The sequence below is a fragment of the Balaenoptera ricei genome, chromosome 1, assembly GCF_028023285.1.
Source record: "Balaenoptera ricei isolate mBalRic1 chromosome 1, mBalRic1.hap2, whole genome shotgun sequence".
NCBI classification, from domain to species: Eukaryota; Metazoa; Chordata; class Mammalia; order Artiodactyla; family Balaenopteridae; genus Balaenoptera; species Balaenoptera ricei.
This window is the reverse complement of record NC_082639.1, coordinates 13090654-13377075: the sequence shown is the minus strand read 5'-3', so window position 1 is coordinate 13377075 and position 286422 is coordinate 13090654. Positions and strand designations below refer to the sequence as shown.

The following is a 286422-nucleotide window of genomic DNA, read 5'->3' as shown; positions in this document are numbered from 1 at the left end:
GCCCTTTTCTTCACCCACAGGGGTCAAGGAGACTAGCTTTCTAACATTCCTATGAGGCATGCAAGAGAGGGGCTGTATTCCCGTAACAGAGACCGAACAACTGAGGCCTGAAATGGTTGAGCCACTTGCTCAGACGGACCCCTGTTTAGACCTAGAGGGTGACACGGGCCCACCCCAGAAACCCTCACATTCTAAGTTATTAACAGTTCAAAGGCTTTCAGCCAGCTGGCCAAGACCTCCCCTTTGTACCAGCCCAGGCCGAGAGCTATTTCTCATTCCAGAATCCCAGGTTAGTGGGATCCAAGAGACATATCCCCCAGAAAACAGAGCTTCTCCTCAGAATGGAAATGAACATTTACCTGCAGAAGAGGCCTAGAGGCGATACCTCTAGGGCCACAACCATGCAGTTCTAGACCCCTTAAACCTCACGAGAGATGAAGAAATCATCTCTAGGACACACCAGGGGGCCAGAGTGGCAGAAGACACAGAGCACCAAAGGTCAGTGGGAATGGAACTCCTTTTCCTCTGTTTCAAGCCAATTCAGTCCAGGACACAGGCATAAAGTAATGAACGTTTTAAATAACAAACAGCACACAAAACAGAACCAGACTGACTCACAGATACAGAGAACCAATTAGTGGTTGCCCGCGGGGGGCGGGGGGGGGGCGGCGAGATAGGGGAAGGGGATTAAGAGGTACAAACTACTAGGTATATAATAAACAAGTTACAGGGATGTAATGGACAGCACAGGGAATATAGCCAATCTTTTATAATAACTTCAAGTGGAGTATAATCTATAAAAATATTGAATCATTATGTTTTACACCTGACCCTAACATAACATGGTAAATCAACTATACTTCGATAAAAAAATTAAAAAATAACGAACACCACCTCCAAAGAGAGCCCCCCAGGCATAATCTGACACAGACACCCAGCTAGGATTTCAGGAAGCATGAAAGCCAGTGCATCACCCTCAGCTCTGGGCTCCCCCATTCCCCATACACAGATCCACTGTCAAATAAAGGCTTTTGAAATGGATCCCTGGGTAAAGTGCTTTACAGTTTAAGGTTTACAACACACGTCCCTGTACAGAAGCAGATATACAAAGAAGCTGCAAGGATGTTCACAACAGAATTGCTTATAAAGAGGGATAGAAGAAAAAAAAAACAATAAATAAAGAAACAAATATATGGCAATCCTAAAAAAAAAAAGGGACAGGAAGCAGGACAAAGTGTCCAAAAACAGAAGATTGGTTAAGTTACATACATCTGGACATCAGAATTCTATGCAGTCAGGAAAGATGCTTCATGACCACTTTTTCCCATGAAAAGGTATTCCATATTTTAGGTTAAAATGTGAGTTTCGGGACTTCCCTGGTGGTGCAGTGGTTCAGAATCCGCCTGCCAATGCAGGGGACACGGGTTCGATCCCTGGTCTGGGAAGATCCCACATGCTGCAGAGCAACTAAGCCCACGCGCCACAACTACTGAGCCCACGCGCCACAACTACTGAAGCCCGCTTGCCTAGAGCCCGTGCTCCGCAACAAGAGAAGCCACCACAATGAGAAGCCCATGCACTGCAACGAAGAATAGCCCCCGCTCGCCACAACTAGAGAAAGCCCATGCTCAGGAACGAAGAAGACCCAACACAGACAAAAATAAAATGAAATTTAAAAATAAATAAATAAAAATATCCTTAAAAAAAAAAATGTGAGTTTCACTGTATGTTATCACCCACTTCCTGTCAAACAAAATACAGAGGAAAAGGTTCCAAAGGTCATAGACAGAGGCCTTACCGGGGTGATATGTGGGGAATGAGATTAAAGGGATTTTCTTTCTTTTGCTTAACTGCATTTCTTCATTTTTTCTTACTGTGAACGAACATTGCTTTGTACAGTTTAACAAAAAAAAAAGATGAAATAAGTAATTTAGCTTTTAAAACCAGGGAGCACTTCCACCCATGGTTATCTCTTGCAATCCTCAAAACCAGAAACAGACACAACGGCCCTTCACCGCTGGACCCCTAACCACCAAATCCGACCTGAGCCATCTGAGCCGTCTGCAGTGTTTCATGCTGTTTCCTCTCCTCTCTCCTTCCAAAACTCTTCTCCTCTGGCAGGGGATCCTAACTGAGGTCTCTGGGAGTCCAGGGATGGGCTCTGGGATGGAACAGGCACGTGCTCACTGAGTCATACACCAAAGATGTGTGTATTGATAAAGTACATTTTCCTGGGGAAGACACTGAAAAAGTCATATTCTTTTTTTTTCTTTTTTTTGGCCGTACCACGTGGCTTGCAGGATCTTAGTTCCCCAACTGGGGATCGAACCTGTGCCTCCTGCAGTGAAAGCGTGGAGTCCTAACCACTGGATCACCAGGGAAGTCCCAATATTCTTAAAGACGCCCGTGGCCCTGGGCCACAGTATGGCCCACTGTGCCAGGCCCTCCAGAACACCCTTCCACCCAGCTCCTCTTGTTCCATCAGGCTCCTTCTGGTGGTGGCCCATTTCCCAGAGCCCCCTTCTTTCTGTGTTTCCCATGACCTGTCCTCTGTCCTACCCTCCCACCTGCCAGACATGCGTCCTACAAGATTGCTGGTCTCTCATCTTGGGGTCTCTGACAAATCAAAGAAAGCTGTGTGTCTTCCCGGGGGGAAACGTACACATTGAATTTTATGATGGATCTAGGAGGTTTGCACCCTCCTGAAGCCCACCCAGGAGTGGCCCCTGCAGTATACTGAATAGTGTCCCCCCCAAAATTTATGTCCACCCAGAACTTCAGAATATGACCTTATTTGGAAATACAGTAAGTCTCCTACATACAAACCTTCAAGTTGCGAACTTTCAAAGATGCAAACGTGTGTCACATGTCCAATCACATAAAGTTAGTTCACGTGTCTGGCGTACATTGTCACAGGCGTGCATCCTCTACAAGTGGCTGTGCTTCTGTGTACTTTACTGTACAGTACTGTATAGAGTACAATAATACAGTATCTTTATTTCAAGCCCAGAATATCCAGAAGCAAGTGTAAAAGCAGCTGTGACGTAGCTGGTACTCTCCTGTACTTTTCAAGGTACTGTACTCTAAGATTAAAAATGTTGTCTTTATTTTTTGTGTTTGTTTGGTTTTTATGTATCATTTGTGTGAAAAGCATTATCAACCTATTACAGACAGTACTATACAGCTGATTGTGTCAGTTGGGTACCTAGGCTACCTTTGTTGGACTTACTCACTCTTGGAACGGAACTCGTTCGTATGTAGGGGACTTACTGTAGGGTCTCTGTAGATAGAATTAGCTAAGGATCTCGAGATGGAACCATCCCGGATTTCGGCTGGGCCCTAACTCCAATGGCTTGTAAGTTCCTGGTGTCCTTACAAGAAGAGGAGACACAGAGACACATGGGAAGGAGGCCGGGTGAGGATGCAGGCAGAGATTGGAGTGATGCAGCCACAGCTAAGGAATACCAGGGGCCACCGGGAGCTGGAAGAGGACGGCAGCATCCTCCCATAGAGCCTATGCAGGGGGCAAGGCCCTACCCACACCTTCATTTCAGTACAGCGATACTTATTTCAGATTTCTAGCCTCCAGGACTGTGAGAGAACACACTGTGGTTATTTTAAGCCGCCAAGCTTGTGGCAACTTGCTAGGGCAGCCCAGAGAAACGGATACAGTCCCTCATCCCAGAGAGGCTACAGGCCCCAGTGTGACCCTCCTTGGCATAAGCCCGTAGTTCCCGAATCTGCACATTCAGGTCAGAGCCCCCTGGACACTCGCCACGTCTGCCTCTTTGTCCTGTAGCCTCAGGGTGCTCCCCACCCCCCCACCCCCGCCTCCGCCCTTCTCCAGTGTTCTGCTTCAGTACTGGTTCCATCCACCCAGACTCTGAAGCCAGCACCCTCAGCCACAACTCACACCCTCCCCTCCTCTCCCACATCCTATTAATAAAACAAAGTAAAATTAAATTACTTCTAACACACCCCCAGTCTGCTTTCAAGAGGGCCGGATGGTTTGAAATTCTAATTTGCTTTCCAAGGTCTTAAAATAATTTCACAAGAGCCCCAGCGACTCCACCCCCATCCCTGCCTGCATCACACAGCAGGATTAGACAGCAGGACTCCAGGCTACAGCGTCAGAAGAGTAAGGAGGAAAGGACAGTGTCTGGACAATGGGAGGACTGAACGTCACCCCTCACCCCTTTGCAGGCTCCACGTGCTGCCTCGGGTGAGACCCCGCCCGCTCTGGACCTCAGTTCTCCCATCTATAATGTGACATGGGAGGCATTCCAAGTCTGTCCAGGCTAATGTCACTTCTTGGCTACTGCCAGTCATGAAACCAGAGGCTCTAACCCGTTCTGGATTCATGGCCTGTGAAAAGAGCCCTCAGTGCTCGTCCAGATCCAGGCCCCCCTCCCCAGGCACGTGGAAGAAATTTCCCAGCCCTGCTTGGGGCCGAGAGACCAGTTCTGGCCTGTGAAATGTGAGCAGGAGTGATCACTTCTGGGCGAAGGTATTTAAAAGGCACTGGGCCATCTCCATATGCTGCCCCTTTAGCAGTGACCACGGAGGCCACATGTTGAAATGGTGGAGCCAAGGTCTACCCTGGATCTCTGAGTTACATTGTGGCAGGGAGCCATCCTGGAGAGCCACCCAACTCATCTCAGACTTTGCATTGGCAAGAGCCAGACTTGGCTGCTTAAGTCACAGATATTTCAGGCCATATTTATTAATGCAGCATAGCCTGGCCTAGCCTGACTAACACAGGTACTATTTCCTTTTAAGGATCTGATGATGAGGAATCTGGGCAGAAAGTAAAAGGGGCTTTCCCAAATTCACACACTGATGGCAGTCATATCCAGACAGTGAGGCAAAAAATTGAACGGGCAAGGGGGTGGGTGGTGGGAGTCTTGGATTGCCTCTAACTCAAGCTAGGCACAAGGTGCAGGGCAGAGGTCAGAGACAGCTGTCCACAGAGGTCCACTCAAGCTGAGTGTTAAAGGAGGCGAGAAGAGGCAGAGGAAGGAAAGATCCAAAAGAGGAATCAGGAGGTGCAAATACCCAGAGGAGAAACCAAACACGGAGCTGAAAATTATCGAGTGTGGCTAGAATCTCAGGGGTGTACAGGGAAGTGAGGGCTGGAGAGGCAAAGGCAAGAGCACCGGCGGGGGAGGAGGTGACCAGAGGCTTTTCCATGAGCCTGGCCCACCTCCAAGCACAACCAGCCCTGGGGAGAGGTGGGCCTGCAGACGGGGCTGTCCTGACCCAGAAGAGGTCTATCATCAGTCTCTCTATTATCTCCCCACCGGCCACTCAACACTGGCACTTCTTCAGCAGCCCCCCTGCCACCTCATCCACACACAGGAATGTGCAGTCAATGAGCGGGAGAGCGGGCTCCCGGGACGCACCACCACTGCTGGGTTCAGTCTGCAGACACACCCCGCCTGAGAGTAATTAGACCTGGGGTGTGCCCAGGACAGCCCACTTCTGCAGTTAGAGCAGAAAAGGCCCTTAGATCTCTAGTCATCCCCCCTCCTTGTACAGAGAAGAAAGATGGGCACAGAGTGGGGAAGCAGACAGCTAAAGCCAGACAGCAAATCCATGGCACAGCTTGGGGACTAGCATGCAGACTGGGCCCCCAGCATGCTGTTCTTTCTTTTACTACTCCACTTCTTAAGATCCCAGGGTCTTTGGGATTTATGTTTCACCAGAAACTGGCCCGTCTCTGGATTCAGCAGCCACGCCCAACAATACATCTTCAGGGTATCAGTTCTAGTTTGTATGCAGGGAGGAGGGGAAAGATGATCCAGGGTCTCCGTGGGAAGAATTGAGCTTGGGCACCTTCATGGGTTCTGGTAGAAACCCAGCCCTGTGCTCCTCCCCACCCCCACCCCCAGGAGGCTGAAAGGCATTCTGGGGTACGGCCCAAGAGATGCTTCAGCCTTGCAGCCGCTCTGCCCCGTGAGACTCCACTGAGGAAAAAGCAAGCCCTTTGCACCAAGACTAGAAGAATCTCAAGGCTTGCATAATCACTTCCTGTTCACCCCAAAATGTGTGCTGGCTGTTGGCAGAACACATGCTATTGGATAATCACACATCTCAGGATAGAGCAATTCCCAACTGTTTCCCAAAACCAGAACTTGTTTCCCATTCAGCCCTCAAAGCAGCCAATGGGCACCTCCACCCACGATTCCAGCTTTCAGAGCACACGGCATGACAAGTGAGGAAAAGGCAAGAGGAAAGGTCCCTGGCCCCAGATGGCAGGTTCTAGCTCATGATCCACCACTCTGCTCCCTCGCAGTCGTGGCAGACATCACTAATCAATCATGGGATTCCTTCCCACTAAGCACAGCCTGGAACCTCTCCACAGCCCATTCCAGTTAGCAACGGTCATCTATCGGAGTTGGCGCACTAGACAAAAGCCACTTTCCACACATGCTATCGCCGACCAAGGATCTCAGATACGAGGGCTGCCTTCCACCTCTGGGCACGCATCTGTCTGATGTCGTGAGTGAAAGAATCAGGACACACTGAGAAGTGGGAATGATGCATGCTTGGGGCCCCGGGATAAGGAATTTCAAGTGGCACTCTGCCGAGCAAGAGATGCTGAGCACACAGAAGTCACGGTGGGGGGGGGGGGGGGGAGATGGTGTTTCCACGACGTAAACCACCAGTTAGTGCTCTGCAGAGGCCACGAGGTTCCTTGAGAGCCAGGACATAGAATCTCAGACTTCCTGAAGGCTCTGACCTGACACAACACATACATTACTTGCATTTTTCAAGAGATGGGCTTGCTCTGCTGTGGTTAGGTTACTGGCTTAGAAACAGGAAATAAGAATAGGGACAAATAGGCCCCTTTGGAAGGGAAAATGTGAAAAGTGAGGTCGCCCTAGGGATTGGTGCTAGAAACAGTCTTACTTAAAATGCTTAGAAGTGCGCCAGGCAAAAGAACGCGCACAAGGTTGCCAAGATTGCCAAGACTGCAGATGGTGTCGCCTGCCTGCGAGGGAAGATGAGGCCATCGGACCACATGGCAAAGAGAAGGAAGAAGTGGGGAGTGGAAAGGAAGCCAAGACGGGGACTGCAAGAAAGCTGCCATCCACACTCCCAGGAGGCTGCAGGGAGCCTCCCTCCCAACTCCTAGAACCGCCCCTGCACCAGGGGGAGGATGAAGGGCCCAGAACAGGAGCAAGGCAAGCTCAGGACCAACAAAGAAGTTCTCATAGCCCGCTCCAGGCACTGAGCCACTCAGACTCATCGGCCCCAGCGGGCTGACACAGGATCTGGCTCAAATACATGGCCTTTGCCATCTGCTAGGTCCTCCGCAGCGCCTCCCAATGAGGACAGTTCTTGCCAGAGCCAGTGGAAAGGGCAAGGCGAAGGCTGCTTGGGCAGGTCCCGTCCTGCCCAGGACCGTCCTGCTGCTCCCATCACAAGCCTCTGTCCATAGCTCTAAAGCCTTCTATGGCTCCCTCTGGCCCTCAGGGGCAGGTCACGAGACATGGATGGGGAGAAGAGTCTAAAGGGTGCAAATCCTGCCCTTGTCACTTCCCGCCTGTGTGACCTTGGCCAGTGACCCCACCATCCTGCCCCTCTGGCACCTCCACAGTGCAGATAATGACAGCTCCTCCAAGAGTGGAAGACAAGAGACAATGCACGCCTGTGCCCCACAGATACTCAAGGGGTCGCTGTCGTTGTTATCAGTCTGTACAAGACCTCCTACGATTTTTCTTCTCCAGCCTCCCATCCAACATGCCCCTCAACCCTCAGAGATGAACAGCAGGCATGTGGAACTTTCTGCAGTCTCTCAAACATGCCGTACTCATATCACTGCGCCCTTCTGCCTGCAGTGACCTTACCCCCACCCCACCTTAGACTCCCAGGTAATGGCTCTGCTTCCAGTCCTTTCACTGAGTGACTCCTCCTCCAGGAAGCTCTCCCTGACTCTTCCAGGTAGACCAAGCACTTCCCCATACTGTCCCAGGAGCCCCTGTCCTAGCTCTAAGACCACCTCCCCATCCCATGCTGGCTTCACTAGCCCTGGTCTGTCCACCCCACCAGACGGAGACATCTGAGGGAGGTGAGGGTTATGAGGGAAGGAGGAGGGAGGACAAGAGAAGCCCCAAGGAGCTCCAAGAGAGACGTGCTCCCACATAAACAGGGAGTGAGGTTAAGTCAAGCCAAGAGACAAAGAGTGTATCTTTGAGTTGAATCAGGTTGAGGACTGAAGTGGTTGTTCGTGTTAGCTGTCGTCAGTCACAGGTGACCTTGGAAGGGGGCCACAGCCTTTTGATGGTCCACCCTGGTCCAGGCCCACAATGGTTTCCTTTCGGTGTCACCTTTGGGTACACCTGAGCTTTCAATGTTGATGGCATAGCCCTAGCCAGCTGGCCCACCTGGCCTCTGGCACCTTCCATCCGCTTCTCTCTACAACCTCCTGCCTCCCCAGCCCGGTGCTGGTTAATGAACTTCTTGGCCACTCCCATCCCCAAAGGTACCTCTCTTTCCTCCATTTCCAGGCAGAGCTAACTCAGCTTCCAGAAACCCATCAGCGGGGTGGGCAGGGAGCAGCCTCTGCAGGCCCCTCCCAGGACCCTCATTCCTGCCCCCACCCAGCTGGACACCTTGGGCTCCAGACTTCCAGCCTGATGTCAGCCCTGGGTCTCTAACTGCTGGGTGAACTTGGGCCAACCCCTCCCCTACCTCCCTCAGTTTCTCTCCCTGCATTTTGAGAGAGTCAGAGTTCATTATGCTCTGATCTCCTAAGTCCTTCCCATGGAGCCAGCAGGCCCACCCTCCCTGAACTTTGGGGAGGAAGCATTTCCCAGGAACCTCTAGGCCTCTCCCCTCACCCCGTCTCCGGGGCCATGCCTCCCGCATATGAATCAGGTAAAAGAAGATGGCTAGAGGCCATGTCAAAGAGGAGGCAGAGCCTGACAACCAGCTAGGTGGGAGGGGACACCTGTCACCAGAGACCGGACAATGACACTGGTACAAGTCTTCCAGGAGGTGTTCCTCAGCCTCCTTCTAGCTGCCCTGGAGATTAACTGCCTCTGTCACCACCCAGAGTCTGGTGCCCCAGCTGTTGCCAAAGCAGGGAGAGCTCTGACCTCATCCCCCTTACTCCCTGCACTCCGGGATCCCTGGCCCCCTTCTGTTCTTTAAACACTCCAGGTGTGTGCCCACCTCAGGACCTCTGCACTTGCTGTTCCTTCTGCTGGAACCCCCTTCCCCCAGACAGCTACACGGCTTGCTCTTTCACCGCTTTGGGGTCTCTACTCAGATGGTACCTTTTCAGTGGGTCTTCTCTGGCCCTTGGGGAGTTAAAATTACAAGTTTCCCAAAATACTCTCCAGAATCCCTGTCCCCATTCCCTGCTTTATCTTCCCATTACACTTACCATCATCTGACATGCTGTAAGCTCCAAACAAGCAGGAGTATTTGTCTGATATTTACTGAGAACCTACTATGTACCAGGAGCTGTGTCTGGCCCTGAAGACAGAGCAGTGGATGAGACAGCCCACACCCCCACCTTGGTGCTGACATTTGAGCCGGTAATAAACCAAGATGCCCAACAGAGCCGAAAGTAAGGGCACCATAGCTCCTCAGCTGGCAGAAGAGTGTCCCCCATTTGCAAAAAGGGGGAAATGCAGGACCAGGACCAAACGTATGAAGCAATGATTTGTAAGGCTGCTGAGCCCTTGGGCATAAAAGCCCCCTGGAGCCAAATGAACCCAGATTTGGGGCTCAGAAAACACCCAGCTTTAGTTCTGATCTGCCGTCTGCAGCATGCACTTCAGACTGTGCTTGTCTGTGAACAGGAATGAAGAGACACCTCTAGGATCATGGCGAGAACCGACCCCCATCTCTGACTGCTCCCAATGTGCCAGGCATCACATAGACACAACCCCACCACATCCTCGTGATCACCCTGCAAAGCTGGCATCACCATCTAGCAAACGGAAGCTTAGAAACCCTGTCAATCTCCCAATAACCAGCATCTAGTCAGCATGGGCCAAGCACTGTTCAAACACTTTGCATTGTTAGCTCATTTAATCCTCTCATAACCCCGTGAAAGAGATCCTCTAAGTATCTCCATTTTACAGACAGGGAAAGTCGGGCACAGAGAGGTCAAGAATGGCGCCCAAAGTCACACAGCTGATGGGAGAGCAGAAATTTGAGTGCTTGCAGTCCTATCTCTTCTCTACCAGGCAAGACCACCCTCTACATGACATAAACTAGGACACAACCTCGCACTCTAGAGAAGCTCATTCCAGATACAAAACTGCTAGACTTTCAAGCACAATAAATACATATGTGTGAGTGGCGTTTAGCTACCTCCTTTATTTGGCCATTTCTGAAACAGCCAGCATTTATTCACACTTGCTCTGTGCTAAGAAAGTGCTTCCCGTGCATTCTCACTTCACTGTCATTGCTGAGTCCTCTCATTTCACACAAGAGGGACCAGAGAGGTTAGACCACCTGCCTGAGCTCACACAGCAAGGCGTGGTGAGCAGCAAACCCAAGCTCCAGACTCCCAGCCCAGTGCTCTCCTAACTTTGGGTTGAGGGGCAGGTGCTGGCAGGCACTCAGCTGGTGGCTGCTTGAACTGAGAAGAGGTCTGCTTCTCCTAAACACAGAAAACAAGTCCCTAATCCTTGTTATTAATGTAAATAAAATTCCGGCAAAGAAAGCAAGCTCCCTGCCTCCCCAAGGGGCTTCGGGGGATGACATGTACAGAGTCTGCCGCGGCAAGGGCAATAACCAGTTGACTCTTATTAAAACTCCAATAACGCGGGTGTGATCGCGGCTTTGATAAGCGCACTCCTGTGGGTGGGAGGGTCAACGACATTAGGAAAATGTAATTAGACTGATAAATTCTGGGCAATCCTTTTTCTGTTTGCCCTCTTTGCTCCAAGGAGGAGCCACTTAGCAGACCTCATTACCCATGTGGAGGCCCCACTGAGGGCTCTGCTGCAAAGGAAGGTGCATTCTTAGACCGCCTGGGTCTGACCAGAGAAAAATCCCTTGGCCCCCAGAGCTCCAGCCAAACGGCAGAGGCTCCAGGGAGCTGGGAATGCATGAGTGAGATCAGATTTAGTAGAGGACCCGGTGTGGGGCCTTGAGATCGGAGAGACCAGCTGCTGGGGGGTCAGAAAGGGGACAGACGTTAGGGGAGGGGCAACCTCACTCAAGTCCCAGAGGCCTGAATTGCGGAGCACAAGCCCACCTTCTGGGGTGAGGCACAACTTACAAGGAAGTCCCTATTTAAGAGACCCTCCCACGCCTCCTAACTCCTGACTTTTCAAAGTATGCTCGTATCTGCTAGAGCACTTGTTCTGAAAATGCAAATCTGTTCCAACACAATCCCTGTATTAGGGGACAGTCTGAGCATCATGCAAATTTCACGTTTGCTTCAGATAAGACTTCATCCACAAGAAACAGTAGGTAAACAGAATGCCCTGCCCGGCTGAACTGAGCCAGGTAGGAAGACACTGACAGGACACACCTCTCTAGACAACGGGCGCATCCACACCTGGGGCTACAACTTCCATCCAATTTCCCATAACCTTCCTCCTACCACTCCCCAGGGCAACCTCATGCCCTCCCCACTATTTCCCTTCAGCTAATTTTGTATTTTTTTCTCTCCTTCCTCTTGCCTTTTTCTCTCTTTACCTCTTTTTCTTCTTCCTCTTGCACACTGGGTGGCAAGTGTGGGAACTGGGCTGGCAGCCAGCAGGTAGAATGGCACACACTCCCACAAGCAAACTTCAGGTCTCCCTCAAGATGAAGTGCCACACTTACTTTAGTATTTACGTATTTCTTAACCTTCAACATGGATAAAACTCGGCTATCATTTTATGTGGTTTCTATTTTCTTAATGTGCTTGAGTGTTGCGCTCTTAACCCCATTTTCCCATAAACCCTGTGGTTTTTATTGTGCGATTTTGCATAGCACGATGATTCTGAGGCACAAGTAAAGGGCTATTACAGCAGAAGCGGTAGTTCTTCTCATGCACAAACCATCCTGTGAGGCAAGAGCAGTGATGGGGATCACGTCCCCCTCACACAGGAGGGAACATAAAGTCCAGGGTGAGTCAAGACACACCAATCTTCTAATAACTTCATGCTGGCCCCAGTCTTGGGTTTTTATGTTTATTGCTCACCTATTCTGTGTCCGATGAAGGCAGGCGAGCCAAGTGAGAACAGGCTTCAGAGTTAGAATTCCTGGGTTCAAATCCCAGGCTCTACTGCTCAGCTTTGTGAGCTCAAGCAAAGTATTTACATGACCTGTCTGTGCCTCAGTTTTCTCATCTATAAAATGGGAATAGCTCAGAGAGGTTGTGAGGATTACAAAATTAATCAATGTAGGAGAACACTGACTCTTTTATCCTTCACACTGTTACTTAGATCAATGTCTGGAGCATCGTAACCACCCCCCAGCAAGCTGGCTACTCTCATTATCAGGGCTTACTCTATACCCTGTGGACTCCAGTGCCAGCCAAAAGGTGGAAGGAGGTAGGGATACTGGGTTGGCAGATGCAGGCTTTTGCTGTCAGACCCAGGTTCAAAACCCGACTCTCCCACTTTCTCCTCCGTGGCCCCAGACAGGTGATCGGGCTCTCAGCCTTGGTTCGTTCATTCATATAACAGGGTAAAAACTGCAGGCTCCTCATAGGGCAGTTGTAAGGATTCATGGAATCCCCCATGTGAGTCGTTCCTGCGGGGGGCACAGACCCTGAAGCCGGTGACCCTCCCAGCCCAACATCCCCACCTGCTGTCACCGTTGGATCACATGGGTGGTTACTATGCCCCAGACTTGGCCTCACCTCCCTGCAGGCCCAGAGACGTTTGGGCTGGGCTGGAGTCACTCCATCCCTAACACCCATCCCTGCCCTGAAGATGTCGGTACCACAAGGTCAGGAGAGGATTCTGATACAGCCAACTGCCGGTGGACAGGCCATGTCCCAAAGGACAGCTCCTTCCTGACCCTCCCAGGACACCCCAGCAGCCTGGGACCAATGGCTGGGACTAGGGTGGCCACGAGAGCACAGCCTGAATCCCTACTGTCTGTCAGCAGGGATGCTGACGTTTTACATGCAATAACGCATTTCAGCCTTGCAACTGCTTTGTCAAGGAGATGATATACTTCCACTTTACAGATGGGGAAACTGAGGCTCAGAGAAGGTCACAAAGGTAGGAAGCAGCTGAGCTGGGGTCTAAACCAGGTCCAGGACCACAGTCTGTGTGTTTCCACCACACCACGCCTCCCCGCCTAGCTGGCGGGTCCGGCCAAGTGGCCAGCTTGTCCTCTATCCCCGACTCCCCCACCTGTTAAAGAGGGGTAATGCCGGACCCATACACATCGCTGAATTATTCAAGAAGCAAGAGGGCAAGGTGCTTTGTGAATTAGGAAAGGGGACCGTAGAAGAGCAGGAATCTCCTCACCTCCTCCCCGCACCGGCCAGAGCTGCAGGAACCCAGCTCGGACCCCGGCACCTCAGCATCCATTCACCCAGTGAGCCAGCCTCCTCCGCAGCAGCATGTCAGGGGAACCTGGCCTCTGCTTGAGCACTTCCGGTGGCAGGAGCTTACTACGGCCAAGGCAGTCTGTTCCAACTTTAGGTACCTCAAGCTGCTGCTAGAGGTCTCGGAGCCAAAAATCCGGCAGTCCCGGAGGATACCCCTACTGGACTATCGGGACAAACTCCACCTTCCTTTCCTGAGTGCAGTCACTATGTACCCTCTCTTCCTCACCCAAGTCATCCCTTTCTGGGCCAGATATTTTACTGCCTTCAACCCACCCTCCTAGGATGAAAAGAATAATGAAGGATATAAAGGTAATTTCAGTGACTAACACTTAACGAACATAAAATAGGCATTATTTTGCATCAGGAGCCAGCAAACTATGGCCCATGGGTCAAATCCAGCTGCCTGCCTGTTTTTATACATATGGCCTGTGAGCCAAGAATGGTTTTTGCATGTTTAAATGGTTGGGGAAAAAATCAGAAAAAGAGGACTCATTTGTGACGCATGAAAAGTATATGAAATTCAAATTCCAGTGCCTATAAGAATAAAGTTTTATTGGAACACAGCCCAATCCATCATTTACATATTGGCTACGGATGCTTTCAAGTTACTACAGCAGAGTTGAGTTTGGCAGAGATTCTAAGGCCCAAAAAGCCTCAAATGTTTACTATCTAGAACCTTTACAGGAACAGTTTGCCGACTCCTATTCTAGACGCTTTACGTGTATCATCTCAATCCTCAGCATAACCTACGAGGAGGTTACTATTATAACCTTCACTTTACAGACAAGGAAGCAGAAGCTCAGAGATGTTAAGGAAATTGCCCAAGTCCCATGGTGGTGGAATCAGAAATCGAACCCAGACAATTTGATTCCAATATCTGTGTCTTATCCACTCCCCTATTCTTCCTGTCAGAGCCCAGGGCTGACAACTATCACACACCACAGCTCCAGCGGAGCCGTTTGCTTCCCCTGCCTACAGGCCCTCTTGGCTTCACTGTGCATGGTGGGAATGACCAGAATACCTGGTCAGCTCATTGGCCACTATGACCCACAGATCCTCTTCTACTCGTAGTGGCTCTTTTAAATGGGCCTATAAACCCACTGCTCTCTGGATACTAAAAAAAAAAAAAAAATTGATCCACAAGTACCCTCCAGACTAGCAACAGCAGCAGATGTGATAAAGTCGGTAGCTCCAGCCAGAGGTCTCTAAAACTTTATGAGAGCCAACAAATCTTGCTCTTGGGCTGCCCAATGGCTTCAAATAAACCTGTCCTGCCCACAATCTCACAGGGGTAGAAAGTAAAAGTCCCTGGGACTGTTGTCCAGGTTATGGAAATCTCAAGGCCTCCCTCCCCGCTTTTTTCTTTCTGTGAATATACGATGAGGGGAGAAGGCAGCATACTCTGTTGCCATAGAAACTAGGCTAGGCTACGTCTGCATCAGGAAGGATTAAAGATAGATGTTAGAGGCGGAAGTAATCCAGAGGGAGAGGTCCAGGCACACAAACTCCTAATCTGTGATTAAAGTTTCTCAAAGAGGTTTCTGCCCCATTATTAACTCTGAGCTTACATGCACATTATAAACCACACAGGTCATCAATAAATACAAATCAATATATCTGGAAGGCAAATATTTGATTTTTATTTATATGCATATTAAATGGAGCCATATCTCAGCCAGCTAGAAGAAACCGAAACAATCCAGTCCAGGCACTGCAAGCTAGCAACCCACAGGCCAGCGTCAAACCATGCAGCTGCTCTTACTGGCTTCCACAACCTTTCCCCAAATTTCTAACTAAGTTACTAACATTTAAAATTTGAAATATTTTCAAGCACAATTCAGAGTTCTGGCTTTTTCTGAAAAGAATCTGAAGATCGGGCGATAGCCACCCTACATAGCAGCAACCGGTTGGCCCTGACCGGGGGCTGTCCCTGCAGGCAGGCACGTGCCCGCCAGGCCCCTAAGTCCCCAGCACCCTCTTCTCTCCCACACCTGGCCCATTTCACACCTTGTCTCTCCTGGAGGATCCCTGTAGGTTTTTGAATTTGTGATACCCCACCCCAGTACCAGCAACCCCATTTTACCAGTAGAAACGCTTAGGCCTAGGGAGGAAGAACATTGTGCCTAAAATGCGACAGTAGATTCATGACAGAGCTGGTCTCCCAACAACCAGGGCAGGACTCAGCTCAGACCTGTCTGGAAGGAAAGTTCAGAGGCTGGGTTAATATCTGTCAGCTACAAACGTGTCTAAAGTAAAAATTAGATTTTTCTGCTGACTCCACTTTTGCCAGCTTCGTTCCAGCTCTTTTCAGGGAGAAGGGAGGGAGGAAGGAAAGCTCTGCAGAGACAAGGAGAAAGTCTCCTCGGACCCTCCCCAACCGCCCTGCCTTCGGCCATCCTTGCCTGCCCATGGCCACACTCAATGCTGTCTAGGAATACTGAGGAAGAAAAGGCTGGAGGAAAAAGAATGGGGGTCCATAGCCCAGGACAGCTGGCCAGGCTGTCCCCGACTTCACAGCTGATGATTCTGTAGCACAGATGAGTAGGGAACATCAGCCAGGCCTGGGCTCAAATCCCCTGTTCTTCGCTCGCTGTGTGATCTTGGCCAAGTCACTTAACCTCTCTGAGCCCATGTCTCTTCCCCTGCATAGTGGGGGTGATAGCAGCACTATCGGGTAGGCTTGCTACGCAGGTTAGATAAGGCCTAACAAAGCACTTGGTAGAGTGTCAGGCACACAGTAGGTCCTCCATAAAGCAGTGTATTCCATTACTACTCAAAATGTGCTTCCACCCCAGCCAGACACCGTCACCCTCCCCCGCCTGGTGTTCCGTTCCATCCTCAGCCAGCAGCTCCAGCTGCACGCCCCACTCCCTACCAGTGAGTGAATCACCAGCTGGTCTCCGCCTCCACTAAAACCAGCAGGCACATCCCAGCCTCCAGCCTCTGTGACTTTGCTCAAGCGGTAAGCCTCACTCAGAGCACCGTTCCCCACCGTTCCCCCTCCTACTCAAGAACACCCAGACCCAGAGTTTCCACAACCTCCCCCAGACCCAGAAACCTCCGTGCACTCTGATCTCTGCTCCTCCGTTCGCTTGGAGGAATTTGGTCCTGTTCTCTAATGTTCCATATGGTGACACCCTCTGCCTTTAGCATCTTGAAGCTCCAGGATGCAGCTCACACATCTCTGAGATCCTTTGAGGGGACATTAGGTATCTGTAGCAGCCAAGCACTCGTCCCCTCTTCTTTTGATACCAGCACCCCCAAATTCCTGTCCAGGACTGATCCTCCCTTCCAAAATGCAGTCTGGGCGGGACCACTGATCACAAAGTCCTAAATACCCGCAAGCCAAGACTGGTCATACGACCAAAGCCCTTTCAGTTAGATCCTTCTCTCCCGGGACGTGGAAGTACATCCTGTGCAGTGCTTAAAAGCTGGGGCCGCCCATGCTGGTGGGGTCCCAGAGGCCTTTGAAAGATCTTGCTAAGAGACCACCTAGAGCTACCTTGGCTCTTGGTCTTTTTGAGCCAGTCCTTCAGCTCAACCTCAGAGCGCACGAGCTTCCTTCTGATCGATTCCTTTTCTGCTGCTGTTTGCAAAAAAGAGAACTGACATTCTCTAGACTCCACATCACATACGTGCTCACATACGCCTCCCAGAACCAAACCCCCAGACACCCAGTCCCATCAGAGAGGCTCATAGGTACCACTTCCGCGTGGCCAAAGAGGCCAAAACCCTCACGCTTTCAGGGAAACAGCCAAGCGGCTTAACTCCTCCCCTGTGTCAGCAAACAGAATCCAAGTGCACTGAGAAGCCAAGTGGGGGTGATACCTCTTGCTTGAAAAAAGTAAAGGTAACAATAAGATGTACTTGAGAAGATTACATATAAAGCAGGTATTTCTGCAGATGCCAAAAATAAGAATTGAGGACCTAAGTAGGACAAACACAGCATGCACGGATCTTCAGTCAACGTCCAAAGAGCAAAGGGCTTACGATGCGCTGAGAGACCAAAAGACAAGACAGCCCAGCGGGCACAAAAGAGCAGCACCCAGGGGCCCTGGGCACAGATGCAGCCAAACTTACCCTTCCAGGAGTGCAGGGAACGTCTTAGCCATGAGGGAAGGATGCTTAGAAGTCAGCCAGTTGAGGAAAGGGGAGAGGAGAGATTTCTAAGAAGAAGATCCTTAGAACCACCGTGATCTAAGCAGCCAGGACCACCTCTCCCCTGTATCATGGCAACGGCCTCCACACTGTCCCCTCTGCCGATGCCTCACCCTACAGCTTGTCCTCAACAGCGGAAGTCAGATCGTATTCCTCTGCTCAAACCCCACCACCACCACCACCCAGCATCTCTCCACTCTTATCTTTCTGACCTCACCTCCTCCCACCCTCCCTGCAGGTCCCTGAGCATGCTTCACACAGCCTGACCACAGGGCCTTTGCACATGCTGCTCCCTCTGCCTGAGACCTCCTCCCCATCATATTCTCATGGCCCACCTCTTGCTTCCCTCGGGTCTCTAACCCGCCCCTACCTCTCTAGCTAAGGTCTCCCCTCTCCCATTACTCTGTCCTCCTTCCTAATTCATCTTTCTCCACAGCTCTCCCACCCTGAAACTGCATTATCTGTCTGCTTGTGGTTTGTCTCCCCCAACTGGAATGGAAGCTCCATGGGGGTAGGAACCTTGTTTTGTTCAGGACTGAATCCCTAATACCTAGAACAACGCTTGGCCCACAATAGGCACCCATAAACAATGGTTGAATGTGAATGAATGAATGAATGAATGAAGTCCCTGAAGAAAAACTAGAGTACATCCAGGAAGGCTGACTTTCTGCACAGCTCACAAGGCAGGATGGTTAGAAGCTTGGCCCTGGGGACTGCCTGGGTTCCAACCCTGGCTCTATCACCTCCTGGCTGCCTGCCCTCGGGTCAGCACGCCCTCTCTGGGTTTCAGCTCCCTCATCTGTAAACTGGGTATTGTAACAGCCCCTACCCTGGCGGGCTGGGAAGATGAAACGTGTTACATATACAAGGCAAAGCGGAGGGTGCTTGGGGTGAGCCATGAGTGCCCAAGGTTATGATTTTTGCTTTTATATTATTGCTCTTCAAGTGTCCGCTGGGTGGTAGAATCATCAGGAAATCCTCTCTAAGAGGGCCTCTGAGCAGGAGGGATGGGAGACAGCAGGAGAGCACGTGACCTGGGGGCAGGAGACCCAGGCTCGAGCCAGGCCATGCCAGTCATACGCCGTGCAATTTAGGGGGACAGACAGCTTCTCTGCCCGACACGTCAGGGCCAAGCACCCCTCCTAGCTCACTGGCCTGCCACGAGCTTCCAAACTGGACCAGCCATGTGAACACAACATGGGGGGGGACAGTGAATCAATGCGTCCCACCCTTCAGTCATGATTCTATTCACACAGCAACCACGAAGTCAAAAAGCCAGAGTTCAAAGGTGACGATGCTTCCAACACACACCACGAAACCCTAGCTCCCTTTGGAGATGTCGGCAGTGTTTTCAAAGCCTCAATTACAAGGGCAGGGAGTGTCACCGCTCCTTACGTTTCAGTCACAATATCAGCCAAGAGCTGAGGGTGATGCAGGGGAAATTATAGTAATTACTTCGCAGGAGGGCTGGCTGCGTGAACTTCGGCTGATCTAAAACTTGGGGTGAAATTTAACCCCCTGGAAGCTGGGGTGGGGGTACACTGGGGGAACCTCTGCCTCGCATCAGGGTACCCGGGAAATGATACCAATGTCATTTAATGAACTCACAGCTCTCGTCAAACCAAGCGGCAGCAAAGTGTAGTCGTTAGGAACCCAGATGTCAAGTCAGATCAGCTGGCTCTGCCCTCCCTGTGCCCACCATGAGGCAGATGCTGTTCTCAGAGACCTTATCTCCCAGGGCAGTACTGACAGGACATTCCTACATGCTATGGAGGAAGCAAGGAGGCTGATGTCTGTGCAATTGGCCCAGGGGTCAGGGCAGACCCCTCTGAAGAGGCAAAACCAAAGCTGAGCCCTAAAGGATTGTGAGGAGCCAGCCACAGAGAGGGGCCTGGGCATGCTCCCTCCCTTCCCTAGGCCTCAGTTTCTTCATCTGTCAAATGGGTATAAATATCATGCCCACTTCATGGGGTTATGATGAGGGTCTGATGAGTTAATAGACACAAAGCACTGAGCACAGGGTCTGGTCCGTAGGGTTCAAGAAGAGGTTGTGGTTTGGAGGCAAGGAGGGGGCTGTCCTGTCTGGTGAAGTGTGAGACCCCCCTCTGTGCCGGACCCAGTCCAGCCACCGGGACACAGTGGTGAACTAAGGCAGATAAAAATCCCAGCCCCCAGAGACCAGGATGGGAGGAAGGCTACCCCACCACGGGGTACCCCACCAGTGGAGCCCTGGGTTCACTGTCCCTTTTCACGGGAGCTTCCAGCTCATCCCATCTCTCCACCAACTCTGGATCCCAATGGCACCCCTCCCCCATCCCCTCTGGGTGAACCCCCAAATGCTGCACAGTTGCCCACTGAGAGCTGCGTGTCCCTGGTCCCTGAATCAAGGTCTCAGTCATGATCCCCTAGGGAGCTTGTGACAAAATACAGATCCCAGGGCCCCTCCCCAGGCGAGGCATTCTTTGGATCTGAGGAAGACCAAGACTTCATTCTGAGGCCTGGTGACCACACACAAAACCACGTGCCCATCATCTCTCCTCAGCCCTGAGTCCCCAGGGCCTGACACACAGGAGGTGCTCAGCAGAGAAGATGGAGGGTGTTTAACCAGATCAAAGGCCCATCACACAAGACAAGAGGGGTGACCTGCTCTGTACCTGGCTAAGTGGAAGGTAGGGGAGGGACAGGCAACCTGGGCACAGAAATGCTGCCTTCTGAGCCTCCGTTCCTCATCCTAAGAAGGGGATTCCATCTCCTCCAAGTTTGGAGAATTCGAGGCTCAGAGGATTTTGATCTCAGACATCTTCCAATCCAGCCCCTCACACACCTGAGAAGGATCCCCTCTGTCCCACCTGGACAATGGCCATCGGCCCCTGCTTGAATACCCCCAGTGATGGGATGCTCACCAGCTCACTAGAAAACCCATCACACAGGTAGGCTGCTCTACTGCTAGAAAGTTCTCGCTTTAGAAGCCAGTCCTGCCCTTTGACTCCACAAATTAAGGCTGCTCCTTGTTTCATCCAAATGAAGGGAAGTCACGGGAAACCTGCTAAGGACTGGAAAGATGGCCACGGGTGGCAGGCTCCGCAGGCATTGACCTGGGTCTAAGGCCCAGGGTCACCACTCACCAGAGGTGAGACCTTGGGCAAGTGACCCCTCCAAGTTTCAGCTTCCTGGTCTGTAAAACGGCAGAAATAACAGCATACCCATTATTACGTAAGGTTGTTGTGAAGACTGAATAAAATAAGGCTTGCTGGGTGCCTAGCTCAGAAGCGTTCCAGGAATTTTGCAGTGACAAGGGAGGCGTAGGGAGTAGGCAGATCACAGGGCCTTGAAAGCTGGGCAAAAGGGAGTGGATTTATCCCCAGCACAGCCTTGAGGGCCTCCCTCTGTTTCCCTCATGGAGAGTGGGTGGCTGGACAAGGCAGATAAATGACCACGCCCTAGAAGGGACCAGAGTTTGGCAGTCCCAGTGCCCGCGGCTCAGGCCACCAGGTGGATTCTGACATTTGTTGCCCGCCTGCGCCCCCCACCGCCTGAACACAAGGCCCAAAGTCAAGCACCAGCTTGGGCTGCAGGCAGGGGCGCAGGGAGCAGCACAGAGGCTGCCGCCCTCTCCGCAGGAAGCTAAGTGGGAGCCAGACTGAGAGATGCTGCTGGTCTATTAACACATTGGTTTCTGCATGAACTCCCACGGGGAGCCAGGCGGGCAGAGTTGGAGGAATGAGGGCCTCGAGACAAGTAGAGTTTTTCTAAAGAAATATTCAGCTGTTAAAACCCAGGCTCTCGGGCCAGGCTGCGGCTGCAAACCAAGTGGGCCTGGTGGCTTGTCAGCAGCGCGTGCGTGAGGCGAGGAGGAGGAGGCGGCTGGAAGGGACCTAGGCATCAGGAGGAGGTGGTCCACGGAGGGGGCCCAGGAGGCTGGGCCACTGTGGTCACAAGGGTACCCAGGCTCGATCAAGCCTACCTATCAGAATCTTGTGATGTTCCCGTCCACACCCATCACAGCAGTGGAAAGAAACAATGTGAGACAAGGAAGGAAACTCCCAATTTTCAGGCTGACTTCATACCAGTCCCCCGGCCTTGCCCCAGATTCTCATTCAGCCAGACGTTACTGAGAGCCGACTATGGGCCCAGCAATACTGACATTTGGGGCCGGAGAAGTCTCTGTCGTGGGGGGAGGGGCACCCTGTGCAGTGTAGGATTATTTATTAGCATCCCTGCCGTCTACCCACTAGATGTCAGTAGCACCCACTGCCCCCAAGTTATGACAACCAAAAGTCCCCTAGGGGACAAGAAAATGCCCCCATGTCAAAGACTACTGGGCTAGAGAGAGAAAAGCAATTTAAAAGCAAGCTTGATCTCACTGCTCCCCTGTTTCAAACCTTCCCCGGCACCCATGACCCGTGGCATGGAATCCAAGCTCCGTGGCCTGACATTCAAGGCCTACGTGACCTGGCTCTTCTATGTCAATGCTCACCTTTCCCTGCCCCACACTTGACCCTCCAGCAACTACAAAGCACAGGTCATCCCTGCCCAGAAGCCCTCTTGCCTCCTGGCCTGTCCTTCCAACCCTCTTGTCTGCCTGCCTCCTGTCTGTTCGTGTTTAAAGATTCCACTCAGGTGTAACCTCCTCCAGGAAGCCTTCCCTGCTACTCCCCACACCCCGGGGGAAGTAGCACACTCTCTGTGCTCCCACACCCCATATCTAACTCCATCGTAGCACTCACCTAAGCATTTTGTGGGCAGGACCATGCTGTGGTCAGCTGCTTGCCCACGACAGCCTTCACCCTCAGGGAACTTGCAACAGAAAGAGCATTCTCTACTGAAAGGGGTCCCACTCTTTCCTTTGGTCATAAAGGGAAATCCAGAGCTGGAGGGGACGCTCATAAACTTCAGGGGGACCCAGACTCTCAGGGAAAGACAGAGGGACCTTAGGGGAGGAGGACCAAGGACCACACACAAGGCCAGCCCCCCAGGCAGAGGAACTAGCCAGAGGCTTGTGCACACATCAAGGGGCACAGAACCACGGCTAGCTCTGCCGCTGGCTTCCTAAACCTCACTCAGCTCCATTCCTCATGGCTCCGTTTCCATCCTTTGCTATTAGATCTGGGACACATCACCCAAAAATCATGATGATTGTGATAGAAAGCATGAGAGGAGCCATTTTCTCATTAACCGTGGTGTCAGCCCTGTGGGGTTACCGTTCCCACTTAGCAAATGGGAAACTATGGCTCAGACTCACGGGGTCATCAGCTGATAAAACAAAGAGTTCCAACTCAAATCCAGGGTTCCTGAGGACAGACGCCCATCACCCACTACACCTGTCAGCTGGAAGCTCCCAACCTCCCGTTCTTTTGGGCAGGGCGCGGGGGCAGTGGGAAAATACAAGAAAAGATGAAGGAGCATTTTGCTCTAAGCATTCCCGTGCCAGAGGCCTGGACACAAACCCAGAAATCATGGAGAAGGCCTCCGGCTAACAAGGAATTGGAAGAAACGATGTAATCAGCCCCTTAGAAAAGCCTCTCCAAGCCTGAGAGGGAATCTACAGTGCCCTCCAAACCATCCTTTCCAGGGGGAAATCACCAGACTCCCCTCCCAGGCTAGAGGCAAGGGGCTCTGGGAGTGGCAGAGAGGGGGCGGGGGTCCTACATCATCATGGTTCAACAATGGGGAAGGGGGGGGAGTGGAACCGGGGGAGCTCAGAGCTGCCGGGCTCCAGGCCTAGGGGCTCCCAATGCCCATCTCCGCCCGCAGCCCCAGTTTGAGATGGGAGACCGGGGGGGGGGGGGGGGGGGCGGGAACATGCAAATGTGACTGAGGAAAGCAGGAAGCACCCCTCCCCACCAGCACACTTCATCCATTATGTCCACTGCATAGTAGTCCCAGCGCTGCACGTTATCTGAAACCTTTTTATGCCTGGGTTGGTTTGGTCACTGTCCATCTCCCCACCGCCCCCAGGCGCACCACGTGGGCTGGCTTCTGGCCGTCCTTGCTTCTCCTGCCCCTAGTACAGCAGCGGGCACCAGGGGGCACGTTCAATACATAAATGCTGCATTCGCCACAGTGACAGGAAGTCCGAGCTCCGAGGCCTGAAACCAAGTCCCTCCACCCCAGCCCCAACCCCTAAGCGTGTTTTATCATTTGTAAAGCAGGAATGACCCAGGCTGTGTTGCTATCCTGACATCAAAAGAAGGGGAAGGGGGGGGTGGGGACATGGGGGGGAGGGGAGGCAAGAATGAGTGCGTGTGCCATGGGCCAAGCCAGGACCACCACAGGAGCTGAACCAACAAAGCCCCCCGCCACTGCTTTATACACCGTGAAACCCTGCCAGGAATGAAGCTATCTGCACAACGGAAGCTCATCCAAAGACCAAACTGCTGCTGTTGTTCAGAGCCTACAGACACCCAGGTCCTTCCCTGGTGCCCACCCCATCACAGGCTCTTTCATCCCCCAGTGGGGTGCCGGGGAGAGTTCTAGATACTCAACCCACTCCAGCCCCAAAGCCTCCCCTCCCCAGAGGTCTCCTAGCCTGACCCGAAACAGCAAACACGGAATCAGAGACCCACTCCTGGCCAGGGGTTTCTCTCCCACGCTCTCCTCTCACTGCTGCCCCGACCCTACGAGGCAGCCTTGTCATCCCCACTCACAGGGATGGAAACCAAGTCCCCGGGAGGGCAGGGGACCTGCCCAGATCATGCAGCCGCAGCAGAGCTGGGGCCCCTGCGCAGCCGGATTCCCCCCTCCACAGCCCCCATCAGCCCAGAGGACCAAGCTGTAGGAGAGCCCCGTCTGTGGGCTGGGGGGCACCCACGGAGAAGATGCAACCAAAGGGCTCAGCTCCTCGTGCACCAGTGCCTGCCACGCCCCGCACTCAGCCCCAGCGCCCATGGCTCCAGTCAGGCCCCAGGGGACTTGAGACACACCTGCTAAACAGTCACCCTCAAACCACCGGGCAGAGAAAGGGGCCCAGCCCAGAGTTACCTGCACAGAGGTGGGCCCGGGCCTGGGAAGGACATCCTGATGGCTCCTGGCCCCAGGTGTGGGCTATTCAACAGCTGACTCTAAGGAATGAAAGTGCAGCCAGCTGTGAGGCCTGGGCTTGTGCCCCTGATTTTAAAGGGTCCAAGAGGTAGGGGGCAGGCTAGTTTGTGCTTGATGGGGAGGTGGGCAGGAGAGGCCAGAGAGGGACAGAGAGTGACCACGGAGAGACCCCTGGCCTAGCAGACTGGGGACTGTGTGTCTTCAGACTCTCCGGCCCAAGCCCTGCCTTTGAGGGTTTGGACCCTATGAACTGCTCTCTCTAGAGTCGGGTAATTCACCTCCACCCTCAGTCCTGTTTGAATCCTTTCCAGCAAGACCACTGACCTCACCGGTTCACCCCAGGAGCCCAAGTTTGCCCCCAAAATATGGTCTTGCTCTCAGCATCTCAAGTAGGGTGAAGGAAAGGGGCTGGACTTCTAAAGCTTTTTGTCCCTCCAAAAAAAGCAGGAGCACCCGGCATCTAGGTGGCCTCAGATGAGCCCCAAAACCTTCCCATCCAAGACGGAGGATGTCACCTCCATCCCCAGATGCTGAGGGGTTAAAATGGGCCAGGCACTGGAGCAAAGCCATATATTAATAACAGAACAAGGTTGGGCCCACATTCTCAAGATCTTCTCTCCCCGGGTTCCTCTGGGATGGACGCTTGGTAATTGTCCCATTTTAAAAATGAAGCTTTAGAGACTCAATGGGGTTACATGGCTGATCACATAGAGTCTGTGACAGCAAGACCCTGGCCTAGAAAGACTGCTGCCTCTGACCAGGAGCTGGGCTCAGGCCCCAGGGGAAGAGGGAGGGAAGCAGGGAAAGCAGAAACATGCGTTCATTAAATGCCTGCATCCAGGATCGTTGTAAATGCCACAACCCCCAAGGTTCAAACGCAAAGGTCCCTCTTCTTCCTCCCTCTGCAGTGATGGACCTGCCCCCACCAGCCCAGCTCCCTCGGGTGATCTGGCTCACTCTGATGAGGACATCTGCAACCTTATTTAAAAGTCAATACTGCACATAATTAGAGACACTTACCCCCTTAGATCCATCCTTCTCCTCCGATCAGTTTTATAGCCAGTAATAACTCTCGTAAATTCCTCAGCAGATGGAAATTTTATTTGACTAATCATGGCCGTTTGACTTGCTGGGGTGCAGTGGCTCAGGGTTCGGGCTGGCAGGTGAGGTGAGGTGACTGTCAGGGGGCCGGGCAAAGAGCCCAGAACCCAAGGCCATTTTGCAGGTCCACTCCCCAGAGGGAAGCCACAAGAAGGCATCAGAAAGTGCCAGGCACTGGACAGCAGTGGGCAGCTGTGCTCCGCCTTTTCTCGGTCCAGAGGTGCCTCTGGGCAAGGTGCTGAGACCCTTTTCCACCCTTCCAGGCTCTGATCTCTGAACACGTGGTTGCTAGTGCCAGGGAGAAACTGCAACATCCTAGCTTAAACACCTAACAATATCAGTGTGTTGGCTGCCACGTCCCAAGCACACCTATCCCATGCCAGCCCCATGCCAAGTGCCCCATGGGCATCATCCCATTCAGTCCTGCCAACAATCCTATGGATGCACGTGAACATTCCCATTTCACAGATTGGTCGCAAATAGATGCTAGAGCAAAGCCACATGCCAGACTCACTAGGCTGAGCTGCCACCTTCATCTTGGGGAATTTAAGTTTGGTGCTCCACCCCCACCCCCCCACTCACACAAGGCCAAGCAATCCTTCTAAGACCCACAATGAATCCCATCGTCGCTACAAAAAAACAGACCCACAAAACTCCTGGTAACTCCTCAGCACCCTCCAGACAAAGTTAAAACCCATTAGCCGGGGACTTCCCTCGTGGCGCAGTGGTTAAGAATCCACCTGCCAATGCAGGGCACACGGGTTCGAGCCCTGGTCCGGGAAGATCTCACATGCCACGGAGCAACTAAGCCCCTGCACCACAACTACTGAGCCTGCGCTCTAGAGCCCACGTGCCACAACTACTGCAGCCTGTGTGCCTAGAGCCTGTGCTCTGCAACGAGAAGCCACCGCAATGAGAAGTCTGCGCACCACAACGAAGAGTAGCCCCCGCTCGCCGCAACTAGAGAAAGCCCACGCAAAACAACGAAGACCCAAGGCAGCCGAATTCATTAATTAATTCATTTAATTTAAAAAAAAACCCCATTAGCCTGGCCTTCACAAAGGAACCCCTTCGAGGTATCTATCCAAGCAACATGAAAACATACTACACAGAAAGGCTTGTCCATCTGAGAATATGCGTAGCAGATTACTCATAACACCCCCAAATTCGAAATATCAACATGAAAATGGATAAGTAAACTATATCTATACATACAATGTGTATCACTTCGCAACAGATCAGGAGGGAAAATCACACAGTAATTTGAAGAGGGAAAGTGCCACATAAAGAATTATTAACTATAGCAGGAGACTGCATTAACACGGACTGGCTAGAAAGACGGAAAGAGAACTCGAGCGAACAGTATCCAGGAAGAATCCCCCAAGGGCTGACACAGAGCCCCTGAGGAACAGCCCCCCTGCAACCTGGACTGAACAGAGCCCACAGGAAAGCACCCCTCTACCCCAGGATGAAAGAGTGCCCAAGGAAGAGCCCCCCAAGGCTGAGGCAGAACCCCCAAAGGAGTATACACACACACACACACACCAGAGCTGACCTCCAGACCTTGTTGAGCGGGGTGTGCCTGTGGCTCAGGCACGGCAAAAAGTGGTCTGTGCCACACACCCACGGAACTTGCTAGAAATCCAACCTGTGGAACTTACCAGAGATCTGCCCTGGAGGATGCCACACAAGCCGCTCACAGGAGGTGCCTCACCAGAGGCACCCCACTACAAAACTGCCTTTAGAAGCGCGCTGAGGGAGCAGCTGGGCGCTACTGACCACCGTGCCCCGCGAGAGCCACGCCCTGTAAGGCCGCACGTGGCGTCGGCGCCGCACGTGGCGTCGGTGCCGCACGTGGCGTCGGCGCCTGCCCGTGGGCGCCTGGAACGCGGAAGCGGAAGCGGGGCCCTTTGCTGCTGCATGGGCTCTCCAGCGCCCTCTACTGACGAAGCTCAGCTTGCCGGCTGGCCAGGGAAAAAAAATTTAAAGGGCCCAGATCCATTTTCAGCCAGCAGGCAAGAAGGATGAATTTGGAGCCGCACGGCAATCATGTATAACCAGCACACTCCATCCCTCTGATGACTCAGCTTCCACATGAGCCCTTCTCACACGACTGAACTCCTGTACAGCAACTCAACTCTGTATTTCTACCTAAGAAGACACAGCTATCGTTCTTACAAGCAAAGTTCTCACCCTTTCCATAAAATGAAACCAACAGTCCCACAGTCATAATACTGTCTTTATTACCCCTCAAATTCAGTCACGGTTCTACAGAATATTGTCACCTAAAGACTAAATGGTAAAGCTAACCTACAAAAATTCGCATATAAAATAAAACTGGAAAGGAGAGAGAAGAAAACGGTTAGTTGCTAAGTGCAACTAGTTAGTTAGCAACTTAGTTAGTTGCTAAATCCTTATTCTAATTTTTCATTCAAGAACTGGGGAAATAACCTCAAGGTGGGTCCGTGGACCAGCCCGGCCCACTGTGAATCAGACTGGAGCCAAGACTCTTTCTATCACCTACCATAAGCCCCACTTTGACTTACGGGCCACAGTGGCACTGTAGGTCCCTAGGAATTAGGGTGTACTCAGAGCCAGTGCCTGGTAATCTCAGAACCATCTGGGCATTTCCTTTTCCCCAGTGCACAGTCACTCTGGTAAATGGCTGCAGGTCCCTGTGGGGGAGGTTTAGAGTTATATTTACAGAAAGTACTTGCAGCAATGATGCAGGCTCCTTCCTCAAGGGGACCTGGCCTCCTGAGGGCTTCTGGGTCGGTGAATTGACTTAGGTCTGAGAAATGCAGATTTCATGTAATACATCCAGCCCAACACTCCTTTTTCCCCAAGGCTTTGAATTCCCTCTTCCACACCATGACCTTGCAACCTCATTAATTACAGGCCACTGTTGAGTCCAGATTTCAGTCAATCAACCAAGTAAGCTTTTAGAGCCACCCCCAGCTGCACATGCTAATAATCAAACCCAGAATCTCTAGTAAGGGCATCCATAGCAATAAATTCAGCCCAATCTAGTGTTATATGCTGCCCTCTTTGGTCAGAAAACCTTAGAATACATTCCCACACATGTTCCTCAGGTTTCTGCTGATATATATTAGCAAAGTCCGGCAATTCTTTTGGTTTTTCCTCGTAGGTCCTATGGTGTCCCTGTCACCAAGGAATGGGCTAAGATTTGATCCTCAACATCTAGTGACAACAGGGGGTGGTTATGTAGAATCTTAAAGAAAATGGGCATCTGCCCCCACTGAGGTTATTACAGGATTTTTAAGTAGAGGAAGAATAGCCTCCTCAGACAATGGAGGGCAAACTCCCACCACCCATATGGGAGGCTCAGAGCCACTTGCGGTTTGAGATCATCAGTTTCATCTGGGTCTCACAGATGTCCCCATTCCATGTTTCAGGACCCCCTTCTTTCCCAATGAATACCCTAATTTTCACATGAGCAATCTGTCAAGATGTGAATTCAATCTCATTGTAATCCAGCAACCAGCACAATTAAATTTTGTATTTGACTTTCAGCAATATCAGCCCTGGGGCTGCAAGAAATAAGAGCTTCTGTAAGGGCTGTCATGGAAGCTCTCTGGTTCTCACACCAGATGAGAGTGAGAGTTAATGGACCTGAGCTTGTCGTTTTTTCTCTTTAAGTGCTCAAGAGCCCTCAGAAGAATCCGCCCCAGCCCACAGTTCTTATAGTCATCAATACTGCCCTGGCAGTAAGGGCAGCATCACTCAGGCTGCCAAGGGATGTGTCTCTGTGGCACTTTATCTCAATCAACCATGGGTGATACCTTGGTTAACTGTAAGGCCACTACGTGCCTTGGGTTACCAGCACCCCATTTCCTATTGGCAGGTACTCATGCTCGGGCCCAAAGACATGAGAAAACCAATCTGTAAATCTCATATTTACAGGTCAATCTCCCGGTATCTCTCCTGACACCAATTCTATATCGGTTTGGGTCCAACCAAAAAAAAGAAACGACACAGTAATTTCAACAGGGAAAGTTCCAAATGACGAATTATTAACTTATAATAGGGGACTGAATCAAGAGGCATTGGCTAATTAATGTAAGAACAGCAGCTATGAAGAGTAGCGCAACCCACAGAGCTGAGATTGAGCCCCTAAGTATCCACCACCCACCCCCAGGGCTAAGATACAGTCCCCAAGGAAGATCCTCTAAGGGCTTTGGTAGAATTCCCGACGACGAGTCCCCCCCTCCACCCTGAGGTGAAGAAAAGTCCCAAAGAAACAGTCCCCTGGGGCTGAGGTAGAACCCTGAAGGAAGAGTTCCCCCAAACCATGGCTGATACACAGCCCCAGAGAAGAACCCTCACCCTAGGGCTCATATAGAGCACAGAGCCCCAAAAAAGAAACCTCTCACCAGGATGAGACAGAACCCCAAAGAAGAGCCCCCCCCAATGGCGAGCTCCCACCCGGAGCTGAGCTAGGGCCCCCAAGCAAGAGTCCCCTCCCAAATCTGGAATAAAGCCCCCCAGGAAAAACCCCTTAGCTGAAAGAGAGCCCCCCGAAGCAGTGCCCACACACACAACTCTCCGGAGCTGACCTCCAGACCTTGTTGAGCGGGGCGTGCCTGTGGCTCAGGCATGGCAAAAAGTGGTCTGTGCCACACACCCACGGAACTTGCTAGAAATCCACCCTGTGGAACTTACCAGAGATCTGCCCTGGAGGATGCCACACAAGCCGCTCACAGGAGGTGTCTCACCAGAGACACCCCACTACAAAACTGCCTTTAGAAGTGCGCTGGGGGAGCAGCTGGGCGCTACGGACCACCGTGCCCCGCAGGAGCCACGCGCTGGAAGGCCGCACGTGGCGTCGGCGCCGCACGTGGCGTCGGCGCCGCACGTGGCGTCGGCGCCGCACGTGGCGTCGGCGCCTGCCCGTGGGCGCCTGGAACGCGGAAGCGGAAGCGGGGCCCTTTGCTGCTGCATGGGCTCTCCAGCGCCCTCTACTGACGAAGCTCAGCTTGCCGGCTGGCCAGGAAAAAAAAATTTAAAGGGCCCAGATCCATTTTCAGCCAGCAGGCAAGAAGGATGAATTTGGAGCCGCACGGCAATCATGTATAACCAGCACACAGTGAAATATTGCCCATCAATGAAAAAGAAGGAACTACCGATGCCTGGATTAATCGTCTAGATAGTATGTTGAGTGAAAGAAATCAGACACAAAACAGCACATTCTGTAATTCACATTTTTAAGAAGTTCAAAAACAGGCAAACTAATCTACGGTGACAGAAATTTAAAAAACAAGATGGAGAGAGATGTCTTACTGTAAAGGGGCACAATGGAATTTTCTGGGGTAATGGAAATATTCCCTATTGTGATTGGGGCAGTGGTAACACAGGCATTTACATTTGTGAAAAACCTTCAGACTGAACATTTACTCTCTGTGCATTTCATTGCAGATAAGTTATAACTCAAATGTTTTAAATTAGTCCCTAAATTTCTGGTTTCAAATTTAGCCACTATGTAGTGCTTGCACACAGTAGGCAAACACATATGTTTAAGTAAATAAATGCATGCATGAATCACACACTTTTTACTTTTCTCACATCTAACTTGACAATCCCCCCAAATCATTAAGCTACTGGTCTGCTTTTCTGGGCTCCCATAGCCCTCAGCTCTTAGTTCAGTCATAGCTTTTATTATACTGATGTTCACTGCAGAGGGGTAAAAAGTACTATCAGAGTGACCAGCATATCGTGAGTGCTCTGTGCCTGACCCTGTTTTGAATAGTCTAATATGTCTAACAACCCACGCAGTAGTTACTTCTATCATCCCCATTTTACAGATGAGGAAATTGAGATACAGTTTGTCTACACTCTTAACCACTTTGCCTCTGGAGTCAGACTGTCCTAGGTTCATATCCCAGCTCTTCCACTTGCTAACTGTGGGTCTTGGGCAAGACAACTGATTACTCTGAGCCTGAGTCTACTCATCTCTGAAATGCAGATGATATTTCGCCCTTGGGTTGTCAAGAGGTACAAGTTAGTTTATTCACATAGACTATGTCCAGTGTCCATCCAGAGCAATGGCTCACCATAAGTAAACAATGCATTTCATCGATGCTAAGACCCATATGTTTTCACGTTTTCGCATCTTTGAAAGCAGAATGTGTCTTGCAATCAATGGCATCTCACAATCTCCTTGGACAGTGGCTGTCGTGATATAGTTGTCACAGTCTATGCATGAGGAAAACTGATCTAGACTGTTCATATCACTGCCACTTCTATGTCTAAGTAAGTATCAATAGCTCTTTCCATAAGAATAAAATAAAAATACAGTGAGCTGAGAAAGCATCATATCATACTTCAGTTGGCAGTCACTTTTCTTTCTTAGTGGTACATAAGTTAATGGTGTGTCTTAAGGTTGATGGTTTCCTAAATTTGATGAAATGCACTATGGTATTATCACAGGTCTGTCTTCCCCCCTGCAGATGATTAGACTATTTTTCCCTATTCTTCCTGCCTCCCTATTAGAGAGTTAGACCTCTGTGCCTTTGTTGTATGACTTTGCAGTTCCTCCCACCAAGTAGAAAAAGAAAATTTCCCCACCCCATCAATGTAGGGCTTGGCCACTTAACTTGCCTTGGAATATGAGCAGCAGGACAGTGCACCCATTTCAACATGAAGCCTTAGGGGATATTGTATATTTCTGCCCAGCCATGAAAGCAGGAGCTGGGTAGCCACTGTTACAAGGAGATGGAGACAAGGGAAGCTGATCTGGAGCCAACTGGCAGCCTGAAGCAGAGCCCTCCCAGCCGACCCAAACACGTGAGCAAGAGGAATAATTACTTAGAGTTATAAGCCACTGAGATTTGGGGGACTATTTGTTACACAGCATTCATGCAGTAGCAATAGCTAATACACTCTCTAAACTATGAGTGCTTTGAGGGCAAAGCCCATAGCCCATTTACCTCTGTGTCTCCAGTATCCAGACTGGTACTTGGACACAGTGGATGTAGAGGGCACTCAGAGAGATATCAGAGATGGGAAAAGGCAGCCTTTGGAGTCAAACAGATCTAGATTCAAATCTCAGCTCTGCCACTTAGAAGATGGGTGACCTTGGGAGAGTCATCTGGAGTTCCTAAGTCTCAGTTTCCTCATCTGTAAAATGGAGACTCCTATATCCCAGGTGTGATGAGAAGTGAAGCAAAGGATGTGCAAGGGCTTCACTCAGTGCCTTGCACCAGCAGGCACTCTGGATGCACACCAGTCCCATTTCCTTGTGATTGAATACATGACTGACACCCCTGTAACCTATCTACACCCCAGGTCCTGCCAGAACACTCTCTCCCAGATGTTCCTGGCGCATGGCAGGCAGGATCTGGTGGGGAGGAGACATCCCTAAGATGGATGGTCTGGCAGGAGCCGGGAGAGGCAGTTGCCAAATTGCTCCCAGCAGTTCAGCCCCTCAGGGACCCTCTTTACTAATTCTATTTCCAACTTGCTTGGTACCCAGGTGCCCAGGCTGATGCCAGACTCAAATGTGGCAGACTGTGCACTCCCCCAGAATTTTCTGCCCCAGTTATTCCGGTAAAAATGCAAAGGTGGAGAAGATGGGAGAGGAAAGGGCAACCCATCTGGTCCAGGCAGGAGGCAGGGGTGGGTCAGCTCTCCTGGCAGTAGATCTACCAGCCAGAGGGGCCCATGCACACAGGAGGCCTCTGGACCAGGGCATCCCAAGACACCCACCTTAGGCCCCACCCTGGGACAGAGTGTTCAGCAAGGAGGCCTGGATTCCAGCCCTGAGTCTGTCACAGCCTGCTGTGTGACCTGAGGCAGTTGCCTTAACCTCTCTGTTCCTCCATTGCTCTTGTCTCTACAATGAGCAATATCTAGGAATTCTCCGTGGTTCAGGTCACAGTCCCATCTGAGAAGCTGGAGGAAGCCATAGACAGCCTCCTGAGAACAATGCTTCTAACTTCAGATCACCAGGACCTTGGAGCAAATGACCCCAAGGGAGCCATCTGATGGGTGCTGAGAACCCTGTGCTTCTGGAATGTTGGGACTAGAGGTCCAGGGGCTTACCTCCCACTCAGACCCTCTTTGATATCTCTCTACCCAGGAAGTCCCATGGAACCAGGGAAACAAACCCCAATGGACCTTCCTCTTGGGCTTCTTTCTCTGCCGTCTCAGAGATATACCGGTTCCTGGCCTCCCCCATCCCTGCTCATTAATTATCTCTTTGTTGCCATGGTTTTTCTGAGCCTTCCACAGAGAGAAGGCCAGAAACAAGCAGTGAATCAGATCTTCAGCTGCCCTTGGGCTGAAGGGTCTTCAGAGGTGACCTAAACACACCCACATATACACACATATACAAGCACATACACACATGCACAAGTGTTCACATGCACATGCATACACATGCACATATGTGCACGCACATGCATACACACGTGTTAACACACATACACCCGCGCATGCACACATATTTGTACACACACACCTACATAAACATATACGATACATGTATGCACATGCGTGTACACGTGCACATACATGTACATGTGTGCGTGCACACAGACACTGTTCCTGTGCCTCATCCCTACACCCCCTGCACATACCATGGCTGCTCGCCCTCCCAGAGGCCCAGAGACTGTCACCACCACCATCACATCTTCTGCCTCTCCACCCCCGATCCTGCCATTTAATTTCTGGCAAAGCGTCCAGTGCCCACCAAGGTCAGTAAGGCTTAGGGGACACAGATGGTTAAAACAGGGCATCTGGGAACCACAGGATCATCAACCCTGTTACCCCCTTGCTATGTGACCCTGGGGGTGGTCAACGATATGCTTTATGCTGTCATTGTTATATTTCACACAGCCTTCAACATGCATCATGTACCGTGCAAAGTGCTTCCCTGAATTTCATCCTCACAACAAACCTACAAGACAGATATTATTATCCCCATATGTTATTTACCCACTACTGTGTACCAAGCTACCCAAAACTTCACAGCTTAAAATGACAAACACTGATTATCTCATGCAGCTTCAGAGGGTCAGGAATCTGAGAGTAGCTTAGCTGGATGGCTCTGGGTCTCCCAGGAGGTTGCACGCAGGCTGTCAGCCAGGACAGCCATCTCATCTCAAGGCCTGCCTGGGCCTGGAGAATCCACTTCTAGGCTCATCCACGTGGCTGTTGGGAGGCCTCATTTCCTCACCACGTGGGCCTCTCCATATCCTGCCTGAGTGGTCTCAGGACAAGGCAGTTGGCTTCCCCCAGAGCTAGTGATAAGAGAAAGAGAGAGAGAGGAAGAAAGGGAGAAAGAGACAGAGACAGAGAAAGAGAAACCCAAGACAGAGTCTCAGCATCTTTAATAACCTAATATCCTAGCCTTGGAATTGAATACCATCCCTTTTGCCATGTTTTGTTGGTCACACAGACCAAGCCTGGTACAATGTGGAAAGAGATTGATAAAGGGTGTAAATACCAGGAGGTAGGGGTCATTGAAGGCCATCTTGGAGACTGGCTATCACACCCCATTTTGCAGATGGAAAAACTGAGACTTGGAGAGATGAAGTGACTTGCCCGAGGTCACACAACCAGCAAGTGATAGAGTAGAGATTTGAACGCAGGACTGTCCAGCTCCAACGTGTCTCCCCTTAACTGCGTATCTTCTCCTCTATCTGGCCTTGGTTTCCCCAAATAGTAGAGATGTTAGAGGAAGGAGTTAAACTGGCTAATCTTTAAGGGCGTGGCCCATCTCTTTAAAAGTTCAAAGGCTTAATTAACAAGGTACAGAGCGAGACCAGTCTCCGGACTTCCAACCACCAGGCTCTTGTCTACTTCAACAGAGCAGCCCTCAACCCTGCGAGCTTCTCTTCTGTATAAAATTGGCTGGTACAAGTCTCAAACCATCTCTGGGTCTCGACTACCTCCTCTGGAGAATGGGAGCAAGAGAGGGCATAGACAAGCTCTAATGATGAAAATGAAGATAATAATGATGATAAAGAAGATGATGCTGATGCCAGGGATAAAGCTGGTGAAGATGGAATGACGATGGTGATGGTTGCGGTGATGATGATAGTGATAAGTAATATGTACTCTGAGCACTTCCTATGATGCTAAGAACTTACATTTCATTTCATCTTCACAAGCTTTGCCATTCAAAACCTGGTCCATGGGCCAGCAGCATGGGTACCACCTGAACACTTGTTAGAAATTCAGAGTCCTGTCTCACTTGCCCACTCCAGGAGATCGGTGTGCACAGTTGAGCTTCAGAAGTGCTCAGACTTCTCAGAATCAAAAGCTAACACAACCATCCAGAAGGAGATGTACCATTCTTGACCCTACTTTGCAGGTAAGAAAACTGAGACGTGGAAAATTTCCCAGCCAACAAGGGGTAGAGCCAGAATAAAGTTCTTGATCCTCACCCCAGACCTCTCCCACTCCTGCCCCTTTGGATTGAAGACTCTGTCTGTCCCTGGGCGAGGTGAGGTTACAGCCAGGGAGGACCCAGCCCTGAAAGCATCAGGACTGGTCCCAGCACCTCCTCCATCAGTCTGCCTCCTGCTGGCTCACAGCCCCTCCTTCTGGCAGGGACTTCAGCAGGTAGATCAGAGGCGAGGAGGCCCTCCTGGTAAACAGTGACCTTGTTCCAAATTACTCCAGGGGGAAGGACATTCAGAATCAAGAAATGGCACTCAGCACAACATTTCTGAAAGAGGGGGAAAAAATTAAGTCTTTGAAATAACATTAATCATGATAATGCTTTTGCTGGTTCCTTCCCTTGGTGTTTGCTGGATGTTCTTTCCTGATGTAGGTTTAACCCTCGGCAGCCCGGGCTTCCACAGAGTCCCTGGTGCTACATTCTCTCCCTGCCTTGGCCAAGAAACTCACCTGGTGCCTTGCAGCCCAAGGAGCTCATCTTTTCCAATCTCCCACCAGCCTTCCTAGGGCCAGGTGTCACTCCAAAGCAAGGTCAAAATTCAGGGGCCGGGCAGGTAAGATAAATGAAGGAAGTGGGCTGCGATTAAGATTTGAGTGCCCAGCTCATCCTGGGTTGCCTCGTTTTAAAAATGAAAGACTGGCGTCCCAGGAACCCCCTCTGTCCCAGGCAAACCACGAAGGGTAGTCACCCTAATTGGGACTGTTATGAACAGAAAAAAAAAAAAAGCCCTGTCCTGAGGGAGCAGCTGCTGTTCACTTTGGGCTGATGCTACACCATGATAGTTTGGACTGAATTATGTCCCCTGAGTTGAAGCACTAACCCCCAGTGTGACTACATTTGGAAAAAGGCCTTTAAAGAGGTAATTAAGATTAAATGAAGTCTAAGCGTGGGCCCTAATCCTATTGGACTGGTGTGCTTTAAGAAGAAGGAGAGACAGCAGGGATGCATTTGTACAGAGGAAAGGCCATGTGAGGACACAGCAAGAAGGCGGCCGTCTGTGCACCAGGAAAAGAGGCCTCAGGAGAAACCAACCCTGCCAGCACCCTAATCGTGGACTTCCAGCCTCCAGAACTGTGAGAAAATAGGTTGTTTAAACCACCCAGTCTGTGGTATTTGGTTGTGGCAGTCCTAAGCAGGTTAATATCCATGGGGAAAAAAATAACAGTAAGAAAAGGCAAGAGGGAAGAGATATGGGAACATATGTATATGTATAACTGATTCACTTGGTTATAAAGCAGAAACCAACACACCATTGTAAAGCAATTATACTCCAATAAAGATGTTAAATAAATAAATAAATAAATAAAAATATAAATAAAGAAAAGGCAATGCTTACACATGCCTCACTGAGTTCCAGGCACTATTCTAAACCTCTACATGCATTAATATTGAATCCTCACAATGACCCTATAAGGAAGGTACTATCACCGTCCCCATTTTACAAATAAGGAAACTGAGGCACAGAGTTTAAGTAACTTCCTCCAAAGACTCACAGCTAGAAAAGGTCAGCACTGGGACTTGAACTCCTGGCTGGGTACAAAGCTTGGCTCTTTACTACTACACTAGGAGTAGGAGCCCATGTTGCCCAAGCTTTCAGTTTTCCAAGGGAAATTGAAAAATTGCCTGATTGTTAAATGCTGGCTGTTAATTAAGAAAAAAAAAACAGTATTTATGGACATGAACAAAAGATACCTGTGTCTCAGCTGCCAGCTTATAACTGCTGCTTTTCAAGAACTTCACCAAGTCAGAATTTAAATTTCATCCACCTCCACCACCCACACAACTACCTCTGCTTTCCAGTATGAGTGTGGATCTTACAGCTCTGGGGTTGAGAGAAAATTAGATCATCAAAGAACATTAGGAGCCCAGTGGGAATTTGGAGACTGTGGCAACCAAGCCCTCATTTCACAAATGGTACCACTCTCCTCAGAGAGGTTAAATGGATCACTGAGATCACACAGCAGGCTAACGTCAGGGCCAGTGAGACCTGCTCACTGGTCACCCATCCAATCAAGGACAAAGGGAGCTGCTGTGCAGCCTGTCTTCATTGCCTGCTTTTCTCTATGTCTCCAAGTTTGGCTTTCTGTCCATCCATCTGTCTATCCATCTATCCATCCATTCATCCACCCATCAATGAGTGGATGCACTCATTCATTTGTCCATTTATCTACACATCCACCCATCCAACCATCCATCCATCCATCCATCCAGCCACTCAGCCAGCTGGTCAGCCTAGTTCAAGGCTTGCCCTAATTGTGAATGCCTTGAAATCAGGGGCTTTGCCTGGCCTGTTTTTGTATTCTCAACTGTTACACAGCACAGTGTTTAGCACAGTCTTATCCAACTTTACCCCTTCCTGGCTGTTATCCTTGGACAAGGCACTTCACCTCTCCAAGCCTCAGTTTCTCCATCTATAAAAATGGGGCCATAACGGTACATACTTGGCAGTGTCATGAGGAGAAGAAGGAGATGTGGGCACCTAGTAGGTGTGCAGTAACCGCCAGCTGTGATCATCAGCTCTCCTGTGGGGCTGAAGCCCATGTTATTCAAGGCCCTTCCAGCTCCACACTGCTGAGTCTGTGTGCGCAGAGGATGCGACAGGGCAGGTGAGGAGCCTTGCTGCAGGAGAGGGGATCGGGGGTGGAGGACTGCAGTGGGCCATAGAGCAGCACAGGACAAGGCTGCAGAAAGCTGACTGGAGATCTGGCATTGCAGAAGAAGACAAAGAGGGACAAAGGTCAGTGTGGTCGCAAGGGACACAAGATCTGCATGGGGGAGGATGGGGGGAGCCGCCCAGCCTCAGGGTCTCTCTTGGAACCACAAAAACTTTGGGAGGCAGGGCCCACCCAGCCTGCTCCCCTCCTGGTGCAGCTTCCAGAACGATGCAGGGCTTCACTAGTTTCCCATCATCAACTTCTGAGAAAAATCAACTGTGATAGCTGAATTCCTGTTCCATTGTTGTTATTGTTTTTTAATTATACCTCCTTTTTTTTTTTAGCTCAGGAGCCAAATTGGATCCAGACAACTTGAAATTAATTTGTGGTGTAACGTGGTGGTTAGAAAACTGGGCCATCCGCTCTCTCAAGAAAACTGGTCATTCTCTTCTCCCCCTTTCTTCCCCATCCTGTCCCTGTTGGGAAAAGACGTTTTCTCCTCCATGGAATCGAGGCTGAAGAAAAGCTGATGCCTGGGCATTTTAGCTCCTGTTTCAGGGCACAGATGGCATTAGGACCCACGAGGGGAGTCAGGTTCCTCATCCCCCACGCCACTCCCAGGGAGCATGGGAGTCCTGGGGGGACCGTGGGAGTCCTTTTCCAAGACTGAATTTCTCTCTCCCTCTTTGTACCCTCTTTTTTCCATTATTTTAATGTATTTTTGCTCAAGGCAGGGGGGTGGGGAGGGTAAGGAGTACCTTTCCCTTGTATTCCTGGGCTTTTTTGGAAAGGGCTTTCCTCCTTCTCCAGAAGTAGGCAGGTCAGCCCATGTCCCAGTGCCCCAAGCTGGGAGACCCCCTTAGGCCAGCCAGAATCCTGTGTGGCTCAGGACTCCTCTTCCCACTGCCAGGAACGCCCCCATCAGGGGTCCCTGCCCCACTGCTGGGTTCAGCAAGTTCTCCCTAGGGACTTCTGACTCCCACTGGCCAGGAGGAGGTGCTCCGGCTCCCTCCCTGCATCTCCTCACCCACCCGCCCTTCCTCCATGTCAGCTTGGTACACAGCAGACATCCCAAAGGCACCACGCAGTTCCCTGGGAGGGAACATGCCCAGGAAAGAGAAGCCCACCTGGTTCATCTCCCCTCACCCTGGGCTCCATTTCCCTGCCGCCATTCCCCATTTTCTTTTCAACCCGAGTCAACTTGGGACTCTAAATATAACAGCCTCAGTAAATATGGTCTGTATAAGATGACCTTTAAAAAGAATATGGTGTTAGGACAAAAAATATATACCGACATTAAACTGTGAACAGCGGATGTCTTTGAGAAGGGGGAGGGTTGCTAATGACTCTCACTTTCTATAGTATTTTAATTTTTCACTATAAGCAAACATTACTTTTCTAATCAGGAAAATGAAATAGAGCAGTTTCAAAAACACAAAAGCCAGAAACCCCTGGTTCACTCTCAGTTTGACAATCAAAGGTCTAGAACAGGGGTCAGTAAACTATGGTAGGGAGCCAAATCCAGCTCGCCACCTGTTTTTATAAATAAAGTTTTATTGGAACACAGCCACACCTATTCACTTGTATATTGTCTACAGCATCTTTAGCCCTACAACTACAGAGTTGAGTAGTTGTTACAGAAATTGTGCAGCCTACCAAAACAAAAATATTTACCATTTGGCCCTCAGAGAAAAAGTTGGCCAAGCCCTGATCTAGAAGAACATAGTTTTGTGAAGAAAAAATTAGTCCTTGCCCAGTGCCAAGGCAAGATTACCAACATTTATAGGCTGGTAATCTGGGCATTACAGAATCCTGGGTCATTCGGGATTCAGAGGTCTCTCAGTCCATCCCCTGCCTCCATCCCCCATAGATAAGGGTCTTCTCTGCTCTGACCAATCACCTAGGGAGAGCAATACCACAACCACCTTCTGACAGGGGAAGTCCTTCCTTAAGTCTAACTTAAATCTGGCACCCCCTAATCCTCCTACCTCATGGCTCAGACCCCTGGCCCAACCCCAGGCACTTTGTTGGGTGACCCCATTGTTACTGACTGAGACTTGGATCTTGCTCAATATCCCATCAAGACAAGCGAGATCTCAACCATCAGGAGGGAAGATGGTGCTACCCCACCCCTCCCCTTCCTGGCCTCCGGGCCCTGGAGATGTACACAGGCAGGGGCTGACCGATGGGGTCCACCACACCGGCAGTAGGTAGAAGTTGATGGCTTTGGAAGCAGTTGTTACCACTTCTGGGAGAATGATTACTTTAGCATTGCATAAACACCCATCCAGACCCGTTCCTCAGGGGTAAATGAAAGTATGAGAGCATCTGGGCTGATTTATCTCAGCCAAAGGAAGCCAGAGAAATTCATTTCCCCCTCTAAACGATCTCCTCTGGGTCCTAAATATTCAATAATTTCCTAGCTGGGAAATGCATTTCCTCCCCTTCCCCGTGGCAGACAGTTTGCATTCTTATGCCTGACGCCATCAGGGTATTAAAAGGCACACTTTACAGCCCCTAACCCAGCTCAGGGAGACTTAGTAGCATGTCAGGACCACAGACCCCCTCTGAGCTGGGGCAGCTCTCACCTGTTCCTGAGCCAGGTCTGTAGTGACTGTCCCAGCCCAGCCCACCCAGCCCACCACCAGACAGGCTGAAGAGGAGGTCTGGCCGCCCAGACCTGGAATCTGATGAGAGCTCAGAGCCTTGTCTGTCTTCCCCGCTAGGGGGTGACTCTGAGGGCAGGGACTGTCTCAGGTTTATTCCTATATCCCCATGTGTCTGTGACATAGAAGGTGGTCACTATTTATTGAAGGAGTGAATGGATAAATGGATGAATAAATGAACGACGAGAGAATAGAAGGGTCGATGGATGGCACTTGCAACATCATTCACTTGACTCCTTAGGGTGAGAACTGTGATTTATTTCTCTCTCTGCCTCAGTGCCTGCAACACCATAGGCAGCCCACAAATGTTCATTAAATTCATGTATCAGAGAATGAACCAGAGTCACTGCCCTAAATAGTCTTGAGGACTGGGCTTCCTAACCCAACCAAGATTGGAACCTCCTCAATGGAGACTCTGGCTCCTAAGTAGCCCCTACCCACTCCAGGCCTGTGGGGAGGGGGAAAGGCAGGACGCTACAGTCGGCTCTGCATGCCCTGGCCAGGGAGGGAAATTTGCATCCATTGGCAGAGGAAGGGAAGCAAGTCAAGCTGCCCAAGGGGGCTCGGAGCATCAGGCTTGGAATATGTTCATCAAGAGGGAAAGGATGTAGCCAGAGAAGAGAGATCCAATCACGAGAGACGCTTCCAGATGTCCCAAGGTGGTCAGGGGTCTGAGTGTGCCTGGAGGGTTGGAGACAAGCAAACAAATGAAAAATGGAGAGAGAGAAGCAGAAAGAAGGGGGCAAAAACAGAAGATTGAGACAGAGAGTGAATTAAAAAAGGGGGACAAAACCAAAGAAGGAAGAGAATGGGGTGGAGACATGAGACAAAAGCAGCCCCCAGACCCACCACCACGAGACAGGCCCCAGAGGAAGACCTGCTGTCATCTTTTCTGGAGGCAGAGGGGTGGACTGGTTGATGCTGAGATGCCCGTCACCTAGAAGCTGAATCAAGGTCTGCCAAACAGGAGATGGAACCCAGGAAAAAGTTTGACTCCCTTCCTGGCCAGGTTTTAGAGGCTCTACTCTACCTAGAGGGTGCGCTGGGAGCCTCCCCTACTGCCCCTGTACCCAACCCTGACCCCACTGCCTGCCCCAGGCTCCAGGCTCCATCACTTTGCCGGCTGTGAATATGAACAAAGAGATGTTCAGATGCCGGAACACCTCTGGACCACACTTGGCATCATCAGCACTATAAACTCGAACTTGAGCTTCAGGAAAGCAGGGATGTCTCTCTGTTTCACTCACAGAATGTATACCGCAGGGTCTAGAACAGTGCTCATAGTAGGTGCCAAATACGTGTCTACTGAATACGGGTGAATGAATGAACAGACCCCCTCAGAGTACCAGATCCAGGAGAAGCCATCTCAGCAGCTCCAAGAGGAGGGTCCTGGGCTGCCTGGGCCCTGAGTCTGGGGGTGCCCCTGCTGGGAGCTAAACCCAAGGTTCTGCCCCAAAGCCCCAAGGTGTGTCTTTCCCCCTCGCATCTCAGAAACTCTAACAGGACACAGCTTCTTCTTACTCACCGCATCCCAAGCTTGGCTGAGCTCAGTGGTTCTTAGCTCTTGACCACACACTGGAATCACCTAGAGAACTTTTTAAATTACCAGCTCCATCCCAGATCAATTAAATCAATTTCTCAGGGTGGGTAGCAGTTTAAAGTCTCCACAGATGAGGGACTTCCTTGGTGATCCAGTGGTAAAGAGTCCACCTTCCAATGCAGGGGATGCAGGTTCGATCCCTGGTCGGGGAACTAGGATCCTGCAAGTCACGGGGCAACTAAGCCCACACGCCACAACTACTGAGCTTGCACGCCTCAACTGGAGAGACTGTGTGCCGCAAACTACAGAGCCCACACGCTCTGGAACCCATGCGCCACAACTGCAGAGCCCATGCACCCTGGAGCCTACACACCACAGCTAGAGAAGAGAAAACCCTCACACCACAACTAGAGAGAAGCCCACGCGCTGCAACGAAGAGCCCGTGCGTCACAGCGAAAGATCCTGCGTGCCTCAATGAAGATCCTGCATGCCACAACTAGACCCAACGCAGCCAAAAATAAATAAAATACATAAATAAATCTTCGAAAAAAAACTCCACAGTTGATTGATTCTAAAATGCAGCCTGACATACATCCAGACAAAACAAGAATTCAAAAAGATACATATGCACCCCTATGTTCACAGCAGTGCTATTCACAATAGCTAAGACATGGAAACTACCTAAATGTACATCAGCAGATGAATGGATAAAGAAGACGTGGTATATATATATATATATACACACACATATATACAATGGAATACTACTCAGCGTGAAAATGAATGAAATAATGCCATTTGCAGCAACATGGATGCAACTAGAGATTATTGTACTAAATGACATAAGTCAGAAATAGAAAGACAAATACCATATGCTATCACTTATATGTGGAATCTAAAATATGACACAAATGAACCTATCTATGAAACAGAAACAGACTAATAGACATAGAGAACAGACTTGTGGTTGCCAAGGGGGAGGGGGTTGGGGGACAGATGAAGTGGGAGGTTGGGATTAGCAGATACAAACTATTATATAGAGGACGGATAAACAAGGTCCTACTGTATAGCACAGGCAAATATATTCAATACCTTATGATAAACCATAATGGAAAAGAATATAAAAAAGAATATATATATATATATGTATAACTGAATCACTTTTCTGTACAGCAGAAATTAACACAACATTGTAAATCAACTATACTTCAATTAAAAAAATTAAAGTACTTTGAAGGCTAAAAAAACTATACTTCAATAAAAAAATAAAGAAAAAAATTTTAAATAAATAAAATAAAATGCAGCCAGAGCTAAGAACTTAGCATCTAAGTTCCAGAACAGAAGTTTTCACAGTGTGGTCCCAGGACGAGCAACATGAGTTTCACCTGGGAACTTGTTAGAAATGGAAATTCTTGTGCCCCAGACCTGCTGAATCTGCAGCTCTGGAGGTGGGCCCAGGCAGTGTGTGTTTTGAGGAGCCCTCCAGGTGATCATGATGCAGTTCAAGTGAGAGAGCCAGGCTCTAATATTTCTCCAAAATCTCTCCAGGGAGAAAATCCCTCACAGGGTCTCCATCAGGCCTGGAATGAGCTCCCGGGAAAGCCAGGTTGCCGAGGGCCTGGGGATGAGAAAGGATTGTTTCTGGGGTACCAACAGCACAGGGAATAAATATTCTGGGAGGATCAATTTCCTGGGATGGGAGTCCAGGACTTCTTGAAAAACAGCATTCTTGGTTGATTAACACTCCTGCAATCACAATTCCCAGAGACTGTGGTTCCAATGATCCTTAAATATCAGTGTTTCTGGGGCATCAACTTTCTGGGGTATCAACAATCCAATATCAACAGTTGGAGACTAGCAAGATGGGAACATTAATCTCCCGAGATGGGATTCCAATCCTCCTTCAATAGGAGGTCTGGCAGTGCATCATTTATTTCCAGGCTACTTTTCTCTGTGTCCTGTGGGAAGTCTTTCCCACACCATTTGCCAAGTGGGGCCTGTTTCACGGGTCTTTCCTCCAGCCCCAGAGCCTTGGGGGAGAGGGCAACGGGGGTTCTGCAGGTTCCAAACAATGCTTCCTTCTTTGCTCCCCAAGTTGTTGACGGGCTCCTAATGGGGCAGAGGAGGGTTGAATGGTTGCCTGGTGAAACTGCAAGACTCCTCCTGGTCAGTCCCATCTTAACAACGGTCCAATCAGAAGGTTAGTTTCTCCAGGACGTGTCCATCCCAGCTCTGGGTGGGAACAGGGGAGGTGAAGGCTCAGACACTGGAACAGCAGCCCCAAAGGGCATGGTTTCTACCTGGCTGGACCCATCAGAAGAGGCAGATGAGGGAGAGGCAAGAAGCAGGAAGCCTGCAGCCAGGAGATGGGTTACACACTTGCTCACTGGGGAGAACCCAGATGTCCCAGCAGGAGGGAGGGCCCCCCCGAGGCCACATCTTGGGTGCTGGCCGTAGAGGCTGGAAAATTCTGGCCCTGGCTCCATCCCAAATGCTGTGTGATCCTGGAAACTCTCTCTTCTTCTCTGGGCTTCAGTGACCGCATCTTTAAAAGGGTAGAATGAGCCTGGATTGTTTCTGAGGCCCCTTCCAAACTTCCAGTCTAATCCAATCCATCTAATCCAGCTGTTGGCCTTCATTCAACAAAAGTAATATGACCATCTTAAAGACGGAACAACTGAGGCTCAAAAACGTGACATGAGTTGCCCAAGGTCACATGATGAATCAGGGACAAAGGGGAGAGCCAGAGCCCCGGCCCCTGCCCTCTAAAAAAGGACAGTACCCTATGGGGTGGTAGGATTTTGAGTTTTAAATTCCAGCTCTCTCTTTACAGCTGTGTGACCCTGGACAAATGACTCCCCTTCTCTGATCCTCAGTTTCCTGATGACCTCTCAGAGGATTCCCGCATGAAGATAAAGTAAAATAGTAACCACGAACAATTTTACAGCCCTAACTTTGGGCCAGGCCCTGTTGTAGGCACTTACACAGATGGATTCATTTGTATCCTCCCCATGGCCTCATGAGGTACGTACTGCTGCTGTAGTTCACAGTTCACAGAGAGGAAGTGGGCTCAGCAAAGTCAAATTCCTTCGTCTGAAGACACTGGCTTTCTAGTGGCAGAGCCAGGGTTCCACAAGGTCCATGTGTTGAGCCGCCTAAAAGACCATTTGAGATTTGGGCCCATGTTACACAGTTTAGCTGTTTCTCTCCCTGCTGCATCACCTGATTCCCTTCACGATGACAAGGGTCTCCGCCTGCGGCAAATAAACCAGCCAAAGTCAGCTGAGCAGGCAGAAACTTCTTCTCAGGCAGCATCAGCCTCACTTCTCTGCAACCTGCAAGACAAGAGCCCTCGGGGTTCCCATTGGCTAATGAGACCCTCCTTCTCCACCATCACGGTTGGGAGGACAATTAACCAGCAGCCAAAGAGGATCCTGGGCAGCTCCTTTCTGTCCTGCGCTAATTATGTCCAGGGTCAGGCCCAACGCAGGTCCCCATCTTTGCAGGCGGGAGCGCACAGTCTGGCAGTGACCTTTGCAAAGACTCACAACCTCCACCCCGACAAAGCTGGACCGAGAGCCAGCCCTTCCAGGGGAAGGCGGCCACCCCCTGCATGGTGACAGAGGAACGCGCCCAATAGTCCCTGGAGCCAATCCAGCCCTGAGATTTCAAACCAGCCACTCGGGGGACATTTCTTCAGAGAAGCACCAGGCTTGGGGGAAATCCCAGGCAGTGGTCGGGCACCAGCAGCCACAGCTGGGGGCAGGGACGAGAAGCAGCCAGCAGGCGAGATAATTGTGCCCTCTTGTCTAAGAAGGAAAATCTGAGCACTGCCTGCAACCAGATAAAGAAGGCCTCCCCCGCCCCGGGCCAGAGGTGTGTGGCGGCCACAGAGTTGGCTGGGGAATAAGGTTATTAATTCACCAGTCGAACCCTGTTCAGTGGTTCCATCCTTACTTGCAGTCAAGTGGGTTGGAGGCTGTGGGAGGGATAGGAGGGAGGGAGCCACCCCCAGGACTGGGGCCTGGGGCTGAGGCAGCCCAGGTGCAGCAAGCAGTGGGGTATCTCAGGGTATCGCAGGCCCTGGGCTTGGCGGGGGGCTGCCAGGTGGGGTTTCACCCCACCTGCGTTAAGTCCCCGTTATGTGTATGAACCCAGCATCAGATAAACGGGGTTCCAGTCCCAGCTCTGCCCCCCCAGGCAAGCTACCCCACCAGCCTGAGCCTCTATGTCTTCATCCGCACAGGGATCAAAATAACCCGTCTCAAATGGTTATCGAGAGATTAAATGAGATAATCTGTACCGAGCAGGAGACGCAGCCCTGCCCTGTGCCCAGGGTCAATGAACATAAGCCCGCAGTATTTCTGAGTCAAGAACAGAATGAAAAGGCTGTTTTTAAATAACCACCTCCACAAAATGTTCATTTGATGGCTCTGAAGGGAGGCCGGTGCATTTAAGACAGGAATCGATCCGGCCCTCGGCCAGGCTGAGGAAGAATATCAATCCTTGAGTACGTTAAGAGCGGGATTGATGGGGAGCTTGGAAGTGTGATGAATGGAGTCTGTGGGGACCAAGCCCTGACCCCAGCCAGGCCCCTCAGGCTGCTCCCTGCAGTGGGGCTCAGGGGAGGAACCCATAGGACCCTCAGACCCGAACCATGACTCCCGGGCCTTTTCCCAAAGAGCAGCTGGGATCCAAAGCCCTTACACACACACACACACACACATGCACACACACACACACACACGCACACACATGCACACACGCTCTGAGTTGTGCCCACATCCTAGGGACAGCTGCAGTTTGAGGGGATGGATGGCAGCTCACAAACTCAGTGCAGTTACACTGGTGCTTGTAAAGCACCAACTGTGCTGGGCCCCGGAGCCGGGGAGGTGAATGACGTAGCACTGCCCGCAAGGGGCTCACGGTCCAGTCTGGGATACAGACCTGCAACAGGGAATCACTGCTGAGCTGATGAAGACTCTGAGAGCCCAAGGGCTGCAGGAGCCCAGAGGAGGGGCACACGCCCAGGCTAATAGCCAGGGAGGAAGCAACACCTCCGCTGAGCCCTAGAGGTGGTCGTTAGGCAGGGAGAGAGGGAAACGTGTTCTAGTCAGATGAACAGCATGGAAAAGGGCCAGAGGCAGGAAAGAGCCAGGCGTGTGTGCAGGGACCAGCAACCATCCTGCAGCAGGCAAGGGAAAGGGGTCCAGGTGTTATCCCGTGAGTAATAAGGAAGGATGAAAACATTTAAAGGGTCAGCTCTAGACCTTCTCTCGGGAGTGGGGCATAGGCCGGGGAGCAGGTGAGGTGGAGAAGGCTGTCGTCCTGGGCTCCAGGAAGCCTCTGAGCAACCCAGGATTCTCTGTGGAGCCAGCCTTCTGGAAGCTACATGAGCTCTGCTGGAACCCACAGAGCAGAATGCCACCCTTGACCCCCAGGGCTGCCCCCCTGTAGCTGACTCTCCGTCCACAGGCCTGAGGTTGGAGTTGAAGGGAATCGTGTGTATAAAAGGGAGACTCAGCACAGCCCGCTTCCTAGCCAGCTTGGCTTGGCTGTGTGACCCAGGGGCACTCACTCCACCTTGCTGAGTTTTCAGTTCTCATCACTGTTAACTCCCCCACCCCTGCCTTTCCCTTGGCCTTGGTGGAAAAAAAGGAGAAAGAAGGAAACTGACTTCAATCTAGTAAGTGCCAACTGTGGGCCAGGAGCTACACTTCCTTTCATCACTAGAAAATTCCTCTCTACTAAATTGGCTCTGTGACCTTGGGTCAGCCACGACCCCCCTCTGGGCCTCCGTTTCCATGCTGTAAAATGCCGTGGTTGGTACTGCTGGCCTTTAAGGGTTCATCCAGGGCTAAATAGTGCAAAAAGAACCATTTCGGAGTCAAAGTCCTGGCTTCTGGCTCCTGGGCTGTGTGACCTTCGGCAAGTGCCCCAAACTCTCTGGGCTTCACATTCTTCTGCAAGATGGAGATAATAACTCCCACCTGGCCAAGAACGGTGGGCACACCAAGAGACAGCTTATGCAAAGCACGCAGCACGTCCTGAGCACACAGAAGCCCCTTCCTACATCTGTGGGGTTGGATGTCCGCAGGGCTTCCCAGCGAGGAGCTGGCCCCCCTCCAGCACAGAATGACTCTGGCCGGGCCGGGGAGCTGGGGCTGCAACAAAGGACAGGGCAGCAGAAATGCACTCAGGCACCGGCTGTTTGTTCAGGCATTCTGTTTGGAATGAATCTCCTTTTATCCCTGCGAGTGAAGTCTCCCGCAGTGGGCAACTCGTCCTAGGTGAGCGTCTGCCGTGACTCGAGCCCCCATTTATCACGCGGGCGTTTGACGGAATATTCCTCCTGAAGGAATTGCACTCTCAGACACTCCTCACACTCCGCCAGGGTCTTTGAAACTTAACAGCAGGTTTTTTAAAGGGACAGGAGAGACGAGCTGCATCCCAATTTGTAGCTTTCAAACATGTCAACATTAATAGAGGTCACTGTTCCGGGGGACATGGGGCCCTTCCCAGGAATAAATCAACAGCTGGCGCTGTCGGCCGACCGATCCGTTTTGCTCATGTTTCCTTTCTGATCGTCTGCTGGTGCCTCGGGTTAGAGGGGTGGGGGAGATGGACGTATCTGCACCTCCTTCACTGGGACTGGCGGGGAGAATCCTGTCTGAAAGATGCCTAGAGAGGTCATCTGTCATCCTGTCCCTTCTGCCATCTCCAGGTAGGATGATGGGATTTCAGTGCAGGATACAACTGAGCATTACGGAGGGTTTATGGGAGCCGGGCACCGGTCTCAGGGCTCAGGGTGCATCCTCTCGTTTCATCCTTATAGCTCCCTGGGGAAACTGAGGCCCAGAGATGGTAGGGACCTTGCCTGAAGTCCCATAGCTGTTAAGGGACTCGGCTGAACCTCCAACTCCAACTCACCTCAATCCAAAGTCTGACCTTGACCACCCACCAGGCTGCCTGTCAGAAGGGTTTGGGGGTCAATAACTGGAGAAAATGAGATTTCCTGACCTGCAGACCCACTGGGTATGATCCCTAGTGACCTTATTTCATTTCAGTCTGGCCTTCCCTTTCATCCAGAGAGGAGGCAGGAGGTTGCTGCCCATCTGACCACCAACTGTCTATCCTGACCCAGCTTCCTGGAGAAAAGCTCCTACAGTAGGAAATCTGGAGGCAGCTTGGCTCGAAAATTACACCCCATGCTTTGCAAGCAGAGAGTGCTGGTTCCAATCCCTGCTCTGCTCTGTCCTATCTGTGTGGCCTTGGGCAAGTGACTTGACCTCTCTGAGCCTCAGTTTGAAACATACACTCAGCCTTGGTTTGAAAACACAGCCCCTCTAGCAGGACGTCTGCACAGTCATGGGATGGGGGCTATAGGGTCTACTTGACCATCACCCCCACTGCCCCAGACCCCGCTGACTCTTTTTTCCCAGCACTTCACCGTCTGCAATAATGCAGGCACAGAGCAGCCTGACCCTGTGATGGTCCTGCCACACTTAAAATTCTTACCAATGCTCAGATGTATAATGTTTTATGTTTCTGTCGTTTCTCAGTTACTGATTGTTTTATCAATAGTGCCACTTGTGTGAGGCATATGATTTATCTGGTTCTGCCCCCACCTCCCTGGGTGGCCCTGGGCAAGTCATTCATCCTCCCGGATCACAGAGCACAGGAGCTGGGAGGGAGGGACCTCGGAGATCATCAATCAGGTCTTTCATTATATCAATAAGAATCACGGCAGCAACCCAACCACCTAAGAAGCCAGTGGTAGACCAGTACACTGGGGCCCCACCCCTCACCGTGCCCCTGCGTCCCGGCCCGCAGCCAGCACCAAATGCCAGCCAACCACGAGAGTGATGCCATCCTCAACATCCCAGCCGAGTCAAGCCCATCACCGGCTGCAGCTGCACAAGTGACCCAGACAACAACAGTGACCATCTCAGTTTTCCCTGCGACTCTCCAGTTTTAACGCTGAAAAGTCTCACCTCCCAGGAACATGCCTCCCCTACCCCAGTCACCCTACCGAAAACGGATGGAGCAGAAAAACCAACCCATCAACTCATAGAGTCAAGAGAAACAGTAAACAACTGCTGTTTTAAGACTCTTAAGTTTGGGGATGTTTTATTATACAGCGAATGGATAACTGAAACATGTCCCTAATATGTGCCAACCTTTCAACATAAAAAGTTCCAATCTTCACAACAGTTCTTTTGAGATGGTTTTGTTACCCAGCAAGTGGAGAACATGAGGCTCAGACAGCTCAAGTGATACTTCAAGGTCAGACATTCAGAGAGCTAGTGTCCAACCCCAGTCTAACTCCAGCAGCTAAGCCACAATTGTCATCACAAAAGCCCTGAGTGTTACTACTGCCATTTAGCAAATAGGAATGACAGTTGAGACAGATGTGACTTCCCCAAGGCCACACAGCAAATTAGTGCACAGGGCTGCATCCTCTGACATCCTAAGTTCAATAATACAAATATCTGCATCAGTCATTTAGGCTATAGCAATGCTGTTTAACAACCGTAAAAACTCAGTAGCTTAGGGCTTCCCTGGTGGTGCAGTGGCTGAGAATCTGCCTGCCAATGCAGGGGACACGGGTTCGAGCCCTGGTCTGGGAAGATCCCACATGCCACGGAGCAACTGGGCCCGTGAGCCACAATTACTGAGCCTGCGCGTCTGGAGCCTGTGCTCCGCAACAAGAGAGGCCGCGATAGTCAGAGGCCCGTGCACCGCGATGAAGAGTGGCCCCCGCTTGCCACAACTAGAGAAAGCCCTCGCACAGAAACGAAGACCCAACACAGCCATAAATAAATAAACAAATTTTTAAAAAAACAAACAAAAAAAAACTCAGTAGCTTAAAACAAGCATTCATTTAGCTTATGAGTCTGTGGGTCAGCTGAGCGGCTCTGGTTTAGGCTGGGCTCCTGTGTCTGGGGTTTGGCTGGCTGTTGGTTAATCAACTGGGGCAACTCAGCCCCTCTCCATATGTCTCCCATCCTCCGGCAGGCTAGCCCGGGCATGTTCTCACGACAAAGCAAAAGTGCAAGGGGAAACAAGTGGAAATGTACAAGACCCGGCCTTGGAACTGGTGCAGCGTCACTCCAGCCGCATTCCCACCTGACCACAGTGATCACAAGGCTAGACCAGGCACAAGGGATGGGGAATTAGACTCTGCCTGTTAGGTGAGAACACTGCAGGGTCTTTTTTTTTTTTAATTTATGCAAATAAGACATTTACTTATCCTTCCTTATCATAAACACTTTTCTATGACAATACATAGTGGTATAAATCATCCTAATGACTGCAAAATAGCTTATTGTAAGAATTGCCATAATGAATTAGATAATGCATTTGACTAATTTAACTGATTTGTTGCTAAATATACAAGTTCATTCAAGAACAAATATTCAGTTCTTTTTTTTATTGTTCTTTTTAAATTTTATTTTCTTTATTTTTTTTATACAGCAGGTTCTTATTAGTTATCTATTTTATACATGTTAGTGTATACATGTCAATCCCAATCTCCCAGTTCATCCCACCACCACCACCCCCAGCTTTCCCCCTTTGGTGTCCATACATTTGTACTCTACATCTGTGTCTCTATGTCTGCCTTGCAAACCGATTCATCTGTACCATTTTTCTAGATTCCACATATATGCAATAATATACGATATTATTTTTTCTCTTTCTGACTTACTTCACTCTGTATGACAGTCTCTAGGTCCATCCACGTCTCTACAAATGACCCAATTTCATTCCTTTTTATGGCTGAGTAATATTCCATTGCATATATGTACCACATCTTCTTTATCCATTCGTCTGTCGATGGGCATTTAGGTTGCTTCCATGGCCTGGCTATTGTAAATAGTGCTGCAACGAACATTGGGGTGAATGTGTCATTTTGAGTTATGGTTTTATCTGGGTATATGCCCAGTAGTGGGATCAACTGCAGGGTCTTATCGCAAAGGATAGAGGTACAAGAAAGACTGAAAAATCGAGGTTGTTAATACAATCAGTTTATCACAATAGAGTCTTTACCATGTGCCAAGCAGTGTGCTAGATCTTTTACACTAGCTGTTTATTTCTTGAACCATTTAATTAGGTACTATTATTAGCCCCCATAATCCACTTAGGGAAACTGAGTCATGTGACCATTAAGCAACTAGCCCCAGAACATAGTCAGAATTCAAGGTCAGGTCTGTTTTGCCCTTAACCACTGAGCCACACCAGCTCACCCAGCTTCCTGCAGCCGCTCCAGCCCAGACATTAAAGGACAAGAGGCTGGGCTCTCTGAAGTCTCCCTCTGGAGTCAGGAACCTGTTTCTTCCCCAGCCAGAAGTTTCTGCTGATGGGGAGGGAAGTCCTGCTCACGGAGATGAAAGCCCTTTGCTGGGTGGGAGAGGCGGCTCTGCTGACAAAGGACGGGCTTCCTTTAGAGTCGGTCCTCCAGGAGGGGAGCAGGTGGGAGCCTCGGGGGTGGAGGGAAGGCTCTAGTGTGCAGCTGGTCCCTGGGCATGCAGAAGAGGGGTCAGGAGCCCACAAGCTTCACCTGCATCGGGGGGTCCAAGGCAGAATGGGGTTTAGAGGACAGAGGCTGCCCGAGCTACTGAGGCACTAGGGATGGTCCAGGCCCACAGCTCCTGGTACATATGGGGAAACTGAGGCCCAGAGAGGAGCAGAGACTTAGGGACACACAGCCAGAGGGAGGCCAGCTGGACACTGGGCACTCCTCCTGCCTGCTGGTGACCCAGCTCACCCCTGCGTCATATCAGGGCATCCCTATGGGCTCCCACTGAGAAGGGGGCCCAGTAAAGGCAGGAGTCTCCGGGTCCTCACATGGCCTGGTCCTCGCGTCTCCAGGGAAGTCAGGCCTTGGGGCTTTCAGGGCCCGCTGAGCTATTTCTATGTCTTTTCTTCAAGGAGATTCAGTGAACATGGTCTGATCGGCAAACATCATTTATTACGTCCACTGCTCCAGGAGCTCCGCTCTCTGAGACAGATAATGTCCCTTATCTCAGCCTGGAGAGAGGGGCGGGGGAAGGCCCGGAGTGATGAGGCCCGCTCTAACGATAAGGATTTGGAAGCACTAGCCTCCGCAGGCGTGAGCCAACACAACGCCAGGGGCACGCGTGGCGTTTGCAAGGGAAATTTTACAACGTGGAGCCCTTGGCCGCGTAGAGGACGCAGCGGACGCACACCCTGGATGCCACGCAGCCTGGGCCTTGCCTCTGCCCCTGACTCCCTGGGTGACCGTGAGCAGGTCAGGGGACCTCTCTGGGCCTCCTTGTCCCCATCTGCATGGATGAGAGTAGGGGTTTTCAAAGTGGATTCCTTGGGACCCCAGGGTTCCCTGGAATAGCCTCAGGGGCATTTTGAAGTGGGAGTGGGGGGCGGGGGAGGTAGGGGGCAGTGGAGAAAGTGGAGCTCTGGCCCTGACCCCCAGCTGCCCCCCAGACCAGACTCGCTTTTATCTGTTTGGTGTGCTGGGAGTGCACGTAAGACGTCATTTCAACAAAGGATTCCCCTCCTTTCAAGGAATCTTGAAAGCCTGGACTAGACGAGTCGTGAAGGCCCTTCTGGGAGTCTAAGGGAGGAGGATGGGGCGGGGGAGATGGGGAGACGGGACTGGGGGGCTGCATGATGGGGGAGGGGTGTCAGGACTGAGAGAGGATACAGCCCCACCGGGCAGACTTCCCACATCCCCCCATTTCTCCACCCGCTTTCAACCCAGTGCCTCTCCCATGCCTCCCTCCCTTGAAAAATCTATTACCTGCCTCCCACCGGGTGGTCTGGCCCCAGTGACAGGGAGGATGGAGATGGGGAAGGAAAGCAGGAGGGCGAACCGGCTGATGGAGGGGCGCAGCAGGAAAGAGGTCTGGCTGCAAAACCCAACCCCACTCTTCCGAGCTGTGTGACCTGGAGCATGTGCCTTCACCTCTCTGAGCCTCCATTTCCTCCCCCTATAAAATGGGGAGGGTATAGTGCCTCCCCCATAGAATTGTGAGGCTCAAATTATATGTCACAGTGCTTAGCACAGGACCTGGGACAGAACAGGTGTACGTTCAGAAGGACACCACACAACCTATATAACGGAAGCCCAGCGGTGGTTGTTAACTCCAGACCATTGGCAAAGCAGGGTACTCCTGAGTACCCATGGGTTCGGGGAAGGGAGAGGGAATGACCAGGCGGGGCAGAAATGCTGGTACTGGACACCTCCTGAGTAGCTCTGCAAGTCCTCTCACCCCCACCCAACACCCGCCCCTTCTCCAGCCACTGCTGCGGACCTCACGCAGCTTCACGCAGGGGCCACTTCACAGCACTGAGGATGCTGACCCCTCGCTTCTGGCCCCTCTTCCGAAGCTGCAGCAGGACTCACACACGCGTAGCCAGAAGTGTGGGGAGCCAACACCCCTAGGGCCACCTCGACCAGCAGGGGGCAGGAGCCAGCAGGTAAATGTTTCTCCCTCTGCCCCCTAGGTGGACAGTTCAGAGATGTGTTTCTTAAGTCTTCTCAGAAGGTTCCAGCAAGGTGGAACACCGATCCCTCGTGCCAAGGGCTAACTTGATAACGCTTGCTTCCATCTCTAGTCTATTCCCCTGGTCCTTGGGATCTGGTCCCAGATAAACCACCTGCAGCCAGCCTTGTCTCAGAGTCTGCTTTCCGGGTGGGGGACCCAAGCTGAGACAGATGTGCTGCAGGAGACGGGTCTCTGCAGTGATGAACCTGCTGGCGCTGCCTGCTTAGAAGGCTTTCGAAGAGTCTCCTGGGGTGACCCCAGGGCTCCCCCGCCAGCCACCAGCCACCAGCCGCCACGAGGCTGCCACCATGAGGCTGCAGGAGGCGGGGAGCCGAGCCGGGAGCACCAGCTGACTACAGCAAACTACAGGCAAGCATCACTATCCCTGTAGGGAAGGTTCCACGGGCCTGGGGGAGGGTGGGAGGGAAGAAAGGTTTGAGGCAAGTGGTGGTTATGTCTCAGGGAGAGTCAAGAGGACCCAGGCCCTCAGCCCTCGTGGCCCACACTCACCAGGAGCACGTGGAAGCTGATGGAGAATTCCTGCAAAACCCTGAGTCAGCTTCCTCTGCAGGCACCACAGGATCAGAAGCACCAGGGCCCCAGCCCAAGCACGAAAGGGACAGAGAAAGAGAAGGGCAGGGGGAGCTGTGGGCACTTGAGGCAGACAGGCCAGCCGGGTCCTGCTCTGCCACCTCCATACTGTGTGACCTCAGGCAGGTGATTCACCCCACTGAGCATCCCCCCCCATCAGATCATAGGAAGATCAAATGAAGTTAAGGGTGTGAAGGGTTAGGATGGTGCCCAGTACATAGAAAAGACTCAATGAATTTGGCAAAAGTTATGTATGGACTTTGTACATTGTGATCCCTATAGGGTCAGGGGAGGCACCATTATACCCATTTTCTAGAGATGAAGCCCAAGACTCAGAGATAACAAAGGATTTGTCCCAAACCACATAGCCGGTAGCAGGCAGAGCTGGGATTTCAGCCCAAGTCTATGTGATCCCAGAGCCCGTCACCTGAAAAGCAAAGCAGATTTATCCATGTCAATGTCCCTCCTCTCTCACGTGGTTCCTTTAAGAGAATCCCCGTAGGAAGTTCAGACGACAGCTGAACTGTCCAGATACATCAGACGACAGCACACAGGTTCCTCAGGTTGGTGCTCACAGAGCCTTTGCCTCCTCCCCACCTCCAATCCCATAACCCAAACCCTGGCCCCTAGAGGGCCTGGTCAGGGCTAGAATTCTAGGGCAGGGATCACATCGCCTGTTCACATCCCTGATGGAGTGGGATGAGCATAGACCAGATGGGGTTCAACCCCAAGTTGCCCCCTTACTGGCTGTGTGACCCGGGGTAAGTGACTTCACCTCTCTGAGCCTCAGTTTCCTCAACTGTAAAAGGTGAATTGTAACACATGGCTGATGTGAAATCCACTGAGACAGCATAGAAAGAAAGAGTACACAGTAGGTGCTTAGGACTCCCCCACCAGCTCAGACAGGAGTGGGGCTGGATGTGGGGTGGGAGGAGGCTGGGTTTCCCAGGCCCATCATAGAAGAATCTAGCCTCCAAGGCTCTTGTGCAAAATTCATCCACTACTGGATGCCTCAAGAGGTGGTCATACATCGACTCCCCAGGCAGAGCTGAGGTCAAGGCCAGGGGGCCCAAGACTTAGTCACCAGAGCAGGGCACTGGCCCATGCACCTGCCAATGGGGAGCTAGGCCGACTCCCCAGGCAGAGCTGAGGTCAAGGCCGGGGGCCCAAGACTTAGTCAACCACAGCAGGACGCTGGCCCATGCATCTGCCAAAGGGGAGCTCGGCCCTCCCCAGGTGAAGGGCAGCAGGGAACAGGGAAGGGGGCCTGATACTGAACTCCTTCCCCCTCCTTAACCAGCCCTGAGGGCTCAAACCACTTCGGCCCCTCGCTCACCACCAACAACCCTCCTAGCCCCTGCTGGCCATGGGAGGAATGGCTGGGAGCAGGAATTTTGGAATTGGACTGCCTCGTTCAAAGCCCTGTCCTAACCATTTCCAGCTATGTGACCTTGGGTAAAAAAACATCCCTAGTCTGAACCCCAGTTTCTTCAACAATCAAAGTCAGTTTTAACACAGATTAATGAGCTAATACCTGTAAATCGGTTAGAATAGGGTCTGGCACATAGTAAGTGCTCAATAAATATTAGCTGTTCCTATTTGCGGCTCTAACCAAAGTTCCCCCCAGAATCCTCCTTCATGCACCAGCATCTCCACCCCACCTCACACCCAGTCCAGACAACTGCACTGTCTTGGCTTCTGACATAAGGCAAAAGAAGGAAGAAGGCAAGAAGGTATAAAAGCAAGGATTCTCACCCCAGACCAGCTAAGGAAGAATCCCTGAGCTGAGCACAAGAGTATCCGAGAGGGCAGGAAAACACTAGATTCTAGCAGAAACTCTATAAAGGTACGGAAATCTAAGGCAAAGAGGACCCATCTGCCACTCCCCAATCCCTGCATCAACACAGAATGAGAGCAGAAGACATGTCTGCCTGCGGAGTCCAGGCAGAGGGCCTGAGCTTGCTGTCTGCAAGGTCCCCTACCTCCCAGAGGGAGAATGTTCCCCCACACACAGAAGGCCACAAGGTGGGAGAGGAATGCGGGGGACAGGCAGTGATTAAATGAATCAAGAATTAACAACCACACAAGACCAAGAGCACCCAAGGAGGGAAAGAGGCAGCGGGCATGGGGAGCCTGAGCCACAGAGATTAGGTTTCTGCTCCTGGTCAGAATGGAAAGTTGAAATAGAAATTAAGCTCAGGCTTAGAGCAATAAAGAGGGCTGCATTTTTTGCACACTGCCATTGGTAGATGAGCAACTGAGAACACAGTGTTACCAGGGTTCCCCTGCTACAAGTAACACAGCACTGGACAACTTCATATTTCTTTATTGGGTGGTCCCCATCATTTAAGGATGGATTCCTAGAAGTAAAATTGCTGGGAGTCAAAGGCTACTAACTGCTAGGGCTCTTAACACAATATAGAAGCACTCTCTTCCAGAAAGCTCAGACCAATTTCTACGCCATCAGCCAGAGATAAACAGCCTGCCTCACTCCACACGCCCCAGCATCAAGGATCATTATTTTGTCCACTTTTGCCAATTTGTTGAGCCAAAAATGAGACTCTGGCTGTTTCCATTTGCATTCTTCAGTTACTAGAGTGAGGTGCAACAGTGGGTTTTGGGAAAGTGGGAATGTTAGGATAACAAAATCCTTGTTAAGCATAGGTGTGTGCACAGGATTTTTTATGTAAGATGCCCACAATGGCTAGCTGGCTCTCCTCTCCTGGGAAAGCTCCCTCCCCCATCAGAGAGCACCATCCTGGTGCATGGCTGCTCTGATCCTCAGTTTCCTCATCCATAAAATGGGTAGAACACCTTTTTTGTAGGAAGAAAGCAGTGGATGTTTATTTATAGTTTGGCATCCTTTTCCCTCTCCCTCTCATTGCCCTAAATTTTCTGGCGACGTGGTTTGGCCACAGGAGGGTTTGACTGGCCACAGTGATTCGTACAGGAATGGGCACATGACCCAAATCTGGCTAACCACAGGCCAAATTCTGGGACTTGGATTTAGCTGTTGAGTGACTCGGACTCTTGTTTATCACAGATGCGAAGGAGGAATCAGCTGGTAACCATCCTAGAGGCAGGAGGGATAGGCTTGCTGAAAATGATGCAACAATGAGGAAGCAGAGCCAAGAAATGAAGAAAGGGAAAATGCATTGGTGGTCCTATCCATACCAAACAGTGTCTAGAGGCTGGATCAATCCTTGCCTGAAGCAGTCCTACCTCTTTTCTCGTTATGTGAACCAGTGAATTCCCTTTATTATTTAAGCTCCTTTGAGTTAGGTTTTCCGTCCCTGGCAACCCAAATTGCAGTACATACTGAAGATGGGTATCACTTACTGCAGGGACAGTGCCTGGTTTGGCGCATAGAAGACACTCAGGAGACTGCAGCCTTGTGCACAGAGACCTGTGCACAGAGGCATAGAACAGAGTCATCTGGGTTTAAATCACAGCTCTCCTGTGTGACCCTGAGAGCAAGCAGCTACACCTCTCTGAGGATGCCTTCTCAGGTTTTTGTGAGAATTAAAATAAAATCCATGTAAAGCACTTTACAATTCTCAGCCCAATTCAACAAATGATCCTTATTATTTATTAACAGTATTGTTATTACAGAAATGGTTATTATTACCTATCTCCCAGGCTTGAGAGTGAGCTCCTTGGTGGGGGGGGGGGGTGGGTGGAGGGAAGGACAGAGTTTTTTGGCCTTGTGCATCTATTGCAACAACCTGAATTATCACTGAATTGTTGATTGAGTGTTGCATTTTGCCTACTTGTGCCTGGTGGCAAGTTCCCTGCAGCCAGGGCTCAGGACTCACCTCTGTGCTCTGGAGAGGGTGGAGAGGTACGCCATGTGCCCCAAATCCTTCTTCAGTGCATAAGTGGATCCTAGGACCTGCTGTGTCTAAGCATCACAGCTACCAGGAGGCCATCGCCATTCTCCACTTTGGGCGGATGAGGAAACTGAGGGCTGCCATGGTGATGGGGAGGGCAAAGGCCCCAGGGCCCCAGGGGCAGCAGCTGAAGCAGCATTTGAACCCGGATCCATCGAACTCCAGGGCCATGCTCCCCGCACAGGTCTCAGAGGTGGCGTTCGTGGTGATGAGAGGCTTCAATGAGCTCGTGACACACCCCGATGGGGAAAGAGATGAAGGCAGCCCCAGAGCAGACTGGACTGCGGGTTTAGAGGCAAAGGTTAACATTCATTAATATTGTTGTTGCTATTATTACATATTTATATATATATATATATATAAAATACTAGATGGTTGCTGCTGCTTGAGGAAAAATGGTCGAGCTAGGGAAGGGTGAAGGGCCCAGAGAATTAGCGGGGAAGGGGCTCAGGCAGATGGGAGACGAGAGATTGAGGAGCCGAGGCCTCTTGGTCGGGGACGCTGGGTCTCTGGCTCCTGGAAGCTGGACAGGGCAGTGAGGATCTTGTCCCTGGGACCTCACTGCCTCCCCGCAAGGCAGCTCATTCAGAACCAGTAAAATGTCCCCTACTCCTGTGCAGACTGTGAATGTGCCAAGGGGAGAGTGGCTGAGGGCCTGAGAAGGCCTAAGAGGACCTGGAAAGTTCCAGAATCAGATCAGAACTAGGAGATCAGGGCTTCCCTGGTGGCGCAGTGGTTAAGAATCTGCCTGCCAATGCAGGGGACACGGGTTCCAGCCCTGGTCCGGGAAGATCCCACATGCAGCGGAGCAACTAAGCCCGTGCGCCACAACTACTGAGCCCACGTGCCACAACTACTGAAGCCCGCGCGCCTATAGCCTGTGCTCTGCAACAAGAGAAGCCACCGCAATGAGAAGACCACGTACCGCAACAAAGAGTAGCCCCCGCTCGCTGCAACTAGAGAAAGCCCGCACGCAGCAACGAAGACCCAATGCAGCCAAAAATTAATTAATTAATTAATTAATTATTTTTAAAAAAAAGAAAGAAATAGGAGATCAGGGAGGTTCCCTCCCCTTGGACACCAAGAAACAAACATCATGACAGCTGTGGTGACTGAGCCTGAACTCTGGAGAAACCGCGGCTCAGGCAGGCTGAGCAGCTCGCCCGCAGCTGGGCTGGGGAGCCCGTTAGACTTGCAGCCCGGCCTCTTTCCCAGCACCAGGAACCTCCCTCTCGGGTCCCTTGTCAGAACCAAAAGGCATGGGCAGGCAGGGCCCCTCCTCCTTCGCTCTCCCTCACAGGCCCTGCCCAGGAAGGCCTGCACTAAATCAACCAGCGTTTGGTTCCCACATGTGTCTCCCAGGCCTGCAATGGGAAATCCTGCCCCCCTGCAAGGCCTGGGCAGGGTTGAGAGGCTTAGGCTACCTGTTGTACAGACGAGGACACGGAGGCTCAGAGAGGACCACAGCAGGCCCGGGTCACTGGCTGGCCGGAGGCAGCGGAGATATTAGAACCCAGGTGTGGCCCCATCCCCCGTCCCTCCTGACTCTGACCTTCCACAGCTAAGAGGAGGCGGCAGGCACCTTCCTGCAGGGCCTGAGTGCCTGACAAGGTGGGGGGATCTGGAGCTTCTGAGCAGCTGAGGTTCTCAGGATGTGGAAACAGAGAGGCACGAGGCCAGACGCTCTCCTCCAAGTCTGATGCAGGCAGAAGAGACAATTTACAAGCACCTTGGGACAACGGGGGAACCATCTCTGCAGACTCCCAGCGCCTCTAAAAGCCGTCTAACTTTCTGTTCCTTCCTCTGTCCCCAACAGCCATCGATCCACGGCGGTCCCCTCTGCTCCTCCCATCTCCACACCCAGCAGCTGCTCAGCTCCCCGCCAGCTGTCCCGCCCCGGGGCAGCCCCTCTGAACCTGTCTCCTCCTCTGAAACTGCAGATGATAAAGCCACACCCCCAGGACTGTTTTGAGGGTGGCTCCTGGCACTTTGTAAGGGCTCAGTAATGTGGGGCTTTTTCCTGTGGAAAAGCAGCCCAAGTCTTGGGCCCCCCCCCAATACACCAGACCTGTGAATCCCTCCCCCTCCTCAGGGTGAGGCTCCAGGGACACCCTTGCTGCCCCTTTGCCCCTTGTCTTCCCAGAACCCAGAGTCAGGAATGTTCATTTCCTCGGGATCATTTCTCCCAGCCCCCTTCTCTGTGGTCCTCCAGGCCTAGAGCAGGACCCCCATGAGCTCAGTGAATAATTGTTGAATGATCAACCAACAGGAAAAACAGGGTTCAGGAAGTTGCCACCAGGAACCCCCTCCTCCAGGAAGACTTCCTTGACCTTCTACCCAGGCTGGGTTAAGGGCTCCTCATATGAGCTCCCCTGAAACCCTGAACTATTTTAAGTGTAGGCTCTGGGGTCCAAGCCTTGGCTCTGAACTGGCTAGCTTTGTGCCTTTGGGCAAGTGACATAACCTCTCTGTGCCTCCATGTCCTCACCTGTAACAGGAGGATAATAATAACAGTGTCTGCCAAGGAGAATGGTGAGGGGTCAGGGGACAAGCACCGCACACAGGGTGGCACCAGGCACATTCTGAGCGCTCACAGATGTGAGTGGTTTGTATTAGCGGTCACGAGTGTCACGAGCGTCACTCCATGTTGTCTGTTTACCAGACTGTCTTTTGCCACCTGCTCATGAACTCACTGGCACTTGTCACGAAGACGGTTGGGCGCTTCCCAGACCCCCACAGAGCCCCTTCGCAGCTTCTGTGAGCCTCCCCGCTGACTCTGGCCTCCCCCTGTGAAGTCTGCACCCACAGATCTCCTCCAGAGGCTGGGCTGCTTTGCCCACGTCTACAGAGAGCTGAGCTGCCTGGGCCTGTGCAAGCCCAAGGCTGGCCCTTGGCCAGAGACTGACAGGTCACCAGCTGAGACCACCTGTGAGGTGTAACTTATACTCCAGAGTCCCCCGAGGGATCAGGCTGAGGCTGCTCCCTGTGGGGCTTTGCCTGAAATCACACTCTGGCTTGGCAATCCCCCAGCCATCCCCCACCCTGGCCTGCCTTCCTCACTTTCTTACACCCAAATCCTCATCTCTTGAAGCTACCTATGGCAGTGGCAGATGTCCTGCCCACCTCTAACCCCACTCTTTTTTTTTTTTTTTTTTTTGGCATGCGGGATCTTAGTTCCCCAACCAGGGACTGAACCCATGCCCCCTGCAGTGGAAGCACCGAGTCCTAACCACTGGACCTCCAGGGAAGTCCCTACCCCACTCTTAACACAGCGCCCAGACACAAGCTGCATGGTCGCTGTGGGGGAATGGTTGACCTGAGTGATGCCCAAGAAAAAGATGTAGCGAGTCAGCCAAGGGAAGAATTCTGAGAGGGAGAAGCCAAGGCTGAGAGCCGGTGGGTCTCCCCTGGACCCACCCCACCCCATCCACACACAGCCCCCTCCCCTGTCCACGCTGGCAGCCATTTGCAGCCATAAGTGTTCAGTGGAGTATGTGGTCTTTAATGCACGGGCCTTGGGCTGCACAAACAAGGTTGTAAAATTTAAAGGCAAATCAGGCCGGGATCCCAGGGGCAGCCACACTGACATCACAGCTGGGGGCTGGGCTTGTGTGGAGAGGGGAGGAGCGAGCTTTCGACAGCATCCATCCTGGGATAGAAAGAAGAGGTGATGTGGGCCCGACTGGTGGTTGCTTCTGTTTATTTGCTTCTGTTTAATCATTGGATCTGAAATGACTAGATGGGTGCAGGCCCACATTTAGACCATACCACAGTCAAGGGGCTTGGATATTTTGTCTCTTCCAAAGAAAATTCATCGTCCTCTCTGCAGACGAATGAGGGACCCAGCACAGGATCATAGGTGTCAGGGTTTCAGCCAAGGGAATAACGTGAGGCCCTGCCCTCCTGGAGCTTTCATTCTAGAGGGAAAGAAAAAACAAGAAAACCAGTCAGTCATGACAATTTTAGGTACTGATCAGTGCGATAAAAATAAGACTGGGAGGGAAGCCTACTTGAGATTGGGGGATCACAGTGGGATGACACGCCAGTAATACCCGTATGAGGAGGGAGGCGAGGGCACAGTCTGCTGCGGACCACAAGGCTGGCTGCCCCATCAGCAGGCCACTCCAGGCTTCTCCCCCCACCTCCCTGCGCTGCAAACCGGGCAGCTGCTTGCAGATCAGACTCATCTTCTGCAGCCTCGCCCAGCGGGATTTCTCACCCAGCTTCCCAACTCCACACAATCCTGATTAAGCATGTAGGCTTTGGAGCCACAGTCCTGGGTTCAAATCCCAGCTTTGCCACTTACTAGCTGCCTGCCCCTGGGCCTCGTTTCCTGGTCTGCAGAATGGAAGTAGTGACAGCATCTACCTGTCGGGATTAACAACACTGGGAAGATTAAATGAGGCAGGGTGTGGCACAGAGCAAGCCCACAATAGGGCCAGTGATTACTGTTGTTTTCATCATTATCACTCCTTCCTTGTTACGACCCAAGATAGCTCTGCAGTCAACATAAGCAGACCCAGCAGATTGAAGGCAAAGGGTGTGGGCTACAGAGATGCCTGCTCCAAGAATCTGGCTGAGACCGGAAGAGAAGGAGCCAGTGAGCTAGAGACAGAAGAAGCTGGGGTGGGTAGGGAGGGGCTGGGCAGAGGAGGAGGGGCCTGAGGGCCTGGGGTCAGGACAAGAATGAGCATGGAGCCAAAGGGGGCTGCCTCATTCAAGACATGCCACAGAGGGCATCTGAAGGGCCCAGAGGATGCTCTGGGTTGCTCAAACACGCCTGTTGGAAGGTACCCAATTTGTAAGATGAGGGAGGCAGCAGAGGAGGGGAGAGGTGTCAGGTAGGCCTGATCAATCCTGGCTTCAGCCATTTAGGGGCCATGTTATGAAACTCCCTAAGCCTCAGTGGTACCATCTGTAAAATGGGGCAAACCCTAGAACCCACCTCAGGGTCATTGCAAGGATTGAATGAGACGTTGCATGAGTCAGCATTCACTTAATGGAAGTTAATAGAATTAGAGTGAAGAGTCTCTGATTTTAAGATCCAGTGAACCCAAGGCTCCAGATTTTATGATTCTACATGGCTCACGAGTTTAAGACTAAATCTTACTAGAATGTCGGCTCTGTGAGACAGGGATTTGGTCTGTTCTGTTCATGGTGTTAGTCCCAGTACCTGGCACCCAGGAGTTGGGAAATACGTGAGGGACTTCCCTGGTGGTGCAGTGGTTAAGAATCCGCCTGCCAGTGCAGGGGACACAGGTTCAATCCCTGGTCCGGGAAGATCCCACATGCTGTGGAGCAGCTAAGCCCATGCGCTACAACTACTGAGCCCACACGCCTAGAGCCCGTGCTTGGCAACAGGAGAATGAGAAGCCCACGCACCGCAACGAAGAGTAGCCCCTGCTCACCCCAACTAGAGGAAGCCTGCGCACAGCAACGAAGACCCAACGCAGCCTAAATAAATAAATAAAATTTTTTTTAACAATAGGTGATCAATGTGTGTTTGTGTGTGTGTGTGTGTGTGTGTGTGTGTTGAATGAATGAGTGAATAAATGAATGAATGAATTGGCAGGGCTGACCATTCTCTGGCCAGTTGCCCAAACCAGAAAAAAGGATGCCATTCCTGACTTTTTCTCACCCCCGTCCATCCATCCATCGCGCCTCCTAAGGAACAGCTCTCCCATCAACCACCAAACCTCCTCCCTCGGAGCCGGACCCTCACTCACCTGGAATGCTGCCGCAGCCTCCCTTCCCTATCCTCCTTTCCCATCTTAAAAATCTCATTTACCAACAGAAGAGTTCATTAGTCAAATTGGGGGCATGCTGCCGCAGGGCTGAGCCATTATCGGGCACAAAAGAAAGTCTTATCCCTGTCACTTACAAAATTAACTCCAAGGAACTCAGGCACTGCAGGCCACGGCACACCCTCCTTCCCAAGAAGTCCTGGAGTGTGGCCAGGGGGTGGCATCAATGACCAGGGGTGGTCACTCACAGCCCCAGACCATGACGGAGCAGGAACCCCACCGCGGTCGGGTCACGCACTGACACCCCTCCCCGGCTCACCCCAGGACACTCTGAACATGAGGCCAGCCGCTCCCGTATCATTAAGCAGCTGGCACAGGGCCCTGGGAAACGTCTTAATTAGATGACCACTGGCTCTGATGACCACACTCATCAGCAGAGCTGACCACGTTTCTGAGAGCAGCTGCCCTGAGCTCTACGAATCAGGATCTAGGGAGAGGTGAAAGGGCTTGCGGCCGGCGACTCCAAGGCACGCTGTCCCTCCTCTGTGGTCTCCGCCACCACCAACCTCCACCATGCATTTCATCCTCCTTAGACTGAAGGACCCAGGGGACCTAAAGGTCTCTGGAAACAAGCTGGCTTTCAATCCCGGCTTTAGCCATGTGCCACAGAAGTCAAGTCACCTGACCTCTGAGAGCCTCACTCTTCTCTGCTGTAAAATGGGCATGACAATCCCACTTCCTGGCACTGGTTAAATGAGATACACATAAAGCATTTGACACAAGCCTGGACATAGTGGGTCCTCAGTAAACAGTAACAGTTACTATTATTACTGAAATAAAATAATGAAGCCCCTTCACTAACTTTGTGTATCCATTTGGAAAATGGTTCTATGGGATAAACGATTGACTCCTGATTTTCATGAGACTTCTCTCATTCTGGGCTTTCTGTTCCCTTTGGGATTCAAAGGGTTGAAGAATTTGATCAAGGTCACATAGCTGGTAGATGCAGGATCTGAACCCAGTATTTCTGACCCCAAAGCTAAGTTCTTCTCTCCATACCATGTGCTAAGGAGGGGCAGCTGTGCAGACATGTGAGCCTGCAGATGGATGGCTATACCTGAACACATTCGTTGACCATGTTTTCCTTCTTACCAATCGTCAGTTGCATGGGCGACTTCAACAACCTTGAGTTCACACTGACCATATGAGGTGGGTGGAAAATCTGTCATATTGGGGATCAGGAGCCCCCGGGTCCAGGCACAGCTCTGCCACAGCTCTCTGTGGCCCCTTAGCTGGGTCACACCCTCTCTCTGAGCCCCTTCACCATCTGTAAAGAGGAAGGAAGGTTTCTGACTCTAAACAATGTTCCAGCCCAATTCCTTCCAAGGGTCCTCCTCCAAGACACCTGCTCCTAGGTTTGGAGGTGCCTGAAACTTCTCACCATGCATCCTGCACCCCGACACAGTGTCACCCCATGGAGGCTGAGAACACCTGAACCACCTGTGCTCCGTCTCCTCAGAGAGCAGCACAAAGGACTAAAGGTAGACTTCAGGACTTCCCTGATTCCACGTGAGGCAGTTTCGTGGGGATGAAAGATTCTGGAAACGGAAGATCTCCTTGGGATGTAAAATCCCCAAGCTGGGGTACGTGATAACCACTGAGCAGCAAAGAAGAATAACAATGATAGCGCGAAGCCTTTTTTTCCCCTCGCTGTAAATGAAAGAGATGCATTGGCTGTCTAATTAGCAAAGTATTAGATAATTGGTGTAATCTGGTACTATTCCCTTTTTGACAGCCTCTGCTGTGCTGTCCCATTTCAAGCTTGAGCTGCCGGTAATATCAGCTGATAATTGTAATAGTGAAAAAGAAAAATCAAATCAGTCATTGGAGGCTCCCATTAAATTGATTTAAGGCTGGAAAAATTAATGGGATTCCCTTGCCTCCCCCACTCTTCCCCCGCCTGGTCTCTGCCTTGCTCTGCCCCAGAGCAGAGCTGCCACACGAAGAGAGAGGTTGGGTGGGGGTCTGCCCTCGGCCTGTGACCCGCTCCCACCCTGCAAAATGGTCAGGATCCACCTCCCCTGAAGGTAGTGGTGGGAGTTCAGTAATAGAATAGGGTAGAGGGCCCAACGCCGGGGCCTGGACAGAGCAGGTATGTCTTTCCTTTCCCATGAGGACCGAGCCTCTGAGACAGAACAACACAGCACAGGCTATTTCTAAGTTTGATAAGGCCAAGAAGTGGAGTCAGTATGATGTGTGTCCCATCTGTTCAAGTGACAGAAATCACCTCAAACCAGCTTAGAGATAAAAGAACATTTATCGGCTCATGAAACTGGGAAGTCCAGAGGAAGAGCTGGTCCAACGATGTCACCACACCATCTCTTCTGTCCTCTCCCACCGCAGCTGGAATTGTTCCACAACAAGCTGGCGTGGGGATGGGGGTGGGGAACATGACCACAGACAGCTTCTGGATTCACGTCGGTCCCGGTTTAGCAACCTCAGAAGAAACACCTTCTCTCACACAGCATCAATATATAAAGCCCAGGGAAGGGCCCTGATTGGTTCATCTAGAGTCACATGCCCATCTCTGAGCCAATCACTATTGCCAGGTGGCTTAATAGTATATTGACTAGGCCTGGGTCCCAACCCATTCCTGGGACTGAAGGAACAAGGTGTTAATAGGATTGGCACCCCCACCAGGAAAGCAGGTGAAGGGGCATCCCAAAAGGATGCTTTTACTACCAGAAGAGGAGGAAGCATATGGTTGCAGAAAATGAACCATCCCAAAGTCTAGCATCTTAGAACAACACCCTTTATGATGATGTCATGATTCTGTGGGTTGACTGGGTTCAGTCTGGTGGTTCTTTTGCTCGATGTGACATCATCTGGATCTGTAGTCATCTGGGGACTTGACCAGGCAACAGTGTCCAAGACAGCTCACCTGAGTGCGTGGCGCCCAAGGCTAGGACTCTCTCTCAGGTCTTCTCTGTCTCTCTGGGTCTGCCCCAGTTGCCTCTCCAGCAGGGTAGCTGGACTCCCCACACAGCAGCTCAGGGCTTCCCAAAAGCATGAAAGAAGAAGCTACCAGGCCCAGAAATGGCATAGTGTCACGTCCATCATATTCCATTGTCAAGCAGAAAGACAGACTCAGATTCAAGAGGAAGGTAAGAAACTCCTCAATGGGGACAGTGACAAAGAATCTTCAGCATTTTTAACCCATCCTGGGAGGATTGAGCAAACAATGGCAGCAGGTATGCCCCCTAATGTCCACTCAGCTGCGAATTAACTCCAGAAGCACTCATGGAGGCCCTGCTCAGTGCCAGGCCTTGTGCCAGGGGCTGGACCTGAAGTCGGACCTCCCCATGACCCCCTCCCTTGTCGGGGGGAGGGTCCTGTGACTGGGCTGTTGTCTATTTGTTGTCATGGGAGCCAAGCCATTCTGGAGGCACAGGTGCTCCTACAGGTCTTTCCCCATGAGGCAGTCCAGTGAAACATGGGAAAAGAAGAGGAGAAGGCCTTTCCCTGGGAAAGAGATGCCCAGGGGCTCTGAGGGGGACTCTCTGAGCTGTCAGAGGTGGGGCTTCTCACTCTCCCTCATCAGAGCAGAAAGGTTCTGGAAGCTAATTGGCCTGTGTTTGAGTCCAGGGCCTCCAAAGACCAGCCTTGAAGCCTTGAATGGGTCCCTTTGGCTCTCTGCACCTCAGTTTCCTCATCTCTAAAATGGGGTTGATAATTACCTACCTCATATAGCTCTAAGGAGAAAATGGACTTACATGTAGAGAGGCTAGTACAGTGCCTGGCACACAGTAGGTGCTCAATAATGAGGCCCTATTAGACGGGTTACCACCACTCCCCAATGTCTCAACCTGTTCCAAGGTCTGTGCTGTGTTCCAAGGACACCCTGCCCTGTGGTTTCGTCTCAGCCGATTCAGCTTCTTCATACCCAGGCGCCCTAAGCTCTCCTTCCCCCCAGTCCTGAGCACCCCTGGAGGAGCTGGCCCCAGTGTCCTTCCCTGGTCTAACCATCCCCAGAAGAGCACCGGCGCCTCTGAGCTCCTCCATCCCTGCCTGTGGGGTTCAGGCCAGCTCAGAGGGGTTGGACTCAACATACTTATTTCATTTCACACACATTGAGTTTGGGCCTCTTGAACCTCATATCCAGAGAAACATGCAAATTGATGCAAATGATCCCTGATTTATGCAAAATAGCATGCAAATGTATGTCCCTGGATTTGCCAAAGAAAAAGGCCCGGTCACCTAATTTAGCAGAAATAACAGGGGGATAAAATTGTGTCTGTCAGTCAGAGTTAGGTTCAGGCTCAAAGAACTCTGGAGGCCTTCTGGAATGGAGCTGAGGGATCCCTAATCACCCTGGGCCACAGACCCTGCCCCCAACCCTTGGAACCAGGAGCCCCCAGCCCTGGGTTTGCCAACAGAGCCCAGCTTCACAGTGGTGCCCTGTTCCCCTGCAGCTGAGCTCTCAGGATCTCCCTTCCCTCCAGATGGGGCCCTGGAAGAGAATGCTCCCCAACCCCACCTCCCTGCCCACATATACCCACATGCTCACTACCTATCAGGCCCATTGTTAATATCATTCAATTGAAAAGAGCTACCACTGAGTGGGCAGGCCCTGTGCTGAGTACTTTCCACACACAGCTCCTTCACTCCTGGCAGCAGCCCAGGATAAGGAACTGTTATCACCATCTCACAACAGGTGAAACTGAGACCAGCAAGTGGGAGACCTGACATCTGTGAGACCCCCCAAACCAGCGTTCTCTCCCCTACACGGTGGGTCTCCAAGGACCTTCTCTTTTCACACCTGTGTTGGCCTCGAGGCTGGGGGCTTAGCTCCAGGAGGGCAAGGACTGTATCTGCTCCGGATCCCCAACCAGAGCCTGGGGCACAGCAATGAATGAAGCCCGCTCTGGGGTATCACTTGCTCAAACACAGCTATGTCTTCTGTAAACTTAAACTGCCTATTTTATGGACCCCTTAAACAGCTCACAATGAGATGTCTATCAGGACAGTTTTCACTGCACTTTGCCCTTATTTTCCAAAAACATTTGGTGAGGGGAACCAGTTTCTCTGTGTCCTAAAACAGCAGAACCAGTAAGACTTTCTGCACACACTGCTGAGTTCACCGAGCTATGCCTCTCTAAAGGAGGTGCTAAGGGCTCACAACGTGCCTGGCGCGTTTAAAGCTCTAAAGAGGGGCATCTCAGATACAGATGCCTGGCAGGGCTCCTGTGTGAGATGATAATAAGCCAGTTAATGAGGGCTCACCATGGGCCAGGGGTTGCTCAGAGTATTTTACATGAATTAACTCATTTCATCCTCAAAACAGCTCATGCGATCAGTGCTGTTACTATCCCTACATTCTAGAAGAGGAAACCGAAGCTAAAGGTCCACAAATATTCTGTGGCTTGTACTGGCACTTGGGCCCCTGTTCTCACACCTCTGTCCTCAGGCAGCAGAGGGAAGGGGCGGGGCCGGGACAGGGGCTGAGGATAGGGCGGCAGGGAGTGCAGGGTTAAGGGTATGGGCATTAAGGCCACAGCCCTGGGGTCGTCTTCTGTGCTGTGTGACCCTGGGCAAGTGACTTCACCTCTCTGAGCCTCAGTTTCCTCATCTGTAAAGTGGGGATAATAACAGAACCTCCTTGGGGGGTGGTTGTGCCGATTCCTTGCCATCAAGGTTATAACGCACTTAATACGGTGCCTGGACCCGGACGAGAGCTCAGCACCTCTGGATTACTATTGGGCAGGACTTGGGCTCACAGAGGTGGGGACCCGTGGGTCACACGCAAAGTGGTGACAGAACCAAAACTCAAACCCACATCTCCTGACTAAAGGCCCAGCACCCTCTCCACCACACAGCCTGCCCATCCGTCGGGGGCTGGCTTCTAGGATGGGGCACCTGTTCCCTGCAGAGAATGAGCCAGCTGTCTGCCTGGGGGAGAGAGCCTATAATGGCCAGGCTTCTCAACAGGAAAGGTTTGTGGTTTCTGTTGATATGAAAAGATAACAAGGAATAGCTCAGGTAATTATATTAATCTTCCTCAATTTACACATTCTTGCTATCTGCTATTTCCCCAGGAAAGTGTAAATGAGGAGTTCAGAGTGGTTCAGCAGCGCTGTAATTAGGTCTGTGTTGTGAACAAGTTTCTGTTGTATGTCTTGTTATCAGATCTCTTCACAGTTGAGGGTCCTGCCTCCCCTGTCAGACTGGAAGCTCACCAAGGGCAAGGGATTATCTCCCACTTCAGGCTGGGGGTCTCCACCATCTGATTGGAGAATCCTCCAAGGGAAGGGATAGATCTCCCCCATCAGACTAGGGTCTCCTCCTGGGGAGAAACTGTATCTTCCCCATCAAACTGGCAGATCCCTGAGAGTTGGGCTGGGTCTCCCCCATCAAGTTTGGGGTTCCCTAGAACAGGCCCACGTCTCCCTATTGGACTAGCAACTTCCCCATCAAACTAGGTGAGAAAGGCTGTGAGTCCTCCATCAGACTGGGAGCTCCCTGAGAACAAGGACCTCTCCCCCATCAGACTGGGAACATTCTTGTCTGGCTCTGTCTTGCCCGTCAGACTGGTGGGGTCAGTGCTGTTAACATCCTCATATTCTGTGGCTGAAGCTGACTCCGTCCTTGTGTGGACCCCACCCACATGAACACACGTGCATGTGCGTGGCAGTCTAAAGAAAGCAGGATCAGACCCACAAGAAAGCAGGTTTCAGAGGTTCTGTGACCTCCATGGAATAATGGGGCAAGTTTATATGTGTGTGTACTGGACTTTCATAGGGTCACACAAAACATATTGGTGTCAGGAGGGCTGGTTCCCCTCAGACAGGACAAAAAGGAGCCCCACATGGTTCTGGCCTCAGGGAAGGACAGCTGAGGTCCCCTGAGCTGAGCCTAGGATTTGGAAACAGGCCAGGAGAGCCTGAGCCAAAACACAGCCCCGACCCCTAGCTCAGCTCCAGTCCCTCCTGGAACCAGACCTCCCAGAATGGCAGACCTCTGCCCCACCATCCTCGTCCCCCTCCCCGGGCTGTGTGCACTGCAGGTTACTGCACCCTCTGAGCCTCCGTTTCTTCATCTCCCTCCCTTTCCAGTTAATTTTGGTTTTTGGTTTTTCTGTTGTTGTTTGTTTGTTTTGTTTTAATATTTAGTTAGTTAGTTGCACTGTGTCTTACCTGCAGCATGCAGGGTCTTCATTGCTGCCTGCGGGATCTTTTTGTTGTGGCATGCGGGATCTAGTTCCCTGACCAGGGATCGAACCCAGGCCCCATGCATTAGGAGTGCAGAGTCTTAACCACTGGACCACCAGGGAAGTCCCCTTTTCCAGTTAATTTTGAAGATTCACTGAAATAATGCTTGTAGCAGTAGCAGCAGGATTAGAAGAGGTAGTAATGATAGTAATAGCTAATACCTAACATCTACTAAGCGCTCACAGCCACCCTGCAAGGAAGGCATTATTAACCCATTTATTCAGCTGAGGACATGGAAGTACAGAAGCCTGTCCCTTGTCTAAGGCCGCATAGTAAATACATGATAGAGCCAAGATTCAAACGCAAATCTGCATCACTCCAAGGCCTGAATCTGCTGCACCACACCTCACTGCCTCCAGGAAGCCTCCCTCGATTGAATCTCCTTGGCACCGGTACCCTGCTTGCTGGACTGCATGTTCCATGAGAACAAGGACAATCTCATATTCCCAGTGATTCTAGTGCAAAGTACCCAGTTGTGTAGCAAGGTGATGTGTTCGAGGTTTATTTTCATCCCCTATAAATCTTGATGAATCAACATCTCCCTGACCCCCACCCCACTAAAACAATGCCAGATAGCATGTGTGTGTGTGCGTGTGTGTGTGTGTTGCAAGGGAGGAGAGAGAAGTTGTTATGGGCTGAATGTGGGTCCTAACCACCAATGTGATGATATTTGGAAGTGGGGCCTGTGGGAGATGATTAGGTCATGAGGGCGGAGCCCTCATGAATGGGGTTAGTGCCCTTATAATAAGTGGAAGAGACACCAGAGCGTCTTCTCTCCATCACGTGATGATACAGCAAGAAAGCAGCCTGCAAGCCAGGAAGAGAGCTCTTACCAGACACTGAATCATCCAGCACCTTGATCTGGGACTTCCCAGCCTCCAGGACTGAGAAAGAAATTGTTAAAGTCACCCAGTGGTGGTCTTTTGTTACAGCAGCCCAAGCTGACTAAGACATGGGGGATGAAACCTAAAAGAAACAACCAGCTTTGAGTTCCAAATTAGATATTTTTGTGTCCATAGCAAGACTATCTTCTTGAAAGCCTGGCTTTGTTGGGGAAGAAAACATTTAAAAATTATAAAAGCCACAGCCAGCTCTCCTGGGCACTCACTACGGCAGTCCATGCTCTACTGGGGGCACGGGGGATCCTCGGCCCGAGGCCATCTCTCTGGCTGAGCAGTGAAGCAGGCTGGAGGGCTGGATGAATGGCTCTGGGAGCAGCCTCGGCCAGGGACCCTACTGACGAGAGGTGGGGATATATGCCCGGCGTCCTCACCCCGAAGCTGGGGAATTCTGAGGCTCTGCACGTCTCCCGAGCTCCCCAGCCCGGGTCACCTGCTCAGTTAACACACCCTGCTCTGGCTTCCGTCCCATCCCTGTCTCACGTCCCATCCCAGTGTCCCCAGTTCGAATCAAAATCCTTGTCTCAGGATCTGCTTTCTGGGGAAACCCAGGCCAAGTCACTTCCTTTGACGAAGCAAGAGCAAAGCTCCACGTCTGAGCCCAGAGACCCCCACAGGCCACAGAGTAGCTCTTCCCAGGCCAGAAATCCCATTTTAATCAGCAAGTTGGAAATGGGGGAGACTGGAGGAGACAAGCCTGAGGATAGACACTACCTGGGCTCCCGGGGAGGGAAATGCACTCCCAGCCCACACCCTGGGCCTCACAAGTCCAGGAGAAAGTCAGGAAGATGAAGGGAGACAGAGCCATGGGCAGGGATCTGTGTCCCTGTCATGCCCACCAGGGTGGGAGAGGGATGGGGACAGCAGGGCAGAGGACCGTCTGGGACCGTGGGTCTGCGATGGCCCAGGTGGTGAGTGTCCTTGTGTGCAGGGAAGGACAGCAGGAGGGAGAGAGGAGGCTGGGGAACCCACGGGTGGGCGGTGAGCAGCCTGCCATCAGCCTGAGCTCCCCAATCAGCAGCTGCACAGAACCCCAGCCGGGAGACGGGTCCAGGTCACAGCTGCCTCCTGATGAGGGTCTCATCTGGAGGCTGTATCTGCTCATCGGGGGTAAAGAAAAGAGTGGTTTCCCCTCGGGCAAGGGCAAGGGACTAAGGCACACTGACTGATATGCTCTGGGCCCTCAGAGCTATGGCATCCACGCCTGTCACTCCCTCCATCCCAACCACAGGGGCCCCAAGGACCAGCCAGGCCGCCTCAGCCTCAGAGCCTCACCCCGGACCCTGCTCCCTGGGCTCTTCGCCCAGACCAATCAATCAGTTCTTCGCCTCCTGTTCGACCTTGAACCCCCTTCCATCAGGCCTTTCCCCACCACTCTGCCCGAATTCCTCTTGTCAAGGTCACCAATGGCCTCCACGTGGCTAAACTGAAGGTCAGTTCTCAGGCCTCGTCTTACCCTCTCCACAGCATTGGACGTGGAAGATCGTTCCCTCTTCCTTCCAACACGCTCACGTGGCTTCCAGGACCTCTCGCCCTCTTGGTTTCCCCCTTCGTCTGGGCCGGGCCTTCTCAGGCTCCCTGGGTGTCGCGTTCATCTCCCAGACCTCCCAACACCCGCCTTCCCTGTGCTGTTCTCACGTCTCCTCCATCTCCTCTGCTCCCCTGAGATACAGCCAGGCTCACAACTGCCTCTAGCCTGGACCTCTCCCCGGACAGCTCCAAACGCACAGAACCACCACGCCCCCTGCTTCTCCACTCCGATGCCCAATGGCAACTCAAATGTAACAAGCCCCAAACCCAATTCCTGGTCTCCCCCTAGAAAACCAGCCATTCCGCAGCTATCTCCAACCCCCCACCCCTCAGTAAATGGCAGCTCCGTCCTTCCAGTTGCTCGGGCCAGACACCTTGGGGTCATCCCTCACTCCCCTTTCCCTCCCAGCCTACCCATCAGCTAACCCTGTGGGCTCCAGCATCGGAACCCATCCACACTGACTGGCGGCCCTCACCTCCGCCACGCCCACGGTGGTCCTGGCCTCCAGCATCTTGCGCCTGGATTACAACAGGTGGCCTCCGGATCCCCACACTTCTACACCTGCCCCCAAGCATTCTCCTCAACTTAGCAGCCAAGAGTGATTGTTAGAAAGCCAGAGACAGATGGCGTCATTCCTCTGCTCGAAACCCTCCGATGACCCCCCATGTCACCAAGGAAAAGGCAAGGTCCCTCCAAGAACTGACCTAGTAACGCAGGACCATCTCCTACGGCCTCCCTCCCTCCGCTCCAGCTGCCCTCCTGCCTCGGCACTCTGCACTTGCTGTTCCCTCCCCCCGAAATGTTCTATGGCCACATGTCTGCTCCTCCTTCAGCTCTTTGCTCAAATGTCACATCGTCAGTGAGGCTTCCCCAGCCACCCACTTTAACATCAGAGCCCCCACTCCAGTACTTTCTAAGCCCCTTCTCTGTGTCATTCCTCTCCAGAGTACAGACGCCATCTGACACATTTTACTTATTTATCTTCTGTTCCCTCTGCAACCCCCGTAGAATGGGGGGCAGGTGTGTACCGGGTGTCTGGTTCCCCAGTCTACCCAGTGCCCACCTGGATCCGGGTCCTGGCACATAGTAGGCTTTCAATAAACCCTGAATGAATGGTACTCAGCTCCCATGGCAGGAACTGTTTACTATCCCCTCCCTGAGACACAGAGAGGTTAAGGTGCTTGCCTGATGTCACACAGCTAGTAAGTGGGTAAAGCACAGTTGGAACTCTGCTCTATCTCCCAAGTTTTGCTCTTGGGGGCAGAGTCGCCTGGTGGCTGAGAGTCTGGTTCTGGCGGCAGACAGACCTACCTCAGCCTTGGCCTTGACACTTTTCAGGAAGCTGCTTAACTTCCCTGAGCCTCGGACCCCTTACCTGCAAAATGAGGCAAACAGAGCAGCTACTCAGGGCGCGGCTATGAGGATAAAATGAGCTGGGGCACCCAGAGCACTTGTGGTTATTATTACTCCGATGAATATCTAAAGAAAGGGCCTCTCCTCTCCTATGCGAGGCATATCCTCCACTCGACTCGGGAGCCGTTTCCGACGCCCCCCGATCCTCCCTTGCTCTGTTGTCAGAGACTCGGGAGAGGAGCTGCTGACTGATATGATAATTTCACTACAGTAGCAGAGTCAGTCAATTGCTCAGTGACAGATTTCACAGGCCCCATCACATCTCCCAGGTCCTCTTCAGCTGAGCGATCTGCAGGGCTAGGATCTAACAGACCCGCAAAGCTCTCAGACACTAACTCCTGCACAAAAGGGGGGGGGGACTTCTTAATATGAACAGCCTGCCTCAAATCGTTTGGAACGAGGCAGGCTACGACGACATAAGCAATCATCACAGAGCTGCCGCTGGAGGACCGTTCTGGTGCTTTCCATGGACCTGTTAACACTTGTTCTCAGTAATTCTTCAAGGCCTCATCGTCCCCATGTTAGAGGCGAGGAAACCGAGGCCTGGAGGTGAAGGGACGCCCTGGAAGACACACGGCGGGGCTGTGGCAGAGCTGGACATGAATGCAGGCCTGCCGGATCCTAGACTCCAGGCTTGTCCGTTGTCCCAAGCGGCCTCTACCTACCACTCGCTGTCCCAGGAAAAGTCCCGTCCAGCTCCCCCGGGGAGCCCCACCCAGACAGTGCACTCAGTAATTAACTTGAGCAATGAAAATGAAGACATGTTCTTTATCCCATTTGTACTCAGAAAGGACCCTCCCCTCCCATTGGAGGTAACGAGCCTCCCTTTGATACAAAATGGGAAACTGAGGCCCAGAGAAGATGGGTTCATCTGGAGTGGATGTAGTCGGTCAGTGTCCAGGGCCAGGGTTCCTCCAGACACAGCTTCCCCTCCTCCTCCTGGGCAATCATGCTGGACCACTCACCCGCGCCCCCCACCCCAGGAATAAGCCAACCTCTGCACAGGCTTTTCCCTCCACAAGGCCTTTCCCCTTCCCTGCAGCACCCTTGACCTCCCCCAGCCCTCGCCCACTGGCTCATGCCTGCCCTACCCGCTAAGCATGCACTTCCTGAGGACAAGGGACAGGGATGGCCGTGGCCTTGCTCACCTCCGTGGCCCCAGCAACCAGCATGGTGCCTGAGTACAGCGGGGATCAAGGGGCATGTGAAAGGAGTGAACAAGGAAGTGACTCCGCCAGTGCACAAGATCCCACCAGGTAGTCGGGACACGGCTGAAATGTCCCCTCCTTGGCGGCTCTTTCCCTGGGTTCCCAGAGCTTCCCATGGAATCGCATCGAGCCATGTGGCCGGGTCTCATTTCGAGGTTTGCCTCCCACCTCAGCTTCCCTCCTCCCTGTATCCCAGTGTGGCCGCCGTTACATGTGGAAGGGAGGACAGGTGGGTGTGTGGGTGGTGGGCGAACAGACACGCCGACAGATGACAGAGAGGTGGATGGATGGGTGGGAAGATGGAGGGAACACTTCCCTTCTGGGTGGTGGGTTTGGGTTTTGGTGTTTTTTCTACAGGCAGCTCTAGAAACTTAAGGATGGAGATTGAGCCAGGTCCCCACCTGCCAACCCCACCCCACAGCCTAGGCTTTGCTCCCAGCCCCTGGAACTCACCCCATCCTCCCTCAGACCCAGGGACCTCAGCCCCCTCCCTCGTGGCTCTGTTGCCCATAGCAACAGCCCCAGGCCCTCACCCTCCACACAGTGAAGCCCTTCAGTTTCTTTTCCTCCCAGGTTTGCCAGATGGATGCCAAGGCCTGTGCCTCCACACCATTCCAGAGCTGGGGCCCAGCCTTCTCTTCCAAAAACTTTCAGAAAAGAAACTCCCAAGAGGCCCTCCCTGAGCAGAAGAGAACATTCTGGGGTGACGGAAACAGTCGTACCTGTGCTGTCCAATGTGGTTGGCACTCACCACCTGGGCACCTTGAGCCACGCTAGAAATGTGGCTAATGGGACTAAACAATTGAATCTGTGATTTTATTTCATTTTAATTAATTAAAAAATTAAACAGCTACATGTGACCAACGGCGACTGCACCGGACAGCACAGTTCTAGGGCCTGTTCTCGCGGTGCCTGGCCTGGATCCTTCCTGCTGGTTCCAGAACAACCCCTATCCAGTGACAGCTGCTCTGTCTCTTCCCTCATCACATCTCGAAACAACAAAACAAAACAAAAAAACAACCCTCAATCCAAGTACTGACGTTATTCTTGCCTTTTATTCCAGCATCTCCCAGAGCTCCAATATGTACAGACTTTATACACATATAATATACACCATATATACGTATTTATATATATTCACACACCAGCCCACACACTCTCATACACTCACACACACGCACCCTTCCAGGAGGGGCGCGTGGCCGCTCCTGAGCCCCGCTCGGGCCTGGACAAGAGGCACTGGGCTTGCCAGGCAGTTGTGAGGTTTTGTGTTTTTTGCTTTTAAAAAGAAGGCCATCATCTCCAGAGGTGTCCTCCCTCTCCCCAAACCCAAACCACTCCCCTAAACACTCTGAAATTTTTTTTTTTTCTTAAAAAGGAAGAGGTTTTCCTCTGCCCCGCTCAGGTAGTTACTGGAGTTCCAGGCCCGTCCGCATGGCGCCATGCAGGTCCCTGGAAGGCGTTGCCCCCCCGGTGCTCCCTGGGGACCCTGGACCGCTGGGAGGGTCCACAGCAGGCCGAGAGCCCGGCTTGGCTGCAGCCAGGCCTGCAGCTGCGCGGCCTGGGTGGGGGCTATAGCGTCAAGGGCACCTGCCAGATGAGGAGGGCGCTGTCCGTCTCCCCACATGGGGCTGGTTTCCCGCTGCCGCCCAGGGCGCCGCCGAAGTTGCGGTAGCCCTGCCCTCCGGAGATGATGGCCACCGAGCAGATCTCCTTGCGGTGGGCGTCACGGGCACAGGGCCGGCTGCGCACCCAGACGTCGGGGTCATCAGCCATCTCGTAGATGGAGCCGTCCTCCTCACTGTGCTCCAGGGCTGAGCCGTCCATGGGCTCCGGCTCCCGCACAGAGAGCAGCGGGCCCGGGAGGTGGGCGGTGGAGCGCAGGCGGTACTGCAAAAGGATGCCCTTCTTGCGGGTCAGCTCTCGGCCCACGTGGCTCGCGGGCACGGGTGCTGGCTCATGAGCCTGACTGTCCGGCTTGTCCTCCTCGGCTTGCGGCCCCTCGGCCTCCTCCTGGTCACTCCGCAGGATATCGGGGGCCAAGACGCTGGTGGCCACAGCCAAAAAGGCCACAGGCCCACAGTGACCGTTGAGCGAGACCATGCCTTTCCCTGCAGAAAGAGGGCAGAGAGAAGGGGCCCAAAGGCCCAGAGTTTTAAAGACCCAACAGGTCTCTTGGAGAATTTCTGGGTTTTGTTTTTGGTTATTTTTTTTTTTGGTTACTGCAATCTACGTTGGTATCTTCCCAGAAGGCCATGGGTCTGGGGTAGGGCTCTCCATGCTCCAGGGCTACTTTCTTTGGAGAATTGGAGCAGGGGAACACGAATGACTTTATAAACCACATGGGGAACCTCGGTGTGAAAGCACCTGCAGCTCCCTGCCTGAGCCATCCTCACATCTCTGTGCTTTGCCCAAGCCATTGCCTCTGCCTAGAGAGCCTTTCCCATCCACCTAACTCTACAGCTCAGCCTTGAAGCCCAGCTCAGCTCCTCCACAGGGCACCCTTCTTGCCTTCAGCCATGAAGAAATGATCACTCCTGTCTCTATGCCCTGCAGATTCCAGGACACCTGCCATCATAGCACCTGCTACCCTGTCTACAAGCTGCCCCTACCAGACTCTCAGCATTTGGGGGCAGGGTCTCTGCCCAATGTATCCCTGCAACCCCAGGACCAAACCTGGGATGAACAAATTGATCTATGTGATAAAATCATGAAAATGGGAAATCTTACAATTTAGGAAGAGAGTCTTCTTTGGCAGAGAGGTTTGAGATCCACCTGGGGCTGGTCTCCCTCAGGACTTCTCCCTCCCACTGCACTCAGCCCTGCCCTCCGGCAGCAGCTGAAAGAGGCCACTTCGTCATCCCCCTCAGGGCAGAGGCAGAGAGGGGCCCAGAGCTCTGGGGTCTTCCCTGATCCTGGAACCCAGTGCCACAGTCAGGGCAGCTCTCCCTCTAATCCATGCAAACACAGCTGCACATGGACCCCCAGCCCCAGGAGCCCTCAGTTATTTCTACCACTGGAGCCTGGACACTTTGAAGCTGCTGTGGGGAGGGGGCAGAAGGGGCCCAGCAGATCCTCTGCCATTAGTCAGGTGTCTCAGCCAATCCCCAAACCATCTGGCCAATATGCCTACTGTGCTCGTTGCTAGATTAAGTAATTGAGACTCAGGAAGAAGACTCAGAAGGAGACTGCAAGGCCAAGGTGATTTAATTCCACTGAGCCACAGTGCCACCTGCGATGACAGAGGACGTTGGAGAATGGACCCCCACCCCCATATCAGAAGAGAGTGCAAACATCTGGGCACAAGATCCACCCTTCCCTGGCCATAAGCAGCTGACTCCCTGGGCCCTGCAGGACTGGCTCCCAGAGCCTCACCTGTGATCTTAGGGATGCCTTCCAGCCGAGGCACAGGCAGCAGGACGATGACACCCTGGTCAGTGCCCACCCAGAGCAGACCCTGGCAGATGAGGAGGCTGGTGACACACAGGTGCTTCTGGCCTGCAGAGGGAGAAGCCAGCATGAGCAGTACATCCTCTTGGGGTGGGGGTGGGGGGGGCAGTGGATGGGGGCCACTGCAGGTGAGAAAATGGCACAGTCTGGGCTCCTCTCCTGAGATAAGCAAGAAGCTGGACAGGGTTGTGATTAAGATATGGGGCTTGGGAGGTTAACCTGGCTGGGGTCTGGCCCCCGGGTCCCCCAGCTGAGCGCTCCCCCGACGCAGCCTCAGTTTCCTCCTCTGTAAAGCGGGGCTGCCTTGAGGATGTTATGAGGGAAGCCCACAGTACTGGCCCATGTGAGCATGGCTGGCTTATCTGGCACAAGGTGTACGCTAAGGGCCACCCATGCCAGGGACACAACTGGCCAGCTGGGGAGTGAAGGGAGGCCTGGGAAAGTGGGGGTTTGAGGGTGAGGCAGATGGTGCAGACGGGACGCATGGGGAGGGGTCCAGGTGAGTTGGCAGTCTGTTGCAGCCCCTTGGTTTCCAGCCCGGGCTTGACATCTTGCCCACATGGGCCCTTCCTCCGGCGAGGGCAGTGTACCCTGCAGTCCCCGGGCCCAACAGTGAAACGGGCACTCAGAGCCAGGAACTAGCATGTTTCTGATGCCAGTCCAGATTAGTTCTTATCCGGCTACCCCCGGGGCTGTCTCTTCCTTCTAGTGAGAACAGCAACAGCAGGGAAGGCGGGTCCCTCGGCTCGTCACAGGGAGGAAGCACAGTGTGGGCTGCACAGCATGGTGGCTGCGAGCACGGCTGCGGGGCCAGGCGCTGGGTTCAAACCCCGGCTCTGCTACTTCCTGGCTCCATGTCCCGGGGCCAGAAACAAAACCTGTCTGTGGCATGGTTCCCTCACTTGCAAAAGGCGACAATGATGATATTTCAAAGCCTTGTCCTGAGGAGTAAATGAGCCAATGATTGTAAATCACATAATCCAATGGCTGGTACATGGCACTCACAGGGAGGGGCCGTCTGCCATCCTCGCTGCTGTTCCGTTGTTAACAATTCCGGTCAACGGGAATGGGCAGGAGGGAGGGGCTGGGAGCCCACTCCTGTCCCTCCAAAGGGCCGTCTCACTTCTGGCCTGAATTCTTCTGCCCACGGACAGGATTATTCTCTCCTCAAATTCAAAGTCATGCCATGACGTGCAGTGATGCTTAGAACAGGGGGTTCTCAAGCTGGGCATGCATCAGCACCACCAGGAGGGCTGATAACTGAGGGGCCAACCCCAGAGGTGAGCCCCAAAACTGCATTTCCAGCAAGTTCCCAGGTGACACCGATGCTGCTGGGCCCGGGACCACACTTTGAGAAATACTGCTTTGCAGTTTCCAAAGCACTTCGTATACCTGCCCTAGCCTGACATAAGCCTTGCAACAGCTGAGAGGTATGTAAGACCCGGATGCTGTGCCCATTTTCCAGACAAGGATATTAAGGTCCAAAGAGGTCACCCAGCTGGTGAGTGCGGGGTGGGGAGTGGGGAGGAGCAGAACTCAGGTCTGCCACTTTTTACAGCCTGGTGCTTTCACTGCCTCTCTACTCTTGAGCAAATTACCTGAGTTCCATACCTATAGGTGTATGGGCTTCCTCTGCAGAGCAGAGTCTCAGAGCAGAATGGTGTGGCTCCATGGTCACCCCAGAAGGAAGGTTACTATCTTGGGGTTCACACAGCATTTCCTAACACACTGGTCTATACCATCACCCATCCATTCACTCGGCACCCCAGCACATCCCCAGGACCTACTGTGTGCAGGACGCTGCACTCGGTGCTGGAGGCACAGGGGGAACCACACACACAAAGTTCTGCTCCTAAGGAGCAAACATTCTAGAACTTTCTACAATAATGAAAAGGTTCTCTACCACACTGTCCAATTCGGTACCCATTAGCCACATGTGGCTACTGACACTTGAAATGTGGCTAGTGGGACTGAGGGGCTGAGTTTGTAATTTCTTTTAATTTTAATTTTAATGGTAGCTACCGTATTAATGCAGCCCTGGGAGGGGAAAGAGGAAAAGAAAACAGAAACAAGGAATATAGCTACTAGGCAGAGGAGTGAAACGGGGCAGTGAGGCAGAGAGTGGGTGGGAGGATGCCGGGGTTTTGTGCCTTACTCTGCTTCCTGGGGGGATGCGGAGGCTGCATCCAATGACAAGGAGGCAGCAGCCACGCCAAGACCCAAGCAAAAGCCCTGGAGGCGGCACGTGCAAAGGCCCTGTGACGAGATGAGCTCGCAGTCTGTGGAGGACTGAGCCAGTGCAGCTCGGGGATGAGGGCTCTGCGAGACGACGGGGGGAGGGTCAGAAGAGTAGATGGGCCAGGGCTAGGGCTTTGACCGTTCATTCCGAGCGTGATGAGGAGCCGCTGGCAGGTCTAAGCAGGGGAGTGATGCACCCGGATTTTAGAGGAGCATTTTAGCTGCAATGAGACGGAAGACTGGGGTGATGGAGGCAGGGAGCAAGGAGATCAGCAAGGCAGGGATGGTGGCATCCGAGACACAGTGGTGGCAGGGAGATGGTGAGAAACCAACAGGTTAGAGACAGACCTGCTGACAGACTGAAGGGGAGGGGGGAGGGGAGAGGAATCAAGGACAGCTCAGAGCTTTTTGTCTCAAGCAGCTGGGTGCACGGCAGTGCTGTGGACCGAGACCAAGGAGGAGCAGGCTTGGGGTAGAAGTCCAAGTTCAATACTGGATGTTGTTTGAGATGCACATTGGACACCCAAGTGGAGCTGTCAGCAGGCAGTGGGATATATGAGTCTGGTGACGTGATGCAAACTCAGCGAGTCATATTCATAGTGTTGATTCAATGTGGAAATGGAAACCACAGTGGGAAAAAAGCCAGTTTGTCAGGGGCTATTTCACAAACAGTATCTGGCTTTGGGGGAGCTGGGACTGTTCCCCACATCCTCATCAATTCAGAGAGTGTAGGCTCCCAACCACTAGGACAGCCTCAGAGGACAGTCCAACCGTGGGTGCTCCCAGCCCTCATGAAATCAGAAAGTGCAGGAGGCTCGGGCTGTGAGCCCTCTCACGTCACCACCTGTCTTCTCTTCTTGGTTCTGCTCAACGTCTGTAATTCCTCTATTTCTCTCTTTGCTCATTTACTGTTTGCCTTCCCAAATGTAAGCTTCCTGAGGGCAGCAGCTTATCTGTGTCTCAAAGTTGATTCCCCAGCTCATGGCCGAATACCCTGGTTCATGGTAGACACTCGAAAAGGACCTGTGAGTTCAGATCTAGAGAACAAACTAGTGGTTTCCAGTAGGGAGAGGGACCGGGGGAGGGGCAGGACAGAGGTAGGGGATTAGAAGGTACTAACTACCAGATATAAAATAAATATGCTACAAGGATATATTGTACAACACACGGAATATAGCCAATATGTCATAGCAACTATAAATGGGGTATAACCTTTAAAAATTGTGAATCACTATGTTGTACACCGGAAACTTATATTGTAAATCAAATGTACCTCAATAAATATTCTTAAAAAGGACCTGTGAGTAAATGAGTGAATGAGAGAATGAATGAATGAAAGCAGAGAAGTGAGTAAGGACACAGGTGTTGCTGTCACTTACCAGCTGCGTGAATTGACAAGCCACTGTCTCTCATTGTTCAATGAGTATTACAAATGTCCCTTGCTCAGTTTTATGATTATTAGCAATATTATATATGTATATATACATAGGGTGTATGTATATAAATATATATATATATCTGTACACACAGTATAATATATACACACAGTTGAGCACACCTCTTGGCCCATAATATATAATCAAAAAATGGAGGCTATTAGGACAATATTTGTGATTATTAAAAGGACCTAGTCTCTTGAGATCAGCTCCATCAGAGCCAGAAACCCACAAAAATAATAAAAGCCAAGAGAGGGAGCAGTGGCAAATGTTTCATCTCACATGCCTCCCCTCCTTTTCCAGGGCCCCTGAGGCCTTAGGACCAGCAGGAGACCATTTCCTGATACCCCTGCCTCCCCTCGGCCCCCACTGGACAGCAGAAACCTGGCAAATGAAAGGAAGGCAGCGAGAAACCAAAAGAGATGCCGGAATGGAGAAATGACTTCATCTGCAGACCTCATTCCGAGGCCCTTCCTCCTCCCACTCTGCCTCGAGGAAAAGAGCAAGGCACTTCACAAACAGTACGAAAGGAAAAAAGAAGGTCTAATGGTGGATAAATATTTTATCACAGAGACTTAATGCAGCAGTGTTCAACTCACCCAAGCCATCTATCTGGAGATATACAACTTTAAAAAGCTCAGGCTCTCAGAGGACATTTTATTAATGACCTGTCTAGTTAAGAGGAGGAGGGAGTTTAGGTTCAAAAATGCATTAATACCAGTTGGGGACGCGAGTGGAGGAAAGGGGTCGGGGGAAGGAAGCGTGATGAATTTTTAACATGCCCTTACAAAATATCCGCACTTAGAGGAGGAACAAATTTATTAGTAATTACACAATTATTTCATTTGGTGGTATGGGGGAAGAAAAAATACCTAAAAGCCTTTTAAAAATACCTCTAATAAAGAATTTAAGAATCCTGCTCTGTTCTTCTGCCAGGGCACAGTGTAGGGTGGATTTGATGCCCCCCTCCACCCAGGGCTGGCTCCTCTTGGGCTCGCGGTGTCCCGGCCAGCAGGGGCCCGGGCTCCCCAGTGTTAGGAAAGGTCAGGCCTGGGGGAAGGAGGCCCAGGACAGTAACTCCTGGGGACCTTTGGGAAGCCCTGAACCCAGGAAGCTCAGCCTCCACTCTGACGTGTCCAGGGCCCAGCTCCGGGAGGTCGGGCAAGCGGACAGGTGGCTTCTGTCTGTGCCGATGTGGTGGGAGGGGCCCTGACTGGAGGGTTGGGGGGTGATGCACGGCCGAAGGGGACCAGTGCAATGAGGGGCAGGGACTGCCATGAAGATAACGATGGTGGACGACACCATCACGCACTGGAGCCGGGGACCATGGGACGCAGTCCTCACCACCTCAGGTAAGGCCCACACCTGCCTTGAGAGGCGGGGACGGAAGGTGGGAGAGGCTCTCCACTTGCTCGCAGTCACAGAGCTGGAAGGCGGCAGAGCCAGGATTCCAGCAGGGCCTGTCTAACTCCGGCCTAGCTCGCTGTAGAGTGGCAGCTACTAGGTACTATCACTATTGTTGTTGATTTCGTTGTTAGTAACCATCTCCCGCCCCCCCTTGGCCACTTCCAGCCTCTGCCATGGCCCATCTGCCGAGCCCCTCTCACAATCAGCTCCAGGTTCAGCCTGCCACACCCCTCTGTTTCCCTGGCCCTGGGGCCCTTCTGCGCCTCCAGCTGCTGCACCCAGCCCAGTTGGCTGAGCTTGAAGAGGACAGTCCCCACACCCTCCCAGACCAGCCCCGGGCCAGGGCAACGCAGGCCAAGGCCTGCTAGCCCCGAGGGCTGCTCTAAAGCCCGCTGAGGGCAGGGATGGACCCTGAGCACATGTCTGCCCTGGCTCCCAGCACAGCCCACAGGGATCTGGGCAGCGACTGGGGCAGCAGACAGTAGGGGAGATGCCTGGAGCCGATTCTACGGAGGCCTCGGCAGATGCTGGGTGGCAGCGGGGGTGCTAGGTGAGCTCAGATCTTAATCCTCTCCATGGGTCTCACAAACAGCTCTGCAGGAGGAAGCACGGGTCCCAAGGGGATGATGTCCAAGGTCTTCACCCTCCCCTTGCCCCAAACCTGATGGCAAACTAAGAGGGACAATTGCCTTTCTTTAAAAACCTCTAAGGAGGGCTTCCCTGGTGGTGCGGTGGTTGAGAATCTGCCTGCAAGTACAGGGGACGCGGGTTTGAGCCCTGGTCTGGGAAGATGCCACATGCCGCGGAGCAACTCGGCCCGTGAGCCACAATTACTGAGCCTGCGCGTCTGGAGCCTGTGCCCCGCAACAGGAGGGGCTGCGATAGTGAGAGGCCCGAGCACCGCGATGAAGAGTGGCCCCCACTTGCCACAACTAGAGAAAGCCCTCGCACAGAAACGAAGACCCAACACAGCCATACATACATACATACATACATAAATAAAAAGAATGTAAGCAGACAAGAATAGCATTAAAAAAAAAAAAATCTCTAAGGAAAGAGACCCTTAGTTGACCTTCTCTCTTTCCCTTTGCCTTATTCTGAAGGTGATTTGAGGCAGAATTGGGTTTTTGGTCAACCTGAGGAGTGGCAGGTATAGATGAGCCTGGCTTCCTGCCCAGCGTGGCTTTTTAGCGGCCGCCTGACTTGCGGGAGTCCCCTGAGCTCAGAGCCTGACTCCCCACGAGCCCCCGCCTGCTGTGCTGCGGTGACAGCCAGAAGGGCTTTGGAAGGACAGGCCTGGGTTCAAATCCTGAGCCCACTGCTTCCCCTCTGGGAGGCCCAGTTTTCAAGGCTGACCAAAGGCTGCCTCAAGGGTTAATGAGATGGGTTGGCCTGGCCATGGAAGCTGCTTCCCGAATGTCTGCTCCCTCCCGCCCTTCACAGCCCCAGGACAGCAGGGCACGATGGCCCAGCGGCAGCCTCACCTGGCAACAGGAAGGTGGTCCTGGTGGCGATGTTGATCTCCTGCAGATGCTCCAGCGTCTCCGTGTGAAAGAGGCGGATGGAGGAGCCGGAGGAGAAGGCCATCCAGACGCCGCTGCCCGCCTTCACCATGTGTGTCACACTCACGGCCGCGTCCTGGTGTGCCTCGAAGCTTTGCTGCGGCACAGAGGGAGGGCTGTCAGAGCTGGGCGGGGCCGGCCAGCCAAGCCTCTGGGAGCCAAGCTAACCCGGCCTCTGCCTGAACCCAAGTCAGAGGGAAGAAACCTCAGAAGCCCGGCAGCGCTGTGTCGGTAAACATTTTAACAACTGGCGGGGGGAATCCTGGTGTGTTGTGTCTGCTGATTCCCATGGTGTAAATACTTCTAACACGGCCCATCTCAAGCTACCCACGTGACAGCACCGAACGTGGAGCAATGAAAGACAAGCGCACACCAGGGTCTACCATGACACTGATGCCAGGGAAAGACAGAGCTGCAAGTCTACGGAAGAGGAAGTGACAGCTTACGTGTATTATCTAAAGGTATGAAGGCACCAACAGAACAGAACTATCAGGGAAGGCAGGTGGGTGGTGTGAGCCAAACCCCCGTCTTCACTGCAGGGAGGCAAGACATAATGTCCAAAAACTGATAAATCCAGAAACAGTGGAGCACACAACTGAGTCACAAGAAAAGTGCCCAGTGGATTAAAAACAGAACAAGTGAAAGTATTTTCTTCCAGGAAGCAGGACTGGAGACAGGGAGTAGGAAGGGCTTTTCCAGACAAACCCTTCCATGCTATTTGATTTTTTTTTACAGTTTTAAATGAAATTTTGATCTTTAATGAAAAAGGGCTTCCCTGGTGACACAGTGGTTAAGAATCTGCCTGCCAATGCAGGGGACACGGGTTTGAGCCCTGGTCCAGGAAGACCCACATGCCGTGGAGCAACTAAGCCTGTGCGCCACAATTACTGAGCCTGCGCTCTAGAGCCTGCGTGCCACAACTACTAACGCCCGTGCACCTAGAGCCCGTGCTCCGCAACAAGAGAAGCCACCACAATGAGAAGCCTGCGCACAGCAACGAAGAGTGGCCCCCGCTCACCGCAACTAGAGAAAGCCCGTGTGCAGCAACGAAGACCCAACACAGCCAAAAATAAATTAATTAATTACCAAAAAACAAAAACAAAAAAAAAACCTCTTACAAAGAGAGGAGATAAACATCAGGCTTCCCAGCTACTGCCGGAGAAAGTCTAAGTTCCTTAGCTGGGCATTCCAGGCCTCAGCTCTGCCCCAACTCCCGCCTTTCCTGGCAGGCTCCCTACGCTCCAGGCCAGCCAGAGCCCGGGCCTGCGGGATGCTCAGAATGCCCTATGCGGCCACGCCTGTGCCCTCGAGATGGCCTGTCTGCAACGTGCACCACCCCCTGCCCTCGAGATGGCCTGTCTGCAACGTGCACCACCCCCTGCCCTCGAGATGGCCTGTCTGCAACGTGCACCACCCTCTGCCCTCGAGATGGTCTGTCTGCAACGTGCACCACCCCCTGCCCTCGAGATGGCCTGTCTGCAACGTGCACCACCCTCTGCCCTCGAGATGGTCTGTCTGCAACGTGCACCACCCCCTGCCCTCGAGATGGCCTGTCTGCAACGTGCACCACCCTCTGCCCTCGAGATGGTCTGTCTGCAACGTGCACCACCCCCTGCCCTCGAGATGGCCTGTCTGCAACGTGCACCACCCTCTGCCCTCGAGATGGCCTGTCTGCAACGTGCACCACCCCCTGCCCTCCTGGGAAAAGCTTTTCACCGTCTTCAACCATGAAGCCCACTCCAGCCACCCGTGCACCGGCCACTTCCTCTGCCTGCCACATTCCAGCCTGACGACATCTACTCCACTCTGGCCCTGCTCCGCTGCCTCCCACACCGGTCCATGAACTCCAAGGACAGACACTGAGCCTCAGGCCCGTCGACATCCTCCCTGTTCAGCATAGGGCCCAGCGCACAGTGAAATCTGGTCAAAGAGCGAATGGATGGATGCTTGAATTCCAGCCTTGACATTGAGTTGTTACTTAAACATCGACAACCCCAGTGCACCAGGCTAGAGGTCCAAGCACTGGGGACAGTCAGGTAACTCTGGTGCATCTACCCAGTGGACTGTCCTACATCTATTCAACGTCATGTTTACAGAGACTGTGTGATGAACGTAGAAGAATGTGAATGTTATAGCAGTAATTGCAAAAAGAAACAAAGCAAAAGGGCACATTCAAAACTGGGGGAGGGGAAGGGGCAGGAGAGGTGAAACCTGCACACTGAGTATTATTCCAGGGCCGTACCTGCTGATTTTCCTCCTTTCCAGTTGTCTGGTTTTCCTTTTTTTTTTTTTCTATAAAGAGCAGATCTTGGGTGGAAGCCCAGGACAGCAAGAGGTGTTGGCCAGAACATCAGTGTGGAATCAGGCCTGCCGTTAAACCTCATTTCCTCAATAACTTCCCAGGTCTGGGCCTCAGTCTCCCCATTTGTAGGTGGAGGTTGTCATGAGAGTTATAGGGACTCCTGGGTGAGGGAGAGCTTAGCACAAACCCAGTTCCTAATACGGCCTCATTCATCCAACAGATGTTCTCGAGCCCCTACGATATGCCTGGCGTGGGTCTAGGTGCTGGGAATATAGTGATGAACAAGATAAACAAGGGGCCCACACAGTTAAAACAAATAAAGATTACTCCCAATAGTAAAAATACTGGGTGCCATTAAGATTGGGTGACCAGAGAAAGTCTCTCTGGGAGGTAGTATTTGTCAGAGACAATAAAAATGTGAAGGAATCGGCTCTGGGATGTGGGATGGGGGAGGGGAGAGCATGTCAGGCAAAGGGTACAGCAAGTGCAAGAGCCCCGGGGCAGGAATGAACTTGCCGTGTTTGAGAAACAGAAAGGCGGTCAGTGTTGGGGAGCACGGTGGCAAGACAGAGGTGGGAGAGGCGGTCAGGGGCCAGATCACACCCGGCAGCCCTGAAGTCCACGGCGAAGAGTTTAGATTGTATTCAAGTGCGGGAGGGGGCTGAGCCTGGTAAGTGACAAGTTCAGGTTTACCTTTGAAAGAAGTTCAGTTCGAGGGCTGTGTGGCAGCGGGCTGGAATTCTGGGCCTCGCGTGGGCTTAGCCAGTGAGAAGTGGCAATAAAAGGACTCGGTTTCTTTTGCCGCTGTCACACCAGCCCCGGCTCAGCCCCAACTCCATCCCGGTTCAAATCACCGGAGGTTTCCCACCGAGATAAAGAAGCTGGGGCAGGGGGGTCTCCATGGGGAGCCAAGGGGGAGCCAAGCCAATGAACTCAGTGCTCACTCCCGATCAGAACACGGGTCCCGGGCTTCCCTGGTGGCCCAGTGGTTAAGAATCTGCCTGCCAATGCAGGGGACACGGGTTCGAGCCTTGGTCTGGGAAGACCCCACATGCCGCGGAGCAACTAAGCCCGCGCACCACAACTACTGAGCCTGTGCTCTAGAGCCCGCGAGCCACAACTACTGAAGTCCGTGCGCCTAGAGCCTGTGCTCCACAACAAGAGAAGCCACCGCAATAAGCCCGCGCAACGAAGAGTAGCCCCCGCTCACTGCAACTAGAGAAAGCCCGCTCACAGCAACGAAGACCCAACGCAGCCAAAAACAAATAAATTAAAAAAAAAAAAGAACACGGGGCACCGCGGAGGGCAAGGCTGTGAGATGGCTGATGAAATGGCTTTTTCTGAGCCAGTCCCTGAAGGCTGAGCTCTGCGGCCCAGGTGGGGTGGCCTGACGGACGGGCTGGGGAGACAGGAAAGTGGAGGGTCCCAGAGGAAGGGCCCCAGGCTGCTCTTGGGAGGCAGGGTCCCAGCGCGCAGCTCACCCCTGATGGGGGGCCCCTCGAGCAGAAGCTGCAGCTCCCTCTGGGACAGGAATGCCTCATCTCCACCAAAGTGGGCGCTCCAGGGGCGAGGAGTGGGTCGCGTATCAGGCCGGGCACACTCAGAGGGCAGGGAGCGATTTCCTCCCTCAGACTGGGGGCTCAGACTCAGGCCTCCTGGGGGGGGTGTCTCTGTTCCTCCTTCCTTGGCACCCCTCCCGCGCCCCGGTGAAGGCCCAGGAGCTGGAGGCTCAGCCAGGGAGCCCTGGGATGTGGGGAGAGGCCCGGCCCCCTCACAGCCTCCACAAAGCCGGGCTCAGTCCGTGCAGCGCAGGGCAAGGGCGGGAACGTCCAAGTCTCTGGCCTTTTGCTCCGCAATCTACAGCCCACAGCCCCGGCAGTGCTGGCTGGCAGCTCCTTTCCGGAGAGGAGCTCTGCTTCAAGGAAAGAAACCGCTGTCGGGGTTGAGGGGTGGCTATCTTCCTGCACCAGCCTGCATTCAGCTTTCCTAAAGGCTCAGACCCAGGCCAAGCCCATGGTTACAACAGGACACTCCCCCAAAGGGGGCCTTGCTGGGAGAGTCCAGCCGAGGAACCACCAACCCCCATCACAGATGAGACCCTGAGGCCGGGTCCGCAGCCCCGCAATGCCCGCCGTTGACAAGCAGATGGCTGAACGGATGGGGCAGCGGGATGGAAGGGGCACCCAACGTGCTTCGTCTGCAGACTTTTCCAAAAACCGGCACGCACGTACTTGCACGTGAATGCACAAACACATAGATACCAACAGGAAGGTGTGTGCATGTTCACACACGTGTAGCGAGACTCCTGCCCGGCTCCCGAAGGAAGGTCAGAAGCATCTCCTGCCTCCGAAAAAGCCAAACCGCACTGTAACCGAGAGACCTGGGCCCACGGAAAGCTGCACCTGAATCTGCAGCCAGTCAGCCCGGCGTGCTGCCGTCAGAATCTAATTACAAGAGAAGTCAGCAGTGGACATCCAGGCTCATTCCTCCAGAGGCATAACAAGTCTGTCTCCAGGCCCAAAGGGCTTTGCCCAAGGCCTGTGCAAAGCTGCCAAGTCCAATGGTAAGGCGAGTGGGGGTGAGGGCAAGGATAGGTGTGAACAGGGCAGCTCCAGCCTCCGCCCCTCACTCCTCAGTTATTCCTGGGCTGCCAGGACCCCTCCCCGCACCAGGAGCCTGTTGGGGGAAGCCGGGTCTGGGGCACAGAGGCTGGGCCTTCTGGGCACGCAGGGCAGGGGTAGGTGGCACCCTGGCATCGTGGGTCCCCCAGGAGGGCGAAGGGAGCTGAGCACAGCACCCCTGGGTGGGAGCAGGCGGCAGTGAGGCCCAGCCCTTGCTGCCACTGGGTTCGGAGCTGACAAGCATGCATCTCATTTTGTCTTCCAAACATGGGGTGTTTGCTTGCCCAGAGCCGGGGAGGCTATCAGCTTATCAAGCTCTGCTCTCCTCCCAACCAGGACCAGGTGAAACACTGCCCACCTGGCACCCCAATTCCAGGCCATGGCTCCCCATTCTCACCTCTGGACCTCTCCTCTAATCCCTGGCCAGCCTGGGGGGCCCAGGAGTGGGGGGACCACCTTACCATCTAAGAGGCCTCTACCCCCTGTCCCTGAAGAAGGCCCCCTGCCCCCCTGCACAACCAGCCCAGTCATGCCCCTCCTCTGAGCCCCAGAAGGCCTGATACTTCCTGCCCACTCGGCCGCTATGGTCCAGGCACGGCTATTTACTGGCTGCTTACCTTGCACCAGGAGCTGCTCTGTTAGGATGATATTCTGGACAAGAGGTGTGCACACAATGGCCCTCAGGCTACACCAGCCTGCCGCCTGTTTTGGGGAATCTAGTTTTATTGGAACATGGTCACACCCACATAGAAAAGAATCCATTCAAGTAGGTTGAGAACTCAGCACTCTGACTACACAACCTTGGTCCTTGTTTAAGGACAAAAAGATCCACAAAAAATCCTGAACTTTACTTAGTAAGCTTGGTGATGGTAATGGAACAGGCACAGTGATTCTGAAACTACACAGTGTGACTGAAGTACACTGATGTTATTATTGGGAATCAGGGTAAACAGCAAGAGTCAAGTGTAGAGTGAGAAGTTAGGGTAGAGCTCTATGACCTTGGACTTGAATTAGAGGTATCAGTATGAACTTGAGATTTTTCTCCTGGCTCTGTCCACTGTAAGTGTCTGGAAGCAATGACACCCCGGCAGCAGTGAGCACACCACTTCTTGATTTCTAAACACCATTCCCCACAAAAGCGAACCCTGGAGAAATGGCTGATTAGGGCAGGGGAAGTACCAGATGAGCCTAGAGCTTCTCTAGAGGCAGACAAGCAAGGAAGTGCTCAAAGAATGATGAGGAAGTGTCCACAGGACCCAGGACCCAGCACAAAGGGGCTCCTGGTGTGCAAATATGAGACAATTTGAGCATCAAAAGTAATAACAATGGTCCTGGATGATAGCGCACTGGATTTTTAAAATACACTATGAATTTGCAGTAGTAATAAATGAGGAGGGTTAAGTGCGGGGGAGGAAACACCTCTTCAAATAAAGTTTGTAGTGAAAATTCACTGAGGAACAGGATATTCTCCCATTTTCCAAGAATCCCCCGCAGTAATTACAAAGGGAAACTGGTACCTTTATGATGGGGAGACCTGGAAGACCCCACCTTAAGCAAGTGATGAAGGATGGGACCAGCCTGCATTTCCCGCCTCCCCAGGGATGCGATAGGAAGGCACGGCTTCCTACACCGAATCTGGCCAAATACTCCAATCTCATCAGGAGGAAACAATGGGGCAATTCCAGCTGGTGGGACCTATGAGAAGACACTGGCTTGGATCTCTCAAAAAAGTCACTATCATGGAGATCAAAAAAAAAAAAAAAAGGATAGGAATTATTCTAGATTAAAAGGAGACAAAAGAAACATGACAACCAAATGCAACGTGTGTTCCCAGCTGGATGCCGGAGGTGGCGATGGGGAGTAGCTATATTTTGAAGACAACTGCGAAAACGGGCCTATGGTCGGTAGATTGATGGGCACGATAATGCTACTGAGGTTATATAAGGGAGCCCAGCTGAAGTATTTATGTATGAAGGGCGATGATGTCTGCAACTAGCTTTTAAGTGATTTAGCCCCAAAAAGTGTGTGTGTATATGTATAATATGGGAAGAAAATTATGGTAAAATGTTAACAGTTGGTTTACTAGGTGAAGACAATTCGTGCGTTCGTTGTACTATTCTTTCAACCTCCTGTAGTTTGAAATATTTTAAATTAAAAAGTTGGGAGTCAGGGGAGTAAACTTATTTTTCAAAAAAAAAGGTTGGTCGCTGGAGGGGAGGGCCCGGGCCTGACTCCTGGCTCCCAGCTCATCTCTGGCAGGGTCAATGGGTCTCCTCTCGCATCTGCCAACAGAGATACAAGGAGAACCTGCCTTATGGGGTGCTGGGCGGTTCATGGGACGGGGCCAGCACACCGTGAGCGCCCCACGCACGCGGCTGTGGGCAGGAGCGGGTCAGGGGAGCGGGGACAAGCCAGCGTCCTGCAGCCGCCCACAGAGCCCCGTCCCCTTCGCCCTCTCCCAGCAGCCTCACGGCAGCCCTGCGGCAGACATCTGCTCAGAGGGTCTCAGGTGAGTAATCCCACCCCAAGTAGTGCTGACACAGCCCAGCCTCAGTCCTACAATATTTTTGTGCCTCCAGGTGATGCTTCTGGGTCTGGTTTCCATAAATTCCTGGCGTGAGCAGCTCAGCACTCAAAGTCATTAGAGCTGCGATAACGCCAAGGAGCCGGGGAGGGACGCTGGGGCCTTCAGGGGCCAGGGGCTGCCGAGGAAATGGCAGGAGGCTACTGCTCGCTGGGCACCTACTGTGTGCCAGGCTCGCTGGGCACCTACTGTGTGCCAGGCCACGCCATGCCTGGTATTTCATCTTCCCAGAGGCCTTCACGAAAGAAGAGGGCAAGAGCCCAGAAGGGGACACGATGAGCCCAGGTGATCCGCCAGACAGGGGCAGAGTTGGGGTGTGGGCCTGACCTGTGGACTCCAAGCTCCAGGCTTGCCCCCGACACCTTCATGCCAAGCTCCCCAGCAGGGTGTGGGCGTGAAGGGGCTCTTGCCTCCTACTCGCTGCTCGGTCACCACAACGAGCTGGCCTGGGAGGCCTGGTCATGGACCCAGAGACCATCCACGGAGCACTCACCAGCACCTCGCCAGCTCTGGCTCCGCTTAGTACCCCTGCAACCTGGGATGAGGACACCACCCTTCCATCCTCACCTAACAGGCAGGATGCCGAAGCTTCGAGAAAGCGGTGAGGGGTCACTCCGCCAGCCAGGGGACAGGCTGAGGATTGAGACCCAGAGGTCATACTCCAAGCCGCTGCACTGGGAAGGCAGAGGCAGTCTTTTAAAGACAATTAGGACACAACTCCCTTCCCTTATCTATCTTATTCTCACCAACACTTTACAGCTGAGAAAACAAATTGAGAGGCTGAGTGCCATTCACAAAGTCACTGTGCTTGGAAAATGGGGAGAAAGCCAGGATTCCAGCTTAGAGTGACCCACTCGTCCCAGTTTGCCCAGAGAGACACCAGTCGTAGCACTGGAAGTCCAACTCCTTGTCTGGGCGAAACGGGACAGTTTGTCACCCTAATGGGACTCCAAAGCCTACATCTGACCTCTGAGCCATGGACAGACACCTTTGTGGGGCTCCGTCCAAAGCTTAATACTCTGCCTTCAGAATCGGACCTGGTCAAGGCCAGGGGATCGTGTGCCAGTGGGGAGGCTTAAGATGTGGCATCCACCTCTACCTCTTACCAGCAAGTCAGTTAACACCTCTGGGTCTCGGTTTACTCATCTGTAAAGTGGGGGCGAGGCCATTCTTGTCTAGCAAGAGACTTCATTGGGTGCTGGGCTCTCCTGGCTCAGGGCCACCCCGGGAACCTAGAAGGGACAGAGGGAAGGACAATGTCTCTGCCCTAAGAGTGATAGCCAGTCCCAAACTTGTCTTCAACAACCCATTTTGGAATTGATTGTGCAAAATTTGGTGTGTTTGGTGCATTTTTCTAGAAAGATGATCAATAGTTTTTGGCAACATCTCAAAAGAGTCTGTAAACCACTCTTGCCGCACCCCCCACCCCCGCCAAGTTAAAAATTCCTGCACTGAAGCTTCTTTATCACTAGGCATATAAGGAGGTGGGCACAGACCCTCCTTGCCACCCACCACACCCAGAGCAAGGCCCACAGAAAGTGCCACTGCAGGGACGGTTGTCCTGCTGTGGCCACACCAACGTTTTGTCTTTAAAAACAAAACTTCAATGTCCTGTAATAAACTACAGTGGAAAAGAAAACCAACCAATCAACCAAAAAAAACTAAACCAAACTGACATCCACCTGTGCATCTGGCTAAAAAACATCTCAAAGTGTGGGCTATAGATATTCTCCTCATTAGTCCTATTTAATTTCCTTTTGTTTTCTTCAGTTATACAAGCCAGCAGACGCAGCGCACACACCTGAGGAGGGAGCCGGGCTGCCAGCCACCTGGGGCCACCGAGCACCCTGGCTGTGGGTCTGCTCCAGCCTTGCTCTGGACTAGCAAGTGCCGGGCTGCACCGGGGTCTGCCTGGTGCCTGTCCCCTTCCAGCACCACAGGGACCCCGGTGAAGCCCCAAGCAGAGAGCCGAGGACGTGTAGCTCGGCACATGTGTGCATCTGGGCTGCGCTCACCGCAGCTCAACTCAACCCTCGGAGCCCCCGCTGGCCCCGAGATTTGGTGGGACCACTGAGCCTCTGGTCAGATGAGGAAACCGAGACTCAGAAGGGGAGTGGCCTGTCCTGGAAGTAGTGGGGCTGAGCTCGGCTGCCTGGCTCACCTTCGGTGTGACATCACTGTGGCCTGAGGTCATCTTGTCACCTACCTCCTGCTTTCGAGAGGTATTGAGGCCATGGGCTCAGGACCAGACCATCAGGGTCTGGGTCCCAGTTCCACCACTTCCTGCCTCGGTTTCCTCAACTTTAAAAGGGGGGTAATGAGGTGACCACCAGCATAAAACTGTTGTGAAGGTTATACGGGTCGCTACTCACAAAGAGCTTGGACCAGCCTCTGGGTGAGTCTCGATAAGCGTTAACTCATGGGGGGGGGGGTCTCTGTCAGCCCCGTGACCCCCTCACCACACCCACACCAGAGCGGCAGGTCCATGGGGGTGGGGGCCGCTGCTGGAGCCCAGGGCCCTGCACAGGGACTGGAGCCCCAGCCAGTGCGACCCCGGAGCTGGGGGCCGGAAGAGCCAGGGAAGAGGCAGCCTGGGTGGTCAGGCTGAAGCAGGGTCAGGTGTGAGGGAGCTTTGTTCTGGAAAGAACCCCCGTGGTGGCTCAGCATTGCTTTCCAGCTCCAAGGGGCACATGGCATTACACCTGCCGGCCCTGCCCGAGCGAGCCTGCGTGGTGCAATTCCAGGCACCCGCCCAGCCCTCCAGGGCCCCCACCCCTTCACACGGCATCTGCTCAGCACCTGTGGCACCTGCTTAACCAGAGGGGGGCCTCCCCCCCTCGTGACGGTCTGGACTCCAGATTCCCCTTGGGCTCAGCAGCAGAGGTGAGCAGGCTCGGCCAAGGCGTCTTCCCTGCCCTCCCGCTCAGGGCATGAGTGAAAGGCTCGGGGGAGGGCCACCTCTCGGACCAGGCGCAGATCCACCCCCAAGACGCTGGGGAGCTGCGGCAGCCATGTGAGAGATCAGGGTGACTGTCCAGAGCGGGTGGGAGCTGGGGATGGGGCCAGGGGATAACGGAGAGGGGGGATTGATTCCAGGCTTGACCCAGGCCCTCAGGTCCCAGCAGGGTGCTGTCAGCACTCTCAGATCACAGAAAAGGACCTATATGACATTAATATACTCGACCTATTTCCCTCTCTGTCACATGCATGCACCCACGTGCACTCATGTGCACATGTGCTCGTGAGGACAGGCACTGGAGTCAGAAGCACCCTGAGATCTGGGCTCCATCACCTACTGGGGGGTCCCTGGGATCCTGAGCAGGTCCTGCAGTCACCATAAAACAGCGGCTGACACCTGCCCGCCGTGCTGACTCCTCACCAGGCAGAGCCCTGGGAGTTTTACGTACATCACGCTTCTTAGTCCTAAGGTAGGTTCTGTAATTATCCCCATTTTATAGGTGGGGAAACTGAGGCAGTAGGTGGTGGAGCTGGGGGTCGAAACCAACCAACCTGGCTCCCGAGCCCACACTGACCATCAGCCGAGTCCGCTCAGACCACAGCAGGGGCAGCCGGCAATGCGTCTTGAGGTTCCCACCGGGCAGACCCTCCCCCAGCCCAGTGGCCAGGCTTGCGAAGGCCATGACATAACCACCACGTGCACCCTAAGCACCGGGCACTGGCCTAAACCTCTCCCGGTGTGACCCCTCCCGCCGGCGCTCCCAGCCGCCACTGTATTAAGGCCCAGCCCAAGGCCTGGCATTCCGTGGGTCCGTCCGTGGCTCTCTGTGTCTTTGCCAAATCCCAGGGGATTGGACAACTGCTCCTATGGCGTCCCCATCCCTAATCCTGCAGCAGGCTCAGAGGGGAGAGTAACCATGGTGGAGGGGAGTGGACACGGAAGAGTTACGTGGAGGGGAGGACAGACTGACAGCCAGAGATGCTGGGGGACAGGGGCTCAGAAGACAGAGGACTGCCCACTCCCCATACCCTACCCCCAGCGCCATCGTCTGCCCCTGCCCCATCTCCAGTCCCAGTCTGTTCTCTCTCCAACGTCCCCTCTCATCTGCCTTCCCTCTACCGTCTCCCTTTTCTCCTCCACGGTTTCACAGAACCTGTTCCCTGAGCCAACAGCTTCAACAATTTTTTCTTTAACCGTGAAATCCTTTCATCAACCTCAATCTTCCAGGACGGGGGGGGAAACCAAACGTCAGAGACAAGAAAGCCCTGAGCTCTTCTTGGTGAGGACAGAGGAAGCCTGGAGCCCAGCCCCTTAGCCACCCAAGTCCCACAGGACGTCCCTTGAGATATGTCCCCACAACCCCCAGACCCCAAAACAGAGGTGGCAACCACGGCCCTGGACCACTTCTGACCCATCGGTGCCCCCCCCCGGGAAGGGAGCTCCACGGGATCCCCAAATCCACCCCCCACATTCTATCCTTCATAAGCTTCCTGAAAGGAAGTCCTTCTGAACATCTAACCTCAATTCTTCACGCTACTAGAAAACACTTGCACTCCTTTGGAACTTGTTACTTTCCTCCTGGGAAGTCTCCACAACCTTTAGAAAATCGATTTCTCGAGTTTCACCTGCCAACTTTTAATTAAAGAAAGAAAAACAGGATGACAACAATAACAATGACACACACACTGAAAAAAATTAAGAGAAAACTGCTGAACCGAGATGACTCCGTGGAGTATCATGATTCCTGATCCGCAAGCTTGGGTGACCTGAACACCAGGGCTCTGGGCCTTGGAGGCTCCCTGGACACCCGAGGACTTGGTGCATCTTTCCACGCTCACACCAATTTGCATACCATTACCCAAGAATCCCTGCGCCTGGATTTCGCTTTTGCAAATTCCCACCTGTTTCGTGTCATAAATAAGATAGGAGACAGAAAACTAATACAGCCCAGTGATGCATTATTCATGCCGCGTCACACTGTTATGATAGATTTACAACAGCTAATACATGCAAACTAAGTTTGGGCACTAAATGTGAAAATTAAGGCTGTGGAGGGCGGGTGTACGTAGGGACGGGCAGGGGGAAATCTGGGGTCTGGTGGTGTCCAGGAAACCAGAGAAGTTTATTCTCTGGCGTGCTTAATGACAAAAAGCATGAGTTCCGGTATCAGAAGCCAGCACCCAGGCGCCGGGGTGGTGGCAGGGGGCGGAGCAGTCGGGGCAGACGATGCTGGAACCCCTACAAGGCGGACTATTGACAGCACGCGCTTGGGGAAGCACCTTCCATGCTCAGCACCGAGCTCCGGAGCTGGTCAGCTCTTCGGCCCGCCCTGGTCACATGCCCCTTGCACACTTAGATCCACCACAGATGGAGCCCACTTCCCTGATGGAAACGTCCTCTGTCTCCACAACCCTTCACTGAGCACCCACGATACATCAGCCTGGTCTCGGCACCAGGGATGTGGTGGGAGCCCACCAGGCGCGGTCCTGCCCTACAGGGCCTCGATCTGGCGAATCTGATAGTCGTGGCAAGTGCTGTGGAGGAGAAGGGCCCAGTGCCGGTGCTGTGACCCAGTGCACATGGATGAGGGGCCAGACAGGCTTCTCCAGGGTGGGGCGCCGGGGCCCAGTGAGAAACAGCTGCCCCAATTAACCCTCACAACAGCCCTGTGGAGTGGGAGCCAGGCCCACGGCCCAAACAGGACGTATCTTGCCCTGTGTTCTGGCACTTCCCAGTCAGGGCTGGGGGAGCCTTGGCCCCAGGCCTGTGTTTCTGCAATCACACCCAGGAGGTTCTGGGAAGAAAGGGGGTTGCCTTGGAAATGCCTCAAGGCTGGCGCAGGGGCAAGTCAGAGGTGGGACCTGGGCCCTCGTGTGACACAGCCGTCCTACCCGCATCTGTCCCACCTGCCGAGTCCCTCTGCCCAGCGGTGATGGCTGCTATCGAGCAGGACCCACCTCCCAGCCTCAAGACCCTCTGACCAGCCCTTTCCCCAGATTCCTTCCCGCCTCTGTTCTGGTGTAGCCTCCTGGCCTGCTTCCTCCAAGGCACTTCTCCATCTGGCACCAGTGCCCCAAACCTCCTCCCGCCCAGATTTTCAAACATGTAAGGCAGCAGCCAGCCCCGCTCTCAACCCACCCAACAGAGGAGGGGGTCCCTGCATGCTCCCACCAGCACTGGCTGAGAAGCTGGTACAGCGCCCGGCCCTGGGATGCGCTGGTGAACAAAACAGACCAGGCCCCGTTTTCATCTGTTTACGGCCGGGTGGGTGCAGAGGGACAACAACAGTCCTGGAGACAATTTCAGACAGTGACCAACACTCTGAGGTCGGTAAGGCCACCGACGTGTCAAGACCGTGACTGGGGGTGGAGGTGACTCTGATGGAGCCACCAGGGCAGGCCCCACTGAGGATGTGCCAGCTGAGCCGAGACTGGGGGATGAGAAGGAGCCGCCCGAGGGACATTCTGTGGGCCCAGTGTCCCTGCTCCAGGCAGGGGAACAGCAGAGGCAAAGGCCTAGTGGTGGGAGGAAGCCTGGCATGTCCAGAGGCCAATGGAGGGGCCAGCGTGGCTGGGGAGCAGAGGTCACAGACCACAAGTCAAGGGCCTGCTTTCTAGTCGGCATCCCCATCTGCACAATGGGCCCAGCTGACCCCCGCAGCGACGCGAGGACCCAGTCGCATAAAGCACACTCGCAGCCCAGCCCCTTCTCCAGCGCCCCTCCCTGTCGCTACTGCCACCCTCCCCTGAGCCGGGGTGACGGAGATCCCAGCACACGCCGTGTTGGGGAGCAGCCTTGCCCCGGTGCCCTGACCAGGCCGACCCGGCAGAGCGCACCCCACAAGCCGAAGGCCTCCTGTCGGCCTGTCTCTAACTCATTTTTTTTAAAATTAAGATGCAGCAGGTCATCCCACAGCCGACTTCCCCTCCAGCGATCGGTTAAAATGAACTCCAGACAACTGGATTAGACTTTGAAGGTGGCGATCCAGATAATGAACATGGACGATGCGGTGTTGACACAGGCCGTGGTGAGCTACATTATTATTTAACAGGCCTCGCTGCTGCCTCTGCTGGGATCAAGGAGCTGAATAAACAGTTGGTGGGCAAGCATCAAGCCCAGAGACAGAATGTGGCACCGGCTCCGCAGGACGGGCTCAGCAAGGTCAGGGGCTGCCGGCAGAGGCCAAGTGGGCCTAATGGAGGCGGCAGCTCAGAGGCTCCTGCCGGGGAGCTGCCCACCCCCATCCCACACAGCACGGGGCTGGCTCTGCTTGGGCCTGGCTCTCGGTGCCCTCTCTGCTCAGGGCATCCTCCCCGCCTCCTCTCCCCCTTCAGCATCACAGCTGACTCACCTGCCCCGCCCAGCTCAGGGGTCCTGACCTCCGAGAACCTCCCCTGTCCTGTCCCTCCTCCCCGTGTCTGGAACCCCTCGCGCTGCCCCCCAGGCCCCACCCCACAGGTTTCCTCCCACTTGGCTGGCACTGACCATCCTGGGTCTGCTCCCCATACTGGACTCCGAGCTCCTGAAGAGCTAAGAGCAGGTCTCACTTGTGCCCACCCCCCTCAACCCCCTGCACAAAAGGCCTGCAAATCAGGACACCTTCCATCTGTCCACCGTGACTATTTACTATTTACTTAGAGTACCTGCTACGTGAGCTACGTGAGCCAGATGGACATGGGGAAATGAACAGGGTGCAATCCTTGGCCCAGAAGATGTGTTGGTAGAAAAAGCAGGCACTTAAACAATAACACTGCCCGAGAGTTACATAGGACAGGACAGAAACTGCAGGGGGACAATGCAGCTCAAAGGGGACCGAGCCTCTGCCCACCCAGGCAGCCAACACGGCGGTTAAGATGCCTCAGTTCAGGGGCTTCCCTGGTGGTGCAGTGGTTGAGAATCCGTCTGCCAATGCAGGGGACACGGGTTCAATCCCTGGTCCGGAAGATCCCACATGCTGTGGAGCAACTGAGTCTGTGAGCCACAACTACTGAGCCCGCGTGCCACAACTACTAAAGCCCGCGTGCCTAGAGCCCGTGCTCCACAACGAGAGAAGCCACCGCGATGAGAAGCCCGTGCACTGCAACGAAGAGTAGCCCCCCCTCACCGCAACTAGAGAAAGCCTGCGTGCAGCGACGAAGACCCAACACAGCCTAAATAAATAAATAAATAAATAAATAAAATGTATTAAAAAAAAAAAAGATGCCTCAGTTCAGAACTCAGTCGGAGGCCTGAGTTCAGATCCCAACTCTGCCTCCTTCTGGCTGTGTAACTTTGGGCAAGTCACTTAACCTCTCTGGGACTCTTATTTCCTCATCTGTAAAGTGAAATAATAATAGTACCCATCTCACAGGGTGGTTTGAGGATTAAATGAGCTAATACATGTAGAGCACTTAACCTCATGCCTGGTCCGCACTACACACTCAATACATGTTGGTTATTATTACTTCCTGGGGGGTGGGAGAAACAAGGGCAAGGTCCTTAGAGTTGACACAATCCCTGGATGAACACTCAATGTCTTTGCATTTGGGCCAGAGCCACGCGACCACACTTCGGCTGACAGGACACTCCTGGGCCCCTGGCGTGGAGCCCTAGGCAGCTCCGAGGCACTCCAGTCCCCACAGGGGGTCTCAGCCCTGGGGGAGAGTCTAGCACGTCGCTGCCACTAAGCAATGCCCCTCGTCTGAGCTGAGGCACACTGCCGCTGCAGGACGTGTGCTGAGCCCTCGGCACCCCTTCAGGACCACAGCTGCCTGGACAGCAGCCCAGTCTACAGGCCGCTCCTCGGGTCGTCTGGCCACCAAGCCGAGCGTGGAGCTGCCGGCTGGGTCCGGCGATCATTAGCAGCAGCCAGCCAGAGCCCTGGCACAGAGATGGGCCGGCTTCCTCTTTCCCAAGCAGCAGCAAAGCGAGGTTTTATTAAATATGCATGGCGATCGCCTCGTTACTGTGCAAAGGATTGTGTGTACTGAAGGCGAGCCGCCCGCATCGCGCCACGCACAAACTTTTCAATTTCCCCGGCTGCGGATGGTGGGCGGTGGGGGTGGGGGGTGCCTGGGCTTCCTCCCGCCCTGCTGCAGAGCCTCCTCCACCACCCCTTCCTCCATCCCGGCTGCCTCCACCCAGTGCCCTCCCGACGCCCTCCAGGTATACAGAGCAGGGCAAAGGTCATATTGATCCCCTTCTTAAGGGCAGCTGGTCCAGAACTAATCTTAAATCATCACAGCCTCAGGCTGGAGCCTCGTGGCCGATTGGCCTGAGGGACAGTGGGGCTGGAGTTGAGCTGCAGGGCCTGGGTGGGACTGCACAGCAGCTGGTGAGGGTCGAAATCGGGTGAGGGCCTGGCCTGGGCCCCATCCTTCCCTTCGTCCGTCTGTCTCAAGCTCCTAGAACAGCTGTCAGCAAAAGGAAGCCTTCCAGCCAGCGAAGCGAGGGGACGGCAGACCTGCAATGCGGACACACACCCCACACCCGCCAACACCTCCGACTCTAAAGGAGCAGCTTGATTTTCCAAACAAACCACGTATACGGCAATAAGGACTTAAGTTAGGCAAACAATTACCACAATAACTGATGCTCATCCAACACTTAGTATGTGCCAGGCACTGTGTGAAACAGCCCTTTATATAAACCCTCCCATTGAGTCCTCTTGTAACTCTACACAGTACTGCTGTCATCCCATTTTACAGATGAAGTGACTGAGGCCCAGGAAGGCCCAGTGCCTTGTCCAAGGGTGCACAGCCTGGCGGGGCAAGGATCTCCCCAATCTGAAGCAGGCTGACGGCAAATCAGTCGCCTCCAAGGGAGTGGGGTGCCCAGCAGACCCGAGGTGGGCATGGCCAGGACAGGGACAGGGCCTCTGTCTTTGATGATGCCTCCCAATTCCTCCCCCTCCGGAAAGTTTCGTAGCCCTGGGAAAGGCCACCTGGGGGCCCAGCTTTCACCAGCTCCTCAGGCCCTGCTGCCCACACCGCCTGCCCCAACAACCAGCAGCCACTTTGCTCCCACAGGCCTGTGGTTTCAGGGTCCTACAGCCTCTGGATCCTTCCTTAGAAGATTCTTCCTTGAAAACAACTCTTAGCTCACATCCTGCCTCCCACTTTCCTCGGCTGCCTTCTCCCTCTCCTGTCCCATTTCCCCTGCTGGCAGCACTGAGAATGTCTGCTGGCCAACAGGGAGCTCTGAAAGCCTGCCCCTTCCCATCTCGTCCGCACTCCGCTTTTGGCTTCTTCATGTTTCTGGGCTCACTTTTCCCATATGGGGAACAGAGGGCAGGCTGTGTCTCCCCTATCAAACTAGAGGCCCCCAGGGCAGAGCTGTGTCTCCCCTATCAGACAGGAGGCCCCCCGAAGGGCAGGGCTGAATCTCCCCCATCAGAATGGAGGTCCCCAAAAGTAGGGCTGGGTCTCCCCCATCAGACTGGAGGCCACCCAAGGACAGGTTGGATCTCCCCAATCAGACTAGAGGTCCCCAAGGGCAGAGCTGTGTCTCCCCATCAGACTGGAGGCCCCCTAAGGGCAGGGCTGGGTCTCCCCCATCAGACTGGAGATCCCCAGGGACAGGGCTGGGTCTCCCCCATCAGACTGGAGGCCCTCCAAGGGTAGGGCTGGGCCCTGTTGCCTCTCACCACTGCACCTAAGCTGGGCCCCAGGGCTCTGCTACTGGCTGAGTCAGAACCTGCGCAGGCTGCCAGCCGAGAAAGCTGGGAGGGCACTGGGCCTGGCATGGGGACAATGCAGGGATGCTTGGGCAGGGGCTTCAGGGGGACGTCATCCTTTTTCCTGACAAATGTCTTGAGACCCAGGTCAGTTGGGGACCTCAGAAGCCCTGGGGATCCACCTCCCCCTGCTCACCTTCTTCGCAGAAGGCCGAGAAGGTGAGAGGCCCCTGAGGGAAGTGACAGGGCAGGGTCCGGGGCAGCAGGGAAGCCCCCAAAAGAGAACCAGGGGCTGGGAAGGGAGTCTGTGGCCGCAGCTGCTCAGGGCTCCCCGCCCCTACTCCAGCTCTGCCTGGGGAAAGAGCACCAAGAAATCCAGAAGCTGGAGTGGGGGAGGCAGCAGTGCCCTTCCTGCTGGTGCCGCCCCGGCCCCTCCCAGAGCCCACCCCCTCTGGCCAGGCCCAGCCCCACCAGTGAGGTCAAAGGTCCTGGTCCTGTTCAAGCAGCCCCTCCAGGGTGGCAGCCCCAGCGTCACCTTTAGCCCCCAGCCCTCTTCTCCTCAAAGGGTGATTATAGTTCGAAACCCAAATCCTCTGATTCTGCCCACGGCGCTGCCTCTCACCCCACCTCCCTTTCCAGCACCCAGAAGGGCCGATAATCAAATATCTCCTGGCACTGGCACTGACCAAGCGTTATCTCACTCAGCGGCGAAAGGACCGCAGGGAAAGGATGCTTGTTCCCCTTTTACAGATGGGAAAACCTGTGTTCACAGACGGGGCCCCCCAAGGCCCCAGCAGGTGAGTGGGGGAACCGGAAGGCAGAGCCAGGCGTGCACAGCTCCGAACGCTGCACCTCATGCTTCAACAAAGATGGGAAAGTTAGCGCCGGAACCCTGAGGTTCAATCCCGGGTCTCAGAGCTCACCCACAGCTCCCTGGGCCTCAGTTTCTCCATCTGCCAAACCAGGACAGTGTCATCCGGGACCCGGCCCCAATCCCCTGGGATCTTACCGTCGCCTGACTGTTGAGTAGCTGATGTATGGCTGTACGAGAGAGGACAGAGCGGGCGAGAGAAGACGTGGAGGCACGCGGGGGCCTGTCTGTTCTGACCCCAAGCCCACACCCACAGCTCCCCTCTGGGCCTGGTGGCCGCTCATTTCAAGTTGATAATCCAAACAAATCAAATAACGGCAAACATCACCAAAATACCATTCAGGGAGCCACGCGGGGATGGGAAGAAGCCCCTGGGCCAGGCCCTCATCCCAGGGCTGAGGATCCAGCAGTGCTGGTGACGGGACAAGGCAGGACCCAGCAGGCTCCACGTCCACACTGTCTAAAGAGCCCAGCGCCCAGGATGGCTGCGTCCGCACTGGCCATCCCCTCAGCACAGCTGGGTCCTGGGTACCAGTGGGAGCGCAGGGACCCCAGCTCCACCTCCACAGGGAGCAGTAAACACAACGGAGGAGCTGGGTCACTGCCCAGTGGGCTGGGGATCCCTCCCCTCACAGCAGCCCCGAGGGTGCGTGGCGGGGCAGAGGGCGGGGCCCCACAGGGATCCTGGCCCCCTCTTGCTGCCCAGCCAACTCTGATGATCCCTGAGACGCGGCTGGGAGCCGAGAGCGGTGCCAGGTAGAATGCGAGAAAGTGTGCGAGGGTGTGCCCGGAGATGACCCCCCCCCCCAGGGCCTGGACCCACGAACCACAAGGCAGGGCCGGTACCTGAGTCTGCAAGCTGGTGGCATCCAGGACAGTGACGCGGGGCCCACAGCTGGCCCACACGGCGTCCTCCAGGCTCAGCAGGGTGCGGACGGGCCCAGGTCCCACAGTCAGGCACACGGGCGGGCTCTCCAGGTCCCAGGGGACGCCTCCTGGAGGGACAGGAAGGAAGCAGGTCAGCAGCAGGGGGTGGGGGATGGCAAACGGGTCAGAGACCCAGGGCTCCTCAACCCTCGGGAAGCACGGGCCACAGCGGTGGGCCAAGCCTGGCTCCGTGACAGCTTTTGGCCCCTTTCTCTGCCCCTCCCCCTTCCCCAGTGGCATGGCGGCTGTTCCCATCTGCCTCAGTTTATGTTCCACCCGCTCTGGGGGCTGTACTCCCCACTTCTCCCTCCCTCCCTTCCTCTCTCCCTTTCCCTCTCTTCTGTGCATTCATTCCACACACACCTAGTAAGCACCTACTCCATGCCAGGCCCCGTACTGGGTGCTGTGAAGACAGAAATAAATCAGACACAGACCCTGCCCTCAAGAAAATCCCTGCTGGATGGAGAAAACAAAGGGTTAAACAGCAGTTACCATACGAAGTGCCTAGCCCAAGTGGCCAGGTGTGCACAGAGGGCCTTGAGAGCTGTTAAGATGGAAGGAACCAACTCTGCACAGGAGAAATCCAGGGAGGCTTCCTCGAAGAGGCAGCATCCACAGAGCCCTGCCAAGAAGGTGGCACATGGTGGGGAATGTCCTGGCCCTGGTTCTGCTAGCAGCTAACTAAGGACCTTGAGTGCACCTCTCTACTTCTCAACGCCTCAGTCTTCCCATCTGTAAAATGGGGAGGGTGCTGTGAATAAGACTCTCTCTGAGGACTTTCCTGACACTGTAACTTATTGAAAATGAGTCTTGCCTTCTCACACATCTTCTCGCCTGCTCCAAGGCACTCTGTCACCTCTACCAAGATCTCTGATGACCTTACTCCTCCAGAGATGCCACCACCCCAGGTATGGAAGGAGGAAGTCCCGAGAGGCCATCAGTCCCCAGCCCACCATCCCTGAAGACAGGCAGATGAAGGGACCTGGCCAAGCACTGAACGAGGCTCTCTCCCACCACCCTCAGGGATGCTCGGCTCACCCAAGAACATGCCAAGGATCTTCCCTGGCATGAGAGCAGTGTCCACTGAGACTGGTTTTTCTCTGAAGCTACACCCGATGCCCACAGAACCCCAGAGGCTGTCCTGTCTGCCAGGGTGCCAGATGGGACAGGAGGGTTGAACAGGAAGTGGGGCGCACCTCTGAGATACCGTCAGCAGTGGGAGGCAGGACAGAGCCTGCCGCTGGCTTGTCAGTGCCCGGCCACTCCCATCCCTCCTCCACAGCGTCCCTGGAAGGGGTGCAAAGCAGCCCCCGCACAGGCCCTCCCTCTGAGCCAGCTGCTGGGTGGCGCGATGGAGCACAGCTGTCTGCAGAGCTGGAGGGGTGTGGCAGGAGGAGCCCATGGAAGACACACCAGATTCCCCCACAAGCACCCTCCCTTCCCCTTCCTGTCAAGCGGGTTCTCCTCTCCCCTTCAGCCCTACTTAAACTTGGCAGGCTCCCAGCTCAGCTAAGAGTTGGAAAATACACCTCCCAGCCCCCGCCCAACAAACACACATCCAGTTCTTTCCAGCCCATGAATAGGAGCATGTGGGAAGCTGCGGCCTCTCAACCTCTGCATTAACTTGGATGGGTGACGGTAACATCATTTCTCTGAACCTTAGTTTCCTCACCTGTAAAGTGGGCATGATAACCGTGCCTACACCTCGCCGGATGTTGCAGGGATCAAATTAAATGTGTAGAATGTTTAGCACAGGGTGGGCACCCAGTGAGGAGCGTTGACAGCTGTTGCCACATTCTGTTACACGTGGGCACGCCAGGCACTCTTTTCATGAATTATTTCATTACCTCCCACCAGCCTATGTGGAAGATTCTATTCTTATCCCTGTTTTACAACTGAGAAAACTGAGACCCAGAGTTTAGAGAACCAGTCCGAATCACACCGCTCGACAGGACCCGCTGCTCATTAGCTCTGGCTGTTGGCTGTCTTTTGACACAACACGAGAGCCCGCGGAAGGGCACTGACTGATGCGACGGCAGACACCCAGGGAGCCAGAGCTTGCACAGAACCACGCAAGGAGGGTGGGCCAAGCAGGGTTGGAACTCGGCTAACTCTGGTCCTGGCCTCCTTCCCCAGTCCCTGCTGCCCTCTCAGGTTCCAAGGCTTTCCAAAGATCTCTGGGGAGAGTGACCATGACGCAGCCAGGCCTCCACAAGGGACGCTGACCCCCATCAGGACACCAGAGCCACAAAAATACAAGGCTTTGCGCGCCCTCCAGCGGCCAGAGGTGAGTAGTGTTTGCGGCCAGAAGCTGGAGCTCCCGCCACTAAGGCTAAGGTGGGGGCTGAGACCCCTGCCAGGAAGGGAGCAGCTGGGATACTGGAACCACACCCCAAAAACGGAAATGCGAGCTCTGCCCCGTGGGCAGTGATGACCACCAGAGCCCGTGCACCCTCTACTCTGTACCTTCCTGGAATAGCACGGCTGCCTGGGGTAGGGGGTAGGGTCTGATACCCTTGAGGGTCACATGTGCACTGACCACTCCTCCACCTGCTGGGTGTCTCCTGAGAGTCCTGACTCCAGGACAGAATGATTAACTGATGAAATTTAATAATACCGATATCATTATATCAAAAAGGATACAGGACAGGAGTCCCTGATTCGAAGGCCCATGGTAGGACCCTGAACAAGAGGTTTCTCCTTGCTGGGACTCAGTTTTCCAATCTGTACCCCAAGGGGACAGAACTCTGACCTCTAAGGTTCTTCCCAGCCTCCACAGGCCACAAGTCTAAGACTTTAAACGTACTCACTGTGAGCTCTGGGCAGGGCTGGACCCCTACCCACCCCAAGCCTGCTGGGGGATCCATCCCTCCACCTGCTCCCTGCCCACCAGTGGCTCTAGGTACACATGCTCCAGAACACACACGCGCACCTACAAATTCACACCCGCCCCCTGCATGACAGCCCATTCGTGAGAGCTGGGCCCGGCATCAGCTCTCACGCCAGATGAACGGAGATGAAGCCCCTGTCTCAGCAAAAAGCACCTTCAAGAGGCGGGAGTCCCTCCTCCCCTAGGCTGCAGGGGACAAAGCCCAGCCGGTGTCCTTGGGGGGTCCAGATCGAGCTGGAGCCAGAAGTTAGGACACAGAGTGCAAGTCGTTGAGATCGAGGGGGGCCCAAAGGGCAGCCGGTACCCCGGAAGTAATAACAACAGTAACAATGATGATGGTGGAAAGGTAACAGGCATGAGTCTCTGTGCCCAGGCTCCGTTCTGGGCACTTGTGTGACTGACTGCACCTGGCCTTCACAACCACCCGCTGTGGTGGGGCTGAATTCATACCCATTTTACAGGTGAGGAAACTGAGGCTCCAAGAGGAGCAGCAACAGGCCCGCTCTCTCACAGCAGGGACCCAATCCCGACAGCCTGACCACGCCCCAGACCATCACTCACCCATTCCATCATCCAGTTCCTCCGGGGGGTGACCCTGGCCCACGTCCCCAGCATCTAACCAGGGACATTCCCACACCCCGACCCAGGCCTGGTCACGCTCCTGTCTCTGCTCGGAGCCGGGGGTGGGGCGGACAGAGGGGGTCCAGGCAGCTCTGCCCAAGCACAGGATGGGCAGGGGCAGGGGTCGCCTGGCTCATGTCCCAGCGCAGTGCCCGCCACCTCGTGGGCACTGAACGTGTATTTGCTGAGCGAGTGAATGAATGAATGAGGCAATGAATGCTGATAAGTGGAGGCTCCTGGGGGCAGCAGACTGACTGCCACAGCCACACTGCCATGGAGTCGGATTCTCCATCTGTCACCTGGAGCTTGGACTCCAAGGCCCCCCCAGCTCCGACAGCCCAGGACTCCAAGTGGCCTGGTGACCTTAGAATCCTCAGTCACCTCACAGCTGCTGGTTCCACAGGACCTCCAGGACTCAGCAGGTCCCCAGGTTGGTTTCTGCCTGTTTAACCCAATATTTTTGGTCCTGCCCTTCTCCAATGAGCCAAAGCTGGGTCAGGGATGCCAGCTTTATCTGGTCTTGGTCTTAGCCAAACCCAGGCACGACGGCAAACCTGTCATATGAACACTGACAGATATCTCACCAGTATCTGCTCCGCACCCAGAATAAGGGTGTGGATTATTCACAATCCCCATGGGGCACCAGAGGTGGGTTCTGCGGGCCCAAGGCCAGGGAGGCTGGCCCAGGAGCAGCTCCCAGCTCCAGCTTCAGGGCTTGGATGGAGTGGGGGTATCTGAGGGGTATCCGAGGCCCCACGGCTGGGTCATGGGCCAGGCTGATGATTCCAGACCCAGCCACATGCAGCCCAGATGAAAGGCGTGTGGTCCTGAGAGCCCCCCTTCCTGCCCTGGCCATCTCTGGAGGACACCACAGGAAGGGGAGGCACCAGGCCAAGGTCTCTCCCAGAGGCCTCCCTGGCCAAAGCCAAACCAAAGGCCAGAGGGTGGGCTCCCATGGACAGAGTGACCCAGACTCCCCCACCCGGCTGGCTGTGGCAGCCTCCCAGACAGCCTGCCTACGTCCACTCCATCCACCAGCCACAGTGCTCGGCCACTCCCAACACCTCCCTCCACTTCCCATCGACCGAGACAAACCCAAGGCCCACAGGGTCCAGTCCATCAACTCCCGGACCCTGCCTGGTGCCGCTTCCCACCCCGGCTACTGTCCAGCAAGACAGCCTCCCCAGCAGACCAACCGCTCTCCTGCTTCCAGGTCTCTGCACATGCACTTCCCTCGGCAAGAACGCTGTTCCCCCAACTCTTCACTGGCCCGGCCGCTTCTCCTTCTTCAGGCCTCACCTTCAGGGTCTCACTCCTCAGAGAGGCCTTCGCCAACCAGCCCACCCCATGCACAGGGGGTCAGGATCTCACCCGACACCCTCTTCCTCCCCTTAGGACCCTCAGCACGTTGTGTAATTGTAAGCTTCCTGCCTGTTCATTTGACTCATCTATAAATTTAACTTGTCTCCCTCTATAAACTGTGAGGGTGGGCTCACATCTGGTTTGCTGGCCACCATATCCATGGTGCATAGTAGGTGCTCAGTAAATATTAGGGGGACAAATGTTTGCAATGTGGGACAGCTAGTGGAGCATCTCAACCTCCAGGCAAGACAGCAGGCAGCCAGCCCTGGAGGGAGGATACTTAGGTTCAGGTCTTGGCTCACCTGTGGGGCTCTAGGGAGTCTCTTCCCACCCAGAAGATGAGGGTGTGGCATCTGATGGTCCCCAATGGCTCTTTTGGTTCTGATAAACCACCAGGCTCCAATCCCAGGCTGAAAGCCAATGGTTAGACCCCATCCCCCTATGGGTTGAATTGTGTCCCCCAAAATTCAGTCATTGAAGTCTTAACCCCTAGTACCTCAGAACGTGACCTTGTTTGGCAACAGGGTTGTTGCAGATGTACTTGGTTAAGATAAGGTCATATTGGAGGAGGGTGGGCCCCTAATCCAATATGACTGGGGTTCTTACTCCAAAGGGCTATTTGGACACAGGCTCACCCAAAGAGAACACCACATGAAGATGGGGGTTATGGTGCCACAAGCCAAGGAACTACCCAAAGCTGGGAGAGAGGCCTGGAACAGATCTTTCCCCAGCTCATTCCGAGGGAGCACGGCCCTGCCGATACCTTGATCTTGAACTTCCAGCCTCCAGAATGTGAGACAATAAATTACACTGTATAAACCACACAGTTTGTTGTACTTTCTCATGGCAGCCCCAGCAAACCGATACACCTCCTTGCCTCCTCCCAACCCGGACGCCCAAACTGATGAGTCAGGAACCAAGACGGAAAGGGCTGGAGGCAGCCAAACTGGCGGCTGAGAAGCCAGCAGGGGCAGGGCAGGGCTCCCAGTCTCCCGTGGGAGCCAGAGGGTAAAAGTCCCCTGAGAACCCCTGATCTAAATCTCCGAAGATCTGAGCCCATATTGAACGCACAGTCTGTCTGACGGTGAGAGGGATTTTTTCCCCCTCCCTCTACCCCCTTTAATTAAAAACTATAAATGCCTTATTGAAAGCTAATTTAAAATACCAACACAGTGCCAAGTGGCAAAAAAAAAAAATAAGCTCAGTACAAATATCCGTTTATAGCCCTGCAACAGGCTGTGATGACGCAGCAATTAGAGGCGCATGGGAGGGGGAGGGAGGCTGAGGCTTCGGCACATCAGCCATCTCTGGGGGTGCTGGGGGCAGCTCTCTGCTCTGCCCAGCCCTCGTCATCGGACTGGGAGCTGAACGAGTCACAAGGGGACAGGGGACCACAGCCCTCGTGTCCCTCCCCGAGTCTCAGCATCAGCATCCGTAAAGGGGAGGCAGTTCTCAAGGGTCGTGGCGAGAATTAAGATAATGCGCCTGCATAAGCACTTCACCCCATCCTGGCATACGGCAGCTCAAACGCTGTCAGCCTTGCCCTCCAGACGTTATTATCTGTGCCATCGATGACTTAATAAAATAATGGAGATTGAAATGCCTCACCCCACTGGGCACTCGCTGTGCCAGGTCCTATGCTTTGCCTTCACTGAATCTTTTACCCCACAGGTACCCATGAGCTGTGGGTGTTACCATTATTCCCATTTTACAGATGAGGAGACTGAGGCACAGAGGAGAAGCTGCTCACCCAGGGACACAGCTGTCATCAGGGCAGAGCGTGGACATGAAGCCAGATCTAGCTGAGCCCAGAGACCCCGCTCTTATCCAGCAGAGCTTCCCGCCAATGGGCTGAGCTGCCTGTATGGTAGCGAGCACCCCGTTCCTGTGGGGATCAGGGATCGCCAATCTCCCCAGCACTTCGATTCCCCGATTTTTTTCTGAGCTGCCTCCTTGGCCTGCCTCCCACAGACGCTCTGGTACAGGATGTGGCTCTCCGTCAGGGCCCAGGGCTGCCCGCATCGCCCCCAGCTGCCCATCCTTACCACTGGTCCCGGGGTACGCGACGAGGGTCCCATCCTGCAGGCCGGCAAACAGGTGGAAGGGGCTGTGTCGCAGGCAGAGCACGGGCTGCAGGCCTGGGCTCCTGCAGGTCGCCAGGCACTGGGTGCCCGTGTCCACGCTGCTGTAAACCAGGATGCTGTGGGGAGAGGTCGAGTGACTCACTTAGCCCCCCAGGTGCCAACACCCCACGTGCCCTCCTGGTGAGAGGCTCCGAGCCCCCCCAACCAAGCTCAGCCAGCCTCCCTGCTGTGTGAACAGGCTGATGCTCGGACTTTTCCATGGGTGGCCTTTAGAGGATGGTGCCCGTGGAAAACAGGGGGCTCTGGATACAGCACAATAGAGGGGCTAAGAGAACAGTTTTCAGGGTCACACAGACCCGAGGGTGAATCCAGACGTGCCCCGTCCAGCTGACTGACCTGGACCACTGAGCCTCAGTCCTCGCCAAAAAACGGGGCCGTGATGCCTACCTCACGGCCATAAAAAGGAATGAAGCACCGACATGTGCTACGTGGGTGAACCTTGAAAATGTTATGGGGAGTGAGAGAAGCCAGGCACAAAAGGCCACACACTGTGCGACTCCGTTTGCCTGAAATGTGCAGAAGAGACAAATACAGAGCAATGGGAAGTGGACTACTGGCTCCCAGGGATTGGGGCAGGGAATGGGGGGTGATACAGGGTTTCTTTTGGGGGTGGTGAGAATGTTCTAGAACTATGTAGTGGTGATGGTTGCCCATCATGAATGTACTGGAAGCCACTGAATTATACGATTTAAAATGGTTAAAGTGGTGAATTTTATGTTGTTTGAATTTGATCTCATTAAAAGCAAAGAGTGTTCACCAGACCCCTGGGTTCCGTGGACCCAGACCAGGACATCACAGAGCCTTTAGTGTCTCCGAGTTGGTTCTACGTATGTTAGCTTTTAGCTCCTCCCCCAGCTGCTTGTGTGGGAAACACTTCATAGTGGGGCTGCTGTGAGGCTCACAGACCCTGGCCTGGGGAGCAGCACACAGTGGGTGCTCAGGAAACATCCTCTCTCCCCACTTCCCCCGACTCTAGGACAGGCGTGAAAAGCTTGGAGCTATGAGGAGGACATGGGGGTGTAGCCCATCTCAGGGTCTTGTTCATCACCATCTTCACCTTCCATTTAAGTGGGATGAATGTTCATCCCCCATCCACACGGCTGGACCCTCCAGCAGGCTAAACTCTGGCGGGAGTGCCCCTTGCTGCAATGAAGTGTTGCTGACTCGCCAGCTCCGGGAGGGTCTTACTGGGGGAGCCCCCTCTGCCAGCAGGTCTCATAACCTGGGCACACCCAGGACGCCCACCTGCCCTGCAAAGCTAACTGAGGCCACAGGTGGGTGGATGCTGTCAGTGACAGAGAAGGGACCTGAAGGCTTCACATGTCCCATGTCCTAGTGGACTCTCACAGCAGCCCTGCATGGAAGCATGCTAACGCCCACTTTACAGACAAGAAACTGAGGCTCAGAGCGGTTAAATGGCATGAGGAAACAGCAGGTCCAAACCCAGCTCTGTGACACTGAAGTCAGCGGCTGCCCTCGGTACCACACTACCCGGAAGGGAGCCAGCTTGCACAAAGCAGCCGCTGAAGGGTCTTGGTTAAAGTGCGAGCAGCTCCTGACACTGGGCATCCCTGGTTCCCCCATTCTGCTCTCAACCAGGGATGGAGAATGTTGGTGGGTGACAAGCCAAAGCTAGACGGACAGCCCCCGATGCACCTGCCCAGCCCTGCCCCAGGCTGTTCCCAGCCCCTCCTCCCCAGGCCCCTAACCTGCCATCCTGGAGCCCGAGGCAGACGGTGGGGTGCACTCCAGCCGAGGCGTCAGCAGCCGAGCACTTCCTGTCTCCGTCTCTGCTCTCCCCCTCCTCCGGCTCCGGAATGTACTCCACGCAGAGCACAGGGGCCACCAGCGGGAAGGACTTGACCGTGCGGGGCGCGGGCCGGTTCAGGGAGAAGATCTCGACCTGGCCCCCTGCACCCTCCTGCCCGCCCCCGACCTGGGGCAGAGACCCAGAGAGGCCATCACGTGAGAACCATGAGAGCAGAGGCAGAGCTCAGCCCCTGCCTCCCAGGGACCCGTCCCGAACTTCTACTTGCCACTGGGGTTAGGTATCAAGAGAAACGTCCCCCCTCCTGCCCACACATATCCTGCTGTCACTGAAGGTCGCTCGGTCCCAGCTGCCAGGGCAACAAGTTAGATTCAGGACCCAAAGGAAATCAGGTAAAGAACTAAGGTGGACTAGATACCCGGTCAGCTTTCTATTTCCTTATCTCCAGGGTGAATTTCAACCAACAAATAGTGAGCATACACTCTGCTCTTTAAAATGTCCTTCTCTGTCCTGTTCACTGTTTTACCTCTGTGTCTAGCACATGGCAGGCACTCATTATATACTTGTTGAATGGATGGATGGATGGATGGATGGATGGATGGATGGATGGATGGAAGGATGGATGAATGGATGGACAGAAGATTATAAGGATGGATGGATGGACGGAAGGATAATGGATGGATGGATGGATGGATGGATACATCATGTGCTAGACACTGAGGAAACAGTGAAGAACAAATCACCCTCAGAAGGGACATTTGGGCTGAACTCTGAAGGGTAAGCCAGAGTTTCCCTGCCTAAGTACCTGGAGACAGGAATAAGCAAGAGGAGTTAGAGGATGACCAGAGGGGTGGTGAGGCTGGAACCTCAGGGAATCTATGGGAGGCCATAATCTGCACCACCAGGAGCATGGGGGGTGGGGAACACCGATTTGAATCAAGGGAGGCTCTGCCAGGAACCCCAGGGGCAGAAAGGTGGGCTGGGATCTCCGTAAGAGATAGGCAGCCCTGCCTCCTGACTCCCGGAGTGAAGACCCTGCCATCCAGATACTCCACACAGCTTCCCGTTTATTTCCGTCATGGCACCAAGGCCATTTGCAAGCTCACAAATAATTGAGCTTATTTGCCCCTTGGTTTTCTGTTGTCCCTGGTGAGGTCACACCTGCCAACTCTGAGCACAGAGCCTGGCACAGAAGTTCCTAGGAAGACCTTGCTGGTTGAAGGTGCAGAAAATGGGGGCCACAGGCAGGCAGCTTTCTCCAGCACCCACCCCAGGTGCCACCCTCCCTGCTCATGCCCTGAGGCCAGAATCCCTGGCTGGGCCTGGGGGTTACTCACCCAGAGGTAGCCCTGTGGAAGGGAGGTGCTGACAGCCGAGAAGCCCACCAGGGGACAGCTGACAGGGCTGTGGACCAGGGCCCCAAGCTGCAGAGACAGGCGGCACACACAGGGTTAAGTGTCGAGGTGACTGAGATGCTGACATTTGACAGCAAGACCTTGGTCTGAACCACCCGAGGGGCTGTTAAACCTGCAGATTCCTGGGTCCCCTTCAGGCCCCGAGTGAGGCCCCTGAGAGTGGAGCCAGAAAAGAGGCAGGTTCCTCTCCAGGCAGCTCCTATGCACTCGCACTTGACCATCGCTCTCCTACAACCTTCTGGCTAAAAGGAGTCTGAATGAAACTCTGGGCCAGCAGAGGGATTTTCAAACCAGGCAACTTCCAGATAAGATTTGTTGAAAACCACTAACGCCCACCCCCCATATTTTACAAATGGGGAAAATGAGTTCCACGGAAGACACGCAATTGCCCGAGGCCACGGGGACGGTAAGTGCATCCCCCAGGGAAGCACGATGGAGGGGGATCCTCAGGTCAACAGATCCCCTCTGCAGATGACCCCTCCAGGACCAGAGGGCTGGGTCCGCGGTCTGGGGGCTCCCTCTGTAATGGGTTGTCACTGAGAACCACCAGCTGCTTGTTCCTTGTGCATCTGCTGCCCCAAACCCCATGCCTGGTGGCTCTCTGGGGCCTGTTTCCTGAGCTAGATCTGCCCGTCTGTCTCTCCCTGTCCACATTGGCCAGGACAGCAATGTGAGGAGATGGCCTGGCCCTTTCATGGGCCTTGCTGGGAACTCCAGCCAGACTGAAGGAGAAGGAGGCTGAGTGGGGAGAGCTCCAAGGTGCCCCCAGGAGAAACGCAGCACCACTGGACCTTTTGACAGGCAGGTGCTGCCCTCTGTTGGTCCTGAAGGCCCGGCCAATCCCAGCCCTGCTGGAATATTCTAATAAAGTCTCTAATGGCTATGGGTGAGGGGACCCAAAGAGGTCACCGCATCCAGCCCCCTCATTTAGGAGTTGGCAAACTTGAAGTTTGGTGGGTGGGGGGATGTGACTGGTTCAAGGTCACACAGCAAGTTAATGGCAGAGTCGGGGCTGGAATTCAGTTTCGAACCCCAGCCCAGGGCTCCTTCTGGTTGAACTCTACCCAGAGGCCAGACTGCCAGGCTGGAGACCTTGGCACTCTGGGGTACAACTTATGCCAGGCCTCCCGGGCACCCTCAGGCCCCTGTTCCCCATCCCTTTGCTTCTTGGGGGGCCACATCCAGCTGGGTGCCTGGCCCTTTCTGCCAGGCTGCTGCTCCTGTCCTCTCAGACGGGGAGGCGGCAACCGCAGCCCTGGCTCAGACGTTTCCATGGCAACTCCAGCGGGCCGGATGTCAGCCCAGTCAACAGAGCCTGGGTCCAAGATGATGGCAAAAACTCAAACGGCTCCTCGGACGGGCAAGGCCCTGGACCCAGAAGTCCTGTCCATGCCAGGAAGCCGACTCCCCAAAATCAAGGTGCCCCATAAAGAGCAGAGGAGAGCACAGGCTGTAGAAAGGAGGCCAGCTTTGGATGCAGCCAGCGAGCTCCAGTCCCAGCTCGGCTGCTACCAGCTGGGTGACCCCACAAACCCATTCTTCATGGTCATGGGGACCCTGACATCTTGTCAGGATGGCCTTGGGGACTAGAGATGGTAGACGTGAAGCCCGGCAGCGGCCACTGCTTACGAGGACTTCCTGTGGGATGTGTGAGCACTCAATAAGCAGTAACACTGTCGGCAGAACAACACTATGGGGGAGGGGCTATTCCACATGAGCCACTGTGACACACAGTTAGGAGACAGGGACCCACGAACAGCAATTCTGGCGGATGGAGGGTGACAGCCAGGACAGAGCCCACTTAGCTAGTGTACTGAGGCCTAGGCAAGCCTGCTGACAAGACCCTCTGCAGCTCTGGGCTGCAGCCCCCAGGCCCCCAAGACGCTTGCGTGTTAAAGCTCCCCAGAGTGGGCAGTACCCCACCCCCTCCCCAAGGCCCTGTCCCCAGCCAGGCCTCTAACTGGACCTCAGCCCAAGGGAGAATGGGTTTGCACTGAGCCCTCCCCTTCCCACCCCCCTTGCCCGCCAGGGAGAGGCTTACACCTTGGACGGAGCCCAGGTTCAAGAAGAACCTCCCAACACCTGACAGTCAGGCTATCGGAAACCCCCCAAAACAGACACCAGTGACTTTTCCTTCCTGGGGACCAAAATGTCCTCAAATATTCGCTTCCAATTCTTGAACTCCGAAGGCACGGCACACAGCAGACAGCAAGCATCTGACAAGAATCGTGTCATTTAACCCTCACTATAACCCAATCAGGGAGGCACCACGGTCACCCCAGTTTATGCACTGAAGACACAGCTGTGACATCAAGAGCCGAAGTAGCATTCCTGATGTCACACAGCTGCGACATGCAGAGCTGGGATTCAAACCCAGGGCACGGTGGCTCCCGTAGCTGCTCTTTCCCTCCCCCAAGCAATTCCCTGATGAGTCTGAAGGCCATGGTGCAGCCCAGCATGGGGACCGGCCATCCTCAGCACTGAGAGGAGAGATGCTCTTTCCTTCAGCCCCAGCATCCCTGTTCCCTTGAGGGAAAGAACCCAACACACACCCCCATCTGGCTGGCAGTACAAGAGGTCTGAGCTCGTCTACACTGGGAGAGGGGCTGGGATAACAAGCCTTTCCGGGAGAACAGGCTCGGCTGCAGCTCTCGTTAGGCCAGCCGCAGAGCCCGCGTCCTGGGCCCCCGGGACTGGGCCTGGGGCGAGGCGTAGGCAGGGGCCCACATGCTCACATCTGTTCGCGGTAATTGGACAAGGCCCTAATCCACCTGCTGCCAGCACGGAGCCGATGGGCACATGTGTCCGGTCCGGGGTGGGAGGCAGGTGCAAGCAGAGGGCACGGTGTCTTGGGGCCCAGCAAACGGGGACATGCAGGCTCTGATAAGTCCCTCGGGAGCTCCACGGGCCCGTCCCTCGCGGGGATTCCCTTGCAGCTCCCTTGGATCACTCGGGGGTGGGGCGGGGGCGGTGCTCCTCAGGAGAGGTGGGGCAGGGGCAGCCCCACGAGCTTCACATGAGGTCAGGCCCAAGTCCCCCCAGGGAGAGGAGGCAGATGGCTGCCCGCTCAGGTGGGCATTTCTTTCAGGGAAGCCCCGGAGGCAGCGGCCTGTCTGTGACCCCACCACCCCGTGTGGCCCATCAGGGCACAGGCCCACGTCCTGTATTCACCAGAGGCCCAAGGCCCTGGGGGGAGATGGGACAATCCCTTCCCCACCCCAGAAGTCCTTCTCCATGGGATGCGCTAGGGCCAGGAGAGCCGCAGGCAGGGGGGGACCTGAACTGTCCCCACCCCGAGGCCCACAGGCAACCCCCAGGAGGTAAGAGCCTCCTGTTATCAATAAATAAGGACTGAAGCCCTACAAAGGCCGGGAATGTTTGGTGGGGGGATCGTGCTGGGGCACATGCCAGCCAAGCCCCAGGGAGAGGCGGGAAGGAGCAGGATAGGGCAGGGGTCAAGAAAACCCTCCCTGCCCAGCAGGCAAGTTATCACTCCTGAATTCCTTCTCTCAGCCGCAAGGGCTAGCGGCCCCTCCTCTGAGGGCAGCTGCGGGGATCAGAGTTCATCGCTGGGAAATGCCCAGGACAGAGCCTGGCACAGATGCCTCTGGGAAGGGCCTGACCCCAAGTTGTCAAGACTAAAGGAACTGAAGTCATATCGCTGTTGCTGTTATTGTTGTTGTTTTTATTATGGCCACTGTCTACTGAGCACCAGCTACCAGTCAAGCTCAGTGCTGGGAACCTGACCCAGTCTCTCTCACTGAACCCCTAAATCAGGCTGTGGAACAAGAAACAGCAGCCCACCCCGCTGACACCAGCTTTCGGGAGCACAAGCCAAATACTCAGCTCATCCATCCTCTCCTTCACCCTCAGCCCCCGTCTAACCTCTCACCAGTTCAGCCACTCCTACCCCAGAGCGCTGCCCCAGTGTTTCCCCACCAGGGCCGGGACCAGGGTGAGGAGAGCGGGGCACTCATCCCAGGGGCACATCTTCAGGGAGGCCCAAACACTCAGAGATATATTTTAACACAATCAAGAAAATATTTTAACACAATTTGTTTACAATAAAAATGCAAAAAAAAAAATCCATAGTGAACAATTACTAAGAGTTTAAATAAAGACAGGACCTGACCCTGCCTCACCCTAATTCTGGCTCTTTATTTACCAAAAAAAGCAGGCAAACCAAGGCCACAGTTTGCCGGTCTGATTTTTTTTTAAGTATTGTGTGAAAATATCACTTATTTTGACCATGAGTGCCTCACTCTTCTCGTGCTAGTCTACCCTGGCCTCCCCCCAGGCCTCCTCCCCGGCCTCCACCTGCACCAAGTCCCACCCCATCTCAGCAGGACCCCAGCGCCAAGCTCTGCTCCGGTCTCTTGGTCTCCAGTCCTGCTCCCTCCGTGTCCACGGTTCACTCTCACGCAAAAGCCAGAAGGATCAGATGATCCTTCCAAAGTGTAAACCAGATCGTGCCAGTCCCCTGCTTGGAGCCATGCTTGGCTTTTCATTGCCAAGAATGAAAGCCAAACCTGACCCAGCCTATGAGTCCGGCGTGGCCCAGCTCACCCACCACTGGGCTCCCCTCCCAGCTCACGGAGCTACAGCCATGCCAGCTGCCCCAACTGCTCCTATCATGGGCTTCTGTGTCAGTCTGTCTTGTCTTGTCAATATTTGAAATATTCTCCCCCTGGGCCCTCAAAGGCTTGGATCCTCCTTGCCATGCGGGGCTCACTTTAAATGCCACCTCCTCTGAGAGGCCCTCTCTGACCCCCTAACTACGTGGCTCCATCTCTGTATCTATTATATCGGATTTATTTTCTTTATAACACACAGCACTCTTTTCTATTTGCTTTTGTTTGCCGGGGCGGGGGAGTGGGGGTGGTATTACCCGTCTCTCCTCTAGATTGAAAGCCACATGTAGGCAGGAACCTTGTATGTTTTGGTCACCACCATATTCCCAGTGTCCGGCACAGAGGCTGGCACACAGTAGGTCCTCAAAAATTATATGCAGAACAGATGAATGAATGAATTGGCATCTCAAGGGTATTTTAGCTGTTTAGAGCCCCTATCTACAGCCCGGTTTGTCTCTTGGGGATTCACCTGGGCCTAGGTCCCCTCCCTGGAGCTCAGATGACCTCATCTCCTTGGGAGAGGGATGGGCAGTAACTAATCCAGATGGAGGGGTGAGCTCAGCTGGGACATCGGGGACAGATGACATTGGAAGTGAACATCCTTGTCGTTACAACCTGGGGCGCTGAAGGCAGCAAGGTTCCAATTCCTACAACTCATCCTTACCGGCGGTGTTTTTTTTAGAAAAATCACATCACCTGTCTGAGCCATAGCTTCCTTACCTGTGAAACAGATCTAGAAACATCTATTCATGGGGTTCTTATAAATATTAAAACAAGACAGTGACAGCAAAGCACCAAGGGGCATGATGGCTGTGGAGCCAAAGCCGGCTGCCCCACGGCAGCATCATAAAGGGTGAAACCCACAAAGTCTGGCACGGCCAGGTGGGCCTATTACAGTCTATCTTCTGAGCTGGCGTCACGCCATCAACTGATGAGATCATTGCTTTTTGTTAGCTCAAAATGATGGAATTTTCTGTTCAGTGACCCACAGAGGGCATCTGCCCCCTCATTTGGGGGAGAAAAGCTGACTCTGAGAATAACAAAAAGCCTCGATCAACTCCGTCAGCAAGAGGTCTAGAAGCTGAAGCTGGAAGCCAGGCCTCCCCTGCTGTGGGCACCACCCGGAAACTCTGGTTGTCCCAGGAGCCACCTTCGTGGTGGGCTCAGCAAGATGCGTGCCACTCACCTGCAGGCTGAGGCCCCGGGAAGAGAAGGCAGGGATGCAGCAGGCCAGGATTGGGCACCAGAATGGGGCTTTGCTCTTCTTGTCCTCGTCCGGACACAGCCAGCCCGGCTGGTTCTCCTCCCCTGAGGCAAGAGGAAGGAGGTGGGAGGAGCTGGTCAGAGACCGAGGACCAAGCGGACTGTGAGGGGCCCTGAAAGCCCAGTAAGCCACCGTGGGCCCCAGAGGCCTGGCCCACATGCCCCACCGACCCAGCCAGCCGCTCCCCCAGCCCCACGCCTGCCCAGTGAGATGAAATCCAGCCTCACTCCACGGTCACAGCCATGGGTCCCAGGCTGGGAGTCGGGAAACCTAAGGCTTCAGTCCCAGCTTGCCCACCTTCTCTCTGAGCAACCTTGTGCAAATCCGCCCAACTCTCTGAGCCTCGATTTCTTCAGCTATGAAACAGGGACGATGAAAATGCCTTCATCCTGCAGTTGCTGCGAGGATCCAGTGAAACAGCACATGGGACAGGATTTCAAAAAGCATTAAGACACTGGGCACAGTCCAGGCCCCTGCTGCCTTGACCTTACCTTCTAGAGGTGGGAGGCGGCCAAAAACAAGTAGGCGGACAAGAGGTTTTTGGATTGTGACAGCGCAGCCATGACACTTTTATACCTGTGATGACGATGGTCAAGAGGAAGACTCTCTCTCCTGCTCCCTTTAAGACCTACCCTGAAACCTAGGAGGTCACCTGCCTCCAGGTCCCCCAGTCCAGCTGGCATCAAAGCCCCTGGCAGCCTGTTAGAAGTGCACATGCTGGGCTTTCCTGGTGGCGCAGTGGTTAACAATCTGCCTGCCAATGCAGGGGACACGGGTTGGAGCCCTGATCCGGGAAGATCCCACATGCCGTGGAGCTACTAAGCCTGTGCACCACAACTACTGAGCCTGCGCTCCAGAGCCCACGAGCCACAACAACTGAAACCCGCATGCCTAGAGCCCATGTTCTGCAACAAGAGAAGCCACCGCAATGAGAAGCCCGTGCACCGCAACGAAGAGTAGCCCCCACTCGCCGCAACTAGAGAAAGCCTGTGCACAGCAACAGACCCAATGCAGCCAAAAATAATAAATTTATAGATTAAAAAAAAAAAAGGAAGTGCACATGCTCAGGCCCAAGCCTGGACCCTGGATCCTCACCTGGAGACTGTTGCGCTCAAGAGCATCTGCTCAACCACATTCTCTGTGGCGTCTCCTTCACATGGGTCTGGGCTCCCTCACACGCCACCACCTCCAAGAAGTCCTCCCTGACCACGCTGGCTACAATGGCCCCCTTCTCTCAGAAACCACACTAAACACCCTGTCTTATTTCCCATACAGCTTTCACAATCAAAAATCATGTTTTCTGTTTCCTTGCTTACGGTCTGTCTCCATAAGTCTCTAGAATGTAAGTTCAAAGCAGCAGGGATCTGGGCTGTCTTGTCCACCACTATCTCTCTGGCACCCAGCACGCTGCCCGCACATAGTAAGTGCTCAGCGAACATGGATTGAAAGAATGAATGAGTGAGCAAGTGAGTAAACCGCCATCTCTCCTGAGGAATTCTCCCTGCTAAGGAGCCCATATTCTTTATACTCCATCTGATGGCTGCCCTCCAGGGATCCCATGATGGCAGGGGCAGGGCGCAGCTCAGACACGCCCAGTATGTGTCCAGGCGTCAGGCACACTCTGAGTGCTTTACATATGCTCCCTGGCTAGTTTGCACAATAACCAAGCACAGTCAGAATAACAATTTTCACCTTACAAATGATGAGACTGACAAGTAAGTAAGTTGACCAAGTCACGTGCATGGCTAGGTGGCAGAGCCCACATGCGGACCTAGGTCTGTCTGACTGACAGGCTGAGTTCTTTGCACTAAACCAGGCAATCTTCCAGCAATCAGACCCCCAGTGACACCCCTGGGCATGAATGACCCTGGACATGGTGACAGTAGACAATGAGGAGGTACTCTGCCCCGAAGAGCCAGAGGCACTGGACAGGGCACCCCAGGTGAGAGGGGCCACTTAACGCAATGACATCAAGATGAGGGGTGCCTAGAGCTTTGGAAATGGGAGGAGAGGTCACCAACCAAAGGGTCTGACAGCAGCCCTCCCCCCCCCCACCACAAACATCTACTCAGCTACAAGGAGGGAGGGTTGGCTCAGCCCAAGAGTGCCCCGCGGCCACATGGGGACCTCCTGACCAGTCTTTCTGCGCTCACTACTGCCCCCTACAGTTGGCCTTCCCCACAGCAGCCAGAGCCATCCTGCTAAACTTCCCCTGGGCCTCGTTGTTTCCCTGCTTAAAAATGCCTACTGAGTCCCCGACCAGTTGGAATAAAATCCAAACTCTTCCACAAGAGCTGCAAGGACCCTCTTTCCCTCTCAGCCTCATCCCTCGGCTGCAGGCTCCACCGTGCTATGCTTTCCTCAGCAACTTAAACGGGACGAGCCCGGAAAGCTCCCTCTGCCTGGAAGGCTGCACTCAGCTCTCTCCAGGGCTGGCTCCACTCCTCTGCGAGGCTTAGGTTACACCTCCACCTTCTCGGAAAGGCCTTAACTGACCATCACCCCATCTGCCACCTCCATCACTTTCTGTCTCAGCCCCTATTGGTGTGTGTAATGGCCCTGAGCACAATTTCCAGCTCTTTTTCTGGCTTGTCTCTTTTTTCCTCCGTGTGTGTGTGTGTGTGTGTGCGCGCACGCGTGTGTGCGCGCACGCGTGCGTGCGCGAGTACACGTGTATATGTGCGTGCATGCGTGTGCACATGTGAGTGTTTCATTGTGCATGTGTGCCCAGAGGCTCCCCTACAACGCCCATGTTCCATGAAGGCTGAAACCTTCCACACCATCTCCTTCTGTACCCTCCAACCCCCTCACATGGCACTGGACACACAGCAGACCATCAACACCCTTGTGTGGCATGAACAAAAGTCTCTTCCTGGAGCCTCATTTTCCGGATTTGTCAAACCGGAATGATGGCCACCAAGAGCAGTCACCACCCCAAACCCCCAGCCAGCACAGAGCAAGCACTGGAGAAATATGGTCAACTGGGGAGGGGAAACAGGAGGAACCAATCCAAGGGTACGAAGCTTTGTTTTTACAAGATGAGTAAATCCCAGAGATCATCTGTACAGCCTATAGCTAACAATTCTGTATGACGTGCTTAAAGACTGGCTAAGAGGATAGATCTTATGTTAAGCGTTCTTATCACACACACAAAAAATAACAATAATAAGGAAGAGGGCAGGAGGGAACTTTTCAGAGGATGGGTTTGCTTATGGCGTAGACTGTGGTGATGGAGTTCACAGGGGTATGATTACCTCCAAACCCATCAAGTTGTATGCTTGAAATATGGATACCTCTTTGTATGTCAATCACACCACAATAAAGGGGCTTTAAAAATGCTATTGCCACCAGAGAAAGGTGATGTCTGCGTGTAGGTCACAGCAAGAGGAGCCGGAATGAGCGGGCAAGTGCGGAGGCTCTTTGAGAAGATGAAGACATTCGCAAATGTCAGAAATTATTATGTGAACAGCTGGCTCCGACAGAGGCTCCGGTGCCTGCCCCACCCCCTCAAGCAGTGGAGGCGCTGGACAGGGAGCTCACTCCCTAAACAGGCCAGAGGCGACCCCGGCGTCAGGCCCTCTGCCCCACTGAGCCCTGGAGACAGAGTCGCATGAAACCTGGTTCCCGCCACCGAGGAGGAGAGGCCATCAAGGAAAGGACAACAATGGCACAGGATGGGCATCACCGAAACAGAATGACTATGCGCACCGCACTTCACAGTTTACAAAGCTCTGTCCCGCACGTCATCCCACAGCCACCAGGGGAAGTCGGAGTTCCCATCCCCATCTACACTGGGGAAACGGAGGTCAGGGAGTCAAAGACAGGGTGCAGGAGCCAAGGAACTAAGCTCTGGGGCACCTTGCACAGCGCCCGCGGCCCTGCCGTGACAGCCGAGACAGCCCGCCCGCCCTGGGGGACACCACCTCTCCTTGGCAGGAGCTCACATCACAGCCACCGCGCTGCCTCTTGGACAAGGCTCCAGGCAGTGAACAAAGATGATCGAGATTGGAGAGTCTGGCCCTGCTCTCAAGGAGCTTACAGTCACGCAGACCCTCGCCTCCCCAGGGGCAGGAGCCCGAGAGAGCAGTCAAGCCCACCTGCTCGCCTGGAGCTCAGCGGGTGGACATAAGCCCCCATGCCCACCCGTCACCACGTCGCCCCGAGCTCATCCCTCTCCTCCTGCCACGCACCCACAGCCCATCAAGTCCTGGCAATTTATCACTATGCATCCCTTTAATGATCTGACCTTCTCGTTTCAGATGGTGCCTTCCCTGCCTGCGACTGGGAACGTTAAAAGAAACTGGAGTTGTTGTTCCCCATCTGCCACTGCCATTGTTCCCGTCACAAAACCGGAGCGGCTGAGACCAAATTAGAAGGCTGTTACCACTGGAAATTGAAAGCCCGCTTGGGATAAGTGACATTAAGAACAGGCACCAAGGGCAAAGCTGCGATTTCCAACTGATGTTAAGGGGGGGCTTATTTAGCAGCCAGCTCTGTTTGCCAGTGCCCACCGAACTTGAGAGCCATCCAGGGGGCAGTGGGAGCAGCTCCAGGGCCGGAGCCCATGTTCCCGCTCGCTCTTCCCACCCCCTGAGCCCTCGGGACCACCCACTGGCCGCAGGAAGCCGACTCTGCCACAAGGGCCCTGGGGGATACAGAGCCGGACACTTAACCTCTCCTAGCCTGTGGCCTCTTCTGGAAAATGGGGGAAATAGTCCCAACCATTTGGAGTTGCTGTGAGCACTGGAAAGACTATATTTAATACCAGACACTCAAAAAATAGTACCCATTATGATCGCTGTGCTCATGGTTAAAAAGCTGCCTATTACTATGCCTGAGGTCAGACCACCCACCGCCACTGGGCTGAGCCCACCGCCTGCACTGGCCCTGCCCTGCTTCTCCAGCCCCACCTGCCTCCCAAACTCCTCCTGAGTCCCAGCACCATGCCCTGCCTGTCACTGCTGCCCCAGCGGACAGTTTGGACTGCCCTTCTCTTCCTTCTTAAATCCAAGGCCCGTCTCACACCTCCCAGCACCGCGGAGATGCTACTGGCCGTGGCCACAGACATCAGGGCTGCTGGGACGTCAGCATGCATCTTATCCTGCAGAGAGAGACGCTGGGGTCCAGGGAGGCCAGGCAGTGGCCATGATCACCCAGCTGGGGTAAAACCCAAGTCGGGCTCCTGGGCCAGTACCTTCAGTCCCCCTCCTGGAGGGCAGACTTACCACTTCCGGCCAAGGGCTTGGGCAGGTCCCTGGCTCTGGGACGGTTGAGGGTTAATGGAGACGAGAGATGAGGGTTAGAACACGCTCGGCACGCAGCCTGGGCCACGCTCAGGACTCTGTAACCGGATCCATCATAAGGTGGTGCGTCGGTATTACTGTGAGGAATGAAGGCTGGAAAACTAACCAAGTCACAGGCAGTGGGGAGAGCCCGCCAGGCCATGCCCAGCGAGGACCTGTCCCTGGGAGCGTGGGATTAGCCTGGGGCCTGCCCAGCCCAGGTCCTCCAGGGGTGGGAACCAGGAGGGCCATGGGGGGAAGAGGCTGCAGGGGTCCCTGGGCCAGGGATGCAGCACTTAGAGCTGTAAGGGTTGGGGGAGACACAGGAAGGGAGAGCTGGAAGCCCCAATCTCCCCTTTCCCCACTCCCCACCCCTGGGGCCTCCTATCTGCGTCTCTTTTCTGGAGCCTTAATGAACAGAGACTAATTGGCAGAGAGAGGGGGAGGGCATCCTGGCACATGACTAAATGTCATGTGACCCCAGGCCTGTCACTTCCCCACTGTGAGATGCAGACACCCCTTTCCTAGGAGCTTCTCCGGTGTGCCAGGCGCCTTCCAGGCACCATCTCCCCTTATGCTCACATGATACCCTATGAATATCCCCATTTTCTGATGGGGAATCCAAGGCATGCAGAGGTGAAATCGTTTGCCCAAGATCACAGAGCTGGCAGGCGGCAGAACCGGGAACTGAACCCACGCTGTCTGGCTCCTTTCACGTGGTGCTAAGATCCCGAAATGCAACAGGGAAAAGGCCCGTGGAACTCTAGGCCAAGTTACTGAGGAAGCCTGCCTTTCTCAGGCCGCACAGCACAGCAGTGGCCACACAGGGATGTAAACTGGGTCCCCAGATTCCCCAGGACCCCTGCCCTTCCAAGGGACAGAACTGCCCCCCCCATCTCGGATCCCAGGCACCCCCCAACTCCAGCCCACTCTTTCCCAATCTTTAGTGGATTATGATCTCGGCACGCTGGAGTCAGGGAGAGAGAAAGATGCAGAAAAAAAAAAAAAAATTAAAGGAATAACATCCTTTGTGAATAAATGTTTTTAACGGTTCTATTTCTAACGGGCTTGTATTATTTTCCTCCGCACCAGGCACTGCAGATAAAAAAACTGGCAAAATAAAAGAAACAAATTATTCAAGCCCCAGGGGAACCCAGGCATTCAAATAAGATTTCAAATGACTCTCTTTCCATTAAAGCTTTTGCTGCAGTGAAGCCATGTGGAGATAAGGCAGCCGAGCGTCTTCACAGGCCGCCAAGAACGGAGATGCTCACATCAGTCGGCTCCTCTCCCACCAACGCCAAGGCCCACTCTGCAAAGCATCTGGGCTTCAAACGGGAGATGCACCTGCCTTTAGCAGGTGTACAAACAGGGCTCAGGAGCTTGCCCTAGACGCACTGCTCCACGGGAAGGGGAGAGAGCGGAGCGGGTGGCCCGAGGCCCAGCAGGCAGGCCACCGTAACCTTTCCTCGGCTGGAATCTCCGAAGCCCTCTGCCAGGGCTGAGGCAGCCTCTGCCTGAAACCCTTCCTCCACCCTCCGCAGGCCTCCTGGTCGCCCAGAAACACCCAGCGGAGGCCTGTGCGATGTCAGCGCCAGATCCAAGAAGGGGCTGGCTGAGCAGAAGTCTCTGATGCCGGCTCCTCCAAAGCCACAACCTCTTCCCCGTTTCCCTCCCCAGTCTCCACATGCCTCTCTCCGAGTAGCAGCCAGAATGATCCACTTAAATAGAAATCAGTTCACGCCGTTGTCCGGTTCTCTCAGCTCTGCAACCCACAGCCCCCACGCGTCAAGAAAGAGTTCCATGCACCTCACCCTGGCTTTCTGGAAAACCTGCTCCCTACTTCCACCTGTCTCCCGCCACACCCCACCATTCACCAACTCTGGCTACCTCAGGACCTTTGCACTTGCTGTTCCAAAGCCTGGATCGCTTTATCCAGACCTCTGCACAGCTTCAGATGTCACCTCCTCAGAGGCCCTCCCTGACAGCAGTCCCGGCCCCCAGGCTCGGTGCCAGTCACACACCCGGCTCTACCCCCTCACAGCACCGACCTCTCCCTGTTGATTTGTTCCTCATGTAAATCTCTGCCTGCCCCTCATAAACTGTAAGTTCCTTGAGAACAGCAACCTTTCTGTTTTTGTCATTGCTCTTTTCCCCTATACCTAAAATTACTGGAGAGACTCAATAAATAGTTTTTTAATTGATGAAAGCCATTGACGAAGGTCCTGACTCCTTTCCAGAAATGTTTTAAAATCTATCGGAAATATATATTTATCTAGATAAAGATCACGCCAGAAATTTTAAAAAAATAAAAAATAAAACAAAACCCCAGAAATCACTGCTATTGACTGGAATCGGCAAATGGGAATTCTAGTAGGTCACAGCAAATAATGGTCCTGATTGGCAAGAAACTAGGCCTTTTGTCAATTCAAAAAAAGCACAAAGTAATTATAATTTAATGAATGTGGTTTGGCAGACAGAAGCTCACCAACTTGAGGAAGCAGAATGGACAGGGATTGAGAGTGGGCTCTGGGGGCCGACTGCCCAGGTTCTGAACCTCTCCCTGCTGTGTGACCTCAGGCAAGCCACTGCACCTCTCTGGGCCTCAGAATCCTCAGCTGTACAAAGAGATTCACAACAGACTTACCTCTTAGAGTTATTGTGAACGTGAAATGAAAGAGATGTGTGTAAAATGCTTAGAAAAATGCTTGCCGCACAGGAAGCACTCTATAAATAGAAATACCTATTATTTATCTGTACTATTATTAGGGGGTGCATAGGAGAAAAGAATTATAAAGAGGCCTTTGCTTGAGAATCAGTTTAGTCTAACCTGCATCATTCTTTATGTAACAGTTTTATTGAGATATAATTCAGCTACCATAAAACCCACCCCTTTAAAGAGTACATCTCACTGGTTTCTAGTATATTCGCAGACTTGGGCAACCATCACCACTATCTAATTTGAGAACATTTTCATCACTCTCACCAAAAAAAAAACTGTAGTGGTGACTCTCCATTCCCTCCTCCTCCCAGGACCCTGGCAACCACTAATTTACTTTCTGTTAACTCCCACCATTTTACAGATGGGGAAACTGAGGCTCAGAGAGGGGAAGTGACGTGTCCAAGGTCACGAAGCAGAGCCTCTGGCCCCAGTTGTTTCTCCGATGCACCATCTCCCTCCACTCAGAAGCCTCCCTGCCCCCCAAGACTGGACAACGCCCTCTGACTCACATATACACTCCCCGGACCTCCCCTCTCCGCACTCCTGACCCCGGGGCTTTACTCACGGAGTCCGATCTTGGCCAAGTGCAACCTGTTGACCCAGGAGATCTTGCTCAGGGGGTTGGGGGTGATGAAGACCACCATGAAGCTGATGGGGCGGCCGGACCTGCGGTGAGAGGGCAGGAGCATGAGTGCTGGAACGGGGCCTGGCTCACCCGGGAGGTACCCAGCTCTTCCCCCCAACCACCAGCCCTGGAGATAGAGCAAGGTCTGTGCAGAGCATCAAAGCATGGCCAGAGAGGCCAGTGGCCTGGCAAAGCCTCAGTCCCCTGGGGGAGGACTCCCTCCACCCACCACAGCCCCGGGGAGGGGGCAGGCAACTCCCCCGAGCGACCAGGCCGCGGCCTCCAGCCCGGCCCAGGCACCCCAGCGTGGGTGCCTAGCAAGGCCATGGGGGGTCTGGCCCTCCGCAGGCTGCGACTCGAGAGGCCCTCCAGGGCCCCACCTGGTCAGGGTTCCACAGGCCTCGTCAGACACCTGCACACGCCTGACCCTGGAGCCTCTGACTCGGGCCTGTTCCCAGCACCTGGCACAGGGCACTTGCTTGGTAAATGTCTCCTGAACGGACACATGAATGAATGAAAAAATGAATGAATGGGGGTATGTACAGGCTTGGGGTGGCCAGAGGTCACTGCTGTCACCACACTGTCATCTCACCTTAGAGCAGTGGGAGCCCCTTCATTGTTCTCCGGGGCCCATTTCCCCCCTGTGAGCCATCCCAGCCCCCGGGAGGTGGGCAGGAGGGTGAGGAAGGGGCGCAGAGAAGGGGAGAGAGCCGCTCAGCAGGGCACCCAGAAGGTTCCAGGCTGCTGACCCTCAGACTCCAGCCCTGACCCTTGCATCCTGGCTCCCGGACCTGCCTCAGACCACAGCGCCCCAGTCTCCCCTTCCCTGCAGCCACTGTGCTTGTAACACTGTCCCCGCCCAGCCAAGAGGTCAAAACCTGGGCTCTGAGTCCCTCACTGCGCCAGCCTCCTCGGCTTCGGAGTCAGAATCCTCAGAACCCAGCTCTGCCACCTACTTCTGAGCCTCGCCTTCCCCATCTGTAGAGTGGGGATCAGACGGATCGCTTCCCCCATCTCTGCATCAATTCCACAAACATCAGCTGCGGGTCAACTGAGCACGAGCTCCTGTGGGAGCATTTGGGGGGAGGCTGGGTCTATGAGAGGAGACCCAGGGCCTGGTCCCAGGGGACTGCACAGTCTACTAACCGACGGCAGGGTGTCCGAGTAGCCTAACAGAGGACAGCCTCACCCCAGGTACAAACAGGTCGTTTGTTCATTCATTCATTCATTCATTCATCTGACCACGAGCACCTGCTCTGTGTCAAATGCTTTGCCAGGCACGGCCCACGATGCGTGTACGCCCACGCCCACCCCCGCAGTGCTGGCAAGCAGGCTGGTCCCGACGCCCCTCTCCAAGGCCCCTCTTCCTCTCACTTGTCGGGTTTCCCGGGAAGCAGGAGCCTGAGGCGGCACTTGTTGGCCGAGTGGATCTCCTCCTCCTTCACCCGCATAAGCCTCTGCAGGGCCAGGCACCAGTCTTGAGCCACGGTCATGTTCAGGTTCTAGGGTCAAGGAGGCCAAGGAGGTCACCATATAGCCCTCTGGCTCCCCGAAAGCCACCCCAGATCCCACAGCAGTCAGGGCCCCAAGGGGAGAGGAGCCGGGGGTCAGTGTTGGAGCTCAACCTGGGCGGCTCACTCGGTCACAAGCGGTGGGGGGATGCCGACTCCCCGGACTCCAGGCCTTGGTTCAGACCTCCCCCCTCCACGGCACCCCTCCTTGGAGAGGGACACACCCTCCCAGCCAGCTTCCCCTCCAGCCTGGGACGAGGCTCGGGAAGGAGCTGCAGGACAGACCAGACACTGAGCAGAGAACCAAAAAAAAAAAAAAAAAAAATGCCCATAGCCGGGCCCTGCTCAACTCGAACCAGAGCTTCAACCCGAACCGGAGGCCGCCCACCAGACTTCCAGATAGTGACAGGATCTTCAGCCAGTACTGCTGCTAGTGGGAGCCCAGAGGCCAGGGCACATCGGGGGACCGGGCGGGAGAGGAGCCCACCCACACGTTCCTGCCGAGGCCAGTGCTGGGTACCTGGTAGGTGCCGTGCAGCGTGCTGACAAGGAGCGTGATCTGCTCCACCACAGCCAGGTCCTTCTGCAGGTCCTGCAGCTCCTGGAAGAGGCGCGGGGGCCCGAGGTACACCTTATCTGGGCAGAGAGAGACCCTACTCAGCCTCAGGGGTGGGGAAGGCACCACCAAGGGCCCAAGCAGGTACTCACTGCAAAAAAGAAGAGCTGTCGCCCTGGAGATATGGCACTACAGATACAGAAGGAAATGTTACCAGGCTCTTGTCTACTAGGGGGGACAAATCCAATCACGGGTAAAGTCTAGCGCCTAGGATCTGGGCCACTCTCAGTCTATACAAAGGGTCACAGGAGACCAGAAGACTGAGAACCAACTGTGCTCATGAGAGGTGAGGAGGCTTCACAGGCCCAGGACAGCGATGGGCACTGCCAAAAAAGGAAAACCGCAGGTGCAAAGGCACTGTGGTATAAGGAAGCCCAGGAACAGTAAGTTGTTCAAAGATGTACTAAGAACCTACTATATGGCAGGTTCTAGTCTACATGTTGGAGAGACAGCTGCAAATGAGACAGACAGGGTCCCTGTTCTTGTGGAGCTTATGACCTGGTCAGAGTCAGGGAGGAGTCAATTAACAACTGCAGATGGTGGGAGGTACTGGGGAGAAAGATATCGGGGTGATAGGACAGAGATGGGATGGGGGCTGAGGGTGCCCAGATCTCTGATGATGATACAAATGCAGTGTCGGGGACGTGGAAGGAGGGCAGCAAGAGACAGAGCAGAAGGGCCCAGCAGGACTGGATGGGGAGGTCCCTGAATGCCAGGCTAGGGAATTTGGGCTGTGTTCTCTACGCCATGGTTACTCAAGCTGAGATCTTACAGAATCCCAGGGAGGGGCGGAGGCATTTAATTTGGATTTTCATCGAGATGATTATCTAAAAATCAGATGCACATCCTCAGTCACCTGGATACAATGACTTTAAAGCCACATCCTGCTGCACGGTATCAGGGCTTCTGTGGACTTTGGTACCACGTGATGGTCACCAGGCAATGAACACAGAGCAAGGCGGGCGTGGGCGGTAAGAGATACGCTCACACCAAACGAAGGGCAAATAAGGGCTCTGCAGCGCCCCAAACGGGGTGAGCTGGTGGGAAATGGAGATCGCCGTGAGGCACTTTGGGGTACAGGTGCAGAGAACTCAAAAGAACCTGCCCCATAAGAGGACCACATCTATGCTGAGAGCAATTTGGTGCCAGCAAAACAACATCATCCATCACATTAAATTAATGCTGTTAATTTGAATTTTATTGTTTTGTAGCATCATTTTTATTCTATTTGTGATTCTGTTTTGGTTTTATGGTTGTTCAAGGGATATAAGCATAAGGAGTTTATTACACCTAGTCTTATACTTGCACATATTTGAATAACAATATAATAAAAAATCTTTCAAGGCCAACTGGGGTTCAGCAAGGATTTCTTTTTTCCTCTGTGAAGGGGGTCTGGCATCCTAGTACTCTACTTTGAGAAATGTGGCCACAGATAAGACAGTGGCTGAAGGAGAACTCCCAGAGCAAGAGCCCGAATGGTGGGGGGAGAGTGGAGTGGAGCCAGGGCTGAAGGCACCTCTGAGGGGGGCAGATGGGCCAGGAGCCCCTCCCAGGGGGCTTCTGTGAACAGAGAGCCAGGAACACAAGACGGCCTCCCATGCCTCCCAGGCCTGGGGAGGGGGACACAGCAGCTGAAGTGGGCGCAGACTTCCGAGGACGAGAGTGTGCGCTGAGTCCCTCCCTCAGAGCCACCTCCCAGGTCAGGGATGGACAGAGCGGGCCAGTGGGGAGGGGTGACAGCCAAGCGCCTTCCTGCTGGCCATGCAGTTACGTCCTTCATTCATTCAACAAATGTCTACTAACACCCACCACACACCAGGCTCCGGAGGGCTAGTCACACCAAGGGGAAAGACAAGATGGCAACCAGACCATCGCCATAAAGGGGAAAACACACCTGGGCCTTGAGAGCACAGGATGGGGACCTGGCGAGTCCAAAGGAATCAGGAAGGCTTCTCTGAGGAAGTGTCACCTGAGCTAAGATGAGTAGGGGCAGATAGACAAAAACAGGATGGCAGGAGAACACTCTGGAAAAGGGCAGAGGCCGGGAGAAGGCCCTGGGGCAGGAGGGGGCTCAACCCCCCAGGAACAGAGAGGTCAGGGCAGCGAAGCCCAGGGAGTGAAGGGGTGGGGTGGGCTGAGGTGGGGAGGCAGGTGGGCCCCCAGGGCGGGCGTGTGGGCCCGGGCGAGAACCTGGGGCGTCACCCCGAGAGCAGTGGGAAGCCACCGGCGGATTTCAGGTGAAGGGTGACACACAGCTCTGATGTGCATTTTGAAGAGTCGGCCTGGGGAGGGTGGAGGACGGGACAGGACAGCAAGGGGCAAAGGGGAGGGAAGGGCAGCACCAGGAAGTTCCTGCCGCAGCACCACGGAGATGGAGAGATCGGGGCGCACGGGGGAGCCTGCCACCCGAGCTCTCATTGTCCTTGTTGCCCAACAGTCTGAGGGGACAGTCAGCATGGGGGAAAGATAGTCAGCATCCAGGCAGAGCCAGGCAGCCCTGAGCCTGGGCCCTGAGGGCTTCAGGCACAGGGTGAGTGTCACCGGGGCCCCTCACTGTATAGACGGGCGAACTGAGGTCCCACATGGAGGCAAGCAATGGCCAGGCAGGCACTGGAGGTCACCCTTTCTGATCCAAGGTCACTGCGTGTGCATGCATGCGTGTGCACGTGTGTGCATGTGTGTGTGTGCATGCTTGCCAGGGTGTACAGGACTAGGGTGGGCAGGGGCTGTAAGTGTGACTGCGTGAAGCATGCATTTGCACACTCAGGTAGGGATGAGGGTGTGTGTTTGTGTACAGTCATGTACAGCAGGAAAAGCCTCTGGGCCAAGTGCCCGTGGGCCTGGGGGCCGAGCCCGGGCAGGTGCTCCCAGGGCAGTGTCGGGGCAGGTACTCACTCTGGGCCTGGCCCACAGCCGAGGCCTTCTTGGCGCCGGCGTGCTGGATGAGTACGTTGTCCTTGTCATAGGAGCTGCCCTCCTGGCCCACCTCCACCACCTGCACCTGGGGCAGCGCCGTGTTCCACTTCACCACGTACCTGGGCCCCAGGGGCACCAGGCTGCTGATCTCCAGCTGGCCCCTGCCAGGAAGAGAGGACACGGCCCTGGAGAGCCCGCAGCACCCAGCCCCAGGGCCAGCCAGAGCCGCTCCTCAGCGGGTCAGCTCAGCCAGGCACCTCACAGCCCAAGCACAAGCCCTCAGGCCAAAACCAAGCCAGGCGGAGTGGGGAACGGAGGAGGGGGCAGAAGCATCAGGGCGTCCAGGCCCCAGCCCCAGATGCAGAATCACACGCCCACCCCAAGCCTTGGCGCCCCTACCTGTGGTTGGCAGGCCTGAGGAAAAAGACAAGAAGGGTCGTTATCATTACGGAGTGGTTTCTGCAGCTGCTGAGACACCCCTGGGGGTCGGCCACTGGGCTGGGCCAGGTGTGGGCAGAGGGGACCACACGGAGGGCCTTCTCCCTAGACTGGGCACTGGCCTTCCATCACCTATTCCCACAGTGGCCCCGCTAGGAAGCCTGTGTTATTCCAGAAAAGGAGACTGAGGCTCAGACAGGTCACGTGACTCACCCCAAGTCACCCAAGATGACCCCCCAAAAGTAGGCCACTAACACCCTCATCACACTTTCACACCATGCTAGGCTCCAAGCAACAGGAGGGCAGAGAGGGTGGAGGTCAGATCCCTGGCACCCGCACGGAGCCCAGGATATAAACGTGACTTAAAAATTATAGTGCTTGGGGCTTCCCTGGTGGCGCAGTGGTTGAGAATCTGCCTGCCAATGCAGGGGACACGGGTTCGAGCCCTGGTCCGGGAAGATCCCACAGGCCGCGGAGCAACTAGGCCCGTGAGCCACAATTACTGAGCTTGCGCGTCTGGAGCCTGTGCTCCGCAACAAGAGAGGCTGCGATAGTGAGAGGCCCGCGCACCGCGATGAAGAGTGACCCCCGCTTGCCGCAACTAGAGAAAGCCCTCGCACAGGAACGAAGACCCAACACAGCCCAAAAAATAAATAAATAAATAAATAAATTATAGTGCTTGAATGAGGAAGTGAGTGAATGAATGAATGAGTCAGCCATCAGCACCGCTGCACTGATCTGAGACAGAGGCTTCCTTGCCCAAGGCCCCTACCAGGGCCGGATCCTGTCCAGACCTGTGAACTGGCACCAAGTAAGAGTTCAATAAACATTTGATGGATTAATAGACCAAAGGATGAGGGTGGAGGCTGAGTGTGCGAGTCCCCAGATGGCCCTGCTTGCACCCCGCCTTCCAGGACACGTGATCCACAACCACAGATAATCCCCAAATCTGCTCCGTGCCACACACAGGAAGGCACAGCCGACTCTGGGTGCAAAATCTAAATCAGGCTCCTCGGGCGCCCCCCACCCCACACGTGCTCCAGCCAGGCGGTGGGAGAGCCAGGCTGGGGTTAGCGCCAACTACGGGTGACTGTTTTCCCTCGTGGGTCTGGGCTGTTGCTGCCATCCTGCTGTTTCCGTGGTTCTTGAAACTGCTGCCAAATATTGAGAACCGAGATTCTCCTCCACTCGAGTGGATACGAGTATGGCTGGAAAGGTCCCAGCTGGCCTTCATTTGGTAAAGGGTCACAATCCCTGATGCCCACAGGACCAAGCAGTGGATGCGAGTGACCCGGGCCAGGTGGGAGCCCCAGTAAAGAGTTCACGCAACCCAGCTGCAGGCCCATGTGGCCCCAGGCAGTGTGGGCCCAGAACGTGAGATCTTCACATTTCTAAGAGAAGCCAGATGTCTCAATCTTTGTGTGAATTCCCCGTAGGAGCCAAACATAAGATTCCCAGAGGCCTAGTGCAATCCACGGGCCATGAGTGTGCAGACTCTGGTCTAAAGAATCACCCTCTCCCCACTGCAGGGCTCCAACTCCAATCCTGACTCCAGGGAGCAGCCTGGCAGCCTGGCACTGGGCATTTCTACAACCTCTGACCCAGAACCGGGAAACCAGGCTCCTGCAGGGAGTTGGGGGAAAGGCAAAGACTCATGTTGAGAAACACTCAGATCTGGCCGGAGGAAAATCTATTTGACTTAAAGCAGCAGGGATTTGGGATCTGGGCTGGGAACAGGGAAGAATCTCTTGAATTTCAAAGTGGTCAAGACTCAGCAGACTGTTCAGTTCCGACGGCACAGTTCCAGAACAGTCCACCCTATGCAACAGACAGCTGTTTACCCTCAGTGACCTCTGCAGGTGCTTCCTAGCTCTGGGGACCAGGGACAGAGCAGGCACAAAGGGATAGAAGAGGAAGTCAGGACGTTGGAGGCCTCCGATGAGCTCATGTAGGACCCCAGCTATGACGGACTGGGACACGACAGGAGGGGTCCCCAGGGAGGGGCAACAGCCAGGCCTGCTTACTTGAAGTTGATGTTGGCGCAGACCAGCATGTCGTTGAGCAGGAAGACCCTGCGCTCCTTGGATTTGATCAGCTGCCCGCGGTCACCGTACACGGTCTCCGTCAGCGTCTCACACAGGAGCAGCTGACGCTGGCCTGAGGTCAAAAGCTGGGGGGGAGGGGACAGAGCAAGGTCAACACCAACATCGTACACAGGCTGCTCCAGGGACATCACTGTGCCAAAGACCCAGGATTCTCCCTCCACGTACAAAGGGGACCACAGCTGGGAGAGGTAGAGGATGAGGCAGGGCCACGCCCTCCATCCCCGGGGCACAAGAGGCACTGACCACCCACCGGCCCCAGCAGCCAGCACCCCTGCTCAGGTGAGCCAGCCACTGCCAGCCTGTACCTATGTCACTGCCAGCGGCACAGCTCCAGAGCCACAGACCCGTGCTCTGACCTTGGTTCCCGGAGCGCCCGCTGTGAAGCCCTCTGGCAGGTGCCATGTCACCTCTCCACACCTCAGCTTTCTCAGCTGTCAAGTGGGCGAGACCTCTACTGCTCACATCACCAAGGCAACGTGGGACCGGACCTGGCTACATGATCCGCAGAGCCCAGCAGAGGAGGAAAATGCGGTGCTCGCTCAGAATTATTAAGAATTTCAAGATGGCGATGGCAGAGCCTTAAGCCAAACGTGGGACCCTTCTGAGTGCCCGCCCTGCGTGACGGCACAGGCCACACACCCAAGGAGCCGGCCCTGCGACGGGACGCCCCGCAGATGGCGGCCACTGTCCCCACTGCTGCCACTGTGCGTGTGGCCTCAAACAGGGAGACTCCTGGCCTGAAAGTAGGTCCCATTCCTCACCCTGACCTACTGAACAGCCTCAGCTACTGGCCTCGTGGAAGGCCTCGTGCTGGGGCTGGGACAGATCTGCTGGTTGACAAGGCAACCCTCTGACAAGGCTGAAGGCCTTCAAGCCTCCAGCATCCGAACAGGCATTTGCCCATCTCGGGCTGGATTCCAAGAATGCTGCCAGCACCGGACCACCATCAGACCCAGAGACCCGCTGGGAGAACATCTCTTTACTAACTAAGGATTTTGCTGAGGAGGAAGAGGAGTATTCGGCAAAATTCCTTCCCAAAGCCCATGATTCTGATAACAACAGCTAGCGCCCCCTCCTCCCCATCGTCACAAGGGAAAGGGCGGATCATCCCAAAACCTCTTGTGGAGAGAACGCCCTTCTGTTCTGTGAAGAACGGTGTCTCTCCAGGCGACACGAAAGCCCGAGTGACACCACGTGCCACTAAATAGTCCACCTCTCATTTAATCGCCTCGAGAACGCTGAGGCCACCACATTCCTGGACAAGGAGACGGAGATTCCAGAGGTAAAGTGACTTGCTGAGACCCAGTGCCGGTTGAGCGGCAGGACGGAACCAGGCCACACACGCTGTTCCCAGCACCGGGAAGCCAGCCACACGCCCTCTGGCTCCTGACTCGGGGTAAGGGGAGTCAGGGAAAGCCCGCTGTTCCCAACACACACAAAAAGTCTCAGGGTGCCCCAGGGATACCCCCATGACTGCTCAGACTGGGCTCCCCCAGCCCACAGCTTCCACCAGCAAGCTGACTGCCGGCTCGTGTAGACACAGCTGTGACCCGAAGACAGCAGGCCCCTCAGAAGACGGCCAAGGGTGCCGTGACCCTTTTCCTCAGGGGAGAGGAAAGTCCCCTGGCTTCCGACAACCATCCTCCTGCCACTTAAGCAGATCAAAAAAAAGAAAGACAAAAGAAAACTCGGATATTGCACAAACAGCCCCCGACAGTCAGGTCCTGAGCAGGCACATTTTGAAACAGCCGACACGGTTCCACTTCGGGCACACCCAGTTTCATTTCCACTTCTCTCTGGGTGATGGGTGGCAAGAGGGAAATCACTGCACTGGCCTCAGAACTGGCCGAGACTGCCCCAGGGGGGTCCTGGCAGGGGAAGGCGTGGTGTGCGGCCACCATCACTCTCTCCACGACACCATCCCACTCGCATCCGACACACCCACTTGACAGGTGGGGAAACTGAGGCTTGGGGCTGTCAGTTCCTCACCCAACACCCAACAGGTCCCCCTGACCTCCAGCCAGTGACCACTGCTCCTCACAGCCCAGGTCCCCCCCAGCAGCCAGAGCAGAAGGGAACAGAGAGCTCTTCCCAGAGCAAGTGCTAAGGAGGAGGGTTTCCTTCTTCCGAGTGATCTCACAAGTGTGTGAGCCAAAGCGAGAGAAACCCTCTTGGTTACAGGAAAGGAGCTAAAGACAGAAGAAGACACTTCCCAAGTGCAAAGACCATCAAACACTAGCACGGTGGCCATGGCTGGGCTAAGGTCTTTTTCCCGAGAGACATTTCAAAATAGAAGGCTTGGGACTTCCCTGGTGGTCCAGTGGCTAAGAATCCGTGCTCCCAACACAGGGGGCCCGGGTTCGATCCCTGGTCGGGGAGCTGGATCCCACATGCCGCAACTAAGAGTCTGCATGCCTCAACCAAAGATCCCGCATGCCGCAACTAAGACCCGGCGCAGCCAAATAAATAAATAATTTTTTTTTTTTAAATAGAAGGCTTGTGTGGGACTGGCTGGGGAAGTCCTGCCTGGAGGCGGGGAGGGGGGATGACCCCCACCCCTCAGGCCCACCCTGAGCAATCCTGGATGGGGATACACCCCGGGGAGGGAGCTCCATCCCCTGCCTCATCTTTTCTTCCCAGCTCTATACTCCTGGAACAGGCAAAGCAAACCCAAGTGCCTGCAGGGCCGAAAGTAACCTCAGTGGAAAGACCTGGATGTGGACTGAGGGGGCAAGGGCAGCTGCTACTCAGGTGACTGGTGCCACATAGGAAGGTGGGCCAGAGTGCCAGCTCTTCCAACCCTTAAGAAGATACATGAGTCTAAATGTTGTGGGACATTTCTCCATTTCTAAATGTTGGCAATTAATTCCATTTTCCTAAAAATACTGTGTGGGCCTAAATACACATGTGCAGCCTGAATTTGGCCTGAGGTGGGACAGTCTTAAGATGCAGGACCCTGAAGCTTAGAATTGCAAGGGACCCTGCAAGTTAACTTGTCCGGGCCTTGTTTTGCAGGCCTGTGGTGAAAATCAAACATGACAACGCAGGTTAAAGAGTATCATATACTGTACAGTGCGGGGCCACGTGGGAAGCGCTGTGGTGCTCCTGATGACACTCCCCAAACATTAGAACGCTCCACCCCGTGTGGCTGAAATCTCATCGGCCTTAGTCACTGGCCTTAGTTCTGCTTTGGGGGCCACAGAGCCAGGAGGCTCCCAGTTTTCCCCCAGAATACCTGAACACCTCCCTGTGACCCCACAGGATGCCCCTTCCCCAAAGAACAACGCTTGCCTTCGCCAAGTGCCCTGGGGTGGGGGTCACCTCACCCCGAACCATCGGGGCCAACCCCACACTCTGGTGGGTGAAAGAAGGCGGGGCCCAGGACCTCCCAGATGTGGGTGCAGCTGCAAGCGGCTGATGTCACAAGCCGCTAGGGAAACAGGACTAAAGTTCACCAACAGGGACCCCCCTGGTGGCGCAGTGGTTAAGAATCCGCCTGCCAATGCAGGGGACATGGGTTCGAGCCCTGCTCCGGGAAGATCCCACATGCCGCGGAGCAACTAAGCCCGTGCGCCACAACTACTGAGCCTGAGCTCTAGAGCCCATGAGCCACAACTACTGAACCCACGTGCCACAACTACTGAAGCGCACGCGCCTAGAGCCCGTGCTCTGCAACAAGAGAAGCCACCGCAATGAGAAGCCCGCGCGCCGCAATGAAGAGTAGCCCCCATTCGCCACAACTAGAGAAAGCCCGCGCACAGCAACGAAGACCCAACGCAGCCAAATAAATAAACAAATAAAATTTTAAAAATAAAAAATAAATAAATGAAGTTCACCAACAGGTGACTCTGGGAGGTGACTAATTTTTTTGTACCAACTTTGTGTTTTAAAAACAGAGTTCCCTAATAGACTCATTTGAAAGTTTTTCAAGATTTTTTTTTTTTTTGCTAGAATGTTCCTAAGTTGCAATCCCAAAACATGTCATGGATTTTTCTTTTTGCTTCTTAAAAAATAACACTAATAATGACAACTGCCACCTTGTATTAAGGGCTCTGGGTCTGCCAGTTTGCCAACTCTCTCATTTGCCTCGCAGAAGCCCTGAGGGTCAGGCGCCATCGAGCTCTTCTCATTTCAGAGGAAGCAACTGAGGTTCAGAGAGGTTGGGTGATTCCCCTGAGGCCACACAGTAAGCACCAGTGGCAAAATCTGGATTCAAACCCAGACTCTGACTCCACGGTCCACTAGTTTAAGCACAATACTAGGCTATCGTTTCTGGCATCTTTACTGGCAATTACACTGCTGAATAAAATCAGCTTTTATCCTAAAATCACATGAGTAGTAACGAATGTGGAGGTCTAGTCAAGATTAATCCTTAAGGTAAGGTCTGCGGGCTCAGAGGGAAGCGAGGAATTGCCTCCCTCAGAGAACACTGCCACCTGGTGGGTGCCACAGGGCAGGAGGCAGAGCGACAGGCGACGCCGGCTGCAGGGCAGGTACGCACGCACCTTGTTGAGGCTGCTGCGGTCACTGACGCTCTTAGTCAGCTGCTGGATCTCGGCCACCTGGTCGGCCAGCCGCTTCTGCTCGTTGAGCTTCTCGGCCAGCGTCTCCAGCTCCGTGAGCGCCAGCTGCAGCGAGAGCCTGTCCGGGTGGCCCCTGGGGGTGTTCTTCAGCATGTCCTGCCGGGGCCCAGAGGGAGCCATGACTGAGACCCCCACCCCATCAGACCCTCCCCTGGCTGGGGTCACAGCCTCCGCCTCCGCACTCAGGCCTGAGAAGGGCCCAGCTTGTAGCCAGGACAGGCGGGGCCTGACATAGAGCAAGGCCTCAAGAAACAGCTAGTGAATGAAAAACTAAAATAAAATAGCTGTGTGGACCAATCCCTGATTCACTGATCAACTGTACACTGAGATGAGACCCACTCCTGCTGCTGGTCGCTCTGAGGACAGAGAGGAAACCCTGCTGGGACCCTTGGGCTGACAGCCAGCCTTCCCCCCAGGGGGACTCACCCCCTGACTGAGGACCCCCAGCAACCAGGGGAGGTGCCTCAAGCTCTCGGGGCCCAGCGTGGAGGCTAACGTTCCCTCGGGAAGCCTGAAGTGACAAGATCAGAGCATCCACGGGGCATCTCCTCACTGCCAGGGGCCCCACAGGCGCTCGGATTCCACGTGCCTTCCCACAACCTGGGCTAATGTCACCACCGGTCACCAGGTTCCCACCAGGGGAGGGGAAAGTAAGCTCGACGGGCTCCACCCTAGGAGCGGGGAAAGAGGGGGCCGGGGGGCTGAGACCCTGCCCACCGTGCACAGATGCGTGGGTTGTGGGTGACGGATGAGAAGCCAGGCCTCCTGCCCCAACCCCATGAGGCTCGCACCATCCCACGCCGCACCCTGCAGGTTGGTGGCCGCCAGAATCCCCCGCGGTACCTGAAGCAGGAGGATGAACTGCGGGAACCTCTGGATGGGCTTCACCATCAGCCCATAGAGCGTGACGCGGTCGGGGCTACACACCTGCCGCCGCTGTTGGAGATGAGGGGGAATAATTCACTGAGCCTCCGCAGCAAGGGCCCAGCACCCGGGGTACAGATGCGGCCCATCCCGGGCTCCCCTCCCCGGGCCCAGGACCCTGCTCGGCCTTGGGCCCAAGAAAAGCCCAGGAGGTCCCTGGTTCCACAGTCAGGGGTCCCTGCCACCACGGGGCTCCCCTGTACAGCCCCTCACCCTGGAAAGCCTAGAGCATCACGTTAAAGTCTCTGGACTAAAAGTATAAGTAGGCCATTTCAGCAATTTATCCAAGAAGTCAGGCTACCGAAAGTAGCCGAGACAACCATTCCCTCCACCTAAGCTAAAGCGGACGGGCCCGGGCCGGGGTGAGGCTCGGGCATGGGGGCGGTTCTTACTGTCCTATCTCTTGCTTCTGTTTCCACCTCTCCATCCACACACCTGTCACCTTGACCCGGGCCCTCAGCCCCTGCGACCCAGGCTGCCGCCACAGCTTCCCCACCGGCCTCTGCCTCCATCTGCCTCCACCCAAAACTTCAGTGGCCCCCACTGCCTGAAATACGACATCCTAGCCCCTGGGTCAGGAGGTCCAGATCCGCCCAGACTGAACTCTGCTGCTCTGGGCCTCTCTCCCAGGCACCCAGTGCTCCCAGGATCCAACCAGACTTGCCTCTGACCTTTGCCCCATCACCCTTGCACCTGGAACACCCTCTCCTCCATCTCCCCCTGTTTCAACCCCACTGACCCCCCAGGACCCATGTCAGATGGCACCCCATTGAGAAAGCCCCCTGACCCTCTGGGATCCAGGCTGTAGGCTCCTCGGCTGAGGCCGGGGGTGGCGGTGGGGGTGGGGGTGGGGGCCCTAGCCCACCTGCGCCCTCTGCTGGGTGGCACGCTCCCTGCGGCGGGGTCTCTCTGACTCACCTAACCGTGCGCCTAGGAAATGAGGATGGGGGACCTGGTCCCACGGCTACTTGAGGCCTATAGTCCTTTAAACTCTATTCTCCCACGTGATCCCCAAAGCACAGCTTTAAGAAAAGGGATCCTTTAAGAAAAGGGATCATCCCGGCCACAACCTGAGCCACACCAAGCCCAGCCACCATCAGCAGATGTCACAGGCCTACCCTTCCACCTGTCAAAACTCCAGGATCCCAAGTGGCTTACAGAAACTTTAACTCTTTTTCACCCTCCTCTTGGGGGAGTGGGGAAAGGAGAGGCAAATTTTCTTCTCGTGTGACTGGGGATGCCCCAAAGGAAAGAAGAGAGGTGTCTGGGCCAAAGAAATGATGCTGCAGCGATCCCTCCCTCCTGAGAAACCTCCCCGCCCCACCCCCCGATGGCCGGGGCTCCATTGAGAGGGGCCCCAGACCACCCTCGGGCCCACCTTGAGGAACTCGAGGAAGGCGGGCTTGGTGAGACAGGCCTTCTTGATGATGGACATGGCATTGGTAAAGTTGTTCACGTAGTCGCTGTACACGTCTAGCACCACGGACTTGGAGAACTGAAACAGGCGTGGGCGCGGCCCGGGAGGGTCACATCCATGCGAGGGGGAGGGCGACCAGCACTCCCACCCTCACCGCCGGCCACAGTCCTCCTCCGCCTGGAGGGTCTCAGCTAGCCTTGAGGTGAGGAAACCTGTCACCCGGTGAGGGGAGGGGACAGGGCTCAGAGAGGCGAAGAAACACCAAGGTCACAGGGAGGAAGAGGTGGTGCTAAGGAGAGCCCGGGGAGGTCCCTCGTCCCCCAGCACGGCAGCCTGGCCCACAGGCGAAGGGGGGCATGGCGGCCCTTTGCTACACCCCCCAGCCCCCCACCCTCAAGGATGGTGCTCCTGACCTGAGCCCCATGGACACACCGACCAGGGTGCTGGGTTTTTTGTCTTTTAGCAGAACCCAATTGCCTAAAACATATCGAAGCAGGTTCCACCGACCTGACCATCTCTCACCCCGTGAATCTCTCTGGGGCCCACAGACTTCAGTGTCAAAAACCATGAGTCCAGCACACCCCCTTCTTCCACAGATGGGGACCTGAGCCCCGAGAGGGTCCTGGAGCTGCCCACGTTTGCACAGCTGAGCTGGGACCAGGCCAGGTCTCCGGGAGCACGACCCAGTGGCCTGGCCCCGACACCCTGCAGCATCCTCTGGGGCCAAGGCCATGCTCTGTGTGAGCATTGCACAGTGGCCCCTCTGCGAGCACTCGGCAGGGGGGGCTTGAGATCGGCCAGGTGGTTGCCCACAGTGGCCAGTCTCCTGGAGGTGCTGCCACCTGGGCGGAGCCAGAACAGTGAGTGGGCGCCACGCCGGCGGACATCTCCGAGGACACGCTGCAGGGTGTCACGCCCGCCCCCGCGTAGGCCAGGCCGACTCAGGCCCTGCCACCCTCTGACCCCGCCGGCTTGGACGAGGCGACCAGGTGGAGGCAAGAGGCTGGCCCAGAGAACATCCAGATCAGGGCCGTGGTTGGCACAGCAGACTCTCTGGGGAGAGTCTGGGGACACCTACCGAAGCCACGAAGAGGTCCCCAATCTTCTCGGTGGAGTCCCACTCGGCCACGCGGGAGGACAGGGCGATCTGGAACATGGAGTGGCAGTGCAAGATCTCCTTCACGCGGAAGAACACCACCTGGCACTTGCGGACGCTCAGCGCCTTGGGCTCCATCTCCATCAGGGGGTTGCGGTAATCCTGGAGGGGTGGGGCAGGCGGGGTGAGCTCCCCGAGGCCAGGCCATAGCCCCTGCCCCCACTGCCCTCATGGCCACCTGGACCGGGCCAATCAGAACTCGGCAGACCTTCCTGCAGGGGGAGCACTCACCCCTCACTCTTCACCTGTCCTTCTGGAAGGATCTCCATGAACGTGACACTCCTGACCCTTTTGCCCATCCATAACCCACCCCCGTGACTTATGTGTTAAGCTGGGTTTTGGGGCAGACCCCTGCCTGCAAGGAGCTCCACGGAGGCAGTCCCCAGGGGCCGGCCCAGATCGGTTTTGCCCACGAGAGAGCCAGTCTGTCTAACGGAGCAGTGGCAGTGATGTCACAGCAAGACCTAGAGCCACACTCTCCAACCAGCTTTGTCAGAAACACGGGATATTTTTGCCTCCACCTGCCTGAGGTCTGGGCTCCTCCACTGTGGATCCAAACTCAGGAGGGGAAATGAGGTTGTCACTAGCATCCTCCCACCCCTACAATCCCCCTCCCTGTTGTCCTCACCGAGAGCCCACAACATCCCAGAAGGTTCACCTTTTCAGGAATGCAGACTACAGACCAGGCCAGCACACCTTAGTCATGCAAGCATCTACTTAGCAATTCCTGTGCATCCGGATCACAGGGGAGAGGGCGCACCCAGGGAGCTCCAAGATGACGGGGAGACACCAGCCTCTGCCCCAGGGGCTCCCAGAGTGGCAAGGAAGGCACAAGAAGCACCACATGCCCTCAAGTCCATAGGATAGAGCTCATTTTATTGAACCCCGACATGGTTTCAGAAAATGCAGTCATCCTGTGAACACCAAGGCATCTGGAATTCTTGGTGTCCCCCATCTGGAGGTCCTGCTGTTTCCATAAAAGCCCTGGCCTTTGGCTCCTTCCCCTTAAAAATGCCCACAGTCCCCAAACACTCCTTGTAAAATGTCCCTCCGGGGTCTCCCCTGCCCTCTCCCCAGAGCCCCCGGAGTCCTACCTGGAGTACCCGTTTCAGAGACTCCACATAGCTGCCTTCGCTCTGCACGATGGAGCCCAGGATGTGCCTCCGGACCACCTGCTCGGGCGGAAAGCACAGTCAGCACCTGTGCCAACCATGGCACAGAGCGAGCACCGGCTGTGTGCGGAGCCCCGGGTGATGGGAAGAGGAGTCATGACGCCCAGTGGAGCTGACGGCCGTGGTACAGAGGGAACTCGCCTTTCCCAGAGCCGCTCCTGGACCACTGGGGCCTGGCAGGCCAGCACTCCCTTCCAGAGCCCCTGCCCACCCCAGACAAATGCCCGTGCTCCCCAGACTGCAGCATGGGGGCAGGGGACGCTGGGACTCGAGTCCCCTGCCTGGTCTCTGCTCCCACACATCCAGGGATGGGAAACCAACACTCTCCTCCATGGGGACAGGCGGCCTCCTCCATCTTTGGACAACTCTAGCAGAAAATTCTTTCTTGGATGAAATTGAAATCTCAGCTCCCGACACTTACAGATCCAATCCTTAACCAATCCCTCTCCCATCCCCACCAAGTGGGCTCTACTTCAAGCTAAACATCCCAGCCCCTTATCCTTCCCCTCTTGCCCTCCCTATCTCTCCTCAGCCCAAATTAGTGCATCTCTCAGGTGCAGACCGACCAGCACCCAGTCAAGAAGCCCTCACCTGGACACAGCAGCATGCGGGCTGGGAGGGGGGTTGGTGGGGGGACTTTGCTGCACACTGGAATCACGTGGCTCCCACCCCAGGCATTCTGAATGAATTGCTATGGGGTGCAACCTCGGTAACAGTGTTTTTTAAAGCTTCCCAGGTGATGCTATCGTGCAGCAAAGCTGGGACAGAGCTCATGAAAGGTATCGCACATGAGAGGTGTCCGAGGGGGGAGCCTATCCACCTTGGCCCAGAGCTGGGAGGGTGACTGATCCCCACTGTGCCCCCAAAGCCATCCTGAGAACGTTGGTCCAGGCGCCCACCACCATCTCCCCTGCTCCCCTCTGCTTCCTCCCTCCTCCCTCTGGCACACCCTTTGCATCTCCTCCCACAACCCTGCCTGCGCCCAGGCCTGACCATGGCCCCCCAGGCCTGACCATGGCCCCCGGCGGTGTGACGAGCCAGGCCACTGTCCTTCAAGCTGCCCCACGGTGGGATGCCTTGTCAACAATCCCCAGTTTCCCAGGTGTTCCCAGAGCAGCGTTCTCAACCTCAGCACGCTGATGTTTGGGGCCGCACTGTAGGATGTGTAGCAGCGTCCCCGGCCCCTACCCACCAGATTCCAGTAGCACCCGCCCTGCCCCCCCACAAGCTGTGACAACCAGAAGCATCACCAGACATTGCCAAATGTCCCCTGGGGGACAAAATAAACTCGGTTGAGAGCCACTGGCCTAGAGTAACTAACACTGCTGATCCAAGAAATGCAAAAGGCTCCCGAGGAGACAGAGCCGGCTGACATCAAAAAGGGGAACCCCGGATTATGAGCTGGCAGCCCGGGGTCCTGGCTGGCTCTGAGCTCTGACGGCTCTGACAGTGACTCACTGCAGAGGGGAGGGAGCAGTGGGGGGGGGGGGGGTCACCACCTCAGTGTTGCCAGGGGCCAGGCAGGAGAAAGAAGGAAGGAAGGAGGCGGATGGACTCCCAAGACGAGAGGTGTGGCCGTATCTCCGATTTTCGAAAGGGGCCCATCGTCAGGATTTCCTGCCAACTCCAAGCCGGCCAATCCCCTCATTGCATTTGCTGCCCCGACATGTCTTGCTCAGAGTCCTCACGACCAGAGGGAGGCAGGGGTCTCTCCCCCTGCCTCGTGGCTAAGAAAACCCTGCCTCGTGGCTAAGAAAACCCCAGCGGGAAAAAACTCAAACCGGACTCTGCCGAGGAAGGTCCCAGAGCACAGCCACCCTGATCTCAATGTGACACTTCTGGAGAAGGAAGACATCGCCCGAAGAGCCCCGCTCCTGGGAAGCCTGCGGTGACTCTGGGGTCTGAACTGATGATCGGTGGGTGGACGGGCACCTCCAGGGTCCCCCCCGAACTGGATTAGCTCGATGCTTCCCAGAAAGGGACTGCGGACCCTTTGTTCAAACACCTTCGTTTGACCCCGTTACACAGGAGCTGCTCTGGCTGCCGCAGGGCTGGGAAGCAAGAGCTCCACATGCAGCCCCACCGCCACCCAGGATGATGGCATGGAACCTGCAGGGTCCAATTTGGAAAGTCTGTGCAGCAGGTCGAGAAGAGACCCCAGGAGGTCCCCCACCCAGCTGGGGCTCTGTCAAGAGCCCCCTGATCATCACCTCCCCTTCCAGACCCAGACCTGCATGGTCCCAGGTAGCAGGCTGGGGTCCCCACCATCCCTCCCCCTGAAGACACCCCACTCCTCCCACAAACCTGCTGCGGGCTCAGGCCCTCTGGCATGGGGCCCAGCTCCGGAGCTGGGGGCTTGATGTCCGTAACGCTGACCTCCAGGAGCCCCATGTCCTCCTCCTCCGAGTCACCTGGAAAGTGAGATGGGCTGGTGACACATGCAAGGCAAGGATGACACACTTGCTCAAACTCCAGGAGCTGGAAACCACCCTCCCCCCACAGACCGGGGTCCTGGGATGAGCAGCTCCTGGGGCCACAGAGGATTACAGCCTACTCCCCGCCCTCCTGGCTATACTCTGCTAGAACAGTCCACCCAGAAATAGAAGTGAGGGAGGGATGGAGCGAGGGAGTATAAAGCAACATGCAGCAGGGGCTCGGCTCTCAGAATCCACTCTGCCAGGAGTCTCTGTCCCCACTCAGACCCGCCCGCTTCTGGGCTGGCAAAGGCCAGGCCGCCCATGTCCCCATCACTACGCACTAAAAATAGTTTTCTTCTGGATGCCAAAAAGGGGGAAGAAAGTAAGCCCCGAGAAGAACAAGGCTGTTTGGCTCTGTGTTTTCATCTTTCAAAAAAAGAGACCCAACAGGGAAAAAGTCCAGCTGATGTCCAACAGGGGAATGCAGACATGAGTGGGGGCAGACCTCAGAGGACTGATCGAGACAGACAGAGGCTGGGGCGGAGAGAAAGAACGGAGGTCAGGCAGAGTGCAGTAACCCGGCCTTGCAGGGCTCCCGCCCCACGAGCGACAGGCACAGGCACAGGGAGACGGGACCCCACTGCTTGCGGCCCTGAAACCCGGTGCCGGCAGCCGCAGGCAGCAGGAAGCGGGTGCTATGGGGAAGCTGGGAAGAAAGAAGTGGCGGTGGCTCCGGGGGGCCGAGGGAACAGGGACACGCAGACGGGCCTTACCTGAGCAGGAGACAGAAGAGGAGGAGGAGGAGGGACAGCGGATGACAGTATGGGGGTCGGAGTGGTGGAGGCCCTCCTGCCTGGCCCACATGGCACCCTGGGCATCACTCCGCACCCACCCCAGCCGCTGGCCCCGCGGCTTCCTCTTCCCCCATGCACCACTGGGTAACATTCTTGGCTGGTGATTCGAGCCCTGCTGTGGCTATTAATAACGCCTCTGGTGGGAGGGTCGCTTTAGGAAAGGCTCTGGGCTAACGGGCGGGGTGAGGGGGGAGCCTGCTGGCCGCCCAGCTGGCCTGGGGATGGGGAGGGTGACCAGGAAGAGTTCCCAGCCAGCCAGCATGTCCAGCCTGTCCCTTCTCCAGGCCACTCCAAGTTCGGAACGGCTCCTCGACCCATCGTCCTCTCCCTCATTGGGGGGTAGGGCTCCCCCAAAAGTTTGGCGCTGAATCAAGTATATGCAGTGGTGGGGTTAAACCCGCTTCACAGATGAGGAACCTGGCAGTCCAAGAGGGGAAGAAGCGGGCAAGGTCACACAGCCAGGAGGCCGTGGAACCAGGATCGGATCCACATCAGCAAGATGCTGTCGCAGCACCAAACACCTCCTTCTTGTGGCTGCCACCGGGAATAACACCTGCCACACAGGGGTCAGGAGCTGTGCTGGGCTCTTTCGGTCATCCTCACCATAGCCCCCTGAGACAGATGCCAGATTAGCCCCATTGTACAGATGAGGAAACTGAGGCACAGAGAGGGTAAAATACATAGATTTCAAGAGGGTGCAGAGCCTCAAAGTCCTCCCTGGCTTGAATGCCTGTGCTAACGGGGCCCTGACCTCTCACCCCTGCCCTCACTCCAGCCAGAGGAAGCCTCTTCCGTCCCCTCCACGCCTGTGTGTCCCCAGGCGAGACACTGAACCACTCTGTGCCTGTTTCCTCATCTCCAAATGGGAACAAGACAGTCCTCTGCCCCTGTCTGGTGTTTCTAAGGATTAAATGAGAAACTGTAAAGCTCTTAGGAGAGTGCCTGGCACACAACAGATATTCCATAAACGATGACCATCATGAAAATCACTTCTTGAACGTCTCATACCTTCCCACCTCCGGACCGTTGGACATGCTGGCTCCTCCGCCCGGAGCACCCACTCCCTGCCCCGTTCCCTGGCCTGATGGACCTGGGTCTCCTTCTCCTTCTGCTCTCAGCCCTTCCCTGACCTTTCATTCCCGCATTCCACGCTCACTTCCCCCACGCTCCCACTGTGGCACCCCACTGTGCAGCTGGTCATTTCCTGTTTGCATGCCTGTCTCCGTACTGTCCCAGGTGCTCCTGCAGGTAATACTGCGTAACTCATCTTGGTGTCCCTGCACCCAGCACGGGGCATGGCACTTAGTAGGTGTTCAATAAATGTTGGCTGGTGGAGAGACAGGTGCATGGATAAAGGAGGGAATGAACAGGTGCATTCAAAGATGAGGCCAGGTGAGCATGGGAGGCAAGAGGCCAAGGAGGCCACGACAGAGACCAAGGGCAGGGATGCTGAAGGGAGAGGCCCACATTTCCCAGAAGAGATGGGGTCCACCTGCCATAGGCCGGGAAACAAGCTGGCACATTTGGGGATCAATCCCCAAACCTCACCGCCAGAGGAGCCCAGACACCCAGTGACCTCGCCCACCCACCCCTGCCGAGCACCGAGCCCGCCCCTGGCCCGGCCCGCAGCGCCTCACCAAGGACATCCTTCCTGTGCAGAAAGGACACTTTGCGCATGACGGCGATCCTCGTCTTCTCCAGCCCGTCCTTGGTCCCGCTCTTGGCGGCCCTCATGAGCTGGGTCATCTGAGCAAAGGCAGGGGGGCTCATCAGAGAAGCGGAAGGAGGCCTTGCGACATCTGCCACCAAGGGCCACTGGCCCTATTCAGGCCTCCCGGCCGGGGCTACAAACATGAGGACCCCGGAGCCCACTGCCTCCCAGGGAGGTGGCAGCAGAGGCCAAGAAAGACAGCAGGGCAGTGCCACCCCGAGACCTCCTGGGAAGGGGTGGAAGGGCATTCATGCCCTGGGGCACCTCCCAGGGGGAACCCTCTTTACTAACCCAATTTTTTCCCCTTGGGTGTCAAATTAAGGACATGGTGTGACACTGGGGACAAGGCTCAAGGCCTGGAGCCCTAGGCCTGGTTCAGATCCCAGCCCTACCGCTCCCCAGCCGCGTGACCCTGGACAAGACCCTTAACCTCACTGAGCCTCAGTTTCCGCCCTGAGACCCGCCAGAGCCTGTGAGGACTAAACAGGGTCTGGGAAAGCACGCTGAACAGTAAAATGAGCTGCACAGATGCCCAAGCTTACTTTAGGAACAACTATAAAAGGAGGGGAGCACCCCCATCCCATCAGTGGAACCCCGGCCCCCCCAAATAGCCGGGTTTCTTACTGAGCCTCTGCCCAGCAACAAGGGGGAGGCTGGTGCCACCACGGAGCCGGGCGCAGCTTTCCTCAGGTGGGGAGGACCCGTGGGCACGGGCGCAGCAAGCGAAGCAGACACGGGGCGCGGGCGGAGGCAGGCCCAGGACGGGGAAGAGGCACCCTGGGCCTGCAAACAGAGCTGCCGTCCCCTAACTCACTGCTTTGTCCCCTCAGCCCCCGGCCCAGTCCTGGAAGCTTCCCCGATGCACAGCCAGTGTTAGAAGTTTCCACATGGTTGGAAATGTTCCCTGTCTGCGCTGTCCAACACAGCAACGGCCAGCCACACGTCGCCACTGGGCACTTGAGAGCTGGCGGGTGCGACTGAGGAACCCAAGTCCTGGTGATCTTTAATTTTAATTAACTTAAATATAAAGAGCTGGGTGGCTATCATAATGGACGGTACAATTCTAGGAAACCCCCTTCTCCCTGAAGCTCTCTGCTAAAGGCGGGAAGCACTCATCTGGGGGTCCCTGGCCTCTGCTCTCACTGTCACCTTCCTCCAAACACCCGCCCTGGTCCCCGGCACAAGGGCCCTGGCACTTCTCAAAGGTCTGGGCCAGGAAGGCTTGCTGAACACCGAGTGGGCGCTGAGGCTGGGGGCAGGGTGGTAACTTTTCAGGAACAAGACGACTTTCTGGAAACAACCAACAGCCAGCAGGGGAAAGGGAAGTCCTGGGCCCCTCCCTGCCTCTAAATGGTAAGATTCTAGAGCAGCAGTTCTTGGCCTTTCGGAGAGGTGGGGTGGGGGGGGGTGTCATAAACACCTGTGAGAATCTAATGAGAGGGACATTCGACCCCAGACCCCAGAAACCGTACGAAGATGCTCATCCTCCTCTGAGGGGGTCATGACCCCTGGACTGGAAACCTCTGTCCTGGAGCCCAGTTCCTGTCTCGGCAGAAAGCCATCAGGGGGGCTGTCCTAGGAACCCCCAAAGTGGTCTTTGGGGGAACCATCAGAGACCCTTCCTGGGCCAAAAAAGAGCAACAGGTGAACACCTGGAAGGCGTCCCTGGGTCAACCTGCCACCTCCACTGGCTCACAGCACTGAGGACAGAGCCCGATCTGGGGGCCGACTCAGGGGCCGGGCTGGGGAAAGCACCCTGGTCTCGACGCCACCCTCTACGTGCTCCCTGCTCCTCCCTGGGCCGCAGCTTCCTGAGAAGTTAAATCTGCCCCCACCACCTCCAGTCATAGGGCTCTCAGAGGGTGTCCGTATAAGGGCCTTGCAAACTGTAAAGGGTCTCTCCGCCTCCTCCAGAGAGGCCTCCGGTTCTGAGGAAATGGGCAGGGCTACAGGACAGAGGGCAGGCAGGCTCTGGCTTGCACAGACCCAGGCTTGAACCCCAGTTCTGCTGCTGACCTCTGGTGTGACCACCAGCCAGTTGCCTCACTTGCCGGCCTCACTAACGCTGAATGACAGCAGTAAGACAGCAGCCTCCCAGGGCGTCTCAGGGAGAAAACGGTCAGGCACACAAGTAGTAACGGTCACCATCCACTGAACTCTTAGCCTATGCCCGGCACGGCCCTAAGCACCTGATGGTTCTGAGCTCACATCCACCCTGGGGGCTGGTACTGTTCATGCCGCCATTCCACAGGCAAGGAAACTGAAGCTCAGAGAGGTCAAGAGGCCTGCTCAGGATCACACAGCGAGGAGGTGGTGGGGCTGGCATTCAAATCCAGGCCTGCAGGCCTCCAAAGCCCACAATACACAGTAGGTGCTCAATGAATGGAAGCCACTGCTGTCAATATCATCATCCTTACGCAGAAGTCGGAGTCCCATCTGAGAAAAAGGCACTGCGGTTTCTCCTACTGGCCTCCTTACCCTGGACCTCTCTGAACAGCTCCGAGGCGGAGGAACGTCCAATGTCACCAACAGTCATATTTTTCAAAGTGTAACCCAAACCCACCTGCCACAGTTACCAAATTCATAGATTCCTAGGCCTTGGCCCAGACCTGTAGAATCAGCCTCTCTGGGGGTGGAGCTCAGGAATCTGCATTTTTCAAAGCACCCAGGTGATTCTGAGGGCCCTAAAGCTTGAGAGCCCACACAGGAATTCTTATCGACGGCTAAGGTGTCAGTTGAGGGTGGGAAGAAAGAGAGGCGAGGACATGGACAGGAGCGAGCCAGCCTTTGGCATCAGCCCGCGCAGCCGAGGAAAGATGCCACCAAGTTCCAGGGCTCGAGGCAGCTCCGGGACTCAGCCCCGCCCCTACAGCCCCAGAAGCAGCAGGAAAGGCCCCGGGAGCCCCCAGGACTTGGAGGGACAGACAGACAATACCTTATAATCGTACTTGTGCTTCAGCTCCTGCATGTCTCTCCCCCCAACTCTTAAAGCCAAGATGTCTCTCTTAGTCCTGGCGCATCGCTCCTTTAGCCTAGTCAGGTCTGGAGAAAGCTGGAGCCCCCAAGCAGCCAGGCAGAAGGACAGCAGGTGAGAGGAGCAGGCAGGGAGGGCAGGAGACAAAACACCGGCAACAGAGTAAAAAGGAGACTCAGGTGAGGTGGTGGATAGACAACTCGGGGCAGGTGGGATTGGGTACCTGGGGACTACCAGGCTCCTGCCTGGAATGAGCTCCAGCAGCATCCAACCCCAACATGCCAAGCAGTTGGGGGCTGGGTCTCTGTAGCTGTGGGGGACGAGAGGTGGGAGGGGAACAGCCCAGGCCCCCTCCCAGTGCTCGGAGGACAACTGTGTCTCGGTCATCTCCCCATCCCGGGAGCCCAGCGTGGGGCTCTCGACATAAGAGGTTCTTGGCAAGTTTCTGAGCTGGATGAATGGCAGGTGGATGGGTGGGTGAAATGGGTGGGCAAGGGGATAAATGGAGGAGTGGGCAAATGCAGAAAGATGGGTGAATGCAGAGAGGGGTGGTTGGATGGATGGACAATAGACAGATGGGTAGATGGACAGGCTCATAGATGGATGTATAGACAGATAAATGGATGGATGGGTGAGCAAATGGATACATTTAGTTGGATGACCGTACAGCTGGGCAAATGGGTAGAGGGATGAAGAGATAGTCAGATGAATTAAAAAGAACATGGATGGATGGAAGCAGTGCTGTGCTGGTAATTATTCAACGAGTGGTCCTCCAGGAAAAAGAGCCCTGCTTTGTAGTATTTCCATGGCGTGAACACGCCCACCATGGCCAATTTCAGACTACCAATGTGACATCACTGAGTGTGAAGTTGGAAAGGGACGTGCACAGTTGGTTCTTGGGTTCTTGTGAGCTAGGACAAGCTGGCTCGAGCACGCCACTGGAGGAAAGGTGGAGGAACAGAGGGAGGAATAGATGGAGGGAGGGATGGGCAGGCAAATGGACGGAGGGATAGGTGGCTGACTGGCTTACATACTATCTGGGAAGATGGACAGATAAATGGACAAACAGACAGACATTCAAATGCATGAACTGTAGGAGCAATAGTGATATTTGGTAAAATATAGAGAAGACCAGCACTGGGACTACTTGGAGAAAAGTAGACAAGCAGAGGAATCGAAAGCATGAGCTTAGAGGCAGGTGGGCCTACATTCAAATCACTGCTCCCCGCTTACTAGCTGGAAAAGTCTCTTTCCCTCTCTGAGTGACAGCTTTCTCACTGGGAAAGTGGCCATAATAATAACCACCTCATAGTATCACTGAGAAGGTTAAATGGACAAAGCATGTAAACCCCAGAGCTTAGTGAGTGTTCAAACAAATGGAAGCTTTTTTAGATATTAGACTATCTTTCAAATAATAAATGCTCAATATTTGTTGAATGGATGGACAGTTGATTGGACGGATGGATGGATGGATGGACGGCTGGATGGATGGATGGACGGACGGATGGAGGGATGAACGGATGGACAAGGTACTTTCTTTCCAATCCTATGTGATGTTGAGCTGCGGTTCTACCACCTACTTGCTGTGTGGCCCTCACCACATCATTTAACCTCTCTGAGCTTCTGTCACTTAGGTTCTCTGATCAACAAAATGAGACTCTTAAAGCAAGTGATATCAACCACTCTAGGGTATTAGGAACAATAAACGAAACTGCTCTGTCAGCTGTACCACATTGGGTAAATATTCACTATTGTTATACAAAGAAGTAGCAGGACAGGGATCCTTCTGAGAGTTACTCAGACTCCCCAAAAAACTGGAGTCCTGTTTCATCTGTAAATAAGACTGACATGATAAATCATAAAGGACCTGGGCCTCTGCCTCTCTCAGGGTCAGAAGAACTAGATTCGAAGGTCAACTGCAGAATTAGCCGGATCAGAGTCAACCAGCTGAGGTCAGAGCTGGCATTGCTGCCCAGGCCCCTGGCCAACCAGATCACGGTCACCTTAATTATGAAGAGATCACAATCAGAAAGTGGAAAGGTTCAGCGGAGCTGGGGAAAAAAAAAAGAAAAAACCTCCCACTGACCATGGGGGTCGACCAGCAGGCCCTCGTTAATCAGGATCAGGCTCCTGGTCACATCTGGGTCAAGTGCTCCTGAGGAGGTCCCTCTGCAGACCCTCAGTCATTTTCTTTGGCAAAAATCGGCCCACTGAGGGCTGGCTTGGCCAGACACCTGCAGGAGGGGCTCCACTAGTTCTTTTGCAGCTGCACAGGGTGCCAGGCTCCTGTTAGACTCTAAGGACAGGACCCGACTCTGCCCAGATCTCTGCTGCCCGACGCGCCACAGCACAAACTACATACAGGCAAGCAGCGGTGGCACCGGAAACATGCAGCGGCTGCAGCACGACGCATAGGAGCAGATGCGCCCCAAGCAGCTCAGGAGGGCAAAGCCCTGCAGGTGGGGCTGGGGTGGGGTGGTTCCCAGGCAGAGGTGGGTGTCAGAGGAAATGCCCCCTTACAATCCCTGGGGGCCTGCTGTTCAGGGAACAGGTGGGCCTGGGCCCATGGCCGGAGAAAAGTCCTCATGGTCAGAAATTCCAAGAACTCTGCATGCTGTTTGTCTGCTGAGGAAGAGTCCCAAGCCCCCAGCTTGAGGGTGTGCGGGACACAAGCCCAGGGGCAGCCCCCAGAGACCCCACCCCCGGGGCCAGGCCAAGTTGAGGGCTCGCCCAGCATTTCTCAGAGTGCTCTGTGGGCCCCTTGCATCCCCGGAGGACAGAGCACTGTTCAAAAGCAGATTGCCAGGCCCCACCCAAACCCTGAAACCTGGGAGCGAGGCCCCGACATCTGCGATTTCAACCAACTACCCACGTGATCCTGATGCCTGTGCAAGTCTGAGGACCACCACGGGAGAGCCCAAACTCAACACCCCACACGTCCTGCCCTGAGAGGTGCTGCCGGTTCCCTCTTGGTCCCCAGCAAGAAGGCAGGGGGCCGGGGAAGCGGCCGTGGGAGATTAGGAGGGACAGTCAGAGGCTGAGAACAAGGGCTGGCCCAGGCCTGGAGTCCCACCTGATCACACTCTCCAAAGCCGGGCTGAGACACACGAGTCCCGCGCCCCCCTATGCAGAGGCTACCCAGGGCGCGTGGCGCCTTCATAACCAAAGCCCCTCTCTCCCCTAAACTAGAGCATGCTGCCCCTTCTAAGGACAGAAGCAGGAAGAGGCCTGTTCCTGGGCTTTCGCCTGGGTCATCCCTCCAACTGGGGACGCCTTTCCCATCTCCTCTGGCTTCTGCACCCCAGCTCCCAACCCGCCTCTCTTGGAAGGAAGCCTCCTGTGATTAGGCCCATCAAATCCCACCTGTGTCAGGCAGGCGGCCATAGGTACACGGGCTTGTGTTCACAGAAAGGCATGTTTTCTTCATTTTTGACAAAGCGTTTCATATTCGGTATCTCCTGCTAGACCACAAAGGTTCCCCAAGCCTGGGCTGGGTCTCCCAGTCCCCCTGTAGCCCAACCCACACCCTAAGATATGGACTGGGCAGAGAGCAGGTGTCCGAGATGCTTAACTTTTTTTGCTAGCAGGAGGTCAAGGCTGTTTTCCGTGGCGCCGCCCGTGGGGGCCCAGCCGAGAGGAGACCAGGGTTCAGGAGAGACCTGCTCAGCCCCCAGGCTTCCTGAGGACTTGGGAAGCCCTCTTCATCTGAGTAAAGTCTGTCTGAAGACTCTTAGGTGTAGGTGCTGCTCTGGCCTGCGCCCCTCTCCCAGAAGGGATTCCCAGATTCAGAAAGGGGCAGGAGGCACTCAGAAAAACTTGGGAGTTGGAGGCCCCTGTAATCCAGCCTGGGCCTGGGGCCCCTGCCTGGTCCCTGCCCCACCTGCAGGCAGGACTCGCTGACAGGTTGAGCCCACTTGCCTGCCTGTGTCTTTTCAAAAGGTACCTTACAGAGACCCAGTCACCTCTAGTCGGGCAGGGCCTGTCTCTAAGAAGCTGCTTCCATTAAATCCCAAATCTCGGCATGGATAGAACCTGCCTTCTGGTGGCTTCTAGAGAACAAATGGGACAGGCAACGCTGGCACAGAAAAGGAGGAACCAAGCAATCCATCCTGCTCTTGGCTTCCGTGGCTCCTTCCATGAGATCAGCAGAATGAACTCTGTTCCAGGCAGACACTGGAAGCAATCAACGCATGGATGGCACTTTGAAAGGCTTTGGAAAGAAGCCTGCCAGGCACCTCTGACTTAGCCCTCTTGCTCACTTCCCCAGGGCAGAGGGCTGTGGGGGTCTCGGATTGATCTGAGAAGCATCTTGTGAGGCAGGGAGATCAAGCTGATTTGATCCATGTGTCAACTGTAATCAGTTGGTTAGGCTGCCCAAGCACTGTGTTGAGGAGGATTCTGAAGCCAGATCTGAGCCCGTTGAGCATCGTCATCAATTGCCGGGTCTGCCACAGGCCTGGAGCAGGGGCAGCACCTGTGCCAGGCACTAACCACGCCCATCCTAGGTTTAGGGCTCTCCACGGCCAATCAGCAATGCGGGTGGGTCACTTCCTGTCTCGGGATTACTTGGGCCACTTCTCCCTCTCTCACCATACATTCCTGGGAATCACTGAGGTTTAGGTACGAGTCTCAGGCCTGGCCCTCACCATCCCACTCGCAGGTGCCTTGGCTGGGGTGAGAGACGCCTTCCCCCTCACCTTGGGCTGGAAGGACACTCGGTGCTTGGCGGGCTCCGCCTCTGGCTTGGCCTCCTCCCCGGAGTCCTCGCTGTAGCTCTCAAACTCACTGGAGCTCCAGCCTAGGTCCTCCGTCTCCCGGGGTGCCCCGTCCCGGTGCACATCCTCGTAGAGCAGGTTCCTCTCTGCCCCTGCTGGCCAAGAGACAGGGCTGGTGAGCGGAGGCCCTGAGGCCAAGCCCACCAGCCCCAATTTCTGAACCCAGGCAGGCAGGTGGGGGGGTGGGTCAAGGTGGACCTTCAGCTCCACTTCCTGGTCCATAAGCAGGAGGCAGTGAGAACACGACATCCACCCCGCAGAGTGAGGAGGACGTGAAAAATGCAGAGAAGCGCAAGAAATGTGCCTGGCACACAACCGGCTCAGTAACTTCCCCTATCCACATCACCTTGCTAGGATCTGAATGTTCATTTGGGGCTTGTGTGGCATTTTTTAGAGGAAAAGAGAAGTCCTAAGACCAAGTCCTGACTCAGGCCCTCAGCTCTGGCCTCAGCATCCTAGGGGGGAAAAAATGAAGATGTTCCGGAGCATTGAATGACTCAGATCCCTCACCCCAAATCTGAGTTCCCCATGAGGGTCCAGGATGGGCCAGTAGGGGGCGCGCCTGGCCCAGCGTCCAGGAATGTTCCCCTTTCTTCCCTGGCCCCACAGGAAATGCCTTGAACGGGAAACTGGGGGACAGAGACCTGACAGTCCACTGGCCTGGAGGGACAGGTGCCACCAGGGCCGAGCACTCTTGGGGTCCCTGTCAACTCGGGTTTGAGATGCTGTTTCTAGACTGAGGTGGGAAAGCCAATTTCCCGGGCCCAGAACACGGGGTCCCAGCCCTGGCCCCAGCTCCACCTCCGGGAGCTCTCGGTCTCACCTTCACCTCTGAGCTTCACTTCCTGGGCTGTTACCTGGAGAATAACTGAACTTCAGGCCTCACAAAAGTAAGGCCAGACTCCAAAAAAGTGCACAAAGGTGAAAATGCTTTTCGTTAACACAGACAAAATATGGCACTGAGATGGGTTTTAAAAAAAAAAATCTGCTCAGAAACCATGCATTCTAAAGAGCATGGAACTTTGGTTATTGGAGCCCTCTCTACAAAATGGGGATAATAAGCTGAAAGGTGGAGTAAATATAATATATGCACAAAAAGCTCTTAGCCAAGAGCCTGGCACATGGCAGGCACTCAGCAAAGAGCAGCTGATCCTTACTCGCGGGGGCTCTGGGTGGGCTTGAAGGTCTCCACACTGACCCCAAGCCTCCACCTCCCCCGCACGGGAAAGCCGGGGGGTGAGGGGTCAGGGAAGATTTTCAGCCAAAGAGCAAAACAGACACACTGGGGCTTGGCTGGAGACTCAGGTCCCAGGATCAGGAGGAAGCACGGGGTTATTTTTCAGCAAAAGATGATAGTGACTAACGTCTCCAGGGAGTAGAGCAGCTGGTGACCAGGCTGTGACCTTCACAAGGCTGGGCTGATTGTCCTATTACTGCAATGGAGGCCCCACAACCTGTGAGTCGAGGGGCAGAGCCCAGTTCTTGGGGCTGCCCCAGAGGAAGAACCACGTGGCATCTACTTCCCCTGACTTCTGGCCCCACCCACCTACATCTACATGCTGGATTCTCCCAGCAGCCCTGTGGGGCCGGAAATTATCACCGCCTCCCATCAGACAGATGAGAAAATGGGGCCCAGAGAAGACATGTGCTTGCCCAAAGTCAGGCAGTGAGCAGGGAGGGGGCTCCATCCACTCGCCGTGCTGACGACCCCCTGGGCTCGTCCAGAAATACTCTCTCCAGTGGAGACAGTGTCACCAGATTCCTAAGCCTTCAGAGGCCTCACAGTGGCCTGGTACCCGCTCCCCCCGCCTCCTGGGGCCACGGGCTTCACTAATGCTCAGGAACATGGTTCCCCTTCCAAAGCACTTACCACCCACTCGGTGCTCTACCTCACCTATCTCACGGCATCCTCCCCACAACCCAAGCAGGAAGCTAGCATTGCCCAGTTTTACAGATGCATCGACTGACGCCAGAGAGAGTAACCAGAAGTTTTGCGGCGTGACCCTCCCCAAAGTCCTGTGAGGTCAGGACGATATTCTGATTTCATATGAAGAAGCCAAGGCCCAAAGCACAGAGCGCTGTGCCCTAATTAATGGCAGAGCCGGGATGAGAGCCCAGGGCTGTGTGGGTCCACTGGCCTGTGCTGTCTGCACCTCAGTGGACAACCTCCCCACCGAGCGCCGGCTGAGCTCACAGGCCGTGCAGGTCAGTGCGGGGCCCTGGCAGGTGTGAGGTTCACAGAGCTCCTCGTGGGGTGCACCTGCTGAGGGCTGGGCCCAGCCTCGCCGACTCAACCCTCCCACAGCCCCAAGAGAGAGTGGGGGTCTCAGGGCGGCGGTCCTGGTCCTCAGCTGGCAGGCTCAACTGGCTCCCAGGCCACCTGCTCTTGCCCACCTCAGGGTAAACCGCAGGACATGCCATATCCCCACACCCTGGGGACCCGAGGGTGCCCAGTGAAGACTGTGACCAAGTGATTAGTGACTTGATTGGATTCAGGTGGGAGAACAGCCCAAAGGGGTCAAATAATGGCCTCAGGCCACTCAGATCTCCTGGCTCTGGGACCTTCATCCAGCCACCCTTTCCCACTCTCCCGGATTCACATGAGCTACAAGCAGGAATGGGTTCCAGGCTCCTCCAGGGCTTGTTAAATGGATGGGTGGGTCATGGGCCCATCCGCCCTGCTCCTGGGACAGGTGTCAGGAGTGTGCCCCTGGGGAACGTCGGGCCTTGTCATGTTGTCTGTGTGTCTCTCCCGCTGGACTATATGCTGCCCCGGGATGGTTACGGTCGCCCCTGTCAGACTAGGAGCTCCACAAATGCAGGGGCTGTTTCCCCCACTAGACGGGGAGCCCCTGAAGACAGGCAGAACAGTGTTGTAGGAAAACCAGAGTCCAGCAGATGTCTATTCAAATTCTGGCTGTGTGATCTGGGGCTGGTGGCTTAACCTCTCTGATGTGACTGTCAACTGGAGCCATAGGCCCTGCCCTACCGACCTCACGGGGTTGATTGAATAGGGGAAGCAAATGTGTTTCATCTTTCATAAAATGCCTCCCAAGTTCTTTTGGGGGGGAGGGGACAGAGCACTGGACTTGGAGTCAGAATGACCCAGGTTTGAATCCCAGCTCTGCCTCTACAGTTTCCTCCTCTGAAGAATAAGGAAGTAATACCCTAAGTCAAAGTTTCAAAGCAGATTACAGGAGATAAACCCTGAAGAGCAGCTGGCAAAACGTGTTTAAGCAAAGACAGTTCTTACTATGAATGGATGTTAAATATCCCTCCTCCCTGGGTAGTCCTCCTTCCAGCTAGGTGAGTATCTGGGCCCAGTTCCAGCACACTCACCCTCCTCCACCCTGTTTCTCCTCTGCGGCCCCAATCTCCCCGCCTTCCCAGCCCCGCACGGGCCTGGCCCTACAGCAGGGCCCAGGCTTTCCCAGGCTTTCTCTGCTTCACCATTCAGCAAGTCCGGACTATTATCCCATTTTCAGGAGGAATGGAGGCTTGGAGAAGTGAGTGATTTGCCTGGAGACCCACAGCCCAGCATGCCCCTGCCCCTGAAGCCCTAACCCCTGCTCTTTTTGCCCTAACCCCGCCCCATGAAGCCCTAACCCCGCCCCAGCCCCAGCCTGGCCACGCCCTCAGCCGTCTCCGGACTCTCCCGGGAAGACGGCCGTGGTTTTTAAAAGCAAGAAGGAGGGGCCGTGGACTCGGTGGGGCCGGGGAGGAAGTGGAAGGAGAGACCCTCCCCAGGCCCCGCCCTCCCGCCGCCCCTCCCACCCCTCCTCTGTCCGGAGAGAAGCAGGACGCCTGAAAGAGGCTTTACCGGGTTGATGGGCGTCCAGGTTCTCGCAGGGGACGTCGTCGTAAATCACATCTTCTTCCAGGGCGGGGAAAGTAAACCGGTCGACTGGGAGAGAAGGGAGAGGAAAAGAGCACGAAGGAGGCTGTGGTGGCCCAGGGCGGCTGCCAGACTGACATCAGGACTGCACCAGCTGGCAGCTCCCTCCGCCCGCCCGCCCGCCCGCATCCCCACGGCTCAGCTGGGCCAGCGTCCTGCAGCCCAGCCCCTGGGGAGCCCCAGCCTGCCACTGCTCTGAGAGGACGCAGGTTCCGCTGCCTCTTCCCGCTCCCCAGCCCCTCCAAGGCGCCCTCCCAGTGACTGCGGCACACCCCCCCTGCCACCCTGCCACCTGCAGGCCTGCCCCTCTGACTGATGGCACCTGCAGGGAGCATGAAGCAAACCCAGCACCTGTGCCCCAGGGCCCGGAAGCCTCTTCAGCCGCCCAGGCCGCCTGGACTACCCAAAAGGAGTCACCCCCCACCCAGAGGCGGGGGAGGGCAAGGCAGCCATATCTAATGAGCACAGGATACAGCAGGGAGTGGGGGAATGGATTTGGAGAGTGGGGTTAAGGAGAGTCCCCCAAAACTCAGCCAGCAGGGTCCTGATTGGTAAAAAAAAAAAAAAAAAAAATTCTGCAAATGAGCACATCACTCCCCTAACATTTTGCTGGGTGTGCTATGAGCAGGGCAGAGAGCACATCCTGCCCATGTTAGCAGCTCCTGAGCTGGAATATTTAAAGAGGTCTGCCCCCCATAACTGTGTGCCCAATCTCTGCCCTCTCTAGGGGCATGTGGCCCCAGCAGAGCGAGGGTTTGGAAAACCAGTCCCCATGCCTGATGGTAGCCTGTCCTCACCCCACAGGCCTTCCAGGAAGACAGAGGACCAGATGGACTCTGAAGTCGCCGTTCCTAACTGCGTTGCTCCCTGCGGTCCCAGGGCCCCCAGAGCCCTGTAGGAGCCTCACCGCCCCCTCCCCACCGACACAGATTCTGCCTCCCACATGGCTCAGACCTGCCCACCTCTCTCCAGGTCCCTGGCTCCAGCCATCAGCCTCCCTCCCCTGGACAGCCTCCAGCCCACCACCTTGACTCAGAGCATCCGTGATGGGACTGAAATGCAGACGTGGTCTCATGGCTTCCTCTTGGCCTCTTATGGCTCACTGTCACTTTGGGGAAAGCACGGCCTCCGAGGCCACCCCACACACACTCTGGGGGGAACTGGGGAGATGGCAGCCTCACCTGGCCCTGCTCACCCCTTAGACCCTCCCCTCCACCACACCAAGGCTCACTGCTTCCCAGGTGCCAGGCATCCCCTCGCCCTTGGGCTCTGGCACAGGCTGCCCTCTCAGCCTAGACACTCTTGCCCTGACCCCTGCTCCTTCACTCTCTGCCTCAGGACTCGTGGGCTCTCCCAACTCCCACCTGCCCATCCTAGCACCTGCCCTCTGCACGGTAACCACCCGCCTATGTGTCTGGTCCTGCTGCCAGAGGGACCTCGTCTTGGTCACGAGTGTACACCCACCACCCAGATCACCCTGGCCCGCTGCAGGAGCTTTGGAAGTATTTGGGGGACAGAGGAGCAGCTGAATGTGTGATCTACTCCTGGATCACGACTCACATCAGGTGGCCAAGGGGGCAACTCTCAAGGGTGGGCAGTGGCCGGTCCCCCTCAGAGCTGCCACCAAGCCCACAGCAGCCATGAAGCAAGGACAACCCCTCGGCTCGCACGAGCCCACATCAGCTCTCTCAGCCTAGAGAAGGGGAGGCTATCCTGACACCAACCTCCTGGGGCTGAGACCTGGGGGGCGGCGGGGGGGGTGGTGCGGGCGACTTACTGCGACGGGAGCTCTTCCGTCTCCAGCTGGAGTGCCGGACCCCAGAGAAAGCTGTGTCCTCGGCATCCCCATTGCTCACCACGGCCGGCCCCCTGCAGGCGGAGAAGCAGGGCCAGTGAGCCGGGAGGATGGGACAGCTGGTTCCTTGAAGCGTCAGACAGCCCCTCACCAGGTGACAGGGCCACTTGCCCCCAAGGCCGAGCTGGGGAGGCCACAGCTGGGTTGGCCTTGGACAAGCCCCTTCCCCTCTTGGTTTCCTCACCTTTAGAAGGCACTGTTAGGCCAACCTGCTGCTTTACAAGAGCATAAAGGTCAAAGGTATTCACGGTGATAAGTGATAAGGATCAGATGCTCTCCAGGCCAGGGCACCCTGTCCCTCCTCCTCCACGGCAGACTCAGTGGGACTCTCCATCTCCCCAGTCTCCACATGCAAAATGGAGGAGAGGACTCGGGGGCCTTGCGTCTGAGAGACAAGGACATGCAAAGCTTCACAAGACCATGCGCAGAAGGCAGGGCTTAATTCCCACACACACTTGAGGATGGGCTGGACCAGAGACACGCTTCCCAGGAGCAGAGAAGCAAAGGGAAAGCAGTGGAGAAACAGCAGACACCACCTTAACCAAGCGGTCAAGTGAGCACCCCCAGTGCCATCGCTCGGGCATCATGTACTCCAGATACAACGTGATGAGAAGGATGTTCACCTCTGTGGGGTTCTTACCCCAAGCCCATAACCCCAGGCTCATCATGAGAAAAACACCAAACAAACCCAGATGGGGCAACATGCTGTAAAACACCTGCCCACGACCCCTCAACGCTCTCAAGATCATGAAAAAGAAAACTGAGGAACTGTCACAGAGCAGAGCAGTGTAAATGACAACTGAATGCCATGTGGGTCCTGGATGGGATCCCAGGACAGAAAAGGAACATAAGCAGAAAAACTGATGAAATCCAGATAAAGTCAGGAGTTCAGAGAATGGTAATGTGCCAACGTTGGTTTCTTAGTTTTGATAAGTATCCCGTGGTCGTGTAAGATGTTAACAATGGGGAAAACAGGATGAGGTGGTATATGGAACTCTATGTGCTACCTTTACAACGTCCCTGTAAATCTAAAACTATCCCAAAGTGAAAGGTTTTTGTTTTTTTTTTTAAAGCCCGTGCTCAAAAAAAAAAAAAGCCACATCTGGCAACCCAGAGGGTAGAGGCCTTCTACTGTCCAAGGCAGCAGCCACTGTTAGGAAGAGTTGACTTGAACTTGCCAGCACGCAAGCCCTTAACAGAGGAGGAGGAGAGGGAGGAGGAGAGGGAGGGGGAGGAGGAGGGGGAAGGGGAGGGGGAGGGGGAGGGGAGGAGATGAGGACGGGAAGGAGGAGGAAGGGGAGGAGGAGGAAGGGGAGGGGTGGGGAAGGGGGGAAGGAAGGGAGGGAGGGGAGGAGGAGGGGGAGATGACAACCAGGAAGTGCAGGGAGAGGGGAGGGAGGAGAGTGAGTGTGGAACACCTCCTTTGAGCGGGCCCTTGGCCTCCCTCGCCTTCCCAGTAGCACTGACAGGTAGATCCTGGCATCCTTCCCACTCGGCAGGTGGCGGGCAGAGGAACCTGCCCAAGATCACCGGCCTGTGAGTGGCAGAGCCGGACTGTGAAGCCAGCCTGCTGGGCCCCGAAGCTGGGCTCTCAGGACTGCGTCTCAGGTAACAGAGCAAGGACGGCTGTGACGATGGCAACATGCCACGTCTGTGACGATGGAAACATGCCACGTCTGCGCTGTCCAGTGAGCCACACGTGGCTATGGAGCACTTGGAAGGTGGCTAATGGAACTCGTGTGGCTAAGGAACTTAACTTTTCATTTTATTTCATTTTAGGTCATTTAATTTTAAATAGTCACATGTAGCTAGTGGCCCCCGAACAGGACAGCACAGGCCGAAGCCACCAGCACTATTGGAGAAGCAAGACTCAGCTCCAATTTTACTGCCAGAAGTCAGCAGTGTCGCCCCGGGGTGAGGGGCACGTTTCAGTCCTGGGGTAACGCTTTCCATCAGCGGGAAGTAAAGGCCAAGAGGGGACAGGGCTAGTCTGGACCAGGAGGGGTGCTGGGCTGGAGCCACCTGAGCCCCAATCCCTAACAGCACTTCCCTGAGTCACCACCTTCTCAGGCTGGAGACGGCTTCAAGGTGCTGAGTCCAGCCGCTCAGAAATGCTCAGACACAACCAAGTCATTTCAGCGGGAATTGACATGAGAGTTTGGCAGAATTTGGTTTTAAAGTTTGCTTTGCTACGTTAACCAGGACAACTGGTGTCTACTGGAAGAACGTGCCAGGTGCTGCTTGCTATGCTTTACCTATATTTGCATATTTCACTACACAGGAGCGCACGTGAGGTAGGCAGTGTCGTCCTCATTCTAAGATGGGGAAGCTGAGGCTCACGAAGTCTTGATGACTGACTCTACCGAAGTCACTCGGCTCATCAGAGGCAGCTGGGATCTGCAGCCCAGGCTGTCCGCCTGCAGAGTTGCTCCTTCCACCAGACCATGTGGAAGTAGGGAACCCGCATCCAAACATTCACCGACATCACAGATTCGCTGTGTCACGACGTCACTGCACCTCGCTTGACTACTCTCCCAACCATGTTTTTAAAAAGGAAAGAGAGAAAGAGCTCTTGGCATAGTCAGAGACACACGGTCGAGTCTCCGTCCAGGAGAAATCATGACACCAGCTCCAAGGCTGAGGTGCGTTTCGACCAGTGAACACCCCAGAAGGTCCCGGGTAACCTCTAAAGGTGACATCGAGGCGGGATGGGCATATTGGGGTAAGGTCAGACAGCTTTAGAAGGGATCTGGAACTGCTATACTAAAAGCCAGGATGGGGCTGAAAATATGAGCCTCTGGTTTGCACGTTACCAAAACACAGTGAACTTATTTTTTCATTGTATTTCATTTTGAGTAATTTAATTTTAAACAGCCGCATGTGGCTAGTGGCCCCCGAACAGGACAGCGTGGGTCTAAGCCACCGGCACAACTAGAGAAGCTCGTGCTTCTATTGAGCAGCGACCGAGGTACTGGTCCTGGCTTCCTGGGCGGGGGAGCAGGGGTCACACAGCAGAGCAGTCACCTTTATGCCCACCCTGAGTGCCTCAATGGCTGAGGCAAGCAGAGACACCAGGGGCCCCAAGGGAGGGAAGAGGCCAGTGCCCGTGCATGGACAGGTCTTCCCAGGCTTGGCTGGAGACCACCAGCACCTGTGCCCTGTGCTTTGCTGCTATCTTCTCTGCGCCCAGCCCTAGGCAGAGTGCTTGAGGACAAGTGTGTGTCTTATTGTGACCATTTTACAGATGAGGAAAGTGAGGTCCAGAATTGGCAAGTTCCTTGCCCCAAATCACCTGGCCAGCAAGTGGCAGAGTTGCACTTTGCCTGCAAAGCCTTGCTCTTGACATCAACTCTGCTGCCCTCAGACCTGAGCAGGTGTTCCCCAGGCAGACGGGCGGGGGAAGAGCCTCCCAGGCCAGGGAAGCAGTGGGCATGGCAAGAAATGAGGCTGGGGGTGCCTCCTCCCTCCCTGGCCTTTCTAGCTGCCTGCAAAGGCCACTGACCCACCCTGAGCCCACCCAGGGGCAGCCTCTCCCAGCTGCTGCCTGGCTGGAAAATCTAATTCTCCTTGTGAGCAAACACTCCTGGAGCCTCCCCAAATGTTTCGGATAATAAAAGAGCCATAAAAAAGCAATAAGAGTCCAATTATCTTGCCCTTATCTGAGCTTCCTGCACTTCTAATGCCTCTCAGCTTGCACACTCAAGAAAGGCCAGCCACTAAGATGACACCGTCTTACAAAGTGAGGCCACCGCCACTCGAATGCCAAGAAAAGGAGCCAAGTCCGTGGAGAGGAACAGAGAACGAGAAGCTGGGCAAAGAAGAGAAGGCCCCCCGTGACAGCGTTCACCGACCAGACTGAGGTCAAGTACACCAGGAGGCCACCACGGAGCTCAAAGCACCTTCTGAGCCCACCTCCTCTCTCTCCAGGGACACGCCGGGGACAAGAGGGGAGTGAGTGTCCTGTGACAGCAGGGACCTGCTCTGGCCTGGTCACCCCATTCTGTCAGCCCCTTCACACGAGGACGCTCAGTGATGATGGATGCCCCCGCCCCCCAGCCTCTTCTAAAGACAAGAAGCCCCACTCCGAGAATGGCAGCACCCCTGCCCCTGCTGGGCCCGGTTGCTCAGCAGGTTCCACAGGGTCCCTTCCCAGAGGCTACACAGTGTGAGTTGTCAGAGAGAAGACCCCCAAAACCAGTACGGTCAGAGGATCCCTGGCTGGCTGGGTGGCTGGCTGGGTGTGTGTGTGTGTGTGTGTGTGTGTGTGTGTGCGCGTGCACGCCTTTTCCAGGACAAGGTATGAAAAATATGAAAGAGGAAAGAATTCCACCTTTGGGAATTGAAAGAACCAGAATAACATGAGCCTTATAAGGCCTTGAGTAAAACCCAATCTGCAGCAGACCGAGGGCTGGGACAGCAGGGCTTGCCCAGGATGGCCCAACTCAGAGTATCACTCCCCTCGAGAAATTCCCTACCAGCACCCCCCACTACCCCCACTACCCCTATCCCTAAATCCAAGAGACACAAAAGAAAGGCAAAAACATCAAGCCCAGATTAAGCCTGCTGCCAGATTTCTTTTGAGCCCTGGCCACTTTCTAGTTCATATAGCATGTTAAAGCCAGAAAGGGGGCAGGGGGCAGGGATAAATTGGGAGATTGGGACTGACATATACACACTACTATATATAAAATAGATACCTAATAAGGACCTACTGTATAGCACAGGGAACTCTACTCAATACTCTGTAATGACCTATATGGGAAAAGAATCTTAAAAAGAGTAGATATATGTATATGTGTAACTGATTCACTTTGCTATACAACTGAAACTAACACAACATCATAAATCAACTGTACTCTAATAAAGATTTAAAAAAAAAAAAAAGGACTTCCCTGGTGGTCCAGTAGTTAAGACTCTGCGTTTCCATTGAGGGGGCATAGGTTCGATCTGTGGTCGGGTAAGTTCCACATGCCGCAAGGTGCAGCCAAAAAAAAAAAAGGCAGAAGGACCTTGAAGATCACCTGGTCGGAGGATTCAAAGCTGCCCACGGCAGTCACCTGGGAAGCTCCTCAGAGATACAGACCCAGAGCCCCTGCTCCAGTGATTCTGACCCATCAGTCAGGAGGGGCCCAGCATTGGTGTTTTTAAAGCTCCCTCCTGGCTCCAATGTGCAGCCAGGGTTAAGAACGGGGGAATCATGGGCTTAGGGTGGGAATAGACGTATGCTCCAGAGCCAACAGACCTGGGATAAGATCGCAGCTCTGCCACTTGGCTGTGGACCAGGACAGTGGCTAAACGTCCTGGAGCTGCTGAGGGATGGGATGAATAATCGCTCTACTTCCTGCCGTGAGGATTAAATGAGATAACACAGATAAGGCACTTAGCACCTCTCTCTGCCTCAGTTTCCAAATCTGTGAAATGGAGCAATAATAATTCCCTCTTAGGGTTCCAGGAAGGAGTAAATAAAGGCTTGTAAAACTCTTAGCAGAGGGTCTGGCCCACGATAAATACCCCCGGTGCACTGTTTCCCTTCCTCCTCCTTCCCCTCCACCCCTCCTCCAGCTAACGGGGTCCCTGTATGCAATCACCTCTTCACACCCCTCACATATGGAATGGTTCTGGGCCCCAGTCTGTTTGCCCTGTGCCATCCCCCACATGGTCACAAATCCACTTACTGAATGAGCAGAGTGGGGAGGAGCCCCCAGGGAAGTCGGAGGAGGGGACCCTGACTTGATGTCTATAACACAGTCCTCAGTGGGGGGCGAGCATCCAGGCTCCCGGGGAACCATCTTTCCCCACAGCCACAGACAATAACCCAGACCCCACCCTGGCCTTCTGCTCTGTGGTGCACGCACCTCCCTCCCGTCATCTCAAGGGCCCCAGGCTCAGCAGTCAGACCCAGGACAGGCACTGTACCCCCAGCAATAATTTATCAAGAGCCTTGTGGGGTATTGCAGAAGTTCCCATGGGAAAATGCTCACCCTATGTAATTAGGTCAAAAGGTGAGCTGGGAAACAGCATGTGCAATAAAACCACAGTTCTATAAAATATTGATATATATACATATGTATACTTCTATAGCAAGGAAGCTGGGCAAGAACACACAGTGATAGAATTAAAGGTTGCTTTTAGTCTATCATTTTCTGTACTTTCCAATTTTTCTACAGTAAACATGCACGACTATTAGAAAAAAAGAAAGAAAGAAAGGGAGAAGGAAAACACATCCCAGGCAAGTTGAGCAACAGATTGGCCAGCGCGGGGTCCCTTGTGCCCTGGAGTCCCGCTCCAGGCAGACCCACACCCTTTGAGGACAGTGGTAAGAGCAGCTCGCTGACGGAGCATCTCGTCCTCACATTTCATTTAGCCTCCACTTTACAGAGGCAAAATGGAAGGTTAAGCAGATCAGACAATGAACGGGTCCTGGGTTGTGGAGCTGACGTGGAAGACAGGCAAGGTCCAAACCAGTTCTATGCGGGAGACGGGAGGGCAGAGGTTAGAACACTGGGTCTGGAAGCCAACCAGGTTCAACCGTGGCTCTGCCTCGTCTCAGCTCCGTGTCCTGAGGCTGACAGCGTGTGTTCTCTGCACCTGCTTCTGCATCTGTAAAATGGGGATTACAGTAGCACCCACCTGTGAGTGTCACGAGCATTACTGGAGGCGGGAGAGGCTCTTAGAACAGGGCTTGGTGAATAATAAGTGCAGAATACGCGCAGGCCATTATTATCTGGCTACAGAGCCCATAAACACACCAAGGCACAGAATGTCAGCCCCCCAAGGGCAGGGACTGTCTGCCTCTGTCGCTGCAACGCCTGGCACATTGCAGGCACTCAGTAGAGAGGTGGAGGATGGAGGACAGAGGGGAAGGGCAGGGGGACTCCCAGCAGAACGCTGGCCTGGGTGGGCAGGGGGCTGCTGGGGAAGAGTAAACAGAGCCCTGGCCCTCTGGCTTTGAACCCAAGCGCCACTACCTGCCACTCAGCTCCCTTGGACCAGTGACTGCACCTCTCTGGGCCTGCACAACGGGACCCATAACAATTCCCTCTTTCCAGGGCTGCTGTGTTAGTCTCCTACTGCTGCTGTGACACTTACCACAACCTTAGTAACTTCAAACAACACAGATGTATATTATCTCACAGCCGTAAAGGTCCGAAATCCACAATGGGTTTCACTAGGGTAAAAGCAAGGTGTTGACAGAGCTGTGCTCTTTCCGGCAGCTCTAAGGGAGAATCTGCTCCCTTGCCTCTTTCCAGCCTCTGGAAGCAGCCTTGGCTCGTGGCCCCTCCTCCATCTTCAAAGCCAACCGCACAGCATCTTTCAATCCCTCTCTGACTCCACAGGCCCCCTTATAAGGATCCTTGTGATTCCGTTGGGCCCGCCTGGATAATCCAGCATCATCTCCCCATCTCAAGGCCCTTAAGTTCATCACATCTGTACAAGGTCACACATTCCCAGGTTCTGGGAATTAGAACATGGAAGTCTTGGAGAGGGACATTCATCTGCCTGCCACAGTTGTGCAAATCAAAATGAGATGCGTGTGGAAAGGGCTACATAAACTGTAACGTCCGTGCACGTGTAAACTATTAGTACCGTGTCTTCTTTGTGCCAGGCACGGGGATGGAAGATGCATAAGGCAGAGTCCTGTCACTGCAGGGATCCAGGGGGTAGACTTGACACAATCCTGAAGGGGGACTCGATGTAATGAATGCGAACCTGTGTACATTTTTTCAGGCCAGAGACTGTGTGGCCTTCATACTGGGGACTCAGAGGGTCTGTGACCCAAAGACCATAGGTCCTATACGGAAACCCCTTGTAGCCAGGGGTGGAAAAGGGGAAAACCAAAAACAAAAATACAGCTTTTCCAATTTAGGGATTGGCAAGGGGCCAGACAGAGGTCTTTCATGGGAAAACGGTCCCCATAACCCTCCCATGAGGGACTCCAGTGGGAGGGAAGCTTGTCTCTGTCAGTCCTCGGGTCGCAGGGAGACAGGAGGCAGGACAGGACACAGGAGGCTATGAATGCTCTGGATCTGGGGAAACAGCAAGTTAAGGGCAAGCTCGGGATGCCAAGCAACTCCAGACTGGGTCTGCAGCAATCTCCCCAACCTTCAGGGACACCTCCACTTCCTCCCGGGGCCGGGGGATACTCCAGCCTCGTCAAGCTGCCCCCCAAGAGCCCCCACGCTCCCCAGACCCTCGGCCCTCAGAAGCCACAAGGCCAGGCTGCAGGCAGGCCCTCCAGCGCCCTGTTTCCATCCTGTTCAAACACTGCTTCCCCAAGCCTGGTCTGATCTTCTCGGCACCTGATACGTCCAGGGAGGATGGGTCTCCTTGACTCTCCCAGCTGCCCAGCTGCTTCCCTCAGGCTCCAGGCCCGGGTGAGCGATGCTGGCCAGCGGGCAACACAGTCCATCTTGCCTGGATAAGCCCAGGAAGGGGCAGGACAGGTACCTCCCGGGAGCCACTGAGAGTCCCTGCAGCCAGGCCAGGAGCCAACAGGAAATGCCGAGGCTGCGGTGGGGCCGGTGGGGATGGCAGCGAAACTGGGCAGGAAAAGCAAACAAATCCAGAGGGCGTGGTGCGCTCAGAGGTGAGAGACGAGGCCTGAGTCTGGGAAAACACAGGGAGCCGGCGACCTACGCGCTCTCATTTCCCAGCAAGTACTTACTGGGTGCTCAGGGTGGCTGTGAGTTCACAGGTTTCAAAGTCCACCAGAAAGGCCAACCCTGTGGGCTCCAGCAGATGGATGGCTGTGGAGCCAGACGGGCCAAGCTCCAGCCCTGCCATTCACCAGCTCTGCAAGATCTCGGGTAAACTACTTCAACGCTAAGCCTCAGTTCCTCATCTGCAAAATGGGCATAATCAGTAGCCCCGCCTCCTAGGGCTGTGTTGCCTAGGAGATGAGATCTTGGGCAGGAAGCACTCAACTCAGAGTGTGACTCAGGAAACAGCAGCCGACATGAGTGGCATCGGCGGGATCAGCCACTCAGCCACTTGAGGCCTCCCTTCCCTCTGGCCTCTGTCCTGGCCCCAGTCAGCTGCCAGAGTCAGAACCCCGGTTCAGAGATTCTATTTCCACACCGTTTGTTTTCTCTTCATTTTCACGGAGACACTGAGAGTCGTCTTTCAGACCCGGCTCCTCCTTCTGTCCATCGGAATCCATCGTTCATTCAACGGGGATGCCTTCAGCACTCGCCCTGTGCCTGGCACCATGCTAAGCCGGGAGGATATGGCAGCAAACAAAATACCCACCTCCCCCACCAAGAAAAATCCCTGTCCCCATGGAGCCGTCCTGCAGGTGGAGACGCCCTTCCACACCCCTCTGCCATCACAAGACCTCTGTGTGGGGCAAGAGGGGAGGGGGCTGCTTTTACTCTGCTCCCATCTCAAGGGAAGGGGCGCCACCCAGAGTCACACACAGGCAGGGCGGAGGCCACTCTGCCTGGCTCCCCAGGTGGGGTCTATGGAACATTCCAGCAACAGCTTGGACACTACTCTCCCAAGAGCTCAAGAGGCAAAGTTAGATCTCATAAGAGGCAAAGTTCTTACCCCAATAAACACACACAGAAGGGGATCGTTCATACGGAGCCAGCCACCCCTCCCAGCATGAACCAAAGTCTGAAGTCCTGAGCTTGGACCCTGAGTCCCCAGCGCATCCCTGGAGGGTCGGGTGATGGTCAAACACCTGGCCTCCGGTCGGAGAGGCCCTGGCTCTAGTCTCTGTTGAATGAACATGTACCATCTACATGTAACTCTGGCCACCTAACTTCCCCAAGCCCCAATTTCCCACCTGTGACGTGGGTAATGAAGTGTCCGCTTCCTAGAGACAAGAGATGGGACTGGGCATTTAGCTTGGTGCCTGGTACACAGTAAACACAATCACTGTTATTACTATTATCATTCGCTATTATTGCTGTTGTCGTTGTTGCTGTTATCTGATAATATGTCCTGTTTCGGAAAGAGAAAGTGGCAGCAGCTAGCCGAGCAGGCTGAAGGTTCTTTTGCCCGGCAGCAGGACGGACGAGGGCCCAGGCCTCCTCGCTCCTTGGGATTGTGGAGCAGCAGGGCCCGACCCTAAAATCACGCCGTGGGCCTCGGCACCACACACACTCAGCAAGGCCAGCAACTCTGCCTACCCCATAACAGACTGGCTGCCTCCTCGGGGCAATCCCACCCACCAGGTGAAGGGACCCGGAAGTCCACAGGCCTCACAGCCAGACAGGGACCCGGTGCCCCTGCCCAGGTCACCTGGACCGCCCGTCAGCCTCAGCTGTCCTCGTAACCAGTGATGCAGCACCGAATAAATGTTAACTTACGTACACCTCACAGAGCCCTGCAAGAAAGTAGATTTATTATCCCCATTTTACTGATTAAGAAAGTGAGGCTCGGGACAGGAAACAACTTGCCCAATGACACACAGGTATTAAGTAACAGGTGAGACTCGAAGCCAGCTCTCTGCGGCTCAGAGCCCGAGCTCCCAGGCCCTCGAAGACCCAGACTCCAGCCCTCACTTTACCCACGGCGCTCCCACCGCCTTCCCTCCCCAGCTGTGGATGAGAGCTGGGGAGGGAGTGAGGTCACTTTGAGGCTGCCCGGATCTGGGCAGTGGTTCTAACTGTGCTGTCAGGAGCCTCGAGTCAGGCAGCCCTTGCTTTTCTGGAGGCCAGGTAGGCAGCCAGGCAAAGCCCAAGGCCATTTCCAAGCCTTCAGGTAGGGACCGTGAAAGAAATGCTGTGAGAAGAGATGAAATGTCCTCCACTTGGAGATTTGTTTTTTCAAAGCAATGTCGGTTTAGTGACTACCTTTGGGAAAATTTTTTTTAAAAAAAGAAAAGAAAGAAAGAAAATCAAGATTTTTTTTTCCCTTTGTCTTGGATACCAAGGAGAAAGAAAGCAATCTGGATTGACTCTTCTCCCAGAGGACTCCAGAGTGGAAATTCACCATACGGGGAAGGAGGTGGAACTTAAGAAAATGGAGACCTGAAGGGAGGGAACAAAGCTGGGAGCAGCACAGAGACACTTGACAGACAAGGTGTCAGGAGGCCGCCAGCATCTCACTGGGTGACTGTGGGCAAGCCCCACCCCTCAATCTCTCCATCTGTAAAATTAAGGGGCTAGAAAGGAAGTCTCTTGGGACTCCTGCTGCAATCAATATTCTGCACGGGACTCACAGCCCATGAATGTTTGCCCCCATCAAGGGCTCTCAAAAGTGATGTTTATTCACACCTGTTGGCAACCCAGGCCCAGCACAGGAGTCAGAGGCACTGGGCACACAGTCTCTGCCCCTTCGGCCCCATCGCACTGGAAACATCCAAACTGGTCAGGGGGCAGGAGCAGAAGCAACCAGCCTCACTTATTCCTCACGATGCTTAGCGGCAGAGAACACGTCCATCTTACAGATGCAGAAACTGAGGCTCAGAGAGCTTCACAGGGAGCCCAAAGCCACCCAGCTACTGAAGGGCTGAGTGAGGATGTGAACCTCCAGGAGATGGTGTTCAAGGGAGCTGGGCTAACACCAGGACCAGGTACAGGATAGGTGGGCGTGCTATGGAATGGCGGGTGGTGGGTTAAAGGCAGAGGCTGGGCCCCTCTCCCAGAAACGCGTGGCCCACACTGAGTGATTCTGACGCAGTATAGCACCAGCTCTGGGGGCCACTGCAACAAGGCCTCCACAGGGCACCAGCACCAGCCAGACACAGCATCTGGCCGCAGTCACCAGGTCTCCAGGACACACAGAGAGAAGGCGGCAGGGCCGGGCCAGACGGCTATGCTCCTGACTCTGAGGTCAGGGAACCAGGATCTCCAGAAGGATGGCCTGAGAAAACCAAGTGCCAGACCCCTGGAAGGGGTGCACTTGCTGGCTGCCCACACCGTTTCCCAACCCCCTGCCCCCAGTCCCTGCTCAGTGGCTTCCTCATGTGGATCCCTCCTCTCTCTCTCCACCGGTGAATTGATGCTCCCTTGCTCAGCCAAGAACCCCCTAGCGCCCCTCCGGTCAGTGTCCCTGTTCCCTGGGCACCCCCTGTCCCACCTGGATGAGTCTGCTTCCCTATCCAGACTGAGCTTCTGGGTGGCCTCATTCCGAGCCCACCCTGGAGGGGTGTAACCCCTGGGAGATCACAGCAATGTCAGGACATCCCAGCCCAGGTGCAGAATCTCTGATTCATTTCAGGTCCCTAACCAGGGAGGAGAGCCTGGCCCCTCTTCTGGCCATAATTACACAGTGGCAAGCCCAGCAGAAATCCTCCCAGGGTCCACCCACTCCAACAAGCAAATGAGCACACACAAGGACTCCTAGGCTTGAATTTGAATCCAGAACTGCCCTGGCTCCCGGACCCAGGGCCACAATCTGCATCTCTGAGACCTCCAGCTGGGTGACACCTACCTGAGAATTAGCCGCCCAGATTCAGCAGCTCCAGAAAAACAAAGGGACCTGCCTGAGAATTAACCCCCCCAGATTCAGCTCACTCTAGAAGAACAAAGGGAGGCTAAGACACCCCTCCCCAGACTAGGGCAGCCAGGATTTAAACTCAGGGCCCCAGGGGCCCCAGCCATCAACCCCAGGGCCTAGATCCACCACTGAGGCTTCCCTTAGAAGAGGACTCTCTAAACACCCAGGTCCTGAAAGCCGAGCAGTGAGCAGCAGTGAGCAAAGCTCCAAGAGGCCTCAGCTTTCACAGCCCCCAACTCCCAAATGTGCGGTCCAACTTGCTGAAGACCACAGAGGGAGTGGTGGTAAAACTGCCTTGATTAGGTGCCTGCGGTGTCTCTAGGTGTCTTACCCAGCAGTTCTTTATTCTTCTATGGAGGAAGCAGTGGCCCATTTTACAGGTGAGAAAACCAAGGCCTGGGGGACTGGGACTTACACAAGGACCCATGCTGGGCCCAGAGTACGATGCAGGCGATCACCCCAACACCCAGGGGTGTTAGCCTTTAGGCTGCCCTGCCTCAGACAGGCTCCCAGGTGGAGAAGGGCAGAGTCCCCAGCAACAGTCACAGGAAAGGGAGCAGGAACGGTACCGGCAAAACAAATGGCGATGGCAAAGACAGTTACAGAGGGTGGCACCGCGTGGAACACCAGAGAGCTGTTTAATTCCCAGCCACAACCCAATGGAGTGGGTAGGTACTTCATTGTTTTCATTTTGCATATGAACAGACTGACTTTGGAGAGTTTATGTGACTCCTTCCAGCCACACAGCTGGCAAGGGACAAAGCCAGGATGTGGAGCCAGGCCTGCTTTCTACTTCACAGGCTTGTGGGAAAAATAAAGGAAAAAGTAACACGTTTTAGGGACTGACCTCTTCCCTCCGGCCCAGGGATCCTGAAATGCGTTCCTCCTTAGCCAAAGACCTGCCCTGAGCCCTCACAGCCGCAGCTCCACCCCTTCCCACACCTCCTGCCCAGTCTCTCCTCATTTTCCAGCTGCCAGAGCAAAAGAACGAGGCTCACTTACTGTGTCTGGGGCGGTGAGGCCGCTGGGTCTGGGTCTGCGGGAGGAGAGCAGAGGCAGAGCCCGTCAGGCCAGCGGCTGGCCCAAGGGACTCAGCGCATCCCCGCCCCCTTTCCCAGCTTCCCCGGGGGCCCCAGAGACGGCCCGCCAGCCCGGTGCCTGCTGCGTCCCTGCCCGCCTTCCCCCAGCCCCACACCATCATTAAGCTCCCCTACCAGTCCTACCTGCCTGTCCCCACCCCTAGCCCCATGGCCCACATCGCAGCTCTGACCAGAACCAGTCACGCTGCCTGCTCTGGGCCTGCCCTCACCCGCAGCCCCTCAAGGAGCCCCTTGTCCCCAAGCCTGCAGGAACTTCCTGCCGGTCCAGTCCCCAGTCCCTCCCGATGACAGAAGCTGCCATTTAACACCGGCCTTATCAGGGCCTTCCCGCCCCCAGGGCTCTGGGAGGCTGCGGCTCTGGCAGCTGTGATTCCCTGGGAGAAGCTGCGGGGAGAGGGGAGCTTCCGAGAGACAAGCTCTGGGCAGTAACTGTCGCTGAAGCACAACCGACGGCCAACCACTGCCATTGACGGCCAACCACTGCCATTTACGACGTGCCAAAGTGCACCAGATGCTGCAGGAATGCTAGGAATCTCCAATTCCCAATGGGAGCGATGGAATGCAGCTTCTTCCCAGTGGTCTGTCTTCCCTTTCTGCTTTCTGGGGACAGTGGAGGAGCCACAAGGCATCACTGGGAGCCTGGAGCCTCCACGCAGCCCTGAGCTCCCTGTAGCCCCCGAGGCCCGGAAATGGGAAAACCCCGGGCTTCCAGAGCACCTTACCAGCGACGGGGGCGGAGTCCAAGTGGATCAGTGGGGCGTCTTCTGCCTCCTTCTCTGGAGCAGCGCCTGGGACGCCCAGGCCAGCACTGGTGTCCTCATCATCATCGTCACTGTCATCAAACTCAAAGGCCTCGCCAGGGTCGTCCTCTGCCTCGGGGGAGGGGCCTGGGCCTCCAGGAAGCAGCCGATCTCCTGGAAGGGAGGAGGAGTTAGCCCGCTGTGGGGTCTCAGGGTTTGGTCCAGAGAGAGGGCTGGAAGTGGAGAGCAGCTGGGGGTCCGAGAGAGAGCACGCGGGCAGTTCCCAGAGACTAGATTAAACCCATGCCCAGGTCAGGTGGCCCTCCTGTGCCCCGAGGCTCCTGTGGTTGGCTTGGGGCTCTAAGCAGATGGGCAGTAGACGGAGGGCAGGGAGCAAGCTTCCAAGGCGAGCGTGTGTGCATCTGGACTTGAATGTAAGTCTCTGGTTTTCTTGTTTCCTACTTTCCTATTTTGTAAGCAAGGGGGTTTTATAAATGCATCTGCCCACGTGCGTCTGGGCACACACCTTCGTGTGTATTTCTATGTGTGATACGTCTTTGCATTTTGCGTATATGCGAATGAGCTCGGCACCCTGCGCTTTATTTGGTATGCACGGGGGAGGGGAGCCTGAAGGCAGCCAGCTTTCAGGTACCAGGGCACAGACTGGATGGGGCAGGGCTCGGGGCCCGGGCTCCCAGCATGAAGGTCAGCCCGGCCTTACTCCCTGCTTCTCTCCCCTGGGAGGACCCCTGCCCACATCCCGTCTCTGTCTTAGCCTCTTGTTTCCTTCATCTGTTCCTGTAAAATGTGTAATGATTTATTTTGCCCCTTTAAGGGGGCAGGTCCTGGCCTGGGGTATGTCGCCAGCCATGTCACTAAACAAGTACGTTCCAGCCATCAAGGCGTCAGCCACTGCAGCCACCCCAGTGGCGCACCCTGAGGGGATTCAGGACCGAAAGAACAGGATGCTGGCCCCAGATAGCTAAAGCGCATATCAAAGGAATGATTTCAAGGAGCCCAGCCTCCTGCACTTCCCATATACTGAAGAGTGCTAAATTCATTAACTTGAGATGCCTGGTTTTCTTTAGTTAACACTAATCTTTTGATGTTCTCACTACCTGATCTTTGTTGCAAAAACTCCTATATATCCCGGCTCCCCCCTCACCTCTTAGGAGCGGTCCCTCAGAGCTATCTGAGAGGCTGCCTCCCGGGCTTAAGTCCTCAGTAAGTCCATCAAGTAAAACATAATTCTCTACTTTGAGGTTGTGCATTTTTTCTCAGTCGACGGGCAGAACTCAGCAAACTTGAACAAGAACTTCACTTGATTCATTAAACAAGTGAAGAAGTGGATCCTCTATTCTAAGGAGCATAACAAGCCGTCGCCTTCGGCCCATTTCAGCAAGCTGAGGTCCCCAGTCTTCTTCCTTAGAAGACTTCTTTCCTAGAATCTGAGCCTAAACAGAACCTCAAGCGTCCATTTAGCCCATCTCCCTACCTCGTGCAAACCCACTCCCAAACCAAGGGACAAGGTGGGCTGGTTTTAACCTGATCGCCCCTCCCTGGGCTGCCCGGAGCAGGCCTGTCACAGCTCATGTCACACATTTTAGAGCATGAGCTGGGGGCCCACCCAGTCCTGTCTGGGTCCCCTTCACCTCTCTGAACCTTGGTTTCTTCCCTGTAAATTGGAGAATGAAACAGCACCTACCTCATAAGGCTGATGTGAATGTGACGTGAGATGTAGGTCAGGGTTTCTCAGCCTCCTATCGGGGCGGCATGGTCTTTGCGCTGGGGGGCTCTACAGGATGTGTAGCAGCATTCCTGGCCTCTACCCTCCAGCTATGACTACCAAAAATGTCTGCAGACATTGCCAAATGTCCCCTGGGGGACGAAACTGCCCCTGGTGGAGAACTGCTCTGGTAGCTGTAGCTCTTGGCATAGTGCCTGGGATGCGAGTGTTACACAGTGACACCTGCTGTAATTTCTGTCCTCTCCCTGCCCGAGATCCTTGAGGACAGGACTGTCCACAGATGGATCGATAAGTAAATGGGTGGGGAGGTGGATGGAGCAGGGAGACAGCTAGACGGGCCAGAGGATGGACAGATGGACAGATCTGATTCTAGCAGTCTCACTGACCAGAAAAATCCAACCCCCCCGCCCCGCCCACAGTGACCTGGGGTTTCCAGAGCAGAACATTTTAGGTGCAAGTGTATCAAATTCAAGAAGACCCTTCCTCAGCTGCTTGACTGCAGCAGAAACCCAGAGCTAACCGGCCCTCCCTGGTCACATTTGGTATTACTTTTGATACTGCTTTCAACACTTCCGTTTTGGATATGTATATGTACACGCATATATAAAATGTGTGTGTATAGCATCTTCTACTGTTCTCCCCTTGCTCATTCCACTCCAGCCACACTGATCTCCCTGCTGTACCGTGAAAGTGCCAGCTCTGCTCCTGCCTCAGGACCTTTGCACTTTCAGTCCTGGGGTCCAGAATGTTCTTTCCCCCAGGCGTCTTCTCCTGCTCTCACCTCCTTCAGGTCTTTACCATATGTCAGCTTCCAATGAGGCTGCCAGGACCAAAACTGCCCCCAGTGACACCTGGGGGCTCCCGATTTGCCTTGCCTGCTTTCTTTTTCTCTGTGGCCCTTATCAGCATGTGACACACAGTATGTTTTATTTATTTTACTGTCTGTCTCCTCTGCTAGAATGTAAGCTTCCTGAGGGTAGGTATTCTTGTCTGTTTCACTGTCATATTCCCAGCATCTGGTAATGTGCCCGACATATGGTAGGCACATAATAAGTATTTGCTGAATACACATACACACACACACACACACACACACACACACACACACACACACTCCTATTGTCAGGTCTATGGGTTGCAGTTTTAAAAGTTTAAAAAATACTGGAATAAATGACCACAAAGTCCCTGCCCACTATTTCTGGACCACCAGATTCAGACCTATCCTGACCAAAGGGGCTTCAGTGCCCATGGTCCTGCCCACTTGAATCTGCTGGGCAGACAGTGGGGGGAGGGTTCCCTTTGCACGTGGCCTGTATCATTATAGTCACTACGGTCTCACAGTCAGACCACCTGGGTTCAGACTCCAGCTCTCCCTTATACTGGCTGTATGAGTGTCAAGTTATTTCACCGCCCTTCCCCCTACCCCACCAAGCTGCAGTTTCCTGATCTGTCAAATGAGGACAATAATAGTAACTGCCTTACAGGGTTGTTGGGAGGATGGAATGAATTGACAAACATTAAAGCACCCAGTGCGAGGTATGGGCTCGCTAAATGTTAGCTGTTCTTACGATGACGATTCGACTTACCATCACTGTCATTGCACCATCATTATCATTATCGTTATTACTATTATTATTGCCTTGAGTCACAGCCCAGGCCCTGACCCTGGGTGAGATGGAGAGCCCCTCCCCACTCACAGGCCAGGCCCAGCCCCAGGTGACCCGGCCCCCAGGCTGTGTCCAGGGACTTAGGTTACTTCTGCACCTTCTCCCTTTAAGAGTACAGATAGCTTCAGTTAGCCCAGCAATCAACAGTCATGCCCGCATCCAGTGAACTGTCCCCGAGAGCCCCTGGGCTGGGAGGTTCAAGCAGAAGACAGACATGGCCCCTCAATGTCAAGGAGCTCACTACAGGGTGAGGCAGGCAGATACAGCCAGAGAATAATGTAAAAGCCCAGAGACTGAGCCGGTGCTAAAGAGAGGAGGGGGCTTATGTGGGGCACGGCTTTGGCACAAGGCTGCCCCAGTGCAGAGCCTTAAAGGGGGAGCAATGGTCTGACAGGCTCAGGTTACGGGTCAGGGGGTATTCCAGGCTGAGGCCAGAGCAGGAGCAGAGCACAACAGCAAGTGGCCCAGTGGAAGTGAAGACGTGAGCAAGGACGATGGGGGTGAGAACACGGCTGCGAGGTGCTGGGGGGATTTGAATTTATTCGTGAAGACCATGGGAAGCGCTCAAAGAATCAGAAAGTGGCAAAGAGACTGGTTCAACCAGATGAAACCAGCCCGCAATGTCAGATACACCCAGAACAGTAAACTTTCATCAAATGTTTGCTGAACGGAACTGAACTGATTTCATCATAAGATACTTTCGCTCTCAGTTTGCATGTCGGGCCCCTTGGTGTGTAGGAGAAAGGGTTCAGGGTGCCTATGACAGTGGCGGGGGGTGCGGACATCCTGGGACCCAAAGCCACGGCCATGAATCAGGAAATGCCTTTGTCCCCAAGATTCTGTTCAGGATCCTGAGACCCAGGCAATTAGACACAGCTCCTTATCAGAAGGAAAAATCAGGAGGCCCATCCCTGGATAACTGAGAGCTGAACTGAGCCCTTCCCACCCATCCAGACAGGTGGCAGGGCTGGAGGTGACCACACACGCCTGTGACGTTCCTGGACATGCCCCGTCCATGGGAGAACCCACCCCAGCGAGTCCCCAGCGAATCCAGGAGGCCGGGACCCAGGAAGCCACCCCACGCTATGGAGAAGGTGTGTCCACCGTGCTGGTCCCCCACCCTTCAGAAAAGAACACAGAGACTCGGGGGGGAAGAGAGTCCTCCCTGGGCTCTGCCCGGGGGCTCAGAGCAGAGCACAGGCGGCCCGTCCTGCCAACACCCCAGTGATAGCAGCTCCCATGCACTGAGCCATTGATTACCACATGCCAGGGTCCCACCTGTATTTAAACCTCGAAACATCACAGGAGAGGGTATCGTTATTATCCCCATGTTTGTGGGTGGTGAAACGGAGCCAGAGAGACACCAAGTCACTCAGCTGAGCTCACAGTGGCAGTGGCAGGGTCGGACTGGAGAAAAAGCCCTGGCTTGTTACCATTCTGCTAACTGCCACCCCCCAAAAAGAACAAGAGGTCAGGAAGCTGGGCCCAATGGGAGAAATGGCCTTGCATCCAGCTCCTCCAGGATGGGGTCCGGATTCCACCAGCAGTGTCCAAGGCCCCACTGTTAGGGGATGGGGTCCGGATTCTACCAGCAGTGTCCAAGGCCCCACGGTTAGGGGATGGGGTCCGGATTCTACCAGCAGTGTCCAAGGCCCCACTGTTAGGGGATGGGGTCCGGATTCCACCAGCAGTGTCCAAGGCCCCACTGTTAGGGGATGGGGTCCGGATTCTACCAGCAGTGTCCAAGGCCCCACTGTTAGGGGATGGGGTCCGGATTCCACCAGCAGTGTCCAAGGCCCCACTGTTAGGGATGCCGGATAAAAATACAGGACATCAAATTGAATTTCAGATAAAAAAACAATTTTTTTTAGTATAAGTATGTATTTTTCTGCTTTCTTTTTTTTTTTTTTAACTCTAGCAGCCCCACCACTGCTAGATGACCCGGCCTCCTCCTCAGTTCCTTAGCAGATGGAGATGGATGGCCCCGCCCAGTCCCCTGAGCCCCAATTCCCCACTCTCAATTCATAAGCTTTACCCCCAAGCACACCTCAGTCCCCGGAGGGGCTCTGCTCGTCTCCCCAGGGGACCTTAGGGAGAAAGGTAAAGAGTCAACCCTTGCCTGGAGCCCGCTCTATGAGGAGGAAATCATTATTTCCATGTTGTAGGCAAGGAACCTGAGGCAGAGGGGTGAGGCCACTTGCCCAAGGGCACACAGCTAACCGCCAGCAGGGCCACATTCACACCTAAGGTCAGCCTGCTCCAAAGCTAGCGGCCCTGGGCCAGGCCCCACGGCCCCGTTCAGAGGCGGGAGGTGCAGGCACCCGGAGTACCATACCTATGGCAGCCTGTGGAGGATGGGAGGAAGCCATCAGACAGGGTGCAGCTCACCAGCACCGTCCCAGCGCTCGCCTGCAAAAAGAAGGCCAGAAATCTGATCAGAGGACGTTCAAGGCCGAAGTTCCAGCGACAGAGAGGGGTCACTGACTCGTGACCTGTGCACGCCAGCCTGCCAACTCTCACCCTGTTCCCCAGCCGCTTCGGGAACACAGGACAGCACCAGCAAGGGCCCAGCCCTCACCTTCATAAATCATTAACCCGCAGAAAAACCAGCAGCGGCAGAACCCTAAGCCATCTTCCCAGAAGGGCCCTGCCTCCACGGACCTTCCTCTGCCCAATACCAAGGAACCTCGGGAGCCTGCTGGGTCCAGCTAGACTGACAGGTGGGTCCCCACTGGCTGACAGGTGAAACTCCAGCCTCAGAAGCCAGGATCACACTCAGCCCCCGTGTTGCAGAAGCTGGATCACACCTGAACTGTCATGGACGTGGCCGGACACTTCCTCCTCCACGGGCGCCCTTGGGTCCAGCCGCTCTCCCCAGCTCCCGCCCCAGTGGTCCCACGGAAGGCCATTCACTCTCTGTCTCTCCCTGTGCTGCACCCACGAGGTTGGCCAGTTAGCACGTGGGTGTGAGGGAAATAAAGGGCTTCATGGAGACAGGTGGCTCGAGATCTGGGCGGAATCCCAAATGCTGGGAGCTGGGGGCAGTTTCTCCAGGCCTCGCAGTGGAGGATCCCGCAGCCAAGAAGCCAGTGCCTCCACGGGGCTTCCTGGGCCCTGGAGCCAAGCTTGCCCGATGCCCCCTGCCAAGCAGTGACGGAAAGAGTTCTCCCCACTCCCGGTTCACACCCCCGATTCTGAGCTAGAGGCAGTCCTTCTAGACTTCCTGGGGAGGAGGGGATCGACCCTGGAGGGAAAGCCCCGAGCCCTCCTTTCTAATCAGCGCCTGACACAAACTGGCTGCGTGCCTATTTTCCTTTCCAATCCTTAAAGCCTCTATTTGTGTTAGCTGGTTTCCTAAATAAAAATAGAATGCATGTAAAGGGCAATTAATTAATAAGAGCAAACATCTATGCAGTGCCTACTATATCTCCGACATTATTCTGAGCACTTTACAAATATGAAAATCCAAATAATCCAAATTATGAGAAAATGAGGCCCAGAGTGGTTAAGTAAGTAGCCCAAGATCACACAGCTAGTAAGCATCAGAGCCAGGGTGTGAACCCAGGCCATGGGCCCCAGTGTGTGCTCATTATGTAACCACCATGCTCTACTGTCTCTCAAAGTCCAAACAATACAAAAGATGTACAATGAAAAGTCAGTCTCTCAAATCCCCCAGGAGTGACCACTATTACTGGTTTCTTATGAATCCTTCCAGAACTATGCCATGTATGCACCAGCTTGTTTATCCGTATATATGCCTTGTTTTATACAGGAGGAAGCACATTGCACACCCTTTGGTGCAACCACTTTTTAAAAAAATTTTTTTAATCGAAGTATAGTTTATTTACAATGTTTCAGGTGTATAGCAAAGTGATTCAGTTATACATGGGCACACGCGCGCACGTGTGTGTATACATATTCTTTTTCAGATTCTTTTCCATTATAGTTTATCACAAGATATTGACTACAGTTCTCTGTGCTATACAGTAGGTCCTTGTTTATCTATTTTATACATAGTAGGGTGTTAATCCCAAATTCCTAATTTATTCCTCCACCCCCCCTTCCCCTTTGGTAATCATAAATTTGTTTTCTATGTCCGTGAGTCTACTTCTGTTTTGTAAATAAGTTCATTTGTATCGGTCTTTTTAGATTCCACATATAAGTGATGTCACATATTTGTCTTTCTCTGTCTGACTTACTTCACTTAGCAACCACTCTTCTTGCTTAAGAATCTCCATGATCAATTCAGAACAGTACACAGAAATCAGTCTCACTTTTTTAATGGCTGCATAGTATTTTGGGGCGGATGGGATATACCATAATTGACATAATCCCTATCAAGGGACACTGAGGTTGTTTCCAGGCTTTGGTGTTATAAAGCCTTCCTCCATACACTTGGCCTTGAGCGAATGGATGCATGAACCTGTCAGTCACACTCCTGGGCGGGATCTGCTGGGTCAGAGAATTGCACTTTTCATTCTGACTGAATGCAGATTGCTCTCCACTAAGTGTGTGACCGTGTCTTTTAGTCCCACACTGAAAACTCTCAGCAAAGGGTTGGGGAAAGCAAACTAAAATGTCTGCAAATCCCTTTGCAAGTTGAAAAGTCAAACAACAGCTGCATAGCAGTCCCCCTGCAGGTCTGTCCTCCCTGTGGGCTCATTCAGAACCACTGAAGAAGGAGCAGGGAGACATACCCATTTTGCAGGAGAAAAAAGGAAGGCACCCAGCCCAGGTTCATGTGCAAACTGCTCCTTAAATATTTTCTTTAAGGTATGTACATTGTGTTTTTAGGCATAATGCCATTGCACACTTAATAGACTAAGGTATAGTGTAAGCATAACTTTTATATGCACTGGGAAAATAAAGCGTGACTTGCTTTATTGCAATATTCGCTTTATTGCGGTGGTCTGGAACCCAACTCAAAATATATCCCAGGTACGCCTGTACTAGTCATGGTAACTTTGATCACTTAGTTAAAGTGATGTCTCCCTGAGGTTTCTCCACTGTAAAGTTACTATTTTCCTTTGTAATTAATAAAAATCCTGTGGGGAGAAATATATATATATATATTTTTTTCTGATCATGCAGAAGCCCAGGATCCTTCCCTCTAGGCCAGAAAGTGCAATGTCCTCTCCTTTTTCCTCATTTTCAGGGGTGATTCCTGCGCTCCCCTCCAAGCCCAAGGCTTTCCCCAGAAAGGAACAGAGACATCAACATATAAGGAGCTCAGAGATTTATCTGCATTATTTCATTAACAGATGAGGAAACCAAGGCTCAGAGAGGTAAGGATTCGCCCAAGGTCACAGAGGCAAGTGAACAAAGTGACAACACTAGGATTCAATCCAGGGGTATTGACCCTAAACCCTAGTCTCAACCCCTTAATCACACGGCCTCCCTGGACTTCAGGGCTGGCATCTGGGAGGCGTTTGCTGCAGACTAATTGGGGGCAGTGAGGTCCCTGGGCAAGGGCCCAGGCCAGCAAGCCCCGTGCACACCCACAGGCCTGTGGTCACCATTTTGCACACACGTGCCCCAAGGCTCAGAAGGATGTGAGTGAGGGAATAGGCATGGCTCAGAGCAGCACAACGCCCTGCTAGAGACCCTCATGGCACAATAATTAGAAAAGAATTCAAGGCTACCTGATACCACCTGGGCCCACTACTCAGTAGCCATAATACCTTGGATGAGTTACTTAACCCCCGTCTCTGTGCCTCAGTTTATTCATCTGCAAAATGGGGATTAAAAAGTACCTACTAGGGCTTCCCTGGTGGCGCAGGGAAGAATCCGCCTGCCAATGCAGGGGACATGGGTTCGAGCCCTGGCCTGGGAAGATCCCACATGCCGCGGAGCAACTAAGCCCGTGCGCCACAACTACTGAGCCTGCACTCTAGATCCTGCGAGCCACAACTACTGAGCCCCCGTGTCACAACTACTGAAGCCCGCACACCTAGAGCCCGTGCTCCGTAACAAAGAGAAGCCATCCGCAACGAGAAGCCCGCGTACCGCAATGAAGAGTAGCCCCCGCTCGCCGCAACTAGAGAGAGCCCGCGCACAGCAACAAAGACCCAATGCAGCCAAAAATAAATAAATTAAAATAAATAAATTTTTAAAAAACTACTTCTAAGAAGTACCTATTTCATGGGGTTCTTAAGAAAATTAAAAGTAAATACATGCAACACGCTTGGAGGGGTCCCTGGGACACGGTAGTCTCTGGCTGTCATTAACACCCAGGGCACAGACCAAGTGTGATGACCAAGCTCTACCTTGGGAGTTGGGGATCCAGGCTGGAGTCTCATCTCCACTGGCAGCTGAGCTGAGCCTTGGTGTCCTCATCTGTAAAATGGGGTTCCTGCTACCTGGCCCATGGGACTCCCAGCGGCATCCCTGAGGTCAACCACAAAGCCCCAGCAGGCTCAGTCAGTGCCAAGATGCCCGTCCTTGACGTGTCACCACCAAAATGGGAAACAGCAAATGGGACCATGTGCCTGGATTCTGCATCCCAGGAGTGTGAGAGACCCTGGAGGAGGCTCAAAGGGGAACCCCAAGGGCTTCCAAGCCGTGAGGGTCTGGGGGCAGCCAAATCCATCTGCAGGCTGGGCTCTGCCTCCTCCTCTCGGTGTGACCCCAGGCCCCCCCTTGGCCTCTCAGAGCTTCAGGCTACATCTCTGTAAAGTGGGCATGACAGCACCCGCCCGGAGGATGCCACAGGCTGCCACAGCCAGGAGCCGGGGCGTAGGTGTGAACATGAGCAAACAGGTGGGGTTGCTCGGCTATTTCCTTTTTTTATTAAGTCTTCCTTGAGCTATGCATGGTCTGGAAGCTTCAAGGTCAGAGGCTGAGCTGGAAGAAATGTGTTGTGATGCCCCTGAAATGAGCCTCGCTCTTAAAAGCGATCCAGAACCTTCCTGCCACAGCGGTCTCTGGCAAAAGAGGCCGTCTGGCTGGGGAAGGAGCATCGACTGAAAACCAAGAGTGGCCCAGCAGGATTATCTACAGAATTATCTACACTCGGGGATTCCAACTGTTTCTAAAGTGCAGAGGGGAAAAGGACAGAAGGAAACTCACTAAGGTATATGAACAGTGTTTGCTTGGGTGGCAGGGCTCCAGAAGATTTTCTTTTGACCCTCTTTTCATTTTTCTGAATTTTCCAGATCTTCTACAGTGAGTATTATAAGGAGGGAAGATGAGAAGAAGCATTCTCATTTTTAAAAAGAGAACTAAGGCAAAGCATCACAGGTCGGACCAGACAGTAGCTGCAAGATGGTGTTGAAAGGGTGGGATCTGTTGCTAGATCTGAGTTCGAATCCCAGCTCTGCCACTTCCAGCTGTTACAATTCACCCCCTTCTCCCCAGCGCCCGCCTCACAGAGGTCCTGTGCTCATGAAACGGGGACCGTGGTGTGTGGTGGTGTAGCTCTCAGCCTGCAGTGGCCACTGTTACCACGGTGATATTCACAGTGCTCCAAGTGGGTGGTAGGGTTATGGAGACTTTCTTCTTTGGGGGGGTCATCTCTTTAAAAACGACTGCCAAGACTGGCTAGGCAGGCAGACCCCCTGAACGGTGCTCTTGCCCGTGACCCTACACAGAACGACCAGCAGCAGGCTGTCCTTCTCAAGCACATTCAGACAGAGCGAGAAGCAAAGGAGCAAGCCCAGCTCCGGGTGTGCCCCCCAAGCAGGTCAAGTTCAGTGACTGGGACCACCCAAGAGCGGCCAGATTAGCACTTCCCTCCACCCGGGACAGCCCTGCTCACCACAGCAGGTGTCTTCCAGGCTCTAATTTAATCAGACCCTTATCAGTTCCTCCTTCCTCTAGAGCTCAAGGTCCATCCAGCCCAGAGGCCCGGCAGGAAACCCTCCTCCAGCCTGCACGCACCCGCCCCTCCTCACTAGTCCCTGAGATTCACCCCATCCCGGACCATCTCCCACCTCCCACTCAAGTGAATGGCCCCATCAGCTCCCCCTGAATGAGGCCTGGAGAAATACACCAGGAAGGCTCCTGAAAATCAGGGAGGCTGCACAAACCAGGCCAGGAGTTTGAGGACAGGGAAGGCGGGACTCGGAGGGGAGGGGAGGGGAGGGGAGGGTGGGCAGGGGCCCAGGTAGGCAGGCAGGCAGGCAGGCAGTCCCAGAGGGAGATGCTGGCATAACGGAGTCGGGCAGCCTTGCCAGAGGAAAGGTAGATGCCACCCTGTTCTGCACGGAGGGAAACAAGGACCAGGATCTGGCCCAGGCCCCCACCTCCAACTCTGGCCTCAGAGGCACCCTGTCTGCTAGAAGCCAGGAAAAAAGTGCGGGACGGGAGGTAAGACCAGGGGTGTGGACCAGAGCTCCTCCTGCAACCACAGACTCTGGGAGGCCTCTCCAGCTTTCGGCCCCTGTCAGGTGTGAGCTTGACCAACACACGCCCACCTCTGCTGCCACAGCAAGGGTTCCAAAACACACAGCCTCAGACTCTTCCTCGTCGCCTTCGCCTTCGGAATGCAGGTCCTCAGCAAGGCCCTCCCTGACCTGCCGCACCATCCTCCCCACCGACCTCTCTGGTCTGGGCGGTTCCCACGCCCGGCCTGACTGTTCCAGCCCTCATGAAGGGCTTCAGGCCCATTGCTTTGCCGACCTGTTCTATATCTCTGGGTCTTTGCTCAGGTTGTTTGTTCCCTCCAGGGAGAATTCTCTCTCAGAACCAAAAAGCAAACTCCTACTCAACCTTCAAAACCCAGACCCTTCTCCTCTGTGAGGCCTCCCCAGACCCATCTCATGCAGTGGTTCCCAAGCCTAGTTTAAAAAATACCTGATTCTGTGCTCGCTTCGGCAGCACATATACTAAAATTGGAACGATACAGAGAAGATTAGCATGGCCCCTGCACAAGGATGACATGCAAATTCGTGAAGCGTTCCATCTTCTTTTGTTATACAGCAGCAACTAACACAACAATGTAAAGCAATTATACTCCAATAAAGATGTTAAAAAAAAAAAAAAGAAACCTGTGTCCCAGGCCCACAATTCTGAATTGGTAGCTTGTGGGTGCAGCCTGAGAAAGTCTATTTTCAAAGAGCACAGGTGATTCTGGGATACCTACAGCCCCCATTAGAACGGTCTCCCTCCCTAGACTGGCCTCTTCTTTTCGTCTCAGTGCCCAGAGCACCGACCCACACGCTAGACAACAGCTGAGCTGCACTGAACTAAGCCCAGAGCCTGAGAACTTTCATCTGCTTAGGATCCACTCACCGAGGAGCCCATGAGGCTGGCGTATCCCTGAACCTGGGGTGGCTGCAGGTGTGGGGCTTCCTGACCAGCGGAGGAGGGGCACAGGCCCAAATGGGAACCTCAGCGCAGGTGTCCTCTGCCCTGCCCAGAAAGCCCGGGGCCAGGAGGAAGAGCAGGGTCTGCAAGCTGTATGGTGGGGGCACCTCTGCCCTGGGAGTCCCTCATCGCAAACAGCCCCCCTGCTGCAGACTGTGGAGGGGGCTAGCTCGCAGGGGCTCTGGAGAGACAAGGTGCCTTAGCCAAGAGAACACAGGTGGAGGTACAGCAAGAAGGACACGTGTCCAGGACTCAGAGCCCTGGAAAGCACTCAGCCTGGGGTCAGAGAGACCAGCTTCAGACGCTGAATCTGCGCTTGCCCTCCAGCGGCCAGACCTCAGGAAGTTACTCACTCTCTCTGTGCTTCCTCTCCTCATCTGTCAGATGCAGATGTAAGTGGAGTGACATCTGAAAATGCCGGTAGGCCCTTAATCAATGTTAGTTCCCTTCCTGGAGTTCCTGCCGCTCCTGGAGGACAGCGTTGCCCCATTCTGCAGATTGCTCAACTGAGTCCAGGCCGACGGTCCACCAGAATACCAGCCCTGACCTTTGTGACCCTCGTCACCCTTGAGATCACAAAATGATCGTCTTAGAAACATAAGAGCTGCCGTCTCCCAGCACTGCCGTGCACCAGAACCCCTGCTGAACGTTTTACAGTGTCTGTCTAATTTAATTCCCACAACAGATGAGGAAAAGGAGGCTGAGAGGCTGAGGATGTTCCCAAGGCCACGCAGTGGCTGAGCAGGGTCCCTGGGTTGTGAGCTGGGAGAGCCGGGGCGGGACCTTCGGGCTGGTTCTCACGGGATCCCAGCACAGACCAGGTGCCAGGTGGCTGAGGGCGCGGGTGAGTGGGGGGAGCATCCTCCCAGACCCTCCACAGCCCGTGGCGGGAGCCTCCAAATGCCAGAGGGACACAGGGCCAGCTCCTCTCCCTGCCCACTAGGCGCCAAGCCACTCAGTGGGCTTCCTGCCATGGGCAGGGGTGAGGCTGGCCAGTGGCTGAAGCCTCAGACAATGGAGGCTCTGTAACTGCCCGGGGTAAGTGTCCCCTCTCCCTAGGCGTGCCCCCGGTCAGTGATCCCCAGGCAGGACAGGTTGGGGGCAGGCCCCTCCCACACCAACCCCGGAGGAGGCCTCTGGGCAGAAGGGACCCCTGGGGGCTGTTGCTAGGAAACCAGAGCCAGCCTGGAGAAGCTGCTGCCACCAGAACAGCCCCCAGACCCTCCCCATCCTTCTCCCCCTCCTCCTCCTCCTCCCCGCCCCCAGGCACATTAACCCCTTCGTCCCCAGAGGTCCAGTCCAGGCAGAAGGCCCCAGGCTGAAGGGCCAGGTGAAAAATTGCCAATCCGAGGGTCCCATATTCTTGGCCACATCCTGGGTGGCCCATTCAATGGGGCTCCACAGCGCACACACCTGGAAGCTGGAAGAGGACAGCATGGAATTTGCACCACCCCTTCACCTTTCTGCGCCTCAGTTTCCCCATCCAAAGCCCGGGCCATTTAGTGCCAGGGCGGCTCTAGAACACTCATACCAGCAGTAGAGCATTTTCATGCCAGAACCAAACCCAAGAGGTGGCTTTGTTCCCTCCTTTTCATGGACAGGGAAGCTGGGGTTCAGACCGGGGAAGCAACCTGCCCAAAGTCACCCAGGAAGCATGAAGTGGGACCAGGAAATGGAGGGGTCTGACTCCAGGCAATTTCACGGAGCTGGATGTGGGGGAAGGATGGACGGCCCAGGCTGCAGAAATGGCCCAGGCAAAGGACCTCCGAATGCTGGGCCGCTCCCAGGCTCAGGACTCCAACCTCATCTTGATCTGCGCCTCCCCAGGCAACCTCACCCGTTTCGTGGTTTTTAAGACCATCTCTACGGTGACACCACCAGCCTGACCTTCCCTGGAGGAACTCCAGACCTCTGCCCAGAAGTATGCCTGCTCGGCACGTCCGCTCACTGGTCTACGGGGCATATTGATCTTAACATCCTGATGGCCACCCTCACTCCTCCCAGGCGTCCCATCTCACCTGACAGCAGCTCCAGCCTGCCAGGCGCTCAGGCTAAACACCTCAGGCTCATTCCTGGCTCCCCCCTCTCTCTCACACCTACATGCCACCCATCAGCAAACCTCGTTGGCTCTACCCTCCAAACATGTCTAGAATCTGACCACTTCGCACCACCTCCCCTGCTACCACCCTGATCCACACCACCATCATCTCTTCCCTGGACCATTAAAATAGCCCCTTGACTGGTCTCCTGCTTCCCGCTTTCACCCCCCTACCCCCCACCCCACACACTTTGTTCTCAACACAGCAGCCGAGTTACTCTTCTCCTCAAAGCCTCAAATGCCTTCCTACCTCATTCGGAGTGGAAACCAGGGTCCTCACCTTGGCCAACAAGGCCCTACATGATGTGGTCCCTCCACCAACTCCCTGACTTCAGAGCCTACCTCTCTCCCCATAGCTTTTCTACCCTAGTCACAATGACCACCGTGCAGCCCCTCAAACACTCTACCACAGGGCCTATGCACTTGCTGTTTCCTCTGCCTGGAACACTGTTCCCCCAGATATACACATGGATGACTCCCTCACCTCCTTCAGGGCTCTGCTCAAAGGTCACTGTGTCAGAGAGGCCCCCTCCAACCACCCGCTTTAAAATCGCACATACATATCCCCATCACACTCTTTCCTCTGACTCTGCTCTCCCCGCCTTCATAGTATTTAACATCTCTGGGAATCTATACATTTTAGTTGTTTACATCACTTTCCTCCTACCAGAATGTGGACATTATCGTTTATGTTCATCGCTCCATCCACAGCCCTGGAATGGTGCCTGGCACACAGCAGACCTCAACACACACCTGCTGCATGAAGGAAGGGATGCTGGTCCACACCAGCCGCGCCACCACCATCAGAGGAGGGGAGAAGGCGGCCGAGGCCTGTGGGGCACCCGCTCTTGGGGCCGTGCCTCCTCCTGCCCGAAATCAGCCTCCGCCAGGACAGCTCCTACCAGGAGAGCTGCACAAACAGAGTCAGTGCCAAGCTGTGCAAGAGGCGCTTCCCCCAAAACCAGTCTCGGAAGAGGCCTGGGGCCCATGCCAGGGTGTGATCAGAAGAGGGGTGTGGCGGGTACGAGGAAGGACTTGGACTATTTTTACAAACTCGCTCCCAAAAAGACCGCATTCTTGCTCTCATGAGTCAGAAGCATGTGGCCGGGAGAGCAGACAGGACGCCGAAGCCCCGGGGGCTGCCGTCCTAGGCCGCTCTGGCAGGCAGGTGAGGGACCCTGGCATACACCCGGCTTTCCCGGGAAGGATCACAGGAGCCCCCGGCTGGCAGGCCACCGAGAGCAGAGGAAGCCTCCCTGTCAAAGCCCACAAGGGTCCAGTCTGGCTCCAGTCTCTTCTTCCGGCCCAAGCTCTGCCCCCCTCTGAGAGGGGGCTGTCCACTTTGTCCCACAGAGAGCTCCGGGCAGGAAGAAATAACCTTTGCAAAACTCGGAGCTAAAAATAGCTCAGCCCACCCAAGCAAGGCAGGGCAAGCTGGCTGGACAGCACCTGAGGTCTCCCGACACACAAGCCCCGCAAGGAGCCCCAGGGAACCCAGAGGCCTCAGCCCCAAAGGCCAGCACTTAAGATTCAAGCCACCCCCTTAACAATGTGCGGCCCTCCCCCAGGGAAGGTGTGAGTGTCATTCCAGCAGCTCCCTGTCCTCCACACCTGCCAGAGAGAGATGGAAATGCCTGTCCTCCCACCAGCCCCCAAAGGGGCGGAGCACCCACGAGTGGATGGGATCAGCCCCATTTTATAGACGAGGAAACTGAGGCTCAGAGAGATAGAGAGGTCTGTCCATGTTCAAGAAGCTCATCAGAGGCAGACCCATGATTAAGCTGCAGGTGGAGAGGTCTGGCCACGTCTTTTCGCTGTAGCAGGGTGCCTCTCCCGCAACAGACCAATGGATCCATCCCACTCCCTTGCAATGAATACCACACCTCTGACAAGGTGCTGCCTGGGGCTCTGGGAAGGGGGCAGAGGAGACTGGGCTGGAGGTGTTGGGGGGAGGCGGGGTTTCAACCATGAAATACATTTGCCCTGAATCCTGCTGTCCTGGGATGGAGTCAAATCCTGGACTATGTCCCCCACGGTGAACCGGTCCCAAACACCGGTCCTCTTTCAGTATCAGCTTTGGCGAAAGCTTAACTAGTGCTCTCGACACCAGCCCTGTAATTGGACTCCTGAGGGACTGGCACCCACAGCCTGGTCCTACAGAGAATTCCCACCCTCCCTCCTCGCCGTCCTTCCGCCCTTCTCACAGAAACCGCACTGGGTGCCATGGGCTGTGAGCCCGCCTCTGCCTGCATCCTGCTGCCCGGCGGAAAGTGGGGGACCCGTTGCACTCAGGGTGGCCCCATCCTGAGGCAGTCTCTGGTCCTGCAGGGTATCCCTTGGGTGCCCCTTTCTGCCACCATCATGCCCCAGGTATGATTTTTAGGAGAGTGGGTCTGCAATCAAACCTGGTTGGGTTCTGGCTCTCCATTTCCTCACCGTGACACAAAGACATTATTTCACCGTTCTGATCCCTGGTTCCCTCTTCTGTAGGAAAACTCTAAAAATCCCCACTGCAAAGAGTTGTTATAAGGACTAAATGAGAATAATTCACATAAAATACCTCGCTGAGAGCCTGGAACACAGGAGGTGCTCAATAAATGTTTACTGAATGAATGAATGACCACCTCCTTCTAACTGGACAGCAGCTCTGGCCTACAAGAAGGGGGGGGGGTGGTGTCCCAGGTAGAGCTGAGCAGTCCCAGGGCCCCCCCCCCATCACTGTCCTCCAGAGTCTTTCTGGGTCAGTGAAAGCCCTCCTGCAGCTTCTGACCATGCAGTGCCCCCCACTGAGGGCCAGGGGTGCCCACTCATGTGCTCTGCGACAGCCACCAGCTTGGCCTGGCCCTGAAGCTAACACTCAGCTCCCCAAAGCCGCCACCCACCTCCTGCTCCTTTTAAAGTCAAGATTCCAGGGGAAGAAGGTCACATCAGGAAAGGAGAGGACCCCAGAAACGACAGTGATGCTGAGTTCCCTTAGTTGGTGTGAAACACGGTGATGACCAAAGCTCAGTGCGTGGTGCCAGGGAGACATTCCAATTGCCTGAATTCACGTGGTCAAGGGTGGGAGGCGGGGCCTTGCAGCTGGCTGCAGATGTACCCCTTATGTAAAGCACCCTGGCTGGAGAATCAGCCCTGGGGAGAGTTGCAAATATCAGGATGCTTCAATTTCCTTGCTTGAACTCAAATGTATTCTGTTAAAGTCAGGGACAGCAACCCCGCCTCCAGGCAGCAAACTTACAGTGACCACTGCCCCCGCCCCCGACCCCGCCTGCCCACGGCTGTCACTTGACACTGCATCAGGAGCATCCTCAAGTGACCTGTGGAAAGAGACAGGCCTGGGAAGGCAGGATCTGGTGCTCTCTTCCCTGCTTGCAGCCAACAGGTGCTCCAAAATGCTAGATGGCGGCAGGGGGATACATGCGGACACCTGTGCATTTCCTGCCAAGGCTGAGCCTTTGCCAGGTTCATCCGAGGTCTGTCCTGTGGCCAGGGTCTTGGTCAGAGGACGGAGACACCATCTCCTTTCCCATTAGGATGCAAACCAGGAAGTGAGCGAGGAAGGTCACGTCTTCCACATATGTGCCCTGTATGTTAGAACTGAGGTCTCCAGGTCCCACTCCCTCCTTCTGGGAACCTAACAGCATTCAAGGGGAGGGCAGGAGAGCCAGTCTTTATCTCTCTGGATCCACCCAACAATATCTCTTAATCATTCCGCAAAAATTGATTTAGCACTACTGGATGCCAGGCACCATGCAAGGTTCTGGGGGTTTGGATGTTGCCCCCTTGAAATCCACAACCCCACAGGGATGCAGATGCTAAACAATTAAACAAGTCCATACAGCTATACAAACCAGGATAGGCACTATGGGGTGGGGGGAACACCAGGGCTTAACTGAGATTGAGGCAGCCAGTCGAACATTCCGACTCAACTCCCCCAGAACTGATGATGGTTGTATGTACTCCCTAGGGTCGTTTGATGACCTGCCCTACATTGTAACCACACAGAGCAAGGGGACACAAGGCCTGGCGATGGCCCTGTTCTTTTGCCAGAGGCTCTGCCTCCGGTTGGCCTGGGCCAAGGCGCACAACTGCTCAGGCCTCCAAGGGCTCTCCCACCTCCCATCGGATGTTTGCATTTTATGCCAAACCCAAGGAATACAGGATGTTGTGGGCGCTTTTTTCCTCTTTTGTTTTTTTTGGAGGGTGGCAGTATTGGATTTCAAATTTTCCATTCCATCTTGATTTACGCAATTACAGTTTCACTGATCCATCTAAGGCAGTGGTTCTCAACGGGAGCGACTTTGCCACCCAGGGACATTTGGCAATGTCTGGAGACATTTGGGTTGTCACAATGGGGAGGGAGGGGGAGGCTAGCGGCATGTAGGGGGTAGAGGCCAGGGAAGCTCTGCATGTCCTACAGTGCCGAGGCCGGCCTCCACAACAGAGAACTATCCAGCTCAAGTGTCGACAGCGCTGAGGTAGAAAACTCCTGGTCTCGGGGCATCTGGTCAAGTCCTCTGAGGATCTAGAGCAGACACTGGCCTCTTAATGCAGGGTAGTGTTACTGTTATTAGTCACAGGGACACAGAGACCAAAGTCATTGCCACCGGTTTCCATGGCAGATAATACCAGGTTCCAAGTCTCTAAAGAAACTGCATTATGCTCTGGTTACTTGTTTTTGTGGATCTCGGGGCAGAGACTGGGGGCAGAGACCACGACCTACTTTTCTGTGTGCCTCCACCACCTGGCGTGGCATCTGGAATACAGGAAGTGGGGAGGGAGGGCAGGAGGGAGGGAGCGAGGGCAGGCTGCAGCCTCTTCAAAGCAAGGACCACACCTTACGCCTCTCCCTCCTCAGCACCCAGCACCGTTCCTGGCACCCAGCCGCCATCTCTGAGTTCACAAATAAACAACCAGACCGTGAGCTCTCCTGGGCCAGGGCCGTGCCCCACTCCCCTCTGACCACCCGCCCGCGCCCTGAGCCTAGCCTAGCACATGGCTCAGCCCTGGACACTTATTCATCAAGCATCTCCAGCGTGCTGAGTGCCAGGCGAGGCCCCACTGGGCTGGTGTAGTGGTGAGCAAGACGGACATGGCCCCTGGCCCTCGGAGCCCACAGTCCAGCAGGGGAAGGTGAACTGAATGGGCTCCAACAGTCAAGAGCCGGCGGTGCTTCTGCGGGGGAGACCTGGAGGCCTAGGGGAACTCCGGGAGTGGCCCTGAACCTGGGGTGGGGTGATGTCAGTTAATGCTCCTTGAAACAGTAAACAAAAGCATGAATAGTTCATCTCTGCAAGGCCTGGGACATGGGAGCAGGAGAGAGGGAGGGAGGACGGTAGAAAGGGGGCTTCCAGTGGGAGTCAGGGGCCCCTGCGCTGCCCTGGCTCGTCTCTCCCCAGCAACCCGGCCCAGGTACTCATCCACAAAAGCGGCACTGAGTGGGTGGAATCCAGGGCCCCGACACTGGGCACAGAAAAAAGGCAAATGCTCGCTCCTCGAGTTGCCACCAAGGAGTGAGTGCCAAAATCAGCATCACAACACCTCACATGTATTAACTGCTAACTAAGGGCCCGGAGCAATTCCAAGTCCTTTAGTCCTATAATTACTTTAATCTTTACAACAACCTTTTGAGAGAGGAACTATTATCACCCCCATTTTACAGATTAGGCAACAGAGGCACAGAGAGGATAAGAAAATTGCTCAAGGTCACACGGTCAATACAAGGGGGAACTGGGATTGGATCCCAGGCCATCTGGCTGCAGGGCTGTGTCTTGAACCCCTACAGTATTCACACCTTCGCACCTCAGCCACTAGCCGGCCACCAGTCCGCTGGGCTGCTCTGCTGCCTGGGAAATGCTCAGGTGAGCAGACGGGGCCATGGGGACCCCACTCATGGGCAGCTGGTGGGACAGGGGCCCTGAGCAGCAGCACATCAGGAGAACGTGGGGGACCAGCAGACAAAGTGCTCCGGCCCGGTGGCCCTGGGCAAGGGTTCCAGCTACGCTGTCCCCAGCAGAGCCTCAATAAGCGGCCCCCTCCCGGAGCAGCTGAATGCAAACATGTCAAGCCTCACTGGGCATCCTTGTCCAGAACCACCTGGGGGCTGAGGGTAGGCACAGGTTCCTGTGAACACCAGGGATTCACCCTCACCAATCCAGCCACTCCCCTGGAGCAGGCACCTGGGCAGAGTCTGCCTGAGATTCAGGTCCCACTGTGCCGGCTGTGTGCCAGGCACCATCTGAGCCAGCGCCCTCCCCTCTGCTGTGGCTGAGGATGACCACGACGTCAGGCCAAGCCTGGCAGGACCCCCTTTGGGCGGGCAGCATCGATCCCCTCCTAACCCCTCTCTTTGAAAGGGTGCCTGTTGATCAGAGCAGGCTGGGTGATCCACTGTGATTCGCACCATTGGCCCTGCCATTAGTTCTGAGTCAAGCATGTTGTATTTTCCCACAATCAGTCACTCTCAGAAGAGAGGGATCTCTGAGAGGCTGAAATCCAACCTGTCCGCCAGGGCAAGAATTCCTTCTTGAGGATCCCAACAGATGGATGGGTCAGAGCACAAGCTTTGCAATCAGGCAGCCCTGACTCCAAATCCTGACCCCACAACCCAGCAAACATGTGACTTGACCTCCATAAGCCTCAGTTTACTCATCTGCACACTGGGTGTAATAACACCCCTGAGACCCAATTAAGTAATATACTCATTCATGCATTCAGTCAATCAATTCACGTTTATTAAGCAGCCCTGTGAGCCAAGTACTGTTCTAGGTGCCTGGGATACATCAGTGAACAAAAAAAGAAAAAGCCTCCCTGCCCTGATGGAGCTTACTGAGCCCAGCCCTATGCCAGCCACAGAGTGGCTATTCCATAAATGCCTCACCTCTACCCAAGCCTGAGTCACACTGTCCCACATCATATTCTCATGTCTGAATTCCTCCTTTGGCAGAAGACTCATTGTCCCACATTAGAAAAGTCTAATAAACCTGCCCTCATTTCATCCTGTGAAGTTTCTCAGGACAAGCCTCCTCCCTCCTGCACGGGACACCCATAAGCTGTCCCTCCTTCCCTGAGTCAATCACACCCTCGCTAGGATGTGTTCCAGGCTGCCACTGTCCCTCTCATTGGTTCAACAAACACTTGCTGAGTACCCACTACATGCCAGGAGGTGGACTACCCTGGAACATTATCTGGGTTGCATTTCCTCCTTGCCAAGGTTGGGGCACACGTGGGAACACGGCAGCCTCAGCTCACCACCTGGGACACCAACTCACATCACCAACGTGCATGGAAAATCAAGGCCGTCCCTCCAGAAGTAGGTCCTGCGCTTTCCTGCTAACAAGTGTGAAATCCAAGTGACAGTAATTGACATGAAATCCCAACTACTGCTCTCACTAGCTGGGAATCAAACTAAGGCTCACTACGATCTCTGAGTTTCTAGTAAAACCAGGAGCCGGGTGTGGGGTTTCACATGCGCTTCGGGGTGGAAAGCCCGGCCCCCACGTGACTCCCCACTCAGCCTCGAGGCTCCCGGAGGACAGCGGCCGAGTCTGCTTGCTGCTCTACCGGAACTGCCTAGCGCCATACCTGGCAGCTAACAGGGGTTCAAAAAATGTGGGTTGGATTGAACGGAGTCCGAAAACTGAGGCTCAGAAAGGCAAAGGGACTTGCCCGAGGTCACACAGCTAGAGAGCGGGCGGCGAGCTCCGGACCCAGGTCTGCGCGGCTCCAATGCCTCTGCCCGGCCTCCCTTTAAACTTACCCAGGTCTGAGTACGTGCAGCCCAGCAGCCTAACGGGAGCCCTCCCAGGACAGGCTTCCTGGGGCAAAAGTCACCACTCCTCCAGGCCCAAAGAAAGGAGAGGTGAAAGCCAGCCACATGAGACCTTATTAGGGAAAAGTAAAGAAAGGAAAACCCAAAGTGCCCTGGTGGAGGAAGGGCCAGCCTGTGAGTCATGTAGCCCAGAATATTCCATTCATAGCTGGTTTCAGGGTGGACCGAGGAGGCGAGGGAGGCCAACCGCCCCAGGGGCCCACCCCAGGCGGCCCATGGAGCAGCCTCAGGACCGGGTGGACCTCGGGCTAGGGGTCAGGCTGCCTCTGCCACCAACTCCCACCAACGCTCGACAAGTCACTTCCTCTCCCAGGCTTCTGATTTTCACAGTCTGTGAAAACAGCCAAGGGTCTGGGGCTGCCACTGCCTATAGGGCTGGGGGTGGGGAGACCAGGTAAAAGCCAACACCCCCCTCTCTCCCCAGCGAAGCTTACCCCACATCCCACCCGTCCTGTTGTGGAGCTGACGCCCCGTTCTGCCCCATCCCCAGCGGCCTGCAGGACCAGCCCATGCTACTCCTAGACTGCTGGCAGCACTGAGAAGCAGTCTTCACTCACCTTTCAGATCTGCTGGTCACTTTCAGCCTTAGAAGACTATCCCCTGAGAGCCTGAGGAGGGCAGTCAACTGACTGAACACCTACTTTCTACTAGGAGCTTTGAGAACACTATCTCACTTCCTTTTCGCCATGGTCCGGTGAAGTAAATTATAATTCCTGTCTTTCAGAGGGAGCTGCCAAGGCTAAGCCAGATGAAGGCACCTGCCCAAGATCACACAGCTAATAAGACCCGGAATGCAAACCCAGGTCCTGAAGCCCCAAACCTATGTTCTCATTCTGGCTTGTGTATTGGCTCCCAGAGGATGGGAACTGTGGCTGGGCCCTGGGCGTCCCCCTCGTACATGGTCTTCAAGAGAAGGCTTATTTGACTGCCCAGGTGGTTACTCCCAAAGCCCTGCCCAGGCCCCAGGAGAGCTTTGTACATTGCAAACAGGAAGAGCTCCCTGGGATCCTGCTCCCAGCATCACTGCACTCAGGTGTCCTGGGCCCGGTCCTGCCTACCAGGGACCCCAAACAAGACTGTCCCCACTTTGCAAAAAGGGAATCTGAGGCCCAGGCTCAGAGGAGCCAGAGAGCAAACCTCAGCACCTGTGATCCCCACAGCATCCTGGCATGGCCCTAGCAGCAGCAAGGAGACCACTGGGGGCCCACGTCCAGAAAAGCATGGGCTTTGCTGAGAGACCCTCCCAGGTCCAACCCCAGGTCCCCCCATTAGCTATGTAAACCTAAGCAGATCTCCTGCCCTCTCTGTGCCTTGGTTTCCTCCTCACTGTAAAACAGACACAGCAGCCCCTGACCACTGGACGGTAATGGCAAGTAAATGTAGTCACGTGGAATGCAGCAGGTGCCCTTTCTTCCCCTGGAGGGTGCTTGCCTATCCTAGCCATCAGCTGGCGGGAGGCTCAGAACCTGGCAGTCCCCCAGGCAACCAGCCCGAACAGGTTTCCATTCGGAGCTAGATTTCTGGGTTTAATATTTACCTGCTTGTGACCCAAATCTTCTGGGGCATCAGGCATGCCCAAATCACTCAGCCCTGACCATTCAAACCAAGCAGGGACATGATGTGGGAGAGGTAAGGTGCTGAGGCCAGGACAGGTGTCTGAAATCCCGGTCTCTCCAGGGCACCCAGACCCAGGCTGGCTGGGGAAGGAGAGTCCCTTCCATGTGCCCCTACAGACTAGTGCGACCCTCCCCCCATAGCACCCTGCTCTGAAGACCCCGTGCCCCTGTCATATGATGATCCATTTCCAAAGGACCCCAGAAACCAGTGAGGGCATGTGAAGTGGGGGCTGGGACCAAGAGAGGTGGCCCTACAGACATGAGACCGACCCCCAGAGTCTGCGGGCTGTGGAGGTGACCGTCCACGCCACCCTCACCAGATGGAGATTTCACTCTACCGGTTAAGACCCAAGTTTTCAGACTTCAGGAATAAGCCCAGTGCAGAAAAGGAACCACCAGACTCCGTGCTCCTCCCAGCAATCCTACGGGGCATCAGAGATGAGAAACCCGAACTCGGAGCCTGAGTCAGCTTGCCAAGGTCTCTATAATTAGTCAGAGGTAGAGGTGGGATTCGAACAAGGCCTTCTGGCTCCAATCACCCCAGCACGACTGCCTCCCAAGCTCGACACACGACAGCGCTCTTAATCGGTTCAAGAACCGGATGAGGGAGAGGCTGGTGTTATCCCATTCGACAAACTGAGAAACTGAACTGAAACACGGGGAGGGTGAGACACTTGCCTCAGGACACACAGCTGACAAGAGGCAGAAGTGAGAATCAAAACCAGGCTGATGGGGCTTCCCTGGTGGTGCAGTGGTTAAGAATCCACCTGCCAATGCAGGGGACATGGGTTCAAGCCCTGGTCGGGGAAGATCCCACATGCCACGGAGCAACTAAGCCCGTGCGCCACATCTACTGAGCCCGTGAGCCACAACTACTGAAGCCCGCGCGCTTAGAGCCTGTGCTCCGCAACGAGAAGCCACCGCAATGAGAAGCCCGCGCACCACAACAAAGAGTAGCCCCCGCTCGCCGCAACTAGAGAAAGCCCACACGCAGCAACGAAGACCCAACACAGCCAATAATTAATTAATTAATTAATTTAAAAAAAAAAAAAAACAAGCTGATGCCAGAGGCCAAGGCTCTTAGCCACCCACCCTCGCATCTACTCACCTCCCCAGAGCACCCTGTCCTCCTCATCCACCAACAGAGGCAGAGCCCTTGGGTTGCAGGAGAGATCCACTCTAGGAAAAGAGCCATGGGCTCAACGAGTTTTCATAGAGGCAATGGCTCTGATCCGCACAAGGAGAGAACTGAAGGCCGAGGAGGCCGACAAAGGTGAGAGCTGGGGGGCCCCCTTGGTCATCTCCATTCTCCCCCTTCCCCCAGCCAAGGGAGCCCAGGCGATGGTGTCATTCCCCGCCTGCACCCTGCCCAGGGCCCACAGAGCCACAAGCTCCTCAGTGTGGCCCACAAGGCCATCCCTTCTTCCAGATCACCCCACACCTCCCCACTCACCAACGACGAATGTTTGCTGAGCACCTACTGTGGACCAGGCCTCATGGAGAAACAAACATGAAAAACAAAAGACAGAGCCTGAGCTCCAGGAGCAGAAGAGGTGCCCCCACCTGCCCAGCCACAATGACCTGCCCTCCCCAGGGCAAGACCCTTCCTTGGCCTGGAAGCCACGCCCTACGTTACCTGCCTGGGACCCTCCCACCTACATTTTGAGCCTTAACACAAGCCAGCTTCAGGGAAATCTTCCATGAGGCCCACTGGGAGAACCAGCCACTCGCCCCTCTGGGCAACTAACACTCTGGATTGGAATCATTTGCTTTGCTTTCTGACCCCTCCACCCATTAGACTGTGAGCTCCTTGAGGGTAGGGGCAAGGCTTTTCATTTCTGTCTCTCCAGTACCTAGTGCAGCCCTCAACACATGGTAGAGATTCAAGAGTGATGGATGGATGGATGGATGGATGGATGGATGGATGGATAGATGGGTGGATGTGTGGATAGATGGATGGGTGGATCGATTGATAGATGAATGGATAGATGGATAGATGGGTGGATCTATTGATGGATGAATGGATAGATGGATAGATGGGTGGATGAATGAATAGATGGATGGATGGATGGATGGATGGATGGATGGATGGATGGATGGATAGATGGATGGATGAATAAAAGAATAAGTGAATGAAAAAATGACAGGTGTCCATAAGCAGTGACCAAAGGCCACTGGGCTCAGGGCTCTACTTCAGTCTGGAATTTACCAGGAAGCCCAGCTTTGCCCAGGTATTGAATCTGACCCAACCATTTTCTAGACATATTTCCCAAACCTGGCTGAGCATCCCTATGTGATCACTGTCTGTCTCCTTCACCAGGCTGCAGCATAGGTGACATAATGTCCGAGACCGCATCTGGTCTAACAATTATGTCCTCAACGCCTTCCCCTGGGGCTAGACCATTGCATGAATGAACGACAAACAAATCAACCAAAGACCTAGGGGGCTTTTTAAACATGGAGATTTCTTGTCCCAGCCAAGATCTGCTGGCTTAGAATCACTAAGGGTGAGACTCAAGAATTCGTATTTTGTTCAAGAGCTTCCTGGAGATCCTGATAATCAGTCAGGTTTGGGAAACACTAGCTTGTAGGCAAGAAGAGTAACCAGCTACTGAAGGCTGTGACCACAGATGAGGGCAGCTCGGAACAGGGTCACACAGAGTCATCACCAAACCTGGCAGGTTGTCACTCTCCTAAGCCTTTTTTGGCTCAAAGAGAGTCTAACGGCCTTTTTCAAAGTGTGGTCCTTGAACTACTGACTACACAACAACCTGAATGAAGGGGAGGCTTTTTAAAAATGTAGACTCTAAGGTCCAACCCCAACCTACAAACTTAGAATCTCTAGGGGTGAGGCCCGAGAATCTGCATTCTTTGCAGGCTATCGGGGCAATGCTGGCACACACTAACTTATAAGAATTACTGGCTCCCAGTTCCCAAGGGTGCTCAGAGCACCTGCTTGTATCTGGCACCTTCATGCACACCTAACCTCCTGAGAAAGAAAAGCTCCTGTCAGGACATCTTGGGAGTTCCCTGGTGGCCTAATGGTTACGATTCTGGGCTTTCGCTGCCGTGGCCCAGGTTCAATCCCTGATCGGGGAACGGGGAACTGAGATCCCGCAAGCTGTGCAGTGCAGCCGAAAAAAAGGGCGATATCTTGGATGACTCCAAGAACCCAGCAAATGAATGAGGGTATGAGGCCAAAAGGTAACAAACGTGCCCATTCCTCAGAACATCAGCCCCAAAGGGAACCAACAAATCACTACACCTAGCCTCTTATCTTACAGATGTGGAAACTGAGGCCCAGGGAGGGCTGTGTCTTGCCCAAGGTTATAAAAGGGTGAGTGGCAGAGCCAACCTAGAAGCCAGGTGGCCATGCCCCAGACTCACCCCACGGTCCCAGGCATCCTCCAAGCCTGCGTCCAGGTAAGCCTGGCAGCGGGGCAGCAGCGGCCGGCCCTGGACATCTCAGCCAGCCTTGCTGTCCCAGGAAGACAGGCTGGCTCCAGTCAGGGAAGCCGCCTTCTGTTTCCACCACGTACGGTGGTAAAGCAGCTCGTGCTCCAGGAAGGAGGAGGCGTCAGAGAATGGAATGAGCGGAAACAGTCTGGTCGGTTATGCATCCCAAGGAGACTGGTGAGGGTGCTGAATGTCACAGCTCAGTAGGGATGTCTCCCCAAAAACTCTACGATCAGTCCACAGTGCCTGAGTTCCAATGTTTAAATAGTCCTGAGGAACCACCGACATCAGTGTTTCTCAGTCTGCACATCTGGGGGAATACCTGTGTCCTGAAATATGCTAATAGATACTCAGTGCAAAAAAAGGTGTTCAGTGGTCAAAGACCATGGAAGAACCAGGGTAGAAATTGCCCTTCTAGACGTTAAAGGCACTGAAAAGTCCTGCAATTTCAGAATCTGCTTGAATCATGATACAGATGAAGAAAGTTGGAGGCTGAGAGGAATTACATGCCTTGCCCAGAGTCACAGGGCAAGGAAGGGGGTGGGGGGACGGCAAGGCCTGAGCAAGACAGCCTGCCTCCAGAGTCCATACTGGCGACCACCGTGCTTATACTCAGCAAGATGATTCCTCTGTTTACTGTCGCTGTTCTTGCTCTTGATCTTCTGATGGAAGGGAGAGAGGGCGGGCAGCAGCAGGGCCTGGGCAGGAAGTCATCCCCACGACAGTGGCCAGAAGGAAGCTGAGGATCCAGCTTCCCAAATCCTCTTCTGTTCTCGGGTCTGCTGTCACTGGCCGTGTGACCTGGGGCAAGTCACGGCCCTTCTCCAGACTAAGATGTCCCATACATAAAATTAGGAGCTTGGAGTAGATAATCCCAGAAGGTCCTTCCAGCTCTAGATAAGAGTCCTACCCTCAGCTCCCATTTCCCTCCCCGTCAGCCACAGCCTCTCCCTGGTCCCAAATCCTCGACTCTGTAAACAGCGGCAGCCTGCGCTCTGTGGCCGGGCTGCCAGGCTAGGCTGAGCTCTGGCCGACGGCGGACTAAGCACTGTTTTGCCCTCCCTGCCATCATCCCTTCATCATCCTCCCTGTGACTCATCCGTTGAGTGTTTCCAGATTGGACCCCAATCACCATCGCTCAAGGGTGGATGGATAGGGTGGATTTTTCCATCTGGGGTCCCAGAGAGCCGGTTTTACCAAGAGCTCCGTACGATGGGCCACGAGGCAGGACGGATCCCGCACAGACCCTTAGCACTGCCTCTGGGTTTTTAAGTCCAGTTCTCGTATAAAGGTAACTGTATAGCCTGGCCCTCGGGAAAGTTAGCTAACCTCTTTATTCCTCAGTTTCCACACCTGCAACGTAGCTAATAATACCCACCTCCCTGGTGAGCACACCATTCAGTTAATACGCAAAGCGGCCAGCTCAGTGCCTGGCACACAGGGCGCTCCATCAATGCTTAGATCATAAGCTGCTATCTAACTATAGGGCTCTCTGAGTTGTTTTCTCAATTCAATCTCCCCCTGCCCCCCAGGCAACAGAGAACAGAAAGTAGAAAAACGTGGCAGATGTGTGACTCTTGCCGACTCCCAGAAATCTGAAATCCTATACTCGTGGATTATTAGAATTGGTAGAGAACCTAGATTCTCCACCTGCTCATTTTGCAGAAGAGGAAACTGAGGCTTAGGGTGAAGTTAGAGGCAGGATGAAATGTTGCCCAAGCTTTCCTGGCTGGTTTGAGGAAGAGGTGGGATTAGAACCCAGGTGCCGGGCTCCCAGTCCGGTGGTCTTCCTGAGGCCCTGGGGTAGCGAAAGGGCAGAAGGCCAGTATCCCTGGGATGCTGGGATTCTTGTCCCAAGTCTGCTCCAAGTGGCTGTGAGATGATGAGCAAGGGGCCTAGGCCCACTGGGGCTCCAAGGCCTCCTGATAAAACTTACGGGGTTGGACTAGATTGGGGTGCCCCAAAGTGGGGTGGCCAGAAAGCTGGAGCCCCAGAAGATTCTATCACGTGATTTGCCAAGGAAGTTTGACAGGGACCAAAGGGGTTTCAAGGGAGGGCTCCAGAGTCAGACGGATCAGTGTTCAAGTTCTGCCACTTACAAGTTGTATGACTTCAGGTGAATTACCCTCTCTGTTCCTCGGCTGCCCCATCTGTAAAATGAAGATAACCCTACATACCTCAAAGGTTGCCACATGAACTGAAAGAAGATAATGCATGCTGCCTGGCACACTTGAGGCCCTCAGTGAAAAACACCGGTTATTTTTTCAATCCCTTGGGAGCACGTTTAATATTATCCCTCCCTCACAGATGAGGTAACCAAGACTCCAGAGAGGCAAGACACCTGCCCAAAGTGACGGGACTCACAGGAACAGGGCTCTGGGAACCGCTCCCCATCTCTTCCAGCCTCCCGAGAAGGAGGCCTCTGCCTGGCATCAGTAAAATACAGCCATCCTCCCCAGCGGAGACCGCCGTCCTTGCTGGCCTCCCATGACCTGGCCCAGCCCCAGAGAGTTTTCTCATCACTCACTGGGGAGGAAGCCAGTTCCCCAGGAAACTGCTTAAACATGGGGCCCCAGCTCCTGGGAAGGCGGACTCCCAGTTCCCAGCAGCAGCCCAGCTCCTCCCTCCCAGAAGTCCCACCCAGCCTCTGAGACCGGCAAAAGGACAACATTTAAAGGCACAGGGGGACCTGCAGGTGGTGACGGTCCACTGGAGCCTCCTGTGAGCCCCTCGCAGAGGTTACTTGCCACCTGCTTCCACCTTTGAGACTCTGGTTGTTTCACTCAAGAAACCAGCAGGAACCTGGATGCCATGTTATGCTGCGTGACCTCAGGCAAGTTGCTTAACCTCTCTGAGTCTCGGGAACCTTTTTAGACAAGAGAAATGAGCAGAGTTTGGGAAGCACGAAGAAAGCAGCAAGAGTTCGCAGAACAACCTAGGAATCAGAGGGCCTGTAAAGGCCTCTAAACGTCTCCCTGATGTCTCCTGTCCCTTCCACCTCAGCCCCCACCAGGACAAAAAGTGCTGACCACGCTGATCGTGGCCCTCCCCAGCTAGAAACAACTGAATGGCTCCCCATGGTCAAGATAAAGTGCAAGCTCCTAGTGAGACCGACAGAGTTCTCGAGCAGCGTTCCTGACCGCACCCCTCCTGACCTCGCGGGGTCCTACTTTGCACTCACCCCCAGCCTCTGTACACACCTGGGACGCTTCCCTCTCTCAGAACCAACTCTGCCTCTAGGCTGCTTCGCCCAGCACTCCCTGGGAAGCTCCGGTGAGCCCCTATGCCTGGGTCGCGCACTCTCCTTTCCCTCCACGGTTACCTGTCTGCTCCCCCAACCCCAGATAGGTGGTCACCGTATTGCACTCATCTCCAGCTCCTAGCCCAGTACCCGGCTCCCAGGGGGTGTCCAGTAAATATATGCTGGGAGGAGAGGAATGCGAGGACAAGCAACTGAGAACAAATTAATGAATCCACGAGCTGTGGCGTCCTCTTCTGCAAAACGGGCGTGCGTGGGAGAAGCAGCCGGACTCGCTGGGTGCGGACCCTCACTCCCCTTTTTGTGGCTGGCACAGGTTTGCTGGGTGGTATTTCTCCTCTCGGGACCCCTCTCCCCGCTGTAGAGGGAGGACAATAACGGCACCCGCACCTCACTTACCGTGAGGACTCAGCGACCTAATCCTCCCAGAGTGCTCAGTCCAGTGCCTGGCACGAAGAGGTGAGTTCCTTGCACTTGACCTCTGGGGAAGAAAAGTAGGAGACGGGCGTGACACGGGGCGCTGAGCTCCTGCTGCAGGGTCCGAGTGTCCTTGACACCACCCTCCCAGCTGGCTTGGATGCTGCCCCCGTCTGCTGGTACGGGACCCACACCCCAGCAGCCTGGTGCCCCGGAGAACGTGAGCCCCACTGAGTCGGGAATGAGGGCTCAGCCCCTCTGTGCCATCTCAGACCAACCACTGACCTCTCTGATCCTTTCTGTCTATACAAAGGCGGGCTGAGGCTGCTTCCGTCATTGTGGGGACCCAGCCATCTCTGCCTGTTCCTTTAGTGGCCGCAGAATGACCTCTCCCGGGGGGAGCAGTCTTGGGGGGCCTTTACCTCACCGTCCTCTGGTCCAGGTTTCATTAAGAAACATGAGGCCATCAGATGGGACTGTCCCCAACTTCTCCTCATGTATAATCCAAATCTATCCCATCTTCTCCCATTTCCTAAGAACATCCTGGCTCCCATCAAGGGCCAATGCCTCCCCCCGACTCCCACATCATCACACTGGGTACCACCCTCTCTCATTTGCCTAAAGATCCGGTTCCCGTAGCTGCCCCCTGTGTCTTGTCCCCTCTCGGAGCAGTCCTTGCCACCAGCACAAACCACTCTCCTGGGTCCCCCCACTTCCCCTCCACCCGAGACATCTTTTTCCAACCCCCATTTGCCTGGCCAACATCGCAGCGCTGTCCGCACACGCTGTCTCTCCTTGCTCCCCTCCCGTCCCAGCCACTCCCACTGCAGATTCCAGCCCCATCCCTCCTCCAAAAGTGCCCTTATAAAGGCCCAAACTGCCTCCGTGTTTCTGTCTGGTCTTACTTCCACTCTCAACGGCCTGCAGCCCTGTGGCCCACCAGCTCTCTTCTGCAACAGGTCCCGTGGCGTGGCGTGGCGTGGCGGCTTCCCAGAGACCCTACTCTCCCTCCCTTCTCCTGCTAGCACCCTGGCTGCCCCTCCTGGGCCTCCTCTCCTGGATCCTCCTCCTCCACCTGGCCTCCGGGTGGTCCCACCTGCGCCACCTATATGCTAATGACACCCAGCCAAGGGGCCCCCACCTCTCCCGTGGACTTCTAAGCCAGCCTCTCAACGTGAACCTGTCCCCAGCTGGATTCCTGGATTCTCCAAAGCCATGCTCTCAACCCCCTCGGAACCACCTTTTTGTAACGACACCACCACCCACGTAGACACTCAAAAGAAGATTCTAGAAGTCTTGGCTCCTCTTGATTCCTCTCTTTCCCTCATCCCCTGTGACCAATCCACCAGCAATTCCAGCCGATTCTTTCTCTAAGTCTTCTCTCCAGCTCCATGGCCACCTCTCATACCCGAGCCACCCGAGCCTTTCCTCCGGGCCCAAGTCCACCCGAGTGCCCACAGCCGGTTCTCCTCCTGCAGCCAGAGGGTCCCTTCCTGAGGCGAGTCGGGGCCCACAAGGCTCCAGCAGGCTGCGGGAGGGGTCAGCGGGGCAGGATGCAGGCACGCGGTCACCAGTCACCTGCGGGCGAGGCCTCCCCTTTCTCATCTATGAGGCCATCCCTCACCCTCCAGCATCCACTCCAGTGCTTCCCCGTCATAGGCACTCAGTTATTTCTGAATAAATTATCTGAAGAAAACATAAATTTCTTTCCAGAGCTATTTATAGCTGGAACCTTGGGATTGTATTTCATGAATAAAGGTATTTACAGGAAACTAAAAAGAAACTGCTGATGGCTTCCTGCTGCACCTGGATTAGCCATTCTAACTGCTTGCCTTGATCCACATGGCCCTCCACAGCGTCTCCTTATACTGCCCTCCCCGCCTTGGCCGCTGCAAGCCCTGGGCTTTCTCCTGCTCAGACCAGCCAAGATCATTCTGACCTCAGGGCCTTTGCATGTGCTGTGCACCTGCCTGGAACACGTTTCCGTCTGCTCTTTGCAGGGGGAGGGGGAGGGGGGGTCCTCCCTCGTCATTTGGGACTCAGCTTAAATGCCTCTCCTCAGAGGGGCCCTCCTCACCACCTCCAGATGACAAATTCTGCACCACTAACCCCCACATACACCCCCTCCTCTCCCAACAGCCTCCCCCCAGCCCCTGCTATTCCCATCCTACCACATTAGGTTGTTTCCTTGGCAGGACTAATTCCATGACATGCAGTTACTTTAACTCGTTTGTCTGGCTTTTCTCTCTTCCACCATCACATAAGATCCACAAGGGCAAGGCTACTTACAACTGGCCTGGTCACTGTGGTAAGAACCACCAATTCTGCCAGGACAGTGGGCCAGGCACTGTCTTGAGCAGTGTACTTGTATTACACCCTTTTTACAGATGAGAAAACTGAGATACAGAGGGGCCAAGTGAGTTACCCAAGGTCCAGCATAGAAAGAGGCCCAGCAGGGACTTCCCTGGCCGTTGTGGTTAAGACTCCACGCTTCCACTGCAGGGGGCACAGGTTCAATCCCTGGTCAGGGAACTAAGATCCCACCTGCCACGTGGTGCAGCCAAAAAAAAAAAAAAAGGAAGAGGTCCAGCAGGAAGCAGGGTACCATTTACCTGTGCCCCCTTCACGCCCAGCACAGACCCAGCCCTTTGTGGGCCCTAAATTGGTACTTGCCGAATGATCAGATGAATCGCTGAATAAATGAATGTTATACACTGCAATACTGAGACAGGTTGTCTTCAGGTGGCGCAACAAGGGGCATTTTAATCTTCTTCTCCCTGTATATTCCAAGTTTTTTTCAATGGTCACATAATACACGCATAATTTAAAGTAAAATAAACCCTTATTTTAAAAGAAATTCAAAGGTTCTGGGTAACGTCTGAGTTCCAGAATATTTTTCTTCGATTTCCAGAGCCGGTTACTCCTCTACTTAATTTAAACCATTGTTTTTCTAGGGAAATTGAATAAAAAGCCCGTATTTTTAAAGCTTTAAAGCTCGCTCCAAGTCTGCCCACTTCAAACAATGAAGAGAGGGCAGTGATGGGAGCTGGTTCCCGCCTCACCTCGCGTGCTCAGGGCTGGAATTCAGGGATGCATACCAATCAGGAAGCCGCTGGGAGGGGGGTCCTGCAGAGGCCAGGCTCTCAAGTAGGAGGGGGTCCAGACCCAGAAATGCCACCTCGCCTCAGGCCCAATGTGCAGTCATGGACAGGGGTCACCCCAAGCCACCTGCACTGCCCCGGACTGGCGATGTCCCTGCAACGAGGTGGTGGTGAGGCCGGGGCCAAGGCCACCCTCCCAACAGGTCAGTGGAAAGATGAGCCGCTTGGCAGGGGGTTCTCTCTCGACAGACAGGTCAGGAAAAGGTAAAGCTCGTGGCTCAGCACCAGCCTCTGACCAAGGGGTGGGCACAAGCTGCACTGCTGGCCAAGCGATCGATTGCCCGTCCCGAGTTCCCACGGCATGTGGAACCCGCTGCCAGGGTCTGTCAGAGGCACAGAGAGGCCAGGCCCTGGAAGGGGTGGCACGGCTCCAGGACACAGGGTTGAGAGCTGGGGCTCTGGGCAAACAGAACAAGGTCAAGCAGCGCTGCTTTCGCTCCTCCGCGCTACGTGCCTCCGGGCAGACAAGATAACTTACCTGAGCTGTAAAACGGAGCTGATGATACAGCCCACTTGTCAGGACTGCCGAGGACCAAACAAACTCCTGCGAGCCCCGCACCCGCCAATGAGCCTGCCACTCCGTCAATATGAGCTATTACAATTAGCACTCTCCATAAACACGAGCCATCATTATATGAGCACTTTCCAGACACCAGGACTAGCGGTCCATCTGGGCACCGAGTTCTATTCTAGGCCTTGACCCTAAACCACAGGGTGATGAACCCAGCTATATGGGAGAGAAAACACACATTCACTTCCAACGAAGAAGGGCTGAGTGTTTTGAGATTCCAGACATGTGTCAAATCTTCTCTTCCTCCCCTCCTCAAAGGGCAAAGGGGAAAATAGAACAAAGGGGGACTGTAGAAAGAGCTCAGGGCCCACCTGGTTCGAATCCTGCCACTTATACTGTGGCCTTGGGAAAGTCACTCAGCCTCTTTAAGGCTCAGTTTCCTTATCTATAAGATGGGATAATAGTACCCACCTGCAGGCTCAGTGTGGGAATTAAATGAATTGATGCATGAAAAATGTCTGCCACATACAGGCATTAAAGTAACATGAGTTGTCTTTAAACAAACAAGCTCCCAATTATCTGCCTAAATGAAGGGCAGAAGTAGCAGAGGTAATCAAAATACTGGATAACCTAAATAACCGTTACTTTTATGTTTGGGGTGGAGGGAGGGCAGCAGACCCACCTTCCCAATTCTGTATTTTTTTGGCCTGATATTAAAATGGAATTTTTTTTTATGAATCCACCAGCCACAGATGCTAGGGCTGGAACAGCAGCAAGCTTGAGGATAACAAGAAACTACCCGGAAAACTTAAAGACTTTCAGGGGAAGGGGTGATCCGCAGAGCACGATGCCCCTGGCAGAAGGGGGCTGGCAGCGTTCCTTTGCTGGTACCCAGGTGATGCTGTGCGCTGTGACTTGAGAAAGGTTCAGGACTTCCCCTGCTCTGCCACCAGCTCTGCAGACTCCTGGTTCACCTGACACCTGAGCCAGACTGAACTTCCAACAGCTCGTGCCTCCGAGCCTTTGCACATGCTGTTCCTTCCACCCAGACCCTTGCCCTCTCCCCACCCATTCTTCTGCTACACTCTGCACACACCCCCGCTGTATGTAACTGTGCTCATGCCCCTCTCCCAACCAGGGCTCTCAGACTGTACAAGAGCTACAGCCTGCCCGTTCAACAGTCTGACTCTACTCTGTCCCTGAATCCATATGGATGGGTCCTGTCCACTGTTGCCTAAGCCACCCCCAGACAGCTCTAGCCACCCGAGTCCCGGCCATCACACCTTCACCAGCCCCGAGCTATTTGACTCGTCCACAGTCTCTCCTCAGGCACCCCAACCACTTTGTCTCCCAGATACCTGAGTCATCTTGAGTGTGGTTTTTCAATCAATGGCAAAGCAGGCTCTCAATTAACTGAAACTTATCCTCATCCCACGTCCCCTCTTCTTGGTGCATGGGAAGATAACTCAGTTTCTGGAGTGGAGAGCTCATTTGAGGGCCACTTATAACCCTACCATCATAGCAGACCCAGCCCAGCAGCTGCCACTCTCACTGTGACGACCCTGAACCAGCCCTGGAGTGTTGCCACATGAGAATGCAAGCTCCAGGGGGGGGCTGTGCTCAGGGAGCTCACTGCTAGATTCCCATGGTGTGCTGGTAAATGTTTAACAGCTGGTTCTCCACGGGGGGGGGGGCGGGGAACTGGGACACCTGCAGCGTTTTCCAGTTTCTGTGGTATAAATGCTCTCACTGTGGCCACTTTGAAGCTACAAGGTGAGACCGCTGAACAGAGTTGGGAAGAGATGGCAGGAGCACACCCATATGTACATTACATCCCCGACTTACAAAGGTTCAACTTACAATTTTTCAACTTTATGATGGTGTGAAAGCGATACGCATTCAGTGGAAACTGTACTTGGAATTTTGAATTTGGATCTTTTCCCGGGCTGGTGACATGCAGTACAACACTCTCGTGATGCAGGGCAGGGCAGCAAGCGGTAGCTCCCAACCAGCCGTGCAGTCACCAGGGTAAACAGCCGATAACGCTTACAACCATTGTGCACCCAGACAGCCATTCTGTTTCTCACTTTCAGTACAGTGTTCAATAAATTGCGTGAGATATTCAATACTTTATTATAAAATAGGCTTTGTGTTAGGTGATTTTGCCCAACTGTAGGCTAATGGGAGTGTTCTGAGCACGTTCAATGTAGGCGAGGCTAAGCTATGATGTTCGGTAGGTTAGGTGTATTAAATGCAGTTTCCACTTATGAGATTTTCTTTTTTTTTAACATTTTATTTATTTATTTATTTATTTATTTATTTATTTATTGGCCGCACCTTACGGCTTGCGGGATCCTAGTTCCCCAACCAGGGATTGAACCCGGGCCCTGGCAGTGAAAGCGCCGAGTCCTAACCACTGGACTGCCAGGGAATTCCCTCGACTTACGGTATTTTCAACTTACAATATTTTCAACTAACAATGGGTTTATCAGGACCCATCAGAAGTTGAGGAAGATCTGTATGTGTGTATATATATGTATATACACACACACATACAGACATATAAAAGGATCTATCTATCTATCTATATATATACATACACACACACACACACACAAAAGATATAAATAATCACAAATACATAGGTAACTGTGAAAAACAGTGAAATAATCAGGAAGTACTGTATTCTGAGTACTTATTACCCTTGTTTTTGGTATAATTTATTTAATTGTAAATTTATACACTACAGCCAGTTTACATACTATAAACTTGCAGGTTAACAGCCAACTCGCAAAACGCCTAAAATTTAGCAATCAGATCTCATTCTTCAGTACAGACTCCAGCACACCACTGCCCAGGGCCGGGCACAGGCTGTGCGAGGACGGGTCACTCCTGGGAGCTCATTAGACTAGGACCCCAAAGGAAGGCGACTCAAATGCCCTCTATTGAGGCAAAGAGAGACCAAGGAACTCTTCAGGGACACATGGCAAGAAAGGAGCTGAGCTGGGGCCCAGGCGGCACAGTGGGGGAGGAAAGAAAACTTTGGCCTACTCCACTGTTTATGAGTTTGACTCTTTCCTGGACTTGAGGGCAAGGACAGCAGATGAGAATCCAAAGATACTAAAGACAAGCTTGCAGAAGAAAGCAAGGACTGGGCGGTCAGGGAGACCCAGGCTTGAGTCCTTCACTGACTGTGACCTTCGGCAGTCACTTAAATGCTGTGCTTCATCTTCCTCATCTGTAAAATGGGTATGAGCCCATCTTCACTGCCTAATTATCAGGGTGGTTGTAGAAACAAAAAGACAGCAGACATGAAAGAGCAACATAAATCTAAGCTACTATTATCATACATATATATGCAGTACATATCACCCACTTTACCTTTTTAAAACTTATCAAAGAAGATTATATTCTTTCTACTCTGCTCCTTCCCACCGTTTAAAAGATGACATATATGCACCAGCTAGCCCAGCACCTGGCACATACCGGGTTCCATAAAGAGCTTTTAATTTACTGTTGATTTATCTGTTAATTTACTATTTATTTAAATAACAGTGGGCCTTCCTCTTAAACGAACCTGGTACCTGGGTCCCAAGAAGTCCACCAAGTTTCCCCCTCCCCAGACTCCTTCAAAGCTAACCTGTGAAACAGGACAATTTAGGAACCATTAGTTCCTGGGCATCCACATAATCAGCAACCATTTACTGAGCACCTACTGTGTGTCAGGCGCTGGTGATCAAGGCAGACATGGGCCCTACTCTCGAAGGCTTATAGTCCACTGGGAGGGGTAAAAACCCACCCCGACCGCAGTGAGGGCTCTAAGAGCATCACGAACAGGAATTCTGGAGCCAGGCTGGCTGCCCAGAGAGGAGGAGATCCCTGAGTGAGAAGCGAAGAGCGGAAGGATGGGACCAGCTAAGGCAACGGCCCTCTGGTGGAAGAGGAAGGAGCAGGGGAACTCGGAAAGGCAAGTGCGATGGAGCAAAGTAAGAAAGACGCAGGCACAACCCGAGGCCTCACAAGCCAGAAGAAGAGCTCCATCCCTAGAAGTTTTAACCCAGCCACAGGGAGCTTGGAGATTTCCAGACTGTGCCCTCCTTTCTAGTTTATATACCCGAGGCCTGGACACTGTGGGGCATAGTGCTGGGTGGAGAGACAGAGGGACAGATGGATGCTGCAGCTCAGGGCCATTCAGGCAGGGCCTGCAGAGAAGACCCTGAGCATGTTAATAAGCCTGCACGACCTGTCCTCTCCCCCCAGCATCCGAGGAGGAACAGATGGGGCTTCAGCAGGCGGAGCATGACTTCCCCGGACTGAAGCCCTCGGGAAGGCCAAGGCCTCTGAGACAAAGTCTTAGCTCCAGAGCCCGTGGGCAGGGTGGCCCACCCCTACCACCTCCCTGCTGTGGCCCGAGGCAGGGTCCTCAGGCTCTCAAGGCTAAAGGAAGCTTCCTGACCCCCTGCCCCAGGACCCCAGCGTGGAAGAGGGAGGAAGAACTCTCCCCAGACTCCCCTACATCGGGCCTGGCCTCCCTCTCAAAGACCACCCCCGGAGGCCCAGGAGGCTGGTCTTCATCTTCACAGAGCCTGTCCCGGACACACTTTTCTGTCTCCAGGAGTGTCCAGGCCTGACCGGGTTCTGTGGCCGTGGCCTTCCGGCTGACCAGGGCATCCTCTCCTCCCACACTACCCTCCTCCAGGAGGCCGCCCCCGTCCAGTCTCTGGGCAGGGGTCCAGGGTGGGAGAGGCGGGCCCAGAGCAGAGGCGAGAAGAGCATCCCTGACTCCACTTAATCCCAGGGACCCTCAGGTCAGTGCAGGGGGGAGCTGAACCACAGTGACAGCAGGACCTGAAGGCCTGGGTGAACCAAAGGGAAAGTGAAGCCCAGGGTGGGGGTGGGGGGATTTCCAAACTGTCCCTGCCAGAACCTGCAGAGGTCTCACACACACACACACACACACACACACAGATGCACAAAAGCCAAACAGGAGTCATGCAGAGGGATGGGACACCCAAGGGACACAGAGTCTCCCATGGGGGGAGGGGACACACACACACACACACACACACACACACACACACTAGTAATACAATCGCTCCAATGTCACAGGACATACATACACACAGAGAGGAAACCCCAGCTCCGGGACCTCACCCCCAGAGACACTGAGATACACACTCGCATACACAACCGGGCACACGGAGGAGACCCGGGCTCCGGGAGAGACTCTCCCCCGGAGAATCGGGGACACAAGGATCACGCACGAGCGGAGACCAGGACCACGCGGGAGACCGAGACCCTGGACTCGGCGACACTCGCACAGGGACGCCCACGGCCCCTGAGAGACCCAGAGCCACACGGACACCCTGGCGGGGTCTCGGGGATCGCGGAGCCCCCCGCCCGGCCCCGCGCCCCGCGGGCCGCACTCACCGGCTCCGGCCGCTCGGCTGCGCCTTTGTTGTCCGCGCCGCTCACAAAGGCGCCGGCGGCCGCCCGCACCTCAGCTGCCCCGGCGGCCGCGGGCGCCCATGGCCGGGCCGGCCCAGCCCCGCGCCCCAGCCGCCCGGCCCGCCGCCGCCCGAGCCAATGGCCGCGCCGCGCGCCGCCCGCGAGGTCACGGCCCGGTCCGGGGTGCGCCCGCCGCCGCCGCCGCCGCCGCCGCCGCCGCTGCCGAGCGGCCTGGTCCAGCCGCCGCGCACAACGCGACGCGGCGCCGCCCCCGCCCGCCTGCCAGCCCGGCCCGCCGGCCTGCTCGCCGCGGCTGAAGTCACCGCTTAACCCCTGCTGGCCAGGCCGCCGCGCCCGGCGACCCCCGGAAGGCCGGGAGCTCCCCCAACCGGCCCCCACCCCGCGGCCGGAGGAGGGCTTCCATCCCTCCCGCCCACCCAGCGTCTCGCCACACGGGTGGGGAAACCGACGCCCGCAGGGGCTGGGGCACGACCCCCTAGGTCTCAGAGGGCTCCCCAGTCCTTCATCCCCCCCCCCCGTGTCCCCTACCCCTTCCCCGCTTCTCCCTTGGAAAGGTCCCGGGCCCGCGCCAGCCGCTTGCTTCTCCCTCACTTACAGGGGCTTGCCCAGGGCTACCCCAGAAGGGTGAGGGATGCCTGGGTTGGTCCCAGAGGAAAACCCAGACCTGCGATGGGCCCCCACCGAGCCCCTGCCGCAGAGAACCCTCCTGACGCCTTACATCAGCCCTGCAACCCTGGTTTCCCGTAATAACCTCAGGAACCATGATCCTGGCAGCCGCAGGCATTGAGGGCTTTGAACTAGCAACCACCCTGCCATGTAGCTCCATTTTCTTGATGAGGAAACGGAGGCTCAGACCTGTAACTTGCCAAAGCCCACGCAGCAAGGAAGTGGTGGAACCGAGATCCTAGCATGCCCCTCCCTTCCAGTACCCAAAGCTGCCAAACCCTAGTTACTCCCTCTTAGAATTCCAAAGAGGGCCTCCGGATATGATGCAGTTAATTACAGTTATCAGCTCATTAATTAAGATGATCCCTGTTGTTGTTAAACACTGCCCTGCTACCTCCCTATAAGCAAAGAAATTCACACTCACGCTTATCAGCAATTACTCCTGGCTTGATAATAATGAGTTCTGCAGCCTCCAAAGGGCACAGGTGTATGTAGCCTGGAGTCTGTGTTGGCCTGTGTTCGTTCTTTCCTACAGCCAGCAAAAACATTTTTTCTTTTAACTACTCCCTGTTTGGCAGGCACCAGCCTCAGGGGCTAGGAATGAAACAAGGAACCAGACCCCGGCCCTGCCCCCTCGGCTCTCCTAGCCTAGGAGGAGACACGGATAACAGGCCACTACAGTGCAGCGAGGCAAGCCACACCAGTCCACGCTCTCTGAAATCATCTTTTTTTTTTTTTTTTTTTTTTTTTTTTTTTTTTTTTTTTTTTTTTTTTTTTAATTTATTTATTTATTTATTTATTTTTGGGTGTGTTGGGTCTTCGTTTCTGTGCGAGGGCTTTCTCTAGTTGCGGCAAGCGGGGGCCACTCTTCATCGCGGTGCGCGGGCCTCTCACTATCGCGGCCTCTCTTGTTGCAGAGCACAGGCTCCAGACGCGCAGGCTCAGTAGTTGTGGCTCACGGGCCCATTTGCTCCGCAGCACGTGGGATCTTCCCAGACCAGGGCTCGAACCCGTGTCCCCTGCATTGGCAGGCAGATTCTCAACCACTGCGCTACCGGGGAAGCCCTGAAATCATCTTATTCATTGATAGGTTTGCTTGTTTATTGTCCATCTCCACACAAGAACATAAGCCCCATAGAGCTTGTCCTAAGAGTTGTTCATAAAGTCATCCTAACCCCCAAGCCTAGGGCAACCCTGGGCTCACAGTATGCAGCCAGTAAATGTTTGCTGAGCACTTACTACATTCCAGACATCATTCTAGGTACGCAAGAGACATCAGTGAACAAAACAGGCAAGGCCCCTGCCCTGCTGGATTGTCCATTCCAGGGAAGAATAAACAGTGGCCGTGACAGCAGGGAGGAAAGTTTCTGGAATGCCAGGCAAGCAGCAGGAACATCTTCAGAGGTCTCTCCAGTGACTTCGGGGCTCATGGTATTAAGCCTTGGACCAGAATTTAGATATTCGGGTCCTGCTGGCATAGAAAAAGTACAAGTCCCTGGACCTGCATTTGCAGCCTTTCAGACCTCTTCCAGCCCCCCTCCCTGGCTATAGTTGTTTCCCTCCTGGGCCTGAGCCCTCCTGAGTCCTCCAGTCTGGAATGCCTGCCCCCTGTTTGGTTGCACTAAGGTCTACCCTCCGTCCCAGACGATCAGAAGGCCCAGAATCTCCTGGAAGCCGCCCCACGTGGCCTCTGTTCCCCAACACCTCTCCCTCTGAGCTCTACAGCACTTCGTGCTTTGGTTAGTTGCTTCCGTTAGCGCTTTTGTTTCTGTTAGTTGATTCTGGGCATGTAATGACTTGAACTGTCTCCAGCTTAAGGGCAGCGGCCATACCTCAGGCCCCCTTTGTGCCCCCAGAGCCCAGCACAGGTTAGGGGCATACCAAGTGGACACCCTCAAACCCTTATCAATAGAAACTTCTGGATCCAGGGTTGCAAACTACCAGCTCATAGGACAAATAGAGCCTGCAGAAGCATTTTGTTCTGCCCGCAGTGATTTTGTTATTGTTAATTAGCTACCAACATTTAACAATTGAGAGATTTCCCATCCATTGCCAGATTGCTGGCTTCTCTTAACAAATCTGATGATCTGGTAATGCCAGGCCCCCATGGCCACACTCTATAGGCCCCAAGGAGTGGTGGCCCCTTAGAAAGAGCTGTGTCCTTCCACTTGTCACCATTCCTCCCAGTCCTGTGTCATCCATTTGACCTTGAGGCCCCTCCTCTGTGAATTAGTGTTTTCATTTCATTTTCCATCTACTTTCTACTTATACTGTATGAGAAAAAAAAAAATCACATCATGAAACACATACTCGAGAATAAATGAGCCTGCAGCCCTCACCTTCTAGGTCAGGCCAGGCCCCAGCCCAGCCCAATTCTCCTGCATTCTTGCTCTCTCCACCATCTTGCTCTCCTGACACGCATACACACCTTCTCTCTCGCCTGCCCAGCCTCACATGCTAAGCTCCACAGCACGAATGAATGTACAAGGCGTTTCATTGGGTTTTTGCCTATGCTGTTCCCTCTGCCTGAAACGCCATTACTGCTGCATCCCCCAGACGCTGTGGCTTTTTGATGCTCTCCACATAGATTACACCTTCTCAAGGATCTGTTCTCTAGTGCACCAAGACTGGGCTCCTGGGCTCCCATAGCATCCTACGGTCCCCTCCTCCATGCACCCATCCTACCGTGTTGTGTAGGGTATTTGCCCCATGTCTTCCCCCGAACTGTGAGTCCTCAGGAGCTGGGACTCCGCTATCTCATTCATGCTGGGATCCCCAGCACCTGGGACAGAGCCTGATGGAGCATAAGCACGAGACAAATATTTGCTAAATAGTTGAACACATGGGTTTCAATAGGCACAAAAGGAACAAAAAGGATTTCTGGGAACGTTTCCATGTCCCAGAACATTCAATTAACCAGAATGTCCTCCTCGCTGAGCATTCTGGTGGTGCGGGATCTATTGTGGGAGCATAATCGTGGATGATACATCTGGATGGGACCGGGCCTCTGTTCTCCCTGGTCTCTCCTGCTGACCTGGGAAAGAGGAAGGGAGGGAGGGAGGGCATGGTGGTATTTTCCATTGGTCACAGAGGCTAAGTGACGTCGCCAAGGTGGCCTAGCAAGCTGGTTGCAAAGTGAGGATGGGAACCCGGGGCTTCTGCCTCTGCCTCCCAGCCTGGCCCTGCTTCCGTCGGCCCAGGCTTGTAGTAGGTCAAAAAGGAAGAGGGTAGATGGGAAAGTGGACTTCCCAAGTCCAGCTACCGCCCTTGCACAGGCAGTATGAATGGAGGGTGTGCAGAAAGCAGCTAGTCCTTATTATTTCCTGTATCGTCAAACCAATCATGAACAGGCCCTTATCTAAGAGAGGCTGGATCGCATTTTGATTATGAATGAGGACGACGTGATCTGTCCTACCAAAATGAAACTCTCCTTTAGCAACACTCCTGTCCCTGTTCAGTAGGACGGGCATTTTGAAGGCAGCTGGGATGCACTGAGCAATCTCCCCACCACCTCCCAGTTTCCTCATAACTCAAGACCTGCCATTTGTGGGGAAACACACAGCTAGAGGTGGTTTGGGGGGCTCAGGTGAAGAAGGAAACTTGATTTTCTGAGCTACCACTTTACGGGCCCTGGTGTAAGGGAGAGGACAGTCTGAGCAGCTCTTTCTCTTGGGGATGTAGTCTCAAAGTTCTCCCAAAACAACCATTGGGGGTGATGGACACTCTTGTCCAGTGGGCTGGACACAGACACAGGACAGGGCTCTGCACCCCACGCTCTCCATAGGACCCTGAGAACAGCCTTCAACCTCTTCCACTTGGTCCCAATGCCTGTAAAAGAGCAATAATCCTTTTGCCCTCTTCTATCCCATAGGATTTTTTTTTTTTTAAACACCTGCTGGTTCATTATGTCTCAATTTTTTTTTTTTTAATTTTATTTATTTATTTATTTTTGGCTGTGTTGGGTCTTCGTTTCTGTGCGAGGGCTTTCTCTAGTTGCGGCAAGTGGGGGCCACTCTTCATCACGGTGCGCGGGCCTCTCACTATCGTGGCCTCTCTTGTTGTGGAGCACAGGCTCCAGACACGCAAGCTCAGTAATTGTGGCTCACGGGCCCAGTTGCTCCGCGGCATGTGGGATCCTCCCAGACCAGGGCTCGAACCCGTGTCCCCTGCATTAGCAGGCAGATTCTCAACCACTGCGCCACCAGGGAAGCCCCATCCCATAGGATTTTGAAGGGATAGAAGACTAATATAGTCTAACAGAGATTTTTCAACATCTCACCAACAAAATTAGATAAATATGCTATTTGATACTATATTATCATAAACAATCATAAGTATTATTGATGAGAGGCAGCCTAGTATAGTGGTTGTCAAGAGTTCAAACTCCAAACACTGTTGGAGAAGGGAATACAAATATGAAAAGGGAGAAAAGTAGAATGAACCCTGTGGTGTTGGACTGGAATTGGAGATTTGGGTGTGAGCTCATAGCTCTGTCCACCAAAAGGGCCTGGGAGCAGGGACACCCAATGACAATGAACACACTTAGCAGTCAGGTCATGGTTTCTAAATACCATTCTCTGAGACTTCCCTGGTGGTCCAGTGGTTAAGACTCTGGGCTTCCACTGCAGGGGGCATGGGTTCCATCCCTGGCCGGGGAACTAAGATCCTGCATGCCACGCAGTGCGGCCATTACCATTCTCTGTTAAAAGGAACCAGAGCTCCTTGGAGAAATGGCTGATTCCAGAGGAAGCACAAGCTGTGCCTGAAACATATTGTTGGGCCAGAAATTAATAAATTGCTCAAGAAATGACGGAAACATAGCAAAAGGACACAGAAGCCAACTCAAAGAGGCTTCCACTAGCCAAATCAAGGGCAATCTGAGCATCAAAATAAATGATGATTATAAGGATTTACATTCCATTAAATACAATTGGAAACCAAGAGTTTATACTGATATAAATAAGTAAATGAATAAATTGAAAGCTAGGAATGCTATTCGCAGAGTCTCAAAGTACTTCCTCACAAAATACTTATTAACCACAAAGGGGGAAAGAGCAACTTTACAGTAGAGAAACTTGGCAGTTACCTTCTCACTCAATTGTCAGATTGTCAGATTGGGTTACCATGACCAGCTGGGGGATATTTTGACATCATGAGTCTCCTGATGTGATTCGCTGAGAAAGACACAATATCACTTCATGATCTTCCTGCCAAATATGCACATCTCACATAATCACAAGTAAACATCAAACAAACCCAAATTGAGGGACATTCCTCTAAATGTCTTCTAAAGTGCCAAGGTCACAAAAATCAAGGAAAGACCAAGGAACTTTTCCAGATTGAAGGAAACCAAAGAGACTCGACAACCAGATGCAGCATGTGGTCTGAACTCCATCCTTCTCCTGTAAAGGACATTATGGGGACAATCGGCAAAACTTGAATAGGGTGTGAGGATTAGGTGGTAGAAATGTATGATGTGAATTTCCTGACTTTGATGGTTGTATCATGGTTGTATAAGAGCATGTCCTTGTTTGTAGGAAACACATACTACATATCCAAAGAGAAGGAACGTCACATCAGCAGTTTCCTTTCAAATGCCTCAGAGGGAAAGTCGTATTGTACTTGCAGCTTTTCTGTAAGCTTAAAGTCATTTCTAAAGTCAGATGGCCCGTGCTAATATAGAGCAAGCTGCTTAATTCTCTGAGCCTCAGTTTCACTATCTAGGTGAAAGTAATAATACCTACCTTATGAGGTTGTTTAGAGGATTAAATGAGGTAATATTTGTGGACTATTTAACACAGAACTGGGCTCATGTATATATTCCAAAATTTTGAAAAGCTACATAATTTTTCTTGTTCTTTACGCAGCTCCCTTCCCTGGGAAAGAGCCAGCATATGGAGTAAGGTAGCAAATTCCAGGACCTAGGGGGTCAGGTAGGAGATGAAAATGGGAGAAGCAGGCTGAACATGACCGCTGACACTATGTCTCAAGGTTGGAGGCCTGGAAAGCACTGCCCCAGATAAAAGGGGCAGTCACCACCCAGTTCTAGAAGATGAGTCACTGTGTACTATGAAGCTTTCTTATTGTTTTTCCCAAGAGAAGCTAGAAATCCAGATTTCCATAAGAAATCCCCTGATTTTTAATATTGACAACTATTTCAAATTTTAAATGGACCAATAATTTGTGAGCCAAACAGGCTCCAAGTGCCAGCAGCAGGAGTTCTGAAAACTTGTCCTGAACACTTAGAAACACGGAACGCTCCTGTGGATTGACAGAAAAAGCTCCAAACTGCTGTTCACAGTTCTTCTGCCGCTCTGACAGAGCCTCTGAAGAGGCCGGACTGGATGTGCCAGGACGCGTGCCCCTCCACGTGCCGTGACAGCAACCTATTCCCCAGTGCACTTGATTGGACAACAGGGTGAACAGCTGACAAAACTGGGCCTATCTGCTCATCTCACCCAAGAATTTGGCATTGGAGAGCTGAGAGGCTGAGTCAGTCAAATGACCACAGACGCTGAACCTGAAAGATGGTGCAGAGCCAGAGCTGGCAATCATGCTGCAATAAACCACAGCCAAGTTCAAGCTGAGGTTCTGGGAGATCAGAAACGCCATAGAAAAACAAAAACACCAACAACAACAACAAAAAAAGTAAAGTGAGAGAAAAAGACAGTGAGGCAGAGATCACCAAGCCCTAGCAAAAATAATAGCAATAATAATAGCAGATTCTTCCATAACACTCTGTACTGGGCTCTGTTTAATCACTTTCATGTATTAATTCATTTAATCCTCACAGCAACCCTATAAAGTAGGTACTTTTATCCCTGTTTTGCAGATGAGGAAACTGAGGCACAATGATATTCTGTCCTAGCCTTGAATGTCCATCTGAGTGAACTGTTGTGTCCTTACAGAGACAATCCCCCTTCACTGCACTCACCTGAGTGGATTTTTATTCATATGATAAAAGGAGAGTGGTGCCCACTGCCCATGGCTACCATCTTGGTGCAGGATGAGGGGGGATTCTGGGACCAATTCATGTATCCAAACATCCTGCTCTAGCCTTTCTGTATCTCCCAAAATGGAAAAGATGAAACGGAAAAGGGAAAAATCGCAGCCTGGGCCATCAGAGGCAGCTGCAAACATGTAAAGATCCTCTGCCCATCAGCCCATCCCCACCGGCCCCGTGTGCCAGCCCAGCCTACACTAGGAAGCCAGCTTCACCTACTCCTTGGGGTATCTGCAGCCTCCGCTGGGGATGAGCAGGCAGAGGACTTGGGGCTGTCTGCGGAGCCAAGGGGAGGTTGGATTTCTCTGCCTGGGACCTGGCCGAGGAGCCAGAAAGGACAGAGAGACAAGGTCTTCGCTTCCTGGCATCAGGTTACTGCCCCTACCCAGGGCTCAGGGTGCCAGGCAAGCCTCCCAAGCAATGAGAGTTGCCGGTCAGCTGACAGCAGACAGAGTCCAAAGCCTATTCTAGAAGCTGCCGTAAGAATGAAGAGGATATGGCACCGGCCCCTGGGGAGGGGGAACAGAAAGGGAACCCGGCAGACCCAGTGAGCCTCCAGCCTTGCCAAGCAGACCAGGCTGGGCACTGGGGACCCAACAGAAGGTCTCCAGGAGAGAAGGTCCTAGGCCTGGGGAAAGGGAGGCACAGCGGCTGCCAGCCTGACACTGCAGTGACACTCCAGGGAGGCCTTAGCCCCTGTCAGCAGGAGGGCCTGGCCGTGACTGCAGCCTGGCACCGGCCCCAGAAACCTTCAGCATCCCCCGGTTTCACCGCCCAGGGCTGGGAGGTTCCATAAGCTCCCTGGTCTCCCAGATGAAAGACGCTTTCTAAGAGTCATAAAACCGTCCCCACTGGAAACAATGGGCCCTTATCCCGCTGTGTCCTTCACATAAACTCCCATTAGCAACGCACCAGAAGCTGCAGGCAGGAGTTTTATAGACTGGATTTTTGGACCAGCCCCAGCGTTCATTAACATCTACTCCCTCGCCCTCCGTGGAGACTGCACAAATCACTCCCCTTTACAGAGGCCCACTGTGTGCTTGGTCTCCAGAGAATCCTGCAAGGAAGGTGGTTTTGTCCAGTTTTATGAATACAGAAACAGACCCAGAGAGGTTAAGTGACTTGCCCAGGGTCACACAGTGGGAGAGTAGAGGAGTGGGGATTTAAATCCAGAATCTGCTCCTTCCCCACTACCCTGTGGCCTCGGGTTAAGATCACCCAAGAGATTAAGCCAAATGGGTTTCCTAGGTTTTCTCCTGGAAACAAGCAACTTCTGGGACCTCAAAGCCTTCACCAGGATGGTTCTGTTCACCTACACAATATGTCAGCAGAGACACAGCCGGCTGGGATTCCCAACACATCAGGGAGGGACCTGAGCCCCTTCCCTCGGATGAAATGCAGAGTCCCTCACCGTATCTCACATTCACGCTCACAAAGGCTTTTCACCCCATTCCTCCCGGATGGCCACCAATGATAAAGCCAGCCCCGTTTACTGGGCAGTAAATCCCCCTTTACTGAGGGATATGCCAGGCCCTGTGCTCTTCATGTATGACCCCATTTACTCTTGCAAGAACTCTGTAGAATGGCTGCTTTCAAGATCCCCTTTTTTTCACATGATGAACTTAGGCACAGAGAGGTAAGTAGGCCACCTAAGGTCACACAGCAAGTAAGCAATGGATTCTAGGTCTATCTGACTCCAGCTACCACACCTCCCCAAAACATCACAATGTGGGGTTCAGCAGACACTCCATCCCCACCAGCCCAATCCCACAGTCCTGGCTTACAACTCTGGGTGTCACCCTAGATGTGTGGAAAATGACAACAGCTGTCACTTCTAAATCCTTTCATCATCTCCTGTCTACCCAACAATCCTCAAGGCTGATGTTGCAATTCTTATTTTGCAGATGAGGAAACTGAGGCTCAGAAAGGGGAAATGTCTTATTCAAGGTCCCACAGAGCTGGTAAGTAGGGATACCAGGGTTTGCACCCACTCTTGTGGGTTCCAGAACCACTGCTTCCTACAGGTAAACCAGCATGATAGTTAAACCAGACCATCCCAACAGCGTCTTGGCGTATGTTGGGCTGCATCCCATAGGCCTGCCAGCCCTGTACTAGCCCAGCCTCAAGACCGAAGAAAGAGCCTGGAGTCAGCAACAGAGACGTTAATGGTTTAATTGATGGGGGAGCTTACATGTCTGAAACAAGGTCCTGGAGCGACACCCTTCCATGCGCGGCGGACGGTAGGCAGGACATGGCCGCCGTCTTTGCTTCCAGGGTTTGGGGGGAAGAGGTTACTAGTTATAGGGGGAACTTACATCAGGATGGCTCATCGGTTACCAGGGAAACCGATAAAATCGGAAATCTAATCTAAAGATTAGAACAATCACTAGCTGGGCCAGGGGGCAAGTATGTAGACATTTACAGATTAGGCTCTATGATTAAGAGGAAAGGTCAGTCCTGTGAGTAGGGTGTAGGTGAAGCAGGGACTGGTGTAGCCGGGGATGTGTGGAGAGCAAGAGAACAGCCATCTTGGGTGGCCTGATCACACAGCATACATTCAACTAATACTCCCCAATTAGGTGCCTAAGGTTTTCCTGGCACTGTTCCAGGAGCTGGGGGTAGAGTGGTGAATAAGACTGCCATCCTCAACCCTCATCAGCCCCATGGGGGACCACCAGGGACCCCCTGACCACTTATGGATGCTCCCCCTAGAATTTCATCCCTAGCCTCCCCCTGCTGAGCCCCCAATGCAGGGATTCATCCCCACCTCTGCTGCCCTTGGCTGCCCTGCCCTCTCTCAGCTTCTGGGAACTTTCCAGATAGCCTGCTCCAGCCCTGCAAAGGCAGTCTACAGCACCTGGTCTCATGGTTGATTTCACCCTAAGACGCTTCATAACCAACTCCTAACTGGGCCAACCAGAGAGGCAGCTGCGTTGGCTCAAGCTCCCCCGAAAAGCCCTCAGACCCACACACCCTGCCACCAGATGGCATGGCCAGCACCCTCGGCCCCTTTGTTGAGATGATTAGCTCATGGACTGCCCCACCCTGAGAAGCTGGCTCGGGGCCCGTCCTTGGTCACCATTCCCCTATTACCTGCTGCTGCCCAGAACAACTTACGGATGTGCATGGTCGCTAGTCAGTGCCAGGCACTGTTTTAGGTGATCTGAATCATCATCGTCTTTATCATGCTCATGAGCACTGTTATTATCACAGCTAACACTTACTGAGCACTTTACTACATGCCAGGCACTGGGCCAACTCTTTACCTGTATTACCTCATCAAATCTTCACAATACCAGGAGATAGGTACAGTTACCAGCCCATGCAACAGATAAGGAAACTGATAAATAGATAAGGCCATAGCACCCCGGGTACTATATTGCCTAAATTGTCTGTCACCCCTGCTATACTATCATCTCCCTAAGGATAGGAGGTCTGTTTTGCACAGAGTTGTATCTCTAGAATGTAGTGTCTGGCACAGAGTGGACACTCAATAAGCAGTCTTTGGATGGATGGGCACATGGATAGATGGATGGATGGACAAATGGATGGATGAATACAATTGAAAAACTACAGGAAAAAAAACCACTCACCCCCTGGGTGAAGCAGGAAGAAGCTGGATACGGTTTCTCTACTAACTAGAAAATCCCCCATCCAGGATTCCAGGAAAAGCAGAGAAGATTGTGCTGATTTTTGGGGGAAGGAAAAAAGAAATGTCTTTTGGGTAATGAGCTTTGAGATAGCAGCATGTAGCCTTATCAGGCAAGTTCCCCCTTCCCAGAAACCACCACTTCGCCAGGGAATTTCATCTGCTCCATCCCCAAACGCACGTCTCTGAGTCAGGGGCAGCCATACGATGCGCCATCTCAGTGAGCTACCTGCCCTGTGGCTCCAGGGCTGGGCCGAGGAATACAGCTGTGCCAGACCCTGGGCTTTGGTTGAAGTCAGCTCCAACCCTTTCCCTGGGTGCGCTCTCGGAATTCTGCAGCACCCCCCAGGAGCCTTGAGCTTTAGGGGGCTCGTTCTCTAGTTCATTGGAGAGATCTCACCCTGACCCATGAATCCTTATACCTTATGAATTCTGATCAGTCGTTTGAGCCAGCCAGCCAGATGTGGGGGTGAGGTCACTGTGCAGCAGGCTGCCCGCCTCCCCACTATGCCCTGGCTGGAGCCTAGGGTTCCCGGGGGGGTGAAGAAACCCAGCGGCCCCAGGAGAGCAGGCATTGAGGCATGTGGCCCAGTTTTGTAGTTTCCAGAGCAACTTTAAGAAAGAGGAAGAGGAAAGACTAGAACTAGGGCCATATCATCCCTATCACACCTGGAGACATCCGCTCCTCTGCATGGAATGTGGCACTGAGATCCCGGACAAGGCGTCCTGTCATTCTGGAGCCACGAGGGATCAGATGGCACTGGTGCCAGGGACCTGTCCTCTCTTTTATTGAGCATCTACTATTCGCTGGGCCAAGTGCTCTGCCTGGGAGAACTCATAACCCTCATAACTTCTCAGTGAGTTCAGTATTATTATCTTCCTTTTCTTTTTTTTTTTTTTTTTTATACAAAGATTTTACTTTTTTTTTTTTTTTTTTAATTTATTTATTTATGGCTGTGTTGGGTCTTCGTTTCTGTGCTAGGGCTTTCTCCAGTTGTGGCAAGTGGGGGCCACTTTTCATCGCAGTGCGCGGGCCTCTCACTATCGTGGCCTCTCTTGTTGCGGAGCACAGGCTCCAGACGCGCAGGCTCAGTAATTGTGGCTCACGGGCCCAGCCACTCCGCGGCATGTGGGATCTTCCGGGACCAGGGCTCGAACCCGTGTCCCCTGCATTGACAGGCAGATTCTCAACCACTGCGCCACCAGGGAAGCCCTATCTTCCTTTTCAAATGCAATAACTGAGACCAAGCAGCCTGCCCAAGTCCACACCATCAGGAAGGACAGAGCTGGGACTTGAACCCAAGTCTGACCCCAACGTCCATACTTTTTCCACAAACAACAAGGTGGAAAGGGCCTCAGGCAGCCTCTCCCCTGTAGTCAGACAAACACTGGCACCCTGGGTTTATTCCAAAAATCGGCCCGACAGAGTAGGAGCGGGTTTTTATGGAGCTTACTCCCATCTTTGCCAGTCCCCATGTATCAGAAGCAAATGAGAGCCTCCCCTGCATTCCTGTGGTCCCGGGGCCACGTGGGGAGGAGAGAGAGCTGGCAGGGAGCTCAGAGGGCACCTCGGGGCCATCCATTCAAGCAAGTCAGACACTTTCAAAGCTGGCAGGGCCCTTAGGGATGATCCAAGCCAAACCCCTCCTTTCACAGAAGGGGAAACTGAGGCCCAGAGAGGGCAAAGGATTTGCTCAAGGTTGCACCAGGCATGAAGAATGGAGTGAGAGAAGTGGCAGCCTCCTGGCTCCCAGCCTGGGGTCCCCTCACCCACCCCAGCCAGTCTCAAACAAGCCAGGATATTGGAACCTCTCTTATCAGAGAGAATGAATGGTTATCAGATTTAATGCCGACACTGCTCAGGAGGAAAAGCAGGGAAGAGGGAAAGATGGGGAAGGAAGAGGTGGGCAGAAGTGCGACCCAACCCCGGTGCGTCCCTCCCTCTGCTGGGGCATCAGACGACTCTCTGCAGTGGCTGAGCTGGGCTGAGCTGGGCCGGGAGGAGGAATCAGGGTTACCTTCAGGGCAGGTCCCAGAATGGCTCAGGAGTGCGCCCTGTTTTCCTGTCCCCCTGGAACAAGGACTGCCTCTGCCCCTGAGACAAGGGGGGATGGGGGAGGGGCGGTCCCTCTCATTCTGCTGAAGGGCCACGTGGGAGAGGCCTGAGCAGGGCAGCCAGGGACTCACCTCATGGCAGCACCGCCCCACCTGCCTTGAACCCACCTGCTAAGCTCCTGGGACCCTGCTCTTGGGAGTCTGACCCCCTTGAGGCCAAAGGGTCGATGTCTCCAAACCCGCTCACTGCTCCAAGCCTGGGTACCCTGGGACATCCCCATCCCCAAGGAGCTGTCCCTCATCGTGATGGGGGGTTCACTTCTGAGGTCAAATCCCTGCTTCCCCACCTACTGGTCCTGTGACCTCAAGTGAGTGTCTTCACCTCCCTGAGCCTCAGCTTCCCTGCTGTAGAGCCGGGCTTGTGTTCCTGCATCCCAAGGTGGTGGTGGGGATTCAATGTCAAGGCTGTCCCGGGCACAGAGGGGACTGGAGATGCTGCTTGGGTAATTACCTCTCTTCACACTAATTGTCTGCATGCATAATGTGTCAAGGTTTGCTGTTTTGTTTTGTTTTGTTGTTTTTTGTTTGTTTTTGGCCACACAGTGCGGCTTCAGGGATCTCGTTCCCCAGCCAGGGATTGAATCCAGGCCACTGCAGTGAAAACCCAGAATCCTAAGCACTAGGCCACCAGGGAACTCCCTGTGTCAAGGTTTTTAAGGCATTCCCAGCTGTGACTATAATTCACAGCCCTCGGTGAGATCACAGGAAAGCAATGATCAGCTCCTACACCCAGATAGGGGTGACCCAGGCCCCCAGGGGCTGAGGGGCTTGCCCAAGGTCCTGTAGTATTTAAAGGCAGAACACGACCAGAACCCATGTTTCTCAAGTCCCACCGCAGTGCAGCCCAGCCCAGAGGAGCCAAGTAGGAAAAGCTTGAAAGCTGGGGTCAACCAAGCTGGACCCTGGCCCTGGCTGCACCGTGAACTCAGCATGCAACTTTGGATGATGTGAGCTTTCAACTTTCTGCTGATGATTTCAGTGCCATTGGCCAGCTGTGTGACCCTGGGCAAGTGACTTCACCTCTCTGAGCCTCAGCTTCCTCATCTGTGAAATGGGAGCTCTCAGAATGACTGAACAAACTATGGCATGCGGGCTGCCTGACTCAGAGCTTAGCCGGTGGTGAGTGTCCGACAAATGGAAATGGAGCAATGGTGGCAGGACCAGTAGTCAATATCGCTGTTAATATCATTATTATTATCAGGAGGAGAGGACAGAACGGAATCACCCTGGGGGCCTCTTGCCCACGTGACTGTCCTAGGGAGGGAGCCCTGGAAGGAGACACCAGGGACTCTTCTCACCTTCTAGGTGGTAGGGATGTGAATGGGGCCAGACCAGTCACCACCCTGAAGCTCCCAAAGTCCCACTAACTGAGGAGACCCAGCTGGAGGGCTGGTCGCATTAATCCCAGAAGAGCTCAGCCCTCAGGGGGATAGAAGAGAGAGGGTAGTCCCCAAACAAGCCTCAGGAGACCCTGATTCAGGGACCAAAAGCTGGGGAGGCAGCTTCACTCAGACACTTCTGCCCCAAACGTACCAGGATCCTCTGGAGGAAAAGCTACCCAGAGGAGGGGCCGGCCTGGTGCGGCACACACTCTGTTAGGAACCAAGAGGGAGAGTCTGACTCTCTGCCATCTCTTAGCTGTGTGACCTCAAGTAGGTCACCTCACCTCTCTGAGCCTTGCCCCTCTCCCAGAAGGTCAGCCGGAGGGGCACACAATCATCTAAATTCCCCATTCCAACCTTGGCCTCACCATGCCCAGCGGGACTCCCCACCCCAGGAAGCCTCATCATCACCCAGCAGCGACCAAGTCACGGAGCTAAGGGCTCAGTGGGGCTCTAGAACCAGACTAGTCTGGCTTCAAATCTCAGCTCCCCTTGTTCAAGCTGTGAAATCTTGAGTAAGTTACTTAACCTCTCTGTGCCTGTTTCTTCACCTATAAACAAGAATGATAAGAATAAAACTTACCTCATAGGAGTGTTGGGAGGATTAAATGCGTTCGTACATGTAATATACTCCATTAGCAAAGCGCCTGGCACCAAGTAAGTGCCCAGCAAGCATTACACCGGCCTTCGCCGGACAGCGGTCACACAAACGAAAAGGCCGCCTCCAAATGCAGTGAGTTCTCCATCACCGGAGATATTCAAGCTGGGGCTAAACAGCCACCTGTCGGAGACTCACGGCCAGGACTGCCTGGGTGACCTTTCAAACGCTTCCAACTGTGAGTCCATGAAATCACACCCGTGAAATTGCGTGCAATGCATTCCCCCCTCCTAACACAGCCAGGATAGGATGAGGCGCGAGAGGGCTACCAAGGTGGGCCAGGGGCACAAACAGAGGCGCAGGCGCTGAGGAGCCAGGAAGGAGCCCTGGGCGGGGAGGTGCAGCTGATTCTGGCTTCCAGCCCCCGTTCCGCCACCAATTCACAACGTGACCTTGAGTCACTCCCTCTCCTCCAAGCCTCAGTTTTCCCAGCAGTAAAATGATGCCTTTGAACTAGGTGTCCTCTGAGGCCTTATCCAGCTGCAACTATCAAACTTTGTGACCCTAAGAAGGGAGTTGGGGAAAGTTCCCACCGCACACACGCCCCAGCCAGGCTCCCTCTGCATTCCTCACCCCCATGTTGCCCTGACCTGCCCCACAAGGTAGCCACAAGGGTCAAGGTCATGTCCACTGAGGCTCCCAGCGGAGTTCTCTTCCCTGAGTCCAGCACAAGGCATTCCAAGCCCCACCACCACCTGGGAGGGAGCAGGGTGTCCCTGGTCCTGGAGCCCAAGGATGTCAACGGCAACAGAGACCCAGACACACCCAGTGACCTCCAAAGTGTCCTCCTCCAACTCAGCGAGGGACAGAGATGTTTAAAAACCAAAAGCCTGACCTGGATTCTGTGCAGTCCAATTCCAACCAAGGAAGAAGGCAGCGCGGGTGATGGGGGCGGGCCCCAGCAGCAGGGAAGCGTCCCGTCTGGTCGTCGCCACAGCTGACAGGGCCAGCAGGAGCCCAGGGGTCATGTACACGGACTCCCCTCGTTGGGTGTGCGGTGGATCCAGGTGTGTGAGTCACTCACTTGCCAGACCTGCCAGGCGGGAGGGCAGGAGGACAGGAGGCAGCCCCTGGCAGCCCACAAGGAAGGGCTAGACTGAGTCAAGCCAGGCAGGGCAGGGCAAGGCTGGGCCGGGCTGGGAGGACCAGGAAGTTGCCAGGATGAGGAAGGGAGGAGGGGCATGAACAGAGCACAGGGGGGCCCTCTAAAAGGGGGTTCTGAGCAGAAGGGCTGAGCACTGACAGCTGCCTGTTGGCTCAGGAACGCGTGGAAGAGAACGTGACTTTGAAGTTGGAACGTTTCAGGTTTGAATCCCAGCCCTTTTCAGCGGCAAGCCCCAGTTTCCCACTGTTCAACTGGAGTAATTATAAGAGTCCCAGGATGACAGCGTTCTCATGAGAATTAAATGAAACTGTGTAAGGATAAAGCTGGAGTCCCGGCTGCCAGGGGACAGACAGACAATACGTTGATTCTCATCACAAGGATGCTTTTCAGGGAAGCAGGACGGCACACTCAGGGCTGACCCTGCCTGCATTCTCATTGTCAGTGTTAATCACCCCCCCAGATTTTCGTCAAACATCTGCTGAGCTGATTGAGAGCATGTGTATCTGGACATCAGGGAAAAAGTCATTTACCCACAAAGACTTACTCTGCCCTAACCATGTGCTCCTGAGAACCCAGGATGGAGTCTCAAAGGAGATCAGCCCCTGCCCTTAAAATGCTTACGGACAGCTTGCACTTCACACCAAACCTGACCCGGACGCTGCTCCACCTTCTGCTACAGGACACTGGCAGTCAAGCCTCAAGGTCTTAGATCAGGGCCAAATCTGGCCCTTCATCTGTTTTTGTAAATAAAGTTTTATTGAAACACAGGCACAGGCATTGGCTTATTGTCTATGGCTGCTTTGGGAGAGACAAAGACAAAATTGAGACAGAGACTGCAGGGTCTGCAAAGGCAGAATATTTGCTGTCTGGCCTTGAAGAGAAAGTTTGCTGATCCCTGCTTAGATGATGAAGATGATGATAATAATGATGATCCTGGGTTTTTGCTCTTAAACGTTTTATCCACTCCATGAATAACTTCATATAAGCCTTGCAAAAGTGTCTCCCCCTTTTACAGAGAGGGAAACTAAGGCTTCTGAGAGATCACTAACTTGCCCAGGGTCACATGGGGAGTGCAGTAGATGGATATTTTGAATCATGGGCTGATGGAAGCAGAAGCCTCTGGTGAGCACACAGGCCTGGGGCACAAATGGCTCAGCAAACCCTAGTAGGATCGGAAGTCCTGCCCCACGGGAGAGAGTAAACAGGTCCGGTTCACTGGATTCCCACCTGGGAGGCTGCCAACCTCTGGACCAGAGTCAGACCACCTCCTGGCTCCACCGGGAGCCAGCTGTAAGGTGGGCATGGGAATAGTGCAGAATGAAAGCACCTGGAACAGCGTTGGGCAGGCGGGAAGCCTTCTGTCATTTCTAGAGCTTCCTTGTCGTTATTATTGGGGCCTAAAGTTTGAGCAAAAAGAAGGCCATGGAGGAGTGGCCCCTCCATCCACAGAAGTGGCAGAAGGGGAGGGCTCTCCCTTCCAGAGGGCCTGGCCGGGGTTGGGAGGGATTGTTCCTGGTTCCGGGGGTCTTGAGACGAGAGATGCTGTCTACTACCACCTCCCTTGCCTCCATTCCAGCACCTTCCCTCAGCTCTGGCCGGGGAGAGGCTGCACTCTCGTTCCCGGAGCCCCACCCCAGAGGGCACCGCCTTCACCCACCCAGAAGGAGGGCCTGGGCCTTGCTTCCCAGAAGAAGCAGCACCAAAGGTCATGGAAGGAGGGCGGGAGGGGCCAGAGTCACTCTTAGTGCTTTTCTTTGGAAATCTGAACCACCACCCCACACTCCCATATCTTCTGAAAGGTATAAAGGCATCTCTCCTGCTCTCTGGGGGTCTCCTCTGGCCCCTGCTCTCCCCACCCACCCCCAAGGCCCAGTGGCAGAGGAGGGGCTAAATACTAGTTGAGAAAAAACCATGAGTTCAGAAAAAACTCAATACATCTACCTCCACTTCTTTCTCCCAAACTGTTGGTCCCTCCACGAGGTTAGGGGAGCCTTGCTTTCCGCCATCCACACCGTAACTGGTTTCCTGAGCAATGCTCTGCTAGGTGAGGCTGCAGGCCAGCATTCGGGAGGCACCTGTTTGCCAACAGTGGCTATGCTTACCCACAGCAACTTACTTAGTCGCTGAGCCAGTGCCCCAAGGAGCCCCTCCCGACACCAAGCCTTAACTCCTAGTCTGCTCTGCCATCTGTGCAGGGCCTCAACAGCTGCATGCCAAGCTTTCCACTAACTGAGGAAAACTGTGATGTAAACCCAGAATCTAAGCGCCCTCTACATGCCAGACCCTCTGCCCCCTCCCCACCATAGGGAGGGGCTGGGTCCTTTCCATCCTTGAATCCTCACCAACGTCCCTCCTCCCCCAGCACCCAGCACCAAAAGATGCTCAAAAAGTCCTGCAGAGTGAATGAATCTTCCAAGCAGCTCTAGAGCAGTGTTTCTCACCTTTGGCACTGCTAATGTGTCGGACCGGCTAACTCTTTGTTGTGGGAACTATCCTGTGCTCTGTAGGATATTTAGCAGCTCCACGGGTCTCTAACCCCTGGATGCCGGTGGTACCCACCCCTCCTGGTTGTGTCAACCAAAAATGTCTACAGATATTGCCAGATGCCCTCAGGGGGGCCAACTGCCCCCAGTTGAGAACCCCTGCTCTGTAGTCATCAGTTTCATGTGACACCTGCACCAACATCTAAAGAAAAGAGACAGGTGTTATTACCCATTTTATCACTAAGAAAACTGAGGTTTCATAATATCCAGAGATGTGTCTCACGTCAGTCAGTTAGTGGCTCATAGTCACAAAACAGAAGTTGGAAAAGGTACAAGTCACTCTACTGAGGGGCCTGAAGGATGAGTGAGGATGCTGGGGCAGAGGCAGGGCTAGTCCAGGGACCACCAGCCCCAGAGGTTTTGAAAGAGCAACTGGATGACACTCCTTTCTCCCATACCTGCAGCCAACTGGCCTCCAAAGCAAGCAGGTCCCCAGGCCAGGTCAAGGTGTCAGCCTAACCAGGGCCCAGGATGACTTATAGAAGCCCTCAAAAACAATAAGCCAGGTGACACAAAACATGCATATATGCAGAAATTAACAGCATTTTTCTGAGTCTTCTGATTTTAAAATTCCAGATAGGTTCATGAAAGTGGAAATATTTCCATCCGGGGGTGTCCTGGCTTAGTTTCTTTCTTTTTTAATATTTAATTATTTATCTATTTATTTGGTTGCTCTGGGTCTTAGTTGTGGCATGCAAACTCTTAGTTGCGGCATGCATGTAGGATCTAGTTCCCCAGCCAGGGATCAAACCCTGGCCCCCTGCAGTGGGAGCACAAAGTCCTAACCACTGCGCCACCAGGGAAGTCCCTTAGTTTTTTATTGAGGAGGAGGTTGCCAGGTCGCAAACAACTGCCATGTCCTTTCTGAGAACCGTTCCCTACTCCCAAGGATAGATTCCATATTGGTACCATGTAAACCCATGCCATGGCATATACATGTGACAGTCACAGTCTCTGCCTCAGCAATTTAGAACTGGGTTTCTGCTGGAGGCTGGAACTGGGCACTTTCAACTCAAAAGCTGCAGGGTGGCCATCTCTGCCACATGCCCAGAGACACTGAGAAATCTGGTCCCAGATGCAAGGAGAGAAGCAGAGATGAGATCATGCTATTGGCATTACTCACAACAACCAAAAAGCAGAAACCACCCAAATGTCCATAGATGGATGAATGGATAAACAAAATGTGATCCATCCATATAATGGCGTATTATTCAGCCTTAAAAAGGAATGAAATTCTGCCACGTGCTACAACATAGATGAACTTCAAATACATTGTGCTAAGTGAAATAAGCCAGACACAAAAGCTCATGTTATATGATGCCATTTATATGAAGTACCTGGAATAGGCAAATTCGTAGAGACATAGGTAGAATGGTGGTTGCCAGGGGATGGGGGCAGGAGCATGGAGAGTTGTTCTTCAATGGGTGCGGAGTTTCTGTTTGGGATGATAAAAAAATTCTGTAGATGGATGGTGGTGATGGCTGCACAGCATTGTGAATGCACTTAAGGCCACCAAACTGTACACTTAAAAATGGTTAGAATAATAGGTTTTATGTTATGTATGTTTCACCACAATTTCAAAAAAGAGAGAGACAGTGGGAATAGAGACAGGCAGTGCTGCCTGCGTTCCCAGCCCCCGTCCAGCTCCTGGTATCAGCCCCCATGAGGCCAGGCCAGCTCTCTGGATTTCTGAGACACCCCTGAATTCTCAGAATATATGTTCCTTTTTTTGCTTGAGCCCATTCACTCAGGGCTCTGTATTTTCAAATGAAAGGATCTCAGTCAAATATCAGGGGACAGTTAATTCTGGGAGGGCATCACCCTCTGTCCAAGGTCAGCCCCGAAAAAGGTCTGGTGCCTCCATACCCCAAGCTTCTCTTTCTGACCCGTAATAGAACCACCCTCCACACATTTATTTTAAAACTGCTTAAATTAGAACCACAGCCCTCCATAGCAGAAAACCTTTCTCCACCCTCCACCCTCCCCCGCCCCCTGCATTTTAATTCTAGCTTTCCCTTGTCAGCATTTCCCAGTTCAAACCTCCACCCAAAGTCAGCAGTCTTGGATCCAGAAGATTCCTTGCTAATTCCAAACACCAGACCCACCCTCAGAGGATGAATGGGCCTCCGCTGAGAACATTCAAAGTGGTGCCACAGGTTCTGGGACATTTCCAAGAGCCAAGTTCCCCAAAGAGCCTCCTGACAGGCGACCACTTTGAAGAGACGACAGTCTCTTACAGAGGTAAGCACGCATGTAGTTAGAACAAAATCAGAGAAAGAACATTTGTGGGTCACGCTCTGTTCTGCAGACTCTTCACATCAGTTGGGGAGATGCCAACACCCCAAACTCCTGGAAGAATAGGATTCAACTTTATGCTCATCGACTAAGACTATATAATCATCTAGGAGCTGGATGAAACACTTTATATAAATCATCTTATTTAATCTCCCAAACAGCTTGAAAGGCAGGTCTTACTATGCTCATTGAAAGATGAGAAACTGGGGCTCAGAGAAGTGAAGTAACTTGCCAAAGGTCACACAGTAGAATGTGGAAGAGCTGGGGACTTTCCTGGCGGTACAGTGGTTAAGAATCCACGCTTCCACTGCAGGGGGCACAAGTTCGATCCCTGGTTGGGGAACTAAGATCCTGCATGCCACGTGGCGTAGCCAAAAAAAAAAAAAAAAAAGAAGTGGGAGAGCTGGAATTTCAATCCAGTTTTATGTTAATTTCCAGGGTCCAGGCTCTCAACCACAGGGAGAACAGGATTGGGGCTACGGAAGGCAGGGGGTAGTGGAAGAACGGAGTCCAGATTCTGAGCCTGGGTTCCTCCATATTGGCTCCCAACCTCCAAAGCCACCTGCCCAGTCTTGAAAGTGTGAAAGGTCAAAGCCATAACACACACTAGCCATCAGGTGTTACGTGAATGCAGAGTCGGGGCTCCCGTCCCCACCCCATCATCTTCATCCAGCTTTTGCAAATAAGGTTGAGGTCAGGGACTCTTTTCCAGGTGGAAGGGACCATGCATCTTGGAGACAGACACTATTTGCTCCCATTTGTTAAGAGACAAGCCTCTGGACTGGGCCTGGACTTTAGCAACCCCCAGCTCCAGGTCTCACTGCCCTCCCATCCCCTCTCCCAGTTCATCCTCAAGGGAGGGGACATGCCCCAGTAGTCAATTCTCTCCTGTTGCTCTCTCCCAGCCCTCCAGCCATGCAGCTTTAAAGATCCCTGCCCATGGGCTTCCTTGGTGGCTCAGTGGTTAAGAATCCGCCTGCCAATGCAGGCGACATGGGTTCGAGCCCTGGTCCGGGAAGATCCCACATGCCGCGGAGCAACTAAGCCCGTGTGCCACAACTACTGAGCCTACATGCCTAGAGCCCATGCTCCGCAACAAGAGAAGCCACCGCAATGAGAAGCCCGCGCACCGCAATGGAGAGTAGCCCCCGCTCGCCGCAACTAGTGAAAGCCCACGCGCAGCAACAAAGACCCAGTGCAGCCAAAAATAAATAAAATAAATGAATTAAAAAAAAAAAAATCCCTGCCCAGGCTTAGCAAGACAAACAGTGTAGCATGAACCCCAGCCAGCCCTGCACAGACGAGGTCTATGATTACAGCAGGGACAGATCAAACAAACCCAAGTTTGAATCTAGCTTCCTTAGCAAGCCCTGTGACCTTGGGCAAATCACTTGACCCCTAAACTTCTGTTTACAGATGCTCATCTGTAAAATGGGGATAATGACACTCAACTATGAGGGCTGTTGTAAAAAGTGAATCAGCTCATTTATATAGAGCACTCATTTACATATGTAGCCTTAGCAGGTCACTGATATCTATGGAGATTGTCATGGTTATTACCATTTTTATTACAGTATCCCAGGAAAACCTTCCATGGGCTAGGCTGAAACTTACCTTTGGATTATTTAAGCTTTAATAAGCAGATAAGTTTGTTTCCTCCAAGGCATTTATGCAATTTGTAATTATGTAATATATCTGTGTGTTTGCTTGGATTTTATCTGTGCTCTCAACTCTGTTAGAAACTCCATGAACATAGGATCCCACCTGTCTGATTCACCAGTATCCTCAGCAGCTAATCTGGTGCCTGGCGCATCCTAAGGGGTTAAGTAACATTGAATGAATGAATAAATAAATGTAAGAAATTGAAGAAAGTGACCTAGAGGTTATCATACTAAGTGAAGTAAGCCATATGAAATATCATATGATATCACTTATATGTGGAATCTAAAAAAAAAAAAAAAGATACAAATGAACTTCTTTACAAAACAGAAATAGACCCACAGACATAGAAAACAAACTTATGATTACCAAAGGGGAAAGGGGGGAGGGATAAATTAGGAGTTTAGGATTAACATATAACACTACTGTATATAAAGTAGTTAAACAACAAGGACCTACTGTATAGCACAGGGAACTATACTCAATATTTTCTAATAACCTATAAAGGAAAAAATCTGAAAAGAATATATAATATATATTTTTATATATATGTTTTATATATATATATAAAACTGTGCTGTAAACCTGAAACTAACACAACATTGTAAATCAACCATATGTCAATAAAAAAAAAATTTTAAGAAAGCAAAAGCAAATAATATGGAAGCCCCATTTACGTTAATGGTGGCCAGGATAACGGCAAATGATTCTTACCTGTCAGTTAAACAGACCCAGTGGAAATCTCAAGTCAATTCATTAAAAATGCATAGAAGAGATTAAACTTCTCCCCTTCAAGTTCAGGCTTTCAGCTGCCCCGCCTACACTGACTGTCCTGAGCTGAGAGGAAGGAGGAAGGAGGATCTAGATGGGACACAGGTGGGGAAAGCTTACCTTAAGACAGTGCTCCAAGGGGCAGAACTTGACAACTGGTATTTGCTAAACGCCTGCTCCATCCCCATCACTGTGCCACCAAGATTCATGCCCCTAAATTTATTATAGGTTTATTAGCGTTATTTTCCATTTTGCAGATGAGAAGGATTTGAGAGTCTTGCCTGTGATCACACAGAGAGAAAGAGGCAGAGTTGGGATTTGAAGCTTCTATTTTGTTCAGTTTGGGCCAATTTGAGCAAATGTCCCATCAGAGGTCCATCCCAGGTTGGGGTCTCGATAGTGACATCCAGGTGGTGGCATTACTCAGTGTTAGGAGGCTGGTGGCACTGCCATTTGGAGCAATCTCTTCAACTGCCTGGGCCTGGAAAGGAGGATCCAGCTCCTCTCTACTGCAAGAGACAGGCAGGGTAGGAGGCCCCAGCCCGGGGAAACTGAGGCAGGTGCCCAGGTACAGAGGACAGGTAAGGCAAGGGGGCCATGGAAGGTCTGAGCTGGCCGGGCATCAGCCAGGGTGGCCACGATGCACCCCTGAGGGGTGCCATCACATACAGCCCATCTGGTGCCCCCAGAGTCATGCAACGCTCAGCCCACAAGCCTGAAGGTGGCAGCTGTGACATCAGGTCGCCTGGCTGCACCAAAAGCAAGGCTCCCCCGGGTCCTGGAAAGTTTAAAGGCTGATTCACTGAAAAGTAGTTCCTTCCAGTGGCCCACCCCCAAGGCCTCTCTCTCCCCGTGCCCCTGCCCTCTCTGAAGCCGGTGGGTCCCAATGGCTGCAGCAGGCTGTGCTTTCAAGAGCTGATGCTGCTTCTTCAGAGACGTCCAAACAGGCCTCAGGATCATAGATCAAACCTGGGAGGAAGGAACGTTGAAAAGAGATAAGTGATTTCTATCGCCAACAAAGTTCCTCGGTTGGGGCCCCACTCTCCAGACAAATGTCAGCCACCAGTGAAGAGAAGTCGAGCCCCTTGGGGCCGCACTGGCCATGCCTGGAGACGTGCAGAGGATGGGAGAGATGAAGGGCGAGCAAGACCCAGCCTCTGCAGGGCGGGCAGTGGGGGAAGGAAAGAAAGGGGAACAGGCAGGAGTTTTCAGGGTCCCAGTGACTCAGAGCTCCAGTGTGTCAGAGCAGTGAAGGCAGGGAGGACTTCCTCACCCCACATCAATGGTGCTGCCCTCTGCACACAGAGGGTGAGGTACTTGGCGCACAGTAGGTGCTCATTCCTGGGAGGGGTTGCTGTTATTGCTTGTACGAGAAGCCCCAGACCTCCCTGGACCTCAGTGCCTCCTGTGGACCCTGGGCCTGATGCCCACCTACAATCCAACATGGCGCCCATACAGCATGAGAGGGGGCCTCGGGCAGAAGCCTGGGAAAGCAGGTCATTTTGTAAAGACAAGAGGTATTTTCAGAAACCTCATTCAGTGCCCTTTTAGAGCCACTGGAGGGCAGCCCCTGGAGGCCTGCTCCTGGAACTCTGCGTCCAGTAGCTGTGAAGGCCGGCACTCAAACATCCACACTCTCCCCAAGCCCCCAGGAGACCCGAGGGGACCAGTGACTCAGGAACCCGCCTCCATGGGTTCTTCTTACAGCAAAGCAAGAAGGCAAGAAGCTGTCAGTGACCACTGACTAAGGTGCCATGTGTGTCCATAAGTCCACCTCCCAGCGACTCTCTGAGGCAGGCATTGGTGGCATCCCCATTTTCCAGATGAGAAGGCCCAGAGTAGGGAAGTGCCTTGCCCAGAGTCAAGAGGACACGATCTGTCCTCAAGGAGCTTGCAGTCAGTCTTGGCAGGTGAGGCTTTCGCCTGAGAAGAAATTCAGGTGCTCCATGGAGTTCTAGAAACTGGAGGATGATGTAGCCCAGCCCCCTCAGTCCGGCATCTGGGAAATCCAAAGTCCAGACCAGAGACGTGATTTGTCCAAGCTCACGATCTGCCCAGCTGCAGAGCCAGTGCCGGACCCCCTGCCTAGGGTGCTGCCCCAGGGGGTTCTGTGGGGCTGGCACAGCTGGTGAGAAGCAAGAAGAGCCATCAACAGCCTGTTGTGGAGTTTGTGGGCAGGGGGCTGACACAGTGTGGACACAGCTGGAGTCCCCTTGAGGGCCCCTTTCTGGGCAGTGGAGGGCGATTATGTCCAGAGAGGCTACCAGAGTGTCCTCTCTTGCCACCTCCTAACCTATGGACACCAAGGGATATCAGGCACCCCCTGCTGGCCATAGGAGCATGTCCTCCAGGATGGGGATACCCAAGATGCAAGAGTTTTCACCAAGAGGCAGTGATGGGATGCTGGAGGTCAATGCTAACCTGAGTCTTTGAACTATCCCATTACGGTTCCAAACTCTCTGTCCCAGCTTTCCACGGCCAGGTATTGATGCCCTCCACCTGGAGTTTTTAAACACGTCCGCAAATTCTTTGACTCTCCTCTCATGGAGAGAGAGGGTCTGTGCCTGAATCCGGGCAGGCTCATGTAGCCAACAGAATGCAGCAGAAGTGATCCTGCTAGGTCCGAAGAGGGCATGTGATCTCAATCCTGTTAGCTCACACTCACCTCTGGAGCCACCACATGAGACACCAAGCCTGCCATGACGTGAGGAAGCCCAAGCTACACGAAGAGGTCCTGTGTCAACAGCCCGACTGAGTCCCAGCCACACCTGGGACTTCCAGTTGCTTCCAGATGATTGCAGTGTCCAGCTCTCGACTCACCCCTAAGCTTTAAGTCTTTCAGCTGAGGCCCCAGACAACATAGAGCAGAGAAACGCCATCCCTGTTGTACCTGGTCCAAATCCCTGCGTCTGTTAGCATCACAGAATGGTTGTTTTTTGCCATGAAGTTTTGGGGTGTGTGTGTGTGTGTGTGTGTTTGGGGGAAGATCAGATGAGCTCAAGGATGTGAAAGCCCTTTGTAGCTTGGTGGTTAAAAGTGAGGATATGGGGCCAGGCTGCCTGGACTGCAGTTCCTCAACCATCTGTGTGAACTTGGACAGGACACTTAACCTCTCTGTGCAACTGTTCCCACTTGTGTAAAATGGAGATGATAACAGAGGGTTGCAGAGAGGTTTCAGTAAGGAAACTCTCATGAAGCACCTGGCGTCCGTGGGCAAACAGCGAGAGTGCAGTGAATGATGGCAGTAGTGATGAATGGCTTTGCAAAGGGGAAGAGCCTGCCTCCAGTCTGATGCGGGTAAGAAAATCCTGAGCCTCTTGGCTCACCTGGAATTCCTCAGAGGGACGAGGTACTGTGAAACCAGAAGGAGCAGGGGGATTAAAAGTGCAAAAACAGACAACTTTTTGGATTTCTGATCGAAACTGATAGGAGTCCAGGGACAGCCTTGCCTGGCTGGCCCTGTTTATGGAAGCCTGGTCTGGCCCCTTGTCTTACCTCTGGGCACTCTCTCAAATGCCCCTTGGTCAGCCTTTGGGGTCTTTGAAAAGGGGCCACATAGTCTACTAGAAAGAAAGTGAGCTTTAGAGTCCTGGGTCCAAACGCTGGCTCTGCCACCAACCCGGAGCACCAGGCAGGTCGTGTAGCTCTCTGAGCCACATCCCCCATCAAATGGAAATGAGGACTCGATGACACATGTAAAAGGCCTCTCACGGTGCCTGGCATGTAGTAGGCCCTCAATAAATGGAGTTGTTATTATTCCTTCTATTAGCATTGTTTCTATTACTGTTTTGACTTTTCCACTCTCTGGACTTGAAAAGCAGGAAACGATAGCTAACATTAATGAACGTTGTTCACCCAATATTTCCGGCTCTCTCCTTCTGGTACGAAGGATGCACTTCCTGACCCCTTGGATGGGTGGGGCAATGAGTTGTGAGTGCCATGTGTGTCACTTCCGGGCTGAGCGCTCAATTCCCAGCACAAGACTCTGCCGAGTTCTGGCACGGTGCCTGGCTCTGCACCATGCAGGATGGGGAACTTCAGCAGCCCAGGACTCTACGTGACCACAATGAGCTAAGCCCTGGCCCACAGGCCATCAACAAGTAGCAAAAAGTAGAGTTTTGTTGTTTTCAGTCATTAGGATTTTTGGAGGTTGCTTCTTTATGGCAGTGTAACGGGGCCCATTCCAGCATCCTCGCCATGCCGGGCACTGTGCTCAGTACTTTATGTGCATTTCATCCCCTCCTTTTGTCAGTCCTCTGGGACACAGAAGATTATTGTGCCCATCTCACAGAGACAGAAACTGAGGCTCAGAGAGGGAAAGCAATTTGACCATGACAAATGGCTCATCAATAAACTGTCATTGCATAACAAACCAACCCAAACTCAATGGCTTAAAACAATCAGCATCAGTTGGTGGTCAGCTGTGTGGTTCTCCTGACCAGGACCAAACTTGACCTCAACTAGACTTGACTTGCCTTTGGGTCTGCTGTCAGCTGGTCTAGGGTGACCTTGCTTGGGACGCTCTCCTCTACAGGGCCTCTCACCTCCCCGAGCCTCTAGCACATGCTTGTGTCACATGGAGGTTACAAAGGTCCAAGAGAGAGAATGTGCAGGTGGTCAATGTCTCTTGAGTCCCTGGCTTGGCAGTCACATGTTCTCACTTCCATCACTTTCTATAGGTTAAGAGAAGGAGTGTAAAAATAGACTCCACACCAATGGGGGAAACGGAGCATGGTGGCCCTTTTTGTCACTTATACAGTGGTTGGGCCAGGATTTGAACACAGGCCTGTCACTTCGCCTTTATGACATCCTGTCTCTAATCTCAGCTCAAATCACCAATACTCACCTTGTTTGGGGTCGAACTTGAACCTCTTCCCTTTCCAGCTCAGGCCCTTGAACAGTATTATAAGGATGAGTTACCCTTCAGCAAGAGGCTCAGAGGCACAACTTAATTACATCTATTTGCCTGGCCACCTATGCATTTATTAGATTCCTATTGTGTCTCTCTTCTGCCAAGCTCAAGGCCACCCTGGGAATTAAATTCACAGCACAAACAGTTGGGACACACTCAAGACATTGCAGAAATGGAGAGCAAGTCAGAGGGGGGACTAAAGTCAATGGCTTGAGGAGGACCAGTTCCCAAGAGGCCAGTGATGGGAATAATGGGTCATTACCAGCTACAATGCTGTCCTCATAGAACTGTCTTCACAGAAATCAGTGGTCAGCTGCAGCTGTGGCTCAGAGGGACAGCCCTGAGGGCCAGGTTTCACCAGGCGGGTTCTGCCAGGTGAATGACGCCCCCTGGCGTTGTGCACAGGGCAGTAGAGTCAGGACTGGGATGTATCAAGGGCTGGACAAGTTCGGGGCTGCACTGTGCTCATGTTCTCATGCCCTCTCCTCCATCCCAGAGGCAGCCTCTGAGTCACCTGGTCCTGCAAACGAGGATCTTCAACAAGTCACTCCACCTCCTGGAGCCTCAGTCTTCCTATCTATAAATTGGGATGGTGATGTTACCTCTCACCATTGCTATGAGGAATCAGTGAAACCATGTATGTAAAGGGCAGTGGGGGCTTCCCTGGTGACGCAGTGGTTAAGAATCCGCCTGCCAATGCAGGGGACACGGGTTCGAGCCCTGGTCCGTGAAGATCCCACATGCCGCGGAGCAACTAAGCCTGTGCGCCACAACTACTGAGCCTGAGCTCTAGAGCCCGCGAGCCACAACTACTGAGCCTGTGTGCTGCAACTACTGAAGCCCGCGTGCCTAGATCCTGTGCTCCACACCAAGAGAAACCACCGCAATGAGAAGCCCACGCACTGCAACGAAGAGTAGCCCCCACTCGCTACAACTAGAGAAAGCCAGCACGTGTCAACAAAGACCCAACACAGCCAAAAATAAATAAATAAAATACACAGAAAACCTTTTGTTCTCTAACATAATAACAACAGGAAGAATAAAGCAAACACACACAACACGTATTGATATATAACATTTTCAATCCTCCCAGCATCACTATGAGGAAACTATGAGATTCAGAGAGGTTAAGTCACTTGTCCAGTGTCACACAGCTGGTAAGAAGTAGAGCCAGGGTTCAAAGCCAGATCATCCAAAATGTGGGCTTTTCTCCTGCATCTAACTCCACTGGATGAAGATGTTGCTCTGCCAGCCTGCCCTGAGAGGGAGAGAGAAGACAGGTTTTATTGTCCCCATTATGCGGACAGAGAAAGAGAGTGGTGGTCCAAGCTCCTCCTGCCCCCCACTTTGGCTGTAAGGCTGACCCAGCCACCAGCCTCCCTGCTGCCTGCTCCCCACTCCCCGCCCCCTTACAGAGAGCAGGGCCTGCTCAGTGGCCCAGGGCAGTCTCGGTTTCTGTGGGGTAGGTGTGGGGGCATCCTGGGGGCACCCTGGACTCCCACTCCTGCCATGAGCCGCAGCCAGGTTCAGGGGATTCAAGTTTCCAGATACCACCTGGCACCCAAGCTCATACCAGGAACTTCAACAGATGCTTCCCAGGAAAAGTTGGGATGCTGAGCTTGCCCTCACCAAGAGCGATAGCTCCGGGGGAACAGGGGGAGCCCAGGAATGTGAGATGGAGTAGCTTTTAATCTGGACCCATAACCAGCTACAATGGAACAGGTAACTATCGAGGCTTGGTCGTCATCGTCATCATCATCATCAAGGAATAATAATAATAACAGGAATTGAGTAGGTAGCCTATGAGGAGGTAGTTTAAATTATCCCCATTTTACAGATGAGAAAACTGAGGTGAAGAAAGGTGAAATCACTAGTCCAAGGTCACCCACGCACGTCCTAATCCTGATTCAGGCTCTGGGTTAAGCAATTCACGTGACCATTCTGTTAAATGTTCACAAACTGCCAAGAGGCATTATTATAGCCAATTTATAAAAGAGAAAATTGAGGGTCAGATGGGCGAGTCACAAAGCCCAAGATCACACAGCTAGGAATGTCTAGGCTGAAGTCCCGGCACTTAACCATAGGTGACCTGGTTCTCAAAGGACTGGGAAGCCTCCACTTTGCCCCAAGGCCTCCTGAGGACAGGAAGGTCTGGGCTATTCATCCCCAAGGCTGAACCCAGCTGGGCAGAATTGTGGTGCTGAGGTGCCCTCTGCTGGCTGCAGTGAAAAGAATACCAAAAGGACTGGGGATGCTGAGATGGATAATGCATCATCCCTGCCCTGATGATGCATTATCCACAGTCCCCTCAGAGGAAATGTACCATTTATGAGAGTGGTAATCACACAGCTCAGAAGAAACACCTGCTGAGCCTGAGTAGTCCGGGAAGGCTTCCTGGAGGAGACTATCTGCATAGAGCAATGGGTAGCCTGATTCAATTCAATTCACTGAAGACAAAACAATTTAGGCTTAATTGGCCAGGCCAATTAGGATAGGCCATCTTGCCCATGACTTTAAAAAAAAAAAAAAAAAACAAAACAAAACACCCTGAGAACATTATCTGAGCTGTTATCTTAAAGAATGAGAAGGCATTAATGGGGCCAGAAGGATAAGAAGACCCACATGTGTAAAGGTGCATAAGGAAAGAAGAGGAATCCCAGGCCAGATTGGGGAGGGTGGAGAAGGGGTCGGGAGCTGGGCTGAGCAGGTAGAAGTGAAGCTGCAAGTTTACAGTAGACCATTGGCCATGGTAGAGAAAGAGAAGTAGTACTGAGCTGTGAGCCAGGGTAGCTGGTAGCAACTTGTCATCTGGGAACTTGCTAGAAATGCAGATTACTAAACAAGCCTCCCCCCACCCCACCCCACCCACTTCAGGTGATGCTAAAATTTGAGTACCACTGCTCTAAGCAATCCCTGAGGATTGCCAATTCCTGGCTGCACTTCTTATTCCCTTCAAAACCAGGTGAGCTCCAGAGAAGGAACACTGGTTGGACGGAGTTTTGAGAAACACGTGGCTTTATTTCATGGTTTTGTGGGTTCCTAATATGCTGACATTAGCTGCTCATTGTTGCTGGGCTGGGCAATTCACCTACATCCTTTCAACAAGCACAGCAGTACTTCCGTTCTAAAGGTGAGGAGACCGTGTCAAGGAGTTGAAGGAACATGGTCTCGTGTCACACAATAAGGATTGAGCCCAGCAGAAGATTCTGGAACATGGCCCTCATCACTACATCCCACTGCTGTGGCTCTGACCTTGATCTTTCCTCTTCTGCTCTTGGTTTTCTTGTCCTTAAAATAATGGGGTGCCATCCAGACGTTCATAGCAGCACTATTTACTATAGTCAAGAAATGGAAACAATCCAAGTGCCCATCAACAGACGATTGGTTTAAGAAGATGTGGTGTGTATGTGTACACACACACACACACACACACACACACACACACACACACAATGGAATATTACTTAGTCATAAAAAGAGTGAAATATTGCCATTTGCAGCAACATGGATAAACCAAGAGATTATCATACTAAGTGAAGTAAGTCAGATAAAGACGAATACTATATGATATCACATAGGTGGAATCTAAAAATTAATACAAATGAACTTATATACAAAACAGAAACAGACTCACAGACATAGAAAACAAACTTATGGCTACCAAAGGGGAAAGGGTGGCGAGGAGGTATAAATTAGGAGATTGGCATTAACAAATACTAACTTCTATACATAAAATAGATAAGCAGCAAGGATTTACTGTATAGCACAGGGAACTATATTCAATATCTTATAACCTATAATGGAAAATAATCTGAAAAGTATATATATACATAACTGAATCACTTTGCTGCGCACCTGAAACTAACACAATATTCTAAATCAACTATATTTCAATTAAAAACCCAGCTTTAAAATAACAATAATGGGGTGTCAAAAAGATCTTAAATCTTATGACTTAAGACTTATGACTCTAAAAATAATATAATTCCTAGTGCCTGGGACCTGATAGTCCAATTTTCCATTCAACAAATGTGCAGTGGAGAAGACAGGATTCTACCGTTTACAGTAAGTGCTGGAGGGGGAAATAAAGCAGGGAAGGGGACAGGTGGGGTCCCTCCCTGAGAAGGTGACCTCTGAGCAGAGACCTGAGAGGGACGAGCTCTGAAGAGTTCCGGGATGGCTGGGGGCAGCCTGTTCCAGGCAGGTGGGACCGCAGGGCAAAAGCTCTGAGGACAGGGCTTTTCCCAGCTTCGGGGGCAGCTAGGAGGCTGGCTGGACCGGAGTGAGTAAGGGGAAACAGAAGAGAGGAGACACTAGGGGCATAGGGGAAATTGTGAAAGACTCAAATGCAGTGAGTGCATGACCAGCTGCCCACCACCTTTCTTAGTCTATAAGGTAACTTACAGCTCTGCAAATTGTAGAAAACCTGATAGTGATACAAATAATTCTTATATGAAAATGTAAATTGTGCTATTTACAATAGCCAAGACATGGAAGCAACCTGAACGTCCATGGATAGATGAATGGATAAAGAAGATGTGGTATATATACACAATGGAATACTACTCAGCCATAAAAAAGAATGAAATAATGCTATTTGCAGCAACATGGATGGATTTAGAGATTATCATACTAGGTGAAGTAAGTCAGACAAAGACAAATGTCATATGATATCACTTATATGTGGACTCTGAAAAAATAATACAGGGAATTCCCTGGCAGTCCAGTGGTTAGGACTCTGCACTTCCACTGCAGGGGGCTTGGGTTCAATCCCTGGTCGGGGAACTAAGATCCCATAAGCTGCATGGTGCAGCCAAAAAATAATAATAATAATAATAGTAATACAAATGAACTTATTTACAAAACAGAAATAGACTCACAGACGTAAAAAACAAATTTATGGTTACCAAAGGGGAAAGGGAGAGGGGAAGGATAAATTAGGAGTTTGGGATTAACAGAAAGACACTACTATATATAAAATAGATAGACACTACTATATATAAAATAGATAAACAACAAGGACCTACTGTATAGCACAGGGAACTATACTCAATATATTGTATACTCAATATATTGTAATGACCTCTAATGGAAAAGAATCTGAAAAAAGAATATACATATATAATATATTCATATATATATATGAATCACTTTGCTGTACACCTAACCTAACACAACATTGTAAATCAACTACATTTCAATTTTTTAAAAATGTAAATTGTGTCCTGGGAATACAGGTGATTTAAAGGTTCATCTCACTCATGGAGATGGAGTGGGAGCAGCTAGGGTTGCATTTAACTAGTTAGGGTTTTGCCAGGTTAGCACCATTGGATGGATGGATGGAGGGATGAAAGGGAAAGAAGGAAGGAAAAATAGAAGGAGGGGAGGGAGGGAAGGAGGGAGGGAGGAAGAAAGAAGGGGAGGGAGAGAGGATTGGCCTCTTTCAGATCTTCAAATCCGGGACTTTCCAGAAGAAAACATTGGGCCATCCAATCAGAACCTCAAGAAGAAAAGAGCCGGGCTTCCCTGGTGGTGCAGTGGTTGAGAATCTGCCTGTCAATGCAGGGGACACGGGTTCGAGCCCTGGTCTGGGAAGATCCCACATGCCATGGAGCAACTAGGCCCATGAGCCACAATTACTGAGCCTGCGCGTCTGGAGCCTGTGCTCCGCAACAGGAGAGGCCACGATAGTGAGAGGCCCATGCACCGCGATGAAGAGTGGCCCCCGCTTGCCACAACTAGAGAAAGCCCTTGCACAGAAACGAAGACCCAGCACAGCCATAAATAAATAAATAAATAAATAAATAAATAAATAAATAAAATTTTTTTTAAAAAATAGTAAGAGAATATTATTTAAAAAAAAGAAAAAGAAAAGAGCCTCAAATTGATCAGCCCTCAGTGGCCAATTATTCAGTGGGTCTGGCTCACTTTTCTCAGTCAATATTTGTCAAGTTAAGAAAGAACTGAAAAACAACAACAAGAAAAAAGGATAAGAGAGAACTAACCTGTTATTTCCTGTTTGGTCCTCGTTCAAAGCAACTTCCACCCTTTCTATTGTCATTGTGCTTTCTGCAAACCTGGGTGAAATTTCCTCCCAACCCCATTCCAACCTAATTATATAGATTTGTTTATTAGGAGTTTGCAGGGGACTAGCTGGCACTGCAAACCAAGGACATGGAATTTAGCTGTCAAGCCTTTCTTTAAAAGCTACTGTGTGTGTGTCTTTCATTCCCTCCAGACATTTTTAAGAAAACTTTCCAAGAACATTTGAGCCAGTTCAGCACGAAGCATGAAGTCATTGAATGAGCTCTCAGGCTTCCTTCCTTCCTTTGATTCTTCTTCTTTCTAGAAAGAGGCAAAGTCCTGGCTCCCAGTGCTGCTTACACAGCATAATTACCAAACATTAATTCTCCCTCACACCTACCACTGGGTAGACGATCCTTACACTTGGTTTCGGTTTTGCAGAGTTCAACATCACGAGGCTATTAGGAAACTTGGCCATCATGCTCAGCATCGTTCAGAGTTAAAACAGAGAATTTGGGCTTCCCTGGTGGCGCAGTGGTTAAGAATCTGCCTGCTAATGCAGGGGACACGGGTTCGAGCCCTGCTCTGGGAAGATCCCACATGCCGAGGAGCAACTAAGCCCGTGTGCCACAACTACTGAGCCTGAGCTGTAGAGCCCGCGAGCCACAACTACTGAGCCCACGTGCCACAACTACTGAAGCCCACGTGCCTAGAGCCCGTGCTCCACAACAAGAGAAGCCACCACAATGAGAAGCCTGCGCAACACAACGAAGAGTAGCCCCCGCTTGCCGCAATTAGAGAAAGCCAGCGCGCAGCAACAAAAGACCCAACTCAGCCAAAAATAAATAAATAAATAGATAAATAAATAAAATTTAAAAGTTTTTTTAAAAAATAAAAAAAAAACAAACGGAGAATTTGCATTTATTGGGCAGGCCAATTGCAGACCACACAGTCTGCTGGGCACCTCTCACCCCTGGGTGCATTTGATCCTCACAACCCAGAGAGATTAAGTAACTCACCTGAAGCCACACAGCTATCTAGAGCTGGGCCAAGATCAGATACAAGACTCTCCCTTCTTCCCCTTCCCTTTGTGGAATTGGCTCTTTCTTCACTAATCAAGACATCACTCACATGTCATCACCTTTCACTGCACTGAGGGAGCCTGCTAATTCTCAGAAGTTGCCCCCACCTCCAAGACAATGAAGAAAACAGTCTCTGAGGCCCCTCTAGATATAAAACACGTGGCCGTAAAGTGAGCTTCAGTGTAATGATCAAAGCGATACATCTGGTTCTGGTCACCTCCCCCTGTAGGGACCCCACTCCAGACCCCTTCCAGCTACCACAGCTGAAAACAATTCTTTCCAGTAACTCGTGGTTCTCAGTTGGAGGGGAGGCGATTTTGCTCTCAGGGAACATCTGGCAAAGTCTGGAGACATGTTTGGTTGTCATAACTGAGAGGTGGAGCTACTGGCATCCAGTGGGTGAAGTCCAGGGACCCTGCTAAATATCCTACAATGCACAGGACGGTGCCCCACAGCAAAGACTTACCAGGCCCCAAAGGTCAATGGTGCCTGAAAAACCTCTGCATTAGCCCAAGCGCATGAGTAAGGCCTCTTTACAGACCCAGGAAAGAGGACAAATTTCAGGAGCTAAGTGGGGAGGGACATTCTTTTTTTTTTTTAATATTGGAATATAGTTGATCAACAATGTTGTGTTAGTTTCAGGTGTACAGCAAAGTGATTCAGTTATACATATACATGTATCTATTCTTTTCCAAATTCTCTTCCCATTTAAGTTATTACAGAATATTGAGCAGAGTTCCCTGTGCTATAGAGTAGGTCCTTGTCGGTTATCTATTTTAAATATAGCAGTGTGTACATGTCAATCCCAAACTCCCAATCTATCCCTCCCCCCCACATGGGGAGGGAAATTCCTTAGCAAAGGTAATGGTGCTGAGGGGAAAGAAGCTTATCCGGGTTTATCCACAATAAGAGGCAAAAATTCCTATACTCTACCTCCAGAAAAAACTCTAATTTGAAAAGATACATGCACCCCAATGTTCAGAACAGCACTATTTACAACAACAAAGACATGGAAGCAACATGTCCTAAATGTCCATCGACAGATGAATGGATCAAGAATATGTGAGATATAGATATATATATATAATATATATTATATAATATATATTATATATATATAATATATATAATATATATTATACTCAGCCATAAAAAAGAATGAAATAATGCCATTTGCAGCTACATGGAAGGAGCCAGAGATTACCATACTAAGTGAAGTAAGTCAGACAGAGAAAAACAAATACCATATGATATCACTTAATATGTGGAATCTAAAATATGACATAAATGAACTTATTTATAAAACAGAAACAGACTCACAGACATAGAAAACAAACTTAGGGTTACAAAGGGGAAAGGGGGTCGGGGAGGAATAAATTAGGAGTTTGGGATTAGCAGATACACACTACTACATATAAAATAAACAACAAGGACCTACTGTATAGCACAGGGAACTATATTCAATATCTATAATAAACTATAAGGGAAAAGAATATGAAAAAGAATATATATATGTATAACTGAATAACTTTGTTTTACACTAGAAACTAACACAACATTGTAAATTAACTATACTTCAATTTTAAAAAATACAAAAAAAATTCCTATGCTCACCCCCAAACCTTGGCCTGAGGGATAGAGCAGGCCACTGGACATGTCCTTCTTCACCACTGGCTACAGACAGTGTCACCCCAAAAGCATGAATGTGGACCACGAGATTGGGCAGGGAGATCTTCCAAATCTTCATTGGGTCACTTACCTGTCCCTGGTGCTGGGCTAGGCCCCGTGCTGCTTACAGACATGGCCAGCCAACAGGGTCCCGCCCCTAGGGAGGTTATTCCTGAAAGAAAATGGTCACAGACACCCTTCCTACAAGATGGTTCATGCTGTTCACGGAAAACAGAAAGGCAGATTTTATTCAGGGACTATTGCAATAGACGGAGGGGCCACTGAAATGAGGCCTTGCAGTAAGGGAGAAAACTCCCAATTCTCAACTCAGAATACAACCAGGAAAAGTGGGAATGTATCGCCAAGTGGGGGCAGCTGTCTGTGGATGGAAAATTACTAAGAGGAAACAGCAGGGGTTGGGGGGATTCTGGACTGTAAAGAAAAAACACACTATTGGGACTTCCCTGGCAGTCCAGTGGTTAAGACCCTGTGCTTCCGATGCAGCGGGGGCATGGGTTCAATCCCTGGTTGGGGAACTAAGATGCCGCTTGCCAGAGAGCACGGCCAGAAAAAAAAAAGGAAAAACACACTATTGTTTTCCTTTACACCACACACAATACTCTGAACACTTCTGTACTCTGTCACTAAATGGGATGTGTGTGTGTGTGTGTGTGCAGGGGGGCGGTTCCCAAACCAAGCAGGTCTTCAGCACCAGCTGAATGTCCTACGATTTAACTCCATCCTGACACCGTCCACCTAGAATTCACATCGGATCCCACAGGTCAATGACTCAGTCCCACAAAATTACTCACCCACACACACTTCAGACGCCAACTGAAGTTCAGGTTGTTACCTGTGCTTCTGACCCACAGGCTACAGATCAGAGGTTCCCATGACCCCCTCCTTGGGTTTGATTAATTGGCTAAAATGGCTCACAGAACTCAGGAAAACATTTTATTTACTAGATCACTGATTTATTATATAAAAGGAGACAACTCAGGAATAGCCCAATGGAAGAAATGCAGAAAGCAAGATATGTGAGCAAAGGGTGCCACCTTCCAGCACCTCCCTGTGTTCACCAACCCAGAAGCTCTCTGAACTCCATCCTTCTAGACTTTTTATGGAGGCTTCATTACACAGGCATGACTGATTCAACCGTTGGCCATTGGTAATTGAACTCGATCTCTAGTCCTGCTCACCTTCTGGAGGTAGGAGGAAAGTTGAAGGGTGAGGCTAAAAGTTCCAACCTTCTAATCTTGGTTGGTGCCCCTGGCTACCAGCCCCCATCCTTAGGGGCTTCCCAAAAGTCACCTCATTAACATCAGTTCAGGTGTGGTTGAAAGGGGCTTGTTATGAACAACAAAAGACATCCATTTGGCTTTATCACTCTGGAGCTATTTCAGGAACTGAGGAACAGAAGTAAATATTGTAACAAAAGATGCCCCCTATGGCTCTTCTATAGGAAATGACAAGGGTTTTAGGAGCTCTGTGCCAGAAACAGGAGGAAAACCTAATATATGTCTTATTATAAATTACAATATCACACCAACCTGGCAGGATTCCTGCTGAAGGCAGGTCAGGGTGATCTGACATCACCTGGGGGATGGTGGAGGATGAGGAACCCGATCAGATATCTAGATGATCAGATATCAATGGGGGATCCTGGCTGAAGTGACTTAGCAGGATTCTTGCAGAGAATGCAGGACAAAGCAGAGACCAACATGGAAGCCCAAAGTCAGAGCCCAGTTGACAAGAGAATTCAGAGGAACCTAAGTAGAGTTTGGCCAAGGAGAGAATCTTTGTCACCACTAAAAGCTGAGCTCTGAGCGGTGGGACATACAGTGGCAAAGACCCGGAACCCAGAGTCTGGTAAGATGGACAGAGGACAAAGAAGGTCCAGGGATGGTCCAGTCATGAGAGACAGCTGGCTTCCTGAAGGAGGCGGCACAGACAGGGGGCTGGGGAGCAAGGAGCACTGGACCAGGAATCAGAAGTCCTTCAGCCCCCCTGTGTCTGAGGAAGGTCATCTTAGCTCTCTGGTGACCTCATGAGCTTGCCATGAGGTCAAAGGACAAAGTGTTAGAGCCCCTAAGCCTTATTCATCATGAAAAAAATGCAATGACAAACTGGGTGTAGGAAAAGGCGCTGAACTTGGCAACCAGGGAATTGAGGTCTTCTTCCTAACTTTGCCATCAACTAGCTGTGTAACCTTAGACCAGTAACCTCCCCTCTCTGGGCTTCACTTTTTTTCCTGTGAAATGTGAGCATCGAATGGGCAGAGCTGTGAGAGGCTTTCCACTGCTATTATCTGAGATTCTATTCCTTTGAAGATTCTACGTAATTTCAAGGCTTTAAGTAGTATGCCTACGCCGAAGCCATGACTCACGTGTTTATAACTCCAAACCTCTTCTCAACTCCAGACTCTGAGAGCCAGCTGCCTGCTCAACATCTCCACTTGGTTGTCCAATGGCATCTCATGTCAGCATGTCCCAAACTGAGCTCCCAAGTGGTCCCCCTCTTCCAATCAGCTTCCCTCACACGCCCTCAACTCCATCTGCTTCTACCCAGGTGGGTCTTCCCCTCTCCTTTGACGACAATGACTCCATGCTTCCAGTGTCATACTTTCATTTTCCCTCACACCCCACAGTCAACGAACCCTAATGGCACTACCTTCAAATGACAGCTCCATGTGGCCATTTCTCACCACCTTCCCTGTACTCAGGCCTCCCTTGGATTTTCATATTGGTCTCCTAAATGATCTCCAGGCTGCCTCCCTTGCCCCTGCCTCAACATAACAAAGACTTTTTTTAAATTCCATTTAAAAAGTAAGAGAATCATGTCCCTCTTCTGCTCAGTGCTCTCCAGGAGCTGCCATGTCATTTGGAGTAAAAGTCGAAGCCTTAGATGGCCTACCCTACATCCCTTACCTCTCCCACTTCATCTCCTCCCCTCCCTCCCTCCCTCATCTCCAGCCGTACCAGCCTCCCTGACTCTGCATCCTCAATACAGTAGACATGCACCTACCTCAGGGCCTTTACACCTCGTTTTCCCTTTGTCCAGTGTTTTCCCCCAGGTATCCTCCTGGCTAGCTCCCTAGCAGGGATGTCTCCTTCCCAGTGAAATCATCCCCGCCCACCCCTGTTTGCAATTGTAAACCTTCCAACATGGCATTCTTTCTCCCCTTTCCCTCCACGGCATCTTTCCCTAACACAAGCCACAATTCACTTCTTTATCTTATTTACTGTCTATCGCCCCACAATATAATGGAAACCCTGGGAGGACAGGATCTCTGTCTGCACCAGTCACTGTTGTATCCTCAGTGCCAGGAACAGTGCCTGGCTCAGTCAATGTTCAATAAATATTTGTCAGAGGAATACTCCCAAAAGGTGGTGTTTGGAAGAATGGAACACTAGGGCAGGTGTTGAAAGGAAAGCAAGTGTAGGGGAGGAAACTTTTCCTTTCTCCCCTCCTAGGTTTTTTGGCTGGTCTAATAATTGACATAAAACAGACAAACAGGAGAAAAACAAATTTAATTTCGTATGTACAGGAACTCATAAAAATATGAGACTCAAAGCAGTGACCAAAGCAGGAAGCTTTTATACCTTTAGACAAAGAAACAGATTTGTGAAGAATTGACAGGACAAAGAAGCTTGGGCTTGGGCTAGTAAATTAGTGAGGAAATAACAAGGTTTGTTTATACCGCCTTCTCAGCCCTAAATTTCCTCCTGCAATAAGATGCCATCTACCCTCCTGGTACAGGAAGCATACCTTTCACCTGGGAGATTTACTTCCTGCTTTCAGGGGGAAAAGGAAGGCAGAGTGTCATTCTTGCACTGACTGTTTCTCAAATAACTTTAATTCAAAATAAACAATATGCTGAAATTGCATATTTTGGGCGTGGTATATTCTGCTCCCCTTCAGAAGATCAAATTAATTCTGAGATATTCACCTTAACTCTGTTTTGTTGTTGTTTTAGTTTTATTTATTTTTTAATTCTTTTTAGCCACACCTCGAGGCATGCGGGATCTTAGTTCCCCGACCAGGGATCAAACCCATGCCCCCTGCAGTGGAAACACAGAGTCTTAACCACTGGACCGTCAGGGAAGTCCCGATATTCACCTTTAACTCTGAACAAGTGCTTACCTTTTCGTTTTGTTCTTCCACTTTCCCCTCCCCCTATCTCTGCCTCCCAGCTTCCCACGCAAAAAAAGAATTTATATGTAGGGCCACCCCCCTCCCTCATTTGTGGAAATACTCTAGGTCCATCCCCCTGATGTGGGCCAGGGGCAAATAAACGTCCTCAGTAAATCAGGTGAGCCTCCCCCTCCTGGCAGGGGTCACTGTTAAAGAAAAATGATTCACCTGCCTCACTCTGCTCCTTGGCTATAAATCCACCCCCCTGCAATCCTCCCTCGCTTCCTCACCCCCATCTGTCATGTATTCAGAGTTGAGTTCAGTCTCTCCATATTGCAATAGTCTCTCCCCTATTGCAATAGTTTTGAATAACCCCCTTTACGGTTTTTAACTAGTGTCCAGTGCAACCTTTCTTTCCTTTAACAGCACACATTGGCACAGCCGGGTTTTACACACACACTCCTGAATGAGCTAGGCTCTGGCCCTCCTCCAAGCATCTTCCCCATGGCTGGAAAGCCCTCTGCTGGGCTATTTCTATATCTCACATCAGCCTCTCGTTACCTGAGTCCCCACCCAGTGAAACCAGGGAGCTCCATGAAGGCTAAGGCTGGGTGTCCCTCGCCCCAGGACCCTGGAGAACAGGCACCCAGCTCAGGACCCGGCACCGCACCACCCAGGCATTTGGCCAGCCATCCGGTGAGTGCCGTTGTCCAGGGATCATGAGGGAGAGAAGGGACTGAGGGAACTTTCTGGAGTGATTGGCATGTTCGACCTCTTGACAGGGGTGCAACCTACACCGTTGTATACACCTGACAAAACTGATCAGACTGTACCTTAAAATCCATGCATTTCACTGTATGTAAATTTCACCTTGCTGAAAAGAGTCTTAAGGAAAAAAGCGGGGGAGGGAGAGAAAGATTCCATTTAAGCAAGAGAGGGATCGGAGAGCAAGGAGTTAACCTCCCAGCTGGCCTGAAAGAACTGGAAGGTAGAAAAAGCTGTTTCCAAGAAGTGCTAAAACTTCTCTTAAATAGAGAGGGCAGGCATAAAATTCACATATGGAGCCTGTTTTTTCCACAGTCCCAAACAAAAGGAGATTGTGGCCAAACCTGCAAATACCTGTGACGAGCCAGTGCACACAGTCTCTCAGACTTTGCCAAGAGATAATCACTCCACCACAGGGAGGTGGAGGGGCCTGTGCCGTTCTCACAAGAGAGACCTGGATGGTCCCCAGGGATAGAAGCCAAACCTCAAAGGTCCCCGTCCCAGCTCCTGCCTGAGATCAGACCGCAGGTCTGCCCATAACAAAATGGCTAGTGTTATCCATGTACAGGGTGGTTGGGAAGAGGGAGGGCTTTAGAATCTGCAAGCTGCTCAGAGGTCAGGGGTCAGGGTGAGCCAAAGGTTAACTACAGGTGGTGTGGAGGATCTGGGTTTAAGTCCTAGCTCCCCCCAGGACCAGCTAGGCTGCTTTGAGAGAGGCTCTCCCTGCTTCTCAGTTTCATCCTCTGTAAAATGGGGATGCTGATGAAACTAGCACCTACCTCATTGTGTTATACTGAGAATTGTATAAAATTATACACACGTATAGTACAGAAAACTTTGCCCAGCACCTAGTAACTGCTCAATACATACTAGCTATCATCGTCATTATCACCATCATCTCTGCTTTACCAAATTCCAACTGTGTGAGCTAAAGCTAATCAATTCATCTCTCTGAGCTTCCCTCTCCTGGAAGGAACAATGCCTTCTTCCAATAAAATAATGTGTGCTAAGTACCCAACATTTCCTAGAAAAAGCACAAGAAATGGTAGCTCTAATTATGATGATTTCTCAAAACAGCTGGCCTTTGTTTGCCAGCTTTCTTTCCGGGCCCCTGATCGGCCTGTGTTTAGCATTTAGATCCCTCGGGGGCAGGAACTAAATTGCTTTCCAAGGGCCCAGCCCCAGTGCGATGGGAATTTGAGGTTTAGCCCCTGCTCCTTGATCTGTTTTTATAGGTCACCACCACAACAAAATCAGCCAAAATGGTTGTGTTTAGGTTTTTGAAAATAAAGGCCGTCAGAGGGAAAACATTACGGTAAGCAGATAAGGTAGGGGAGTCCCCAGAGAAGGAGAACCAGGAATGGCTTCTGGCCTAAGCCATTTTGTGATCTAAGCCTGGCCACAATCCTTACCCTCAGGTCTCAGTAATTCAAGATCTTAAGGGAAGGAATGCAGAAATAAGGGAGGAACAGTCAAGAAGCAATAGTTTCTTGCCCCAGCCTGGGGGCAGGGTCCTGGTTCCTCAAGGGATATGCATAATAATATATCTTGGAGTTCTGCAGGAACTAAGACCCCCAACCAGGTAGAGGGTAGAAGGACGATGTTGACCCTCCTGACTTCAATCAACTAAGCTTGGACTCTGTTGACCTTTGCCCCTATTCTGTGCTGAATTCTCCTCTGCTCAAGCCCCCTCATGAATATGCATGTACCCTTAGCTTAAAACTTCCCCAGTTTTACTGTCCCGGGAGACATTGCTTTGGGAGAGGTCCCCAGTGTAGTAAGTCCTTCCTCCTCCCGATTTTTGGCTTGGTTGTGTCTATTGGCTCCACACCCACTTAGAGGTGAATGTTTTGGGGTAACATTACCTGGCCGAGTAACTAGCTGGCTGGGCAAAGGAAGGCAGGGCAGCAGAGAAACACGTGGCATGGGTTCCTGAGGGTGGGGACAGGGGCTTTCAGTGCTAGAAAGGGGGTTCATGGTGTTCTGCGGGTGAAGCCTGGAAAACCACTGCCCTGGAGAGGCCCTGGGTCTGCAGGTGGTTGGTTAAAACAAGTTCCACTGATGTAAGTCAAATCATTATGTTGTACACCTTAAAATTCTACAGCGCTATATGACAGCGCTATGTCAATTACATCTCCATGAAACTAGAAGAAAAAAAGTTTCGCCATTCATGGGTCAGGAAAATGTCTTCAGTTAGGTCCGCTGACTCTGGTCGTCTCCCACCATGCCAAGTACATGATTTTTTTTTTTTTTTTGGCTGCATTGTGTGGCATGCAAGATCTTAGTTCCCTGACCAGGGATCAAACCCGTGCCCCCTGCAGTGACAGCGCAGAGTCTTAACCACTGGACGGCCAGGGAAGTCCCTTTGATCGTTTATCAGCTTCAGCTCACTAGAGCCCCTTGCCATGAAGTACAGCAATTTTGTTGTTGTTGTTGTTTTTAATTTAAGTATAGTTGACTTTACAATAGCAGTTGGCTTTGATGGTTCCCAGAAAGTGCTGCTGTAAATGGAAACAAAAAAATTTTTACAGAATGATGGGTCATTAGATGATCTTTCTTCTCTCTTCTTTCCTGTACTTTCAACTTTGCTTCAGTGATCTCTGTATTGTTTTCATATTTAAAAATAACTTTCAAGAAACATCATATCCATTTATATGAGAGTTCTAGAGAAGTCTAAGCCACAGAGACAGAATGTAGAAGGACAGTGGCCAAGGGCTGGGGGAGGGAGGATGGAGAGTTACTGTTTAATGGGTTTAGAGTTTCAGTTTGGGAAGATGAGAAAGTTTGGGGGATGGATGGTGGTGCTGGTTGCACAACAATGTGAATGTATTTAACGCCCCTGCACTGTACACTTTAAAATGGTTAAATAGGGAAGTTCCTGGCGGTCCAGTGGTTAGGACTCCACACTCTCATTGCCAAGGGCCCGGGTTCAGTCTCTGGTCGGGAACTAAAATCCCACAAGCTGCGTGGTGCGGCCAAAAAATTTTTTAAAAATAAAGCATTTCTGGGACTTCCCTGGTGGTGCAGTGGTTAAGAATCCGCCTGCCAATGCAGGGGACACGGGTTCAAGCCCTGGTCCAGGAAGATCCCACATGCCGCGGAGCAACTAAGCCCGTGCGCCACAACTACTGAGCCTGCGCTCTAGAGCCTGCGAGCCACAACTACTGAGCCCACGTGCCACAACTACTGAAGCCCGCGCGCCTAGAGCCCGTGCTCCACGAGAGAAACCACTGCAATGAGAAGCACGCGCGCTGCAATGAAGAGTAGCCCCCGCTCGCTGCAACTAGAGAAAGCCCGCGTGCAGCAACGGAGACCCAACGCAGCCATAAATAAATAAATAAATAAGCATTTCTAAAAAATAAACGAAATGGTTACAATGGTCAATTTTATGTTATATATATGTATTTACCACCATCTGAAATTTTAATTGAAAAAAAGAAACATCATCCTGGCAAACAAGGTGGACTCCACTGACAGATGTGATGGCCGAACTGGTACCATACAAGCCCTCCCATTGTAAACAACCATAGAATTGGACAAAGCAGCTGCAGCAGCAGTTCTCAGGCATCAAACCACAAGCAGCACAAGCAAGAGGAAAGAAACTCACAAGATGAGCCCCTGCCCTTTACCACCTCCCTTCTTCCTGGGGACAGTTCCCCAAACACCACACAGAAGCTGGAACCCAGGTGGAGCCCAGAGGTCCTGCCTTTGGGGCAGCAGAAATGCCTGGAAGTGGTAGGGCAGGGTGCCAAAGGGGCACTCCTCCTGGCCAAGCCTCTCACCTCTGTGTCTCAGCTTCCTCATCAGTAAAAGGGGGATAAGAAGACCATCCACTTCATAAGATCATTATGAGGTTTAAATAACTAAGTTAAAATAAGCAAAAGCATAAAAACCTTTATATGGCATGTGCTAAGGGCCACATATCTCCCCTTTACATAGTCAATAAAGCTGTGCTGGGTATAGTTATATGTGGGGTACTTGGTATTAGGAATTTAAAATGCATCCACCAATGATGATGCCAGAAATCTGCACTGTTTATGGCAGGGTCCTCACCATCTCTCTTCTTTTGGTGTGTAGTTTGCATCAAGAGCCTTAACAATATGCATGCCCTCTGCCCCAATAATTCTACTTCTGGGAATAAGCCTGAAATAACATTCCTAAATACAAACAAGTTCTGTGATTTGTTTAGTCATTGATTCAGAACATGTTTTTAACACATGCATGAAATGGTTTGGAAAGGAGCCATTCTCTAGTGCAAGGCGTAGTAAAGATTGAAGGAGGTCTGTGTTTACGGTTGAGGTTATTATTTCAACACGAACCCTAGGACAGGGAGATTTACCAGGCTTCTCTGAGCGGAGCTGCTGGACAGAAGAGCGTCGATGTCCCCACACCTTGTGCATGCCTTTCACGTGCCCCCTGAAGGAACCTAGGAAGCCGGCTCTTTCATGCAGGGATTTTGCCTGAAGCATCCTTCTTGGTCCCTGGCACAGCCAGGTTGGCAGTTGGAGAGCTGGGACTGCCCCCCGCCCCATGGGACCCTGGGTTGAGGGTCATGCCCAGCAAAGCAGGTTTGAACTTGGTGTCTCTCCAAAGGCCTTTCCTCTTCACTTTCACGCCCAAACCCATGCCACTCTGGGGTTCCAGGACCCCAAGTGTCCTGGGCTGAGTTGGGTAGGAGGAAGGCAGTGGCTTCGGGGAAGCTGATTGGCTGCAGAGGAGTTGGCAAACCCAGAGCCCACCATCCGGTTGGTGGAGGACTCCAGGGAATGCATAACATCTGGAGAACTCTCCCAGTGACGTTTCACTAGGGCCCTAGGAGAACGGACATGTCTGCAGAAGGGGCACAGGCTCTGGGATCCGGCAACCTTAGGTTGAATCTGATTCTGCTGCTTTTTTTTTTTTCTTTTTTTGGCCACACCATGCAGCATGCAGGATCCCAGTTCATTGACCAGGGATTGAACCTACGCCCCCTGCAGTGGAAGCGTGGAGTGCCAACCACTGGACCACCAGGGAAGTCTCTCTGCTGCATATTGATGTGTGACTTCTGAGAACTTTGTTCAGCTCTCTGAGCACCAAAAAAATAGCAATGGTAACAATAATGATACCTGCTCCTGGGATTGTTCTGAAGATGACAACATATAATTTGTAAAGCACCTGATAGGAATTTGAAACTTTTGAACACAGACATGAGAAATTATTCATTATTACTCCAGAAGCAGTAGAGTGTGTGGTTGAGATCACTAACTCTGAATCAGTTTGACCTGTGTTCAAATCCTCCATTACTAGCTCTTCAATCCTCCATTACTAGCTTCAGTTTCCTCATCTGTAAACCAAGGTTGGTAATAATAGCGCCAAGTCACAAGGGCTTGTGAGCAATACATACAAAAATACATTAAAAAAACAAGGCCTGTTCTATAATCATCATCGTCACCATCATTACTGGTAAATCAGAGAAGGCTTCTGGAAAGATGTAACCTTGGAAAGGGTTTTGAAGGATGAATAGGAGTTTGAAGGACTCAGAATGGTGCTGAGCACATGACAAGCACCTAAGAAGTATTTGTGGTTGTAAGATGCAGAAGGGCAGGTTCTGCAGGACTTGGGGTGGCAGGAATGGACAACCTCACCTTCTAGAGTCAGCCTGGTGTCCAGGAGAGAGCCTGGGTTTGGTCAGCTTTGTGTTTGAATCTGTATTAGTTAGGATTCTCCAGAGAATCAGAACCAATAGGACAGGGAATTCCCTGGCAGTCCAGTGGTTAGGACTCCGTGCTTCCACTGCAGGGGACTTGAATTCGATCTCTGGTCAGGGAACTAAGATCCCACAAGCCGCGAGGCGTGACCAAAAAAACAAAAAACAATAGCACGTATAGAGATAAAATATAGAGATTTATTGTAAAGGATTGGCTCACTTGGTTCTAGAGACTGAGAAGTCCCATGACCTGCTGTCTGCAGGCTGGAGGCTCAGGAAAGTGGGTGGCATACTGCCAGTCCAAACCCAAAGGCCGGAGCACTGGTGGGTGCAACTGTGTAAGTCTGGGTTCAAGTCTGAAGCAGAAGCACGAATGATCGAGGTTGGGAGAAGATGGGACGTCCCAGCTCCTGCCGAGAGAGCAATTTGCCCTTTTGTTCTGTTCAGCCCTCAAGGGTTTGGACGACAGCCATTCACCTGGGTGAGGGTGCTCTTCTTTACTCAGTCCATCAATTCAAATGCTAATCTTTTCCAGAGACATGCTCACAGCCACACCCAGAAATAATGTTTTTTCCAGCTATCTGGGCATCCTTGAGCCTAGTCGAGCTGACACGTAAAATTAACCATCACAGAATCCTGGCTCTGCCTCTCCCTGGCTGCGAGCATTTTCTCTGCCTCTGTTTCCCCACAGGAAAGCAGGACCCTGACAACACTTGCCCTGCAGGTCAGGTGTCTGTGGAAAGTCCCCAGTGCATGATGGGTACTTTGTAGATGACAGTCACGGTTAGGGGGTTGTTAAAAAAATTCAACCAAGTAAATTTGAAGATCTAATTGGCTTTAGACAAGGATTCCTAAATGGGGCAACTAGAAGGGTGCTCCGGGGGTTGTACAAAATGTTAGGTTTTTATGGGAAGAAGGGTAGGGCAAGGGAACTACTAGCAAAAGGAAAGAAGGGTTTAATTTTAGGCAAGGATGGCTTCTTTGTGGGGCGAAGGGAGTGGCAAGGGTTTTATCATACAGATAGATGCCTCTTCTTCCTCTGGGGCATGGAGGGATTCCACTGGACAGATGACCTCATCAGTGCTGACCAGAACGTTCCAGAGTAGTGGATTAAGGGTTCATTTCTGGGAAAGGCTGAAACTGCAGTTAGGTCAGGTATTAAGTCTAGGTTTGGTATCATGGGCTTTAGCACAAGTGACGCCATTTTGGACCTGGGATTTCCTCCTTAACAGAGTCTTTGGGGAAACAGCAGCCTTGTCCCCACTCCTTATTAGCTGCTCACCCCCTCCTTCTGCCACACACCATCCTCCACTGCCCAGGGACACGCAATCTGTCACCCACTTCCTTATCGTTTCATCTGGATGCCCTCGCATCTCCCCCAGCACTTGCATTAAGCTCAAGTTTTCCCTCTCTGCAGTTGAGGTTGGCAAACTTTTTCCGCAAAAGCCCAGATTGTAAATATTTTAGGCTTTGTGAGCCAAGAGGCACACTTGGGGATATTACGTGGGTACTTATATAACGAGAGAAAACAAACATTCATAAATGCTTTATTGTTTGTTTACAAATTCTAAAATAATAACTGAATAGAATTATTTTTTTAATAACACAGATCTACCAATGAGCAGAGTGAAATTCTTTGGGGAGGGGATAACAATTTGCTTACCTGGGGTTCAAATGTAAAAACTGTTCTTAACTCCCAGGTTGAATTTTGTCTCTCTTGGTGCCTTTCCTTTTTCTTGGCTGGATCTTCTTGCAAAAAAAGAACTGCCAGAACTGTTCATCCGAGTGCTGCTGCTTTTCTGATTAGCTTTGTCCTCTGGGGCATTACTCTGCTCAACTGCACAGTATCTTCTGAGCGAATACGATGTTCTGGAAGCTGCGCTTAGACCTGGGGACACAGCAGTGAGCAAGTCAAGCCTGAGCCCTCCCTCTCGAAGCTTCCGGTCTAGTAGACAGAAAAGTTAAAAGGCAAACCACTTGACCTTTCTGAGCCTCAGTTTCCCTTTCTGTAAAATGGGCATAATAATCTATGACCCATGCCCTCTGCAGATGGCTGTGAGGCCCAAGAGAGAAGACCAACGTGCTTTACAAACTTTAAAGCATCCTACTGATGTGAGCAGGGACCTTCTGCGTTTATTATTTTTAGCTGATTTTTTTTTTTTTGTCGAAAACCAGAGATTTTGACAAGCAACCTTCAAGGTCTCATTGCAGTTGGTAGGGACGGCAGAGAGTGAGTGAAGAGAGACATCAGTTACCAGGGGAATCTGGGCCATTCCTGATATGAAGTTAATCCCGGAGCATCCACGTGTATTTGGGGAGAGGGGGTGCGGAGGGAAGTGTTCCCATATGCCCCTCAGCCCTCTGCAACTGCTCCAGCTTCAACTGGGGGCCTTGAGTGGCTAGAACTCTCTTCCAGCATCAAAGAGCCAGTGGATGGAGGCAAGTTTTAAATTCTCATTGTGAAACCCCACACGCAAGTCCTCAGAGCTGGGTCTTCTCCCTTGATCTCCACTCCCTCATCTAAATTGCCGGCTCTTATTTGCTCCTCACAAGAGGGTTGCCTGCCTCCCCGCGGGCCCAGGCCCCTGGCCAGGGATGTCCTTTGCCCCACTAATGAACCTCCAGCCAGAGAACCTGCTTCTCTGGGGAGAGAGGCCTCAGATGGTGAGAAGAGGGGGTCCTGGAGAGGCCTGGTACCCAGGAATCCCTTTTCTGGGGGGCTTTCATGCTGAACTTCATGCATCACCCAAGACGTGTTAGCTTAGGACTAACTAATAAGATAATTAGAGCCAGGGGAACATGGGCATCTTCTTGTTCAATCGTTTTCAAACTATTTTAGCAGTGCAATTTTTTCTTCAAACAAAATCCTGCAGGGAACACAAATAGATAAAGACTAGAGATGGCAGAGTGTTGTGGTTTTACATCCACTCTCAAAAGAGGAGGGATAAAATCAACTATACTTCAATTGAAAAAAAAAAAAAGATTAAAAAAATAGATTCAAGAGGAGGGATAGTTTTTTCAACAAATGGCATCGAAGCCATGAAGTTGACCTAAACCACACATCTCATATAAAAACATGCAAAAGTTTTGCTGTACAGAGATTAACACTACATTGTAAATCAACTAGACTTCAATAAAAACTAAAATTAAATTTTTAAAACCATGCAACAGTTAACTCAAAATGGATCATGGACTTAAAAGTAAAACATAAAACTATAAAACTTTTAGAAGAAACATAGGTGACTGCCTTTGGGATCCAGGACTAGGGTCCTCAGCAAGATCCATGAAAGAAAAAAATCGATAAATTGGACTTCATCAAAATAAGAAAATATTTGTAAACCACAGACCAGCAGGGAGTTCCTAAGAGACATTTCTGAAGAGGGTTTACAAACGGCAAATAAGCAAATGAAAAGATGGTCAACATCACTAGCCATTAGGGAAACATAAATCAGGACTCCCATGAGACATCACTACTTTGTACCTACTAGAACAGCTAAAATAAAAAAGATAGTGACGACAACAACAAATGCTGGCGAGGGTATGTAGAAACTGGAGCTCTCATACATCGCTGGTGGGACTGTAAAATGGTACAGCTACTCTGGAAAAGAGTTTGGTAGTTTCTTTTTAAAAAACTAAATATACACGTACCTTATGATACAGCAATTACACTCCCGGGCATTTATCCCAGAGAAACAAAAAAGTCTACACAAAAACCTGTATACATATGTTTATAGCACCTTTATTTGTAATAGCCAAAGACTGGCAATAAGCAAAAGGTCCTTTATTTGGCTGAATGGGGCATCTGTACCACAGAATACAATTCGGTAATAAAGAGGAACAAACTACTGATACACAGAGCAGTTTTGTTTGTTTGTTTGTTTAATTTATTTATTTTTATTTTATTTATTTTATTTTTGGCGTTGGGTCTTTGTTGCTGCGCGGGCTTTCTCTAGTTGCGGCGGGCGGGGGCTACTCTTCGTGGCGGTGCGCGGGCTTCTCATTGCAGTGGCTTCTCTTGTTGCGGAGCACGGGCTCTAGGCGCGTGGGCTTCAGTAGTTGTGGCTCGCAGGCTTTAGAGAGCAGGCTCAGTAGTTGTGGCGCACGGGCTTCGTTGCTCCGCGGCATGTGGGATCTTCCCGGAACAGGGATTGAACCCACGTCCCCTGCATTAGCAGGCAGATTCTTAACCACTGCGCCACCAGGGAAGCCCCACAGGGCAGTTTTAATGGAATCTCAAGGGATTATGCTGAGTGAAAAAGTCAGCCTTAAAAGTGTATGATTCCATTTATATAACCTCTTGAAAGGACAAAATTATACAAGTGGAGAACAGATTAGTGGTTGCCAGGGGTCAGAGCTGGCAGGTAGGAGGGACGTGGGTATGGCTATAAAGGGCAACACGGGAGATCTTTGTGATCATGGAACAGTTTCCTATCTTGATTGCTGTGGTGGTTACACAACTCTACCCATGTGATATAAGCTGGCACAGAACTATACAATACTCGTACATACCAATGTCAATTTCCTGGTTTTGATATTGTACCACTGGGGAAAACTGGGTGTGAGATGTAACCATTGGGGAAAACTGAGTGAAGGGTACACAGAACCTCACTGTACTATCTAGGCAACTTCCTCTGAAGCTATAATGATTTCACAATGGAAAGTAAATAAATAAATAAATAAATACCCCGGCTCAGAGGTCACTCAGAATTGAGTTTAAATCCCAGCTCCACCGTTAACTTGCTGTGTGACCTTAGGCAAATTGCATCACCTCTCTGGGCTTCATGTCCCCCTCTGTAACGTGGAACTACCTCAGGAGTTTGTGAGGGTTAACTGCACACATGTAAAGTACCTGGTGCTTAGTAAGGACCCAACAGATGCTTGTTGTTATTATAAAAAGGAATATGCTCTGATTGGAGTGGGGCTGGGGGAGCTGGGGCAGGCACCTCCAAGGAAACCTCACTGGAAGACCACTTCTCTTTGTACCTTGGGTGCAGCTGAGGCCCTGGAAGTAGGAGGGACTGTACCCTGGGTCATCCAGAGCCCATGGCGCTGGGAGACTCAGACCCAGTGCTCTTGGCTCCTAACCCTGGGCTCTTCTCACTTTACTCCTCTGTCGGCCCCTCCCACGCATGCAGCCAGAGACATTCACTCCTCAGGGTCATCCTGAGCACTCCCTGTGTGAGGCCTTCAGGATTCCAACCATGTATGGACTAGAGTCTTAGCTCATGCAAGTTCTTCTTTCTCAAGGGCTCCCTCTGTGCCAGGCTCTGGGTTCGAGTCCTTGACTCCTGAGAACAATCCCAGGAAGTAGGCTCTGTCATTGCCCTGATTTGACACATGAGATAACTGAGGTCCAGAGGAGTGCAGTAGGTGGTTCAAGGTCATGGAGCAAGTAGGGCTGGAGCTTTGATTCTGGCCAGGCTTTGGATCCAGGGGCTGCCCTCCTAAGGTCTAGGATAACAGCAACCCGATAGCACTTGCTAGCACCATCCTAAGACGAGCTCACTTAGGCCACAGAATGGGGCTCCAAGGTAGCTTCTGTTGTCATCATTCCCAGTTACAGAGGAGGGAAGAGAGGCACAGAGAAGTTATTTAACTTGTCCAGGATCACACAGCAATCGGCAGAGCTGGGATTTGAACACGGACAGGCCAGTTCCAGAGTCTGAGCTCTCCGTCTCCCTTCCACACTGTCTCTCACTCCAGTCCACCCTTTTCAGCCTCTTCAGATGGGCCCTGCCTGCATTCTTGGGGTTACCTGTGCTCACTGCTGCCCTGCAAATCACTGGAAACCCCCTTCCTGCCAGACTGGTAGGTCCCCAGCGCCCTGTTTTGGACACAGAGCATTAGGTGATGATGGCATGGGAGGAGCATGTTTCTGTGTCCAGCCAAATTTCTTCCTTCCCTCCAAGACAGGGAAGGAACCAGCCCACAACTCAGGCAATTTAATGAGTTTGGTAAGAAATGCACTCTTGGGGCTTCCCTTGTGGCGCAGTGGTTGAGAATCTGCCTGCCAATGCAGGGGACACGGGTTCGAGCCCTGGTCTGGGAGGATCCCACATGCCGCGGAGCAGCTAGGCCCGTGAGCCACAACTACTGAGCCTGCACGTCTGGAGCCTGTGCCCCACAACAAGAGAGGCCGCGATAGTGAGAGGCCCGTGCACTGTGATGAAGAGTAGCCCCTGTTCACGACAACTAGAGAAAGCCCTCGCACAGAAACGAAGACTCAACACAGCCAAAAATAAATAAATAAATAAAATTAAATTAAAATTTAAAAAATTCAAAAAAAAAAAAAAAGAGTCTGAGCTGTGGAATCAGAATGCCTGGATTAAAAAAAAAAAAAAGAAATGCACTCTTTTACGTGCACTTAATGATAGTTATTTAAACTACCCAGAAGATAAAAAGTAATGAGTGGTTTAGGTGTCAGGGTGGATCCTGGCAGAGCAGTGAGGAGTCAATGCAGGGTCCTTCATCAGGCTCAGAGTGCAGACAGATCCCCTCCCCTGGGTCTTAGTTTTCTCATTCCTCAGAGGAGGGGACTAGATTCCAGCTGGAAAAGGATAACTTTCCAGAGCAGCCTACCGGACACAGAAATGACGATATTTCCCACATACACACTAGACTCAACAGGCCGAGATCAGGTTCCCACCTGCAATGTTCATCCTCCTTGGGTGCCAGCTTCCTGCTTCCTAAGCCCCGCAATCAGGCTGGCGTTTGAAGACGAGTTGCACACCTGGTCACATATTCAAAGCCAAGAAGTCTTCCATGGATCAGGTCCAGACCTGCGTGATCCCATGTGTTCATTTAAACAGGTCTGGGACTTCCCTGGCGGTCCGGTGGTTAGGACTCTTTGCTTCCACTGCAGGGGGCACGGGTTTGATCCCTGGTCTGGGAACTAAGATCTCACATGCCGAGTGCCACGTCCAGAAACTTAACAAACAAACAAACAGGCCCACTTTCTTGTCCACTCCCTGAGTCCCCTTCACAGTGGATTGTTCTAGATGGTCAGAGTCTGGTCCATCATAGGACTGAGAACATCAGAGCTGGGAGAGGTGCCAGAGTAGCAAATCCAGGTCTCTTAGGCCAAGGCTGTGTGTGAACCGAATTCCCCATTTTTGCAAGATCTATATAACACCTCATTAAATCTCTTTATTTATTTTTAAATTCTTTTTTGGCTGCGTTGCGGCATGTGGGATCTCAGTTCCCTGACCAGGGATCGAACCCATGCCCCCTGCAGTAGAAGCGCGGAGTCCTAACCACTGGACCGCCAGGGAATTCCCAATAAGCCCCTATTTTAAACTGAAATGAATCATTTTGAAAAGGAAACTCTCTATCAGTCATGATTGAAAACATGGATTTAATTGCTAGTTAAACAAACATGCACATTTCTAAAATGCACAGAAATACACGTGTAGCAATTGGAATTTTAAAAATGTTCATCTGCTTCCCAGCTAAAACACCTCCTGGTGCACAGCCGTGGTGCCTGTGTACGCTGTGCAGCCACGGACCACGTCCACAGTGTGTGTCTGTGGAGCATGTCCAGCGGCACGTCCGTCCACGGAGCACAGACCCATCCCTTCCATTTTGCAGTGAGGATGCCTGGGGTCCAGGAGGTTTGCCCACAGCCCAAGCCTAACATCACTGATGCATATTCTGAGAAGAAGCCCAGGTCTCAGCGTTGAGGGGCAGTGAGGTATGGCATAAAGGATGTGGGTTTCAGAATTGCAAAGTCCCAGTGATCGCCTCAGACCCCCAGTTCCCCTCATTAACTGCTGCAGCTTCACAGGGCACATCTCACTGGGCTGACACCTTAAGAGTACTTGGTCTATAGTCATTCTCTTGTTCCTTCTCCACTTTGCCCAGAGGAGCAGAATGCATTCCTACCCCAGGGCCTTTGCCCATGCTGTTCCTACTGCCTGAATTGCCAAGTGAAGAGAGGGTGCTGAGGCTTGTGACCCTCATGCTTCTCTGTTGGTTGTAATCTAGGGACCCAATCTAAGGTCATGATAGAGTGGGTGACGCACCTGGCCTGGGGCAGGTCCAGCATACAGCAGGCACTCAGCGCACACCACAGACTTGCCAGCCTATGTGGTCCACTCTCCAGGAACAGCACAGCCCAGGGGTAGAAGCTGGGCCCTGGCATCATCCAGTTCCATGCCTGGTGTCACGGTTGCCCATAGTAGAGAGTGTATTTTAAGATGTTGCCTCCGCTTGAGACTTAAAACCCACAGAACCACGTGTGCTATTGCTATTCATTCCAAAGAGGACCCCTCTGTTTCTAGCCTCAGAACCCAAGTGACGGAATTCCCTGGTGGTCCAGTGGTTAGGATTTGGTGCTTTCACTGTCGCGGCCTGGATCCCATCCCTGGTCAGGAAACTAAGATCCTGCAAGCCATGCCACATGGCCCCCCCCCCCAAAAAAAAGGAACCCAAGTGAGACCCCAGTAGAGATAGCAAGATAAGGAATTAAATGAAGGGGTCATAGGAAGAGGGGGTATTTAAGAAAATGAAGGAGGGGTACTTCCCTGGTGGCGCAGTGGTTAAGAATCCACCTGCCCATGCAGGGGACACAGGTTTGATCCTGGTCTGGGAAGATCCCACATGCCGTGGAGCAATGAAGCCCGTGCGCCACAACTACTGAGCCTGTGCTCTAGAGCCCGTGAGCCACAATTACTGAGCCCACGTGCCACAGCTGCTGAAGCCCGCGTGCCTAGAGCCTGTGCTCCCCAACAAGAGAAGCCGCCGCAATGAGAAGCCCGTGCACCGCAACAAAGAATAGCCCCCGCTCGCTGCAACTAGAGAAAGCCCGCGCGCAGCAACAAAGACCCAACGCAGCCAAAAAAATAAAATAAAATAAAAAACAATTAAAAAAACAAAGAAAATGAAGGAGGGTATGGGGGAGGACAGCAATTAGAGAGCTTGTGGGGGACAGTGGAGTAAGTACAGGAATGGCTTGGGTAGAGGCCTTGAAGTCAGTGGCTTTGAAAATAGACAAAAGTTATGAACGTATTATATCATTATTCCTTATATTTTATCTTGACATTGTTATATCTCATAATGAATCCTAGTGAACAGCAAAGCATTAAGTCACTGTCAACACACTAGAAAGTACTCAGTTTAAAGAATAAGGTCCTAAAAAAAAAAAAAAAAAGAATAAGGTCCTACTGCACAGTACAGGGAACTATATTCAATATCCTATAATAACCTATAATGAAAAAGAATCTGAAAAAGTATACATATATATATGTATAACTGAATCACTTTGCCATACACCAGAAACTAACACAACATTGTAAATCAACTATACTTCAATCAAAAAAGAAAAAGAGAGACGGTGCTCAGCTAAAGTGTTCTAGTGATTGCACGACAGGGAAACTAAGGCAGAAAGAAGTGGGCTCTGCCTGGCTTAGTGGTTGCTTGTGGAGTGGATGACTTCCTCAGGTGACTTCCTGGCTGAGCCTCACCAGGAAGGGCTGAAGAGGAGACGCACATGGTTTTAGGCGCTGTGTTGACCTAAAGCCACACTGTCCCCTGTTGCCAAGTTTCCCTTACATGGGAACAGCCTTTTTACAGTCTAGGAAGCCCTTTCATGTGCCACTCCTGGGAGCAGGCAGGGCAGGAATGGTTGGCCCCATTGAGAGTCTAGGAGCCCAGGTCCTGGAGAGGTCAGTGGGAGGAGGCCAGAATCAGCTCCATCACGCACTGTGCATGCGCCGGGGAGCGTGAGCCTGCTGGACCTACAGCCTTGAGCGGAACCCTCTCCTCTTTGGTGAGCCGGCTCTGCCTTCCACACCTGGGGCCTGAGGTTCTCAGAGATTTTGCCCTGTGCCCGATCCCAGGGCTGGGTCTGTCTGACAAACAAGAAAGAATGGGTTGGGAGTCACTTGCTGAGGTTGAAATCTCGGCTTCTCCACTTCCACCTGCTAGACCTTGACCGAGTTACTTAACCTCTTTGTCTCAGTCTCCTTATCTGTAAAATGGGACTGTTATGGGATGAATTGTGTCCCCCCCCAACCCCTCTAAAATTCTTATGTTAAAGTCCGAACCCCAAATACCTCAGAATCTGATTGTATTTGTCAGTAGGGTCTTTAAGGAGGTAATTAAGTTAAAATGGGATCCCTAGGGTGGGCCCTAATCCAGTATGACTGGTGGCGTTACAAGAAGAGGAGAATAGGACATAGACACACACAGAGGGAGGACCATGGGAGGACACAGGGAGAAGACGGCTGTCTACAAGCCAATTAGAGAGGTCTTGGAAGAAAACAACCCTGCCAACACCTTGATATTGGACCTCCAGCCTCCAGAATTGGGAGAAAATAAATTTCTGAGGTTTAAGCACCCCCAGTCTGTTATGCTTTGTTACAGCAGCCCTAGCAAACTAATACAGGGACCCATAGCAGTAGCCATTGTTGTATGGATGTTATAAAGATTAAACAGGCTTTTCTACGTAGAACACATGGCCCGATCTCTGGCACATAGTAGGTGCTCAATAAATGCCAGAGCTTGATTCAATTTAAGACCTCTCTTCTTTCACCCAGCTGACTCAGTCCATTCAGTGAAGGTGAAAATCAGACAGTCCAGGTAGTTAGCACAGTGGGGGCCCCCATTGGTTTGGTTTGTTCATTTTCCAAAGGGTTGTTATAGTTTGGGATGACATGACATGGCCTGAAATGCAGGGGTCCCCAGCCAGCAGGGCCACCTGACACATTCAACAGGCTGAACTCCTTCTGGCTTTATCACTAACATTCCAGGCACATGACCCAATTCTGTAGCTGAGCCCAAAGCCCTGGTTTTTCTTGTTCATTCAAACTCTGTCTCTTGACCTCACCGGAAATTTGCCTGGCTTCTCGGCTCCATTACACAATCGATGCTGGGCGAACATCTGTAAGGCCTGCAAATTGTTTGTCCTTCTCTAGCCTCAAAACCATATATCCATCCTGCCCACGGCCAGGAGAAAATAGAATCTCTGCAGTAGACAGCTTTTATTTGCAAACTTGGATGAGGGACAGTCTTAAAAAATGACTGGAGAGCTGTTGATTAGAGACCAATTCTGCAAACTGGGTTCTATCACAGGCCAGGAACGCACCACGAATTGTGAACACCAGTGCAGAAGCAGAGAGGGGAGGCAATGGTAGATATAAACAACATACAGACATTGATGCAATTGATTTTGATCCTGTTTTTCCTGGATCTGAAAAATTAGATTGGACTCCCAAGGTGTGCCTGGTTTCATTTCAAATTTCTCCTGGACTCCCTTGTATGAAAGCAGGATAGCAGGACCAGCGGGGGCAAACTTATGAAGAACTGCTTGTTCCTTGAGGTGCAGGTGGCTGGAGCTACAAAAGTGTGAGCCCCTCAAGCCCTCAGGAAGAGAAGCAAGTGCACTGGCTCCAGGTACTGGGCATAGCAGAGACTCAGTCAATATTACTGGAATATCTTTTTTTTTTTAAATTAATTAATTAATTAATTTATGGCTGTGCTGGGTCTTCGTTTCTGTGCAAGGGCTTTCTCCAGTTGCGGCAAGTGGGGGCCAGTCTTCATCGCGGTGCGTGGGCCTCTCACCATCGCGGCCTCTCTTGTTGCGGAGCACAGGCTCCAGACGCGCAGGCTCAGTAATTGTGGCTCGCGGGTCCAGTTGCTCCGCGGCATGTGGGATCTTCCCAGACCAGGGCTCGAACCCGTGTCCCCTGCATTGGCAGGCAGATTCTCAACCACTGCGCCACCAGGGAAGCCCTGGAATATCTTTAAATCTTAGTCTTCATCAGCCAGCATGTGAGTCTTGGTGACTAGCATCCTATACCTCTTCACCCTGGAAATAGACTTGGAATAGCTTCTGCAGGGCACAGACAGGGAGGCTTTCCTTGAGAGACGTGACATGACTTCAAGTGGCAGTTTTCATACTTTAACATATATACAAATCACCTGGGGGGAATCTTAATAAAAACTCAGGTTCAGATTCAGTAGGGCTGGGGCCGGGCCTGAAAGTCTGTTTTTCTAACAAACGCCCAAGTGTTGCAGCTGCTGCTGGTCCAGGGGCCACACCAAGGGTTTTCTGAACTGGTGCATGAGGACTGTATTCTTCTTGACTCTCCTACCAGCCAGCTGTGTGGCCTTAGGTGGTCTCAGTACCTCTCTGGGCTTTGGTTCTTCGTCTGGATATTATATAGGTCAACAAACATATATGAACAGCTCACTACAAGTCAGACTGCCCTGGGTGGATGCTGGAAAAACAAAGATGAATGAATCACAAGCCCAGCCCAGGAGGGGCTTACAGACTGGGGAGCCTAAAGTTCCAAAGATAATATTTAAAGACCACTTGGATTCTAAAATTTCATGGCTCACTGGTAGAAAAGGCTTAAAAGATCTTCCTCTACTAGAAAACATCTTTCCAAACACTATGACAGGGAGCCTCTACCAACTACTGTTCTCGGAATCAGGGAACATTTAATCCAGAAGTAACTCCCTGAAAATTTAGCCCAAACTATATCTTGCCATTTAGCTGATGGGGGAACTAGAGAACAGAGGCAGAAAGTGTTGGGTCCTGAGCGAATTACTGGTTTCCAACTATGCTTTTTGGAGGTAGTGCTCTCCAATAGAAATTAAATGTGAACCACAAAATTTTAAATAGGTAATTTAAAAATTTGTGCTGGTCACATTGAAAAGATTAAAAAGAAACAGGTGATACTCATTTTAATTCTACGTTTACCTAAAGGTCAAAAATATTATCATTTCAACATGTGATCAATATAATCAAATTATTAATGAGATATTTCATACTCTTTTATGTTGTCCTGAGACTCAGAAATCCAGTGTAAGTACACCGACAGCACATCTCAATTTGCACTAGCCACATTTCCGGCATGGCTCTCATGTTGGATGGTAAAGATCCAAGTTGTATCGTCCTAGTCTAACCTAACTGTACAAACACAGACCAATTTTCCAGTGGGCAATAGCATCATTCCCATGATCAGTGATCATTTTTTATAGACACTGGACCAGAAAGTTAACTGTCCAACAGGAGATGTAGCTTTCTGTGGCCAAGTTGAATAGCATTCCTTTTCTGGGAGGGACCTTAAAAGTAGCCTAAACTAACTTGATGTATGATTTTATGAACACCCGGGGCAGCAAAATAGCCTGCTGTGGGTCCCAGTGATGGCAGGCTGGCAGTTGGAACCCACAATTCCGCAGTTCCGTGTGTGAATTGCTTAGAACACTGTGCCAGCCACCCAGCAAGTGTCCGAGAAACCTCCGCAACCTTATCTCCTTTCTCCTCTTCCAGTTTTGCACCAAACGGGTCTGTCCCCAGAGAAGTTGCTCCATTCAAGTGAGATAGAATTCAGAGCACATCTTGGAGGCAGAAGTGTCGTTTCCAGCCTGCCTGGTAGGTGCATCTCCCTAGGTGACATTCGTTACAAAGCCGCAGCATGACACACCTAACTGATGAATGTCGGCCGCACACCCATTTCAGCCAGGAAAGCCACACCGGTTTCCGCCGGGAAAATAGTGGTGTGGAACTGAGGCATGTAGTTGCAAAAATTACTTTTGCCATCTGACGAGTAGGGTCAGTTCTTGGGTGTTCTACCCAAAGCGCTTTTCTACGGCAGCTCGACCTCAGGAAAAACCAGTTTCGGGGCACCACACCTAGGATCATATGATGCAATCTGATATTAGCGTCTCATTGCATCAGTGTTTTTGACGCATGTGTCTTTTGCGCAGGCAAAAGGCTTTATAATTGGGAAAGAGAAAAAAGAAAAAGACTCGCTGGCTGACATCTAAAGGTACTGTCAGTACTGCTCCTAATTGGCCACACAGGGTGTTTGGAGGACAAACACCCACCTAACCACTGCAGCTTGACAAGCATCGGCATGCCATTTCCTGGAGGGGACCTGATGGCATATTTAGGTGAAATTCTTGTCTGGTTGGCTCTACTTATGTTTTATACCAAAATATCAAGGTTTAATCTCCTAGATCTTTTTAAATACATGACTATTAAGAAGAGGCTTTCAAAGGGTGTTTCGCCTTTCTGAAAAATCTCTGAAATGTACCAGATGATTTCTCATTTCCAAAGTTCTTTTACATAAGTGCTCTTGGCTCCCTGGACACACATACACTTTTGACTCTGATCAAATACCTTAGATTTAGGCCTCTTGGTTTCTCTATCTTCCTTTAAACATTTGTTGCCTCCTGAATCCTGGTTTTTTGTTTTTGTTTTGTTTTTTTGTGGCACCACGTGGCATGTGGGATCTGTGGGATCTTAGTTCCCCAACCAGGGATCGAACCAGCGCCCCTTGCCGTGGAAGCTCGGAGTTTTAACCGCTGGACGGCCAGGGAAGTCCCATGAATCCTGCTTCTTCCTATAGTGGTTAAGGAATTAATTGACTGCAAAAATCCTAGTACTCTAGCCATCTTCAGGAAGTTGCCTAAAGTAGGAATTTCCTTGTGCAGAATGCTTAAGGAAAAAGGAAGCCGGTAAAAATCTTTGGTAGGAGACCAAGTGATACTGAGATCATAATGTAGAAGGGGAGACCAGGCCTGCCTCTTCACCTCAAGCCATACTGTTCTTCTCTCTCAACCCCACGGGACACTTCTCCCAGGAGGCATGTCAAGACCCCTGGACTTTTGTGTGTATGGCTCCCTCCACCCACCCTGGAAAGTCTTCTCACCCCTGTTCATCTGTTGAGTCTTACTCCCCCTGTCAGTCACTCAGCTCAGATGATTTTTCTACAGGGATGCCTTCCCCGACCCCAGAATAGGATGAATTCCCTTGCCATAATGGTCCTACATATGTGTCACTTTGCAATGCTTATGTAGGGGAGAAAAAAAGCTTTCCTTGACCCGGTCCCTGGTTGGGTTTGAAAATTATGCTGAAGGAGACAGATTAACAGGAGAAAAGCCTACAAATTTATTTTAACCTAAGTTTTACATGACACAGGAGACTTCATAAGGAAATGAAGACCCAAAGGAACAGATCTGTGTATCTTTCTGCTAGTTTTGATGAAGCCTGGACAGTCTGGAGAACTAGGAGAGGTTAAGGAGCTTGAGGCTAAATGTAGTGGTGGGGGGGGCAATTTAACAAGGCTTGTTTATCAGGATTCTTCTTGGTTTCCCTTTGTTTTCAGAGATAAGGATGTCCCTGTCCTCCTGGAACAGGGAGGGCATCTCTCACCTGAGGGTTTTATGACTGTTTTTTGGGAAGAAGGTCAGAATGACCTTCCTGCTTCTGCCGTTTTCTCAAAACCTCTTC

General features: G+C 53.1%; 1 protein-coding gene, 1 long non-coding RNA gene and 2 other non-coding genes across 14 annotated transcripts; 2 read left to right on the top strand and 2 right to left on the bottom strand.

Moving 5' to 3' along the window:
* Nucleotides 1–73123: 73123 nt before the first annotated feature.
* Nucleotides 73124–73196, bottom strand: TRNAR-CCU (transfer RNA arginine (anticodon CCU)). Its single transcript has one exon. It is a non-coding gene; the product is annotated as a tRNA-Arg (tRNA).
* A 6025-nt stretch (nt 73197–79221) lies between these two features.
* ARHGEF10L (Rho guanine nucleotide exchange factor 10 like) lies at nt 79222–239582 on the bottom strand. Of its 10 annotated transcripts, none has more exons than XM_059914762.1 (29): nt 223026–223128; nt 213906–213987; nt 212937–213113; nt 188276–188349; nt 182509–182700; nt 181689–181722; nt 168162–168253; nt 166310–166393; nt 162412–162584; nt 154667–154775; nt 152063–152169; nt 149681–149758; nt 148509–148688; nt 147392–147508; nt 145933–146025; nt 145012–145185; nt 140426–140571; nt 137943–138124; nt 134952–135067; nt 134295–134422; nt 132861–132961; nt 124214–124335; nt 118319–118405; nt 116923–117149; nt 115115–115269; nt 108116–108264; nt 88201–88375; nt 81561–81683; nt 79222–80296 (listed from the first exon to the last, which is right to left on the bottom strand). In XM_059914762.1, the coding sequence occupies exons 4-29, from the start codon at nt 188307–188309 to the stop codon at nt 79758–79760; spliced, it is 3717 nt and encodes a 1238-aa protein (XP_059770745.1). In that variant the 5' UTR covers nt 188310–188349; nt 212937–213113; nt 213906–213987; nt 223026–223128; the 3' UTR covers nt 79222–79757. The 10 variants fall into 10 exon arrangements, with proteins under 10 accessions (XP_059770745.1, XP_059770808.1, XP_059770761.1 ...); XM_059914825.1 differs by having other exon boundaries at nt 162412–162581; XM_059914778.1 differs by lacking the exon at nt 223026–223128 and adding an exon at nt 214829–214915.
* LOC132359932 (uncharacterized) lies at nt 182759–191952 on the top strand. 2 transcript variants are annotated; one of them, XR_009500985.1, is made up of 3 exons: nt 182759–182960; nt 191096–191225; nt 191835–191952. It is a non-coding gene; the product is annotated as an uncharacterized LOC132359932 (long non-coding RNA). The 2 variants fall into 2 exon arrangements; XR_009500986.1 differs by lacking the exon at nt 182759–182960 and adding an exon at nt 188587–188660.
* Nucleotides 194742–194848, top strand: LOC132355134 (U6 spliceosomal RNA). Its single transcript, XR_009499541.1, has one exon. It is a non-coding gene; the product is annotated as a U6 spliceosomal RNA (small nuclear RNA).
* Nucleotides 239583–286422: the final 46840 nt, after the last annotated feature.

Coding starts and splice junctions, on each gene's coding strand:
- ARHGEF10L (XM_059914797.1), bottom strand. CDS start 188,309: ATGGCTTCCTCCCATCCTCCACAGGCTGCCATAG. Junction 162,585..166,309: donor CCTGGACGCCCATCAACCCG/GTAAAGCCTCTT, acceptor TCTCTTGGCCAG/CAGGGGCAGAGAGGAACCTG. Junction 154,776..162,411: donor GAGTGTCCTTCCAGCCCAAG/GTGAGGGGGAAG, acceptor GCCTTTGCTCAG/ATGACCCAGCTCATGAGGGC.